Source organism: Rhinoraja longicauda, chromosome 29, assembly GCF_053455715.1.
Source record: "Rhinoraja longicauda isolate Sanriku21f chromosome 29, sRhiLon1.1, whole genome shotgun sequence".
Lineage (NCBI taxonomy): Eukaryota > Metazoa > Chordata > Chondrichthyes > Rajiformes > Arhynchobatidae > Rhinoraja > Rhinoraja longicauda.
Window position 1 is genome coordinate 24,121,829 of NC_135981.1, and position 288,358 is coordinate 24,410,186.

At 44.1% G+C, this 288,358-nt stretch overlaps 1 protein-coding gene and 1 non-coding gene across 3 annotated transcripts; both read left to right on the top strand.

Annotated features, from left to right (window-relative positions):
* The first annotated feature begins 51,131 nt into the window (after window positions 1–51,131).
* Window positions 51,132–51,203, top strand: trnad-guc (transfer RNA aspartic acid (anticodon GUC)). Its single transcript has one exon. It is a non-coding gene; the product is annotated as a tRNA-Asp (tRNA).
* A 43,365-nt stretch (window positions 51,204–94,568) lies between these two features.
* On the top strand, window positions 94,569–206,152 carry spop (speckle type BTB/POZ protein). Of its 2 annotated transcripts, none has more exons than XM_078424415.1 (10): window positions 94,569–94,721; window positions 138,944–139,090; window positions 149,018–149,139; window positions 156,110–156,261; window positions 167,861–167,988; window positions 178,616–178,793; window positions 180,851–180,906; window positions 181,740–181,862; window positions 188,320–188,462; window positions 205,730–206,152. In XM_078424415.1, exons 2-10 carry the CDS (start codon window positions 139,013–139,015, stop codon window positions 205,872–205,874), a joined length of 1,125 nt encoding a protein of 374 aa, XP_078280541.1. In that variant the 5' UTR covers window positions 94,569–94,721; window positions 138,944–139,012; the 3' UTR covers window positions 205,875–206,152. The 2 variants fall into 2 exon arrangements, with proteins under 2 accessions (XP_078280541.1, XP_078280543.1); XM_078424417.1 differs by having other exon boundaries at window positions 138,950–139,090.
* Window positions 206,153–288,358: the final 82,206 nt, after the last annotated feature.

Below are 288,358 nucleotides of genomic sequence, written 5' to 3' on the forward strand. Positions count from 1 at the left end.
AGCTGGCTGCAAATTGTTTTCATGCAACTGACTAATAATATAAATCACATCATTTACATCAATCATATGGTTCTGGCCAAGCGGTAGAACTTTTGCTGTAGAGCAGAACAGGGCTGTTTTAAATACCGCTTAACGGATTACCTTTCAAGAGGTAGTCAAAACTAGACCAATCCACGAGGGACTGAAAAGTGCATATTTTAGACAACGATTCTGAGCCAAGAACATTGCTGACAAGGCTGACATTTGTCACCGTCTTAACAGTTACTTTAAGAAGCTGATAGATAACTTTCTCAAACTGCTGTCATTCACGGAGTGAAGATGTTTCCCCCAGCGGTAGTGTTACTCGACGCCAGAGACCCAGGGTCGATAAAGCTGTCCAGACTATGGGCGCTGTCTGTGCAGAGTTTGTACCTTCTCCCTATGACTGCCTGGGATTCCTCTGGGTGCTCCGGTTTCCTCCCACACTCCAGGGACGTACAGGTTTATTGGTTCTCACTACATCATCGTCTATATCCCTCCTTTACCTTTCCCCGTGACTTTCAGTCTGAAGAAGGGTCTCGACCCGAAACATCACCCATTCCTTCTCTCCAGAGATGCTGCCTGTCCTGCTGAGTTTTGAGTCTATCTCAGGTTTATAGGTTAATTGGCTTCTGTGTAAAAAAAAATAATAATTGTCCCTGGTGTGTAGGATAGTGCTATTGTTCGGGGATGAACGTTGGTCAGTGCGGTCTTTGTGGGCCGAAGGGCCTGTTTTGATGCTGGATCTCAAGTCTAATAGGTGCAGGATAGCAAGATTTCTGGGCCAACAATGATGAAGTATATGTGTAGGAAAGAACTGCAGATGCTGGTTTAAATTGAAGATAGACACAAGATGCTGGAGTAACTCAACGGGACAGGCAGCATCTCTGGAGAGAAGAATGGGTGACATTTCGGGTGAGACCCTTCTCTGTCGTGGTGATGGGAGCTTGGAACAGATGCTGTATTGAGAATCAACAGTCTTGAATTGGACAACTTGATGGGGGAAATCACAGATTTGAGAGAAACTACTAAAACATTCCCAGGGCAAGCCCTGGTGTGTCTTACAAATAGTATCTACTAGACCAGGGGTGGCCAAACTTGCTTAATGTAAGAGCCACATACGATAAAGTTCAGATGTTTGAGAGCCGCAAGACATGAACTTAAATATTTTTACTAACCATGAACATTAAATGAACATTAAACTTACGTTTTATTCCAATGGGGTCTCAATTCATACCCAGTAAATAATTATAAAGCTTGAAATTTTTTCTTATTTACCTTTTATATTAACTGTGATGAAAAAAGGAGTTCAGCCAACATATTTCCACGAGCCGCATATTAAAGGTCAAAGAGCCGCATGTAGCTCGCGAGCCGTGGTTTGGCCACCCCTGTACTAGAACCCCTTGGGCCCAAACCTATCCTGCATTGGTGCAGCAACCCCTCCTCCCCCCCTCCCTCCCCCCTCCCTCCCCCCCTCCCCTCCCCTCCTCCCCCTTCCTCCCCCTCTCGCCTCCTCCCCCTCTCCCTCTCCCCTCCCCCCCTTCCCCACCCCCCAATCCAGCCCCCTCAACCCCTCTTATCATCCCTCCTTCCCCCTCACTCCTGCCCCCCCCCCTCCACCCCCTCCCTCCCTCCCTCCCTCCCTCCCTCCTCCCTCCCTGGGAGATAGATTTAAACTTTAAAATGTGAATAACTTAAAAAATATAACACCGATTTCAATGAAGCTTCTTCCATTAGCACCAAAGGGATGAAGGTGAGTAAGGTGGGCCTAAAATTGTCGCGCTGTCGTGTACCGTTTTGGCTGTAGTTCAGGAACAAACAAACAAACAGACGAGAGTTTTAGTATCTAGATAATACTCCATTCAGATATTTTCTTGACCTTTGCATTGCATGGGCATGTGAAGCTGACCTATCAAGTTTGTAACTCTCTTCAAGAGCCTTCACTCACTATTAAGCCCCGTCAAGAGTCTTAATATTGTTATCATCAGCAACATAGTACAGACTGCGGAGAAGAATTATGTGGATCTTGCCAGCACCTGGGAGTACAAACTACAGGGACAGGTTGTGCAGGCTCTGAATTTCAATGTTCGCAGCATGATGGACTGATAGCATGGCCTGTCCATGTTCTCTGGAGATGCTGCCTGACCCATTGTGCTACTCCAGCTTTCTGTGACATCTCTGGGATTTCATTCCTTGGAGGGCAGGAGGTTGTGAGGTAATCGTATGGAGATAATTTACAATCATATGTTATTTTATGTTTATAAAAATCATAAGGGGAGCAGAGAGGGTGAATGCACGTGACCTTTTACCCAGAGTAGGGGGAATCAAGAACCTGAGGATGAAGGTGAGAGGGCCAAGATTTAATCGGAACCTCAGGGGCATTGCTGAGGACGGAACGAGCTGCCAGAGGAGTTAGTAGAAACGACAATAGAAATATAGTGTAAGGGGTTTTCTGCGCCGAGCTTTTGCCCGACCTAAGGTCCCCGTGCCTTGCTCTGATCCCTTGACCAGGCCGCGCACACTGGTTCCCCGTGAGTGGTTCGACCCACTCACCCCCTACGGTTCTAGACACTGGACTTAGATGCAGGAGCGTTGAAAGTGCAGAAAAATTCAACCAGACCAGATTTGAAGACTAGGGTTTAAATGGAAAAGGCTTTTATTGAGCGCTTGGGACTATTGTACATGAATGCTCTTCACAGTTCTATAAGACATATCTATAAGACACATACCGAATTACATGAATACTTTTGACTATGAATCATAAACGTACAGTTCTACAAGACATATACATGAATACTTTTGACTATGAATCATAAAACGTACAGTTCTACAAGACATATACATGAATACTTTTGACTATGAATCATAAAACGTACAGTTCTACAAGACATATACATGAATACTTTTGACTCTGAATTCTAAAACGTACAGTTCTACAAGACATATACACAACTGTAAGATGGGGAACGTACGACACATCGCAAAATTGGCCAACACATATTTACTTATACACCCACGTTAATTAAACCACCCTCCCCTCTACACTAAACTATGTCCAGGATGTGCAGGATCGGGGTACATGCTCACCATGGGGCTATTACTGGGGTCACTGGCTGTTCGTGCTGCTTCTCTGCTGTTTCTCCGTGAGGGTCATGCTTGTTCCGTGAGTTTCTTCCTTCCGTTCTTCTCGGTGAGTCTCCGTTCTCCGTGCCCTCAGTTTTCTTGCTTCTGACTTGCGTGTTTTTCCAGTCTCTCAAACCCAAAAATCGTGGCCAGTTATACTAATTCTGACCCGTCCTATCTCCCGCCAGATCTCGGGATCTCTTTGTTTCAAAGATGGGTATTTGAGTTTTCTCTCTGTTCTGCATTATGTCCGGGGGATTGGAGGATAGCAAATGTTATCCCACTTTTTAAGAAAGGAGGGAGAGAGAAAACGGGTAATTATAGACCAGTTAGTCTGACATCAGTGGTGGGGAAGATGCTGGAGTCAATTATAAAAGACGAAATTGCTGAGCATTTGGATAGCAGTAACGGGATCATTCCGAGTCAGCATGGATTTACGAAGGGGAAATCATGCTTGACAAATCTACTGGAATTTTTTGAGGATGTAACTAGGAAAATTGACAAGGGAGAGTCAGTGGATGTGGTGTACCTCGACTTTCAGAAAGCCTTCGACAAGGTCCCACATAGGAGATTAGTGGGCAAAATTAGGGCACATGGTATTGGGGGTAGGGTACTGACATGGATAGAAAATTGGTTGACAGACAGAAAGCAAAGAGTGGGGATAAATGGGGCCCTTTCGGAATGGCAGGCAGTGACCAGTGGGGTACCGCAAGGTTCGGTGCTGGGAACCCAGCTATTTACGATATACATTAATGACTTAGACGAAGGGATTAAAAGTACCATTAGCAAATTTGCAGATGATACTAAATTGGGGGGTAGTGTGAATTGTGAGGAAGATGCAATAAGGCTGCAGGGTGACTTGGACAGGTTGTGTGATTGGGCGGATACATGGCAGATGCAGTTTAATGTAGATAAGTGTGAGGTTATTCACTTTGGAAGTAAGAATAGAAAGGCAGATTATTATCTGAATGGTGTCAAGTTAGGAGGAGGGGGAGTTCAACGAGATCTGGGTGTCCTAGTGCATCAGTCAATGAAAGGAAGCATGCAGGTACAGCAGGCAGTGAAGAAAGCCAATGGAATGTTGGCCTTCGTAACAAGAGGAGTTGAGTATAGGAGCAAAGAGGTCCTTCTACAGTTGTACCGGGCCCTGGTGAGACCGCACCTGGAGTACTGTGTGCAGTTTTGGTCTCCAAATTTGAGGAAGGATATTCTTGCTATGGAGGGCGTGCAGCGTAGGTTCACTAGGTTAATTTCCGGAATGGCGGGACTGTCGTATGTTGAAAGGCTGGAGCGATTGGGCTTGTATACACTGGAATTTAGAAGGATGAGGGGGGATCTTATTGAAACATATAAGATAATTAGGGGATTGGACACATTAGAGGCAGATAACATGTTCCCAATGTTGGGGGAGTCCAGAACAAGGGGCCACAGTTTAAGAATAAGGGGTAGGCCATTTAGAACGGAGATGAGGAAGAACTTTTTCAGTCAGAGGGTGGTGAAGGTGTGGAATTCTCTGCCTCAGAAGGCAGTGGAGGCCAGTTCGTTGGATGCTTTCAAGAGAGAGCTGGATAGAGCTCTTAAGGATAGCGGAGTGAGGGGGTATGGGGAGAAGGCAGGAACGGGGTACTGATTGAGAGTGATCAGCCATGATCGCATTGAATGGCGGTGCTGGCTCGAAGGGCTGAATGGCCTACTCCTGCACCTATTGTCTATTGTCTATTGTCTATTGGTACCGGTGATGGCTAGACGGTCTGTTAATCTATTTTCCGTTAAGAGGTGATGGGTGTAAATGGTTTCCCATCACCTGCCAGGTATGTTTCTATGGGCTATTGTGCCCCCTTAACGGGATTAACTGTGTAGGTCGGCTTGGGGCATTGTGAGTATGCTGATGTCAGTGCCCCAGTGTCTGGACTTCGACTTGGTTTCGCGGGTTTCTGCATGGCCAATATCCATCCATTGTTCTGGCTGTGGCTTTGCAGAAACCTAGAGACTGGGCTGTAAGGTTTTTGCTTTTGTGGCTGGTCACGAGGTCCCGCGGCCATCTTAGGACCCACGGATTGTGACATCCCTTGTTAAACTGACCGCAGCCTTTCTCCGCTATCAGCCCCAGTCTCCCGTGTAAAATGTCTAAAAATTGCAGGATGAGGGAAAACTTCTCAAATCTTACAATAGAAACATTGAACATAGAAAATAGGTGCAGGAATAGGCCATTCGGCCCTTCGAGCCAGCACCGCTATCCAATATGATCATGGCTGATCACTCCAAAGACGTACGGGTGTGTAGGTTAATTTGACTGGGTAAATGTAAAAAAATTGTCCCTAGTGTGTGTAGGATAGTGTTAATGTGCGGGGATTGCTGGGCGGCGCGGACTTGGTGGGCCGAAAAGGCCTGTTTCCGCGCTGTATATATATGATATGATATGATATGATAAAATCACTACCCCGTCCCTGCTTTTTCCCCAAATCCCTTGATTCCTTTAGCCCTAAGAGCTATATCTAACTCTCTCTTGAATCCACCCATTACCTGCTAATTACACCCCTCTCATGCCTCCAAAGCACCAGGGAGTGCCAGAAACCCAAATAAAACAAATAGAAAATGTAAACTGAATGCGAGTGGAATGAGCAACTGACCCATCCCCTGCTCCCACCGTCTCCCCGGCTGTTTAAGAGCCCTTGTTTCCGACCCCACTCCTGACTCACAAGATGCACCAGCGAGCCATTCTTCACCAGATCGCACGTCTGTTGTTGCGGCTCACGTTGTAGCCCCCGACAGGCCGTCCTTCTACTAGGCCGCTGCCAATGACCAGACGCACACGGTCACCGCGCGGTCCCCTCCCCTCTCACCTGCTGCCACTCCCAAGGCGGAGTATGCTGGCGACTCTGGAGGAGAAGAGGAGGCGGCGGTGGTGGTGTGGGGAGTAGAGGATGTGGGGGGGGGAAGAGACTGACTGGACAGAACGTAGGGAGAAGCAGCAAGAAACGACAGCAAGAAACAGCAGCGGGTGGGAGGGGAGAGTAACTCACGGTGACCGAGCGCGTTCTGTCGGTGGCGGTGACCTGAAGCAAGGGCCGTCCCTAAGGGCTACAACGTGAGCCGCAACAACAGCCGACCCACCGGGCCGTGCGGTGGGTGAAAGTGGGCTCGCTGGAGCATCTTGCGAGTCGGGAGTGAGATCGGAAACCGAGGCTCTAAACGACCGGGAAGATGGTGGGAGCCGGGGATGGGTCCACAGGTCATCCCATCCACATTCACTTTACATTTTATATTTGTTTTATTTAAGTTTAAATGTAAGTTTCTTGCACTCCATGATGCTTTAGAGACACGAGAGGGGTAATGGGTGGGAGCCGGGGATGGGTCGGCAGGACCGTCCACCATTTTGGAAATCTGTAATGGGGGCCGTTAAGAGGCTTTCTCTTATTAGAGGTATTCTCTTTGTGAAACAGTTAGGAGAGAAGGTTGGGGGAAACAGTGGATTTGGGGAAACAGCTTTTTAAAAGTGCCCAGTAAATTAGAGAGGGTGTGACAGGAAGTTCAGAGTTCCTGAGGGTGCGTGGAAAATTGACCAGAGTGGTGTTAGGAGGGGCTGGGGGGTGGGGGGGCGTAGGGGCCGGGCAGAGTTGAAACAGGAAAAAAGTAAACATTTAGCCAGCAGAGAGAGAATTAGACAAGGCAAAGGAGGTATGTCAATGTTCAGAGGCAGGTCTATAACAACATTAAAAAAACATTTTGGGCAAGCACATGGCTAGGAAAAGTTTAGAAGGATATGGGCCAAACGTAGGTAGGTGGGATTAGCGTAGATGGGGCATCTTGATAGGCATGGGCATGTTGGGCCAAACCTGTTTCCATAACGTATGTCTCTATGACTTTCTGACCTCATTTCTACAGTTTTTATGATTTGTGCCTTATAGAGGTATAGCCTAGGACCAGGCCTGGCGGCCCCCCACCAAGCCCACGCCGCCCAACAATCACCCGTACACTAATTCTATCCTACCCGCAAGGGGAAATTTACTGAAGCCAATTAACCCACAAGTCTGCACGTCTTTGGAGTGTGGGAGTAAACCGGAGCACCCGAAGAAAACCCACGCGGTCAGAGGGAGAACGTACAAACTCCGTACAGACAGCACCCGTAGTCAGGATCGAACCGGGGTCTCTGGCGCTGTGAGGGAGCAACTCTATCGCTGGCCTCTGTGCCACCCCTGCAGCATAAATATATTTGGATCTTACAGAACTGTTGATTTTGAAGATGTCCATGTGTTTTAATGCATTTTTGCTGCAGGTGATCATATATGAAAGGTATTTATTCACAAAATGCTGGAGTAACTCAGCAGGTCAGGCAGCATCTCGGGAGAGAAGGAATGGGTGATGTTTCGGGTCGAGACCCTTCTTCAGACTGATACCTTCGATTTGTACCATTTGTACCAGATATTTCGAATATCTGCAGTTATTTTCTTACACTATATGAAAGGTATATATTTTTTCTCTCAGTAGCCTGACTAACAAGTTACACTTCAGTCTGATGGTTGTATTTAAATGTCAGTGCTGTTTTGGCAGTCAAAGCATCAGACTGATAAACAGTGCACTGCAGCCCAACAGAGCTTGAAACAAATCCGTAGCTCCAAATGAGGTGCGATGTGGCATAAATCAGGTAGAAATATGTCATTTGACTTGCAAGAACACCATTAAATTTGTTAAAAAGCTTTGAGCTACAGTTGTAACTGTCAGACAGTAAGGAGCTTCTAGACAGAACAAATTGGACTGACATTTCCTGGTGGTTATTGGACCCAGCTAGTAAGGTGGTTCAGGGATAAGAGAGAATAGGAAAGCTTGATTTTGATGATTCACCCTGCAGAACATTGGGGAAGGATTATAAAGTACGCATCAACTACGTGAAGTCCCAAAAAGTCCATCTTTTTCAAAAGGAGCCCATCAGTAAGGCATGCTTTTGAACTCAAGATATTTTCAGATACCATCATGTCTGGTGTACTGTACATGTTGCATTATTTCAGAAACATCTCTCATTAAGTGGCGCAGCTGTAGAATTCTTTCCTTGCAGCACCAGAGACCCAGGCTCAATTCTGACTATGGGTTCTGTCCGCACGGACTTTGTACGTTCTCCCCGTGACCGCGTGGGTTTTCCCCGGGTGCTCCGGTTTCCTCCCACACTCTGAAGACCTACAGGTCTGTAGGTTAATTGGGTTTGGTAACGATTGCACATTGTCCCTCGTGTGCAGTGCTTGGGTTCTCCATCTTCGAGTTCGCCGAAGCCACCACCGTTGTTGGACGAATCGCAGATGGTGATGAGTCAGAGTATGAATACTCTGAGTATGAGTGAGATCGACCGATTGACCAAATGGTGCCAGCACAACAACCTGGCTCCCAATATCAGTAAAGCCAAGGAACTGATTGCGGACTTTGGAAGAGGAAGGATGAGGACCCACAATTCTGTTTGTGTCAGTGGTGGAGAGAGTCAAAAACATCAAATTCCTGGGCGTGTGTATTTTCGAAGATCTTTCCTGGACCCAGCACACTGAAGCAATTATAAATAAACCTTATCAACGCCTCTACTTCCTGAGAAGATTACGGAGATTTGATATGTCAGAGAGGATTCTCTTGAACTTCTGCAGGTGTACAGTAGAGAGCTTATTGACTGGTTGCATCATGGCCTGGTTCGGCAACTTGAACGTTCAGGAGTGGAAAAGACTGCAAAACGTTGGGAACACTGCCCAGTCCATCACCGGCTCTGACCTCCCCACCATCGAGACCCACACCACCCTGGCCACACACTCAGTTCACCCCTGCCATCGGGAGGAAGGTACAGGAGCCTGAAAACTGTAACGTCCAGGTTCAGGAACAGCTTCTTCCCTACAGCCATCAGGCTGTTAAACACTACAACCTCAAATAAGCTCTGAACTACAATAGACTATTATTATTATTATTATTATTATTATTATTATTATTATTATTATTATTATTATTATTATTATTATTATTATTATTATTATTATTATTATTATTATTATTATTATTATTATTATTATTATTATTATTATTATTATTATTATTCTACCATTGTTTGTTTTTTGAGTATGTGTGTATGTATATATGTATATATGTGTGTGTGTGTGTGTGTGTGTGTGTGTGTGTGTGTGTGTGTGCGCGCGTATGTGTGCGTGTGTGCGTGTGTGCGTATGTGTGTGTGTGTGTGTATGTATATATGTATATATGTGTGTGTGTGTGTGTGTGTGTGTATGTATATATGTATATATGTGTGTGTGTGTGTGTGTGTGTGTGTGTATGTGTGTATGTATATGTGTGTGTGTGTGTGTGTGTGTGTGTGTGTGTGTGTGTGTATGTGTGTATGTATATATGTGTGTGTGTGTGTGTGTGTGTGTGTGTGTGTGTGTGTGTGTGTGTGTATGTGTGTGTGTGTGTGTGTGTGTGTGTGTACTTGTGCGTATGTATATATACACACACTGAACTTTTCTCGCATTTATTATATTGTTTTCAGTGTATATGTTTGCATATTCTGTTGTGCTGCAGCAAGTAAGAAATTTCATTGTTCTATCTGCGACTTTCACTGTTCTATCTAAAACACTCATCACTCTTCACTCTTGACTTGTGTACGGGGATCGCTGGTCGGTGTGGACTCGGTGTGCCAAAGGGCCTGTTTTTGTGCTGTATCTCTAAACTAAACTAAAAAAAACTCAGATGAGTGAGTGTGCAAATCTAACGCTCTGGAAGTAACACAAAAATTAGGAACAAGGAACTGCAGATACTGGTTAACACACAAAAGGACACAGTGCTGGAGTAACTCAGCGGGTCAGGCTCCGGTGATGTTTCTGGTCGAGACCCTTCTTCAGGCTGAATGTAGGGGGGAAAGAAAGCTGGAAAGGGGGGATGCAGATAAGAAGTAGCAGTCCATAGATCGACAAGGGTAAGGGGGGGAGGGGTCTTTGATAGATAGATGAAGGTATTTATTCACAAAATGCTGGAGTAACTCAGCAGGTCAGGCAGCATCTCGGGAGAGAAGGAATGGGTGACGTTTCGGGTCGAGACCCTTCTTCAGACTGATGTCAGGGGGGCGGGACAAAGGAAGGATAGATAGATAGATAGACGGTTGGAACACTTTGATAGATAGACGGTTGGAACAAAGGCCAGAGACAAGAACAGCAGGTGTGATAGAGGTTTGAAGAGTTGTGGATTGTGAAGCCAGAGGGAAGGAATGAGCAGGAAGGGGGACGGGCGGATGGCCAGAGGGGTGAATGAGATGGGGAGTCCAGGTGTGGCACAGGGGAGATAAGGGCGGGGTGGGGGGGAGGGAGGTTAGTTAGAATAAAATGAAAATAATTAGTTCTCAAATATTCTAAAGGAGAAACTTAAATAATGGACCTTTAATGATATGTACTGTTAACAAAATGAAGATGGGGACACAAGGAACTGCAGATGCTGCAATCATGAACAAATCACCACGTACTGGAGTAATTCAACCGATCGGGCAGTATCGGTGTAGGGAATGGGCAGGCGGCATTTTGGGTTAGGACTCCTCTTCACACTTATTGTAGTTGGGGCGAGAAAGCTGGAAATGCCACACTCCAAGACCTAAGGGCTTGAGCTCCCAGGAGAGGTTGGGCAGGCGAGGACTTTATTCCTTGGAGTGCAGGAGGCTGAGTGGTGATCTTGTAGAGGTTTATAAAATCATGAGGGGGATAGAAAGGATGAATGCACAGAGTCTTGTACCCAGAGTAGGGGAATAAAAAAAACCCAAGGGACATAGGTTAAAGTTGATATGGAAAAGATTTAATAGGAACTCGAGGGTAACTTTTGCACACAGAGGGTGGTGGGTATAGTCAAGTCAAGTCAAGTCAATTTATTTGTATAGCACATTTAAAAACAACCCACGTTGACCAAAGTGCTGCACATCTGACTAGGAAAAAAAAGAAACATACAGTGGCAGGCAGCCAAACACAACGGCGCGGCCATCTTGAACAAAATGTTAATTCAATCACCCACAGTCCAACAATAAAAGCACTAAACAGGCACCCAAATTACCCAACCCCAAAAACCCCCCAAAACACAGTCCAACAATAGAAGCATTAAATAGGCATTCAAATCACACACCCCAAAACCCCCAAAAACACAGTCCAACAATAAAAGCATCAAACAGGCACTCAAACCACCCAACCCCAAAAAACACACAAAAAAGAAACATCCATCAAAGAAACATCCATCACAGTGAGTCTCCTCCAGTCCTCTCTCTCCTCACTGTGATGGAAGGCCACAATGTCTTTCCCTTCTCCTGCTGTCCTCGCCCGCAGTCAGGTTGTTGTGGTTGCAGGCCACACCGGACGGTCCACAGCGGGCCAAGCCCAAGGCGCGTCGCGTCGCTGCCGCTCCCGCAGCCTCCGAAGACGGCCGGCTCCGCTGATGATAAGTCCGATCCGGGGCGGGCGAACACGCTGTCGCTGCCGCTGTTGCTGCACGTCGGGGCGGTCGTGGCTCCCGACATTGAAACCCCCGCCCAGCAGAGAAATATCCCGCGGCCATCTTAGGCCGCGCCGGACGGTGAAATGTCCGCGCCCCAAGCCCCGCGATCCGGGGTGGGCGAACACGCTGCCGCTGCCGGAGCTCCCGATGTCGGAATCCACGCGGCCCGAACCTAAGGCAAGTCGCAGCCGCTCCCGCAGCCTCCGAAGACGGCCGGCTCCGGTGATGGTAAGTCCGATCCACGGACTTGGATGGTAAGTCCGATGGAGGCCGACAGCTCCAGGAGTTGGGCCGATGGTAGGCCGCAGCAGGAACGGAGACACGGCCCAGAAAACAAAGGTCGGGTCTCCGTTCGGAAGGGACACATATTTACAGTGTTAGTTTCCCCCTCCCCCCCACATACACACATAGTACACAAACACAAAAACACCACATCACAACTACAACTAAGACAAAAAAAAAACCCAACAAAAACACAAAGACAAATGGACCGCAGGTGAGCGGCAGCTGCTAGGGCAGTGCCGCCATTTTGTATAGGGAATGAGCTGCCAGAGGAGGTGGTTGAGGCCGGTATCTTAACAACATTTAAAAGGCATTTGGACAGGTATATGGATAGGAAGACTTTAGAGGGAAATGGGCCAAAGGCGGGCAGGTGGGACTGGTATAGATGAGGGATCTTGGTTGGCATGAGCAAGGTGGGCCATGGTGTTTGTTTCCATGCTTTATGACTCAATGAATTTAATCAATCTGAAGAAAGTTCCCGACCAGTCTGATGAAGCGTCTATTCCCTCCACGGATGCTGCCTAACCCGCGGAGTTACTCTAACACCTTGTGTTTTGCATTGTTGAAGCTGTTTGATGCCTGAAGTTGAAGGTGCTAACTGAAAAGATGGTGAGAGCCTGTGATGTTTGCCGCATCAGAATTTCTAAATGTCAAGTCAAGTCAAGTCAACTTTATTTGTATAGCAAATTTAAACACAACCCAGGTTGACCAAAGTGTTGTGCATCAGTGCAGGTACTAAAAAAGAACATACAATAGCACACAAACCTAACAACACATACATAAACAGTTTACAGCGCCCCCTCAGAGGGCCTCAAACGCTAGGGAATAGAAATAGGGTTTGTGCCTGGACTTAAAGGAGTCGATGGAGGGGGCAGTTCTGATGGGGAGAGGGATGCTGTTCCACAGTCGAGGAGCTGCAACCGCAAAAGCGCGGTCACCCCTGAGCTTAAGCCTAGACCGCGGGATAGTGAGTAGCCCCAAGTCGGCCGACCTGAGGGACCTGGAGTTTGAGTGGTGGGTTAGAAGATTTTTGATGTGGGGGGGGGCAAGCCCGTTTAGGGCTTTGTATGTGAATAGGAGGAGCTTGAAGTTGATTCTGTACCGTACTGGGAGCCAGTGGAGAGAGGCCAGAATCGGGGTGATGTGGTCCCTTTTACGGGCACCCGTCAGGAGTCTCGCTGCGGCGTTTTGGACCAATTGCAGGCGGGACAGGGATGATTGGCTGATCCCAGTGTATAGGGAGTTGCAGTAGTCTAGGCGGGAGGAAATGTATGCGTGGATGATTTTTTTTCTAGATCGTCAAATTGGAGGAATGGTTTGATTTTGGCTATGGTACGAAGCTGGAAGAAACTGGCTTTTACCACAGAGTTGACTTGCTTGTCAAACTTAAAAGCTGAGTCAAATATCACGCCAAGGTCCATTTAACTTTTCTGAGAACAAACCAAGTTTACTTCATTGTCAGGCACAAAACGCTGGAGTAACTCAGCGGGACAGGCAGCATCTCTGGAGAGAAGGAATGGGTAACGTTTTGGGTCGAGACACTTCTGAAGAAATGTCACCCATTCCTTCTCCCCAGAGATGCTGCCTGTCCTGCTGAGTTACTCCAGCATTTTGGGTCTATCTTTGGTTTAAACCAGCATCTGCAGTTCCTTTCTTCACCTTATTGTTCCTCCTTTGCGTATTCATGGTGTATGCCTGGCACATGTCATCCTTCCATGGGCTGGACGTTTCTTGTGCTCGATGGGCATGCTGGGAAAAGATGGCCCACATGTTCCAACAGCAACTGACTGGATCAAGATGACTTAGTTTGCATAACGACACATATCAGTGACATTTCAGGCAAGTGATTCTTTAGCATCCGATGCCCACCAGCTTTAAAAACTTGATTAACATTCAGAAATGATTCTTGAGATTTTCCTGAGTTCAGAAGCAATTAATAAAAGGACGATAAATGATCAGGGCTGTCGAGGTCTACAGAAATGCACACTGCCAGGTCACATCACAGCTTGATTTGCGAATGGCTTTGCCCAAGAGAGCAAGAAATTGTAGAGAGTTGTGGTTTGGGCCGATCCATCGCACAAACCAGACTCCCCACCATTGACTCCATCTACACTTCATGCTGTCTCGGCAAAAACAGCCAATATCATCAAAGACATTTCCCACCCCAGTCATTCATTCTTCTCCCTGCTCCTTTGGTTTTTTAGTTTTTAGTTTTAGAGATACAGTGCAGAAACAGGCTCTTCGGCCAACTAGATCCATGCCGACCAGCGATCCCCGCACACTAACGCTATCCTGCACACACTAAGCATAATTTACACAGGTCTTTTAATGTCTCGTGTACTAATTAAGGTACAGTGATATTCGAATTACCATTCAGCCATACCAAAAAAAAAGCAACAAGCCACACAACTACTTAAAAGTTAACATAAACACCCACCACAGTGTATTCCCCACATTCCTCACTGTGATGGAAGGCAATAAAGTCGAAACTCCTTCCCTCTTTATTCTACCGCGGCCAGGGCAGTCGAACCATCTGCAGTCGGGGCGATCGAAGCTCCCGCAGCTGGCGGCTGAAGTCCCTGCGTTGGGGCGGTCGAAGCTCCTGCGGCTTAGAGCTCCTGAAGTTGGTCTCTAACCAGGGACCGCCAGCTCCACGATGTTAAAATCCGCAGGCTCCCATGGTTGGAGCTCCGAGGTCGACCCCCGACAGGGACTGCCAGCTCCGCGATGGTAAGTTCGCAAGCTCCCACGGTTGCAGCTCCCAAATCGATCTCCAGCAAAGGACGCCAACTCCGCGATGTCAGGCCGCAGTGCGGCGGAGATACGATCCGGAAACAAATCGTATCTCCATCGAGGTAAGAGATTAAAAAACGTTTCCCCCAATCACCACCCCCACCCCCACCTCCCACATAAAACAAACTAAAGAACACTAAAACAAACATTTAACATACAACGAAGGAAGGGACAGGCAGCCATTGCAAATAACCTACAAACCTGTACATCCTTGGAGTGTGGGAGGAAACCGGAGATCCCGGAGAAAACCCACGCAGGTCACGGGGAGAACGTGCAAACTCCTTACAGACAGCACCCATAGTCAGGATTGAACCTGGGTCTCTGGCGCTGTAAGGCAGCAACTCTACCGCTGCGCCACCGTGCCGCCTTTTGCTCTTATTAGGCAAAAGATACAGAAGCTTGAAAGCACGCACCACCAGACTCAGAAACAGTTCCACCACTTTACTATCAGGCTTCTTTCTATAGCACCTACTGAGTACTATATTTATATACCTGCTGTGCTGTTGCAAGTAAGATTTTCGTTGACTTTGTGCATTTTTTTCTTTTAAATTTAAAATTGATTTCTGCTTGTAGTTTACATTTGAACAGGTTTTTTTTAAAAACTGGTTTTCATTTGCACTAATTCCTCATAACTCCTGAAGAATGGCCTTTGTCTAACAGCTGCAATCAAATGCAAATGTTTGCTGCTCGTCATAAGTGGACAATGTTTTCAAGGTCTTCACAATATGTCAAGCTAACTTCAGCTGGTAAATAATTTCAGAATAGTTTCAGTTAAAAAGTGCTCATGTCAAATGTTCTCCAAAGCACATTCTATCCCTGTGTACCAAAGTTCTTTCATGCTGTTTTTTAAAAAATCCAAATTTGGCCTTGAAAATTGACAGTGGTGCCAAGAGTCCATGATCCATGTTCGTGGGAGTGAGGAGAGGTTTGAGGGAGCAGTGGAAGGGGGGAGCAGGGGTACACAGAGAATAAGAGATGGTGATGATCAGGGGAAGAGATAAGCAGAGGGGGAAGAGACAGAGAGAGAGAGATAAGGTAGAAGGAGAAAGACGAAAGCGGAGAGAAAGGAAGGTCAAAGGACAGAACATAAAAGAAGGACAAATTCGTCAGATTCTCAGTGTGGTTTCTTTCCGCTCGACTTTTATAATCTCTGCCTCCTGGGGAAGAATCACATCAATTTATCTCTACCAAGATAAAAGCTTGTTTTTGAAGTGAGCTAAGTCCAATCTTCCAGAACAAAATGATTACATTACTGCACAGTTTAGGAATGCTAACTGCTGGTTGCCTGTAGGCAAGGAGGAATTCTGTGAGGCTCCTTTACTGACAGAATCCTGATGCCCCATTAGCCTGATGGCCACTTTATTGAAAGATGTACTCAACGCTTTGATAATATTTGTTACACATTTTGTACATGCAGTCTGTACCAATTCAATTTGTTGGGTTAAACATTTTTATCTTACTTAGTAGATATTTAGTAGATATTTACATGTTCAGTTTAGTTTATTGTCACGTGTACCGAGGTACAGTGAAAAGCTTTTATTTGCGTGTTGTCCAGTCAGAGGAAAGACAACACATGATTACAATCAATCCATTTGCAGTGTATAGATACGTGATCAGGGAATAACGTGTAGTGCAAGGTAAAGCCAGTGAAGTCCAACCAATTGTAGTCCGAGGGTCACCAAAGATGTACTGTAGATAGTATGTCAGCGCTGCTCTCTGGTTGTGGTAGGATGGTTCAGTTGCCTGATAACAGCTGGGAAGAAACTGTCCCTGAATCTGGAGGTGTGTGTTTTCACACTTCTACAGTTGCTTAGTAGTGCATACTGGTGGCATAGGTGGTGAGACTATTTATTGGGAGAGGTAGCTCTGGGATGGCAGAACTAACTGTTGAGCCTTCCCAGGTTGTCATGGGCCTAACTTAACGAAACACCAGTGAAGGGAGGTGCCCACGATAACCCCAATGATGTGCTGGCATCTACACGCCAAGGGTTTGTGGTCCCAGAGCTTAACTGTGTAAAGGCATTTTAGATTCTCATGTGGCATCAGGTTTGGGTTTCTTGGTTAAGCATTTAGCTTGTGTGTTTGCCAACATGTAGATAGCTTATTACTGAATATGAAAGTTATTGTCCCATAGCATAAGTGTGTATGGGCAGTTTAAATATTCCTGTGGCATTGGGCTTGGTTTCCTTGGTTGAGTGATTATCCTGGCGTGCAGCACAAGTATTTTGTGTTTTAACAGTAATTCCGATGAGGTGGAAAATTACATTCTTTTTAAAGGAAAGCAGCAATCAGCAGTAGCAGCAGCAGCAATCAGCAGTAGCAGCAGCAGCAAGCAGCAGCAGTAGCACCAAGCTGTGTTGCTTGGGAAGTAGTGTGTGGGGATTGTGTGGGGATAGTAAGGAGTAAGACCTGTGTGATCTCCCGGACTAGTTTCGATCGCCTAGCTTGGGGTCGGAGAGGAATTTCCCGGATTTTTTCCCAAATTGGCCTGGGTTTTTTATCCGGTTTTTCGCCTCTCCCAGGAGATCACTCAGTTCTTTTGGGTGGGCGGTTGGAGCGGTTGGAGTAGCGGCCGGGCGGTAGGTTTAGTAACTGAGCGCGGGGCTTTGTTTGGAGAGTATGACTGCCAGGGCAGTTTTTTGTTCTGGGTGTCAGATGTGGGGAATCTGGGAGTCTGATAGTCTTCCAGACATCCACATCTGCGCCAGGTGTGACGAGATGGGGCTCCTAAGGGACCGTATTAGGAACCTGGAGCGGCAGATTGATGACCTCCGTCTGATCAGGGAGAGTGAGGAGGTTATAGATAGGAGTTACAGGGAGGTGGTCACTCCTAGACCACGGGAGGTAGACAAGTGGGTCACTGTTAGGGGGGGCAAGGAACAGAGGCAGGGACTAGGGAGTACCCCGGTGGCTGTACCCCTTGGAAATAAATACTCCTGTCTAAGTACTGTTGGGGGGGACAGCCTACCTGGGGGCAGCGACGGTGCCCGGGCCTCTGGCAAGGAGTCCGGCCCTGTTGCTCAGAAGGGTAGGGAAAGGAAGAGGAGAGCAGTAGTAATAGGGGACTCTATAGTGAGGGGGTCAGATAGGCGTTTCTGTGGACGCAGTCGGGAGACCCGGATGGTGGTTTGCCTCCCTGGTGCCGGTGTCCGGGATGTGTCTGAGCGTGTCCAGGATATCCTGAAAGGGGAGGGAGAGGAGCCAGAGGTCGTGGTACATATAGGTACCAACAATATAGGTAGGATAAGGGAAGAGGTCCTGAAAGGAGAATTCAGGGGGCTAGGAAGAGAGTTAAAAAAAAGGACTTCCAAAGTAATAATCTCAGGCTTACTGCCTGTGCCACGCGATAGTGAGAATAGGAATGGAGTGAGGTGGAGGATAAATACGTGGCTGAGGAACTGGTGCAGGGAGCAGGGTTTCAAGTTTCTGGATCATTGGGACCTCTTCTGGGGGAAGTATGACCTGTACAAAAAGGACGGGTTGCATCTGAACCCGAGGGGGACCAATATCCTGGCGGGGAGATTTGCTAAAATAACTGCGGAGACTTTAAACTAGTACGGTTGGGGGGAGGGACTCAAACACAGATAGCTAATAGGCAGTGTGTGAGGCAGGAGGCAGAAAAGGGAAACACTCAGACCCAATATGTAGGAGAGAAAGAAGGGAAAAGAAATAAACTGAGAATAAGAAATGATGGGTCCCTTAAATGTGTATATTTTAATGCTAGGAGCATTGTAAGAAAGGTGGATGAGCTTAGAGCCTGGATTGACATCTGGAAGTATGATGTTGTGGCGATCAGTGAAACATGGTTGCAGGAGGGTTGCGATTGGCAATTAAATATTCCAGGATTTCATTGTTTCAGATGTGATAGAATCGGAGGGGCAAGAGGTGGGGGTGTTGCATTGCTTGTCAGGGAGGATATCACAGCAGTGCTTTGGCAGGACAGACTAGAAGGCTCGATTAAGGAGGCTGTTTGGGTGGAACTCAGAAATGAGAAAGGTTTAGCAACACTTATAGGGGTGTATTATAGACCGCCAAATAGGGAACGAGAATTGGAAGAGCAAATATGTAAGGAGATAGCAGATATTAGTAGTAAGCACAGAGTGGTGATTGTGGGTGATTTCAATTTTCCGTATATAGACTGGGAATCACATTCTGTTAAAGGGCTGGATGGTTTGGAGTTTGTAAAATGTGTGCAGGATAGTTTTTTGCAGCAATACGTAGAGGTGCCTACCAGAGAAGGGGCAGTGTTGGACCTCTTGTTAGGAAATGAGATGGGTCAGGTGACGGAGGTATGTGTTGAGGAGCACTTTGGGTCTAGTGATCATAATGCCATTAGTTTCAATATCATTATGGAGAAGGTCAAATCTGGACCAAGGGTTGAGATTTTGGATTGGAGAAAGGCTAATTTTGAGGAGATGAGAAAGGATTTAAAAGGAGTGAAATGGAAATTGTTGTTTTATGAAAAGGATATAATAGAGAAATGGAGGATATTTAAAGGTGAAATTTTGAGAGTACAGAGTCTTTATTTCCCTGTTCGGTGGAAAGGAAAGAATAATAATTTGAAAGAGCCGTGGTTTTCCAGGGAAATTGGACACTTGGTTCGGAAAAAGAGGGAGATATACAATAAATATAAGCGGCAGGGAGTAAATGAGGTTTTTGAGGAATATAAAGAATGTAAAAGGAATCTTAAAAAGGAAATTAGAAAAGCGAAAAAAAGATATGAGGCTGCTTTGGCAAGTAATGTAAAAGTAAACCCCAAGGGGTTCTACAGATATGTCAATAGCAAAAGGATAGTGAGGGATAAAATTGGTCCATTAGAGAGTCAGAGTGGACAGCTATGTGCTGAGCCGGAAGAAATGGGGGAGATATTAAACAATTTCTTTTCTTCGGTATTTACCGAGGAGAAGGATATTGAATTATGTGAGGTAAGCGAAACAAGTAGAGTAGTGATGGAAATTAGGAGGATTAAAGAAGAGGAGGTACGGACACTTTTGAAGAATATAAAAGTGGATAAGTCTCCAGGTCCTGATAGGATATTCCCTAGGACATTGAGGGAAGTTAGTGCAGAAATAGCAGGGGCTATGACGGAAATATTTCAAACGTCATTAGAAACAGGGATGGTGCCGGAAGATTGGCGCATTGCGCATGTTGTGCCTTTGTTTAAAAAAGGTTCTAAAAGTAAACCTAGCAATTATAGACCTATTAGTTTGACGTCTGTGGTGGGAAAATTAATGGAAAAGATACTTAGGGACAATATATATAATTATTTGGATAATCAAGGCCTGATTAGAAACAGTCAACATGGATTTGTGCCTGGAAGGTCATGTTTGACTAATCTTCTTGAATTTTTTGAAGAGGTTACCTGGGAAATTGATAAGGGCAAGGCTGTGGATGTTGTCTATATGGACTTCAGTAAGGCATTTGACAAGGTTCCACATGGAAGGTTGATTAAGAAGGTTAAATCGTTGGGTATTAATAGTGAGGTTGCAAGATGGATTCAACAATGGCTGAATGGGAGATACCAGAGGGTAATGGTTGACAATTGTATGTCAGGTTGGAGGCCAGTGTCTAGTGGAGTGCCCCAAGGATCTGTGTTGGGTCCACTGTTGTTTGTCATTTACATTAATGATCTGGATGATGGTGTGGCAAATTGGATTAGTAAATATGCAGATGATACTAAGATAGGTGGAGTAGTTGATAGTGAGGTAGATTTTCAAAGTCTACAGAGAGACTTGGGCCTTTTGGAAGGGTGGGCTGAAAGATGGCAGATGGAGTTTAATGCTGATAAGTGTGAGGTGCTGCATTTTGGTAGGACAAATCAAAATAGGACGTACAGGGTAAATGGTAGGGAATTGAGGAATGCAGTGGAACAGAGGGATCTGGGAATAACTGTGCATTGTTCCCTGAAGGTGGAATCTCATGTGGATAGGGTGGTGAAGAAGGCGTTTGGTATGCTTGCCTTTATAAATCAGAGCATCGAGTATAGAAGTTGGGATGTAATGTTGAAATTGTACAGGGCATTGGTGAGGCCGAATCTGGAGTATGGTGTGCAGTTCTGGTCGCCAAATTATAGGAAGGATGTCGACAAAATGGAGAGGGTACAGAGGAGATTTACTAGAATGTTGCCTGGGTTTCAGCACTTAGGCTACAGAGAGAGGTTGAATAGGTTGGGTCTTTATTCTTTGGAGCGTAGAAGGTTGAGGGGGGACTTGATAGAGGTTTTTAAAATTTTGAGAGGGACGGACAGAGTTGACGTGGGTAGGCTTTTCCCTTTGAGAGTGGGGAAGATTCCAACAAGGGGACATAGCTTCAGAATTGAGGGACAAAGGTTTAGGGGTAACATGAGGGGGAACTTCTTTACTCAGAGGGTTGTGGCTGTATGGAATGGGCTTCCGGTGGAAGTGGTGGAGGCTGGCTCGATTTTATTATTTAAGAGTAAATTGGATAGGTATATGGATAGGAGGGGATTGGAGGGTTATGGTCTGAGTGCAGGTAGATGAGACTAGGTCAGGGAGAATGGTCGGCGTGGACTGGTAGGGCCGGACAGGCCTGTTTCCATGCTGTAGTTGTTATATGTTATATGTTATATATGTTATATGTAAACGTTGATACCAATGTTGACGGATAGAGTAAAATATCAAAACAACTCACACAAAAATGGATTGCTTTAGTTTAGTTTAGTTTAGTTTAGTTTAGTTTAGTTTAGTTTAGTTTAGTTTAGTTTAGTTTAGTTTAGTTTAGTTTAGTTTAGTTTAGTTTAGTTTATTTTATTTAGTATGTGTAGCAAGGAACTGCAGATGCTGGTTTAAACCGAAGACAGACACAAAATGCTGGAGTAACTCAGTGGGACTGGCAGCATCTCTGGAGAGAAGGAACGGGTAATGTTTCGGATCGAGACCCTTCTTCAGAAATGGGACTGTGGCAAAATATTAATTGGTTGTGAGTTTTGCCTAACTCCCTTTTGGCTCATGGACATTAAGATGAGTAATATGACCCGAAACGTCACCCGTTCCTTCTCTCCAGAGATGCTGCCTGTCCTGCTGAGTTACTCCAGCTTTTTGTCTTGCTGCAACAGTATATTGTGTTAAGAACACAATGTTGTCCTCCACAGATAGTCTGCATGGATTACTGTTGTAGGAAATGTAATATTCATATCAGTGCCAACAAAAGACACCAGGAATGTTTACAGCTCCTCACTGGGAGGTTGTGCCAACAACTGAATGATTAAACGGAGAATTGTATAGACCTTAACAAAGCAAAGTACCCTGGGTTTTACCCATCATTGATTGATCATAGGTGAGGCAGCAGGAAGGCCGCTGCAGTAAGTATCTGGATGCTGCCTGTATCTCCTCCCATGGCTCATCATCAACGGGTGGCTGGGTGGCACAGCGGTAGAGTTGCTGCCTTATGCACCGGAGACCCGGGTTCGATCCTGACTATGGGTGCTGCCTGTATGGAGTTTGTACGGTCTCCCTGTGACCACGTGGGTTTTCTCCGAGATTTTCGGTTTTCTCCCACACTCCAAAGACGTACAGGATTGTAGGTTAATTGGCTTGGTATCAATGTAAATTGTCCCTTGTGTGTGTGGCGTAGTGTTAAAGTGCGGGAATCACTGGTCGGTGCGGACATGGTGGGCCAAAGGGCAAGCTTCTGTGATGTATCTCTAAACTAAACTAAACATTGTCATGGGGAATGGAGTCCTGATCATTTTTGGATGTCTCTGCAAAGAGATGGGACTGTGGCAAAACGTTTATTGGTTGTGAGTTTTGCCTGACTCCCTTTTGGCTCATGGACATTGAGATGAATAAGACAACCCTTCTGCAGAAGAGTCTTGAGTTGAAACATCACCTATACCTTTTCCCCAGAGACGCTGCCTGACCTGCTGAGTTACTCCAGCATTTTGTGTCTATCTTCAGTATAAACCGTGTTTTATTTGTTACATCTGCAACTGCACAGTGATATTCTCTTTGCATACATCACACAGGCGGGCGTTTGCCATTTTTGGCATCGTTATTCAATGTTTAAATGTCTAGTCGGCCCATCTGGCCATCTTTGTGTCCTGGTGGCGCCTCCTGCAGCCCACCTGAAGGTACTGGAGGCATTACCCTGGTTCACCCTCCTCCCGGCCTGTGCTCCTCGTGTCCAGCTCCCTCCCGGTTACATCGTCCAACGTGCCTTCAGTCGGCTCCCTGGTCCCGCCAATTGTGTCTTTCTTCAGTGTAAACCAGCATCTGCAATTCCTTCATATACAACATGAATTGCAGTTCTCTGAATTAGATTAACTAACAGTACGGTGGAAGTCAAAGTGATTCTTCCACTTGCATCATAAGTTCATAAGTTCATCAATGATCAGAACAGAATTAGGCCATTCGTCCCATCAAGTCTACTCCGCCATTCAATCATGGGTGATCTATCTTTCCCTCCTAACTCCTTTCTCCTGCATTCTCCCCATAACCCCTGACACTCGTACTGATCAAAGATCTATCTGTCTGTGCCTTCTCAGCAATGGCACTGCTTTATAATGCAGGAAGAACTGTCAGCAACTGTTGCACCATTGACTCTTTGCAACCCCCACCATGATCTTTAATAAGACATCTTCAATGCTTCAAGCTGTCTATTATGCTGTTACAAAAGGATAAGCGTTTGGTATGCTTGCCTTTATAAATCAGAGCATCGAGTATAGAAGTTGGGATGTAATGTTAAAATTATAAAGGGCATTGGTGAGGCCGAATCTGGAGTATGGTGTGCAGTTCTGGTCGCCAAATTATAGGAAGGATGTCGACAAAATGGAGAGGGTACAGAGGAGATTTACTAGAATGTTGCCTGGGTTTCAGCACTTAAGCTACAGAGAGAGGTTGAACAGGTTGGGTCTTTATTCTTTGGAGCGTAGAAGGTTGAGGGGGGACTTGATAGAGGTTTTTAAATTTTTGAGAGGGACGGACAGAGTTGACGTGGGTAGGCTTTTCTCTTTGAGAGTGGGGAAGATTCCAACAAGGGGACATAGCTTCAGAATTGAGGGACAAAAGTTTAGGGGTAACATGAGGGGTAACTTCTTTACTCAGAGGGTAGTGGCTATATGGAATGGGCTTCCGGTGGAAGTGGTGGAGGCTGGCTCGATTTTATTATTTAAGAGTAAATTGGATAGGTATATGGATAAGAGGGGATTAGAGGGTTATGGTCTGAGTGCAGGTAGATCAGACTAGGTCAGGGAGAGTGGTCGGCGTGGACTGGTAGGGCCGAATGGGCCTGTTTCCGTGCTGTAGTTGTTATATGGTTATATGGTTATATGGTTATATGGAAAGTTGAGTTGTTTGGAGACACAAGAGATTGCAGATGCTGGAAACTTGAGCAAAACATGAAGTGCAGGAGTTACTCATCGGGTCAGGCAGCATCTGAGGAGAGCATGGAAAGGTGACATTTCCGGTTGGAAAATAGGTGGGTGTGAGACAAAGTCCGGCAATTGATACAGGTGGATACAGGTGAGGGGGGTTTGATTGTCAGAGGGGTGGACAAAGGCTCGTGATGAATAGGGGACAAAAGGGTGTCAGATTAGGAGAGAAGCGGAGTGAACTGTAAAGCCAGAGGGAGGGATGTAGGTGGAAGAGCACTGGGGGAAGTAGAAAGGGGGAGCGGGATAGTGGGGGAAATGGATGCATTTCAGGGTAGGAATGGGTAAGGGACAAAGGAAAGAGAGGGGAAAGGGAGAGTGTTACTTAAAAATGGAGAATTCACTGTTCAGACCATTGGGTTGTAAACTACCCAAGTGCAATACATGAGTTGCTGATCCTTCAGCTTGCATGTGTCCTTACTCGGGCAATGAACGGGACTCAGGACAGAAAGATCGGCGTGGCAATGGGAAGAAGAGTTAAAATGGTTAGCAGCCAGGAGATCCAGCAGGCCCTGGCGGACCGAGCGCAAGCGATCACCGAACAAGTTAATATAAGAAGATAACTGCAGATGCTGGTACAAATCGAAGGTATTTATTCACAAAATGCTGGAGTAACTCAGCAGGTCAGGCAGCATCTCGGGAGAGAAGGAATGGGTGACGTTTCGGGTCGAGACCCTTCTTCAGACTGATGTCTGGGGGGCGGGACAAAGGAAGGATATAGGTGGAGACAGGAAAATAGAGGGAGATCTGGGAAGGAGGAGGGGACGGGAGGGACAGAGGAACTATCTAAAGTTGGAGAAGTCGATGTTCATACCACTGGGCTGCAAACTGCCCAGGCGAAATATGAACAAGTTAAGGTGTTTGAGTTCATTTTAGACAACTGTAAAGAAGTCTCTACATAGATTAGTGAAGGAATACTCATCAACAAATCAAACAAAATGGTATTTGGATCATTCATTTTAAAGGATGTTATTTTTATTCAATGAACATTTGAGTACAAATTGAGGAAATAAGACATCAACATGTACTGCAGAAAATAATTAGTGACACTTGATTTCAATCACATTCTCAAAGGGCAGAGGGTGAATTATTAGTGTTCACGATGAGACAGCTTTTTGAAATGTGGTGAGATTTTAATTAGGTTTTATTTCTTGCAAACTAACACTGTAAAGATTCTAAATGTCAGAAAGGAACTAACATTTATTAACAGGAGACAAAGAGTAACAACAATTGACCCTGAAACTGTGGAGAGCATGTTTAGAAGTAATTATTTTTTTGAATTAACTGTGTCAATGTCACAAATGGTGTGAATTCCCCGGTCCTGAAATTATTCGTTGAGGGATTGTGAATGGCAATGCAAAATAGGGCAGATACAGCAAATCTGAAATAAAAAAATAGATTGTGTGTGGGTCGGTAAGGGGGTGCTGCTGGTCTTAGGCTTGGCCTGGCCACTCAGTCTTGGCCTCAAAAGGGGAATTGGCTGTCTTTGGTTTGACCTGGTAGCTCAATCATGACCACAAAGAGTGTTAAAATTATACAGGGCATTGGTGAGGCCGAATCTGGAGTATGGTGTGCAGTTCTGGTCGCCAAATTATAGGAAGGATGTCGACAAAATGGAGAGGGTACAGAGGAGATTTACTAGAATGTTGCCTGGGTTTCAGCACTTAAGCTACAGAGAGAGGTTGAACAGGTTGGGTCTTTATTCTTTGGAGCGTAGAAGGTTGAGGGGGGACTTGATAGAGGTTTTTTAAATTTTGAGAGGGACGGACAGAGTTGACGTGGGTAGGCTTTTCCCTTTGAGAGTGGGGAAGATTCCAACAAGGGGACATAGCTTCAGAATTGAGGGACAAAAGTTTAGGGGTAACATGAGGGGTAACTTCTTTACTCAGAGGGTGGTGGCTGTATGGAATGGGCTTCCGGTGGAAGTGGTGGAGGCTGGCTCGATTTTATTATTTAAGAGTAAATTGGATAGGTATATGGATAAGAGGGGATTAGAGGGTTATGGTCTGAGTGCAGGTAGATGAGACTAGGTCAGGGAGAGTGGTCGGCGTGGACTGGTAGGGCCGAATGGGCCTGTTTCCGTGCTGTAGTTGTTATATGGTTATATGGTTATATGGAAAGTTGAGTTGTTTGGAGACACAAGAGATTGCAGATGCTGGAAACTTGAGCAAAACATGAAGTGCTGGAGTTACTCATCGGGTCAGGCAGCATCTGAGGAGAGCATGGAAAGGTGACATTTCCGGTTGGAAAATAGGTGGGTGTGAGACAAAGTCTGGCAATTGATACAGGTGGATACAGGTGAGGGGGGTTTGATTGTCAGAGGGGTGGACAAAGGCTCGTGATGAATAGGGGACAAAAGGGTGTCAGATTAGGAGAGAAGCGGAGTGAACTGTAAAGCCAGAGGGAGGGATGTAGGTGGAAGAGCACTGGGGGAAGTAGAAAGGGGGAGCGGGATAGTGGGGGAAATGGATGCATTTCAGGGTAGGAATGGGTAAGGGACAAAGGAAAGAGAGGGGAAAGGGAGAGTGTTACTTAAAAATGGAGAATTCACTGTTCAGACCATTGGGTTGTAAACTACCCAAGTGCAATACATGAGTTGCTGATCCTTCAGCTTGCATGTGTCCTTACTCGGGCAATGAACGGGACTCAGGACAGAAAGATCGGCGTGGCAATGGGAAGAAGAGTTAAAATGGTTAGCAGCCAGGAGATCCAGCAGGCCCTGGCGGACCGAGCGCAAGCGATCACCGAACAAGTTAATATAAGAAGATAACTGCAGATGCTGGTACAAATCGAAGGTATTTATTCACAAAATGCTGGAGTAACTCAGCAGGTCAGGCAGCATCTCGGGAGAGAAGGAATGGGTGACGTTTCGGGTCGAGACCCTTCTTCAGACTGATGTCTGGGGGGCGGGACAAAGGAAGGATATAGGTGGAGACAGGAAAATAGAGGGAGATCTGGGAAGGAGGAGGGGACGGGAGGGACAGAGGAACTATCTAAAGTTGGAGAAGTCGATGTTCATACCACTGGGCTGCAAACTGCCCAGGCGAAATATGAACAAGTTAAGGTGTTTGAGTTCATTTTAGATAACTGTAAAAAAGTCTCTACATAGATTAGTGAAGGAATACTCATCAACAAATCAAACAAAATGGTATTTGGATCATTCATTTTAAAGGATGTTATTTTTATTCAATGAACATTTGAGTACAAATTGAGGAAATAAGACATCAACATGTACTGCAGAAAATAATTAGTGACACTTGATTTCAATCACATTCTCAAAGGGCAGAGGGTGAATTATTAGTGTTCACGATGAGACAGCTTTTTGAAATGTGGTGAGATTTTAATTTCTTGCAAACTAACACTGTAAAGATTCTAAATGTCAGAAAGGAACTAACATTTATTAACAGGAGACAAAGAGTAACAACAATTGACCCTGAAACTGTGGAGAGCATGTTTAGAAGTAATTATTTTTTTGAATTAACTGTGTCAATGTCACAAATGGTGTGAATTCCCCGGTCCTGAAATTATTCGTTGAGGGATTGTGAATGGCAATGCAAAATAGGGCAGATACAGCAAATCTGAAATAAAAAAATAGATTGTGTGTGGGTCGGTAAGGGGGTGCTGCTGGTCTTAGGCTTGGCCTGGCCACTCAGTCTTGGCCTCAAAAGGGGAATTGGCTGTCTTTGGTTTAACCTGGTAGCTCAATCATGACCACAAAGAGTCTCAGGTGGTGGTCTCAGGTTTGTCCCAATGGCACAGTTCCTCCAAACTTTGAGCTGCGATCCTTTGCCAAGGATCGACTGTGGAGAGCTTCAACCACAGGGCCTGTGGACTTTAACATCGGGAAGCCCGCGGTCTCTGGTAAGAAGAGGCCGACTCGGGAGCTCCATGCCGCGGAGAGTTTTTCAATCCGTCCCAGCGCGGGGAGTTTCGATCGTCCCGACGCGAGGACTTCGCACAGTCGGCAGCGGCGACTGCGGACGGTTCAACAGCCCCAACCGCGAATGAACAAAGAGGAAGCTGATTGAACTTTATTACCTTCCATCACAGTGAGGAATGTGGAATCCGCTGTGGTGGATGTCTATGTTAAATTTTATTTTATGTGGCTGTGTGTTTTGTTGCTTTTTACTTAGTATGGCTGTACGGTAACTCAAACTTCACTGTACCTTAATTGGTGCATGTGACAATAAATTGAATCTTGAATTAGAGAACTCAATGTTCATAGGATTGGGTTGTGAACCACCCATGTGGAATAGGAGGTGCTGCTCCTCCAGTTTGCGCGTGGCCTCTCTCTGGCAATGGAGGAGAGAAATGTCAGTGTCGCAATGGGAAGGTGAGTGAAAATATTTAGCAACAGGCTTTGGCGGACCAAGCGCGAATGTCCGGCGAAACATTTAGTCTTCGCTTGGTCCTGCTGATGTACAGGAGGCCACACCGGGAACGCCAGATGCAGTAGGTGAGGCTGGAGGAGGTGGAGGTGAATCTCTGAGGCTGCAGTTCTACAGCTACATCGCTGTACTGCCTGGCATTAGTGCTACCTGCTATCATTTAAATCACTAATAATAATTAACAACTGATGCTGTGACCTCGCACACAAAAGTTAATTATCAGTGCCAGAGTCATTTGACAGTAATTAAGACTTATCACATTGTGTGTAAAGTGCAAAGGACAGATCTATTTTTTTGTAGTATATTATTCCTATCCACAAAGCAAGTGCAGTACCTGCATTCCTTTCAATATGTTGAATATGTTCGGGGCAGCACAGTGGCGCAGCGGTAGAGTTGCTGTTTTACAGCGACCGAGAACCGGGATCGATCTTGACCACGGGTGCTGTCTGTACGGAGTTTGTACGTTCTCTCTGCGACTGCGTGGGTTTTGTCCGGGCGCTCGGGTTTCCTCCCACATTCCAAAGACGTGCAGGTTTGTAGGTTAATTGACTTTGGTAAAATTGTGAATTGTCCCCAGTGTGCGTGTAGGATTGTGTTAGTGTGCGGGGGTCGCTGGTTGGTGCGGACTCGATGGACCAAAGGGCCTGTTTCCGCGCGGTATCCTTAAACTAAAGACTGAGCTAAACTAAACCTGGGAAGTAGGAGCTGGAGATTGTCATAAGCCTCTCATGTCTGCTCTGACATTCATCTTTTCTCAAATGAATTCCATGAAGGCACAAAGTCTACCTTCTTGGACACTATAAGCAGACAGCTGAGCAACCTAAATACAGGCTTGTAACATCTCCAAGAAATACACTCTCATCTAATTATAGCTTCCTACAGAACTGTTTGACTTGTTCAGAAATAACTTGTAGCCAGGTGTTGGAATCACAGGTCTCTGATTCACCAAATGCTTCAATACCAGCTTTAGTTTAGTTTAGTTTAGTTTAGTTTAGTTTAGTTTAGTTTAGTTTAGTTTAGTTTAGTTTAGTTTAGTTTAGTTTAGTTCAGTTCAGTTCAGTTCAGTTCAGTTCAGTTCAGTTCAGTTCAGTTCAGTTTAGTTTAGTTTAGTTTAGTTTAGTTTAGGTTAGTTTAGTTTAGTTTAGTTTAGTTTAGTTTAGTTTAGTTTAGTTTAGTTTAGTTTAGTTTATTTTAGTTTAGTTTAGGTTAGTTTAGTTTAGTTTAGTTTAGTTTAGTTTAGTGATACAGCATGGGAACAGTTGTTTCGGTCCACCGAATCCATGCCATCCATCGATCACCCGTTAACACTGGTTCCATGTTATCCCACTTTCACATCCACTCCCTCTACACATTAGGGGCATTATTTTCTTTACAGAGGCCAGTCAACCTACAAACAGCATTGCTTTGGAACGTGGAAGGAAACCGCAGTGCCCGGAGGATACCCACGCAGTCACGGGGAGCGTGCAAACCCCGCACAGTCAGCACCCGAGGTCAGGATTGAACCTGGGTCTCCGGCACTGTGAGGTAAACACTCTAGCAGCTGCACAACTATGCTGCCCAATCTGAGTGATAGTACAGCAGTTTTTAGCATGTCCGTGTGTCTCTATATGATTCAGTAGGCCATCGTTGTTTGGTAGGGTTGTAGCAGGAACGCGATGGAGTCCAGCCAAAAACTAATCAGACACGAGTTGCGTGCACTAGACGTGTTTATTCTCTCCAGTACAACTCCCTACTACCCCCCCAGTCACGGGCGTTGCCCGGCCTTAAATACCAACTCAGGTACCGCCCCCGTGCCTGACGTCTCCCACACCATGACACCGCCCTCTAGAGCCGATGGTCCGCTGTGCCCTGGGGTTGCCACCAGGTGTCACCACAGGGTATTCATATTAATTGTTAAACCCCCTACTTTCTGACAGAGGTTCCAGCATCTGCAGTCTCTTGTGTCTCCTGACTGTAAAATCTCTGCAGTTCGTACAAGGAATTCAACCTCTTGGCTTACCCAGTATGATGAACAACGTGGCAATACGATCTTTCACCAGTGCAACTTAATAGAGCCTTTGGGGGCAAAATGGAAGCAGTTAGAAGATTTCCTGAAAAGATCGCCCAAGGTAACTAAAGAATTGATTGAAAGTGCAAAGGATCAATGAAGAAAGGAGATTAAAATAGTTTATGATCAGCGAGAATTACAGCTACCGTGGAGACAAACTTTATCGTCCATCCCTGGTGAAACATTTCCAAGGGTTGGTTCCCTGAGTCAATACATTTTTTTAAATAGTTACTAGACCAAGTGGAACCATTGGGCCCAAACCTCTCCTGCATTGGTGCAGCACTCTCTCCTCCCCCACTCCCCCCTCCCCTCTCCACCCCCTCCCCCCTCCCCCTTCCTCCCTTCCCCTCCCTCCTCCCCTACCCCCTCCCCTCCCTCCACCCCCTCCCTCCACCCCCTGCCCCTCCCCTCCTCCCCACTCCATCCCCCTCAACCCCCATTATCCTCCCTCCTCCTCCCCTCCCTCCCTCCCCCTTCCCTCCCTGGGAGATAGATTTAAATGTTAAAATGTGAATAACGTTAAAAATATAACACCGATTTCAATGAAACTTCTTCCATTACAACCAAAGGGACGACGGTGAGTAAGGTGGGCCTAATATTGTTGCGCTATCGTGTACCGTTTTGGCTGTACTTCAGGAACAAACAAACAAACAAACCAGAGTTTTAGTATATAGATTCATTCTGCAATTGTTCTCTTTTTCTTGCAGATACGTGATAGTTGTGTGTTATACATATTGATGTCTGTTCATTATGCAGCAGGTAATTGAGATTCTGCATGCTGTTGGTTTGAACTCCACAATACTAAATATTTAGGGATCAAATATGTAATTCTGATAATATAGTTGTATTTAACATGTACATGATTTAGTGCAACAGTATTGTTTAATGTGGTATTCATATTAATTTTTATAACCCCAGTGACAGAGAGTAGTGCAGTATAATATTGCTGAATCTAGGAATGGTCATAGTCACAATTACAAAAGAGATGAATTGTGGAGAAAGTGAAGCTAAACTAAATAATCATACTGAGGAAAAGATGCAAAGTACTGGAGTAACTCTGCAGCAGAGTAACTCTGTGGGTCAGGCAGCATCTGTGGAGAACATGGATAGGTGACGTTTAGAACATGGCCTATCCATGTCCTCCAGAGATGCTGCCTGACCCATTGAGTTACTCCAGCACTTTGTGTCTTTTATTGTAAATGAGCATCTGCAATATGCCTGTCCTTGTGTCTGCAATGATACTGAAATAAGATAAAGGTGACATGTGGACTGACCAAATAGCCGGCAACATTGGGCTTGGGAGACCGTGGCCAGAGAGACCCCTATCATTGATTAGAAGAATAAACAAAAATGCTTTAAGGGCACTTGTGCAACTTGGGTTTGGTGGAGATATCGAAAGAAAGAAAGAAAGACAGAGAGAGAGAGAGAGAGAGAGGGAGAGAGGGAGAGAGGGAGAGAGGGAGGGAGAGAGGGAGAGAGCTAGAGAGAGAGAGAGAGAGAGGAGGGAGAGCAAGGGAGAGAGTGAGAGGGGAGGAAGAGCAAGGGAGAGAGAGAGTGAAAAACAGAGCGAGAGAGAGAGAGAGAGAGAGAGAGAGAGAGAGAGAGAGAGAGAGAGAGAGAGAGAGAGAGAGAGAGAGAGAGAGAGAGAGAGAGAGAGAGAGAGAACACACACACACGCGCGCACACACACACACACACACACACACACACACACACACACACACACACACACACACACACACACACACACACACACACACACACACACACACACACACACACACACACACACACACACACACACACACACACTCTCTCTCTCTCACTTGGACCTGCCTTCTTCTTTTAAGAAGAGGCCAGAAGCTCTCAAAGTCTCTTAGAGCAGTACAGTGGTGCAACGAGGACCTGCTGCCTCACAGCGCCAAAGACCTGGGTTCCATCCTGATCTCGGGTGCAGTCTGTGTGGAGCCTGCACGCTCTCCCTGTGACCACGTGGGTTTCCTCTGGGTGCACTGGTTTCCTCCCACATCCCAAAAGGTACAGGTTTAAAGGTGAATTGTCCCTATTGTGTGGTGGGTTAACTAGTCTAATTGGGTGAGCGATGGTCAGTATGGACTCGATGGCCTGATCCACCTGCATGCCGTATATCTAAATTAAATCTAAATTAAAAAAAATAAAGCCGAAGGATTGGAGCTACAATCAACATCGGCGCCTACATTGCATGGGAACGCTGTGTGGACTGGGCTTCTGAGATCGGTAATATCTGTAACTGGAAGTTGCAACAATAAAGTAAATTAGTTTGACATGACTCTGAGCTCTTGATTATTTAAAAGCCACATTCTTTAGGGAGTTTGTTACAATTGCCAAACTTCATTAAAATTGTCTTTTGGCAACCTCGTGTCTAGATAATGCATTTTGTTTGCATCCTTTATTTTAGTTATGCACTTTGTACATTTGTGATTAATACAATGAAAAATAAAGTTACACTGGTACAAGGTCATCACAACCACGGCACATCGGACAATGGGTGACACGGTGGCGCAGAGGTGGAATTGCTGCCTTACAGCGCCATAGTTCTGGGCTCGATCCTGACTATGGGTCCTATCTATACGGAGTTTGTGTGTTCTCCCTGTGACCTGTGTGGGTTATCTCTGAGATCTCTGGATCCTCCCACACTCCAAAGACGTACAGGTTTGTAGGTTAATTGGCTTGGTAACAATGAAAATTGTCCCTAGTGTGTGTAGGATAGTGTAAGAAAATAACTGCAGATGCTGGTACAAATCGAAGATATTTATTCACAAAATGCTGGAGTAACTCAGCAGGTCAGGCAGCATCTCGGGAGAGAAGGAATGGGTGACGTTTTGGGTCGAGACCTTTCTTCAGACTGAAGAAGGGTCTCGACCCGAAACGTGACCATTCCTTCTCTCCCGAGATGCTGCCTGACCTGTTGTGTGCAGGATAGTGTTAATGTGCAGAGATCGCTGGTTGGCACAGAACCGGAGGGCCGAAGGGCCTGTTTCCGCGCTATATCTCTAAAATTAAACTAGCAACTAAATCCTTTTCCTGAAGTTTCCTGGAGATCTGTCCTGGACCCATCACATTGACCCAATCATACAGAAAGCCCATCAATGCTTCTACTTACTTAAACGGTGGAGGAGATTTGGTTTATCAATGAATGTTCCCTTGAACCTCTACAAGTCTACAGTAGAGAGCACATTGACTGGTTGCATCGAGGCCTGGTTCAGCAACTCGAACGCCCAGGAATGTAGAAGACTAAAAAATGGTGAACACTGCCCAGTCCATCAAAGGTACTGACCTCCCCACCATTGAAGGTATCGACACGCGCTGCCTCAGAAAGGCAGCCAGCACCATCAGAGACCAACACTAACCTGGCCACACACTCATTTCACTCCTGCCATTGCGAAGAAGGTGTAGGAGTCTAAAAACTGTGATGTCCAGGTTCATGAGCATCTTCTTCCCTACAACCATCAGGCTATTTAAAAACTACAACCACCCAATAAGCTCTGAACTACATAGACTTGGGGGCATTGTTTTTGCCTTTGCACAATGAATATTTGTTTGTTTTCTATATACACACACACACACACACACACACACACACACACACACACACACACACACACACACACACACACACACACACACATACATACACTGAACTTTAAACTGAAGATAGAAACAAAAAGCTGGAGTAACTTAGCAGGACAGGAAGCATCTCTGGAGAGAAGGAATGCGTGACATTTCGTGTTGAGACCCTTCTTCAGACTAGAGTCAAGGGAAAGGGAAATGAAAGGTATAGATGGTGACATGGAGACATCTATATACTAAAACTCTCGTTTGTTTGTTTGTTTGTTCCTGAACTACAGCCAAAACAGTACACGATAGCGCGACAATTTTAGGCCCACCTTACTCACCGTCATCCCTTTGGTGTTAATGGAAGAAGTTTCATTGAAATCGGTGTTATATTTTAAAAGTTCTTCACATTTTAACGTTTAAATCTATCTCCGAGGGAGGGAGGGGGGGAGGGTAGGGGTGGAGGGAGGGGGAGGTGGTGGGAGGGAGGGGGAGGGGGTGGGAGGGAGGAAAAGGGGAGTTGAGGAAGATGGAGTGGGGGGAGGAGGAGGGAGGGGAGGAGGGTGGAGGGGGGGGAGAGGGGGATGAGAGGGAGGGCAGGGGGGAGGGGAGAAGGGGGAGGAGAGGGTGCTGCACCAACGGGTCCACTAGGTCGAGTATAGAATAAATAAGTGAAAGATGTGCAAAAAAGTAACGATGGTAAAGGAAACAGGCCATTGTTAGCTGTTTGCTAGGTGAGAACGAGAAGCTGGTGCAACTTGGGTGGGGGAGGGATGGAGAGAGAGGGAATGCAGGGGTGACATAAAGTTAGAGAAATTAATAATCATATCACTGGGTTTAAGCTGCCCAAGTGAAATATGAAATGGTATCTTTCCATATCTGTTGTGCTGCTGCATATAAGGATGTAATTGTTCCATTTTGGACATATGATAATAAAATACTTTTGGCTTTTGAAGAGTATTGGTGGCTGTTAAATGATGGAATATCCTCATTGGGAAAGGCGATATATAACTTTCAACAGTCGAGCCGTATTTGTTACGATTCCAAGGATGAATTATTGCAGCCAATGTTTGACTTCCCAGCAAGATGCAATGCGTTTGATTTAAAATGCAGTGAGGTTCACTTTGGCTCTGTTTGTGCATCTATCAGTTTATATACAGATTCTTCAAGCATCATAATTTCCTTCAGTGGCATTTTAAAGCAGCTCTCTGCTCTTATTGATATTGCCTACGATGTAGCCTCACCACAGCCACGGGCCCCTGGGCCTTTACAATCACTTCCTTTGTGGTAACGTGCAATATCCCCTGGTGTTTCTTAGCACGTCCAGTACTTTAATGCAATTTTTTGTTATTTATCCATCAGTAAGGATGAGGAAGGTCGAGGAGGTTGTTTACTCTCTGGTCACCAGAGCGACAGAAGCAATAATTCAAGGCAGATTGGGAGCTCAAATTTATTTTTTTGTATCGCATTATTTTGACGATGGAGGGTTCACCACATATAAATGTTTGTTCAAGGGCATCATGTGGAGATGAGCCTAGTGCCTCAGGCATTCTGACAAACCCCACCGACCACTTCATGCAGCACCCTCTGCACTGACCATTGACATGCACAGGCACAGTGCATTTTACGCATGTTTGACCTATGAGTTGTTGAAATAATGCACTAGTAGCCTTAATACCAAAGTGTGGCGGTGCCCGGGGATTAGGCCACTCCCTGGATCATCCCCCTCGGCACGGGTTGGACAGGGCTGGGGAAGGGACTAGTGCTATGGGGTTTGCCTGAAGGGGCTAGAGAGATAACTCGTGCTTGAGACTGAAGAGAGTGTGGATGTTCTGATGCTTCATTAAAGTTACTGTTAATACCTACCTGGCGTCTTGCCTGATTCCTACTGCGTCCAGACCCACTACACTGGTGACCCTCGACATTTCCTCGCAAGTCGCGATGGACCCGAACGCTCCTCAACACGCACTACCCGGCCCTGCCGGTCAGCTGCCTCTGGACCCTGCGGGACCCCACCCCGTGGACCCTGCCGGACCCCACCCCGTGGACCCTGCCGGACCCCACCCCGTGGACCCTGCCGGACCCCACCCCGTGGACCCTGCCGGACCCCACCCCATAGACCCTGCCAGACCCCACCCCGTGGACCCTGCCAGACCCCACCCCGTGGACCCCACCCCGTGGACCCTGCCGGACCCCACCCCGTGGACCCTGCCAGACCCCACCCCGTGGACCCCACCCCGTGGACTCTGCCGGACCCCACCCCGTGGACCCTGCCGGACCCCACCCCGTGGACCCTGCCGGACCCCACCCCATGGACCTGCCGACCGCGCCGCTCTACACGCCGTGGCGTTGAATCTGCCTCCCCTTTGGACCGACGATCCTGATTTCTGGTTTGACCAGGCCGAGGCGCAGTTCGCACTGCGGGGCGTGACAGCCGACGCCACCAAGTACTTTTACGTTATCGGCGCCCTCGACCAGGCCACTGCGCGACGGGTCCGACCTTTCCTCCGTGCCCCCCCGGCGGGTAATAAGTATGAGGGCTTCAAGGCCTTTCTCCCGCGGAAGTTCAGCTTCAGCGAGGCCGAGCGGGCGACCCAGATCCTCCGGATGACCGGCCTGGGTGACTGCCGCCTGTCGGTACTGCTGGGCGATATGCTGGCGCTGATGGGCGACCACGAGCCCTGCTTGTTATTTAAACATTCTTACCTGCTGCAGCTGCCGTCCGATCTCCACCAGCAGCTCAGCCACGACCCGTTCACCCACATGCAGGCGGTGGCGAGCGCACCGATGATCTTTGGATGGCCCGTCAGCTGGCCCTCGACGCGCTGGAAGTCCCTCCGATGTCCGACGACGATCCACAGGTAGGGGCCTTGATCGCCCGCATCTCCACCGCTCCTCGACGTTCTTCATGGTGGGACCCCGCTGCAACGACACACCCGGCCAGCAGCGCGTCTTTCCCGCGCAGCCTGTTGTCAGTTCCTCCGCACGCCACCAGAGGTCGCTGATGGTCGGATCGGCCCGCACAGCTGCCCGTTTCCACAGACGCCAGCAGAGGGGGCTGGTGCTACTTTCACCGCCGCTGGGGACCTTCAGCCCGTCAATGCCGGCAGCCCTGCTCGTTCCCACGAAACGCTGGGACCGGCCGCCAGTGATTGCTTCAGCGGCCGGCCAGATTCATCACTTTTTTGCGTGGGATCGCCGCACTGAGACTCGTTTCCTTGTGGACACAGGGGCTGAGGTGAGCGTTCCTCCCCCTTCGCATGATGACATCCGCTGTGGTAAACGCGGCCCCCTCCTCACCGCGGCAAACGGGACTCCTATCCGCTCATACAGGGTGCACAGGCTCTCCCACAACTTCGGAGCGGGCAGCTTCTTGTGGCCATTCGTCATTGCAGATGTGTCCCAGCCGTTGCTGGGTGTAGACTTCCTACGGGCACATTCCCTGCTCGTGGACGTCAAGCGGCAGCGTTTGGTGCACTCTGTCACCTTGCAGCCTGTTTCCCTCTGGGTGGGCGACCCGGTCGTGCTGCCTGATGGGCCCCTGTCGTCCGTGGACACTACGTTCTCACGTATTCTGGCCGAGTTCCCCGATATCCTCGACCCCCAGTTCCATTCCTCCGCCCCGCAGCACGGGGTGGAGCATCACATTCCCACCACTGGCCCGCCCCTGCACGCCCGGGTGCGGCGTCTTCCACCGGACAAGCTCCGTCTCGCTCGGGAGGAGTTCCGCCTTATGGAGTCGCTGGGTATTGTGCGCCGCTCAGACAGCCCGTGGACGTCCCCGCTCCATATGGTCCCCAAGGCAGACGGTGGTTGTCGTCCTTGCGGGGACTACCGTCGGCTTAACGATGCTACCATCGCTGACAGGTATCCGGTCCCCCACATTCAGGACTTTAACGCACACCTGGCTGGGGCCACGGTGTTTTCCAAGGTTGATCTGGTGCATGGCTACAATCAGATTCCCGTCCACCCAGACGACGTCCCTAAGACGGCCATCGTGACGCCATTTGGCCTTTTCGAATTCTTCCGTATGCTGTTTGGATTTAAAAACGCTGCGCAAGCTTTTCAGCAGCTTATGGACTGTGTGTGCCGTGGCCTGGACTTCTCACTGCCGGACAATTCTGCCTCTACTTGTGCCCGTGCCTTGGCGGCTCACTGGATTGCCAGGTTTGGGGTGCCGCTCGACATCACGTCTGACAGAGGGCCGCAATTCAACTCCGAACTGTGGTCGTCCATGGCTCAACTACTGGGGGTTAACCTGCACTGCACCACAGCGTACCATCCCCAGGCGAACGGCCTGGTGGAGCGTTTCCACCGCCAGCTCAAGGCTGCCCTGAAGACCCGGCTCGTTGGCCCGGACTGGGTCGAGCCTTTGCCGTGGGTTTTACTGGGCGTCCGCACCGCACCCAAAGAGGACTTGGCCACCTCCTCGGCTGAGTTGGTATACGGGGCCCCGCTGACAGTGCCCGGTGAGTTCATTCCATCAGCACAGGGTCAGGCGGAACAACCATCGGCCGCCCTGCAACGCCTTCAGGAGACGGTGGGCAAGCTGGCACCGGTGCCGACGTCTCGGCATGGTTTGGTTCGGTCGCATGTCCCTTCCGCTCTGCAGGACTGTCCGTTTGTTTTCCTGCGCCGGGGTGCACGCCGGACGCCCCTTCAGCGTCCATATGAAGGGCCGTTCAAGGTGCTCGAGCGTGGCTCTGCCACCTTCGTTTTGGACATGGGGGGTTGTCCCGAGACTGTCGCGGCTGAAGCCGGCGCACTTGGACATTAGCCAGCCGGTCCACCTGGCGCGGCCTCGCCCTTGGGGTCGTCCTGCGTCCCGGCCCTTACCCCCAGCGTCCCCGCGGTTGTCTTCCCCTGGCGGCGTGGTTCCGGTTCCTGTGACCGCCGTGGTGCGCACACGGGCTGGTCGTCTCGTACGTCCCCCTGTCCGTTTCTTGAGGGGGGGGGGGGGGCTGTGGCGGTGCCCGGGGATTAGGCCACTCCTGGATCATACCCCTTGGCATGGGTTGGACAGGGCTGGGGAAGGGACTAGTGCTACGAGGTTTGCCTGAAGGGGCTAGAGAGATAACTCGTGCTGGAGACTGAAGAGAGTGTGGATGTTCTGTTGCTGCATTAAAATTACTGTTAATACCTACCTGGCGTCCTGCCTGATTCCTACTGCGTCCAGACCCACTACAAAAGCATGATTTACGGGCTGGTATAGGTGGATTAATGTGCTCAGATTTACTGCTGACAGCGTGTTCATGTATATGTTTAACCCATGCGTTGTTGAATTACACACTGGTTTTCAAGCATGTAAACCCCCTTAAAATGCCAGGTGCCTGAACAGCACAGGGAGACACAAGAAACTGCAGATGATGGAGTGTTGAGCGAAACACCAAGTGACCGCTCCGATCAATCTGAAGCAGGGTCCTGACCCGAAACATCATCTGTACATTCCCTCCACAGTTGCTGCCTGACCCTCTGAGCTCTTCCAGAACTTTGTGTTTGGTGTATCACAGTTTCAGTTTAGTTCATTGTTCTGAGTCCCGAGGTAGTATGAAAAGCTTTTGTTGCGTGCTATCCAGCCAGTGGAAAGACAATACATAATTACAATCAAGCCATTCGCAGTGTGCAGATACATGATAAGGGAATCACTGTTAGTGCAAGGTAAAGCCAGCAACGTCCAATCAAAGATAGTCCGAGGGTCCCCGACGAGGTAAATAGTAGTTCAGGACTGCTCTCTGGTTGTGGTAGGACGGTTCAGTTGCCTGATAACAGCTGGGGAGAAACTATCCCTGAATCTGGAGGTGTGCGTTTCACACTTCTATACCTATTGCCTGATGGGAGAGTGGCCAGGGTGCGACTCGTCCTTGGTTACGCTGTGGGAGGAAACTGGAGCACCCAAAGAAAAACCATGCAGGTCATGGGGTGATTGTACAAACTCCATACAGACAGCACCCATAGACAGGATCGAACACGGATCTTTGGCGCCGTAAGGCAGCAACTCTACCTTAGGCTGCTGGCCTTACCGAGACAGCGTGAGGTGGAATGGAGTAAATGGAAGGGAGGTTGGTTTGTGCGATGGTCTGGGCTGCGTCCACAATTCGTTGCACAAGGAACTGCATTATCCCACAACACGTAGCTCCTCATAGGGTCAAGTAATGAAGGACGGTGACTCAAAATGAACCAGCTGAATTCCTTATTGGGGAAGTGTTGAGATGATCATGAAAGGGTAAATACAGGCAGATTTAATAACCTTTCTGATCTGTAATTATCTTGTGATTTCGAAATTACCGTATAATAAAGTCCTCATCTTAAATACTTACAGAGATCTCCATGGAGAGCTGGAAATACAATGAGATTTATTTGTGTAGGAAGGAACTGCAAATGCTGGTTATTCCAACGATACACAGAAAGTACTGGATTAACTCAGTGGGTCAGGCAGCATCTCTGGAATAAAGGAATAGGTGACGTTTCGGAAACCTCTAGTTTCCTTCTCGCATGACACTCAGTCTGAAGAAGGGTCCAACACGAAACATCACCCATTCCTTTTCTCCAAAGACGCTGCCTGACCTGCTGAGTACTCCAGCATTGTTTGTCTATCTGCGATTTTGTAATTTGTTTTAATTCTTACATTTCCCCAACCTTTTTTCTTATTCAGGCAATTTTTCAATACTTTGTAGGAAAGAACTGCAGATGTTGGCTTGCACCGAAGATAGACGGAAAATGCTGGAGTAACTCAGCGGGACAGGCAGCATCTCTGGAGAGAGGGAATGGGTGATGTTTCAGGTTGGAGTCTGAAGAAGGATCTCGACCCAAAATATCACCCATTCCTTCTTTCCAGAGATGCTGCTTGTCCCGCTGAGTTACACCAGTATTTTGTGTCGTGATTCCACAATACTGTTTTTTTTCCCAGTTCTGATAGCTCTTTCTCTGACTAATGATTAGGAACGGTGAAAGTGTTTTAGTGAAAGTGAGAGGGCTTGAGAAACATTTTTTATTTCCTCACGCCATCTCTCTTTGAAGTTCTAAAATAGAATTAGAGGCTGTAGACATTCCTTAAGTATAGCCTTTGCAAACACTTCTGTTCCCATAGCAACCTTTAATCCAGCACTTATAAAGTGAAACACAAGGAACCTTCTGACGATGCTAAATGATGATCAGACCCTTTCATCCTTAATAATAATTCAATTATATAACATAGTTTTACTTTCATGTTAAACAACTGAAGATTGACTTATTTTTCAGGGTGAAGCCAATAATGACTAATTCCAGGCGCTGTTGGGAAATGTACTGAATGTGAAGCAGCCTCCCCCCTCAATATGTACGAAGGAACTGCAGACGCTGGTTTAAACTGACGATACTCACAAAAAGCTGGAGTAACTCAGCAGGACAGGCAGCATCTCTGGAGAGAAGGAATGGGTGTCTTTTCGAGTCGAGACCCTTCTTTAGACTGAAGGTTCTCGACCCACACTGAAGAAGGGTCTCGACCCGAAACATCGCCCCTTCCTTCTCTCCAGAGATGCTGCCTGTCCCACTGCGTTACTCCAGCTTTTTGTGTCTATCTTTACTCCTCAATATGATTTCTATATAGGGGAAAATGTGATGAGACCATTCCTGATGCCACACTGCTCTCAGAGTATTGTGGGGCCAATAGACCATTTGGCATAGGAGCAGAATTTGGCCATTCGGCCCATCGAATCTACTCCGCCCTTCGATCTATCTTTGACTGATCTATTTTTTCCTCTCAAACTTAATCTCCTGCCTTCTCCATGGAACCTTTGGTGCCCTTACTGGTCAAGATCCTATCAATCTCCACTTTAAAAATACCCAATGACTTGGCTTCCACAGCTGCCTGTGGCAATAAATCCCACAAATTCACCACCCACTGGCTAAATGAATTCCTCATCTCCATTTTAAAGTCACATCCTTTTATTTTGAGGCTTTGCCCTCTGGTCCTAGACTCTCCCACATCTGGAACATCCCCCCCCCCCCCCCCCCCCACATCCACTCTATCTAGGCCTTTCATTATCTAGTAACTGCTTCCTCAGGTGCGGGCTCTGGAGAAGGTTTACAAGAATGACCCTGGGGATGATTGTTTTTAAGATATGAGGGGCGTTTCAAGGCTCTGGACCTGTAATCAGTGGAGTTTTGAAGGGTGAGGGGGGATCTCATTGAAACCTACTGAAACCTACTGGATAACCTAGTGGAATGCTGGAGCCACTCATTGACGTACCCCTATTTATTTCCTGACGTACGTCCCTCTGGTGCTTCCCAGCTGACTAGGGACTTTGCGTACTTGTGTAATTTAGTTCAGTTTAGTTCAGAGATACAGCATGGAAACAGGCCCTTAGGCCCACCGAGTCCACACCGACCAGCGATCTCCGCTCATTAACACTATCCTGCACACGCTAGGGACAATTCACATATTTTTTATACCAAGCCAATTAACCTACAAACCAGTGTGTCTTTGGAGTGTGGGAGGAAACTGGAGCACCCAAAGAAAAATCACGCAGGTCATGGGGTGATTGTACAAACTCCATACGGACAGCACCCATAGACAGGATCGAACCCGGGTCTTGGGCGCTGCAAGGCAGCAACTCTACCGCTGTGTCACCGTGCCGCCCTGAATATTGGTGCATGAAGGGAATGGGAGGAAATTAGATCAATACTCCAGGCAGAGGCAATGGGAACAAAACAAGACACTGAGGCCGGTTTTAATAAAAAACACTTAATTCTGTTGCATTGAAACACAAGATTTCAATGGAATTATAGTCATGGCAAGAATGTAATAAAGTTCCAGCTGTGAATATGTATGGAAAATGAAGGCAATTTTCTTCAATGAAGCATGCCCCTTGCTCTTTTTCTCATACAAATTGATGTACTGCGTGACATGGAGATTGTAGCAACGGAGTGTCAATATAGAGAGGAATGACTATGAGATGACAGAGGTGTGCAGTCTATGTTGCTGCTTGCACATGCAAATAACCAAAGTGGAGCGATCAACAGTCTGTCCATTACTGAAGGCAAGAACGCCCAACTACACCACAGTCTGGTTCAATGCCGTCTCAAATTCCTGCCACAAAGTACACTCAGTTCCTGTACGTTCTCTTACACTTGTAGCTTCATAGATTCAAGTAGTTATACAGCACGGAAACAAACCCTTTGGTCTGACTTGTCCATGCTGACCAAGATGCCTCTCATTGCTAATCTCACTAAGCCTTTGCTCTCTATGTACCTGTCCAAATGTTCTATAAACATTGTAATTGTACCTGCCACTACCACTCTTCTGGCAGCTCATTCCCTAAACCAATCACCTTCTGTGTGAAAAAATTGCCTTTCCCTTTCCCCTCTAGTTTTAAATTTCCCAACCTGGGAAAAAGACAGTGATTATCCATCCTATGCATGGTTCTCATGATTTTATAAATCTCTACAAGGTTACCCCTCAGCCTCCTTTGCTCCCAGCCTGTCCAGTCTTTCCTTATAGCCCAAGCCTTGTCATCCTGGCAACATTCACCATCAACAACACCATAGTCACATCTGTGGAGTCATTAGAACCAATGGTTCCTTGGAACCATCATCTCCAGGGACCTTAAATGGGGGGCCACCATCGACTCCACAGTCAAAAAGGCCCAACAGAGGATGTACTTCCTGCGGCAACTGAAGAAACACAATCTGCCACAGGCAATGATGGTCCAATTCTATACTGCTATCATTGAGTCCGTCCTCACCTTCTCCATCACGGTCTGGTTTGGCTCAGCCACCAAGCACGACATCCGGAGGCTGCAACGGATCGTTCGCACAGCTGAGAAGGTTGTTGGCTGCAACCTTCCCCCCATTGACGAACTGTACACTGCAAGGGCCAGGAAGCGAGCGGGCAAGATCATCTCCGACCCCTCTCACCCTGGCCACAAACTCTTCGAAGCACTTCCCTCTGGAAGGCGACTCCGGACTGTCAAAGCAGCCACAGCCAGACATAAACACAGCTTTTTTCCCACGAGTGATAGTTCTACCCAATAACCAAAGTCTGTAGTCTCTTTTTTGCTCTGGTTTATTTTCACCCACATGTTTAGACCATAATGTTGTATCCTTATTGTTTTGATGTGGTTATGCTTTATTCTTAATTGTTAACTGTATGTTTGTGTTGTCATTTGTGAGCGGAGCACCAAGGCACATTCCTTGTATGTGCACATACTTGGCCAATAAACGTATTCATTCATTCATTCATTCATTCATTCATTCATTCATTCATTCATTCCTGCAAATCTTTTCCACACCCTCGTTGACAATCATATCCTTCTGATAGCATGGTGACCAGATCTGCATACAATGCTCCAAGTGCATCCTAACCAATGAATAATACAACAGTCACATGACATCTTAACTCCTACATTCAATGGTCTGATAAAGGCAAATATACCACATGCTTTCTTCACCACTCTGCCTACCTGCATTGCCACTTTCAGGGAACTTTATACTTGTCCCCCATGGTCTTGCTGTTAACTAATACTCCCCAGGGTCCTGTCATGCAATGTGTGTATGTCCTGGTCCAGTTTAACCTTCTAAAATGCGTCACTTTGCACTTCTCTGAGTTAAATTCCTTCATCTATTTGCTTGTTCACTTTGTTAGTTAATCTAGATCCTGCTGTAACCTCCGACAGTCTTCTTCACTGTTCACTGTTCCACCAGCTTTATTGCCATCTGCAAAGTTACTAATCATGAACCTACGTTCCCTTCCAAATTATTAATTTTAAAAATACATAGAACAAAGGATACAGAAACGATCCCTGTGTTACAATCGTTCAATCTGAAAAGCAACCATCCACTCCGACCGTCTAGCTGGCTCCCACTAGCAAGCCAATTTTATGTCCAGTTTTCCATCTGATCCTTCAGTTATTCAATGATACTTTATTGCCACTCGTTCCTAGGTACAATTAAATTCTTTGTTTTTGCATACAAGCGCAAATGCAGGCAGCTGGGACTAGTGTAGCTGGGACAATTTGGCCGGTGTGGGCTAGTTGGGCCGAAGGTCCCGTTTCCGCGCTGTATGACTCTAGTCTGGCAAAGCCACACAGCAGACTTCACCGAGGCGGTACACAAAGCATTGCCATGTTTCTGGCACGGACAAAGTTTTAAAAGGTCTTAGGGTGGTCTAATCAGCTCGCAGTGGCGAACCAGGCCTATCACCGCATGTGGCCATAGGCAGCCTGCTGGGTCCCTCTCTGTTCTTGGTGGCTAGTCCAACAGGTTGCTCTGGATCCCTTTATTTCTATTATTTACACTACTAGAGAATCAGAATAAATGGACCATAATCAATATGACAAGCCATAACCAACAGGCTGTCTCCAAGATCATTGCCTAAACTATTTACAATCCACGTTAATGATTTAGATGAATGGGCCAAGTGTATTATTGGAAAATTCCTCATGATGGTAGTCTGGGTGGGAAGGATAGATGTGTAGAGGACATAAAGAGTGTTGCAAAGAGATATTGATTTGTGGCGAATGGGCAAACATTTGACCGAGGCAATGGAATGTGGGGAAATATGAGGCAATGCTCAGGAATAGTAGATGGAATATTGCTTAAATTGAAAACCTACTGAAAACTGCCATACAGAGCTGTCTTGTTGTATTTGTACATGAAATGCAGAAAATTGGCATGAAGTTACAGCAAGTAATGAGAAAAGCAAATGGAGTTTTTCATTTATTGCAAACAAAATAAACGTAGGCAAGTCTCACATAATGTTTCAGTGCCCGGTGCGGCTCGGCTGCGGGCCTTAACATTGCCGGCGCAGCTCGGCCGCGGGACGTTTCAGTGCCCGGTGCGGCTCGGCCGCTGGACTTAACATCGCCCGGTGCGGCCGCGGGACGTTTCAGTGCCCGGTGCGGCTTGGCCGCTGGACTTAACATCGCCCGGTGTGGCCGCGGGACGTTTCAGTGCCCGGTGTGGCCGCGGGACGTTTCAGTGCCCGGTGCGGCTCGGCCGCGGGACGTTTCAAGGCCCGGTGCGGCTTGGCCGCTGGACTTAACATCGCCCGGTGTGGCCGTGGGACGTTTCAGTGCCCGGTGCGGCTTGGCCGCTGGACTTAACATCGTCAGCGCTGTTCGGCCGCGGGACGTTTCAGTGCCCGGTGCGGCTCGGCCGTTGGACTTAACATCGCCCGGTGTGGCCGCGGGACGTTTCGGTGCCCGGGGCGGCTCGGCCGGGGGGCCTTCCATCCCCTTGCGGGGGCTGTGCGTGTCGTTTGCCTCGGTAGGGGTCGAGCTGCCTGTCCGTGGGTGCGGGGGGAAGAGAGGGGAAGTTTTGTTGCCTCCATCACAGTGAGGGGGTGTTTGGAGTCACTGTGATGGATGTTTGTGTTGGGGTCGGGTGTCCTGTGTTCTTTTCTTTTTTGCTGTATTTTGTGTGACTGCTGAAATTTCGCTCGGTGTTGTGCCGAGTGACAATAAAGTGTTGTTATGTTATGTTATGTTATGTTATGTTTAGAGTACTGTGTGGAGGTTTGGTCTATAGACAATAGACAATAGACAATAGGTGCAGGAGTAGGCCATTCGGCCCTTTGAGCCAGCACCGCCATTCAATGTGATCATGGCTGATCATTCTCAATCAGTACCCCGTTCCTGCCTTCTCCCCATACCCCCTGACTCCGCTATCCTTAAGAGCTCTATCTAGCTCTCTCTTGAATGTATTCAGAGAATTGGCCTCCACTGCCCTCTGAGGCAGAGAATTCCACAGAGTGATCAGCCATGATCGCATTGAATGGCGGTGCTGGCTCGAAGGGCTGAATGGCCTACTCCTGCACCTATAGTCTATTGTCTATTGTCTATTGATTCACAACTCTCTGCATACAATCTCTTCTTATACACCTCATAGAGGCTGTTCAGAGAAGCTTCATTAGATTAATTCCTGGGTCAAAAGGATAGCCTGAAAAGGAAAGGTTAAGTATACTAACTCTGTACATGTTAAAGTTTAGAGAAAAAGAGATTATCTTTTGAAGAATAAAAGACACAAAGTGTTGGAGCAAATCAGCGGGTCAGGCAGCATCTCTGGAGAACATGGATAGGTGACGTATTGGGTCGAGACCCTTCTTCAAACTCTGAAGTCTGAATCTGAAGAAGGGTCCTGACCATAAATGTTGTCGACCCATGTTATCCAGAAATGCTGCCTGACCTGTTGAGTTACTCCAGCACTTTGTGTGTCTTTTTTTAAATCTAAACCAGCATCTGCAGTTCCATGTGTCTCTTATCTTCTGAAGATTTGGGAGCTTGCAGCATCAATGTTGAGAGGGAGTTTCCTGTCAGGAGGTATCTGGAACAGGGGGCACAAATTCAGATTGCCCATTTCATTCCGAGATGAAGAGGAAACTAGAGATAAGAGGGGCAGCACGGTGGCGCAGCAGTAGAGTTGCTGCCTTACAGCGCCAGAGACCCGGGTTCAATCCTGACTACGGGTGCAGTCTGTAAGGAGTTTGTACGTTCTCCCTGTGGCCGTGTGGGTTTTCTCCAGGTTTCCTCCCACATTCCAAAGACGTAATGTTTGTAGGATAATTGGCTTTGGTGAAATTATAAATTGTCCCTCGTGTGTCGGATAGCGATAGTGCATGGGGTGATCTCTGGTCGGCGTGGACTTGGTGGGCCGAAGGGCCTGTTTCCGCGCTGTATCTCTAAAGTTTAAAGTCTAAAGTATAAAGAAGTATAAAAAAGTTTAAATCCTCCACCCCAAAAAGCCGCTGTGGAACGTGGGGGGAAACCGGAGCACCCGGAGAAAACCCACGCGGTCACAGGGAGAACGTACAAACTCCGTACAGGCAGCGCCTGTAGTCAGGATCGAACCCGGGTCTCCGGCACTGTACGCAGCAAATCTGGTTGCAGGTTGACTTGAACAGGCTGAGTGAGCGGGCAGATGCATGGCAGATGCAGTACGATGTAGATAAATGTGAGGTTATCCACTTTGGCAGCAAGAACAAGGAGGCAGATTATTACCTCAATGGTGTCAGATTGGGAAAAAGGGAAGTGCAATGAGACCTGGGTGTCCTTGTATACCAGTCACTGAAAGTAAACATGCAGGTACAGCAGGCAGTGAAGAAAGCTAATGGCATGTTAGACAATAGACAATAGACAATAGGTGCAGGAGGAGGCCATTCGGCCCTTCGAGCCAGCACCGCCATTCAATGTGATCATGGCTGATCATTCTCAATTACAAGGATATCAATGTTGGCCTTCATAATGAGAAAATTTGAGTATAAGAGTAAAGAGGTCCTTCTGCAGTTGTACAGGGCCCTGGTGAGACCATATCTGGAGTATTGTGTGCAGTTTTGGCCTCCTAATTTGAGGAAGGGCATCCTTGTAATTGAGGCAGTGCAGTGTAGGTTCACAAGGTTAATCCCCAGGATGGCGGGACTGTCATATGAGGAAAGATTGTAAAGACTGGTCTTGTATCACTGGAATTTAGGATGAGAGGGGATCCTATTTTCTATGTTTCTATGTTTCCATCTACAGCTGTGACACCATGCCAACTTAACATTGAACTGCCCTAACTTTGCATGATGTGTGAACAATGCGGACAAGTTTGTTGCCAAACATGGATAGCATTAAAACAACATTTAATTTTACCAGAAATTATGTGGCTGAGTCATGAAGAAGACTCGAGGTGGAGATAGATTCGTGAACCATGGGGTAACAGAAACTGTGGAGAAGAGGCAGGAAAGTTGAGAATGCGATCAGATTACCGTTGACCTTATTGAATGGCAGGGCAGGTTGTAAGGTCATAAGGTCATAAGTGATTGGAGCAGAATTAGGCTATTCAGCCCATCAAGTCTACTCTGCCATTCAATCATGGGTGATGTACCTCTCCCTCCTAACCCCTTTCACCTGCCTTCCCAATGCCCATGACACCCGTATTAATCAAGAATCTGGTTCAGTACTCTTATTTCTTGCATTCTTACGTTCTTTACAGGAAAACAAAATAATTTCTGGAGTGGCAGTGGTGCAGCGGTAGAGTTGCTGCCTTACAGCGCCAGAGACCCAGGTTCGATCCTGCCTATGGATGTTGTCTGTATGGAGTTTGTACGTTAGACAATAGGTGCAGGAGTAGGCCATTCGGCCCTTCGAGCCAGCACCGCCATTTAATGTGATCATGGCTGATCATTCTCAATCAGTACCCCGTTTCTGCCTTCTCCCCATACCCCCTGACTCTGCTATCCTTAAGAGCTCTATCTAGCTCTCTCTTGAATCCATTCAGAGAATTGGCCTCCACTGCCTTCTGAGGCAGAGAATTCCACAGATTCACAACTCTCTGACTGAAAAAGTTTTTCCTCATCTCCGTTCTAAATGGCTTACCCCTTATTCTTAAACTGTGGCCCCTGGTTCTGGACTCCCCCAACATTTGGAACATGTTTTCTGCCTCTAACGTGTCCAACCCCTTAATAATCTTGTACGTTTCGATAAGATCCCCTCTCATCCTTCTAAATTCCAGTGTATACAAGCCTAGTCGCTCCAGTCTTTCAACATATGACAGTCCCGCCATTCCGGGAATTAACCTAGTAAACCTACGCTGCACGCCCTCAATAGCAAGAATATCCTTCCTCAAATTTGGAGACGTTCTCCCGTGGATTTACTTGTGGACGGGATCGGTTAGAGTCAGCAAGGATCTATGAAGAGGAAATCATGCTTGACTAATCTTTTGAAATTTTTTGAGGATGTAACAAGTAGAATGGATAAGGGAGAGCCAGTGGATGTTATGTATCTGAACTTACAAAAAGCCTTTGACAGGGTCCCACACAAGAGATAAGTGTGCAAAATTAGAGCACATGGTATTGGGGGCAGGGTATTGACATGCATAGAGAACTGGTTGGCAGACAGGAAGCAAAGAGTAGGAATTAACGGGTCCTTGCAGTGACCAGTGGGGTGCCTTCCAAGGCTCGGTGCTGGGACCCCAGATGTTTACTATATATATTAACGATTTGGACGAGGGAATTAAATGTAACATCTCTAAGTTTGCGGACAACACAAAGCTGGAAGGTAGTGTGAGCTGCGAGGAGGATGCTTTGAGGCTGCAGGGTGACTTGGATAGGTTGGGTGAGCGGGCAGATTCATGGCGGATGCAGATGTGGATATATGTGAGGTTATCCACTTTTTTGCCAAGAACAAAAAGGCAGATTATTATCTGAATGGTGTCAGATTAGGAAAAGGGGAGGTGCAATGAGACCTGGGTGTCCTTGTTCATCAGTCACTGAAAGTAAGCATGCAGGTACAGCAGGCAGTGAAGAAAGCTAAGGTCAGCAAGGAGGTCCTACTGCAGTTGTACAGGGCCCTGGTGAGACCGCACCTAGAGTATTGTGTGCAATTTTGGTCTCCTAATTTGAGGAAGGATATTATTGCTATTGAGGGAGTGCAGCGTAGGTTCACCAGGTTAATTCCTGGGATGGCGGGACTGACATATGATGAAAGAATGGGTCGATGGGCTTGTATTTGCTGGAATTTAGAAGGATGAGAGGGGATCTTATAGAAACATGTAAAATTCTTAGAGGATTGGACAGGGTAGATGCAGGAAAAATGTTCCTGATGTTGGGGGAGTGCAGATCCAGGAGTCACAGTTTAAGAACAAGGGGTAGGCCATTTAAGACTGAGATGAGGAAAACATATTTCACCCAGAGAGTTGTGAATCTGTGGAATTCTCTGCCACAGAAGGCAGTGGAGGCCAATTCACAGGATGTTTTTAAGAGAGAGTTAGATTTAGTTCTTAGGGCTAAGGGAATCAATGGATTTGGGGAAAACGCAGGAATGGGGTACCGATTTTGGATGATCAGCCATGACCATATTGAATGGCGGTGCTGGCTCGAAGGGCCGAATGGCCTTCTCCTGCACCTATTTTCTATGTTTCTAAGTTTACTCCGGGTTCTCCGGTTTCCTCCCATATTCCACAGACGTGCATGTTTGTAAGTTAATTGGCTTCTGTAAATTGTCTCTAGTGTGTGCAGGATAGAACTAGTGTACGGGTTGACACAACATGCTGCAGTAATGGTTCCTCGTTAGTATAGTGGTTAGTATCCCCGCCTGTCACGCGGGAGACCGGGGTTCAATTCCCCGCCGGGGAGACGGTATTTCTCTTTCAGTTCCAGACCACCAGTGTACGGGTCTGAACTGAAGAAGGGTCTCGACCCGAAACGTCGCCCATTCCTTCTCTCCTGAGATGCTGCCTGACCTGCTGAGTTACTCCAGCATTTTGTGAATAAACACCTTCGATTTGTACCAGCATCTGCAGTTATCTTCTTGTTGATTGTTAGTCTTCACTGCCTGTTTCTGTGCTATGTCTCTAAACAAAACTAAGAAAGATTGATTGGAGCAATGTCACAGCCCTACCTGACCAATATTCACTGGGATTGGGTTGGTAGCAGAATCATGACTTGCATGCCATCACGTAACAAGTATGAAATCGGGGTGGATTTCTGAGGAAATTAAATTTGTGAAGGACTCCCCACAGTCAGTCTCAGTTGCTGGAGTTGAATGCTGGTGAAAGGTCACAAAAGGCCGTGTATAATGATTGATGCTGCCACCTACATTTCCCCCGTGGGCTTCATTGTCAGATATAGTCTACTTGGAAAAGGAACCAGGCCCAGAGCTGAGTGAGCAAAGTTATATTTTATAACAATTATACCAAAGTGCTGGAGTAACTCAGACATCTCAACCAAAAAAAAGGATTTGTGTTATGGGAACGAATCAGATCCCCATAAGATTTATCATATCATATCATATATATACAGCCGGAAACAGGCCTTTTCGGCCCTCCAAGTCCGTGCCGCCCAATGATCCCCGTACTTTTTAACACTATCCTACACACACTAGGGACAATTTTTACATTTACCCAGCCAATTAACCTACATACCTGTACGTCTTTGGAGTGTGGGAGGAAACCGAAGATCTCGGAGAAAACCCACGCAGGTCACGGGGAGAACGTACAAACTCCTTACAGTGCAGCACCCGTAGTCAGGATCGAACCTGAGTCTCCGGCGCTGCATTCGCTGTAAAGCAGCAACTCTACCGCTGCGCTACCGTGCCGCCTATGATTGTGACAGGTGTACATCAGGGCAATAGAACCCTCCAAAATATTTTGATGCAGGTTCTTGTTGAAGTGAATATCTCACTTGGTACTCTTGGCAACATGGGAATGAAATAGACAAAAAGTGCTGGAGTAACTCAACGGGTCAGGCAGCATCTCTGGAGAAAAAGGATGGGTGAACCATCTGAAGAAGGGTTCTCACCTATTCCATTTTCTCCGGAGATGCTGCCTGACCCACTGAGTTACTCCAGCACTTCTGTGTCTAACATCAGTATAAACCAGCATCTGCAGTTCCTTCCTACAGAGAGGAATGAAATATTATGGGCTGGAAAAATCCTGTGAAGGAATGAGTACTTTGTAGAGATAGAAATCAAAGCTGCTAAACACAACCAGATGCTACGTCCCAGCCGACTGGCCGAGCCAACCCTGCAGAACTGGCAAAAACACATTGATCTCACAGCACCAAAAAACAACATGTCATTCTGAGGATCGAGATCACCAGTTTCAGTGAAGCTGAAGTGGAAAAGGAACATTTTAAACAATAATACTTTTTCCCTCGATCTTTTCACAGATGTACGTCAGCATTAACCCCGGCCTGCTCAAACCATTACTCACGCAATCTGCTTGAATGACTGAAAAAAAGAGGGCTATTAGAGTTCTGTGAAAGAAGGAACTGGGGATGCTAGATTGTACCGAAGGTGGACACAAAGTGCTGGAGTAACTCAGCGGCTCAGACAGCATCTCTGGAGAAAAAGGATGGCTGACTTTACGGGTCGGTCTGAAGAAGGGTCCTGACCCGAAACGTCACTCGTTCTATTTTTCTCCAGAGATGCTGCCTGATCCCATGAGTTACTCCTGTATTTGGTGTCTATTCATATCATATCATATATATACAGCCGGAAACAGGCCTTTTCGGCCCACCAAGTCCGTGCCGCCCAGCGATCCCCGTAACATTAACACTATCCTACACCCACTAGGGACAATTTTTACATTTACCCAGCCAATTAACCTACATACCTGTACGTCTTTGGAGTGTGGGAGGAAACCGAAGATCTCGGAGAAAACCCACGCAGGTCACGGGGAGAACGTACAAACTCCTTACAGTGCAGCACCCGTAGTCAGGATCGAACCTGAGTCTCCGGCACTGCATTCGCTGTAAAGCAGCAACTCTACCGCTGCGCTACCGGGCCGCCCTATCTTGGTTATTAAAGTTATATCAGCTTGGTCATGCAATTGTTCAAAGCTTGACGACATGATAAGGCAGAATGTTAACATTAATTAACATGAACTATATTAAGTCTTTAACTAAGCCCTTGTTCGCAGGGAAGAGAGCCATGGTAAGGTCACAATGTACCCAGGGAAATCACACTGGAAAATTATTACATAGGAAAGGTTATTAAAATGTCAAAAACATTATCCCATTTGATTTTGTTTTTTTCCCCAACTTGTTTTACTCTAATCTGCTTTTGTTCACAAGAGTTATTTCCACTACCTCACTGTAAATTGTAGATGAGACCATGAAAACACCTACAATTAAATTGGAACTTACATTGGGAACAATTGCAAGGGACTGTTGATGTTTAATGGGAATACGAGTTCCCTGTAGTGTTAGCAGACAAAATGTGTAGGAAGATACTGCTGGTGCCGGTTTATACTAAAGATAGACACAAAATGCTGGAGTAACTCAGCGGGGTCAGGCAACATCTCTGGAGAAAAGGAATGGGTGACGTTTCGGGTTGGATACTGACCTGAAATGTCACCTATTCCTAATCTCCACAGATACTGCCTGACACGTTGAGTTACCTCAGCGTTTTGTGTCTACCTTCACCTATTCCTTTTCTCCACCGATACTGCCTGACCTGCTGAGTTACTCCAGCATTTTGTGCCCTATCTGCCCGTGGTGTTAGTCACACAGAACGATCTCTGCGACCGAACCCCGTGGCAAGGCTTCAGGGAAGATGTGACTGTCCCAGAGAGGATGTAGGATGGGGCACTGAGAGAATGTCTCCTCTGGTGGGAGTGTGTATACGCCCAAGGGGTAGAGCTTCACAAGTCGAGTGGAGATGCAGAAAGATGACGATCATTGGACTTTTCCACCTCAGAGACCTGTGGAATACATTCATTGTATGTTTTTGAGGTGACAAGTGATGAACTTTTACATGCCAAGGGTGCCAAGGAGTACAGTAAGAGGAGGTAAGTAATTTTTAGTTTAGTTTAGAGATACAGCGTGGGACCATCATGGGACTTAGGACTCCAAGGTAGACACAAAATGCTGGAGTAACTCAGCGGGTCAGCTCAGCTGGAGTTACTCCAGCATTTTGTGTCTACCTTCGATTTAAACCAGCATCTGCAGGTTTTTTTCCCTACACTTAGGACTCCAACACCCTTTCTTAATCACACACAGCTGAACACTTAACAGGCAGCAGGAAAGACCTCTGACAGTGCAATTGAAGGGATCAACAATTACTTGCAAGTTACTCGTGAGTTATTTTTCTTCTTTCTGCTCTTCCCATTTTACGCATCTTTGTTTCCTCTAATGATATTAGGAGCAAGGGGATAGCTACCAAAGTGCAGATAGGGTTTAATGTAGACAATGTTAGGTGACGCACTTTGGACATTAAGTACAAGAAGAAATGATATAGTAAATGGCAGGATCCATTGGAACAATGATGTACAGAGGGATCTTGGAGCGCAGGTCCACAGACTTGAAAGTGCCAGCATAAATGGATAAGGTGTAAAGAAAGCATATGAATGCTTGCCTTCATCAGACGAGGTATTGAGTATGAAAGGCTGGCAGGTCACGTTTCAGCTGTATAAAGCTTTGGTTGGGCTAGACTCGGAGTAGCATGTGCAATTCTGCTTGGCACACTATAGGAGAGATGTGGAGGATTTGGAGAGGGTGCCGAAGAAGTTCCCCAGGATGTTGCCTGGATTGGAGATCGTTTTCCCAGGGTGGTGCCGCACGATGGCTGCCTCGCTAACGGTCTGTCTTCGTCTTTTCCTTCTTTGTGTTTTTAGTTTGTTGTAAAATGTATGTTTTAGTTTATCTTTCGTTTTCTATTATGTGGGGGGTAATAGGGGGGGGGGGGGAGAAACTTTTCTTATTTCTTTCCTCGACGGAGATGCGACTTTTTCCGTGTCGTGTACAGGACAGGATACCGTGTCGTGTAGGTACAGGATACTGAGTTGGATGATCAGCCATGATCATATTGAATGGCGGTGCAGGCTCGAAGGGCCGAATGGCCTACTCCTGCACCTATTTTCTATGTTTCTATGTGTCTCCGTCCGCATTGCGGCCTAACATCGTGGAGTTGGCGGCCTCTTGTTTGGGACTTCTAGAGCTCCAAGACCGCGGAGCTTGTGGGCTTCAACATCTGGGAGCGGGCGATCCCTTTGCCAGGGGTTGGCCTTTGGTGCTCGAACCTGCGGGAGCTGCGGACCTTAACATCGTGGAGCTCACTGTCCCTGGCTAGGGACCGATTTCGGGGACTCCAAGCGGCAGGAGTTTTTGACCGCCCCGATCGACCTCCCGGCGATCGAGCTCCCGGCTGCAGATGGTTCGACTCCCCCGACCGCAGGAGGAAAGGAGGGAAGAAGATAAGACTTTATTGCCATCCTTCGCAGTGGGGAATGTGGAGGAGCTGCTGTGGCGGATGTTTATGTTAAATCTTTATGTCGTTGTGTGTCTTGTTGCTTTTTTGTTATGACTGTATGGCAAACCAAATTCCTCGCATGTTGCAAAACATACTTGGCTAATAAATTACGATTATGATTATGATTATGATGATTAATTAAAGGTAAAATATTATAGAGCATAGATTTAAGATGAGAGGGGCAAGGTTTAATAGAGATTAATGAGGCAAGTATTTTTACGTGGACAATGTCAGGTGCCCAGAACACGCTGCAAAAGGAGGTGGTAGGGGCAGAAAAGATAGCAACCTTTAAGAGGTATTTAGACAGGCACATGAGCAGACGGGCAAGGTCATGCAGAGGCAGATAGACACAAAATACTGGAGTATCTCAGCGGGTCAGGCAGCATCTCTGGGAAAAGGAATAGGTAACGTTTTGGGTCAAGACTCTTCTTCAGACTGAAGAATCATCTCAATCATCTCAACAGGTGGCACGGTAGCGCAGCGGTAGAGTTGCTGCTTTACAGCGAATGCAGCGCCGGAGACTCAGGTTCGATCCTGACTACGGGTGCTGCACTGTAAGGAGTTTGTACGTTCTCCCCGTGACCTGCGTGGGTTTTCTCCGAGATCTTCGGTTTCCTCCCACACTCCAAAGACGTACAGGTATGTAGGTTAATTGGCTGGGTAAATGTAAAAATTGTCCCTAGTGGGTGTAGGATAGTGTTAATGTACGGGGATCGCTGGGCGGCACGGACTTGGAGGGCCGAAAAGGCCTGTTTCCGGCTGTATATATATGATATGAACCCGAAACATCGCCTATTCCTTTTCTCCAGAGATGCTGCCTGACCCACTGAGTTACTCCAGTATTGTGCATCTATCTTTGGTGTAAACTAGCATCTGTAGTTCCTTCCTACACATTTTGTCATGATCAGGTGGATGGGATAAGTTAGATGGGCATCATTGTCGGCACAGACGCGATCATCTGAAGACCCTATTCCTGGGTTATATTGTTCTTCCTACTCAAATCCTCTTGCAATAAAGGCAAAGATGCTGCTGAGTTTTCCTAATCGCTGGTGTTGACATCATTCATCCATGGTCAGAATAAGCATTGGGATAAGGGAGGCACAGGAAGCTGCAGATGCTGGAATCTTGAGCACAGACCAAAAGTGCTGGAGGAACTCAATGGATCAGACAGCATCTGTGGAGGGAATAGATAGACAACTATTCCAGTCGGGACCCTTCCTTAGACTCTTCGGACTCAAAACCTTGTTTGTCCATCCCCTCCACAAATGCCGCCTGACCCAATGAGTTCCTCCAGCATTTTGTGTTTGGCCAAGCAAATGCCTACTGGTTTAAACACTCATTGGATTAACATTTGTTTTGTTTTTCTAGTTTAGTTTAGAGACACAGTGCAGAAACGGGACCTTCGACCCAGCGAGACCGTGCCGCCCAGCGATGCCCGCACACTAGCACTATTCTACACACTAGGGACAATTTACAATTTTACCAAAGTCAGCGAACCCACAAACCTGTACGTCTTTGGAGTGTGGGAGGAAACCGGAGCACCCGGAGAAAAACCACGCGGTCACAACGAGAAGGTACAAACTCCATACGGACAGCACTCATGGTCAGGATCGAACCTGGGTCTCTGGCGCTGTGAGGCAGCAACTCTACCACTGCGCCACAACTGATGGATCGTTTAAAATAACATGGCCTTACCTCCTGATTAGAGTGAATGATTAATAATAGAACTCAAGGTTTTTCACCTTCTGTAATGTTCTGTAATGCTCTGCAGCACCTCCGGTTTAATCAGCGGTGAGTACTAAAGTGGCAGTTTGCTCTCTCTTTCAGCCTCCATGAGAGCGGGGGAAACTTCCAAGTGATTGCCGGAACAGTCATCTTGCACTGTCCTCGTCAGCACTATCATTCAATCTCTAATTCTCCGCAGCAGCAGGGAATGACATCGCTGATTAGAATGCTGGTGGAGTGTAAAAGTGACTGGACAGGAAGACATGAAGTGTCTGTGACCATGCAGAGAGCTTTAGCAGTTACGCTGGGCACCCCTTTGCCCCATCAGGCACCCGCCAACCTCTGCCTGTGCTGGTGATGATCAAGACTTGTAGACTTGACCAGTGTACGTGTGGAAAAAGATCACAGTCTGGACTGAGGTAGGAATAACACCTGGTGCTTTCTCAGCCCTGTTTGCTGTGTCCAAACTGGATCAGAGGAATACAGAATTTATAGCTGTAAAATAAATATTGGGTATTAAAATTAAATACAGCTTTGTTATTGTATGTTGGAAGATTCTAATCAAAATAAAACATTGGAGCAAATGCAAGAAACATGAAGAGCGTGCTTACGATTATTTATATATGGCCCACATGATACCCAAACTAAATATTGAATAGATTCCTCTTGAGAGAATTCAAAAGGAAGAGTGGAATTGCTCCTGTCAGTGTCTCTGGAGACAGAGTGTGAGAGATGAGAGGAATTTGTCATTAACTCCAGCTCTAGAGTTGAGCCAAAAGTTGATTAACACTGGGCCTGAAGGGGAGCAAAGAACTCAGAGACCGCGTCCCTGGAACAGCCTGCTCCTCTTTATGCAGCACCTTCCAGGCACCAACTTACTCCCTGATCAAACTTTATGCTTCATCTGTCACAACTCACTCTGTGAACTATCATTCTTCGTGGGCACCAAGGGATGGCATCGTGGCACAGCGGTAGGGCTACGGCCTTACAGCGCCAGGGACCCAGGTTCGATCCTGACGTGTACGGAGTTTGAACCTTCTTCCCGTGACCGCGTGGGTTTTCTCTGGGTGCTCCGGTTTCCACCCACACTCCAAAGACGTGCGAACAGGTTTGTAGGTTAATTGGCTGCGGTAAAAATAGTAAGTTGTCCAATTATTCACAAAATGCTGGAGTAACTCAGCAGGTCAGGCAGTATCTCGGGAGAGAAGGAATGGGTGACGTTTCGGGTCGAGACCCTTCTTCATAGTGGGTAAGGAGAGTGGGTAAGGATAGTGCTAGTGTAAGGGGATGAACGCTGGTTGTCACGGACTCAGGGGCCCAAAGGCACTGTTTCCGCACTGTATCTCTAAACTAAACTAAACTAAACTAAACTAAGATTCTCCAGTTTTAATGACACCCTCATTCTCCCTTTTTCTTTTCTGTGGGAATCTTCCCCCCTCCCCCTCAGCCCCCCCCCCCCCACCCCCCCCACCCCCACCCCCACCACCCCACCAAATTCTGGTGCGCACTCATTTCCGCCATTGTCCGACCCCTCTTTCCCCACCAACCCGCATCCTCTACCAAATATATCCCTTCCCCTATCTTTACATTTCACTCCTCTTCTCTCCTTATCTGACACTCTTTTGTCTCCTTTTTATCTGTGATCATTTGTCACTTACTCCACCCATCTGACAAGCAATTCCCGCTCACAAGTATCCACCTATCACTTGCCAGGCTTTACTCCCCCCAGTCCCACCTCTTTTCCATCTTTCATCCCCCCACTGCAATCAGGCTGAAGAAGGGTCCTGACCCAAATTGTCACCTGTCCATTTCCTCCACAGATGCTGCCTGACTGGCTGAGTTACTCCAACAGTATATACACCGATCAGCCAAAACATTAAGACCACCTGCCTAATATGCTGTTGGTCCTCCGTGTGCAGCCCCTTATGCAGCAGGGTGCGATGCACTGTGTATTGTGACACATTCCTCCCGTGACCACCATTAAAATTTTCTGTGACTTGTGCCACAGTAGACCTTCTGTTGGTTCGGACCAGACGGGATAGCCCTCGCGCATCGATGAGCCTTGGGCACCCAACACCCTGTCGTCAGTTTGTGGTTTGTCCCTCCTCGGACCACTGTCGGTCGGTACTCACCACTGCTGACCGGGAGCACCCCGCAAGCCTTGCCGTTTCAGAGATGCTCTGACCCAATCGTCTGGCCATAACAATTTAACCCTTGTCAAAGTCGCTCAGGTCTTCACTCCTGCCCATTTCTTCTGCATCCAACACATCAAATTCAAGAACTGACTGTTCACTTGCTGCCTAATAAATCCCACCCCTTGACAGGTGCCATTGAAACAAGATAATCAACATTATTCACTTCATCTGTCGCTGGTCATAATGTTTTGGCTGATATATTCCTTTTGTTGGATCGTGTTTAACACCTGAAACTTTCTTGTTGAAACATATAAGATTATTAAGGGGTTGGACATTTTAGAGGCAGGAAACATGTTCCCAATGTTGGGGGAGTCCAGAATCAGGGGGCACAGTTTAAGAATAAGGGGTAGGCCATTTAGAACGGAGATGAGGAAAAACCTTTTCAGTCAGAGAGTTGTAAATCTGTGGAATTCTCTGCCTCAGAAGGCAGTGGAGGCCAATTTTCTGAATGCTTTCGAGAGAGAGCTAGATAGAGCTCTTAAGGATAGCGAAGTCAGGGGGGTATGGGGAGAAGGCAGGAACGGGGTACTGATTGTGAATGATCAGCCATGATCACATTGAATGGCGGTGCTGGCTCGACGGGCCGAATGGCCTACTCCTGCACCTATTGTCTATTGTCTATATTATTGGTCCGGTTCTATGTTTATTTTCAATTGATAAGGAATCAACGACTTTATGTGCAGGAAAATGGCGCTAAGGCCAAAAAAAGCCGTGATCTTGTTGAAAGAAAGGAGGCTTGAGGAGATGACTGGCCTGTCCCTGCTTCTAATTCCGGTGATCTGTTGTTTTGTATCAGGGGGGGCAGATTTCTGTTGAGCAATTTTTAACTTTTAATTCTGACCTATTCTCTAGCCCAGGGTGGCTAAAACCAATTATGGAAGCACTGATGGACCAGCGGAGACCAATGCAGGGAGCTCTCTGATCTGCATTGCATGGTTCTTGCAGTTTTCCAGTGCGTTCATGTACGGAACCTGTATCTTTTCATAAAAACTTAATCAAAGCCACAGGTGGTTTGCAAGAGAATTGACGGACACCGAGATAATTGCTGCCTGATAAATTGAGCTTGAATAGCACACCCAAGCCACTTTAAATGAAAGATGTCTTTTTCTCTTTGAGCCCAATGCTGAAAGCAGTTCACTGAAAATAGTTTTTTGTTGCATTTTGTTCATTTTCGTTTAGTTTAGAGACACAGCGCGGAAGCGGGCTCTTCGGCCCTCCGAGTTCTCGTCGACCACCAATCCCCGCACACTCACACTACCCTACACACTGGGGACAATTTTACAAATTTATCGAAGCCAATTAAACTCCAAGCCGAAGATAGACCCCCAAAAAACTGGAGTAACTCAGCGGGACAGGCAGCATCTCTGGAGAGAAGGAATGGGTGACACCCAAAGGTCTCAACCCGAAACGTCACCCATTCCTTCTCTCCAGAGATGCTGCCTGTCCCACTGAGTTACTCCAATTTTTTGGGGTCTATCTTTGGTTTAAACCAGCAATCTGCAGTTCCCTCCCACACAACCTACAAACTTGCATGTCTTTGGAACGTGGAGGAAACCGGAGCTCCAGGAGAAATCCCACGCAAGTCACGGGGAAGAAGGTGCCATCTCCGTGTAGACAACACCTGTAGTCAGGAATATGTTCTTAAATGTTAATCCTTGCTGCCACACCGGACCCATCAGCGTTTTTGATGAGAGTGTAACTTCTGTCTTATCTAACCAAGGTCTGAACTCAAGTGAAAAGAAAAGTTCTAACGATGAATAAAGTATGTTATGGTTTATGAATGAAGGGGTGAATTCTTACTGCTGATGGTCGAAACAAAGATTGGAGTTCTGAGGTCAATACTGGTGCAAGTTCTACACCTGGGTTCCCACATCACGATTACCAATTTAATTTTAAAATAATACAGTAATTAAATCTGTTTTATTGAAATTATATTTTGATAAATGCAGTTATGAGTTTTACAGAGAACAATGAAAAAGGCCATAAAATATGAATGCCTTTATAGTAGCCTCTGAGATAGTCATTTCATAATTCATTATAAAATGACTTTGCCAGTTGACAAAAGCTAAAATTACAGCTTTGAACGTAAAACTCAACCGAACCTTTGATTATCCTGCTTCATTTGTGCCAGTGCAGCTGACAAATTTCTGAGGATGACTTCAGTTATTCCACTGGCAGATGCTGATCTGTAAGTCGTGGCCAAGATTTGGACTAAGAGATAAATTTAGATTTGAGAAAATTATTTTCTCTTTTGAAAGCGAGTTGACTTGCAACCAAATTAAGTGCGCTACAGTTTTTATAAATCAAGAAGTTTCCATTAGCGACAGCGTTGAAAAAAATGAACAGAACAAATAATTTTTTAGGTAGACACAAATTGCTGGAGTAACTCAGCGGGTCAGGCAGCATCTCGCGAGAGATGGAGTGGGTGACGTTTCGGGTCGAGACCCTTCTTCAGACTGATGTCAGGGGAGGGGGCGGGACAAAGATAGAATGTAGTCGGAGACAGGAAGACTGGTGGGAGAACTGGGACTTTCTGCTTTCCACAGAGGCCGTTCCCTCCGAAACTCCCTGGTCCACTTGTCCCTTCCCACCCAAACCACCACCTCCCCAGGTACTTTCCCCTGCAACTGCAGGAGATGCAACACCTGTCCCTTTCCCTCCCACTCGACTCGATCCAAGGACCCAAACAGTCTTTCCAGATGTGGCAGAGGTTCACCTGCACCTCCTCCTACCTCATCGACTGTATCTGCTGTTCCAGGTGTCAACTCCTGTTATCGACGAAACCAAGCGCAGGCTCGGTGATCGTTTCGCTGCACACCTCTGCTCAGTCCGTCTTAATCTACCTGATCTCCTGGTGGCTTCAACTCCTCCTCCCATTCCCAATCTGACCTTTCTGTCCTGGGCCTCCTCCATCGTCAGAGTGAGGCCCAGAGCAAATTGGAGGAACAGCACGTCATATTTCGCTTGGGTAGTTTACACCCCAGCGGTATGAACATTGACTTCTCTAACTTCAGAAAGTCCCTGCTTTCCCTCTCTCTCCCTTCCCCCTTCCCAGTTCTCCCACTAGTCTTCCTGTCTCCGACTACATTCTATCTTTGTCCCACCCCCTCCCCTGACATCAGTCTGAAGAAGGGTCTCGACCCGAAACGTCACCCACTCCTTCTCTCCCGAGATGCTGCCTGACCCGCTGAGTTGCTCCAGCATTTTGTGTCTAACTTTGATTTAAACCAGCATCTGCAGTTTTTTCCCTACAAATAGTTTTTTAGTCTTGCTTCCTTTGGTCCTCATGAAGGCATGTTACATCACTTCATGGGGCATATCATCTCACAATATTGATAATATCTTTCCATTCCAAATTGGGTGCTCTCATACCTCATTTGACTGGAATGAAGTTATAATAAACTCCTTGGAAGAGCACAATATATTAACGTTCACACACTTTCCAAGGATCTTCAAAACCAATATGGTTATTGATGCGATGAGGCCATGAGTCCTGTGAGGAGGGTCTAACCAGGAATATTCATGAAATGAAAGCCAAAGGGGCGGCAAGTGCTCACCTTCCATGTGTGAAGAGCTGCAAGAAGCTGAAGGATTGAATTGAAGCTGAAGGATTGGCCCCAGAAGGGGCCACAGTTTAAAAATAAGGGGTAGGCCATTTAGAACGGTATGAGGAAAAACCTTTTCAGTCAGAGAATTGCGAATCTGTGGAATTCTCTGCCTCAGAAGGCAGTGGAGGCCAATTCTCTGAATGCATTCAAGAGAGAGCTAGATAGAGCTCTTAAGGATAGCGGAGTCAGGGGGGTATGGGGAGAAGGCAGGAACGGGGTACTGATTGAGAATGATCAGCCATGATCACATTGAATGGCGGTGCAGGCTTGAAGGGCCGAATGGCTTCCTCCTGCACCTATTGTCTATTGTCTATTGGATGAGTTCTTGGCAGGGAGATTGAAATGGCTTCGGGCTGCACGAGAGAATATAGGGTGGACGCTGCATAGTCAATGCACTTGATGTCACTCCATGAATAGAAGTGGAGAGTCCATCTTCCAAAATCCCGAGGAAATCCAACTTGCACATAAATGGTGTGAATGTGAAATGCCTTCCCTGTCACGTTTGGATGGATTCCATTGATTTCAAACTGGGGGAAAGAAAACAGAGCTGGTGTACGCTGAACGGTGGATGTTCCAGGGGTGTATCAGCAGCCAAGCACGCAACTCTCTTGACATTCAGGTAAGTGGGCACTGGTGCGTGTGGGCATCACACCTTCCCTGCTCTAGCAACTGTCACCCGACGTAAACCTAATAACTGGAGAGCAGTACATGGGAAGCGTTGAGCTTACTTGGGATGTTCCGCCCACACCTTCATTAACAAATTTCGCTGTGGAAAGAGCACTACTTGTAAAACTTGTAAAATGTAGCTCTCAAGTTAGTCAGACAATGTGTGTGGGCTGGGATATGGAGAGTGCATGCATTGTCAGACCAGTGCAGCAGAGAAAGCTTATCTGAGACTGAAGCTAACACACATCATCAAAGTTTAGTTGAAAACAACCTCATTTCTACTCTAGTCCCCCCCACTCCAACCGGTCTGTAGAAGGACCCTGACTGGAAATGTCACCTGTCCATTCCCTCCACAGATACCATGTTGAGTTCCTCCAGCACATTGAGTTTGGCTCTTATTTCAACTTTATTTGGGAGCACTAATATTCCTTAGTATTTTGAGAACAAAACTCTCTTCAAAAAGAATATAAAAACTGGGATCCCTCATTGATTCTCAACATTCATTCTCCTTCCAGTCTTAGAAGTATACTCTGAAGAAAAGAAATATACAGGCACTCCCCGACTTACACAATAGGTGACTTACGTAAACTCGCACTTACATAAACAATTCTGTACTCAGCCCCTCATGCAGTCAAGGCCGTTTGTAATTTCTACATCTACTATCACTCAAGTTTACATTGCAAATTAGCCGGTAATGGTGGCAGTGCTTACCCAGAAGGCCGCCTGCCACAGAAAGTGCCCCAACTGCGAGACGGAACGCAAGCTGGCAATGGCGGCAGTGTTTACCCAGAAGGCTGTGCACAGCAGAAAGTGCCCTGGATGCAGCCAGACGGCGCTGAGATAGTTAACACTCAAAGATAGACACAAAATGCTGGAGTAACAGCGGGGCAGGCAGCATCTCTGGAGAGCAGGAATGGGTGATGTTTTTGGTCGAGACCCTTCTTCAGACTGATGTCAGGGGAGATGTCAAACAATTCCTGTTCCAGGCGTACACTGGCCCCATCCCCGAACTCTACCTCCGCTACATTGACGACTGCATTGGTGCTACCTCTTGTACCCATGCAGAACTCATTGACTTCATAAATTTCACCACTAATTTCCATCCTGCTCTTAAATATACTTGGACCATCCACCGTTTCTGGATCTCACCATCTCTATCACAGGAGTCAGATTAGTGACTGACATCTACTACAAACCTACTGACTCCCACAGCTATCTTGACTACACGTCTTCCCACCCTGTTTCCAGTAAAAACTCTATCCCCTACTCCCAATTCCTCCGTCTATGCCGCATCTGCGTCCAGGATGAGGTGTTTCATACTAGGGCATCAGAGATGTCCTCATTCTTTAGGAAACGGGGGTTCCCCTCTTCCATTATAGATGAGGCTGTCACTAGGGTCTCCTCTATATCCCGCAGCTCTGCTCTTACTCCTCCTCTCCCCTTTCGTAACAAGGATAGAGTCCCTCTTGTCCTCACCTTCCACCCCATCAGCCGTCGCAAACCACAAATTATCCAACATTTCCGTCACCTCCAAATGAATCCCACTACTGGCCACATCTTCCCTTCTCCACCACTTTCTGCATTCCGCAGAGACCGTTCCCTCCGTAACTCCCTGGTCCACTCGTCCCTTCCTACCCAAACCACCCCCTCCCCAGGTACTTTTCCCTGCAACCGCAGGAGATGCAACACCTGTCCCTTTATCTCCCCCCTCAACTCCATCCAAGGACCCAAACAGTCTTTCCAGGTGAGGCAGAGGTTCACCTGCACCTCCTCCAACCTCATCTATTGTATCCGCTGTTCCAGATGTCAACTTCTCTACATCAGCGACACCAAACGCAGGCTCGGCGATCGTTTCGCTCAACACCTTCGCTCAGTCCGCCTTAACCAACCTGATCTCCCGGTGGCTCAGCACTTTAACTCCCCCTCCCACTCCCAGTCTGACCTTTCTGTCATGGGCCTCCTCCATTGTCATAGTGAGGCCCAACGCAAATTGGAGGAATAGCACCTCATATTTTGCTTGGGCAGCTTGCACCCCAGCGGTATGAACATTGACTTCTCTAACTTCAGATAGTTCCTCTGTCCCTCTCTTTCCCCTCCCCTTCCCAGTTCTCCCATGGTCTTCCTGTCTCCAACTACATCCTATCTTTGTCCCGCCCCCTCCCCTGACATCAGTCTGAACATGGGTCTCGACCTGAAACGTCACCCATTCCTTCTCTCCTGAGATGCTGCCTGACTCGCTGAGTTACCCCAACATTTTGTGTCTACCTTCAGGGGAGAGGGAAGTACGTAGATAAAGAAATGTAAGGTGTGAAAACAGGGACAAAGGGAATGGAGATCAAGGAAAATGGAGAATAGATCATTGATAATTATCAATGAAGGTAACAACAAAGCAAACAGATAAAACTAGTCAGAGACAGTAAGATGTATAGTCAGAAAACTGGGAAAGGGGAGGGATGGCGAGAGAGGGAAAGCAAGGATTACTTGAAGTTAGAGAAGTCAATGTTCATAACGCTGGGGTGTAAGCTGCCCAAGCGAAATATGAGGTGCTGTTCCTCCAATTTGCACTGGGCCTCACTCTGACAGTGGGGGAGGCCCAGGACAGAAAGGTCAGTGTGGGAATAGGAGGGGGAGTTAAGGTGTTTAGCAACCGATCACAGTTAATACTCTCAGCAAGTTATTTCAGGCAGGGGATGGGGATGGTGATTCTGACTTACGTAGCATCTGACTTACATAAGCGTTCACGGAACGAACCCTTATGGAAGTTGGGAAGTGCCTGCACAGCATAGCAAGCGTTTGGAACCTGTTGCAACTTGGCTGCGAGCATAATCCTGGAGGTGACTGGTATCTTGGTTGCTGACTGATTAGAGCTCATGCCAGCGACCTTTGATTAAACTTAAACTTATGTTGCCTTTCAACCCATTACCACTCAGTTACAGAGAACAACTTAACTCTTTCTCTCCAAATCAACAAGAACCAATCATGCAGACTAAGATTGATTCTTTATTAAATATTAGGTACATGAATGCTGAATAATTATTAATAGATGTTGGCAGTTATTTAGTGTTCTGAATAATATCTTCCTACTTTTAAATAATGACTAAACTTCAAAAGGACGTCACTGGCTGCAGAGTGTTTGGGATGATCTGGGGTTGTGGCAGCTGCTGTCTTTTGAGCAGTGTGGTAGAGACCCTGTCTGAAGAAGGGTCTCGACCCGAAACGCCACCCATTCCTTCTCTCCAGAGATGCTGCCTGTCCCGCTGAGTTACTCCAGCTTTTTGTATCTGTCTTCGGTTTAAACCAGCATCTGCAGTTCCTTCTTACACGGAGACATCTATTCCCTGATCTGGGATGCAGGCATTTGCTTCCAGAGCTTCAAAATGATGAGTGGGGGGTTTCCTACTCAGAAAGTTCTGATCTAACTAAATCCCACTTCTGTGCGAGCGAGAATGATTTCACTTCACCGACATCTTTAGAGCCATAGAGTGACACAGTGTGGAAACAGGCCCTTCGGCCCAACTTGCCCACATCAAACAACATGTCCCATCTATACTACCCGAAACGTCACCCATTCCTTCTCTCCCGAGATGCTGCCTGACCTGCTGAGTTACTCCAGCATTTTGTGAATAAATCCATCTATACTAGTCCCACCTGCCAGCATTTGGCCCTCTAAACCTGCCCTATCCATGTACCTGTCTAAATGTTTCTTAAATGTTGCGATCGTATCTGCCTCAACTACCTCCTTTGGCAGCTCGTTCCATATATCCACCACCCTTTGGTGAAAAGGTTACCCCTCAGATTCCTATTAAATCTTTCCCCCCTCACCTTAAACCTAGGTCCTCTGGTTCTCGATTCCCCTACTCTGGGCAAGAGACTCTGTGCATCTACCTGATCTATTCCTCTCATGATATTGATATCTTTCTCTGATATTTTTCATTATCATCATCTGGATGTCTTGCAATTTCTTTCTACGTTGTTCTGGGGTAATAAGATAATTTAACGACATTATTCACAGCTAACTAGCTCAGACTAACAGCCTGGGTCATTAGTTACCAGCTTCTTTGTTCACTGCATCAGTAACTTAACACCTTTATGTGCCAAAGGAACTAACAGAGCCAACTACTACAAAGACAAAGAGAGGTCCTATTGGTGACTGTTTCTTGGCAAAGATTACTACTGACCCTTTATTCCCAATTAATTGATTGAGAACGACAAACACTTTATATTTCACACTTCTGTTTCAGAAGGTGATTATGCTCCGTTCATTTAACTGTTAATTACTTGAAATTTGGGTTAAACCTTCCTCCCCTTTCCCCTTCTGTTCATGAAACCTGATTCATTTGAAGTCCTGTGACTAATACTGAGTCACCAGAAAATGGCTTTGCCCCAAACTTCGATTCTAATAATCCTTTCTTTTATATCCTTCTTTTCTAAAGAACTTTATTTTGTACGTAAACCGGAAGAGTGTGAGGGACATTGTTATGTTTTATTAGGCATTGATTACATTGTTAAGAGGCCAGACCTGGAATAATGAGTTCTTTATCCATTGCATATAGCCAATCCTATCTAAAGCAATTAACCAAAACTATTCATGGGTTGACTTGGCTTTTTACTCAATGCTGACTTTTTATATTGATTTTATCAGAGGAGAACATGTGTTAGCTAAAAGTTATTCCCATGGTAGTACAGCTGGTAGAGCCGCCGCCTCACAGTACCAGAGGCCTGAGTTCGATCTTGACCTGGGGTTCCGTCTGTGTGGTATTTGTATGTTCTCCCTGTGACCGCGTGGGTTTCCTCCTGGTGCTCTGATTTCCTCCCACATCCCTAAGACATGCAGGTTTGAAGGTCAATTGGCCATTGTAAAATTGCCCCTAATGTGTAGTGAGTGAATGCGAAAGTGAGATAATGTAGATCTCATGTGAACAGAGTGATTGATGGTTTGTGTGGACTCATTGGCCTGAAGGGACTGTTCTATGCTGTATCTCTAAACTAAATTTGATTCACACCTGGTTTATTTTATTTATTCCGTTTTACAGCTAAGTTTTTATGTACGCATTTTACAAAACTACAAGATACCTATTTTGTTTGTTGGAACAACGAACAAAAAATAATTTTCTTCAATGTTTCATTTGAAATGATTGAATTACAGGTTTGACAAATAATAATTGGATGGATTTCACTTTACCCAAGGTATGAGTTGATTCACTTGTCCCACAAAATTGTATGTTCTTTGAGTACCTGCTTGGTTCCGGCATTGCATGGTTTTCTATTAAAATGGTTCAACATGTTTCAGCATATTGAGAGAGGCACAATGATAATTGGAATGAAAGCAAACTATTTTAGAGCAGGCCATCTTATTTATTTATTTACATTGCATTTCAATGGACCTGAACTAATGGAATCTCATATGTTTTAGAAGGTAAAATCCATCCAGGGTTAAGAGAAAAGTCAATGACTTGAAGGGAGTCCTAAAATGAAAGTTTCTGTATAAGCTAGTTCAATTTCAATCACACTATCTCCATTTAGATGTGGATCCATTGTTGTTCCACAACTCACTTCTATAATAGATTATTATTAATACATTAATAGATTGAACACCGAATTGTTTTTTTGTATGATCATACCATCATCATACACATACAGCCGGAAACAGGCCTTTTTCGGCCCACCAAGTCCGTGCCGCCCAACGATCCCCGTACATTAACACTATCCTACACCCACTAGGGACAATTTTTACATTTACCCAGCCAATTAACCTACATACCTGTACGTCTTTGGAGTGTGGGAGGAAACCGAAGATCTCGGAGAAAACCCACGCAGGTCACGGGGAGAACGTACAAACTCCTTACAGTGCAGCACCCGTAGTCAGGATCGAACCTGAGTCTCCGGCGCTGCATTCGCTGTAAAGCAGCAACTCTACCGCTGCGCAGACTAAGCAACAGTCTGGCACTTAAATCATTTGAAAGTTGTTTTGGAAAGGACATGGGCAGCAAGTCCAAACCTAAAGCTAAGAAAGGTTGATAACATTCATATCTGGCCTAGTATGAAGTATTTCAGGTTTGATGTTGTTAATCACTTAACAAAAGACTTGCTTAATGCAATGTGTCACATTTTCTTGCTGATGCTGATGAGGTTAGGAGTAAGAGATAGATCAGCCATGATTGATTGGCGGAGTAGTCAGTTAGTTAGATAGAGCTCTAGGGACTAGTGGAATCAAGGGATATGGGGAGAAGGCAGGTATGGGTTATTGATTGTGGATGATCAGCCATGATCACAATGAATGGCAGTGCTGGGTCTAAGGGCCAAATGGCCTCCTCCTGCTCCTATTTTCTATGTTTCTATGAGTAAACTTGATGGGCCGAATGGCCTAATTCTGCTCCAATTCCTTATGACTTTATGACCTTATGCTGCTAGAGGTGGTGTTTGATTCTGTCTGGAAGTGAGCTGGTGAGTATCCAGCTTGAATTTTGTGTTTTGTTCTGGTCAGCGAGCAACAAGATATTTATCCTCTGGCAGATAAAGGTTTACTCGGCTGATTGTTAATGGCACTGATTGGAATTATGCGGGCTAGTAATACCTGCTGTTTATCCAGGAAATTGAATCTCACAGAGGCTATACAAGGGAATTAAAGAGATGAAAGCATTCCCATATTATGTACTCCTATTAAATTTATACCAGGACACAAAGTCAGGTTAATACATTTCAGCAGTTTCAAACATGTGGTACAGATTATCATGGCAATTAATGGAAGCTTTTATGAGCTGGTTGGATAGGCACAGGGGTGCATTTCAAATTGATAAGTAATGTACATAGGAAGGATCGACAGATGTACTTCATGTGTTTAATGATTATTAAGGGGCAGGTGGGCATGTTATCACTGGATCTCCACCATCCACCTGCCCCACATTAACGCTTCAGGGCAGTATTAAGAACAAAGTGGGTAGATGAAATAAGAAGACATTCCTCGACCATAATTATCTAATGAACTTGTGTGCAGACCAACATAGGAAAAATGTTCCCAATGTTGGGGGAGTCCAGAACCAGGGGCCACAGTCTAAGAATAAAGGGGAGGCCATTTAAAATTGAGGTGAGAAAAAAACGTTTTCACCCAGAGAGTTGTGAATTTGTGGAATTCTCTGCCACAGAAGGCAGTGGAGGCCAACTCACTGGATGAATTTTAAAAAGAGTTAGATAGAGCTCTAGGGGCTAGCGGAATCAAGGGATATGGGGAGAAGGCAGGCACAGGTTACTGATTGTTGGTGATCGGCCATGATGACTATGAATGGCGGTGCTGGCTTGAAGGGCCAAATGGCCTCCTCCTGCATCTATTTTCTATGTTTCTATGTTTCTATAGGGGCCTCTTTTAACACATGTAGATGAAAGTGGGATTTTATTTCAGTTTTTCTGGAAAGCAACCAATGCTTTTGCACTAAGCTTGCTTATTTAATTTTGGAACTTGAGAACACATTTTTTTGGCCTTCTGGAACAGAACAATTCTTCCCACAAAAACATTTCTCCCTTCACTGCATCGACCAAAGCGAAGCAATATTTTTATGTTTCAGTCCAAGTCTCATTCTCTGTCTCCTCCAGTTCTCCAGATCCTGTTTATCCCATTTCCAGGAACGGTTTCCTTTCATTTCTAATTTCACGGGTCAAATTGTAGGTGTGACCTCAGCATGAATTAGGATCAACGGAACACACAATAGGAAAAAAAGCCCCAATATGCCAATGACATCAAACATAAATCAATTGCACTAAACTTGATCTCAGAGCTTGAAAAAAACACCTCAACACTAAAAGATTTTTCAATTTCCCACACCAATTATCAAGTGTTTTTTTTTTTAGTAGGATTGCTAATTTCAGTGGAGATAAATTCAATAGAGCTTGTAAACAGCTTCTTGATATTGGACCACATAGGAAGTCAAGATTAAAGGAATATGAGGAACGAGAAGGAAAATTAAGTGATAGTCAGCGGTAGAGTTGCTGCCTCCCAGCACCAGAGACCCGGGTTTGATCCTGACTACAGGTGCTGTCTGTACGGAGTTTGTACGTTCTCCCTGTGACTGCATGGGTTTTCTCCAGGTAAACCAGTTTCCTCTCACACTCCAAAGACGTACAGATTTGTAGGTTAATTAGCTTCTGTAAATTGTCCCTAGTGTATAGGATAGAACTATAGGATCAACAACGATGGTTGATCGTTGGTCAGTGTGGACTCGATGGGCCATAGGGCATGTTTCCACGCTGTATCTCTAAACTAAACTAAATAAAGTCCGATTAAAAATAGTTCAAAGATCTCCAATGAAATAGATGGGAGGTCAGGACCACACTCTAGCTGATCAAAGGACGGTTCAGTTGCCTGATAACAGCTGGGAAGAAACTGACCCTGAATCTGGAGGTACTTTGGTATCTCTTGCCTGATGGGAGAGGGGAAAGAAGGTGTGACCGGGGTGAGACCGGTCCTTAATTAAGTTGGTGGCCTTGCCAAGGCAGCGTGAAGTATAGGTGAGTCAATGCAAGGGAGGTTCATTTGGATGATGGCCTGTTACAGTCACTGTTACACTCTTCCCTGTTACAGTCAGTTCCAGCACACTGTACTGCCTCACCAGAGAGCCATGTATATTCAATTGCCTTGCGGCAGTAAATCAATTAACACGGCAACACCATAACACCAAGTTGTATTTGTTTTCTTGATGCTGAACTCAACGAAAAAAAAACTCCTTGCCATTATCTTCCAATTGGATGTTTGAAAATAACATGACACTCTTTGAAACAGAACAGACTGTAGGTGCCATTACAAAGTGACGCGGAATTTCCTTATTTTTTATCACAGTTTGTGTGAAAGTAGTAAAGAAACAAACTGCTGGAGGATCTCACTGGGTCAGGCAGCATCTGTGGAAGGAAACGGACATTTGATGTTTTGGGTCGGGACCCTTCTTCAGACTGTCCAATGTCTGAAGTTAGACACAAAATGCCGGAGTAACTCAGCGGGACAGGCAGCATCGCTGGATAAAAGGAACGGGTGATGCTTCGGGTCGAGACCCTTCTTCAGACTGAGAGTCAGGGGAGAGGACGACACAGAGATAAGGAAGTGTAAGGTGTGAAAATGAGACATCAAAGGGGAGGCAGAATGTGGAATAGATCATTGTTAGCTAGGAGAAGGTCTCCACCAAACGTTGCTGCCTGACCTGCTAAGTTCCTCCAGCAGTTTGTTTTTGCTGAGGATTTCAGCATCGGCCGGCTTGTGTATCTCCTTGTGTGAATGTAGGCTGATGGTTGTCGTATTATATTTTTAATTCTTGCCAAAGTAAATATTCCCTTTGAAAGTCTATAATCAAATCATTAAGTCCTGCATGATTTTATGTTATCAGATATAATTTACTGAATTCCTGACTGTTAAACTGAAAATCACTTTGGAAAGCGAATAGACAGACAGACTCCCAACATCTGGGGCACAGATATTACAAGCTGAAATGCAACTAGCATATGCACGTTTATAAATATTGCAGCATTAATAGTACTATCATTTTACACATCATTAATCGTATACTTTATACTTCTGTGGGGTTTTTTCGCCTCTTCAAAGGAACTGTCATCTATTTCCACTGAAATATAGTTTTTCTGACTTTGGAGGGTGGATATTATAACAAAGGCATAAATGATTAAAATCATGGAACAATAATCTTAGCTAATCACACCACTCCTTCCAGGCTTATTACTTTCACATGAAATATTTTGTGGGCATATTCAAAATGTTAGATCTTTCAAATCACTAAGATGTGAATTTTGAGCTTAATTGTCTCTATATCAGTGACACTGAATCATAATTCTTAATTTAGTTTAGTTTAGTTTAGTTTAGAGATACAGCATGGAAACAGGCCCTTCGGCCCACCAAATCTATGCCGACCGTCGTTCACCTGTTTGCACTAGCTCTATCTTATCCCACTTTCTCATCCACTCCCTGTACATTAGGGAAAAATGTGCACAGGCAATTATCCTGCAAATCCTGCACGTCTTTGGGATGTGGAAGGAAATCCACGCGGTCACAGGGAGAATGTGCAAACTCCACACAGACAGCACCTGAGGTTAGGATCGAACTCGGGATTCTGACACAGTAAGGCAGCAGCTCTACAAGCTACACAGTAGACACTTCCTAGTGATTAACTATAATTTCATTTATTGGAGAATATTTAAATTCCTATGTTCTTGGTGAATTATTCCATGATTCAAGATTCAAGATTCAAGATTCAATTTATTGTCACATGTACCAATTAAGGTACAGTGAAATTTGAGTTACCATACAGCCTTACTAAGTAAAAAGCAACAAGACACACAGCCACATAAAATAAAATTTAACATAGACATCCAGCACAGCGGATTCCACATTCCTCACTGTGATGGAAGGCAAAAGAAAAATCCAATCTCTTCCCTTCTTTGTTTTCCCACGGTCGGGGGCCTCGAGCCTTCCGTTGACGTGACGATCTTGACTCACGTAGTTGCCGGTCGGGCCCTCGCGTCGGGGCGATCAAGCTCCTGCACAGATCATCCGGTGAATCTCTCCTGAATCCTTTCCAACTTAAAGACATCCTTCCTATAGAGGGTGAGCTGAACTGTACACATTATTCCAAGTGTGATCTCACCAACGACATGTGCAACTGTATCATGAGATCCCATCTTTTATACTCCATACCCATCCCAACAAAGGCAAGCATGCCAAACGCCTTCTTTACCGCACTGTCCACTTGGCTTGCCACTTTCAGTGAACCATGCACCTGTACTCCCAGATCTCTCTGTTCTGCCACACTCTCCAGGACGCTACCATTTACCTGGTAAGTCCTGCCCTAGTTGGACATTTCAAAGTCCAACATCTTAAGCTTGTCAGAGTTAAATTCTATTTACCATTCTTTGTCTGCCTTCCCAACCAATCTAGATCCTGCTACAACTTAGACATTCCTCTCTGTCCATTATTGTGGTGTCACCTGCAAATTTACTAACAACATTAAATGCATTGTCATCAAATCCTTAATGCAGATAACAAACAATAAGGGACCCAGCACCAATCCTTGCAACAGTCTGCTGGTCACAGCGTCCAATTAGAAGAGCAACCCTCCACAAATATCCTTTGGCTCCCATCTTCAAGCCACTTTGAATCCAATTGGTAAGCTCACCTTGGATCCCATGCAATCTAACCTACCAGACTACCCTACCATGCAGGACATGATCAAAGGCCCTGCCAATATCCATTTCGACTTGATCCACTGCCTTGCTTCACTTGGTGACCTCTTCAAAAATCTCAATCAGATTTGTGACACACAATTTCTCACACACAAAGCCATGCTGACTATCTCTATGCTGGTAGATACTGTCTCGAGGAATCCCCTCCAATAACTTCCCCATCACTGACCCTCTGGCTTCACTGGCCTGCAGTTCTCTGGCTTGTCCTAGCTGCCCTTCTAAAATAACGGTAAAACATTACTTTGTAACTTTGTCAGCACCCTTTATGTGGCTAGTCTTTATGCGGCTACCTTGGGTACGCAAGCAAAGAATTTCACTGTGACCTGTCACATGCGACAATAAAGTATTCATTCATTCATTCATTCATTCGAACCCTCCACTCCTCAGGAAGCTCACCTGTGGCTAAAGATGATGCAAATACCTCTGCAAAAGCATCCGTAATTTGCTCCCTAGCTTTCCACAAGGTCCGAAGATGGACTTGGTCGGGCCCTGGAGATTTATCCACCTTTGTGCACCTTAAAACCACCATTACCTCTTTGTTCACAAAATGCTGGAGTAACTCAGCAGGTCAGGCAGCATCTCAGGAGAGAAGGAATGGGTGACGTTTCGGGTCGAGACCCTTCTTCAGTCTGATGTCAGGGGGGCGGGACTAAGGAAGGATATAGGTGGAGACAGGAAGATAGAGGGAGAACTGGGAAGGGGGAGGGGAAGAGAGGGACAGAGGAACTATCTAAAGTTGGAGAAGTCGATGTTCATACCACTGGGCTGCAAGCTGCCCAGGCGAAATATGAGGTGCTGTTCCTCCAATTTGCGGTGGGCCTCACTATGGCACTGGAGGAGGCCCATGACAGAAAGGTCAGACTGGGAATGGAAGGAGGAGTTGAAGTGCTCGGCCACCGGGAGATCAGATTGGACAACGCGAACCGAGCGCAGGTGTTGAGCGAAGCGATCGCCGAGCCTGCGTTTGGTTTCGCCGATGTAAATAAGTTGACATCTGGAGCAGCGGATGCAATAGATGAGGTTGGAGGAGGTGCAGGTGAACCTCTGTCTCACCTGGAAAGACTGTTTGGGTCCTTGGATGGAGTTGATGGGGGAGGTAAAGGGACAGGTGTTGCATCTCGCTCGTGCGGTTGCAGGGGAAAGCGCAACCTCTTTGTTGGTAATTCGGATCTGATCTGATACTTCATAATTCCAATGTCTCAGTAAAAACAGATGAGAAATGTTCACCATCTTTTGTAGGTCTACAGCAAGACAGGCATGCTGATCATTAACGGGGCCTATCCTTTCCCTCGCCACCCTTTTAATATGCCTGTAGAATCTCTAGGGATTTTCCTTCACCTTGCCAGCCAGCTCTATTTTCTGTGGCCTTTATGTTGTCCTGCTTGATCTCCACCGCCTAAATGCTTCCTTTTTCCTGACCAGAGACCAAACATATCTCATCAGCCAGCATTCTCCAGTCTTGCCAGCATCACCCTCCACCCTAACAGGAACGTACTGCCCCTGTACTCTTGCTATCTCACTTGTGAAAGCCTCCCACTTGCCAGCTGTCCCTTTACCTGCAAACAAACTCGCACAATCGGCCTCTGCAAGTTCCTGCTTAATGCTTCCAAAATCACCTTGCTACCTTCTCCATAACTACTTTAAAACAAATAGAACTAACTTGAATTTTCTCAGGGTCTTAGTTTTTCCCAGGATCTCAGCTGTTGTTCTCTCCAACTTGCTGAATTACTTCTGTGTTATGTCAATCCATACGTTTTTAAAATGTAAAGAGTCACCTAACTGCTGTATCTTGACTTAACTTGTATTCAATTTCCTTTTGGTTGTGTCCTAAATTACCCTGTCCCAGCATTCTAGTGTTTCTCAGTTAACTTTTGCTAATTGCATTATTTATCAGTAATCACTCTAGACTTTAGAGATACAGCGAGGAAACAGGTCCTTTAGCCCACCGAGTCCTCACCAACCAGCGACCACCCATACACTACCACTATCCAACACTAGGAACAATTTACAATTTACAGAAGCCAATTAGTCTACAAACCTGCATGCCTTTGGAAAGTGGGAAGAAACGGCAACACCCGAAGGAAACCCACGCAGTCACAAAGACAACATACAAACTCTGTAAAACAGCACCCATAGCCAGGATCGAACCCGGGTCTCCGGTGCTATAAGGCAGCAACTCTACCGCTGCACCACTGTGCTGCCCTATGCCTCCCCTATGCCAGTACTCAGTTCTCCAACTGACCACCGGGTGGCACCGCAATGGCTGCCTCGCCAACAGTCTGTCTCGTCCTTTACTTCTTTGTTGTTTTTTAGTATGTGTTAAAGTAGTGTTCTTTAGCTTTGTTTCATGTGGGGGGTGGGGGCAGGGAGGGTTGGGGCAAACTTTTTTTTAATCTCTTACCTCGACGGAGATGCAATTTTTTTCCGTATGGTATCTCCGTCTGCACTGTGGCCTAACATTGAGGAGCTGGCGGCCTCTTGCTGGGGATTGACTTTGGGTGCTCCAACCGCAAGAGCTTTGACCGCCCTGATCGCGGGAGCTTCGACCGCCCCAATCACGGGAGCTTCGACCGCCCCGAACGCGGGAGCTTCGATCGCCAACTGTGGGAGCTTCGATCGCCCTGACTGCAGATGGTTCGACTGCCCCGACCGCAGGAGAATAAAGAGTGAAGAAGATGAGACTTTATTGCCTTCCATCACAGTGAGGAATGTGGGGAATCCGCTGTGGTGGATGTTTATGTTAACTTTGATGTAGTTGTGTGTCTTGTTGCTTTTTCTAGTATGGCTGTGGTAAATCGAGTTTCACTCTAGCTTAACTGGTACACGTGACAATAAAATACCCTTTGAACCCTTGAACGGTAGTGAACTCTTGCATCTGGAGTCCCCCCTCTAACAACTGCATAAAACCACTTATACACTGACTGTTATTGAAACAAATAGGACCAACCATAAATGATAATCTCTTCCACAACAACCCAGCTTACTCTTAAAACAGACTCACAGAGGCAGAAAACTGGATTTTTTTTCTTAATTTGTAATTATAAACTGTTCAACATTATCTCCAAGTTTAAGTCTTAATTTGAAGCCTGCCACCATTAATCATTTTTGAATAACTATGTTCCTGGTGAATTTGCCTTACTTGCCATAAATTGTTCTGTTCATAGGTGATAGGAGAAGAATTAGGCCATTTGGCCCATCGAGTCTACTCTGCCATTCAATCATGACTGGTCGATTTTTTCCTTGTAACCCCATTCTCCTGTCTTCTGCTTGTAATATTTGACACCCTTACTAATCAAGAACCTGTCAATCTCTGGTTTAAAAATACCCAATGACTTGGGCTCCACAGGTGTCTGTGGCAATTAATTTCACAGATATATCACTCTCTGACTAAAGAAATTCCTCCTAGAGTCATAGAGACTCATAGGGTAGTATGGTGTGGAAACAGGCCCTTCGGCCCAACTTGCCCACACCAGCCAACATGTCCCATCTACACTAGCCCCACCTGCCTGCGCTTGGTCCATATCCCTCCAAACCTGTTCTGTCCATGTACCTGTCTAACTGTTTCTTAAACGTTGGGATAGTCCCAGTCACAACTTCCTCTTCTCCTTTCTAATGGTACATCCTTTTATTCTGAGGGTGTGCCCTCTGGTCCTAGACACTCCCACTAGTGGAAACATCCTCTCCGTATCCACTCTATCCGGGCCTTTCATCATTCAGTAAGTTTCAATGAGATCCGCCCCTCATCCTTCTAAACTCCGTCAAAAAGTATATTTACAATTTTGCTATAATGTGATAACAATTAAATGTGATAACAACTAGGAAGGTAGTAGATTGATGTAATTATGAATATTTTTTCAGCAAAGCGTGTCAGATTCATCTTATTATTGCCAAACCTTTTTGTGACATTCATATTTGATTGACTGATAATGGATCGACTCGGCTTATATTAATTGGAATTTAGAAGGATGAGAGGGGATCTTATAGAAACATATAAAATTATTAAGGGATTGGACAGGCTAGATGCAGGAAAAATGTTCCCGATGTTGGGGGAGTCCAGAACCGGGGGTCACAGATTTAAAAAAAAGGGGTAGGCCATTTACGACTGAGATGGGGAAAAACCTTTTCACCCAGAGAGTTGTGAATCTGTGGAATTCACTGCCACAGAAGGCAGTGGAGGCCAATTCACTGAATGTGTTCAAGAGAGAGTTGAATATAGCTCTTAGGGCTAACGGAATCAATGGATATGGGGAGAAAGCAGGAACGAGATACTGATTGTGGATGATCTACCATGATCATATTGAATGGCGGTGCTGGCTCGAAAAGTCGAATCGCCTACTCCTGCTTTTTCCTATGTTTCCATGTTTCTATGATCCGACTAAAATTTTCTCTGAGCATTCAAGATCTTAAAATAATGACAGTGCTCCTTTAAATATTTCCTTTGCCATATTTTTGCTGTGTCTGTACCAGGAATTCTGTTCCCTCAGCACCTCCGCCACTTCAAGATTCCTGTTTTTGTTTGTATGGTGGCCTTTTTCTGTGTTTGCTGATGCTATTAATTATTTTTTATGGCTCAACGAGTTTGTTGAATTTTGATTTTATTTGTCCATGCGGTTTTCATCTTGAACTATCATCTGTCCCTGACTGCACTGTTTACCCAGTTCCTCTTGATGTTCTCCATGTGTGTGCATTACTTTCTGTTCAGTTTCCCCTCAAGCTGTGCACATATTTCTCTTTTTTTTCTGGTTCAGGAATGACATGTACTTGACCTGACAACATGGTTGTCTAGGAAATATAATAAACTTCCAGTGGCGATGGGCGATTCCCAACAATGGCCAGTAGTAGGTTACTGTGTAAACCTCCAAACTGTTAATACAGGTCAAGTTTACCTTCAGTCAAAGTGTGATTCCTGCTGTTCTCATCTTGCTTGCCAGCAGTTTTTGCTAAGTGCCCTCAATACTGTACAAGTTTTATAATCGGTCACATATACAGTATATTTAGTTTATTTAGAGATACAGTGCAGAAACAGGCCCTTCGGCCCACCGAGTCCGTGTCGACCAGCGATCTCCGTACACTAACACTATACTACACAGACTAGGGAGAATTTACAATTTTACCGATGCTAAACAAGCTACAAAGCTGTACGTCTTTGGAGTGTGGGAGGAAACCGGATTGCCTGGAGAAAACCCATGCGGTTACCGGGAGAATGTACAAACACCATACGGATAGCACCTGTAGTCAGGATCGAACTCTGGTCTCTGGCTCAGTCCCTTGCACCACCGTGCCACCCCTATCTTTGCACTAAATGTTGTAGCCTTTATCCTTGAGCTGTGCCTTGTGGAAGGCTTGATTTTACACATGGATGATCTTTGATTGGATGGCACGCAAACAAAATCTTTTTACTGTACGCGTGACCATAATAAACTAAGCTAAATTAAACGGAACTACATTCCCATGGGGGTCAGGCAAAGTGCAAGGCACAGTGACAGCAATTCTTTCTGGTATCCTAACCAACATTTATCCCTTAACCAGGTGTTTACATAGCAAGGGAACAGGCTTCCCAATCATATTGAGCGGGTTAAGGACAGGTACAGTATGTTTCCATATCTATAATATAAATGTGGATTTTCACATGATATACATGTATGCAAATAGGTACAAAAGGTAGGTACAAAATTACATGCTTAAAGCACTCAAAGGGCTGTAATTCCATTGAAACAAAGTAAAAGTTTTACCTATTTAAAAAAAAAGTTGAACAGGTTCATGGTTTGCTCTGAGCAAAATCAAATTGTCTTTCCGTCCCTTACATGGTTTAAATGCTCAACCCAAATATCCTGAGGCATAACTACAGGCGTGATGCTCATCAAGTCTCCTGCTCTAGAACACAAAGCTACAAGGATCTGCAGATCCTGGTTTAACAAAACAGACAAAGACGTGGACAGGTGGCGTTTCCGGTTGGGATCAGTCTGAAGAAGGATCCCGACCCTAAACATCACCTGTCCACGTTCTCCAGAGATGCTGCTTGACTCTCTGAGTTATTCTAGCACTTTGTGACCTTTTTATTTTAGAACTCAGTGTTTGAACATTTTTGTAAAGATTAGCACAGTGATTTATAATGTGCCCAGAGGGGTGAGTTATATTGTTGGTTAAACGGCTTTTTACTTTCTGTTTCCTGACAACATTATCATTGCCCAGATAGGGTGTGCCTTCATTGCACACATTGCAACCAGTCTCTGATGGAGATCCTGACATTATACTTCACTTTGAAGTGTGCGTTGCATCCTTTTCCCCGAGTAGTCCACTGTGGCACATTATCGACTATTCTATCTGTTCATAAAGCTGAGTGATACAGTCTAAATGAGTGAAACATAAAGGACAAGCATCTGTATTTGAGTGTTGTGTGCATCAACATGCCTTATTCTCCAGCTTGTTAATCATGTTGCTGTTCCATGGCTAGCGTGTAGAGTCACACTTGGCCAGGTTTATTGGCACCACATATACAAATTCGTACAAGTGCCGGCCAAAATGCATATGTTAAATTCCTAATCTGTGCCAAATTTATGGTTGTTTTTCTTCCACTGCATAATCTTGTCTTTTGGGAACTGGATAGAAACTATCAGTATTGAACTCAATAAGGACAGACCAGCTGCTGAAGAGTGAATAGCTTCATCCCATCTGTCTGAGCAGCAACGCCTCTTAGAGTTACAAAGGACAATATTTAAATATATTCCACAAACAACTTTGAAAAGTAATTCTATTCTTTATTTATTGACAAGGTATTAAAGCAAAAAAGCAATAAAAATGTCTGCAAAGTTCAGCAAAAGTGTTCCTGGTGAGGCTTAGCCATTTGAGTTTCAGAGTATAGACACAAAAAGCTGGGTCGAGACCCCTCTTCAGACGACCCGAAACGTCATCCATTCTTTCTCTCCAGAGATGCTGCCTGTGCCGCTGAGTTACTCCAGCTTTATAATAATAATAATAATAATGCATTTTATTTATATAGCGCTTTTCATATACTCAAAGACGCTTTACAGAGATTTTGAGAACATAGGGAAATGAATAAATAGATAAATAAGTAAATAAATAAATGAACAGAGAAAGGAGACAGAAGGTGAGGTGACCTTCAGTGGTTGAAGGCAGTACTGAACAGGTGAGACTTCAGCGATGTTTTGAATGTGGTGAGTGTGGAGGAGTCTCTAACGGTTTGGGGTAGTGAGTTCCATAGGGTGGGAGCAGCGATGGAGACAGCCCTGTCCCCCCAGGATCTGAGTTTGGTCCGGATGTGGGGGGATAGGAGATTGGCAGCGGCAGAGCGGAGGGTGCAGGTGGGAGTGTGCCTGTGGAGGAGGTCGGTCAGGTAGGATGGGGCCAGGTTATGGAGGGCTTTGTAGGTTATGAGGAGGATTTTGTACTTTTATGTGTCTATCTTCGGTTTATCTTCCTTCCTACACATTGCATGAAATGGGGCACGTACTGAGTTTCAGAGTAAGTGACTCCATTTTATTTTCATTTGAGAGTTGTTTGACTCCCAATTGCTAACTGCGTCTGTTGTTTTAAAATTGTCCTGTCCACCTGTCAGCATAACATTAAAATCGATGTGTCCTCCTGACATTTCAAGCCTCCTACAGCAGTAATTGCCACATTCCATGCAATGTCACCGAACTGATCGAAAGCAAATATTCCTCCACCTCATGTTATGGAACAGCTCCATTGAACTCGAATTCTCTGGTACAAACAAAATCATACCCATTGTATCATTTCTGGAATCATCAGATGGACCAAAGAAGAGTGCAACAAATCTTTCCATTACAAATAAGAAGTCAATTTATTTAAATTAAATCTCACTGTTCCCATAGTAAAAGTGTTTTTGTTTGTGCTAATTATCTGCCACACTATTTGGAAGGAATAAACGGACACAGCATCAGTAAAGCTGAATGTGGCGCTTGGGTAATGTAAGCAAGAGTTAACCTGCTGTTATAATAGACTTTATTCTTTAAACTTTAGAGATACAATGTGGAAACGGGCCGTATGGCCCAATGAGTCCGCACCGACTTGCAATCACCCCATATACTAACACTATCCTACGCACTAGGGACACTTTACAATTTTACCGAAGAAATGAACCTACAAACCTGTACGTCTTTGGAGTGTGGGAGGAAACCAGAGCACCCGGGGAAAACCCACGTGGTCACAGGCAGAACGTACAAACTCCGTACAGACAGCAACCAAAGTCAGGACCGAACCCGGGACTCTGGCGCTGTAAGGCGTTCCACTGCTGCACCACCATGCCTGGGAAGAGCGTTGATACCTTTAGCATTCTACATTTGATGGAAAGAGGAGTGCATCACATGACTACTTAAGAATTCCAAATGTGACTCCTTTCTTCAAATTAATAGACAACAATATTAACATATAAGACACAAAGTACTGGAGTAATTCAGTGGGCCATCTCTGGAGAGCATGGATAGGTTATGTTTCAGGTCAGGACCCTTCTTCAGACCCGACCCAATACTTCACCTATCCATGTTCCCCAGAAATGCTCCCTGTCCCACTGAGTCACCCCAGCACTTTATGTCCTTTTTTGTAAATCAGCATCTGTAGTTTCTTGTTTCTGTAATATGCCATATAAACTGTTTAACTTTATTTAAGTTGCTGGATTACCATTCAGATTTTTTTGCAGTGTTTTGCCTTTGCATCCCTGAATTCTCCTTAGTTAAAGATATCAATGAACATGGATTGAAGGTAGAGAAATGGAGCTCACACTCAGCAATGATTGAATGACAGGACAGGGCTTGGACAAAAACATTGTACAATGACATCACAGGATGTCCTATCTACTTCATGCATTGAACAAACTTACCTAGTTGAATACTGGTTTATTTTGTACAGAAAGTGCAAGGTCTACATTGGGAATTCAGATTTATTTCACACTAGACCAAGTGGACCTGTCGGGCCCAAACCTCTCCTGCATTGGTGCAGCATCCTCTCCTACCCCCCTCCCCCTCCCCTCCCCCTCCCCCTCTCCCTCCCCCTCCCCCTCCTCTCCCCCTCCCCCACTTCCCCTCCCCCTTCCCCTCCCCCTTCCCCTCCCCCCACTCCATCCCCCTCAACCCCCCTTTTCCTCACTTCCTCCCCCCCCTCCCTACACCCCCCTCCCTCCCTAGGAGATAGATTTAAACTTTAAAATGTGAATAACTTTTAAAATATAACACCGATTTCAATGAAACTTCTTCCATTAGCACCAAAGGGATGGCAGTCAGTAAGATGGGCCTAAAATTGTCGTGCTGTCGTGTACCGTTTTGGCTGTAGTTCAGGAACAAACAAACAAACAAACGAGAGTTTTAGTATATAGATGAAGGTTTAAAGAGGCTGCCTTTAAATCTGTGACACCGCTGCCTCCAAACATTCAAATAGTGCCCGCACTACCGTAAATGCGTGTAATGGTATTTTACCTCTGCATTAGTTGGCAAGCAGGGTGCAATGTATGAGCAGGGGTAAAAACAGGACTGGAATAGATTGGCAACAACCTCCAGGCTTTATCTCTTCACTATACTATCAATACAAGTTTCAGTACGATATTCAGAGTAGCTTCCCCAAAGGTAATCAAGGGTATGTCTATCTAGGGTACTCATTTTGTTGTCTTTTCACTTCTAAACATATCATTACATTCTGGAAACAATGCAATAGTCTCCAGCCCAATGCATGTTGAAGCAATGCCAAATATTTTCCTACATTGCATCCGCCTTGTGTATCAGTAGCATCAGTTCTCTTTTCGACTTTGTGCAGTTAGAATTTGTTGGAAGGATTTGCTATCTGAAGCCCTTTGTTACAAGTGTCAGGTCTGTACAAGATATTCTCTTGGGTTCAGTGTCACTGGCTTCATTCACTGCACAGTAACTGCTCATAAAACAGCGTGACCCGTAACAATGAAACACTGTGTGTTCTGGGTTGTGTAATTCCAAACAATTTTTAGGATTGATGATCATTACCCTTTGACCATTCCCTGAGCTCTCTCTGTTTAAGAATGACCATCTGAGGTACTAATTAAACCTGTTAACATCATCCTTTGTATTAATTCCTGGCAGCCATTCCTGAGCTCTGCTGAATAAAGCAATTACAATATAACTAGACGCACCTTATCAAACACACACACTCCCTTAAACACATACAGCATAGGTTTACTGAAAACTTTTCTGACAGGTAATGGCTCAGATATTATTCTTTGGAGGACAGTGTTTTTGTGTTCGACATAAATGAAGTTCATCTAAAAATGCAATTGCTGAAAGTTGTGTTGCGTGTGAATGCATAGTGTACGTGACAAGTTTAGTTTAGTTTCGAGCTACACCATGGAAACAGGCACTTTGGCCCACTGAGTCCATGCTGACCATGCTGGTTCTATATTATCCCACTTTCGCATCCACTCCCTTCACATGAGGGGCAATTTTACAGAGGACCAATTAACCCACAAACCCGCATGCCTTTGTGATGTGTGAGGAAACCGGAGCACCCAGGGTAAACCCACGCAGTCACGGGAAGAAAGTGCAAACTCCTCACGGACAGCACAGCAACCGAGATCAGGATCGAAATCGGATCTCTGGTGCTGAGAGGCAGTGGCTCTACCAGCTGTGCCATCATGCTGCCCGAGACTCCACTGTATTTGCTGTGGGTTCTCTAGCTGTTCACAGTAAAGTCCAATGACTTGGGACTGATGTCTTGACATTAATTACACAAATTCACTTGAGGGTCTGGAGTGGCAATGTTAGTTGAAAAGCACCAAGCCTATCAGATCTGTTTGCAGGGTATCTGGGAAACCGATCGAAATGCAAAGAGGGCAGCTTTTAATTATCTTTCTCAGTGTCTGCATCCTTGACGCCTTTCTCATGTTTCTCAATTGCCCCTGATTCCCTGGTCCCTGAGCCGATCTCATCTTCAAACTGCCCACATAGGACCCCATCCCAGCTTTGTGACTGGCCACCCCAGTCTCCTTCCAACATGCACACTCGCATCACCACACAATTACATGACTGCTCATCCTCACACCAGATGCCTGATGCCACATCTGTGGAGATGCTCTGTTTTTGATGCCTTATCCTGTGATGTTGCTCCATTTACTGAGGCTGTGGAAACCCCCTTCTGACTTCAGACCCAACCCACTCAAGTGCTCTCTCAACCCATCCTGTTGCTCCTCTTGCCCACACAAACAAAGACTGCAACACAAAACAGGTCATGTCATAAGTGATAGGGGCAAAATTAGACCATTCGGCCCATTTGGTCTACTCTGCCATTCAATCATGGCTGATCTATTTCCCCCTCCTAACCCCATTCTCTTGCCTTCTCCCCATAACCCCTGGCACCTGTACTAATCAAGAATCTATCTATCTTTGCCTTAAAAATATCCATTGACTTGCCCTCCACAGCCTAGACTGTGGCGAGGAATTCCACAGATTCACCACCCTCTGATGTTTTTATGTTTCTAGTTGCTATATTAAAAGTGTATTGGCAGGTGGATGTGTTTGGAAGGATTCAACCCGTTTTGCACAGAATTAATAGCAACATCTTAATACACATTTACCTGAAATTTTCATCCAAATTTTCAAAGTGATTAGAGATTACCAGAGTGATTACCAAGATACAGTAGAGAACGCCTTAGGAGATCCTTCTTCCTGGTGGCTATCAAACTGAACAACTCCTCCCCCTTCTGTCATGTGGTAGACTGACTCCCTCCCCCCAATCTTTGCATATCCCCAATCTTTTCCACTCGTCACTTTAATTGCATATTTCATATATCTTGTGTTTTCATGACTGTTGGCAGATCAATTTCCCTCCTGGGATAAATAAAGTTCTATTGTATCATATCATAGATTTAACTGCTATATAATTTCAAAGGCATGTACCACCTAGTGTGCCATTTGACTGTGGCTTTGTATGGACTTTAAGCTTGAGAACATGTTTTCTGACAAGTATTTTCTATAGGAGACCAGTTACTTCCCTGATATATTTCAATATATTTGAATATATATTTGGCATGTATTTGTAATTTTACTGTATATTTGCTTTCAGATTAATTGTTTTTTGTAGGAACCAAACTCTTTGTTATCTATTTTAGCTCTACATTTTGGATGGACATTTTCTGCCTAGAGAAGCCATCGACATTAGGCAGGACCATTGTCCTTTCCATCAGTAACTTGTGGATTCCATGCATAGATGTACAATGTCAATAGCAGGCACATTCTGCTGGACAAATATAACGTGAAGGCCTGTTCACTTTATTTACTTGACACTGGGTTACTTTAAGTAGTTCTTTGCACCAATTTAGAGAGCAGAGGTTTAAATTCAATTGTCAGGTTGGCCATGTGGTCCAATGGGTGGCACAGTGGAGCTGCTGCCTTACGACGCCAGAGACCTGGGTTCCATCGTGACCTCGAGTGCTGTCTGTGTGGAGTTTGTGCATTCTCCCTGTGACCATGTGGGTTTCCACCGGGTGCTTCGGTTTCTGTCTACATCCCAACGATGAGTGGGTTTGTCGGATAATTGGCCTCTGTAAATTGCTCCTTGTGTGCAAGGAGTGGATGCGAAAGTGGGATAATGGTGTGAACGGGTGATCGCTGGTCAACATGGACTCGTTAGGTGAAGGGCCTGTATTCATGCTGTATCTTTCAATCAATTAATCAAATATCTGAGCCAACAAAGGATAATTTATGCAACAAGAGAATCTTAGAGTGGAATTTCCTGAACTATCTTGTTTCTGTCATAATGGATTTTGACTTGGATTTTCTACCATGGTGGCACAGCGGTAGAATTGCTGCCTTACAGCACTTACAGCGCCAGAGACCTGGGTTCGATCCCGACTATGGGTGTTGTTTGTACAGAGTTTGCACGTTCTCCCCGGACCGCATAGATTTGCTCTGAGATCTTTGGTTTCCTACAAAGACGTACAGGTTTGTAGGTTAATTGGCTTGGTATAAATGTAAAATTGTCCCGAGTGTGTGTAGGATAGTGTCAATGCGTGGGGATCGCTAGTCGGTGCGGACTCGGTGGGCGAAAGGGCCTGTTTCCATGCTAAACTAAACTAAACTAAACATGCAAAATACCATGACATTTGAATATTTAGCATTTCTTATCATGTCTCCTTCAAAATGGTCATCAGTTTCAAAAAGTAAGTTTCAGTGTTATTATTGTGCAAAGTGAACGCTTTATTGTTCAATGAATATGTACAATTATCCTTGGAAACTGGCAAAAATAGACAAAAAAAGTGTTGGAGTAACTCAGCGGGTCAAGCAACATCTCTGGAGGAAACAGATAGGTGACATTTCAGGTCGGGACCCTTCTTCAGACAGTTAATGGAAATTTGTAATGTTGACTACCAGCTCGACACTAATTATTAAGAAAAATCAGTCTTCTTGATGGCCATTACAGCCCACCAATATAAGGTCTTTTGCATCTGTCACCTGCCATCCAAATTGGTTCTTGATCTCTCCTTAAGTCTATCAGAGCCGACTTTCTCCAATTTATTTGTTGGACTGAGCTTGAGCCCATATAAAAGTGAAATGAGCTACTTTTATTCAGATGCCTGTTTACAAATGCATTAATTTTGTGCTTCTTCCAAAAGAATGGTTATAATTGTATTTGTTTTAATTGTTTGTCAATGTAACTTTACTGTGAGGGATTAAGTAATCCAGCTGGAGCTTTCAAATTCGAACATACAATGAACTACCATTAAAACAGAAAATCATGGTCAGGTCGGGCTGCGTCTATGGGAAAAATGTTAACATTGTAGGTCAGTGACATTGCATGGGAACTGGAATAGTGAGAAAACAAGTGTGTATTAAATTGCAGAGAGTGGGAGGGGTGGAGTGAACAAAGCATTCTCTGTGCAAAAACACAATTTGCTGGAGTAACAGTGGATCGGGCAGCATCACAGAAGAAGACGGATAGGCCATGTTTCGATTCAGAACCCTTCTTCAGACTGATGTCTGAACCCTTTCTCAAGTCTGAAGAAGAGTTTCAACCTGAAACATCCACTATTCACGTTCCCCAGAAATGCTGCTTGACCCGCTGAGTTACTCCAGCACACTTTGTAAATCTGAAAGCTGCGTTATCTGAAATTGTTCCATTTATTATTTATAGGGCCAATAGGTATCAGTGTCAGAGGTTATGGGGTGAAGGCAGGAGAATGGGTTTGAGAGGGTAAGATAGGTCAGCCATGATTGAATGGCAGAGTAGACTCAATGGGCCAAATGGACTAATTCTACTCCTATAACTTATGAACTTATTCAGTTTACATACAATACAAAAAAATATATTTTATTCACTCTCTGGAACTGAATAGACATCTTTCTAGCCCTAATAAAAGTCTTGATTCTGAATTGTTAACTCTGTTTCTTTGTACAGATGTTTCCCTGAATTGCCATGTGATTGCAGTGATTTATATTTTATTTCATGTTTCAAGGACCCAGTATTCGTTTGTTTTTAGCTTTTTGACTACAGCAATGCAGCCTGATTTACAATAAGCCCCAAAATGTCGAATAAAACCACCAAAAACAGGCTTGAAAAAGGAGGGGAAGAGGGCATGTATCAATGTACCATGAGTAAGAGTAAAGTACAGAACTTGGAGGGAATAATGAGTAGGTCAGACAGTTTCTGCAGGGAGAGAAACAGAATTAACACTTCAGGTTGATCACATTTCATTTGTATTTTATTCGGCGACTGCCTGAAATGTCTCTCCTTCAAAATTGCTGGCTGACCTTGTGTGTATTTTTTTTTTAGCAACTTCTGTTTTTGTTTCGGCCTTCCAGGATCTGAGATATTTTGCCTTCCGAATAATTAACAGGTTTTTAATCTATTCTTAAATCTGTTCTAAATTACCTCCGTTGTTAACCATGCCTCTATATAAATATATTTATGAGGTATATCACACTTCTAGAAGGCAGCCAGCATCGTCAAAGACCCAGGCCACCTTGGCCATGCTCTCATTTCACTCTTACCATGGGATAAACTGGGATAACCGGGTTCAAGAATAGGTTCTTCCAATCAGTCTATTAAACACTACACAACACTAACCTCAATAAAGAACTATGGACTGTTTATAGATGTGCTAAGGACGTCAGTTTTTTTGCACCAGTTATTCATTTGTTGAATTTTTGTTCATTATATATTATCAATGAGCATTGTGTTTGCAATGTATGACCTGTAATGCTGCAGGTAGAGTCACACAGCACGGAAACAGGCCCTTTGGCCAAAATTTCCCGTGCCAATTAGAATGCTCCATCTATCTTCCGTCTATCTTCAGTGTAAACTGGCATCTGCAGTTCCTTCCTGCACATTTTGACCCGTTGAGTTACTCAAGCATTTTCTGTGTGCTCCACCTACACTAGTCCTATCTGCCTGCATTCAACCATGTCCCTCTACCCTTTGATACATATGACAATTAAACATTCTTGACTCCACATTGAGTTGCATCTTTTCAGGTTGCCCTTATCCATAAAGGACACAAAGAGCTGGATTAACTCAGTGGGTCATATGTTCATAAGTGATAGGAGCAGAATTAGGCCATTCGGCCCATCAAGTCTACGCCATTCAATCATGGCTGATCAATCTCTCCCTCCTAACCCCATTCTTCTGTCTTCTCCCCATAATCCCTGCCAACCGTACTAATCAAGAATCAAAGTTCAGTTGGCATCTCTGGAGGATAAGGATAGGTGAGGTTCTGGTGGACCCTTTTTCAGGTGGGGGGGGGGGGGGCATTTGATAGGCAGATGGGGGAACAAAGGGCTCTTACCTGTGGCCCATGTGGATGCAAACTCATTTCTCCCATTATCCCACCCCTATTCCCGCTGCCCCCTTCCACCTATATCTCTCCCCCAGGTTTCATGTTTTACTCCTTTCCTCTATTGAAGCCTTTTTTCCTCATCTCTGACTTTTGTCCAACACTACCAATCAACTATGAGGAGAGACTGAGCAGACTGGGGTTGTTTTCCCTGGAGCAGAGAAGGCTGAGAGGGGACATGATCGAGGTGTACAAGATCATGAGGGGCATAGATAAGGTAGATGGCGGGGAACTTCTTCCACTGGTGGAAGGTTCAACAACGAGGGGACATAGATACAGGGTAAGGGGAGGGAGGTTTCGGGGGGATGTGAGAAAGAACTTTTTCACCCAGAGGGTGGTTGGAGTCTGGAACTCACTGCCTGGGGTGGTGGTGGAGGCGGGAACACTCACAACGTTTAAGAGGCATTTGGATGGGCACTTGAAATGCTACAACATTCAGGGCTACGGTCCAAATGCGGGAAAATGGGATTAAAATTAGACTGTGTTTGGTAACGGGCGGCGCGGACACGATGGGCCGAAGGGCCTCTTTCTGTGCTGTAGGACTCTATGACTCTATGACTCTATAACTCCTCTCACCCATATGCACCTATCATTTGCCAATGTAACCAATGTAACTCCACTTTTTAAGGGCTAGCCAATGTAAATCCATTTTTTAAGAAAGGGGGGAGAGAGAAAACAGGGAATTAGAGACCAGTTAGCCTTAAATCGGTAGTGGGGAAGATGCTGGAGTCGATTATTAACGATGTTATAGCAGCGCATTTGGACAGCAGTGACAGGTTCGGTCAAAGTCAGCATGGATTTATGAAGGGGAAATCGTGCTTGACTAATCTTTTGGACATTTTTAAGGATGTAACAAGTAGAATGGATAAGGGAGAGCCAGTGGATGTTATGTATCTGAACTTACAAAAAGCCTTTGACAGGGTCCCACACAAGAGATTAGTGTGCAAAATTAGAGCACATGGTATTGAGGTAGGGTATTGACATGGATAGAGAACTGGTTGGCAGGCAGGAAGCAAAGAGTAGGAATTAATGGGTCCTTTTTAGAATGGCAGGCAGTGACTAGTGGGGTGCCGCAAGGCTCGGTGCTGGGACCCCAGTTATTTACAATATATATTAACGATTCAGATGAGGAAATTAAATGTAACATCTCCAAGTTTGCAGATGACACAAAGGTGGGTGGCAGTGTGAGCTGCGAGGAGGATGCTATGAGGCTGCAGGGTGACTTGGATATGTTGGGTGAGTGGGCAGATGCAGTATAATGTGGATAAATGTGAGGTTATCCACTTTGGTGGCAAGAATAGGAATGCAGATTATTATCTGAATGGTGTCAAATTAAGAAAAGTGGAGGTGCAACGAGACCTGGGTGTGCTTGTACATCAGTCGCTGAAAGTAAGCATGCAGGTACAGCAGGCAGTGAAGAAAGCAAATGGCATGTAGGCCTTCATTGCGAGAGGATTTGAGTTTAGGAGCAAGGAGGTCCTACTGCAGTAGTACAGGGTCCTGGTGAGACCGCACCTGGAGTATTGTGTTGAATTTTGGTCTCCTAATTTGAGGAAGGACATTATTCCTATTGACCGAGTGCAGCATAGGTTCACCAGGTGAATTCCTGGGATAGCAGGACTGACATATGATGAAAGAATGGGTCGACTGGGCTTGTACTCACTGGAATTTAGATGGATGAGAGAGGATCTTATAGAAACATAGAACATTCTTAAAGGATTAGACAGGCTAGATGCAGGAAAAATGTTCCTGATGTTGGGGGAGTCCAGAACCAGGGGTAACATTTTAAGAGTAAGGGGTCGACAATTTAGGACTGAGATGAGAACATTTTTTTTCACCCAGAGTTGTGAATCTGCAGAATTCTCTGCCACAGAAGGCAGTGGAGACCAATTCACTGGATGTTTTCAAGAGAGAGTTGGAGAATTTTAGCTCTTAGGGCTAAAGGAATCAAGGAATATGGGGAAAAAGTAGTCAAGGGGTACTGATTTTAGATGATCAGCCATGATCATATTGAATGGCGGTGCTGGCTTAAAGGGCCGAATGGCCTACTCCTGCACCTATTTTTCTGTTTCTAAGCTTTGTCCTGGCCCCATCTCTCTCCCCTGCACTGTAATCAGTCAGAAGAAGGGTCCTGTCCATGTTCTTCAGAGGTACTGCCTGACCCTTTGAGTTTCCCCAGCACTTGCGTGTTTTTTTTGTAAACTGGCACCTGCAGTTCTTGTGTCTACCCCACCATCAAAGGGATCTACAGGAGTCACTACCTCAAAACGAGAGCTAACATCGAGGACCCTCCGCCAGCCCTGGCCAAGCTCTCGCGTCATTCCTGCTATGGGGAAGTAACTCTCCAGATGCAGAAAATGCTTCTTCCCAACAACCATCAAGCTCTTGAACACGACAAACACCACCTAAACTATGAACGGTATTGGTTGCAGTCGGGACTTAGTGCTTTGTTTGTTTTGCACTACATTGTGTCTTTTTATTGAACTTTTTTGTTTGTTATGTTAGCTATGAATATTGTTTGCTGCCCTGCGTTAGTGCTGCAAAAAAAATTTGCAATGCTTCCCTCCGGTACAATGTGACAATTAAACACTCTTGAGTGAAGGAATGGGTGATGGTTTCTTCGGTTTAAACAACATCTGCAGTTCCTTCCTACACAAACACCCTTGATCCCCTGCATTCCCTCTTTCTCTATCCCTCCCCCACCCAAGTCGCACCAGCTTCTCGTTTTCACCCAACAAACAGCGAACAATGGCCTGTTTCCTTTATCATCGTTACTTTTTATGCATATCTTTCATTCATTCACAAAATGCTGGAGTAACTCAGCAGGTCAGCAGGAGAGAAGGAATGGACGACATTCATTGTTCTTTATCTCTCCACATCATCGTCCATATCTCTCGTTTCCCTTGGCTTATCCCTAACCAGTCTGAAGAAGGGTCTCGACCAGAAACATCACCTATTCTGTATCTGTATCTTGACGTATAATCACCATCACTGGTTGCACACGTTAGGAGAGTCATGTGCCAAGTCACAATTAAAGTGGGTCTTAAAGGTCAACTTCTTCATATGTAGGTTAATTGGCTGGGTAAATGTTAAAAAAAATAAAAAAATTGTCCCTAGTGGGTGTAGGATAGTGTTAATGTGCGGGGATCGCTGGGCGGCACGGACTTGGATGGCCGAAAAGGCCTGTTTCCGGCTGTATATATATGATATGATATGATATGATATCGATTGTTTCCAACTTGGTCTTGAAGGTCTTAACGTTGGGTGCAGTGCGAATGACATGGTGGAGATGGATTCCATTGGAGAATCCTTCTCTCCAGAGATGCTGCCTGTCCCGTTGAGTTGCTTCAACACTTTGTGTCACTAATGATCTCTCCCCCCACCCCCCACCCCCGTCTCAACGTGTAATTGCCCTTATCAAAGATGGCGACGCCCGCCTTCAATGTGACACAATGGCGGCGCCACGCATGCGCGCGTGAGAGGGCCGTCACTTCCGGCCGTGCAGCGCGGGGCCCCGGATGGGACGGGACGGGACGGGACGGGAGCCTGTGTTTGTTGTTAACCCGTCAGGTACCGGCAGCGGCAGCCCGGGCAGGGGAAAGGAAAGGAAGGGCGGCTAGTGCCGGCCTAGCAGCGCGCCCGGCCCGGCCCTCATGAGTGAGTATGTGGGGGTAAGGGGATGAACTGGGCCCGAGGCTGAGGCCGTGAGCTGGAGCCCGCTCCCCGCCTCAGGCCGCTGCAGGCCCCTCACACAGCCTGCTTCACCGCCGCGCTGACTAAACTTTCCCTGCTTTGCCGCCACACCTCCCCATCCTCGCCCCCTCCCCGTGCCGTGCCGTGCCCCGGGAGGCCGAGGCCGGCCCGGCCCTGCCCGTGTGCAGTCCCTACCGCGCTGGAATCCTCCAGCCACCCACTCTTCAGAGAGGTGACGGTCTTCTTGGGGCTTCTTTATTTACCTCCTCAACATAAAATGGAAGTCAGCGTTTAGAGCTGCGTTCGTTATATGTCCGTTGCATGTTTGGAGGGGGAGGGAGGGAGGGTGCTGCTGCAAAGTTTTGTGCGGTAAATGAAAAGTTACCATATTTTTCTCGCCCTTGCTGGTTCTGGGTGTTTTTTGTGCCACCGAATTGACCAGAACTGGGGAGGTGGTGAGTGAATTCTGCCCTGTGACTCCGAGGTCAGTAACTCTGTGATGTCACAACAGTTCTCCGTGGATCAGGCCAAAGTAGTGCAACTGCCACCAGGCAGGGCATCACAATTCTAGTTCCTTTCAACTGTTGGAATACAGTGTTGACTCTTTACCTTTCATTAGGAAATGCTGGTGAGTGGCTTTTTTTGTTGTTGTTGTCCCTCCTTAATCAGTGATGATCCTGAATGCAGTGCATGCTTTCTTGTATCTCCCCTTAGCTCACGTTCACTTTTATACATCACTCCCAGGCAATCTTGTTGGTCAGCAACAACCATCATAATTATATTTTGTTCCTTCTTTGATTACAAGACACTAGACCAATGGTAGTGGACCAAGTAAGAATGAGGATTTTGATGGAATTATGTTTCTGGTAATAAAGTTATTTTCCCTTCCAGTTTGTGCCATTCAATAAGGATGTGTATGGTGTTTGACCCCCAGATTCATCTTGCTTGCTGTTTTTTGAAAACTATTCAATCTTTTGATGTATCTTGAATATTGAAAATTCCAGTGTTGGTGTGATTTACATTAGAACGTAAGCAGTAGGATTAGACCAATTGGCCCTTTGAGCCTTTTCTGCCATTAAATAAGATATTGGCTGATCTAACCTTGGCCTCAACACTATCGACACTACATAGGTGCAAGAGTAGGCCATTTGGCCCTTTGAGCCAGCACTGCCATTCACTGTAATCATGACTGATCATCCACTACTTTCCCACACTCTCTGAATATCCCTGTATAAGCAGCAGCACTCATTACTAATCCTAATCCTACTTGGGACTCTTTATGGAAGTGATTATTCAAACATTTTTGCTAAGGAGAGAAGGCAAAAGAAATTAAAGCAGCAACAGAAAGCACACATAAGGATAGATTAACAATAGCTTTGAAAAAAAGATGGAGCAAGCTGCAGGATATGGTACAAACCAGGTTCTGGCCTGTCGTTTTAAAACACATACACTGGTGATTTTTGTTGTATAGATTTATTTTGCAGAAGACAAAAAATATATTTGGGTTTGATTTTGTAACTCCAAGCATTGATTCAAGAAAATTCCGTTGCCCTTAAGGTTGAGAATTTCAGGCCTTTGCAACTTGTAGGCATCATCTGTTAAGAAGACTTGAGACAAGAATTCATGCTAATATATCCCTCTAATTGTTATAAATAAACGTAGCATAATTCTTGGTATTTAGTTTCTGTAAAATTAATTTTATTTTTAGAATCTACGTAGAGATTTCTTTCCTGCTTCCCACTTTGTAAGAAACACTATTTCTTGAAGAAGTCTCAATGCTGAAGTATAGTTTGTATTATCCTTGGCTAAAATTCTGAATGCAAATTGTGTACAATAGGACGTTCATCGTTAATGCTTTGAGATTGTGAGTTGGGTATTGTGATGATCGGTGGATTTTTTCAAGATCAAATGTGCTATCCATTTTTGGGAAATTTACTATTCGAAACATAAGGAGCAACTGAGCCAGTCAGAGGCATATGTGGCAGGAAAGGAATTGTCGACATTCCAGATTGAATCCCTGCAGGTGGACTGAGAATGGAACGGGGAGATGGCCAGTGTCGAGGAGAGGTGGTGAGACGAGAGCTGGAATTGATCAATGGACTGAGGGGGGTGGTGCGGGATGACAGGTAGATGGAAGGAATGGAGTTTAAGATAGAAGCAGGTAAATACAGGATGGAGACAAAGGAAAAAAGCATGTGAGTTTTGAAAAAAGAAACTAATATATTGTGAAGTGGCAACAAATTTGAGAAATGTTAAGAAAGATCTCACTAATAATCTGACATTTTCAAAGCATGCACCTTTATCCATTTTACCCTCAAAATGGATTTTGTGTATTAATTTCTCAGTCAATGAATTATTTATTGCATTAAAGCTTATTCCTTGTAATTTGTTACTCAATATCCAGGTGCCCTGAATATTTTGAATATGTATCCACAAGCCTACACTCATTTAAAATTAATGTTTTTAGGCAGATATTGAGCATTGCCAATGCCAGCATTGTTAATAAAATTTACTCAAAATAACGGTATGAAGCCAAACTATTTTCCATTTCAGAGAACCATAATTTAATCACATCCATTAAATAAGCACTGAAGTTCTGATACCAAAATAAAAGCATGAGCAAACTTGATCTCTGCATGCAACCATTATCTAAGAGAGGTGATTTTCTCCTTCATGGCCTTACCCAGATTTTAACATCACTCCTATGAATAATATTTTTATATAACTCAAGGTAACCAATGCAAAGCATATCTCTCAGAAATCCTGATTATTCTTAATCTGGTGTAAGTTTTCATTAGCATGTTTCTGATTTTATGAATGGTAAATGCAATTATTGAATCTGGCAGGCTGCAATCGGCCCAGATGACTAATGTATAGGAGATGAGGTGTTGTTCCTCCAGTTTGCATGGGTCTCATTGCAGCATTGTAGGAGCCTATGGTCGGTATGGGTTAGGAGTGGTAAACAAAATTATAGGCAACTGGACTCTCAGCAATTAGAAGTTATTGAATATGTTGATTTCAGATATCTGAAACTGTAACTGAGCACTATGTAATCTTTAGTGAAGTTGATGCTTCTGTGCTAATCTGATTTGATCTTTTAGTGGTACAAAGTATACTATAATTCCATATGGCTATAAATATTCCATTGTTATGGTGTCAAATGGAAATGTGCTTGAACGATCTTTGAATGGAAATATGTTTTCCTTGTCTGTGTTGCATATGAGCACTTCTTGCTTTTAACTAGTAAAACTCCAAAGACAAGAAGTGAAATAAGACATGCACAAGAGATGCTGGAATGTTGAGTAAAAAACAAAGCATGGAAGGAACTCGGGGGGGTAAGGTAGTAGTTTTAGAGAAGAATGGACAGGAGATATTTCAGGTCGGGACCCATTGACTAATGAAGGGTCCCGACCCGAAAGATCGTCTGTTTATTTCCCTCCACTTAAGTAAAATAGACAAAGTCTAAAATAAAAGCTGTAGGTACAGGAAAATTAAAATGAAACAGAAAATGCTGGAAACACCCAGTAGGTCAGACAGGATCTGTGGAAAGAGGAGCAGACTTAACTATTCAGTCAAAGACCTTTCATGAGGTCATAAGTGATAGGAGAAGAATTGGGCCATTTGGTCCATCGTCTACTCCATCATTCAATCATGGCGGATTTATCTTTTCCTCTTAATCCCATTCTCCTGCTTTCTCCCCAAAAACCCTTGACACCTGTACTATTCAAGAATCTATCTATAAAAATATCCATTGAAGGCCTCCACAGCCATCTATGGCAACAAATTCCACCGATTCACCACCCTCTGACTAAAGAAATGTCTCTTCATCTGCTTTCTGAAGGACCATCTTTTAATTTTGAGGCTATGACCTCTGGTCCTAGACTCTCCCACTCGTGGAAACATCCTTGCCACCCACTCTATACAAGCCTTTCACTATTCCGTAAGTTTCAATTTGGTCCCCCCCCCCTCATCCTTCTAATCTCCAGCAAGTACAGGTCCAGTGCCATCAAATGCTCCTCATATGTTAACCCACTCATTCCTGGGATAATTCTTGTAAACCTTCCCAGGACCCTCTCCAGAGCCAGCACATCCTTTCTCAGTTATGGTGCCCAAAATTGCTCACAATACTCCAAATGTAGCCTGACCAATGCCTTATAGAGCCTCAGCATAACATCCTTGTTTTTGTATTCTTTCTCTTTTTTGTATTCTAGCATCGCATTTGCCTTCCTTAACACCGATTCAACTTGCAAAAAAACTTTTTGAGAATCCTGCACCAGCTCTCCCAAGTGCCTTTGTACTTCCGATTTCTGGATTCTCTCCCCATTTAGAAAATAGTCTATGCCTTTAGTTCTACTATCAAAATTCATGACTCCACACTTTGTTACACTATATTCCATCTGTGATTAGGTTGATTGTTAATATTAAATAGAGGTTTTTGGCTGACCAGTTGGGTAGTCTGCCATTTGGGGAAGATGGAAGCGTTCCTAAACTCCAATTCTCTATTGCTGGTTGCTTTTGGAAAACAATCAGCCATCTTTTACAATTTAAAAAATAATGTGTACATTTATATATGAAAGATACGTGACATTAATGGTGCTCTTGTACATTTATATATGAAAGACACGTGACATTAATGGTGCTCTTGTCTTAGTGCTTAATAAACTGAGGTGCAAAGGGAACTTAACCAGACAATTTGTAAGGGCTTTGAGTTCTCTGAAGAGGATGTAGAATTTTGGTTTCAAAACTGAATGCAGAAATTTAATTGCTCTCATGGACATGGTGATGGAAAGTGTTTTTAATGTGCCAATGTTGTGGTTTGTCTGTAGTGATGTTTGGCTGTTGCATGCTGCAAAATAATGTTTTTTTATTGCAGTTGTCATGTGAGCTTCTGCCTGTTACTGTATTCTGCATGGATCCTAGTACCTGCAGTAATCTGTACTTGTAGTTAGTTCCCTAATGATAGTTTCTGAGTAAATTGTATATTATCAAATTGGAATTATAACATTTCATCCAACATTTTTGATTTGTTTGTTGGTATAATAAGTTTTTGATACAACATTTTTATCTACAGTGAGTGAAAGAGAATTAACATTGTTCTCTTTCGTATGAAATATCTAATTGAATTTTTAGGACCTCCAGAACCACAGGATTATAGTTTGAATCTTCAGAATTTGATCAGTGCCCTCAGTTTACTTAATGTTCCTGTACTATTTCTAAATTTTGTTTTCTGACCATCATAATGCAGTCTAATAGTGCCTATGCAGTGATGTGGTTGAAAGTATGTTATATTGTGCACAGAAGGTTAAATGTGGTTAGTCAATTTACTGATATAGAAACCTGAAGCATCCGATGCTTAGAATCTCTCGTATAATTATCAGATTAATGTTAACAGTGGATTACAGGAAAGTTTATCCAGCGCATGATGAAAATTCTCTGCTGCACCAAAACTGAAAGTGAAACTGATTCAAAAGTGAAATAAATGTTGGATTGATATTAAAGTATTATGGGTTAAAAGACTGATAAACCTGTGATTCCTGTTACTTAAAGTCCAATTTGTACTTTACTAAAGCGTGATTTTTCTGTGCATGTTTTCATGTCAAATGTGATAGATGTGAAAATTCTGAAATAAAGGATATGTGAAATTTGTGACTGGCAGAATTCCAACATGCCAATTATTAAATTTCAGACTTGCAAATGTATTTCTGACACCCTGGTCAGGTATTGTGGCAACTGCATAGAACATGGTCTGCAAGATCTGCTTCTCTGCTAAGTGGACACAGGTAGCCTGTTAACACTTACTAGGAATTCCCAATTAAACCCTGACTTAACATCTTCAAGCAGAAGTATACCAGCACTGAGAGGGATTGTGTGGAGACTGGCTGCAGAACTGAGGTAGAAGTGGACAGTATACTGATGTAAACTAAATGGGCTTGGGACCAGGGGTCTCTTTGAGCCTTTATGTTTCCAGTTCAAAAATCGGGACTGTCATTATTCAGCAACTACATCAAGTGTTCTGAACTGTGGGGTGAAAATTTGTCTCAACATAAAGGGTATAATATCGATGGAGACACGTCTGTCACTATGTAATATAAGTGTGCTGTCCTAAGGGCACTGTGCAACTGGTCTAACAAGTTCACATTTGCCCAAGGCAGCTGGGTAATTGAAATTCAAGTTTTAAAATAAATTTGCAATTTAAAAATTTGCAATTTTGAAAGAAACTCATTAATGATTGTGAACCAACTGCTTCACTGATGTCATTCTGGGAAGGAAATTTGGGATCCTTTGCTAGGCTGACCTACATAAGACTCCAGACCTAAAATATGGTTGACTCTTATCAGTCGTCTTTGTTCAATGGCAATATGGGGTGGATAGCTTTTCCAGAGCCCACCCCCACAACTCATTTAAAACTAAGAGAGAATAGAGTTGGGTCTTTTTACTGGCACTAACTACAATATCAAAAAACGACTTTAATGAGTTGTTGTTGCCATGGTGGTTTATAAGATTCTTCAGTTACCATCTCCGCCATGGCTTTTCATCGATGTTTTAGTCCATAACACGTTTTTGTTCCTGGCAACAAAAATGTTTTCATTAAATGTAGAAAGGAACTGCAGAGCTGGATTATACTGAAGATAGACGCAAAGCGCTGGAGTAACTCAGCGGGTCAGGCAGAATCTCTGGAGAAAAAGTATGGATATGTTTTTTTTGGGGTCGGCACCTGAAACGTCACCCATCCTTTTTCTCCAGAGATGTTTTCTGACCCGCTGAGTTACTCCAGTACTTTGCATCTATCTTTTGTTTTCATTGTGCTCCTTTTGTAACCCGTTACTGAACCTTTGTCTATAAAGCCTTAAAAAAACAGCAACTTGATCCTTACTTTAAATATTTTCTCTTTGTTACCTTGTTCAGATCTGAGGTTCATTTTGCACATGGGGTTTATTACTATTTAACAACCAAATACTTTATATTGGGATAGGAACATCTCTAAGTGCCATGTGGTATACTTTCAACAATAGTGCTTATTTATTTTGGATAACTGAAAAGATACAAAGTGCTAGAATAACCCAGTGAGTCAGGCAGCATCTCTGGAAAACATGGGTATGTGATGTTTTGGATTGGTACCCTTCTTTAGACTGAATAAATCAGTCTGAAGAAGGGTCCTGACCTGAAACATCACCTATCCATGTTCTCTAGAGATGCTGCCTAACTTGCTGAGATACTCCCAACACATTTTTTGTAAACCAGCATCTACAGTTGTTTTTCCTTGGATACTCGAGTTATGTTGAGGAAGGTTTATAGGGTGAGGAGCCTTCAGTTGTAATTTTGGAGAAACTTGAGTCCTTTAGTGCATTATACATTCATGGAATATTTAAATGTAAAGATTTCTGTTGATGTTATTTTCAATTCTGTGCTTAAACTGTGGGAAAAGACTGATGTTCTCAGCAGTTTAAAAAAAAATTTGCCCCAGAAAATATCATATCGGCTTCTTGTACGAAGTCAGCATTGTTGTCGGCGATAGATGGTGCTCGTATGTGATCGATGCTAACTGAAAAAAGTTTTATTGAAGCTCTGCATACAAATTCTGTAGCTTCTGGATGAGGTACTGGGTTCAATGATTTTTAATTTTGCAATGTTATTTGTGCAAACCATTGCATGTACTGGGGAAACTACAGTATAAATGGAGCCACTTCTTCATGAATGAGAGTTTCAACAAATTCTCCAATAATGCACCATCAGTGAAGCATTTTCTGAGCTTTCTACCTGGGGGAGTTGTCTTGGGTGTATTGAGCTGGCAATTCACGGACTTAACTTAAAATGAATGTTGTTGCTTGCACATTTTTCTCCAATTGGCAGGTATGGCAGCATGTTGCAGGGCCAGGAGAGACTACTGGCTGGTTCCTGAAGAATGCTTCAGAATGTCGGGTTAATTTGTTTGTAGACTGCTGCTTCAGAATCGGGAGGCTGTGGCTTTAAGTCTAATTTCAAAAACGTACAACTAAAACATTTATTGTAGTACTGAAGGAATGGTTGATGATCAGAGGTGCTGTTTTGCAGAGATGTTAGGTATTGTTTGTTCATTCTGATTAGTGCAAGTGGAAGAAGGGTCTCGACCCAAAATGTCACCCATTGCTTCTTTCCAGAGATGCTGAGTTACCCCAGCATTTTGTGTCTACCTAAGTGCAAGTCACGTCGGGGCACTATTAGAACTGGAACATTAAACTTCTCATCTTGGCAAATGTTTTTTTCTCACTCAATATTGCCAATGTCAGTTGTCCTGGAACTCTTTGAATTACCTTTCCTGGGGAAAATATCACTCCTGGCTTTGCCTACAAAGGAAGGGATTCTATCTCAAAATTAATTTGATGGTTCTAAATTCTGAAGTTCGCCTTGTTTACATAAACACAAGTTTTCTAGTCCCTAGCAGGGTGACAGAAGAATGGAAGAAGGTTTGGAAAGTGGATGTAATGTCATAGAAAAATATAGATTGTTTTTGGACTTGACAGTAAAAGGTTGAGGGAGGTGGGGGGGGGGGGGGGGGCTCATTGAAACTTACTGAATAATGAAAGGCATAGAGTGGATGAGGAAAGGATGTTTCCACTGATGGGAGAGTCTAGGACCAGAGGTCATAGCCTCAGTATTAATGGGTGCTCTTTTAGAAAGGAGGTGAGGAGGAACTTCTTTCGTCAGAGGGTAGTTAATCTGTGGTGCTCATTGCCACAGGGGCGCTCTGGAGGCTAAGTCTGGATTATTCATTAGAACGGGTGTCAAGGGTTATGGGGAGAATGCAGGGAAATGGGATTAAGAGGCAGAGATCAGCCATTATTGAATGGCGGAGTAGACTCGATGGGCTAAATGGCCTAATTCTACTCCTATAACATGTGATCTTATGTGGAGGAACTGGCACTTGCTAACAGGGAAAGTAATGAGTTTGGGGTTTGGTGTCAATGTGGTTGAAGGTTTCACATTCTGAATGCACTTCAACTTGGTGTTTGGTTAGGAAACATAAGAAAACTTGGGGTTTCTTGGTAATAAATGTGTAGATTAAGGTTGCTAGTAATGGGAACTGAAGAGAGTTAGGGTGATTACCATGAAAACAGTGAATTACTTAAATAACAGCATGTATGTATATGGATGCAAACTGGTTTTTGGATTGAAGTGCCATTGCATGTAACAGTTGAGACTAAGATAGAGTAATGGGAGGTATGGACATTGGTTTTGGTGACGTTAAGTGGTGACATTTTAGTTCATCCAGATCCTAATATTAGTTAGAAAGTCTTGGGAGTCTACGGCCATGATATTGTATTGTTGATGTACAAATGGAATAAAACTTGATATATTTGGATATTTCTGACGCAAAGTCAGAATTAAGAATATGACTTAGTGTTCACTGGAGTTCGGCATCAGAAATTGGAAAGGTGAGTTAGTTGAAGGGTGTCTCCATCGAAAGTCATTTGAATTGAACCAAGAGACGGCACTGGAACGGGAGTGCAGAAGAAAAAGTCTGGGAGGGTGTAGTGCATGGGAATAAATGAACTTTTGCTGTAGTTATGGTGTTACTGTGAAAACTTCCCTGTTATGATCATGTACAGGTCCACAACTGATTTTCCAGCATCCTTGGATTTTTCTAGCATTTCTGGATTATCCATTTTGCCAGCATCCTTGGATTTTTCCAGCATTTCTGGATTATCCATTTTGCCGGACGAACAAGTGGCCACGGCCTCCAAAAGAAGTTCAATGGTATCAGAACGGTTCACCTAGGCTGCCCATGGGCTAAGATTCCGCCCCTGCAAAGTCGGCTATAGGAACAGTTCTGCTGGCTCCAACTGGGCTGGAGTTCCAGAGCCCCAGCCGCAGGGGACAATTTTTTCCTGCCGATCGGCCGCAGAAGTCGGCTATGGGAACAGATTTGCCGGCTCCGGTCAGGCCGCAGTTCCAGAGCTCTGGCCGCGGGGGGCAAATTCAATCCGGGGATTGGGAGGAGTATAATCAAAAGCTAACATTGTATCTACTGATGGTCAAGTCCCAGACCTTTAAGATTTGGGATGTATGAAAAAAATATCCACTTTTGTTACTTGAACCACCAGTTTTCAAGGGGAAGAAAGAAAATCTTGAATGGAGAAAATTATGTTCAAATAATGAAATGAAACCTATTGTTCAATTGCACTTATCAGATATTACATTTTAAATATTTATTCTTGCCATGTTATTTGCTGAGACCAACAATAATTTCTGGACTTGCTCTTGAAGGTACATTTTTTAAATAGCTGCAGTATTCGTCGTGAAGGTATTGTACTAATTTTGTGGAAGTTCCAGGACTTTAATACCAATAATGAAAGAATAGTGATAGATGTCCTTTACGAGTTGATGCTTGACTTGAAAAGAGAATAGTTCCAGCGTTCCTTAGACTGTCTTCCAGTAATCATGTTAAGTTGAATATTTGCATTATTTGCGATTAGCCTTATTAACTGCAACTGTGTACACGATGAAAGAAAATCATTAACTTTAAAAAAAATGTATATGCTTAATCAATGGTGTGGAGTACAATGGAATTATTGATGCCATTATTTTGGATAAAATATTAAACCAGTTTCTGGTTAACAATACCACTCCATCGTAAAAAAAACCCCATCTATTCTAATCACCTGTTTCAAGTTCATTTCTGGTGCTTTGACACAGCGGTTGCAGCTGCTGTTGCAATTTAAATTAACCAGATATGCAGAAAGCCACGATGTGCTAGAATGTTTCTCAATGCTGTATCAATATTACTGTAAAATGCAAGACTTTTGAGGTAAATTTGGTCATTGTGCTGTGGCAATTGGACTAAATTCGAAAATATATTGGTGTTCTCTTGTGTGTGTTCTGAAAATGACTTGTCATTTAGTATTACTGAATAAATATTTACTTGTACAGTTATCTGGTTTAAAAAAAAAGCCAACTTGACTTTAGCGAACGAACAAGGTACTGAGGAGAAATTTAAATTAGAAAAAGTATCTATTGCGCAGTTTCATTAAAAAAATCTAGCTAATTTGTAGTAATATTGAGCTTTCAAGTAAAATTATTTTGAGATTTTCCTATGGTACGATGTCTTTTTTGAAGTTAACTAATTTCAAAATGTGATTTTTGAATAATTTATAATAAAGGTCTTTCCTAGGGAATTCCAAATGAAAAATGTCTATCCCCCTTGAGCCTAATTCTGATTAGAAAACAGTCTACTGGGCAGGGAAACTAATCTCTGAACTCGAATATACTGATGTTGTCACATCTCCATCTTTCAGGCTAATTTTTAGGATTAGAAAATTAAAAGTATTGCTGCTCAGAAATGCAGGGCATGTATATTCTGTGATTTGTAGGGAGATACTAATATCTACAAATAGGTTTCAATTCCTAGATAATATGGCAAATTACTTAATTAAGCACATTGTATCACGTGTTATGGAACACCTGAATATATAATCACGTATAATATACTACTTTTATTTTTGGTTACCATTGGGTATAGCAAATCTAGCTTTTCAAATTATGCAAATAAATTGACATTGGATAGTCAAAATGGAAATTTAATGTGGGTATACTGATATCAAATGGAATAATCCTTTAACTGAATTTCTATAAAGTGTCCTGTGCACTGTACATGTAGGTTACATTCTGATTTCCTATATTGCAAACGTGACAGCATTTTAAAAGTGCATTATTGTCCAGAAGCAATTTTGGGAAAGCTCGATGTTGTGAAATTGTAAATAAAATAATCTTTTGTTTACATTGCTCACCTAGTTACTGTATCTCCCTCAATAGTCACTTGGACTAAGTCATAAATTGTAGACTATCCTTCATCTGAGCCTTTGATTTATTGTTTCTATATATATACACCAAACAATCAATAATAGCATAAGACAAAAACAGTGCCCCCAAGTCTGTGGTTTGCAATTTAAGCAAAGATATAGTAATTTCAAAATTATTGGATTCCCTGGAGTGTGTTATCTCCCATTATTTCATTTGACATAGCTTTAAAGTTATTTAATATCAAAACTAGTTTAGCAAGTGACATTGAACCATCTGGGCATTCTATCTCTACTTGTTTGTTTAGAGAGTGTGTGTTCTCTCATCTCTGTCCCTTAAATATTTGAATTTCTTACTGTTCGAAGAAAGCTCTGCATATGATGTTTGGGCATACACAAGCTACTTTGCGAAGAGTATATTTGAATTCCTGTCAGGCAGGAACCAACCAATGTAACTGGGGAATATCCACTGGTAGTTGTGTACAAATGTTCTTTTAAAATAAGAATGTTTTTCACACAAGTAATTTGTAACCAAGGCAAAGATTGACCATGGTGGTGCGTCAAGAGTTTAATTGTCACATGTATCCACAACAGAACAATGAAATGCTTGCTTACTGCAGATTAACTGGCTAAAACTGAAGTCCATGTGTAACCAAAGAGTCTAAGATCACAGTTTCTAAGGTTAGTGTTGTGTAGTGTTCACAAACCTGATGGTTGCTGGGACAAAGCTGTTCTTGAATGGTTTTCAGGTTGGTATGAATTTCTAAAACTTTTGTAACTTTAAATACCCATAACAATAAGAAAGAAAACCCCCATCCCTAATGTCCCTTTTTTTTTTTGCTGTGATCTTGAGTCTTGGTGGGTGATTCAAAACTTTTCTGCTGTTATGGAAGTTTGGATATATTTAAATTCCTGGAATTATTAATTCATGCTAGATTAGACTGCTATATTTTACCCACAGCATATATTTTACCTACAATAAATTTTTTGTCCAGCTGGTTTCCTTTTTTGTTCCTCTCCCCCAAATGTTCCCAAGATTCAAATAAGTACTTTATTATCCTTGGAACATGCACGAGACAATGCAAATTAAATAGAAATGTCAAGAGCTTTCTTGCAATTGTAACCTTTGTCTGAATGCCCTTCATCTATTTATGTGATTTATGTTTTGGCATATGGTGCATGGTGCTCATTTCAATTCAAATGATTGACTGTCAGAATCTTTGTCGTTATTTTATTCCTTTCAAACTAACCATAATTATTTGCTAATCTACACTTGAATTTGAATATTGAAAGTCAGCTCAGATTTGGCTACTTTACAAAGGCATCTATGCTTCTGATAAAGTTTAGTTTGTGGAACATTCATACTATTTATTTCCGACTCTCCTAGACCATTGCACAAACCAACCTCCTTTCAATTTACTGAATCTATACCTTGCATTGCCTTGGCAAAACCTGCAGCATAATCAAGGATAAGTCGCATCCGAGCCACTCCCTCTTCTCCCCTCTCCCATCAGGCAAAAGGTATAGAAGTGTGAATACGCACATCTTTAGATTCAGGGACAGTTTCTTCCCAGCTGTTATCAGGCGACTGAATCATCCTACCACAACCAAAGAGCAATCTTGAACTACTATGAACTGAACTACTTTGCTGGCTCTGCCTTGCACTGAACTTTATTCCCTATGTATCTATCCACTAAATGGCTTGATTGTAATCATGTATTGTCTTTCCACTGGATGGATAGCACACAACAAACGTTTTTCATTGCACCTCGGTACACGTGACAATAAACTGCAAACTGACTTTCTACTTTCCAGTAACTGAATGCTTTGAATGATTTTATACTTCAAAATTAAGATATGGTTATTGAGTTAGTTATTTATTGGCTAAATGGTTTGATATAAACTTACCACAAAGTTACAAGATTTGATCTGACAGCTGAGAGTTGCCTCAACTCAACTGTGGAGGTTATAGAGTTCTTCGGGCGAAGAGGGTAAAGATGATCTTATTTTTAATTTTAGCTTCGCTTAGCGATGCAGCATGGAAGTGGGCCCTTTGGCCCACCGAGTCTACGCCGACCTTTGATAACCCTTTTACACTAGTTTTATGTTATCCCACTTTCTCATCCACTTTTAGACTCCAATTAATTAGGCCAATTAATAGGAATCTGTGGGGTAACCTTTTCATAAAAAGGGTGGTGGGTGTAAGGAACGAGCTGCCTGAAGAGGTAGTTGAGGCAGGGACTATCCCAACGTTTAAAAAACAGTCAGACATGTCCATCCATAGGACAAGTTTAAAGGGATATAGGCTAAACGCAGGCAGGTGGGACTAGTGTAGCTGGGACATGTTGGCTGTTGTGGGCTAGTTGGGCAGAAGGGCCTGTTTCAATGCGGTATGACTCTTTATGACTCAAGTTAACCTACAAACCTGTATGTCCTTGGGATGTGGGAGGAAACAAGTGTACATGGAGGAAACCCATGCAGTCACAGGGAGAAAGTGCAAGCTCCACACAGTCCTGATGTGTAGGAAAATAACTGCAGGTGCTGGTACAAATCAAAGTTATCACAAAATGCTGGAGTAACTCAGCTCAACTTGCTTTCTAAAAAGATTTATGTGCATAGACTCTCAGGTCTGTGTTCCGACATCCTTTTTTATAAACTCCATTTTTAATACATTTTCATGTCAAGTCTCTTATCGAAGATTTACCTATTTCCTACATTGAACATTTACTCGATTCACAAGTCTGCATGTATTGCTGAAGCCTGAAATCATTCCCTCTATTTATTGTATATTTTGGTTTCATGATGTGTGTTGACTTTGAAATCACGTCTTTATGCTGCAGTTCAGAACAGGAGTGGGAACTAAGAAACAATGGTAGCAATGAAGGCATTAATTATTTCTATGGTTATCTGCCAAAGAGGGAAAAAGTTCTGAATTCCTTCCATCTCACTCCTACAAACTATTTTGATGTGAGGGCATACTTAGCATTTTATGAGAAAAAATGCAAATCGCTTTACTCGCAACGCTGAACTTGTTTGCAATTTTTATTCTGATAGTTATCTGGCATTTGTTGCTGAATAGCTTACATTATTTGTACCTTAGTTCAAAGAATATTCATAGCAACGTTCTAATGATTGGAACAAGCAGTAATTAAAGCTGGTGGTAATTGGATGTACATGTTTGCTTGTGAATGGATTACTTTGGATTTGTATTCATAGCCCAATTGCAAAATCTGCCAAAGTATGCATTGTGGAGTATCTATTAATTCATACATTATTTGCGCCTCAGGATTTATTGTAATAAACAGTACCTCAATGCATATTCCAAAGTATATTTTTTATAGTATGCTTTGCGAAGCTAAAAAGATTTGATCTGCATTTATTATGCATGTTTCTATTTAATTACTTTTTTTTTTCTCCAGTGAAATAAGACATACTATGGGTTTTTTGTTAATATTATTATGTGCTGAATGAACCCCAATTAGCAGTAAGAGCATCAATGAAATGACCAATGTGAACTGTAAATCAATAAACTGCACATCTGAAACAAAATTCAGAATCAGACTGAAGAATTCGGAATCTGTCTGAAGAAGGGTAGTTGTGAACACTCGGCGGGTCATGCTGCATCTTTGGAAAGAGAAACGGCTAACATTTCAGATTCATGACCCTTCACCAGAACTGGGAAGGTGAGAAGATAGGTTCATTTTAAGTTGCAGAGAGGGTGAGAGGTGTGATGAGTATAACAAGGGTGAGGCCAAGTTTACCGATGTGATTCCACTGTTTATGGAGTTATCTGGTTGATAGTTTGAGGGCAGTTAAAGGGAGAGAACCAAACAAAGACACAGGCTAAAATTATGAAATGCAGCTGAGAGCTGTTCCTGAAACACAAATGAATGTTCAAAGTGCTCAGCAGCTTGGGCAGTGTCTGTGGAGAGTGACAAACTGAACTACCTTTACAGATGGATAACCTCAGACTCTCCAAGTATAAGTGGCCAGATGTGCAGATTGGCTTTGAGATCCAGTAAAGCTCAATCCCCATGCTCAACAGCAATCAGAAACTTTTACTTTTTCTGTGTGAATGTCTGTCACATGTTCAAAATCACTTGAACTACTTAAAGAACAAAGTTAAAAGGTAAAATTATTATTTAAAAAAAAAAGAATTAAACTTGCTGTTAAGGTAATATAAATATTTATTTGATTTTATTTGAAAGATGATGTTTGCACTAGATCATTGTTAAGGTAATTGTTGGTACATTTCTGTTTCTGAGATAGTAAAATTTAAAGTCAAAGCTCTATGGATAGTTAAAGAGAGCGAAATAGAACAGATGAAAGATAGTGCATGCCAGCTGGATTAGTGTTTAGAGGGACCTAAAAGAAATGACAGGGAAATAACATTTTAAACATCTGGCAGGAAACAAAAGAACTGAGGCTGCTGTGAGTCAAGAAGGGAAATTACTTGTGGAAGCTGGAATGTATGGCTAAAGTGAATCCTTTGTGAACACTTCAGTTTTTATCAATGAAGATGATGCTGTAGGAATCTCGGCAAAGAAAGACATTGTTTGACATTTCTGTCTGAGTTAAAAGTAAGTAATGGGTAGTACGAGAGAGGTTAGTTGCTCATTAAAGTGTGTCAATTACATAGTCCAGCCAGGTTGCATTCTAGTTTGCTGAGGGAAGTAAGAGAGGAAATGGCAGAGATCATAATCATAATCTTGCAAACATTTATTGATTCAAAGTTAGTTTCCCGGGGCTGTAAAATTTCAAACTTTACGAGCTCATTTAGAAAAGTAGTAGGATAAACCCAGTGACGACAGGCCAGTCAGTTTCAATTCTCTGGAGGGAGAAGTTCCAGAAACAATCAGGAGCAGAATTAGCATTCGTATAAATCAAGTATGGACTGATCAGAGAAAGTGAACATGAACTCGTTGACGTGTAAGAATGAACTGCAGATGCTGGTTTAAACCGAAGATAGACACAAAAAGCTGGAGTAACTCAGCAGGACAGGCAGCATCTCTGGAGAGAAGGAATGGGTGACATTTCGTGTCGAGACCCTTCTTCAGACGTGTTTATGTTCAATTAGATGGAATTTGGCTTTTTGGGTGGTAACAGAATCAGTGATAGAAATGAGCATGATGAAAGGTGCTTGGTAAAGAGTGACATTTTGCGTTTGTTATTAAGTGTATTGAGAACACTGGCTAACTACTGGGTAATAAAGTTGTGAACTTTTGTAACTTTGGCGCCAAAACGTGGGGACATTTGTGTACTGCCTAATTGAGGTCTGTTATATGATTTTACTGGGTTGTGTGCAAAACAAAGCATTTCACTGCACTTAGGTACATGTGACAGTAAAGTATCATTGAAAGAGATGATGGAATAGAACATTCAACAGCACAGTACAGAATCTGTAAGGCCAATGATTCTGTGCCAAACATGATGTCAAAGTAAACTAATGCTTCTGTCTGCACACAGTCCTTACTGCTCCATACCCTGCAAATTAATATGTCATTCTAAAAGCCTAAAGAATACTGTCATATGTTGACACCACCAACCATGGTGATGAGTTTTGGGCAGTTCCCATTCAAAGATGCACACTTCAGTTGTGCATGAACGATCTGAGAGGGAGGACCCTCTCACGATCAGTCAAACAAAGTCTCGGTGTTCCTTTGAAGGTTCAGGTTATTCTTATTGATCTTATTGTTGAACTGCGGGTAATTTTTCATTTCACTACACATTTATGTGTATGTGACAAATAAACGACTATTGAGGTCATGGGGATTCTGCCCAATTACTTTGACTATCAGGTTGGGAATACTCCATCTACTTTTCCCCGCATTAACTCAAAGCTATTCTTTGTAACCCTCTGCCTGATTGACTTATGGCCAAAGAAGATCTTTGGCTGGTTTTATTCTGAGTGACAGCTGGAATGGCATGGTCGAACTGGGTATAGTTATGATATAGTCAGAGTCCATGCTTTGCCATAATGGGAACAACCTGATCACATAGCAGTGATTAGTATTTGTATGCCCAGGCTCTATGTACTGTTTGAGTCCACTACTCTCTGCAGCACTCTCTGCAGAAAGGGTTTACCCGTTCCTTATTGTTGGAATTGCCATATCCAGCTAGAATGCAACGAGTGATGCACTTTATTTGAAAGTGTTCATTTTGATAATCTTGTTGCTGATTAATCTGTTTTATTACTCAGAATGGCAGGCGACGTTGTTAGTGCAACTCGAAGGTATTTATTCACAAAATGCTGGAGTAACTCAGCAGGTCAGGCAGCATCTCAGGAGAGAAGAAATGGGTGACGTTTCAGGTCGCGACCCTTCACGTCACCCATTCCTTCTCTCCTGAGATGCTGCCTGACCTGCTGAGTTACTCCAGCATTTTGTGAATAAATACCTTCGATTTGTACCAGCATCTGCAGTTATTTTCTTATACTACTTGTTAGTGCAACTTGTCAATGTTTTTGCATTTAGGGACAATGGCTTTTAAAAACAATTAGTGATTGAAGTAAAGAACTGTAGTAGACAATTTAGTTTATAAGAAAATAACTGCAGATGCTGGTACAAATCGATTTATTCACAAAATGCTGGAGTAACTCAGCAGGTCAGGCAGCATCTCGGGAGAGAAGGAATGGGTGACGTTTCGGGTCGAGACCCTTCTTCAGACTGTTGACCTCGCGATTGTTTTGTGTGATATGAAACGGACTTTTAAAATTGTGTTTTATTGTCCTTTTCTTTGTAGTAATTATTGTGTATTTAATTAAATATATTAATATTCTTTGTAACCAGCTGAACAAACATAACATTCATGGTGTTTTGAGACAATATCTTCCACTTATGCCCCATCACTTTATTTCACTGGTTTACCCTTTTACCTCATACCTCCAACCTAACTGTTTAGTGAAATCCCACTGTACGGTATTACTGTTGCTTGGTTTACTTTCAAGATCGTGTGGTTGTGTGAGAAACCCATTCATGAGCTCTGATTCCAATTTATCAGTTAAACAAGGGTTTTATTGTTTAATTGTTAATTGATGCCAGAAAGGTTAAATGGCATAAAATTTGCTTAAAACTTCAAACAAGTTCTACCTCTTGCTCTAAGTATCCAGTTCTGATTTTAGCCGATAGGCTGCTGAGGGTTAGTGATAGAAAACACGTTTACAATCTGACCGTAAAGTGTGATGTGCAAGGTACATGTGAACTAAAGAAATTCCACATGTCAGGGAATTTTTTTTGCAGAAGTTCCTGTATGAATTGTGGAGCGATTTTGTTTTAATTTCTATAAAAATCCTTTGAGGTTGCCAAAGGATTTCTAGAATAGATTTTTTATGATAAAAGGTAGATATGGTCATTTCGGTTATAGATATATATTTTATTGGGTTTTATAAAACCGCCGGAATTAATGTTGTGAATTACAAAGGCCAATGACTGATTTAAAAGTGTGAAAGTAATTTAAAGAGCATTGGTATGCAAAGTTACAACATAAAAGATAAACTACCTTCATTTTTAGTGCTATCCTTGTTTCATCAGAACTTTGGGTGTTTTAAGGTGGTTGCAATGAGGAAGATTTTGGTATACACAAAATGCTGGAGTAATTTAGAGGGACAGGCAGCATCTCTGGAGAGAGGAATGTGTGACGTTTTGGGTTGAGACCCTTCAGATTGATGTCAGAAGTGGGCGGGACAGAGATAGAATGTAGTCAGAGACAGTAAGATTAATGGGAGAACTGGGAAGGGGAAGGGGAGGGGATGGAAAGAGAGGGAAAGCAAGGGCTGTTTGAAGTTAGAGAAGTCAATGTTCATACTGCTGGGGTGTAAACTACCCAAGCAAAATATGAGATGCTGTTCCTCCAATTTGTGCTGGGCCTCACTCTGACAGTGGAGGAGGCCCAGGACAGAAAGGTCAGATTTGGAATGGGAGGGGGAGTTAAAGCGCTGAGCAACCGGGAGCTCAGGTAGGTTAAGTCGGTCTGAGCGAAACAATCGCCGAGCCTGTGCTTGGTCTCACCGATGTACAGAAATTTGAAAATCCCTTAACGTCATGGGTTCAGAAGTCTGGTCATCTGTTAATCTAGCAAGGTGGGCAGAGAATTAGCAAAATTCGGATGGATAAGTCATTTAAGAATAAAAGTTGTGGGCTTTTGGGTTGGATTTGCAATGGGAATGTCTTGTTTTACTAATAAAGTATTTTGAGAATGATAAGGAAAATTGTTGAGGATTGCACATTCAATGTTGTTCACAAGGATTTTAGGATTAACCTTAACAAAATTCTATTAAAAAATTGATCAGGAAATTTAAAACCCATAGGGTTCAAAGGAAAGGGGCTGTCGGAGTCATTTTGTGTTTATTAGCTATCTTAGCATATTATTATATTATTTTGTATCCTGCTGTATTATTTTTGGACACCAGGGGGTTGTGAGATAATACTAGGCGTGCGTATATGGACTGGGAGGAGCCATGGGAGGGGCCAGAATTATGAGTATAACTCAGCCAGCACTTACATAATGCGGCTGTTATGTTAGGAGCCTGCTAAGTTAATAACAGGATACGAAGGAGTGACGGTGAGATATTAAGTTCTTACCAGAAGTTAACGGGAGATATACTAATCTGTTTTGTATTGCTACTTCAATAAACGACTAACTACACTGCAACGTGGTGAAGATCTCTCTGTTGTTTTTGTGTCAAGAAATATCGTTCTCCATCTTCAACAGTGAGCTTTGGGACTTTATTGGGAAGACTAAAGTTGCCGCTACATTGCAAGAACATCTTCATGAGTGCTACAAGTGTATGAACTTATTTTAGCCGGAGTGCTATTGTAAAAACTTCCTCAGCCGGAGTGAATAGATCAAGAGCTATCCTCGGTGAGAGATGATAAGGCAACCCATTTCTAAGAGTTATTTAAAGTTTTAATTGGTTCCAGGAACGAGACTGGAGTTTGTGTAGCGACTATGGAACAAGAATTGTTTTATTGCAAAAGCTGTGCTGAAACAGACTGATAAGAGTCATTCTCTGAATTATAACAGGTATAACAGGTATAACGGAGCTTTATTTGTCGTTCGGCACCGAAGTACCGAACGAAACTACATAGCAGTCATAGAAAAAAAGAACACAAGACACATAACCCCAACACAAACGTCCATCACAGTGACTCCAAACACCCCCTCACTGTGATGGAGGCAACAAAACTTCCACTCTCTTCCCCACGCCCACGGACAGACAGCTCGTCCCCGACCGACCCGCACAGTCCCCGCACCGGGCGCTGAAACGTCCCGCGGCCGAACCGGGCGATGAAAGGCCCGCGACCAAGCCTTGCGCAGCTAAGTCCAGTGGCCGAGCCGCACCGGGCGATGTAAAGTCCCGTGGTCGAGCCGCACCAGCGATGTTAAGTCCCGTGGCCGAGCCGCACCGGGCGATGTTAAGTCCTGTGGTCGAGCCGCACCGGGCGATGTTAAGTCCCGTGGTCGAGCCGCACCGGGCGATGTTAAGTCCCGCAGTCGAGCCGCACCAGCGATGAAAAGACCCGCAGCCGAGCCGCACCAGGCGATGTTAAGTCCCGCAGTCGAGCCGCACCAGCGATGTAAAGTCCCGCGGCCGAGCCGCACCGGGCACTGTTAAGTCCAGCGGCCAAGCCGCACCGGGCGATGTTAGGCCCCGCAGCCGAGCCGCACCCCGCGCCGTGAGGAAGAGAAAAGTTCCCCACACCACCACCCCCTCCCACACATACACAACCAAAAAAAATATATAAAAACCATCCCAACACCGACACACAACAAAAAAAAAAAAAGGAAAAAAGACGAACAGACTGCTAGTGAGCCGCTGCCGTTAGGCGCCGCCACTTCCGGAAAATCTGACTAATGGAGAAAGGAAAACCTCGAAAGCCGATACAGCATTAAGCTTTATTGGAAAGCTGTTTTTCAGAAGTTGTATAAGAAAACTACGACTGAAAAATGTTGAAAATGCTGAGAACAAAGAAATGACTGAGCGTTGCTAGTTATCAGTTTTGTTTTGAATTCCTTTGAAGATACGACTTTGGGTCAACACGTCTTAAAGGGATATTGACGTACAAGTACGCTTGTACGTAAATCTGGTGTTCGGCCAGCAGGTGGCGACATCAGAATGGATTCCCAAAGGGAAAATGTTTTTTCTTCATTTTGGGAATTTTCAAAGTTCTCTTACATCTTGGAATGGGTTGCCTCCCTGAACAACCAAGTGAGATTGAAGAAAAGTAAGAAAAACAGAAAAACTCAAGATTAAGCCAATCGAAATGATGAGAACGTGGAATCAGGTGAAAATGTAAATGGAGTACAATCCAACCTGATTCAATTAATCAAGGCAAAGTTACCACTGCCTGAAGATGAGCTCGAAAAGCAAAATTAGTGGATTCACCAAACAGTGGAAACTTTTATTGGGTTTACACAAGGTACGAAAGATGGACATCAAACTACACATTCCATTTCTGAGAGTGCTACATAACAGAGTCGTGTAAACGTAGATATCATTGGATCTACTGACAGTGCTTCAAATATCTCAAACTCTAAATTAGCTTCAAATCTCATTCTTCATCTCGTGCATCTTGGACACACTCTGCTCGTATGAAGGCTAAGGCAGACCTGGCCGTTCTCGCAGAACAGGCTGCCTTCATGGAAGACAGGCATAAGATTGAGGTATAGCAACAGGAATTGGAAAAAGAATAACTGAGAAGAAAGGAGGAAGAACAGAGTGAGATGAGCAATTGAAAAACAAAGAATTGTCAATTGAACAGAAGAGACAATTGGAAATGGAGCTCGACAGGAAGAGAAGACAATTGGAAATGGAGCTTGAATGGGGGAGCCAGAAGGAATAGCTGAGAAGACGGAAGGAACGATTGGAACTAGATGCTGCAATAGCAGCAGTCAAGACAAGACTCCATGTACTTGAGGCTTGGAAATCAAGATACAGTTCGACAGTAACTGATGGGATGAACTCTTATTTGAAAGGAGGAACTGTCAAAGGCCCTACCTTTGCTAAGGCAAGAGAAAAGCTGTAAACAGCCAAACGCAGTTTGGCAACGACTACAGAACCTGTAGAATCACAGGTGCAAGTAGATCATTCTGAAATACTTCATATTGGACAAAAGGACAAGGAAAAGAAACTAGAACAGGATAAAAGCCAATTGCGGGTGTTGCTGCTCTTCCATTTCGGACGTGTGACCATATCAGGGCTGGTGATGAAACCTGCATCTCCTCCAAAGCAGTACAAGCTGATCCATTGGCTGGAGATTCTGGTCCTGAAAATACTTGTCTGAGCACAGCGATGACTGAGGCCAACTCTGAACTAGCACCAGAAGATTGTGAATCTTCGGATCAAGAAATGATAGAACTGGAAACTTCAGGGATCCTGCACTAGAAAATCCAGCAGACCTTGAAGACCTTTCAACCAAAGTAATTGCTGAAAAAACTAGTTCTGCAGAGAACTCTACAATTTTTGTCAATGGTGGAAAGCTAAATGAATCCATCACCAGCGAAACTGAAGATGGCCATCCAGAAATCTCTGTTACAAATGGAACTACCCTGGATGGTGAGAAGAGAACACGACAGCAGGGATAGGAATGGCTGCCCTGCCACTGCTGTCAATCGAATATCCATTACAAATCAAGAGAAGCTTCTGGTCAAGCAATCCAATCAGGATTTCATAATGGGAAAATCCAGAGTTGACGCAATGCTGCGAAAAGAATTACAGCTTCAACTGGACAAATCCATCTTCTGGACCGATACCACATCGGTGCTTCACTCTGAAGAAGGGTCTCGACCCGAAACGTCACCCATTCCTTCTCTCCCGAGATGCTGCCTGACCTGCTGAGTTACTCCAGCATTTTGTGAATAAATCGGTGCTTAAGTACATCAACAACGAAAACAAACGCTTTCAAACATTTGTAACAAATAGAATCTCTTTCGTAAGGGATGTTACTGACGTATCACAATGGAGATATGTTAGCACAAAGGAAAATCCTGCAGGTGAAGCATCAAGAGGGCTGACAGCAGACTGCTTCTTAAGCTGGAAGAGAAGAAGACTGAAGAAGATTCTGTCCAATGGGCAGAATATTGGAGGCTATACCAGATGCACAAGGTTTTGTGTGTACTGTTTGACTTCAGACTAAGAGCAACATCTTGGAAAGACCAATTACAACCATTCCTTCTCTCCCGAGATGATGCCTGAGTTACTCCAGCATTTTGTGTTTACCCATGTATAGGAGTCCTTATCCAGGGATGAGTGTAGGCCCAGGGACATGGTATCAGCGTGGACGTCTTGTGGTGGTAGACGAATTGCAGATGATCCAGGCTGCGTGGTAATGTGTTCCATAACCAGTCTCTTGAACCACTTCATGATGGTGGATGTCAAGGCCATTGGACGGTCGTCATTAAGGCATGAAATCTTGTTTTTCTTTGGCTATTCTTGGGTTCAATTCCAGATATCTTGCGGCATATCAGAAATTGGGTAATTGCAGAAACCATGACTAAGATGTTTACTGATGACAGTGTGATTGGTTGAGAGGAAAGTTATAGAAAGACAGGAAAAAATCCACGCAGTTGTCTACTAATTTTATTTTTGAAGGATTTATATTCTACCCCCCTGAAGTTATTTCCTTTGGAATTATTTGAGCATCATGCAATCTGCAAAAGTAGTAGAGGCAAATTCCTTAGTGGACTTTGTTACAGTAGCAAATGGGAAATAAAAGTCTGAAACATAATAAACCAATCCAAGCTATGTCTAGCAATTGGATTGCAATATGCAACTGTGTTTTTTTCATTGGCCGCCTTATTAGAAACATAGAAAAAATAGGCGCAGGAGTAGCATTCGGCCCTTCGAGCCAGCACCATCGTGGCTGATCATCTAAAATCAAAAACCCGTTCCGGCTTTCCCTCATTTCCCTTGATTTCTTTAGCCCTAAGAGATAAATCTAACATTATTATTATTTTATTCAAGTGTAATGAAGGCCTTCATTCCCCCCCCCCTCCCCCCTAGAATATTTCATCAACTGGAAGTGAGTTATTGTTTGAAGAGAGGACCGATATAACAAGTAGAGTTATTTAATGATTTGGAGTCAAGTGCAGCACAAGGCTGCTAACCATCTGCTCTTTAGAATCATAAAAAATTTAAGAGCAGGTTGGGGCATTCATCCTGATGTATGCGTAATGGAATTCAAGTGTTCATCTTGTTACTTTATAATTATGATACGGATTTCTGCTTTCACCATTATTTTAACCTCATCTACTCTGTGCTTCTTTGTTCAGTGTGAGGGCCAGTGTTTAATAAAACTTTAGAAGAACATTTCCATGATTAACGTGGTAAATTATCCCCAAAGAGGGCAATAACAGATATTCATAATTTTCAACTATCAGGATGATAATTACTCGTGAAAAGTAATGTAAACATGCTTGAAACTATAAATCTTTATCTTATCCTCATTCCTAATCACAGCTTGAAACCCCTCGTGTATATTAGAAGATTTTCCTTAGCCTTTGGGAAGAAACTTGTGGGTTGGCTCTATTATTGCAACTATTTCACTTTGGTTATAAAGACAAAACCAATATGTATTTCCTAACCAAGTAAAATTCTTATTCTTCCCCGATTAAAATTTTAATTTTTAAAGTGTGCTGACAGTCATGGTGACAATTTCATACTCCAATTGATAATGTTTTTTAAAATTTAAGATGTCTTAAAATAGTACCTGTATTGTCTATTGTCTATTGTTAATTGCTGGAAAATCTTTCTTCGGTTGGCAATTACAGTTTGTATTTATACAATGCTTTTAATGTGCAAAACACTCCAAGATATGTTACCGATACATTATATAGTAAAATTTGAGCCCCACATCGAGGAGTTATGACAGATGACAAAGTTTGATCAAGCAAAGGTTATATGGACAGTCTTAAAGGAGGAAACCTCCGATATTAAAAAGGTTTTTGGAGAGAATCCAGAGCCTTGGGCACTGGCACCTGATGGCATATCTGTCAGTGGTCTCAGACTCCATAATCTGAACGGCATCCTGCTTTAGTTTTGTTTTTATGACTGCTACAAATCTTAGGTTAGTGATCGATGCTACTTGGCCAATCTATTGATGAAAAGAAAATAATTTAAAAAACTTGAGAACAAAGGGTGATGAATGCAAAGAAACACTCTGTGGCAGCAAGTTTATAGTGGCACTTATCAACTTAATATGGCATATTTACCATGCTGTCAAGTTGATTCTGCTGTTATTCTCGAGTGAATAATGAACTATGATCTTAAGTGTAAATTTGATGTATTGGTGACAATGCAAAAAACATACTCCCAATTGGTATAGTTGGTGCGAGATTGCTTACATTAGTGTAAATTCAGAGTAATGAATTGTTCAGCTCATGAAAGGCGTATAATAATTTTCATGACTTTGTTGCTGAAGGTGAAAATAGGTGATTAACTGCCTTTGTGTCATTGTTGGTTTATTATTGAGTTCAGCGCTGGCAGTTGTGCAATCTTTGAGCATGAGTGTGGCTAACATGTCAATCTTTGGAGGTGGGGACAGTGAGGGCACAGGAAAGATGCTGTGGTAAATGCAGATGTTGTGTTCTCTGCCTGTGGTGTCTTGGTCAAGTACCCCCGGTGCCTTCAAAGTTGATTTGGGCCTGTTGTCAACGCACACCAGCTTGTTCTGTCCTGGGCATGAGTCTCCAGCTCTTGCAGGAATGCCATTGTTTGAGGCTGAGCTTGCTACAATCCTTGTATCGTTTCTTTGGACGTCGCTGGCTCTGGTTGCCCTGTGCAACTCACTCGGAAACGAAGCTTGCTTGGCAAACGTGAGCTGTTCATACAGATTATGTGGCCAGTCTAGTGCAACTGTACCCTCAGGATCATGGAGTCGATGCTGACCAGGCCGTCTCTGTGCCGAACTTCCAAGTTTGTCACCTTGTCCTGAAATTTGATGCCCATGAATGACCTCGCATTGCACAAGGAAACATTCAAACTGCATGTAAAAACCAGGAACTGCAGATGCTGGACTGTCAAAAAAGAGACCACGTTCTGGAGTAACTCTGGCAGAACAGTAATGCAGGTCAGCCAGCATCCCCAGAGAACATGGATAGGCAATGTTTTGTGTCAGAACCATTCTTTAAACTGATTGTAGGTGAGGGAGGGGGGAAGAGGGGAGGCGGTATCTTGTTTTGGAGCAGTAGATTTGTTTTCTTGCTTTTTTGTCTTCTTGGTTTGCAATTTGTGACAATACCCATTAGTGCACTCAATTACTTAACCAATTATTTTATTTCTATTTAAGTGACTGGAAACATCATTGTGCGTGGTTTTTGTTTATCCAGAATTTTCCATACCTCTTCTACCGTACACAAAAAAAACAAATCCTCACCATTTGGAAAGCTAACTTGACATCGCCACTGTCTGTTATATGAATCAGTTATTATACTGTGGATCGTATTAAAGTCCATTGAAATTTATGTTTTCCTTTTTTTTTACTTAATCACATAGCTCAAAAGGTAGTGGCTAAACAAAATTATCTACCAATTTGCACAATTTTGATAATAGACAGTAAATAATGTTCGAATACTTGTGAGATTAATATTTAGCAGTGGCCTTAGATTTGTCCTTTTACATTCACCTCAATTAATTTCAGACTCAATATGATGTTGAGTTTTTATGTTGTAATTTCTGTCACCTCCTGCACAACGGGCTGTTTTCTTTGATCCTCTTTCTTGATCCTTGTAGGGTCTTTCTGGCCTCTTGGCCTTTCTCGATTTTTCCATCACAAATTATTGGAGTGATATCGAGCAATTAATTTGTCTTTTTGAACTTTCAACACTCATTGAGAACGAACCGCATTATTTTCATTCAACTTGCTGTCAAGATTTGTGTAGGAACTGCAGGTGCTGGTTTCAAACCCAAGATGAACACAAAAAGCTGGAATAACAACGGATCTACAGTATCTCTGTAGATGCTTCTCCAGACTAAGTCAAGGGAGGGAAGTTTTGTGTTCTTTTTGGCAATTTAACCTCTAACTTGTGCTGCCTTTCTGACGTCGCATCTCTTTGTGCTTTGGCAGTTATAACAGTGGATAATTATTTTCCAAATGGCTACTGAACTCCTTTTCTGTGGAGATCATCCACCTCTACTGCCGTACTCCCCCCCTCCCCTCACCCCCAACACAAATACCATCATAATCTTAAAGTATACTTCCAATTCTTATTCTTTCTCTAATTCACAATTAGGATCATCAGCGCAGGCCAATGGTTACAACCTGTTCTTGAGCAGTTGAGTTATTTTTCTTAGTTTTTTTCCACCCTTTGTCCTTTAGTAGGATTTAAGAAACATTGTATTTTGTTTCAGACTTGCTTGGATCCCCACACTGACTTCATTTTCTGGTACAGTGCTGACTATAATTGTGCAACTTTCTGCTTCTGTCCTGAAGCTGGGGGAAAAAAAAGTTCAGAGGGCATTAACTTGAAATATTAACTTTTCAGTTCATGGAAGTTGAGAATTTCTATTACTTTTCAATTTTTTCCAGATATTTAGCTGCTTTGAAATATTAAATTATGAACTGAATATAACTTAAATTTATAGTTTTACCATTTAAAGTGAAATTGGGAAGAATTACTTTTCCATTGAAAAGTAGTAAAAGTCAAGAATCTCTTCTGAAGGCTGTGATTTTAAAAAAAAGACAATGGGTGCTTAAGTCAGAGATTGATGGATAAGGGATTCAAAAGTTTTGGTACTTGATAATCTTGAATGGATCAACCTTGGTCAAATTGAATGATGGAATAAAGTTTGAACACTTAGTCACTAATGTTATTGCTAATCTTTGATCAAAATAGATTTCATGTTTTTCCCCTAGTCCATTTTTAGCTAGGGGTTGTCTGAATCTTTGGATAGGAAGTGGTCTATTGGTCTGGTAGGAGCAGAAGACTGACTAAAATTTACGCAGGCACTTTGGTCACCCTGATATGCTTCTGGACTCGGCCAGTGATATCAGTTGGCGTACAACACTTGTTTCATTTCACTTGTACAAAACTCTACCCATATACATAGAAACATAGAAAATAGGTGCAGGTGGAGGCCATTTGGCCCTTCGAGGCAGCACCGCCATTCATTATGATCATGGCTGATCATCCACCATCAGTAGCCTACCTTCTCCCCATATCCCTTGTTTCCACTAGCCCCTAGAGCTCTATCTAACTCTTTTAAATGCATCCAGTGAATTGGCCTCCACTGCCTTCTGAGGCAGAGAATTTCACAAATTCACAACTCTCTGGGTGAAAAAGTTTCTTCTCACCCCAGTTTTAAATGGCCTCCCCTTTATTCCTAGACTGTGGCCCCTGGTTCTGGACTCCCCCAACATTGGGAACATTTTTCCTGCATCTAGCTTGTCCAGTCCTTTTATAATTTTATACATCTCTATAAGATCCCCTCTCATCCTTCTAAACTCCAGTGAATACAAGCCTAGTCTTTCCAATCTTTCCTCATATGACAGTCCATCCCAGGGATTAACTTTGTGAACCTATGCTGCACTGTCTCAATAGCAAGGACGTCCTTCCTCAAATTAGGAGACTAAAACTGCACACAATACTGTGGTGGTCTCACCAGGGCCCTGTACAATTGCAGAAGGACCTCTTTGCTCCCATACTCAAATCCTCTCATTATGAGGGCCAACATGCCTTTAGCTTTCTTCTGCCTGCTGTAGTTGCACGCTTACTTTCAGTGACTGGTGTACAAGGACATGCAGGTCTCGTTGAACTTTACCTAATCTGACACCATTGAGATAATCTGCCTCCTTGTTTTTGCCACCAAAGTGGATAACCTCACATCTATCTACATTATACTGCATCTGCCCACTCCCTCAACCTGTCCAAGTCACCCTGCAACCTCCTAACATCCTCTTCGCAGTTCACACTGCCACCCAACTTTGTGTTATCTGCAAACTTACTAATGTTACTTCTAATTCCATCATCTAAATCATTAATATATATTGTAAATAGTTGTGGCCCCAGCACCAAGCCTTGTGGCACTCCATTCGCCACTGCCTGCCATTCTGAAAAGGGCTATTTATTCCTGCTCTTTGCTTCCTGTCTGCCAACCAATTCTCTACCCATGTTAATTACCCTACACCCAATACCATGTGCACTAAATTTGCTCACCAATCTTCCATGTGGGCTTTCTGAAAGTCTAGATACACTACATCCACTGGGTCTCCTTCATTCATTTTACTTGTCACATCCTCAAAAAAAATTCCAGAAGATTAGTCAAGCAGGATTAACCCTTCATAAATCCATGCTGACTTGGATTAATCCTTTTACTGCTATCCAAATGTGCCATTATTACCTCTTTAATAATTGACTCCACCACCGATGTCAGGCTAAATGGTCTTTAATTCCCCGTTTTCTCTCTCGCTCCTTTCTTGAAAAGTGGGATACCATTAGCTACCCACCAATCCACAGGAACTGATCCTGAATCTATTGATCATTAGAAAATGATCACCAATGTGTCCACTATTTCTAGAGTCACCTCCTTGAGTGCCCTGGGATGCAGACCATCAGGCCCCGGGGATTTATCAGCCTTCAGTCCCATCCGTCTACCCAATACTATTTCTCACCTAATGCAAATTTCTTTCAGTTCCACTGTCTCCCAAATCCTCTGTCCTCTAATACATCTGGGTGATTGTTTGTGTCTTCCTTAGTGAAGACAGATCTGAAGTACCTGTTCAACACTTCTGCCATTTCCTTGTTACCCATAATAATTTCACCCGTTGCTGCCTTCAAGGCACCCGCATTTGTCTTTACTAATCTTTTTCTCTTAACACGCGTAAAAAATCTTTTACTGTCCTTTATATTCTTGGCCAGCTTCCCCTCGTACTTCATCTTTTCAGCTAGTATTGCCCTTCTTGTCCTTTGAAAGTTTCCCAATCCTCTGGCTTCCTGCTATTCTTTACTATGTTATTCCTCTTTTAGTTTTATTCCATCCCTAATTGCCCATGTCAGCCATTGTTGCCTCTTACTCCCCTTAGAATCTTTCTTCCTCTTTGGAATGAAATGACCCTGCATCTTTTTGATTATGCCAGAAATACCTGCCATTGCTGTTCCACTGTCATTCCTGCTAGGATCCTTTTCCAGTCGACCTTGGCCAGCTCCTCTCTCATGCCTTAATAGTCCCCTTTGATGAACTGCAATACTGAAGGTATTTATTCAAAAATGCTGGAGTAACTCAGCAGGTCAGGCAGCATCTCGGGAGAGAAGGAATGAGTGACGTTTCGGGTCGAGACCCTTCTTCAGACTAATGTCAGGGGGGCAGGACAAAGGAAGGATATATAAACTGCAATACTGACAATTCTGATTTAACCTTCTCCCTCTCAAATTGCAGATTAAAACTAATCATATTATGGTCACTACCTCCAAGCGGTTCCTTTACCTTGAGTTCCCTTATTAAATCTGGTTCATTGGACAACACTAAATCCAGAATTGCCTTCTCTCTGGTAGGCTCCAGTACAAGCTGCTCTAAGAATCCATCTCAGAGGCACTCTATAAACTCCCTTTCTTGGGGTCCAGAACCAACCTGATTTTTTCCATTCTTCCTGCATATTGAAATCCCCCTTAACCACAGTGGCATTACCTTTGTTACATGCCAGTTTTAACTCCTGCTGCAACTTACACCCTATATCCTGGCTATTGTTTGGGGGCCTGTAGATAATTCCCATTAGTGTCTTCTTACCTTTACAATTCCTCAACTCTATCCACAGTGACTCTACATCGTCAGTCCCCATGTCACCCATCGCAAGGGACTGAATTTCATCCCTCACCAACAGAGCTATCCCACCTCCTCTGCCCACCTGCCTGTCCATCGTGGAAAACATTTGAACACTTGAAGCCAGTCTTAATCAGAGGCATAAGTCTACTTTGGTGTTTATTAATTTTGTTTGGGGCCAAGGCAGCTATCTTCTGCCTGGTTAGGATCTTAATTAACCTTTCATTGTTACTGCTGATTCCTTCTGTCATTTGCTTGCAGCTTGTGATCTGTAATTCTCCCTCCAGTCAAATCCTTCAAATTACACCCCACATAATCTTTTCCTGGGCTTTTGTGTTGAAGTTGGGCCATATCATAGACAAAGAGAGCCACAAAATGCTGGAGTAACTCAGCGGTTCAGACAGCATCTCTGGGGAAAATTAATAGTTGACGTTTTGGGTCGGGACACTTCTATTGGCACAGATCGTCGGGATCTAGCCATTTAAAAATACTGTTCTTCAATTTCTTTTACTTAGCTATTTTTGTAATATAACAATATCTAACTCCTTTTTAGATTTGCTGACACTAGATGCCATAAATTTGGGGTTCCTTGTTGAATTATTAATTCAGCTTTTATTTTTTGGGTGTGAATCCATAAAACGGCTGAATGTGGTAATATCAGACGGGTGTTTTAGGACTTTGTTAATTGCATATCTCTGCCGTTAGTGAGGGTTGTACAAACCAATTGTTACTGCAATGAAAATATCCAGTGATCCTTGGTCATTGAGATCAACAATTGTATTGTCCTCTTTGTTGCCAATGTCCACAACATCATCAATTAATACATGGCATTGCTTTAGGTAGCATGATTCTCTGGACAAACATGTACTTATTAGCCACATGTACTTATTAGCTTACGTTCTGTGTTAACATTGTTTTATGTTGCATTTGTGAATAATCCTGAAGCAGTCCATGAAGTATTATACTGATATTAAATCTTCCCACAGCCATTCAATGATTAGAATGGATTTAAAGAAATATCTAATGTTTTCTGTCGTAAAATTATCACAGGAACATTTTTTCCCTTGCTTTCTCTTATTAATATTTGTAATGTGATATTTCAATGTTTGTGGGTGAGAGTGTGTATTGAGTGTGTGAGGGTCTGAAGAAGGGTCTCAACTCGATTTGTCACCCATTCCTTCTCTCCAGAGATGCTGCCTGACCTGCTGAGTTACTCCAGCATCTTGTGTCTACCTTGTATATTTTGGAATTGGGTGGTACAAGGCCCTGCTGACCCTTGGGGTCTTGCTAAAACTGAAGAGCCTGTTAAAACCAAAGGAGCCTGTTCAGAGCTGCAAATTTGAATCGATGTACCACACAAGGTCACTTGAGCCACTTTTGTTTGGAAGTGCAGCAGCTTGCCAGTGGTAATAAATCATGGGACATATGTTAGCCTAGGGTCATTTGGTACAGGACGTGTATATGTGTTTACTCAAGATGAGCTGAGAGTTGAACTTTGAGATTAGTCTACCCTTATCATTTGTATGTGTAGTATGCAAATTTCATCAAATTGTTGAATTAACCTTGCTTGGACACAAAGATAATAGAGGAACAAGATAGACCACTCGACTTTAAAAACCGTAGTCGGTCATGGGCAAATTTTAGCGCCATTTTAGTAAGTAGATTCTGTGTGTTAGTCTGGGCAGTGTTCACAACTTTCTGCGATTTCTTTGTATATAAAATGTTTGCAAACAATTATTTTTGTTCCACTTCTTGGATAAGTTGACAGTTGACATTTATAACTATTACTTGATGAGTTGCTGTTTCATGATCTTTAAACTTTGGATGTTACTGATTGAATATTTGCACTAGAGATCCACTCTGTCTGTATCAGGCCAATTGATCATATTTAATGAACTGTTCTTCTTTGCTTTCTCTGTTAATTTTATTTTCACCCCCACAAGCTGTATCTCTTTTTGTTTTATTTTAAAAAGTAATGGAAGCTGAGATCAGGCATTTGCAAACAATAGAATACCGTATCCACAATATAATCGAAAAGACATTTAACTTTATACTTAGAGCCAAGAAAATTTGAATTGGTGAATTGATTAGTTACAAACACTTGACAGCCACTAAAATGACCAATGCTGCCTGATGCGGTACAGAAGCATGAATCCAATTCAAATAGACACAGTGGTGGAGTAAATCACCAGGTCAGGCAGCATCTCTGGAGAAAAAGGATGGGTGATGTTTCAGGTTGGGACCCTTCAGACAAGAGGGGGGGGGGGGGGGGAGGTGAAGAGCTGGTATTAATCAGGACCTGATCTTTTCATTGGTTAGCTGATATGCAAAACAGTGCAACCCTGTATATCTCGCACACAAAATGATGTAAATCTTACCATGAATGACAGAAATAAAAAGTGTCGTCCTTGTTTATGAAGTTCATTTTTGAATGATTTAAAATTGAGGAGGTTGGTGCAATATACTGCTAACCCACAAATATGTCATGTGAGATATTCACATATGAAAAATCCATAAATCCCAAAAGAACCAGGTTTTGACCAAGTTATCGGTTGAATTTAAATATGACATTTTTACAGGTTGTAGGGTAGTGGGTAAGGATCGTGTTAATGTATGTAACTCATTTTTCACAAAAGTGAGGGTTAGCACTATATTGCACCAACCCCCTCAATTATATGTTAAATTCAAAACGAAACTATGGTAGCAATGTATGTACATTATTCATGTCTAAGGCTAGCATGACTTCTGTATCAGTGTAGGTTTGTATGCATTACATTTTATTACACTAATATAGAATGAAAAACATCTTGGCATGTGTTTATAGTTATTTTATTCACAATATTAGGATTTCTGGAAATAAGTTTGATGTCACTGATTGTGAATGTGTATGGGTAGGCCCTAATGCGATGTGCATGTGAGGGAACAGTCATCATGATGGGGAGAACCAAATAATTAGAGCAGATCACAAGAAAGAAACTAGAGGTGTGTGTGTGCACGTGTGCGCGCCCTCATCCATGTGTAGGAATTTGGCGTCAGTTTATATTTAAATATCAATACTCATTCTTATTTATATATATTAAGTTAAATTTGTGCAGAGTCTGTCTTAGAGCAATACAAGGGAAACTGCACAAAAGAGGGGGCTGGGAAGGGTGAGAGGGAAATGGGCAGCAATAGTAAGAAAGAATAAAATCAAAGAAATTAAGCAGGGGGAAACATTTAAAAAGAAAAATAACAAAAAAAATGTCAATTGATAGATGAGATATATTCTGCATTTTAATGGTATCATCACACATACTGTTCCCCCACAACACCAGTTACACTGAGAAGCATACCAAACGGCGGGGTTAGCTTACTAAAATGGCGGACGTTCCGCTCCATTGCGTACTACACTTCAGTCTACGTGATTTTGACGCAGTGGTCCATCTTGCTCTGCTCTATTATCTTTGCTTGTACTTAACCTAATGAAAACTTTTTCTTGCCCTTGACTTTATTTAAATGTAATCTGAGGACAGGCCTGTGGATGAAGAGGAGATGTGGCTGAGCAGTCGAATAGAACAAAAGTAAAATGCATTTTCTACAAATCTGAAATAGTGGTGGAAAAATCTCATGTGCTTCAAGTGCACATTGTCAGATTTTAATAAAGGCCATTTTTATACATTTTGGTTTCACCATGTAGAAATTACAGCAGTGTTTATACATAGTCCCCCCATTTCAGGGCACAGTAATGTTTGGGACACAGCAATGTCATGTAAATGAAAGTAGTCATGTTTAGTATTTTGTTGCATTTCCTTTGCATGCAATGACTGCTTGAAGTCTGCGATTCATGGACATCACTAGTTGCTGGGTGTCTTCTCTGGTGAAGCTCTGCCAGGCCTGTATTGTAGCCATCTTTAGCTTATGCTTGTTTTGGGGGCTTGTCCCCAAAACAAGTTTTCTCTTCAACATATAAAAAGCATGCTCAATTTGATTCCGATTGGGTGACTGACTTGACCACTCAAGAATTGACCATTTTTTAGCTTTGAAAAACTCCTTTTTTGCTTTAGCGGTATGTTTGGGATCATTGTCTTGCTGTAAAATGAACTGCCGGCCAATGAATTTTGAGGCATTTGTTTGAACTTGAGCAGATAGGATGTACACTTCAGAATGCTTCTACCACAGCATTTGTATCATCAATGAAGATAAGTGAGCCAGTACCTTCAGCAGCCATACATGCCCAGGCCATAACACCCCCACCACCGTGTTTCACAGATGAGGTGGTATGCATTGGATCTTGGGCAGTTCCTTCTCTCCACCATACTTTGTTCTTACCATCACTCTGATATAAGTTAATCTTTGTCTCATCTGGAGCTTTTTCCAGAACTGTGGTTGCTCTTTTAAGTACTTCGTGGCAAACTGTAACCAGGCCATCCTATTTTTGCGGCTAACCAGTGGTTTGCATCTTGCAGTGTAGCCTCTGTATTTCTGTTCATGAAGTCTTCTGCAGACAATGGTCATTGACAAATCCACACCTGACTCCTGAAGAGTGTTTCTGATCTGTCGGACAGGTGTTTGGGGATTTAAAAAAAAAATTATAGAGAGAATTCTTCTGTCATCAGCTGTGGAGGTCTTCCTTGGCTTGCCAGTCCCTTTGCTATTAGTAAGCTCACCAGTGCTCTATTTCTTCTTAATGATGTTCCAAACAGTTGATTTTGTTAAGCCCAAGATTTGGCAGATGTCTCTAACAGTTTTATTCTTGTTTCTCAGTCTCATTATGGCTTCTTTAACTTTCATTGGCACAACTTTGGTCCTCATGTTGATAAACAGCAATAAAAGTTTCCAAAAGTGATGGAAAGACTGGAGGAAAGACTGGGTGCTGATAGCTCTCTTATACCTGCATTAAGGAGGCAATTAAACCTGAACAATTACAAACACCTATGAAGCCATGTGTCCTAAACATTATGGTACCCTGATATGGGGGGGACTATGTATAAACACAGCTGTAATTTTTACATGGTGAAACCAAAATGTATTAAAAAAAAACCTTTAATAAAATCTGACAATGTGCACTTTAACCACATGTGATTTTTTTTTCTATTACAAATCTCAAATTGTGGAGTAGAGACGCAAATAAATAAATGATGGGTCTTTATCCCAAACATTATGGAGGGCACTGTATGTTCCGATTAAGCAGCATTCATTGACTTGAAACATTAACTCTGTTTCCCTGTCAATAGTCATTCATCAAAACTGCTGAAAAGTTCGTCAGGCGGGTTTTAAATGAATGGAATAGGGGAGAGATTAAATGGCAAGAATCGTGAAGAAGCTGAAAGAATGAGGGTGATGTAGAATAGTGAATAATACCATATATGTCTAGCAGAATTGTAAATGCAAAGAGATAAACAAAATTTGAAACATGAAATCACTGGAAGAGGGGAAAAATCTGATGACAAGAAATATTCGATACAAAGTTGAAAAGTCTGATTTTCTAGAATTGAATTCAATGTCATTCTGGAAAGCTGCCATGTGCTGAGCCAGGGGATAAGATGCAGCTCCTTAAGCTTTTGCCAACTTGAATGGAGCAGCATCTACTGCAAATAGAATTCAGTATGGGGAACTGGCATAGAAAAGTTAAGGCCACTATGGACCAGCAATGATATTGACAGTATTGAGGGACTTGGTGGTATAGTCCTATTTTTTTGTGTTCTTGCATATCTAGCATAAACCCTGTCAGCGGACACGGTCTCTACCAGGTACTAGAGAATATTGCGTGTCCGCCACGTCTTCTAAACCTCAAGCAGTCTTTCCATGCAAATCTGTATTTTATAGTATAATTTGATGGTGAAACATCAGACATTTTCCCCATGAGAGGTGGAGTGAAGCAAGAGTATGACCACACTGTTCGACATCTTCCTATCTGCCTTTCTGTCCTTTGCCCTCCCGACAGACACAGATGAAGTCTATCTTCACACCAGAATCTACAGGAAACTCTTCATTCTTGCAAGGTTAAAAGCCAAGATGAAGGTGAGAACTGCTTAAAAGAAAACTCCTGTACGCTGGTGATGCTGCACTAATCGCCCCAACGGTAAAAGAGCCTCGGGGACCGATGGACAGACCGTCCCATGCTTGCAACAAATACCGTCTGACAATCAACTTTAACATGGCTGTTGTCATCGGCTAAGGCACTCCACTTGCCCCATGAAATTATCCGAAACTCAACTCTGCTGGAAACAGTCAACAAATTCACCTACTTAGGATCTGCGGTGACTGATAGCCTCTCACTGAATGAGGATATCAGTTCGTGTATTTGAAATGCAGCAACTACCTTCGGGAGGCTAACCAAGCGGGCATGGAAGAACAGGAAACACATCATGACTATGGTAACTGGCTACAAAGTGTGCACCTTAAGTATGTTACTGTACAGCAGTGAAGCTTGGTTGACTTGCCTACATTGAGAACGGAAATTCAATAATTTTAATTTTCGCTGTCTTCGTCATATCCTGGGAGTTTCTTGGCAGGACGTAATCACCAATTAATATGTCCTCCCCTTGACCAACATGCATAGTATCCCAGTGATCCTCAAGCACAAGTGTCTTCACTGGCTTGGACATGTGCGCTGGATGCAAAATGAATGCATCCCCAAAGATGTGTAGCCAGGAAGGTTGCCAATTTATGGAGCCAAGAGGAAGACCAAAGTTTCGCTAAAAGGATACGATTAAAAGAGATATGATGAATTTTAACATTGGCACTGACAACTGGGAGGTGGCTACTGAGGACCTGGAGAGGTGGAGAGAGCACCTGGGGAGGTGGAGAAAAGACCCCCAGGTGGGTGTGAAGCACCACAATAACATGTGGTTCAAAACCCTGGAGGCCAGGTGCCAATGTCACAAAATGGTCAACGGTAACAATAAATTCACCAACCGAACAGCCAGAGACAACTTCACCTGTGGGAGGGTCTGCCTGTCAAGGATAGGCTGAGTCAGCCACTGCAGGGAATGCAGCCACTACAGGGAATGCAACCACTGACAAAACATTCTCCTCAGGACAACCTCAAAGCTGCACCTTCACCTCTCACAGATGGATGGGTGCTAACGTATATTATAAACCCAGAGGATCAACAATTTTTAAAAACAGCCATTCCAGCATTATTTTTATCTTCTGATTTAATTTGCCTCCTGTTTCCAACTCCCAGAAGTTTTTTTTAATTCATTGTTTTTACTTCTCCTTTGAAAAGCTTCCTCCAGCATTTTTGTCTTCAATCTCATGTGCCCTCTGCAGCCCTTCCCTATGCTACTTTCTACCCTCTCTCAACAATTATAAAATTTTAATTTTGAAATTTCATTAGTCCTCATCAAAGACTAACTTAGTTTTAACGATCCAGATGTTGCCTCACCTGAGCATTGCTCATGTTTTCTGTTTCAGTGCAGAATGAGAGAACTACATTCAATTAGATTAATTTACTAAATTCCTGGACATGACAATTGGGTGTTAAATAATTAAAGTGAACTTGTTTTTTTAATTAACTTTGTTTCGGAGGCACCATTGGTCTGTATTAACCACCTTGGTTCTGTAGTCCCTTTAAAGTATTTATTTTATATAATCATGTTTTCCCTAAGTTTCCAAATGCAGTAAGGTGACTGAAGTTTTTGTTTTGCATTTGTTCACTTCATTTGAATGGCTGGTATTTCAAGGTTCAAAGATAAATTTCATGACCTGCGTCCAGACTTCTTCAGGATTAGGTGCTCTATTGGAAAACCATGCAGCAAAATTTCTAAAGAGCAAAATGAAATTTCTAATTTTAGTGTAATTTGTCACTTTCTGGTTTGAGCTACGTTTGAAATAATTACTCCTTATTTGGAATAATACCCCATATTTTGGGAGATTCGTAGTGTTGATTTAGATCTTGTACAGTTTCAGCTGATTCTAACTTTAAGGAATGTCCCAATCAAGCTTTGCTTGATGTTTAGGTTTTACTGACTGGTGATTTTATTTCTTATTGGAATAATTAAATAATTGTAGTATGGTAACATGTTAATTAATGACCATAATTTTGCACAGCACCCATTTGTGATTTTTGGTGGGGAAGTGTTTTTCACAGAGCGGGCACAATTTGTTAAGTTTGCAATATGTACTGCTGTTAATTCCCCTAAAGTTGACTTCACTGAGACATTATTGAGGTCAGTCTTAGATGTAATACTAAAGTGATTGTAAGAGGCTAAAAATTCTTTTTGAGTAATAATTGGATGTAGAATATGAGGTACTGCCATTTGTAAACTTGCAGTGGTTTAGTACTGTCCCCAGCAACAGCAGGAGATGTAACACTTGACCTTATGCCTCCTATCTCACCACTATCCAGGAGCCCAGCAGTCCTTCCAGGTGAGGCAGAGATTCACATGCACCTCTAGCCTCATCTAATATGTCCGATGTTCTCTGTGTGGCCCGCTGTACTTCGACAAGACCAAGCGTAGCCTCAGCGATCTCCTTGCAGAACTCTTGCGTTTGGTCTGCTAGACCTACTGAATCACCCGGTTGCTAACCATTTTAACTCCAATTTTGTGTAACTATAAACCCCTCCTCCCTCCACCACACTCTACGCAGACGGCACCACCCTAGTGGGCTAGATGGAAAATAATGACGAGAAGGAGTTGAGAGTCTCGTAACCTGGTGTCAAGATGACATCCTTTCTCTCAATGTCAGCAAGACAAAGGAGATAGTGAATGTCATCAGGAAGGGAAGTGGCACAGATACCATGGTACACATTGGCGATGCTGAAATAGAGATGGTTGAAAGCTTCAAGTTCCTAGGAGTAAATATCACCAGCAACTTGTCCTGGACTAGTTATATTGAAGCAAAGACCAAGAAAGCTCAGCAACCTTAGAAGGCTTGGGATATTCAGCATGTCCCCAATAGTTCTCACCAACTTTTACAGATGTACCGTCGAAAGCATTTTATTAGGATGCACACAGCATGGTTTGGAATAGCTTCATGCAAGTCCATAAGAAATTACAGAAAATTGTGGACGCAGCCCAGACCATCGCACAAACCAACCTCCCTCCCTGACTCCATCTACACCACGCTGCCTCGGCAAGGCCACCAGTATAATCAAAGACAAGTCTCACCCCGATCACTCCCACTTCTCCCCTCTCCAATTGGGCAAGAGGTACAGAAGTGTGAAAACATGTATCTCCAGTTTCTTCCCAGCTGTTATCAGGCAACTGAACCATCCTATCACCAACTAGAGAGCGATCCTGAACTAACATCTACCACATTGCAGACTCTCGGGCTGTCTTTAATCGGTCTTTACTGGTCTTTATCGTGCTCTGAACGTTATTGCCTTTATCCTGTATCTGTACACTGTGGACGGCCCGATTGTAAGCATGTACAATGTTTCCGCGACTGGCATGGAACAAAAAGCTCTTCACTGTACCTAAGTGCATGTGACAATAAACTAAACTAAACTTTTCCTTTCCTGTACCCCCCTGGACTCTCATCTATTTTTCACCTCCTTCCACCCTTCACCCTATATTCCTTTTTCTGGCTTCACAATTTGCAACCCATCAATTCTTTGGTCACACCTCCATATCTTTTAATCTCTGGCCTTTTTCCAACCATCTGTCTATCCAAAAAAAAACCTCCCCTATATCCACCCATTACTTGCCAGGCCTTGTTCTGTCCCCCCTCTCTTAGTTTTCTTCTCCCCCATCAGGCTGAAGAGGGATCTTGACCCAAAACAGCACCTGTCCATATTCTCCAGAGATGTTGCCTGACCCATTGAGTTACTGCAGTACTTTGTCTTGTTTTTGTAATCTAGTATCTGCAGTTCCTGAATTCTACAAGCTATTTACCCGTGGCAGTGCTAAAAATGTATCAGGGTGCACTTTTGTGCTTTAATGTCCATTTATTTTCATGTTTGCTCCTTTAGCATTTTGCATTTGAAATGGGTGTTTTGTGATTGCCTTATGCTAGCCACTATGATAATTATGAGACAGCTTTTAATGTATGCTGGAACGAGGAAGACAATGCAGCCATGATCTCATTCGGTTTGGGAGTCTTTTCAAATGTTATAGGTTAGTTTAATGCAAGGTTCTAGAAATTGAATTCTATAGCTGGATGTAATTACTTTATTTTTAGATTATCATTTGTTTTGGTCCCTCACTCCACTAACGCGAGAGAGCGATTTCTTCAATCAGCTTTGGATTAATTGTTTTTGGTCTTGCTGCATAACATGTCATAGCATTTTGGTTTCTTGCCACTTTGCACAGTTTACAAGAAATCTATAACAAGCAGGATGTACAATTGTTCTAAATATCGACCTATAGTTCTACAGAATTTGATGTAATGAATCATTGTTGATTTTAGTGCACCTTTCCAATATTTACTAGCATTTTATGTAGTCACATGGAAAATATGTTTTAAAAGGTATTGGTGTTTAAGTTTTCTTGCAAAACAACCATCTGTATTTACACTTGAGCCAAATAAAGAACGGTGCTATATTTGAGGCTTTGATGTAAAACCACAGAGCAAATTTCCATGCTGCACAATATTGCAGCTATCATAGTTCCAACTTGATTTGTTTGTAGAGCCTTCGAACAGGTTTTTTTTTTGCGTGATCTTGCTTCGGAGTGTCTCTCTGCAGTACCTGAATATTTAATTTTGAGCACCCGAACCCTGCAAGCCAGAATGTTAAAGTGTCAAATGTGATTTGTATTGATCATGATGGATCAAAGATTTTCTGATGATTTCAACCAAGGTTACCGAAGTGGGGTTGCTTGTGTTCTTTAGTCTGCAAATACTGATGAGGGACATGTGTGACTAATGAGGTTAGTGCAGAAAGGTGAGCGAAATTCTTGGATTCGGTGATATCATTGCCACAAGCGATGGAGGAAAAGAAAAAGCAATGGGTGCAATTTTAATGTTATATATTCTTCCTAGAGTACTAATCCTGATTTCACACACCAATTATGTAATTATTTGTTATTAAATATTATACTCCAGCGCATTAAATAAAATTGTTGTACTTGTACTAGCTGGGATTGTCCCCATTACACACTGTTCTGGTTCAGTGTACCTCTCCAAGCATTTAATGAGAGGTCTCTGGGTGCATGATAGCACATCGGGCAGCTTTTATACTTGCTGAATAGGTTATAGGTCTGATGTGTTTGATATGCTCTTCACAGCACAATATAACGTGTTCATACTAGGCACTTAGAACTCTGTAAGAGTTACTTAAAATAAATGAGGCCATTAAGTCTGTCCAGCTTAGGCTGATGTTTTGCAAGAACTAACCAGTTGGTTGAATTCCTTGGTTCCTTTTGCCTGTGTTCTTGTGAAGTTTTGCAAGATATTTATCCAGTTGTTTTTGTTTGAAATTTGCTGCTTCCAAATATGGCCATTTCATTCCCAATCAGAACGACTTGCAGCGTGTAAAAATATGTGCCCATATCTCCTCGGCATCTTTTGGCAAAATTGTGAAATCTATTTATGGTTTTCAACTTTTATTGCATATACAATTTCCAGGCATTCATTTACTTTGGCTAAATCCTATATGCATTTGAACACTTCTTCTCTGAAGAAAACATCCCTCAGTCCTTCCTTTTGTAATTCCTCATTCTTGGCCCCATTCAACCTTTCTCTTCCTATATCGAAGCTGCCATTCTTCAAATATGTGCTCAGTTGATAATCGTCTACTGTACTCTAACAGTTTTGTCACTATGTTCATAAAGCTATTGAAAGTTGTAGTCTTTTACACAATATAGGTGGGATTTGCTCAGCAGGATTCCAGCTTTAAAACACCAGGTGACGGAATCCAGCGATAAGGGAGAAATACTTCACTCATTTTTTTCCTATCTTTCCCCAGACCACCCAACCCCAATGGCGCTATCTTCTCTCTCCTAATCCTCTTCACTTCTCAATGGACTTTTCTTTCTCCAACTTCTCTGCTCCGTGATGTTTCAAGAGTGTAGTTTCTAGCCAAAGCCTTTCAACAAAGTACCTGATTGTGAAATGGCTCGGTTACCTGACAGGGGCAAAAGCTCCTGAGCCCTAACATTCAAATAAGATGAAAAAATTTGGAGCTATTCACTTTTTCTTTTGTGTAAAATAGTTTTGCTGAATTTAATAGCAAACACTGCTGATTTAAAAAGATCATTAATAGTCTATATGTTCTAATCACATAGTTTACTTACCAGTACAATATGCATTTGTAATTGTACCCTGTTTTACCATCATATTTCTCCTGTTTTCCTTTCCATTTCAATTTTGAACGTATGCCAGCAGATTCTGTGTAGATCTGTTCTCTTAGCTCAGACTGTCTGTGGCTACTAGCATCCGGTAGACAAACTTCTGGTTTATATCCAGTTCTGGAACGTAAGCAAACTAGTTTGGTCTGAAAAGTCATGTAGATTTAGTCAATTTAGTGGCTTGACCTAATTCTTATTGCCTGTTAATCTGTATTGGATTATAGAATATTACGTGATCTCTAAAGTGGTTCAAGGGACCAGATATACTTATCCTTTTCCTTCAAAATGTAGTTACTGGATTTATGTGATTAAACAGATAATATTGCAGCATGTAGTTAAGCAATACAATGTTTTCATTATCCTCTAAATTGAATTTAAAACTATTTCTTTTATAATTTGAAAACTAGCCAAAAGTCTTTCAACTAATTTGCATTAACTTTTTCACAGTAACAGAAAAAATCTACTGAGATTCATTTCATCTGCGTTGTGAATACCTGCAAAATTGTCAAGCTGGCGATGTCAAGGGTACCGAGTCCTCCACCTCCGGCTGAAATGTCAAGTGGGCCCGTGGCAGAGAGCTGGTGCTATACCCAGGTACGCAAGTACTTCTGAACTGTCCATTCCCATGTTTCTTGAATGTGAAAGTGGTGCCAGCATATATTTTGTCACCTGATTTCTTAAGGCCATTTTTGGACACGCTTGTTTAGTCTGTAAATTGAATGTGATTATGCTGTTTGGTGGATTACTTTTTAAGGTTGAGCAGTATCTTTTTGTTTGGTATTTCTTACTTAGTTCTTAGGCTGGTGATTTGTATAAGGAGGATGGTTTCATGGGCACCCGCCTCATGCGGGAGATTGTTATTCTTCATGGGTAGATCAAATGAATGCATCGTTTGTAAGCTTTGAGAATGAATACCGTATTACTGTTTGATCCTGGCTGTTTTAAGTAATCAATAGACAGTTATGGTTTAACTAACATAACCAATTAGGGACCTTCTGCTCCATGTGATAGTTCCTATCATATAATATGGCACATTTGCAATTGAGATCGTTGAGTCTTTAAATTGTAATGTAGCATCCTGGATATAAAGCTTTTCATTTTCTGTTTGTGCTGTACCCAGACAAGTCAGGCCGAAGTCAGCATGGCTTTGTGAAGAAGAGGTCTTGCCTGATAAATTTGCTGGAATTCTTTGAAGAAGTAAATAGCAGGACAGACAAAGGGGAGGCAGTAGATGTTGTTTACTTAGATTTTCAGAAAGCCTTTGATAAGGTGCCACACGTGAGAGTGCTAAGGAAGATGAGAGCCCATGGTATCAAAGGGCAGATGCTCGCATGGATAGCAGGTTGGCTGGATGGCAGAAGGCAAAGAGGGGCAATAAAGGGGGCATTTTCTGGTTGGCTGCCAGTGACTAGCGGAGTTCCGCAGGGGTCGGTGCTGGGGCCGCTGCTCTTCACATTGTATATTAATGATTTGGATGAGGGGATTGAAGGCTTCGTGGCCAAGTTTGCAGTTGTTACAAAAATAGGTGGAGGGACAGGTAGTGCAGAGAAAGCAGAGACTCTGCAGAAGGATGTGGATCGGTTGGGAGAGTGGGCAAAGAAGTGGCAGTTAGAATGTAGTGCATTAAAGTGTGGAGTCATGCATTTTGGTAGTAGGAATAAAGGCACAGATTATTATTTTCTAAATGGGGAGAGAATCCAGAAATTGGAGGTGGAAAGGGACTTGGGAGTGCTGGTGCAGGATTCCCAAAATGTTAATCTGCAAGTCAAATCAGTAGTAAAGAAAGCAAACGCTAGCATTTATTTCGAGAGGGCTTGTATACCAAAAGAGGGATGTAATGCTGAGGCTCTATAAGGCGCTGGTCAGGCCGCATTTGGAATATTGTGAGCTGTTTTGGGCACCACATCTGAGGAAGAATGTGCTGTCTCTGGAGAGGGTCCAGAGAAGGTTTACAAGAATGATCCCAAGAATGAGTAGGTTAACATATGATGGCACTTGGTCTGTACTCACTGGAGTTTAGAAGAATGCGAGGGAACCTCATTGAAATGTACAGAATAGTGAAAGGCTTGGATAAAGTGGGTGTGGAGAGGATGTTTCCACTCGTGGGAGAGTCTAGGACTAGAGGACATAGCCTCAGAATTAAAGGACATTCTTTTAGGAAGATGAGGAATTTCTTTAGTCAGGGTGGTGAATCTGTGGAATTCTTTGCCACAGAAGGCTGTGGAGGCCAAGTCAGTAGATATATTTAAGGCAGAGATAGATAGATTCTTGATTAGTACAGGTGTCGGAGGTTATGGGGAGGAGAATGGGGTTAGGAGGGAGATCGATTAGCCATGATTGAATGGCGGAGTAGACTTGATGGGCCGAATGGCCTAATTCTGCTCCTATCACTTATGACCGTGAACTTATGACCAAAGACTCTGAAGTTGGTAGGTTGGGAATTTTTGATAATAGCAATGACAGTTGGTAAAAGGATCCACATTCTAGCCCCTACATCAGATTTTCAAACATGAATACATTATCACAGACATTAAGGATGGATACAGATGCTCCCAGCCTTACGATGCTTCGACTTATGATATTTCGACTTTGTGATGGTGCAAACGGCAGCGACCCATAGCGAGCCACAGCTCGCTTCCGGCCATGTGATCAGGTGTATTAAATGCGTTTCGACTTACGATATTTTCGGTTTACAATGGTTTCTCGGAACGTAGCCCCATCGTAAGTTGAGGAGCACCTGTATTGACAGATTTTTTATTAGTAAGGGTATCAGATTATGGGGAGAAGGCAGGAGAATGGGGTTGAGAGGGAAAGACAGCCATGTTTGAATGGCAAAGTAGACTTGATGGACCAAAGTAGATTTGATGGTCTAATTCTGCTCCTAGAATTTATGAACTTGTGTACAACTGGTTTTCAACATCTCTAGTTGCCAATTCACAATTACCACTTAGCCCAGCAGGTCCCAATTGTAAACAAATATTACGCATTGTCACATTCGCAGCACAGAAAATTTGGAAAGAAGAACTAATATCTCCAAATTGTTGCAGCTGATTTGAATGTCCGTTTGGGGCTCGGAAGCTAATTGCCCATGTTCAGGTAGCCATGTCATTTCTGAGTCAGATGATTTGTTGAAGAGGTTTACTTTTATCTGATAATTGTTTCAAAGGAAAGCTGTCAATTGAAATTGAAAAACATTCTAACACAGAGTGCACTTTGAGAAGCTAATATCTAAAGATCACTTTGATTTGATCAAAATTTCCCCCCAGAAGATGGTTGAATATTGCCATTACATTTTTTAGTTTGGTTCAATGCGATTTGCTGAATGGTATAACATTTAGATATTGTAGAATGTGAATATCAATACTGGTATAAATTAAAATTCCCTGTGGATGAATCCTGGTCTCGAGCTCAGTTTCTCTGTTAATGGCACAAATATTTAATCATTAAATATTTAACCATTAAAGCTTCATACTAAAATGCAATTTCAAACCTGTATATCTGACCGAGTAGTTAGCTGTCAAACAACTGTTCTTATTTCTGTAACAATGCCATGTAACTTTCAAGGAATGAACAGGCATACAGGGAATAATATTGCCAAAGCAAATCCAAATATGCTTTTCCATTTTTTTCCCAGCAGCTTTGCTTGTATATAAAATTAAGATACAAAACTTTTGGCTTTTGCTCGGGTGCAGAACTTGCACACAATGTGCAGGCTGCATCTGTGGGAAGAGGTGATATCAAAAACCTTTGAGAAGTGGGAAGGAGAGAAAAGCCTGTCAAGCTGCAGGGAGGGTGGTGGATCGGGAAATGTCTCTGGCCATGGGGATAAGCTGCAAACACAGTAGGCAGCTTGAGTTATTAAGCATTTGGAGAGTGCGGACGTAGACTAAAGAATGTAAGAGTTGTGAAATGCAGAGTAGGAAGACATGTCCAACAGGTCAGACTGAGCATCTCCTCCCTTTCTGGAGAGGAAAAAAACCCTCTGCTGATATCCTAAACTGACATAGCAGAGAAATTAAGTTACCTGAAGTTGTAGTATTCAAAATTGATTCCAGAAAGCGGCACTATGCCAGTTGGGAGATGATATGCTTTTGCTGAAGCTAGTATTTGGATAGACTGTGACAGTACAGAAAACACAACCTAATAAGTTGGAGTGGAATGGAGAATTGAAGTGACAGGCAACAGCAAGAGAAGGGTAGCCTCTGCGGATGGAACGTAAGCGCTTGGTAAAGAGGTCACCTAATTGGAGTTTGGTGTCTCCAATCATGAGGGGACCTCATTATGATGCTGATAGTGGTGCACCAAATTGGAGGAACTGATGAATTGATGCTTCATCTGGAATGACTGTTTTCATCACTGGATGGTGGAAGGGAGGAGATGAAAGGATAAGTGTTGCATTGCCGACCAATCCAAGAAAAAATGGTATGTGAAGGGGGTGGTTCATGGAAATGAAAGAGTGGACCATGAAGTCCCTGCGTAATGCTGAGAGGGGAAGGTGCGTCTGGAATTTCTTTGAAAGTGGCTGAAATTGTGGAGAATAGATTGTTGAATGCAGAGGCTGGTAGGGTGGAACATGAGGACCAGGGGAACTTGATCCTTCTGTCCTGGAGAAAAGGGGATGAGCACCAAGGCTTGGGAAATGGTAACTAAATTTTGTTGAATATCAGCTGTCCATCTGTGACATTTGCTCTCCTTTTTGCCCCTTTTTATCCCTCTCTCAAAGTGAAGGATATGCCCAGCCTAACCTAGCTGGGCATGACTTCCTGCTCTGCATTTTGCAACTTCTCTCTTCTCTTCTCAATATTCCTGCCCTCTATTTGCTCCCTTTGACCAGATAACCTAATTTTACAGTATCTGCAGTCTTTTAAAATTGTCAATGCTAAAATTCAGTCCTGTTCATTTTTGAAATTTCACTTTGTATGAATTGAATTTCCTCCAGGCTTTTTCAGCTATCAGAATTTGAAGAGCTTAAGTCGTGGCACAGGAATGAGTGCAGTATTGTTGAATTGCCAAGTGTAGCATGTTCTTCATGAGGTACCCAATGACAACAATGTGCCCACTGAGAAAATTCCAAGAACTTGCATATAAATTTAAATACCTTTCAATGAATAACTGATTTGGAGAAGAGCTAAATTCTTGAGGCACATGAAACAAACACCTCTTGCTGTTATATGATGTGACATATTTCAAGATGTTTCATGTATTGAATAGTTTTAAGTGCAATAACATGTGGAAACAGAAGTATTATTGTTTTTTGTATCAGCAGTAATATCCAAAACAGGTAGATATTAAATGACCTCTTTTTTTGCTTTGGGTGGAGTTGGTTAAGTGTTACAGTGCCCTCCATAATGCTTGGGACAAAGACCCATCATTTATTTATTTGCCTCTGTACTCCACAATTTGAGATTTGTAATAAAAAAAATATCACATGTGGTTAAAGTGCCCATTGTCAGATTTTATTAAAGGGCATTTTTATACATTTTGCAGACCTCCCAACCCTCCCAAATTTGGCGTAAAGTTTCCGCTTATTTCATTTCCACCATTCCGATTTCGCCTCGCATCTGCAAAACACATGCCTCGCCGCTCGCCCTGCCCCTCGACCAGCCCCACCGCTCACCCTGCCCCTCGCCTCACCCCACCGCTCACCCTGCCCCTCGCCTCACCCCGCCGCTCACCCTGCCCCTCGCCTCACCCCGCCGCTCACCCTGCCCCTCGCCTCACCCTGCCCCTCGCCTCACCCCGCCGCTCACCCTGCCCCTCGCCTCACCCTGCCCCTCGCCTCACCCCGCCGCTCACCCTGCCCCTCGACCAGCCCCGCCGCTCACCCTGCCCCTCGACCAGCCCCGACGCTCGCCCTGCCCCTCGCCTCACCCCGCCGCTCGCCCTGCCCCTCGCCTCACCCCGCCGCTCACCCTGCCCCTCGCCTCACCCCGCCGCTCACCCTGCCCTTCGCCTCACCCCGCCGCTCGCCCTGCCCCTCGCCTTACCCCGCCCTCGCCCTGCCCCTCGCCTCATCCCGCCGCTCACCCTGCCCCTCGCCTCACCCCGCCGCTCGCCCTGCCCCTCGCCTCACCCCGCCGCTCACCCTGCCCCTCGACCAGCCCCGCCGCTCACCCTGCCCCTCGACCAGCCCCGCCGCTCGCCCTGCCCCTCGACCAGCCCCGCCGCTCACCCTGCCCCTCGCCTCACCCCGCCGCTCACCCTGCCCCTCGCCTCACCCCGCCGCTCACTCTGCCCCTCGACCAGCCCCGCCGCTCACCCTGCCCCTCGCCTCACCCTGCCGCTCACCCTGCCCCTCGCCTCACCCTGCCCCTCGCCTCACCCCGCCGCTCACCCTGCCCCTCGCCTCACCCCGCCGCTCGCCCTGCCCCCTGCCACTGTCCTGGCCTGGCCCTGCCGCTGGCGTCACCCTGCCCCGCTGCTGGCCTGGCCGTGTGGCGTGAGGCCTGTTGTTGAGAGGGGATGGGGGGGGGGGGGGGGGGTGGTCGTTGGGGAGGGGGTGGGGGGGGGGTGGTCGTTGGGGAGGGGGTGGGAGGGTGGAGAGAGAGGGGTGGGGAGGGGAGTGGGGGTAAAGGAGGGGAGTTGGGGGTAAGGGAGTGGAGTTGGGGGTAAGTGAGGGAAGTTGGGGGTAAGGGAGGGGAGTGGAGGTAAGGGAGGGGAGTGGGGGTAAGGGAGGGGAGTGGGGGTAAGGGAGGGGAGTTGGGGGTAAGGGAGGGGAGTGGGTGTAAGGGAGGGGAGTGGGGGTAAGGGAGGGGAGTGGGGGGTTAGGGAGGGGAGTGTGGGGGTAGGGAGGGGAGTGGGGGTAGGGAGGGGAGTGGGGGTAGGGAGGGGAGTGGGGGTAAGGGAGGGGAATGGGGGTAAGGGAGGGGAATGGGGGTAAGGGAGGGGAGTTGGGGGTAAGGGAGGGGAGTGGGGGAAAGGAGGGGAATGGGGGAAATGAGGGGAGTGGGGGGAAAGGAGAGGACGGGGAGGGGAGTAGTGGGGGAGGGGTGGGGGTAGAGTGTGGGAGTAGAGTGGGGGAGTAGAGTGGGGGGTGGGGGGGACATGGACCGTTTTGATTTGCTGTTAAAGACCACTGGAGCAAGTATGTCTTCAATGAAATTAGGTATGTGAATTTTTAAATGAAACCTTTTCTTCATAACTTAGTCATACATTTTATGACCATTGTTCTTTTGTTCAATACCAAGAGAATTGGGATGTGTACGGAAAAAGCAAAATAGAAAAAACAAAACGAAACTCTCTTTTCTTTGTGTTGGAAAAAGTATTTCTGTTCAATAACCTTTCTATAAATAGCAGAATATACTCATGATGGGACTGACATTGTACATGTAGTCTAGTAATTACAGACTGATGGAAATAATAGTGGTTTTTCACAGGAATGTAGCACAACGCGAATGCGTATTTGGCCTGCATACTTTTTTTTTGATGAAAAGTTGTATTGCGCCATATTATGGATTTTGGTGTAAAATTCTGAATTTTGGACATCAAAATTATGAATTTGTAAAATCAAATGTTGGGAGGTCTGCATTTTGGTTTCACCATGTAGAAATTGCAGTTGTGTTTACACATAGTCCCCCTCCCCATTTCAGGGCATCATAATGTTTGGGACACATGGCTTCACAGGCTCAACTACAGTTTAAACTAGCATGTTATATAAAACTGATTGTTGAATGCATCAATGTTTGCAAGCACACAAATCATGATACTTTATGGAGATGCAAAATCAAAGGATGAGTAAATGGTTTAAGACTTCCATACAGGAACAGCCCTGCTTCGTTCAACATTAAACTTCACTTAAAAGACCAGTTTGATTGTGCAACTGCCCAATAGTTATAATGCAATCGTTCCCTTCCAGATACAAAAATAATTGAAGTCAAGTAAAACATGTTGAAAATTTATGATAGGCCCTTCAGCATCCAAGGAAAAATATATCTCATGAACCATTTTTGTTACTTCTCAACCTAAAATGCCAATTCACTTAAAATGCCACAGAAAGCTGTGGAGGCCAAGTCAATGGATATTTTTAAGGCAGAGATAGATAGATTCTTGATTTGTACGGGTGTCAGGGGTTATAGGGAGAAGACAGGAGAATGGGGTTAGGAGAGAGCAATAGATCAGCCATGGCGGAGTAGACTTGATGGGCCGAATGGCCCAATTCTGCTCCTATCACTTATATACAGTGCCCTCCATTATGTTTGGGACAAAGACCCATCATTAATTTATTTGCCTCTGTACTCCACAAATTGAGATTTGTAATAGAAAAAAAATCCCATGTGGTTAAAGTGCCCATTGTCAGAATTTATTAAAGGGTATTTTTATACATTTTGGTTTCACCATGCAGAGATTACAGCTGTGTTTATACATAGTCCTGCCAATTCAGGGCACCATAATGTTTGGGACACATGGATTCACAGGTGTTTGTAATAGCTCAGATGCGTTTAATTGCCTCCTTAAAGCAGGTATAAGAGAGCTATCAGCACCTGGTCTTTCCTCCAGTCTTTCCATCACCTTTGGAAACTTTTATTGCTGTTTCTCAGCATGAGGACCAAAGTTGTGCCAATGAAAGTCAAGGAAGCCATTATGAGACTGAGAAACAAGAATACAACTGTTAGAGACATCAGCCAAACCTTAGGCTTACTAAAATCAACTGTTTGGAACATCATTAAGAAGAAAGAGAGCACTGATGTGCTTACTAATCGCAAAGGAACTGGCAGGCCAAGGAAGACTTCCACAGCTGATGACAGAAGAATTGTCTCTATAATAAAGAAAAACCCCCAAACACCTGTCTAAAAGATTAGAAACACTCTTCAGGAGTCAGGTGTGGATTTGTCAATGACCATTGTCCGCAGAAGAGGCTGGTTAGCTGCATAAATAGGATGGCCAGGTTACAGTTTGCCAAGAAATACTTAAAAGAGCAACCACAGTTCTGAAAAAAGGTCTTATGGACAGATGAGACGAAGATTAACTTATATCAGAGTGATGGCAATAGCGAAGTATGGAGGAGAGAAGGAACTGCCCAAGATCCAAAGCTTATCACCTCATCTGTGAAACACGGTGATGGGGGTGTTATGGCCTGGGCATGTATGGCTGGTGAAGGTACTGGCTCACTTATCTTCATTGATGATACAATGCTGATGCTGGAAGCATAATGAATTCTGAAGTGTATAGACACATCCTATCTGCTCAAGTTCAAACAAATGCCTCAAAACTCATTGGCGGGCGGTTCATTCTGCAGCAAGACAATAATCCCAAGCATACTGCTAAAACAGCAAAGGAGTTTTTCAAATCTAAAAGTGGTCAATTCTTGAATGGCCAAGTCAATCACCCAATCTGAACCCAATTGAGCATGCTCAAACTGAAGGGGACTAGCCCCCAAAACAAGCTTAAGCTAAAGTTGACTGCAATACAGGCCTGGCAGTGCATCACCAGAGAAGACACCCAGCAACTGGTGATGTCTATGAATCGCAGACTTCAAGCAGTCATTGCATGCAAAGGATATGCAACAAAATACTAAACATGACTACAAGTGCTCCTCAACTTACAATTGGGTTATGTTCCGATAAACGCATTGCAAACCGAAAATATCGTACGTGGAAATGCATTTAATACACCTGATCACGTGGCCGGAAGCTAGCAGCGGCTCGCTGCCATTGCCCAGCGTTTGCACCATTGTAAAGTCGAAATATCGTAAGTCGAAGCATCGTTAGTCGGGGAGCACCTGTACTTTGATGTACATGACGTTGCTGTGTCCCGAACATTATGGTGCCCTGAAATGGGGGATGGGGACTATGTATAAACTGCTTTAATTTCCTCACGGTAAAACCAAAATGTACAATAATGGCCTTTATTAAAATCTGACAATGTGCACTTTAACCACATGTTTTTTTTCTATTACATATCTGAAATTGTGGATTACAGAGGCAAATAAATAAATGATGGGTCTTTGTCCCAAACATTATGGAGGGCACTGTTGCTCAGATTACAAAATAAGTCAATAACCTTCAATGGGTCATTGGAACTAAAAGTCTGTAGCTCAGCATCTTTGATAATGCAAACATCTCAAATCATTGCAATGGTATTGCAGCCTAAATTATGAGCTCAGACATTTTATCTCTGACCCAGTGGTTGGTGCAGCCAACTGATGCGAACAGTTGCCTCTGGATTTATTTGAAATTACTTGCTTTGGAGTTTAGCTCATACAGGGTACAAAGTCATGAAATTGTGGTCAACAGAGAGCTTTTTGGCTTCAGTCATAAATATTTGAGCTGGATTTGTTGAATGGTTTGATTTGTTTAGGAGTTGATTGTGTTAATTCTATTATGTTAGAATCTATGGATTGTATGCTAATCTGTTAACTTTTTCAGAGGTGCACTGTTATTGGGAAATATAGCCAGAAGAACAAGGTAGTCTTCACGTGTTAGGTACACGTTTCTAATTAAGCAAGGATCAACTATTTTTAGACGTGTAATTGAAGTATTTCCTTCAATATTTGTCTTTCCAATCTATTTTTCTTTTTGTTAGATAAAAGTCGTGAAGTTCTCCTACATGTGGACGATCAATAATTTCAGTTTTTGTCGGGAAGAAATGGGAGAAGTTATCAAGAGTTCGACTTTCTCGTCTGGAGCAAATGATAAATTGAAATGGTAAGCCTGGAACTCGGTGATTTTTGTTTTATATATACATATATATTTAACCAGGGGTTCAAATAAGTAATTACATTTGCAAAAGACAAAATTATTGGAAATGCTTGAAGCAAATAGACACTTAGATACTCCAGCATATTGTGTCTATATTGATTTGTATTACCATTTGATGGATTTTTGGACTATATAGCTCAAAAAGCAGAATTAATTTTTCACAGATCTGAAAGCCTTGGTCCTTAATTTAAAACTTCCCTACAAACTGTTTAGGTGTGCTGCTTGACCATATTTCATGATCTTCTTTGAACCCTTGTGCATAATCTTTTAACCACCCTGTAATATCTTGCAATTCTTTAAAGCAAATTACTATTTTTGTGTTGGAATGAGAATTTAGATAAGATACTCGGATATTTCAGATTTTAAAATTAGCAAATCCACCCAGCATTAGCCCGTATTGTTGCATATCTGCAAGCACGTTTCCGCTATCTTTTGACTTCAAGTTGGCTACTCAATTCTGCTGAAGAATTGCAAGAAGAATAGCATATTTGCTGCACTTAGAAGATTTGTGTTCAATGACTGTGCAGTTAATTGTCTAGGATGTATCATCAAAAATGTGTGTTTAAACATTAGTCTTTTTCCCCTTGTAAAATTTGTGCTAAAATGTAGCCCAGATGGACTGGAAACATGTTTTTAAAGGCCTCTAATGAGAACCTTTTGAAACAAAAATTAATTGATATTCAGTGTGTAAGAAGGAACTGCAGATACTGGTTTAAACAGAAGATAGACACACAAAGCTTGAGTAACTCAGCGGGACAGGCAACATCTCTGGAGAGAAGGACGTTTCCGATCGAGACCCTTCAGATCAATATCATAATTGACATTCAACTGCCTGACAGTTAAAGCTCATGAAATGGATAACAAATTCATATCAAATATTTAAAATGTCTCGGTGATAGCATATGTCTATACATTTTGTAAATATTCTGTTTACCTTTCTTTCCAATATTGGTCTGTCTACAATGTAGGTTAATTGGCTGGGTAAAAATGTTTTTTTTAAAATTGTCCCTAGTGGGTGTAGGATAGTGTTAATGTACGGGGATCGCTGGGCGGCACGGACTTGGTGGGCCGAAAAGGCCTGTTTCCGGCTGTATATATATGATATGATATGATATGATGATATGATCCTGTTGGTATTGGACCAGTTTTCAGATGAGAAGAAGCAGTTATTCATTGCTTCCTTTCATTCTGCTGCTCTGGAATAAGAAGGGAAAGGAGGTGGTTTCAAGAAAGACTATTTTCTCTCGGGCTCTAGTATAATTGTGAAGGCTAGCACTTAATGCCCATGTTAGTTGCTCTTCAAAAAATATTGATAGGTTCAACCAGAACTGTTGAAGTCCTTGTGAAAGATTCCTATGATATTGAACATTACACAAAAGTGCTGGAGGAACTCGGCGGGTCAGGCAGCATCCGGGCAGGGAATAGACAGGTGATATTTCAGGTTGCGACCCTTCAGTCCTGATAGGTCACCTGTCCATTACCTCCACAGATACTGCCTGATGCTCTGATTCCCCTTGCACTTCATGTTTTGCTCAAGGTTCCAGCATCTGCATTTGCTTGTTATTCGTGTGGTATTGTCCAGTAAGTTTCAAACTTTGACTCAACAAAAATGAAGAGATAGTAATATATTTTTCAGAGTAGGATTGTGTGAAACTTGGAGGAAAAATGTACGGCCACTGCTGCCCTTGTGGTATGAAGGTAATGGTGATAGTTGTGAAGATTGGCAGTTTGATTCAATACATATTGACAATAGATAGTGCAATGCTGATGGTGGGAAGAATAGGATGGTGAACTCAGTGCTGAGCTGTTTGAGAATTGCAATGATCCAGACAAGCAAGGATTAGTTATGGTCATGGTTTGTATCTTGTAAATGGAAGAAAGTCTGGTAGCAAGATATTCACTGCAGAATAGACAGGCATTGAAGTACTGACATAGCTACGGTATTTGTAACTGTTGAGGCACGGTGGCGCAGCGGTCGAGTTACTGCCTTACAGTGCCTGAGGCGCCGGAGACCCAGGTTCGATCCCGACTACAGATGCTGTCTGTACGGAGTTTGTAAATTCTCCCCGTAACTGCGTGGGCTTTCTCAGAGATCTTCGGTTTCCTCCCACAGTTCAAAGACATACACGTATATAGGTTAATTGGCTTGGTATAAGTGTAAGTTGTTCCTATTGTGTGTAGGGTAGTGTTAGTGTGCGGGGATCGCTGGTCGGCGTGGACTCTGTGGGCCGAAGGGCCTGTTTCTGCGCTGTATCCCTAAACTAAACAAAACTGTTGCAGTTGGCTTTTGTTCAATGGTTATCCTGGGTGATGATGATGGGGAATTTGATAGTGATAATATCAGTGAATATCAATGATAGGTGGTTGGACTGTTGTGGGAAATGTTTATTGGAAGTATTTTACTTGATGTCAAGTTAACTAAATAGAGAATTACTTGGACACTTCAGAAGCACTAAATATTTTTGATTTTTGATTCTTCAAAATTCTGTTTGTTCAGCATATTGGATCCAGTTTCAATGTCAGGTAATTGGGGTTGTTGTGGTGGAAGGTGGTTGACGGGGTTCAAGGGGCAAATTGTTTTTTTGTCACTTTCCATTGCTAGAAATCTTTATTACAGCTTTAGTTATTGTTGTTTGTCCAGTAATTACAAATTTTAGAATCTCTAAAGTCACAGTCTTAGAATATAAAACAAGAGCATAAAACAGCACTGTCCATCACACATGGCAACAGCACGGGTCCATCAGCCCCCACAATGATGCCACAAATGGCGTGTAGAAGCTTCTTAAATACCACTATCATATCTGCTCCCACCAACACCTCTGGCAGCGCATTCCATGCATTCACCACTTTGTTTAATCCTTTAAACCTTTCCCCTCCCACCTTAAAATTATGCACACCAGTCTTTGACATTTTCACCTTGGGCAAAAATGGTTCTGACTGTCTACCCAGTCTCTCTCAACTTCTGATGGGATTCCCCTCAATTTCCAATGCTCCAGAGAAGACAATCCAAGTTTGTCCAACCTCACCTTATAACTAATACCTTCTAATCCAGGCAGCATTCTGATACTTCTGCAACCTCTCCATAGCCTCCACACCCTTCCTGTAATGGGATGACCAGAACTGCACACAGTATTCCAAATGTGGTCTAACCAAAGTTTTTTTAAATTCCTGACAATAATGGCAAGCGTTTCATATACCCTCTTTGCCACACTATCTACTTTGTATTGCCACTTTCAGGGAGATCTCTCTCTGCATGAATGCTAGTAAGAGCCTTGCTGTTAGCTGTATCTGTTCTTGTATTCAGCCTCCAAAAGTGCAACACCTCGCACTTGCTTGAGTTAAGCTCCATCTGCCATTTTTGCACCCATATTTGTAACTGATCTTAATCCTGCTGTATTCCTTGACAGTCTTTCTTTCATTCTTTATCCATCACCCTTTCGTTGTCTGCAACTCCACCAATTTTAGCATTATCTTCAAATGCAATAGCCAGCCCATCTGCATTTACATTCAAGTCGTTTATATATATCACAAACAGATCCCAGCACAGTCTTGAAGTACATTTTCAGAAAACTGAATATGTTATAGAAACAATGTCAGTATGTGTTGTAATGCTTCATATTGTTAATGTACATTTTGCTTTAGATCCAGCTAATACTGCATGCATTCAGTTGAAAAGTTATAGCATATCTTTGCTATATACATAATATATATTCCAAGTTACTGAACTTTCCAAGTATGATCAAAGGGTGAATTGTAAGTGTAATAATATGGAATCTACTTAATTTGTGGGATGTTGCAATTTTTACTTTCTCTGAAGATGGATTTTGGTATAAATCAGTCTTTTTAAAGGATAATTTAAAAAAACAAAGTTGAGCATGTATATTGATAAAAATGTTCATTATTGTTCTGCCAGTGTTGGAATCTAACACGGCTGGGGTAGGTGATAACACTATTATATGTGTAGTATAGAATGCTGTTTCTGCCTCACCAATGTAACTCAGACGGTGCACAGTGATTGACACTGGGGTTCAGTGTTAACTTCATGTGTTTGCCAATATTTGCACTTGTTTTTAGTTGAACCTAAAAATAATTTACAGAACAAAACACTTCTGCTTATTTATTATACATTCCTGAAAGATGACTTTTTGTACTTGGATAATCGAATAATGATGAGAAAGCTGGTCGTTCTAACCTTGTTCTCATGGAAGGGGAGCCAATCTAATGAGAAACAAACGACCCAAAGTGCTGGAGTAACTCAGCGGGCTAGTCAGCACCCCTATAGAACATAGATAGGTGACGTTTCAGGTCTTGTTCAGATGGGGTGGGGGGGAGGAGGAAGAAAGCTAGGAGGGGCAGGACAAAGCATGGCAGATAATGGGTGAATACAGGCAAGGGTGATGTCCAGATGGTTGGACAAAGCCCAGCGATGGAAAAAGATACAAGACAAAATAATTGAGTTGCAAATTGCAACGCCAAAGGAATGAGTGGAGGGGGAGGGGGAGGGGGAGGGAAATATGAGGTGCTGTTCCTCCAGTTTGTGTGGTCTCACTCTGGGAATGGAGGAGGCCCAGGAAAAAAGCTCAGTTGGGGAATAGGAAGGGGAGTTAAAATAGTTAGCAACCAGGAGATCTGTGAGGCGAAACATTCATCAAGTCTTCGGTTGGTCAGGAGGCCACAATGGAACACCAAATGCAGTAGATGCAATAAAGGAGGTGCACATGAACCTGGAAGGACTGCTGAGGTCCATGGATGGAAGCGAGGGAGGAGGTACAGGGACAGATTTACATCTGTCATTGCAGGGGAAAGTACCCGGCGAGAGGGTCGTTTGGGTGGGAAGGAATTACGGAGGAAGCGGTCTCTGCACAGGGAAGACAGAGATGTAGATGGGAAGATGTGACTTGTGGTTGGAGGTGAAGGGAAAGTCAGAGGATGATGTGATGGAAGCAGAGACTGGCAGGGTGAAAGGTTGGGACCAAAGCAACTCTGTCCTTGTTTTGTCTGTGGTGAGGAGGAGCGAGAACAGAACTTCGGGACACTGTGGAGATGCGGGTGAGGGATGTCCTGGAATGGAAAGCTGTATCTTGGGAGCAGATTCGGCTGAGACTGATGCTTTGAGAGTAGGGGATTGCGTCTTGCAAGAGGCAGGGTGAGAGGAAGTGTAGTCCGAATAACTGGGAATCATAATGTCATACAGCACAGAAATAGACCCTTCACTCCAACTTGCCCATGCTAACCAAGCTGCCCAAATCTACACTAGTCCCACCTGCCAATGTTTGGCCCATATCTCTCTAAATCTTTCCTGTGCATTTACCTGTCCAAATATCTTAAATTTGGTTATAGTATCTGGCTCAACTGCCTCCTCTGGCAACTCGTGCCATACCCACCTCTGGGAAAAGCTGCCCCCTGGGTTCCTATTAAATCTTGCCCCTCTTGCCTTAAATCTCTCTCCTTGGTTCGTGATTCTCCTCCTTTGTGTGAAAGTGCTTCTAATCTAGTTCCCCTCATAATCTTATATGCCTCTACAAGACTATAGAGTCGATAGGTTTCCAGTAGATGTCAGTCTATATAGTCTGTCCCCTCTGATGGAGAGAGAGATCAAGAAAAGGGAGAGAGGTGTCAGGGAATTCTCCAATTTTATTCCCCATCCCCTTTCTTTTGCACAATCCCCATCCCCTTTCTTTTGCACAACCTCCTTTCTTCCCCACCCCCCTTCCCTTGTGCAAATAGAAATCAATACTCCATCTTGACCATCACTTTTATAAGAATTAACAATAGTTTAGAATGGCTGCATTGAAACAAGCTCCTTGGTCCACGCTGGCCACCATCACCCATTCTATTCAACATTCTAACTGTTAAATGAAACAGTGAGAACTCGCCTCGAAGTCTAAAAGCTTTACAAATTCCACAACTGCCCTGCAGCAGGGTATATTTTTGAGAATTTGAGCTGATTTCCATAATTGTTTTGAAATATTTCACTTTGGAATATTTGCAAGATTAACAGTCTTTCTTAATTTTGCTTGGTCTATATCTTTAAGTATTCATACTTACTGCTAATCCAAGTGACTAATTAAGGCTAGTAGAGGAAGGTCAGTATTGTGAGTAGTTCTGTTTTCATGGCATTAAACGCGTACCAATTTTTTTCATTTAATCTTTGCACCTTGCAAACATTTTTTATTTGAATTCACTCATTAAGCTTTTCACATGCAACTGAATAATATCAACATTTAAACTGGATATAATCTGCTAAGCAGCAGTGAACTTGAACAGTGTCAGAAAAAAAATGAAGTGATTGGCATTAGGAGGAAAACAATAATTGGAGTTTAGGTCCAGAGCTTTGGGGTCAATTTGGATAAAAATGCTCTGAGGAAGAGTTGGCATGCTTCTCAGTTCATCAGGGCTGAGAAGCAACTTGTTTCATCCAAATTGTTGCAGTATTCCACATCTCCCAAGTGCTGCACAATAATTACAGGGGGAAAATGGTAAGTACGATAAGTCCATTGCAAAATATTATATAATTTGAGGAGAGAAGCAAACTGGAGATACTTAATATATTGTTGAGTTTAGACATTTGTTTACCTGTCTTATTTTAGTAACTGTTTGGGGATAGTTGCTGCACTACAAATGATTTCAAAGTTAACTACAAATAGTTAAAAAACGGCATCCACTCCATGGCCTGAAGTGCAAGACAGAATTGTTGAATAATAGAATTACTTAGAATGAGAGAGAGATAATTTTTCAAAACGAGTTGTACTTTCTTTTACACTACAGATATAGATTATAGTTAAGATGAAGTCAAGCTGAAGAGGAAAATTGAGGCAGGCCAAACCTGCATCTAAATGCTTTTTAAATTTTTTTTAGCCTGTATGTGATCATTCATTTTCTTTTTAACATATTTCATTTTTTATGTATATTTAAGGTGCCTCCGAGTGAACCCTAAGGGTTTAGATGAGGAAAGTAAAGATTACCTATCACTCTACCTGCTGCTAGTCAGCTGTCCAAAAAGTGAAGTCAGAGCAAAATTTAAATTCTCCATTCTGAACGCAAAAGGTGAAGAAACTAAGGCAATGGGTAAGTGAAGTGACAGTATACTTCAGATACAGGAGAAGCATTTAAATGCGGTTCTATTTATTTGTGCAAACTGGTCTAAGGTAACAACTATTAATGACCAATGTGTCCCCAGCTCTGTGCTTTCAGGCCTGACTGGCCAGTCCTTTATTCTTTGTTTAAAGAAATATTTTCCAGAGTTTTTGGATTGTCTACTTATCTTCTGCTTGAGACCTGAGTACTTGGAGAGGGGGAGGGAAAGAAAACAGGTTTACCAAGTCATTGCCTGGTGTACAGTTCATTTAGGATTTCCAACATTAATTGATATTTCTATTTGCTCACTCTGATCATTAATTAATTTTATTAAGTTCTTTATGCTTCTCTTTCTGCACTTGCTGCCAATGGGAAACTTATGCACTCCAGCAGTAACAGCCTCCCCTTCTCCCATCTACCATCAAAAAATAAGAAATGTCTTGCTGTCATTTGGTTTGCTTCCTATTTCTAATTAGATTTATTGAAATCATTTCTGTCCAAGTATAAATGCTCACGAGAGGCCTGGAAGTTATAGCAAATATAACAAAGACACGGTGCTCAAAACTGCAATAAAACAGACAAGCGGCAACACTCCATTAACCTTCGCTTCTGTCACAGCAGAAAAATTGCTGAGCCAGGTAATGTGGCTTGAGCTGAAGGACATATTAATTAGGATTCCTACATAGATTTGGCCATGAGCAGCAGAAATCACCAACTGAATAATGAATTGCTATTGGCACCATTTGCTACAGCTGCTTGTAACAAAAAAAAATAAGAGCTATAACTGGGCAGCAAGGCTTCCAACTTAAGTTATGATCTTGCAGATATAGTTGCAAGTTTGGTGGAACTTGGAGTCACATCTGAATTTTGTATTTGTGTATGTAATAGTAAAACAAGTCAAGTCAAGTTTATTTGTCACATGCACATACACGATGTGCAGTGAAATGAAAGTGGCAATGCCTGCGGATTGTGCACAAAAAAGAATTACAGTTACAGCATATAAATAAAGTTAATACAGAGAAGACAAAATGTAGCCCCTGGAGTTATAAAAGTTAACAGTCCTGATGGCCTGTGGGAAGAAACTCCGTCTCATCCTCTGTTTTCACAGCGTGACAGCGGAGGCGCTTGACTGACCATAGCATCTGGAACAGTCCGTTGCTGGGGTGGTAGGGGTCCCTCATAATCTTGCTTGCTCTCGATCTGCACCTCCTGATGTATAGGTCCTGCAGGGGGGCGAGTGTAGTTCCCATGGTGCGTTCTGCCGAACGCACTACTCTCTGCAGGGCCATCCTGTCCTGGGCAGAGCTGTTCCCAAACCAGACTGTAATGTTGCCGGACAGGATGCTCTCTACAGCCCCAGAGTAGAAGCAATGAAGGATCCTCAGAGACACTCTGAATTTCCTCAGCTGTATAAGGTGGTAAAGGCGCTGCCTTGCCTTACCCACCAGTGCGGCAATGTGCGTTGTCCATGTCAGATCCTCTTTGATGTGGACACCCAAGTATTTATTCTGCTCATTTACAAGTCTGCATTTGCTACATGGCCAGTCAAACAGAAGGCAGCTTGCTTTAAGCTTTTTAATTTTACATGGAGAGATTATGAGAAGGAAGGAACATTAGATTGAAGATTTGTTTATTTTTATGGAAAGCGAAAAAACGAAGGTAAAATAAATGTAAAGGTTTGTTCTTCCCAGCGTGTATATATGTATTGTACTTCCCATTTTGAATAAAACTTAAGTAGTATATATTTTTAGAGCTAGTGATTGATTTTGAGGAGCTGAAAAAATTGTTAGAAGTTAAAAAGATAGTTAACCCATTCTGAGAGCAGGTGAAATCTCAATTTGATTCACGTACTGGATTTATATTGGTTTGCAGGATCAAAGTGAACAGTTTCAATCTGGGGACACTTCTTTTTTACAGGATTATTTGATTTGCATGCCTCTGTGATTTTTTTAAAACTACAATGCCCTCCATAGTGTTTGGGGTAAAGACCCATCATTTATTTATTTGCCTCTGTACTCCACAATTTGAGATTTGTAATAGAAAAAATCAGATGTGGTTAAAGTGCTCATTGCCAGATTTTAATAAAGGCTGTTTTTATACATTTTGGTTTCACCACGTAGAAATTACAGCAGTGTTTATACATAGTCCCCCCATTTCAGGGCACAGTAATGTTTGGGACACAGCAACGTCATGTAAATGAAAGTAGTCATGTTTAGTATTTTGTTGCATATCCTTTGCATGCAATGACTGTGATTCATGGACATCACAAGTTGCTGGGTGTCTTCTCTGGTGATGCTCTGGTATTGCAGCCATCTTTAGCTTATGCTTGTTTTGGGGGCTAGTTTTCGCTTCAGCATATAAAAGGCATGCTTAATTGGGTTCAGATCGGGTGATTGACTTGGCCACTCAAGAATTGACCATTTTTTAACTTTGAAAAACTCCTTTGTTGCTTTAGCAGTCTGTTTGGGACCATTGTCTTGCTGTAGAATGAGCCGCTGGCCAATGAGTTTTGAGGTATTTGTTTGAATTGAGCAGATAGGGTGTGTTTTATACACTTCAGAATTCATTATGCTACTACCATCAGCGGTTGTATCATTAATGAAGATAAGTGAGCCAGTACTTTCAGCAGCCATACATGCCCAGGCCATAACGTATAGGTATGTAGGTTAATTGGCTGGGCAAATGTAAAAATTGTCCCTAGTGTGTGTAGGATAGTGTTAATGTGCGGGGATCGCTGGGCGGCGCGGACCCGGTGGGCCGAAGGGCCTGTTTCCGCTCTGTATCTCTAAATCTAAAATGAATAACACCCCCACCACCGTGTTTCACAGATGAGGTGGTATGCTTTGGATCTTGGGCAGTTCCTTCTCTCCATACTTTGCTCTTGGCATCACTCTGATATAAGTTAATCTTCATCTCATCTGTCCACAAGACCTTTTTCCAGAACTTTGGTTGCTCTTTTAAGTACTTCGTGGCAAACTGTAACCAGGCCATCCTATTTTTGTGGCTAACCAGTGGTTTGCATCTTGCAGTGTAGCCTCTGTATTTCTGTTCATGACGTATTCTGCGGACAGTGATCATTGACAAATCCACACCTGACTCCTGAAGAATGTTTCTAATCTGTCGGACAGGTGTTTGGGGATTTTTCTTTATTATGGAGAGAATTCTTCTGTCGTCAGCTGTGGAGGTCTTCCTTGTCCTGCCAGTCCCTTTGTGATTAGTAATGCTCTCTTTCTTCTTAATGATGTTCCAAACATTTGATTTTGGTAAGCCTAAGTTTTGGCTGATGTCTAATAGTTTTATTCTTGTTTCTCAGTCTCATAATGGCTTCTTTGACTTTCATTGGCCCAACTTTGGTCCTCATGTTGAGAAACAGCAATAAAAGTTTCCAAAGGTGATGGAAAGACTGGAGGAATGACTAGGTGCTGCGAGCTCTCGTATACCTGCATTAAAGAGGCAATTAAACACGCCTGAGCAATTACAAACACCTGTGAATCCATGTGTCCCAAACATTATGTTGCCCTGAATTGGGGGGACTATGTATAAACACAGCTGTAATCTCTGCATATTGAAACTAAAATGTATAAAAATACCCTTTAATAAATTATTTAACCACATGGGATTTTTTTCTATTACAAATCTCAATTTGTGGAGTACAGAGGCAAATAAATTAATGATGGGTATTTGTCCCAAACATTATGGAAGGCACTGTATATAAGTGATAGGAGCAGAATTGGCCATTCGGCCCATCAAGTCTACTCCGCTATAGAAACATAGAAACATAGAAAATAGGTGCAGGAGTAGGCCATTTGGCCCTTCGAGCCTGCACCGCCATTCAATATGATCATGGCTGATTATCCAGCTCAGTAACCTGTACCTGCCTTCTCTCCATACCCCCTGATCCCTTTAGCCACAAGGGCCACATCTAACTCCCTCTTAAATATAGCCAATGAACTGGCCTCAACTACCTTCTGTGGCAGAGAATTCCACAGACTCACCACTCTGTGTGAAGAAATGTTTTCTCATCTCGGTCCTAAAAGACTTCCCCCTTACCCTTAAGCTGTGACCCCTGGTTCTGGACTTCCCCAACATCGGGAACAATCTTCCCGCATCTAGCCTCTCCAACCCCTTAAGAATTTTATATGTTTCAATAAGATCCCCCCTCAGTCTTCTAAATTCCAGCGAGTATAAGCCTAGTCTATCCAGTCTTTCTTCATATGAAAGTCCTGCCATCCCAGGGATCAATCTTGTGAACCTTCTCTGTACTCCCTCTAAGGCTAGAATGTCTTTCCTCAGATTAGGAGACCAAAACTGTACACAATACTCCAGGTGCGGTCTCACCAAGGCCCTGTGCAACTGCAGCAGAACCTCCCTGCTCCTATACTCAAATCCTCTTGCTATGAATGCTAACATACCATTCGCTTTCTTCACTGCCTGCTGCACCTGCATGCCTACTTTCAATGACTGGTGCACCATGACACCCAGGTCACGTTGCATCTCCCCTTTTCCTAATTGGCCACCATTCAGGTTGATCTATTGCTCTTTTCTAACCCCATTCTCTTGTCTTCTCCCCATAGCCCCTGACACCCGTATAAATCAAGAATCTATCTATCTCTGCCTTAAAAATATCCATTGACTTGGCCTCCACAGCCTTCTGTGGCATTTTAAGTGAATTGGCATTTTAGGTTGAAAAGTAACAAAAATGGTTCATGAGATATATTTTTCCTTGGATGCTGAAGGGCCTATCATAAATTTTTAACATGTTTTACTTGACTTCAATTATTTTTGTATCTGGAAGGGAACGATTGCATTTTAGCTATTGGGCAGTTGCACAATCAAACTGGCCTTTTAAGTGAAGTTTAATGTTGAACGAAGCAGGGCTGTTCCTGTATGGAAGTCTGAAACCATTTACTCATCCTTTGATTTTGCATCTCTATAAAGTATCATGATTTGTGCGCATGCGAACATTGATGCATTCAACAATCAGTTTTATGTAACATGCTAGTTTAAACTGTAGTTTAAATACTCTACAGACTTTCACCGTTAAAGTTATTTTGGCTTTTTGTACTCTGCATGAACTTAATTTCTATAATATTACAATACAGCTCTAAATGTTTCTTTGAGGGCTTGTCGATTGGAATTGTTTTTTTTTTTTTGCATGATGCTTTATACAACGCATGTTGATCAACATTTCTTTAAGAAAACTGAAGGGATTTCATTTCTCCTCTTCCTTAGATATCAGCTTTTGAAGAAAATGTGATTTTTATTTTTTCACATTAATGAGCAACACATTCTGATGGAAGTGGAATATTTAATGATTTCAGAGATTTAATAGTGCTGTCAAGTTCTGCAAGCTCTGACTTTGCAGAAAAAAGATACTACTATACAGTATTACAGTATAGCAAAGAATTACAGAGGCATGAGGCAGGAGCTGTCCAGAATTGACTGGAAGGAGGCCCTCGCAGGGAAGATGGTGGAACAGCAATGGCAGGTATTCCTGGGAATAATGCAGAAGTTGCAGGATCAATTTATCTCAAAGAGGAGGAAAGATTCTAAGGGGAGTAAGAGGCACCCGTGGCTGACAGGGGAAGTCAAGGACAGCATAAAAATAAAAGAGAAGTACAACATAGCAAAGAAGAGTGGGAAGCCAGAGGATTGGGACTCTTTTAAAGAGCAACAGAAAATTACTAAAAAGGCAATACTGGGAGAAAAGATGAGGTACGAGGGTAAACTAGCCAATAATATAAAGGAGGATAGTAAAAGCTTTTTTAGGTATGTGAAGAGGAAAAAAATAGTCAAGGCAAATGTGGGTCACTTGAAGACAGAAGCAGGGGAATTTATTATGGGGAACAAGGAAACGGCAGATGAGTTGAACCGGTACTTTGGATCTGTCTTCACTACGGAAGATAATAATAATAATAATAATGCATTACATTTATATAGCACTTTTCAAACACTCAAAGACGCTTTACAGGGATTTCTAGAACATAGAGAAGTGAATAAATAGATAAATAAGTAAACGAGCAGAAAAAGGAGACAGTAGGTGAGGTGACCTTCAGTGGTTGAAGGCAGTGCTGAACAGGTGAGACTTCAGTGATGTTTTGAATGTGGTGAGTGAGGAGGAGTCTCTGACGGTTTGGGTTCCATAGGGTGGGAGCAGCGATGGAGAAAGCCCTGTCCCCCCAGGATCTGAGTTTGGTCTGGATGGGGGGGGACAGGAGATTGGCAGCAGCAGAGCGGAGGGTGCAGGTGGGAGTGTGCCTGTGGAGGAGGTCAGTCAGGTAGGATGGGGCCAGGTTATGGAGGGCTTTGTAGGTCATGAGGAGGATTTTGTACTGGATTCTCTGGGGGATGGGGAGCCAGTGGAGTTTGTAAAGGACGGGGGTGATATGGTCACGGATCGGGGAGTGGGTGACTAGACGGGCAGCGGAGTTTTGAATGTATTGAAGTTTACTGATGATTTTTGAGGGTGAGCCATAGAGGAAGCTGTTGCAGTAGTCCAGACGGGAGGTGATGAAGGCGTGGATGAGGGTTTCTGCAGCTGTGGAGGAGAGGGATGGACGGAGACGGGCAATGTTTTTGAGGTGGAAGAAGGCTGTCTTTGTGATGTGTTTGTCGAAGGAGAGGGTTTGATCAAAGATGATTCCAAGATTCCGGATGTGAGGGGAGGTGGATACTGGGAGACCATCAATATTGAGGATGAAGTTTTGGGTGGATTTGGTGAGCGTTTTTGGACCAATGATGATCATTTCAGATTTGTTGCAGTTGAGTTTGAGGAAATTTGATTGAAGCCAAGATTTTATTTCAGTGATGCAGTTTGTCAGTGTAGAGTGTGTGGTGGTGGAGATTGACTTGGTGGAGATGAGGAGCTGGATATCATCGGCGAAGCAGTGGAAGTTGAGACCATGACGGCGGATTAATTGACCAAGGGGGAACAGGTATAGGATGAAGAGGAGGGGGGCCAAGGACTGAGCCTTGGGGGACACCTTGGGAGAGGGGAGCGGTGGGGGATTTACAGTTGTTAATGGAGATGAACTGGTGCCTGTCAGAGAGGTAAGATTTGAACCAGGGTAGGGCTGTGCCGGTGATGTTAAAGGAGGTTTCAAGTCGGGTGAGGAGAATGGAGTGATTTATGGTGTCAAAGGCGGAGATACAAGCAATCTCCCAGATGTTCTAGTGGCCAGAGGTCCTAGTGTGACGGAGGAACGGAAGGAAATCCACATTAGGCAGGAAATGGTGTTGGGTAGACTGATGGGACTGAAGGCTGATAAATCTCCAGGGCCTGATGGTCTGCATCCCAGGGTACTTAAGGAGGTGGCTCTAGAAATTGTGAACGCATTGGTGATCATGTTCCAATGTTCTACAGATTCGGGATCAGTTCCTGTGGATTGGAGGGTAGCTAATGTTATCCCACTTTTTAAGAAAGGAGGGAGAGAGAAAACGGGAAATTATAGACCAGTTAGTCTGACATCAGTGGTGGGGAAGATGCTGGAGTCAATTATAAAAGACAAAATTGCGGAGCATTTGGATAGCAGTAACAGGATCGTTCCGAATCAGCATGGATTTACGAAGGGGAAATCATGATTGACTAATCTTCTGGAATTTATTGAGGATGTAACTAGGAAAATTGACAGGGGAGAGCCGGTGGATGTGGTGTGCCTTGACTTTCAGAAAGCCTTCAACAAGGTCCCACATCGGAGATTAGTGGGCAAAATTAGAGCACATGGTATTGGGGGTAGGGTACTGACATGGATAGAAAATTGGTTGACAGACAGAAAGCAAAGAGTGGGGATAAATGGGTCCCTTTCAGAATGGCAGGCAGTGACTAGTGGGGTACCGCAAGGCTCGGTGCTGGGACCGCAGCTATTTACAATATACATTAATGACTTGGATGAAGGGATTAAAAGTACCATTACCAAATTTGCAGATGATACAAAGCTGGGTGGTAGTATGAACTGTGAGGAAGATGCTATGAGGTTGTAGGGTGACTTGGACAGGTTGTGTGAGTGGGCAGATGCATGGCAGATGCAGTTTAATGTGGGGTTATCCACTTTGGTGGTAAGAATAGGAAGGCAGATTATTATCTGAATGGTGTCAAGTTAAGAAAAGGGGACATACAACGAGATGTGGGTGTCCAAGTGCATCAGTCACTGAAAGGAAGCGTGCAGGTACAGCAGGCAGTGAAGAAAGCCAATGGAATGTTGGCCTTCATAACAAGAGCAATTGAGTATAGGAGCAAAGAGGTCCTTCTGCAGTTGTACAGGGCCCTAGTGAGACCGCACCTGGAGTACTGTGTGCAGTTTTGGCCTCCAAATTTGAGGAAGGATATTCTTGCTATTGAGGGCGTGCAGCGTAGGTTTACTAGGTTAATTCCCAGAATGGCGGGACTGTCGTATGTTGAAAGACTGGAGTGACTAGGCTTGTATACACTGGAATTTAGAAGGATGAGAGGGGATCTTATCGAAACATAAGATTATTAAGGGGTTGGACACGTTAGAGGCAGGAAACATGTTCCCAATGTTGGGGGAGTCCAGAACCAGGGGCCACAGTTTAAGAATAAGCGGTAGGCCATTTAGAATGGAGATGAGGAAAAACCTTTTCAGTCAGAGTTGTGAATCTGTGGAATTCTCTGCCTCAGAAGGCAGTGGAGGCCAATTCTCTGAATGCATTCAAGAGAGAGCAGGATAGAGCTCTTAAGGATAGCGGAGTCAGGGGGTCTGGGGAGAAGGCAGGAATGGGGTACTGATTGAGAATGTTCAGCCATGATCACATTGAATGGTGGTGCTGGCTCGAAGGGCCGAATGGCCTACTCCTGCACCTATTGTCTATTACCTATAAAATTTGCTTTTAAATGCACACTTCAGTTTTGCTTTATAAGATGTCAATCTCCTTTGAATCTTCGTGTAGCCAGTTTTTATTACCACAGAGGTTTGCAGTGAGGCTGCTTTGCTTCATTCCACCTTGAATTTTATGACCAAAAGTAAAAGTTACTTGAATCCAACAATAGAAATTGAGGAGGTGGAGAGGCTATTCAGGAGACAGAAAAGCCGGAAATCTTCAGCACATCTCCAGTGTTTTCCCCTCTACCCTCAAGCTCTGTGCCGAACTGGCACCGGTCTACACAGACATTTTCAACCAGACTCTACAAACCTGCACTGTCCCTGCCTGCTTCAAAGTCTCCACTATTGTCCCTGTACCGAAAAAGACAAGGATCACTGGTCTTAATGACTACAGGCCTGTCGCGATGACCTCTGTAGTCATGAAGACCTTTGAAAGACGTGTTGGCCCAGCTGAAAAACATCACAAATCCCCTGCTGGACCCCCTGCAGTTTGCATACTGGGCCAATAGATCGGTGGATGACGCAGTCAATCTAGGCCTGCACTTCATCCTCCAGCACAAAGCGGACTTATGCCAGGATTTTGTTTGTGGACTTTAGCTCTGCATTTAATACCATTGTGCCAGAGCTACTACACTCCAAACTCTCCCAGTTGACTGTGCCTGAACCCCTCTGTCAGTGGATCATCAACTTCCTGACGGACAGGAAGCAGCATGTGAGGCTGGGAAAACACATCTCGGACCCGCAGACCCTCAGCATAGGAGTACCGCAAGGCTGCGTACTCTCCCCTCTCCTTTACTCTCTCTACACCAACGAATGCACCTCCACAGACTCCTCTGTCAAACTTCTCAAGTTTGCGGATGACTCGACCCTGATTGACTGATCCAGGATGGGAAGGAATCTGCCTACAGACAGGAAGTGACACAGCTGGCATCCTGGTGTCAGTGCAACAACCTGCAGCTCAATGCTCTTAAGACAGTGGAACTGATTATAGACTTTAGGAGAGCTCCCCCTCCCCTCCCCCCACTCACCATCAACACACCACAGTCACATCTGTGGAGTGATTTAAGTTTCTTGGAATCATCATCTCAAAGGACCTTAAATGGGGGGCCACCATCGACTCCCACAGTCAAAAAGGCCCAACAGAGGGTGTACTTCCTGAAGCAGCTGAGGAAACACAATATGCCACAGGGGCAATGATGGTCCAATTCTATACTGCAATTGTAGTCCATCCTCGCCTTCTCCATCATGGTCTGGTTTGGCTCAGCCACCAAGCACGACATCAGGAGGCTGTAACGAATCGTTTGATCTGCTGAGAAGGTTGTTGGCTGCAACCTTCCCCCCCATTAATGAACTGTACACTGCAAGGGCCAGGAAGCGAGTGGGCAAGATCATCTCTGACCCCTCTCACCCTGGCCACAAACTATTTAAAGCACTTCCCACTGGAAGGCGACTCAGGACTGTCAAAGCAGCCACAGCCAGACATAAAAACTGTTTTTTTTCCACGAGTTGTAGCTCTACTCAATAACCAAAGTCTGTAGTCTCTTTTTGCTCTGGTTTATTTCACTCGCATGTTTAAACCATAATATTGTATTCTTAATGTTTAATGCTTAATTGTTATGCTTATGTTGATTGTTTACTGTATGTTCGTGTTGTTACTTGCGAGTGGAGCACCAAGGCACATTCCTTGTATGTGTACATACTTGGCCATTAAACTTATTCATTCATTCATTCAATGTGGGCTCCAAACAAGATTCCAAAAGTGGAAGGATTTAACTTTTTATTTCTCCATGTGCGATTCTTTCACAAAGCGATATTCATTATTTAGCTTAATTTAATAAAATCAGTAGATTATTAACTGAGACATGTTCAGAAACTTATTTCGTTTAATTATACGCTTAAACCCTGACCCTTTGGCCCAGCAAATATATGCTGGCCGTTGATCATCCGTTCACACTAGTTGTATGTTATCCTACTTTCGCATCCACTCCCTACACACGAGGGGTGATTTAGAGGCCATTTAATCTGCATACCTGCAGGCCTTTGGGATGTGGGGAGGAAAGAGGAGCACCCGGAGGAAACCCACACGGTCACGGGGAGAATGTGCAAACTCCACACAGAGTTGAACCCTGGTCTCTGGCGATGTGAGGCAGCATGCTACAAACTACGCCACTATGCCACCCTTGAATAGTAAAACACTTGCTCTTATTATCCCACAGATTTAATTATTCAACTTTTAGGATTGGTTTCATATTTAATTTGAATATTTTGAATAGGTCAGTTCATATGAGAAACACTGGATGATGAAGCGATAACATTTAAGAAGTTGGTAAACATAGAATTTTAAAACCTGTGATTAAAAAATTTAAACTTAGTATTGATAGAATTGCATTGCATTGGCTCGTTAACAAATTACAGTGCGTTCATTTTTGGCTGAATTTTTTCTTAAGGAATCAGGAACAGCAATCGACTGAGGTTTTGAACTGTTCAGTTTACTGATGCACCAGAATTCATAACTAAATTGTTCAGGTTAAAGATCACATTTCAATTTTGTCAGCCTAATGTAATTTGTCTATCTTCAGTATGTACCCGTTTTCATCAGCATGAGTCCATGTACAGGATATTATTATGGTGACTAAAACTGTTCTGCTGAAATGCAAGTTGAAATGTACAGTAGGCGACCTGTATCTAGAGTAGATCTACTCTGCAGTGTTACACTTTCAGCTAAGTAGAATGAATCCAATTTTGTTTTGCAGAAAGCCAACGGGCATATCGATTTGTGCAAGGTAAAGACTGGGGTTTTAAGAAATTTATTCGAAGAGATTTTCTATTGGATGAGGCCAATGGACTCCTTCCTGATGACAAGCTCACATTGTTCTGTGAAGTAAGTTCGTCAGATGCAGAAATGCTTGTTCATGCTCGCTTTTCCAGCCAAATCAGTCTCACAAAGTAATGGACTGATAACTGTGAATGAATGTGGTACATTGTGATAATGTGGTTTGAGAATGATAATATATTCTGTAAATTATTCTGCATAATGTAAATATCATAAACATTTTCAAATACTATTTGATTACTCTTTGTACATTTAAACACTTGAGCAGTTCTCATACCTGGCTGTAATTAATCTGATTGTTATAAATCTGCTGTATCGGAGTCGCATGTCTTTTTTGGTATGAATGTAAAATTGTCCCTAGTGGGTGTAGGAGAGTGTTATTGTGCGGGGATTGCTGGTCGGTGTGGACTCGGTGGGGGCCGAAGGGCCTGTTTCCACGCTGTATCTCTAAAACCAACTGAATAGCAAGCTGGATAAATTTGAATAAAGCCCTGGATGAACTTAACTAATGAACTTGGATGAACTTAACTAATATACCCTGCAGAACATTGAATAATTATGAGCTGAATTATCATGAATTAACAAAGTTTTGCTGTTGTAAATTTTATATACCGCAGCTTGAGAAAATTAAATGACAATTCCTGTAATTGTTATCAGAATTGTAACCCTGAGCATAGGCTCTATGGATTCAGTATGTCAGAAACTCTTGTGACTTTATTGCAGAAGAATATTAATCTAATGATTTCCACAGAATACTATGTTGGGTAATCTAATTTGCAATTGTAGCTCAAATTTTAAAGGATATCAAATGTTGATCTATACAATTCTAAACTGCGAAGCCCGATTACTGGCCAAATGTGCTGACTGCTCTTTTATTGCACAATTAAATTGAGATGATTTTAATTCCTTCTGGACAAATTGCTTTTTGGTTAGCCAATAGGTGTAACTGTAGCTGTTACAATAAACCCCCAACTTTCAACCAGCATTACATTTTACAGCTGTGGAGTACAAAGATATCACAGAAACTACTTTGAATTTGATCTTTGATCTTGAATTTTTAGCTGCCTGTGACATTCTGAAGTTTAGGTCCCTTTAATCTTCTGGATGTGCCTGATCCTGTTGTGGCCTTGTCAAACAAACACTGTATTGTGTAGGAAAGAGTCTGAAGAAGGGTCTCGACCCAAAACGTCACCCATTCCTTCTCTCCAGAGATGCTGCCTGTCCTGCTGAGTTACTCCAGCATTTTGTGTCTACCAAAGACTGTATTGTTATCAATAAACATTAATATCATTTATGCACTGCTAAACCTTTCCTATGCTTAGTGATTAATTAAACTAAGTGGCTTGAGAATCCTCATTCAAGTGTTAAATATCAATCATTCTTAACCAATAATGTTTTGAAAAATTGAGTTATTGAGTCTGATTCTGACGTGCCCTTGTGACCAAACAGTGATTGAGCAGTGTAATGGATTGAAACCCAGTTTTATTTACAATCATTGACACTGTCATGTTTTGTTTTCATCTGATGCTCCTGACTCAACAATTTTTTCCTTCTGATTTATGAATGCCAAAGCCTCCCTATTTGGCTTTTATTGCAAATTATTATAAAAGTGAGCAATTCTGAAAATGAGTTTTAAATAATGAAATGATCAGTTTAAGTAATTGGTGAAAGTGTTTACAGTTTATCAGATAAAAAATAGAGGCAGTCCAATGATTTTATTTCAAACCAAATGTCACGCTGATTAATCAGCCCGATCATAATGATGACCGTAATGATAAAGCCCAACTTACCCACGTTGACCAATGTGTCCACATCTACACTATCCCACCTGCCTGCGCTTAGCCCATAACCCTCTAACCCTATCCTATTCATGTACCTGTCCATATTATGAACATGATCTTGACTTTGGTAGTTCTTACGGCACTTTTCCCTTTGATCATTTCACAATTTGCCTGAATGTAATCCCAGGACCCCATCCCCACACTATCTTTGAATCCACCTGATTCACTGGAATATTTATTATTCCACTCTATTAGATCTTAAAAATGGAATTAAGAGTTTAATCTGTATAGTAATAGGAGTAACATCCATTTGTCTGGACAATCTGCCATTCCGGCACCATTAATTTGATTTAAACACCTGAGTAAAAGGCAGACAAAAGCTTTATTTGTTTAGTGATGTGGCAACAAGGGGACATGGTGTGTTTTTGATAACATAACAGATTTTTGAAGTTATCAAAGGTTTTGTTCCAACCTGAATTGCTTCATCAACTATTATTTTATTATGTATGTCATGCTCCTTGCAGGTGGTTTGTTGTTGAAAATGCTCATCTTTTATACTTTTGTAGCTAATCAGATGACCTGAAGGAGCCATGAAATGTCCTTAGCAAGTGGGACTAAAGAAAATCCCAATGCATTTTATACATGCATTTAAAAAAAGCTACTCGGGAGAGGGTAGGACCACTTGAGAATAATGAAGAAAATTAATGCCAGGAGTCAGAGGATGAAGGAGAGGTAGTAATTCGGTATTCAGCCAGGAGAAGGGCATGGAGCATCAGTGTGGGGTATACAAAAACGTTAAAGCATTTTGAGATCAAGAAGTTGGTGGCTTTGCATTTCTTAAAGAGAATTAAGGTGGATAAATCTCCAGAGACTGACAGATCTATCCTGGGGTATTGAGGCTGGCAAGAGGAGATTAATGGGACCTTGAAGATCTTTGCATCCTCTCTAGCCATGGGCAATGTCCTGGAGAATTGCCAATGTTGTTACTTTGTTTAAGAAGAGAAATGGGGAGAATTTTAATTCATTCACCCATGATCTGCTGGTAAGTTAAATGGCCATTGTACAATTGTAGATACGTGGCCAGAGAACCAAAGGAGAGTAGAAAGAAAGAACTGCAGATGGTAGAAAGGGACATTCATGGGCATGAGAGAGAGTTGAGAGGTACAGGAAAATGATTCAGTCTGATGGAATAACTGATAATTGATTAAATGGCCTGTGTTGCAATAATTAATTGTATCAAGCTACATGTTTAAAAACAATAACTTTGATGGTCCTTGTGATTAAGTAGCCTTTTGGCATTTAATCAATGGTTTAATGATACTGCAATGTCACATATACCGAGGTATAGTGCAGCTCATTTTTGTATTTAATTCAGTGCAAGTGTCACTACACATAAGCACATGGATGTCCTCAAATACTGCCAGTTCAGGCCCTGGGAGCTCGGGTTCCACATAGGACCTGTTGCCTGTAGAAATCTACCACAGCAAGGAATCAATGCCTTCATGAGAATGGGTAAAGACATTGTATTCCTGTGAGCAAATATACTATTTCACTCTAATGCCATCTGCACAACAACTCATTGGCATGAGTCGGGAGCTAATCTTCCCATAATTATTATGTAATCAATGATCACATAAACTAATATGAGCATTCAACGTTTATCTCAGATGTGTGCATACAATTGATTTCAGGCGGGGAAAGAAAGGAGCTGATCTGATGATCCACATCGGTGTGAACAATAATACCACACCACACCTTATTGAATCAACAATCTAGTGCCTATATACAATGCAGGCTAGTGCTGAGGACGATGCTGGGGTAATATGTTTTGTCTATATTCATGAAATAATTTCCTTCAAAACCCTTTACACTTGCTAAGTGCATTGGTTTGTTTTGTAAATGAGATCTTTGCCCATGTACTGACAGTCCTTCCGTTTCCTAAGCTAGGTGTAAGTGGGGCATTTGTCAAAACCGGTAAATTTGGGTTCTGTAAATCCCAGAAGGATATCAAAAGGGATGTTTCCATTCTGTATGACTGAAATGCCATGATGCATTTGTGACCTTGCTTTGCTTTTTTCCACCCCACATCAACATTTTTAAATCTTGAGTAGGATCTTGCACAGAAGAATTAGAAGCAGTTACTTGGAGTTGTTGGATTCGGCAGAATAGTTTTAAAAAGATAGGTGTAGTAAAAGAATGGCAACATTTTTCCTTCTGTATTTTCTGGAAATACTTTGTAACAAGTTTATTTTAGAAGGTTGTAGACCATGTATGGATGTCTTTAATATATAGAATCACTGAAGTGCATGTGACCTGGTGGCTTTGTGGTGGCTTCTACTGTAAATTGTCTGAAAAATGATTTGCTGAAACTGGTTGTGCAGCCTTTTTTTCTATATTTACATCCAAATGTATTGGATGGTAAAATCATTAATACCATTGGGATTGAAATGGCTGTACAAATTATATCCATCTAATTATACAGAGATGAGTTGGAATAAAGATATTTTTTGATATTGAGAGTGCAAAGCCCATCTGGGTCAGAAAAAGAGAGATCTTTCTGATGACGGCATTACTGAAGTCTTAAACAGAGGCTGTCGTTGTGGTCCATTGTTAGGGCAATGGTTTGGATGATAGTTATAGAGTCATACAAGCGTGGAAACAGGCCCTTGGGCCCAACCAGCCCTCACCGACCAACATGTCCCATTTGCATTAGTTCCACCTGCCTACGTTTGGCCCATATCCCTCCAAACCTGTCCTATCCATGTACCCGCCTAAATGTTTCTCAAATGTTGTGATAGTACCTGTGATCTATTAAGCCTACTGCTTTTGAGGGTTTTTTTAATACATTGTTTTAAACCAACTTAGTCCAGCAACTGGCAATCATGTGAATATTTGTGTAGGAAGGAGCTGCAGAAGCTGGTTTAAGCCGAAGATAGACACAAAAAGCTGGAATAACTCAGCAGGTCAGACAGCATCACTGGAGAAAAGGAATAGGTGACGTTTCGGGTCGAGACCCTTCTTCAGACTGAGAGTCAGGGGAAAGGGAAATGAGAGATACAGATGGTGATCATATCATATCATATATATACAGCCGGAAACAGGCCTTTTCGGCCCACCAAGTCCGTGCCGCCCAGCGATACCCGTACATTAACACTATCCTACACCCACTAGGGACAATTTTTACATTTACCCAGCCAATTAACCTACATACCTGTACGTCCGTGGAGTAGAGAGATATAGAACAAATGAATGAAAAAGATGCAAAAAAGTAACGATGATAAAGGAAACAGGCCCTTGATAGCTGTGTGTTAGGTGAGAATGAGTACAGAAAATGAGACTCAATCAGCTGACTTTGAAGCTGGTACGACTTGGGTGGGGGAGGGATGGAGAGAGAGAGGGGATACAAGGGTTACTTGAAGTTAGAGAAATCAATATTCATACCACTGGTTGTGCGAATGAGATGCTGTTCCTCCACTTTGCGTTTGGCCTCTGACAATGGATGAAGCCCAGGACAGAAAGGTCAGTGTTGTATCTCCTGCAGTTGCAGGGGAAGGTACCCTAGGAGGGGGTGGTTTGGGTGGGAAGAGATGAGTTAACCAGGGAGTTTGGGAGGGAACGGTCTCTGCAGAAGGTGGAAAGTGGTGCAGATGAGAAGATGTAACTAGGGGGACTCTGCCCCTGTTGCGACTAGGGGTAGAGGAGGAAAGAGCGGACCTGCGGGGTACTGGGGAAACACCTGTGTGGGCCTCGTCTATGATGGAAGAGGGGAACCCCCATTCCCTAAAGAATGGGGACATCATCGATGTTCTCCGATGTCCTGGTACGGAACACCTCATCTTAGGCACAGATGCAGCGTAGATGGAGGAATTGGGAGTAGAGGATAGAGTCTTTTCAGGAGGTAGGGTGAGAAGTAGAAACATAGAAACATAGAAAATAGGTGCAGAAGGAGGACATTCGGCCCTTCAAGCCAGCACTGCCATTCATTGTGATCATGGCTGATCATCCACAATCAGTAACCTGTGCCTGCCTTCTCCCCATATCCCTTGATTCCACTAGCCCCTAGAGCTCTATCTAACTCTCTTTTAAATTCATCCAGCGAATTGGCCTCCACTGCCTTCTGTGGCATAGAATTCCACAAATTCGCAACTCTCTGGGTGAAAAAGTTTCTTCTCACCTCAGTTTTTGTCTAGATAGTTGTGGGAGTCAGTAGGTTTATAATAGATATCAGTCGGTAGTCTTATCTCCTGTGATGGAGACGGTGAGATAAAGAAAGGGGAGGGAGGTGTCGGAGATGGTCAAAGTGAATTTGAGTACAGGATGGAAATTGGTGGTGAAGCTAATGAAGTTGATATCTTTGTGCAGAAAGGCCAGTAATCTGATGACTTAATAAAAAGGTGTCATAATTATCATTATGACCTACGGGGACATGGTGTCTCAAAGGTTCCATTTTAATAGCTCATGCTGAACAAGGTCCAGTTTCTCTCTCCACAAATCTTGAGTTGGCACCTGGAGGAGTGGGGATAGGCAAGCTTGGACTCCTTGACAATTCTTTTCAAAAATGTTGCCTTGCTATTCACCGAATTGTCAAAAACTCCGTTTAATAGTTTGGCCAGTTAATCATTTTAAGTCTGCCTAATTAAAATACCTTTATTATGCAAACTGGAGAATTATGTCAATGGCATGAACATTTTCAATAGGGCAATGACCCTAGTGTTATCTTCAAAAGGATTATCATCTGATTGTAAGTCAGAGAAAACTGGATTTCTTCTTCATCCTTTCTCCTTACTGTGTTATATTACAAGATGATGTAAGTGAGGTTTTTGGACGTTTGTGTGGAATATCAGATCTTGAATAGGTTTTGACACTTCATAAAATAGTTTAATTGAAATGATAGTCATGAAGTGTGTTAGCAACTACTTTTCAAAATGTCACTGTTCCTAGAGGCTCGACATAGGGTGATGGAGGAACTGAAGGAAATCCACATAGACATAGAGATCCTAGGGTGATGGAGGAACTGAAGGAAATCTACATTAGGCAGGAAATGGTGTTGGCTAGACTGATGGGACTGAAGGCTGATAAATCCCCAGGGCCTGATGGTCTGCATCCCAGGGTACTTAAGGAGGTGGCTCTAGAAATTGTGGACGCATTGGTGATCATTTTCCAATGTTCTATAGATTCAGGATCAGTTCTTGTGGATTGGAGGGTAGCTAATGTTATCCCACTTTTTAAGAAAGGAGGGAGAGAGAAAACAGGAAATTATAGACCAGTTAGTCTGACATCAGTGGTGGGGAAGATGCTGGAGTCAATTATAAAAGACGAAATTGCGGAGCAATTGGATAGCAGTAACAGGATCGTTCCGAGTCAGCATGGATTTATGAAGGGGAAATCATGCTTGACTAATCTTCTGGAATTTTTTGAGGATGTAACTAGGAAAATTGACGGGAGAGCCGGTGGATGTGGTGTACCTCGACTTTCAGAAAGCCTTCGACAAGGTCCCACATAGGAGATTAGTGGGCAAAATTAGAGCACATGGTATTGGAGGTAGGGTACTGACATGGATAGAAAATTGGTTGACAGACAGAAAGCAAAGAGTGGGGATAAATGGGTCCCTTTCAGAATGGCAGGTAGTGACTAGTGGGGTACCGCAAGGCTCGGTGCTGGGACTGCAGCTATTTACAATATACATTAATGACTTGGATGAAGGGATTAAAAGTACCATTAGCAAATTTGCAGATGATACAAAGCTGGGTGGTAGTGTGAACTGTGAGGAAGATGCTATGAGGTTGCAGGGTGACTTGGACAGGTTGTGTGAGTGGGCGGATGCATGGTAGATGCAGTTTAATGTGGATAAGTGTATGGTTATCCACTTTGGTGGTAAGAATAGGAAGGCAGATTATTATCTGAATGGTGTCAAGTTAGGAAAAGGGGACGTACAACGAGATCTGGGTGTCCTCGTGCATCAGTCACTGAAAGGAAGCATGCAGGTACAGCAGGCAGTGAAGAAAGCCAATGGAATGTTGGCCTTCATAACAAGAGCAGCTGAGTATAGGAGCAAAGAGGTCCTTCTGCAGTTGTACAGGGTCCTAGTGAGACCGCATATGGAGTACTGTGTGCAGTTTTGGTCTCCAAATTTGTCCTATGTTGAAAGACTGGAGCGGCTAGGCTTGTCTACACTGGAATTTAGAAGGATGAGAGGGGATCTTATCGAAACATATAAGATTATTAAGGGGTTGAACACGTTAGAGGCAGGAAACATGTTCCCAATGTTGGGGGAGTCCAGAACCAGGGGCCACAGTTTAAGAATAAGGGGTAGGCCATTTAGAACGGAGATGAGGAAAAACGTTTTCAGTCAGAGAGTTGTAAATCTGTGGAATTCTCTGCCTCAGAAGGCAGTGGAGGCCAATTCTCTGAATGCATTCAAGAGAGAGCTAGATAGAGCTCTTAAGGATACGGAGTCAGGGGGTCTGGGGAGAAGGCAGGAACGGGGTACTAATTGAGAATGATCAGCCATGATCACGTTGAATGGTGGTGCCGGCTCGAAGGGCCGAATGGCCTCCTCCTGCACCTATTGTCTATATCAATGATGTCGGTTATTAAAATCAAATTATTTAAAAACCGTCCTTTCAAAAAGTATTAAAGGTTCTTGTCGCATCTATCGAGGTACACTGAAATTCATGTTTGTATGCAGTTCAGTACAAAATATCACTGTACATAAGTAAGATACATTTTAGATAAACATCTCGGATATAGCACGTGTGGAGTGGTAGTCCACTAGGACAGTTTACAGAGTCGCCAGATTGGCGCAATTTTCAGGTCCCATTTTGCATGTGCCGGGTTCGTGACCTGACCATGATCAGTTCAGTTCGGTTTAGTTTATTGTCATGTGTACTGAGCTACAGTGAAAAGCTTTTGTTGTGTGCTAACCAGTCAGCGGAAAGATAATACATGATTACAAGCGAGCCATTCACAGCGAGAGGGGAATAACGTTTAGTGCAAGGTAAAGTCCGATCAAAGATAATCCAAGGGTCACCAATGAGGTCGATAGTTAGTTCAGGACTGTCCCCTAGTTAAAGGGAAGTGGGATCAGCAGATCATTGTTAGGCTGACGACACTTTGTAAAAGGACGTAAAAAACAGAGATGCAATTCTTTAAATTTAATAGTTCAAAGAAACAAGTGTGGCAAATAAAAATGTAATGTAGATATGATGTCCACTATTCCTAATAAGGATTTTGGTTTGAATAGTGGGTAGTGTTTCAAAATTGTTTGAAAAATGATAAAGAATTACTCTTTATAAAACTTTACTTTGTAATACATTGCTTCAACAATTCCGTGTGATCGATATTTTTGATTCAGTCAGAATAATTACATTTTTGAATTTGAGGTTTTAAATACACTGAATTGGACTTTGGGCTCTGGAGTGTTTAGCTGGGCGCATGCGGGTCAGGAATCTTGGCAGACTACATGATAATGTGATGGGGGCAGAGGTGTAGCTGCAAAGCCAAAATCTGACTTGGATGATGAACATTTTACAGGAGATGTCACTCAATGGCAATCTTTACTGATTACTGCCATCTATGTGTCTGCATGTATGCACACTTGAATATATCACAATTAACTACTTTAGAGATGGTGATAAGCAAGATAAGTAATAAATGTATAAATGGTCACTGAAGTTCTTGTACACAAATTAACATTCATCAAATATAGGCTCCTGCACGACCTCATGACCTGTCACATCAATCAAATTTAGTCCTGCATTTATATTTGTTTCTGAAAGCAAAATTAATCTTCATTCAGTTTTAAGAGGGGCTTATAACATTCGCCATTATTTCACATTTGAACTAGCTTTGGTTCTTTGAATCAGGAAGAATATGGTCTTGGTTACATCCCCAAAGTCCAACACTGGTTTTATTGAAGTGAAGTGAGCCTCACTATATTATTGTGGCCATACATTTTATGAATTCCACATTTTAGCTTGGCTTATGTTTTATCTATTCTGTTAATTCATGTGACTTCGGGTTCATTCTTGGCTATTTGCCGACACTGTTTTCAATGATATTTAATAGTTAATGTAAAATTAGTGTCTCTTCAAGGGCTCTGGACCACGCTGTATATAATCCTTGCACATAATGTGATTAACTTTATATAATGTGTGTGTCTAATTGATCATGGGTGCAGATCGAAGGCAATAATTTATTTTTATACACTTGGATTGCTTAACACATTTGGAAGTCATTAATTCAACTTTTACATGGATTGGCAAATGATGGTGCACATTTGTTGGTGAGGAAGGCCAGAATAAAATTCATTGCTCAATATTTTCAAGTTATATTTTTGTTTGTTCTTCCATTAATGTTGCCATTATTTATTCACCAGATGTTAAACTTATATTGTGCATTAGGAAACTTACCAGAAACCGCAGTTGACAATTGTGTAAGATAAAAGTGTTTTAGTAAAGGCAATAAAAGCTATTTCAATTAGAACTGGCTTTGAAAAATAATACTGTACTTTTAATTTGCAAATTGCTGTTTCAGATGCTTTCAGAGTTGAATAAATTTTGTGGATGAGGTTTGTTGAGCTTTGAGGCATATTCATTTATTGACATTTCATTTTATAAGGAAAGTGGCATTTCAACAAATCAATAGAATATCAAAGTAGAAAATGCAGTGTAATGATTTTCCCTGTGAACTTTTAACCTGTATTATGCTTATACAGCCAGACTATAATAGTTTTGTACAAAGTTATGCACAAAAAGACTTTAAGCCTGGATTTCCAACTGGCATTATTTTAATATCCGTGATGTTGCATTTATTTGAATTAAAGCTGATTTGAAACAGGAGGAATTAAGCACAATGGCGGTGTAACATATTTATGTGTTTCTGTTGCACTCTAGGTTAGTGTGGTCCAAGATTCGGTGAATATCTCGGGCCAGAACACCATGAACATGGTGAAAGTTCCTGAATGTCGGTTAGCAGATGAGCTTGGAGGATTATGGGAAAACTCTAGGTTTACAGACTGTTGCCTTTGTGTAGCGGGCCAAGAATTTCAAGCACATAAAGCAATTCTGGCAGGTTTGGAACATTCTTAAACCCACATCAATTTCTTCCTCTGTGTATATCTCAGCATTGTGAGGGCCCATATTGGCACTGGTATTATCTTAAGACAGAATCTACCTCTATAGATCATGTTTCCATCCACCACTGTGCTCGCAGTGTTCCTCCAGGTAAAGTGAAATAAAAGTCAAAGAAATAAAGGGAGCTCCGTGTCAGAATTTCCAGAGAGAGTACTGATCAAAACCTGAAAAGATATTTCAGGTGTGGGAGTTTGTCACATCTCTCTTCAGGAATAAAGTAACCATTTATTAAAACTCCATACAATATAGAAGAGTAGAGCACAGGAACTGGCCCTCCAACATGCCAAACATAATGCCAAGATAACCTAATCTCATCTGCCTGCAAATGATCCATATCCCTCCATTGCCTGCATATCCATGTGCCTATCTAAAGGTAAGTAAAAGCCTCTTAAATGCCACTGTTGTGTCTGCCTCCACCAACACCCCCACAGTGCATTGAAGACATCCTTCACCCTCTGTTTCTTTTTAAAAAAATCTTGCCCCACATATCTCCTTTAAACGTTGCCATTTTCACCTTAAAGCTATGCCTTCTAGCCTTTGACATTTCTACCCAAGGGGAAAAGATTCTAACTGTCTACCCTATCACTACCTCTCATAATTTTGTATACTTCTATCAGGTCTCCCCCTCAACCTCCAGCGATCCAGAGAAAATAGTCCAAGTCTGTTTCAACCTTTCCTTGCAGCTAGTACCTTCTAATCCAGGCATCATTCTGATAACCCTCCTGCACCCTCTCTAAAGCTTCCACATTCTTCGTTTAATGGGGTGACCATAACTATACCTAGTACTCCAAGTGCACTCGAACCAAAGTCCTATAAAGCTGCATCATGACTTCCTGACTCTTGTACTCAATGCTCCAACCACTGAAAGGAAGCACACCACATGCATTCTTAGCCACTCAATCTGCTTGTGTTGCCACTTTCCGGGAGCTATGGACTTGGAACCCACTAGCATAAAAGGAAAGTTGCAGTGCACAGTCTCAGAGGTAGTGGTGTAAATAATCTCTGTTCCACATCTCCCATTTTAGATCTAGGAGGTTTACTTTTGTATATTTAGTTCATGTGGATTTTTTCTCAGACATGCGCATTCAATGATCTCTTCAGGTTGTTTCCTTTATTTCCTGCTTTGGAGAAAAAAGTCACATTTTGTCGATTAGGTTTCTCGTTGATTTTTATAACTGGGTTGTCAGCTGGGTAAATGAAAACTTTTGTAATAGTTTGCTTATTTAGTCATTTAAACATTAATTGTCCTATGCTGCAGAAGTAACAGTAATTTTAAAGCTGTTTGTTCTACCTTTCAATGCATTGCAGCCAGTAGGAAGCACTATTATATCCAATAACATATCCACCAGCTTGTCAGTAATGATCAGGGACTTTATTAACCAAAAACATTAACTTCCACACTTTTTTTGAGAATAAAAAACTGAAAATAAATGAACTAGCAGCAACTGACACTGATAATGAGAATCACTTGAACCTTCTCCTTTACGCTAAGGTTGACCATTTGAATGAATACAATATTTTGTGTATGTGATAAAATATAGGTGTGTATCAGTACAGCTCATTTGATCTTCTTAACTCCCAGAGTGGCCAAGTTTGAAGTATTTCATCTGTTGTGATCTCTGAAAACTTGTATCTCCAAAGATTCTGCTGATGTTTTTTACCTGTTGTTCTTTCAGTTTGAATTGATGCTTAAAAATCAAATTTAATCCAGAGCTGCACTGTGTATGTGGATTGAACATTTGATTGTATGATATAGTTTTAAAATGGTTTATTGAAATTTGTATGATCCTAAATTAATACCAGCTAGCAATTTGAATCTTAATGCAGGTTTCTGAATTTAGCATTGCACAGAATAGACTTTGTTTATATTGTGTTATATTTTGTCATCTACCTTCATTCGGTGTTTCTTTTTAATATTGAATGAACTAAATCATGGATAGTTAATTGGGAGCTTGAATAACGGATTTTTTTTCCAAAATTATTTCCATGTTTTAGCTCGTTCGCCAGTCTTCAGTGCCATGTTTGAACATGAAATGGAAGAAAGCAAAAAGGTGATGTATATCGTGATTCATAATCGGAGATAATATGGACCTTTCCTCCAACATACTCTATCTTTTAATTATGCCCCACTCATTAGAAAGATAATTAAGATGGAAAGCTCAGGTTTCCCTTTGTTCATAAATATGATGAGTGAAACCATCAGATTAGCCACTCGAAGATATGATTAATGTCAGAGGTCTTCTCTCTGAGCTGCTTTGGTAGCAACAGTAATAGAGTCAAGTTTATTTTGGAGCATGTGTAGGAAGGAACTGCAGATGCTGAAGAAGGGCCTGGACCCGAAACATCACCCATTCCCTCTATCCAGAGATGCAGCCTATCCCGCTGAGTTACTCCAGCATTTTGTGTCTATCTTTATTTTGGAGTAATTACTTTAGATTTATCTGGACACTTCAGATCAGCCAGTACATGATTAAGACTTTAAAGCCCCAGGATATACACAATGAGACTGGTTTGCTGAATGTCAATGTGTATACCTACGATTACACAAAAAACAAAGTATCTCGCCTTTCCATCTCTTTAATAACTTGGAATACATAGTTAGGATGAGAGGAATTTACAACATTTGATGGCCTCATCAGTTTTTAAAATGTGAAAAAATATATTTTATTGACCTAAATTTTGTTTTGCTTATGTTGGTGTAATAAAGTGCAATTAGGAAAAAATGTGGAATAACATGATATGTGCAATATTTGTCATTTGAAAGTTGTATATTGCGTAATTATAAAGTGAGTTGATGCATTTAATTTTAATTTTTTTAATTTTCACTGAGCAGCTGAAGATGGATATATTTCATAATTCTTTTTCTTTCCTAATTTTGTTATAGAATCGAGTGGAAATTAATGATGTGGAGCCTGAAGTATTTAAAGAGATGATGTGCTTTATTTATACGGGGAAAGCACCAAATCTTGACAAAATGGCAGATGACTTGCTTGCAGCTGCTGATAAGGTGAGAGAATGGGATTGTTGGCTAATATTTAACAAATGTACTGAATACCATTAAAATAAGGCTAATTGTGGTTATGCGATACTCTTGTTTCGTTTAGAGATATAGTGTGGAAACAGGCCCTTCAGCCCACCAGGTCCGCGCCGACCAGCAATCCCCGCATATTGAAACTATCCTACACATACTAGGGATAATTTTTACATTTGCCAAGCCAATTTTACCTACAAACCTGTACATCTTTGGAGTGTGGGAGGAAACCAAAGATCATGGAGAAAGCCAATGCGGTCACGGGGAGAACGTACAAACTCCATACAGACAGCACCCGTAGTTGGGATCGAACCTGGGTTTCTGGTGCTGTAAGGCGCCACTGTGCCGCCCCTGTTCACAGGGTGTTCCCTTTGAGACTTCATAGTCCACTCTTTAATTTCCATGAACCACCCCTTTCACATACCATTTTCCCTTGGATTGTTAAGCAATGCAATGCTCTCCAAACAAATGCAGAGTTGCAGTTCTAATTTTATTTACCAAAGAAAATGAATTTGGTGTTGCTAATGAAGTTATCATCACCACTAAATAGGTGGTAATCCCTTTTTCCATGGAATTGTAGGTCCAGAGTTTTCAAATCTACTGAAAACATACTTGCTTGGTGTGTGTCCAGTATCTGCTGAAGCAGTGACAGTTCATCATTCTCCGTACAAATACTGAGAGAATTTGTCCACGATCGTCTATCTTACCCAATATTACATTAATAATTTTAGCGCTCAATCGTTTCAACTAAATCACCATGTAAAACATGATCCGGCTACATTCAGAAGGCATGATATCTGACCTTCACTTTATCTCATTTCCGACTGCTTGAACATTAAGGCTTCACTGGTTTGCCTAGTTCCACATCCATTGCAAGACCACAGGCAGGTTTTCTGGACTGTCATAGTTGCTTTGATCTTCAACGATTTCTTCTGGCTTTCTTTGTCCCAGAGAGTAAACTGTATTTTTTGCTCACCTACAAGTCCTTTCTTCTTCATCTGACACACTTGCTACTTTAATCTCCTCAATGACATGACCACACACACGTTCACCGTTTTGGTGAACAAATTTCTTTCATCTGCTGTTTCATCTGCTTTTTTGATCATTATATTCCTTTGCTGTAGAACTGAGTACTTTCTATGACATTGTCCTTGTTTCCTTCAAAAATACCTTTCAAAGCTTTTGGTAATTGCTACAGTTACCGTTTCTGTAAACACTGTATCCCCATAGCTAATAATTTGCCTGGTATCGTGACATTTCTTCTAGACATTTTTTTCATCAACATTGTGGTAGGTTTATATTTCATCTGGATTAAAGTCTATACTATCAAACCTTTTTTCTGATGCCATGTTAGTCAGGTAGATTTTTCTTCTTCTTTGGTATTATAAAGGTAGATAATTTTCTGTTAACCATAATTTTTATCAGTTAAAGACTTAGTCAGAGAAAAGGATTTCTTCTTGTCTCAACATGGTCTATTTGGACATTATTAAAGCTCATCTGCATAAGCCTACATTTTAAGTATTCAATAACTTGTGTAATTCAGTACTGCTGCTATTCCTTTGCCAGTGTACCATTAGAGGCAGGAAACATGTTCCCAATGTTGGGGGAGTCCAGAACAAGGGGCCACAGTTTAAGAATAAGGGGTAGGCCATTTAGAACGGAGATGAGGAAGAACTTTTTCAGTCAGAGAGTGGTGAAGGTGTGGAATTCTCTGCCTCAGAAGGCAGTGGAGGCCAGTTCGTTGGATGCCTTCAAGAGAGAGCTAGATAGAGCTCTTAAGGATAGCGGAGTGAGGGGGTATGGAGAGAAGGCAGGAACGGGGTACTGATTGAGAGTGATCAGCCATGATCGCATTGAATGGCGGTGCTGGCTCGAAGGGCTGAATGGCCTACTCCTGCACCTATTGTCTATTGTCTATTGCCTATAAGACAAAACTGCAGTTCATAAAAAGATTCGCTCACCCATGGTTCATGGACTATCTCAGACATCTCCCTCCCGTTTCTGGACCTCACCATCTCCATCACAGGAGACAGACTAGTGACTGACATCTACTATAAACCCACTGACTCACACAGCTATCTGGACTACACTTCTTCCCACCCTGTCTCCTGCAAAAAGTCTATCCCCTACTCCCAATTCCTCCGTCTACGCCGCATCTGCACCCGGGATGAGGTGTTTCACACTAGGGCATCAGAGATGTCCTCATTCTTCAGGAAACGGGGCTTCCCCTCTTCCATTATAGATGAGGCTCTCACTAGGGTCTCTTCTACATCCCGCAGCTCCACTCTTGCTCCCCCTCCCCCCACTCGTAACAAGGACAGAATCCCCCTCGTTCTCACCTTTCACCCCACCAGCCAGCGTATCCAACAAATCATCCGCCAACATTTCCGTCACCTACAACGGGACCCCACCACTGGCCATATCTTCCCATCCCCTCCCCTTTCTGCGTTCCGCAGAGACCGTTCCCTCCATAACTCCCTGGTCCACTCGTCCCTTCCTACCCAAACCACCCCATCCCCGGGCACTTTCCCCTGCAACCGCACGAGATGCAACACCTGTCCCTTTACCTACCCCCTCAACTCCATCCAAGGACCCAAACAGTCTTGCCAGGTGAGACAGAGGTTCACCTGCACCTCCTCCAACCTCATTTATTGCATCGGCTGCTCCAGATGTCAACTTATTTACATCGCCGAAACCAAACGCAGTCTCGGCGATCGCTTCGCTCAACACCTGCGCTCGGTCCGCGTTAACCAATCTGATCTCCCGTTGGCTGAGCACTTCAACTCCCCCTCCCATTCCCAGTCTGACCTTTCTGTCATGGGCCTCCTCCAGTGCCATAGTGAGTCCCACCGGAAATTGGAGGAACAGCACCTCATATTTCGCCTGGTCAGCTTGCAGCCCAGTGGTATGAACATTGACTTCTCCAACTTTAGATAGTTCCTCTGTCCCTCTCTTCCCCTCCCCCTTCCCAGATCTGACACTGTCTTCCTGTCTCCATCTATATCCTTCCTTTGTCCCGCCCCCCTGACATCAGTCTGAAGAAGGGTCTCGACCCAAAACGTCGCCCATTCCTTCTCTCCTGAGATGCTGCCTGACCTGTTGAGTTACTCCAGCATTTTGTGAATAAATACCTACTTCATGGTGCTCGATTGAGTTAGTAAAAAAAACTTTATAGCGATTTAAAATGTTACTAATTGAAAATAAGTGAATAGTACTTCAAAGTTTAACTACTTGCATCCATCTTCAGTAAAAGGGACATTATAAAAACTGAATACCAATGGATGGAAAAGGAGATGAGTGGTTAGCATTTTTTAAATGATGTTAATATATTTAAGGAATAAAGTGCATCAAGGCCTGACAGAATACATTAAGGACATAGAAAGTGAACATTCCTGGGGCCCTGAAAATAAGAATCCGCAGCTGCCTTGTGCGTGGATGCATGCTGGAGAAGAGTATCCATATTTAAAGTGGAAGACAGAATTGATCTAACCAGTTAACTTAATACCTTGAATAGATTTAAGTTTAGAGATACAGCGCGGAAACAGGCCCTTCGGCCCCCGAAGTCCACTCCGACCAGTGGTCCCTGCACACTAACACTATCGTACACACACTAGGGACAATTTTACATTTATATCAAGCCAATTAACCAACAAGCCTGTTCGTCTTTGAAGTGTGGGAGGAAACCAAGAATCCCGGAGAAAACTCAGGCAGGTCACGGGGAGAACATACAAACTCCCGACAGATAAACACCCGTAGCAAGAGGAGTTGAGTATAGGAGCAAAGAGGTCCTTCTACAGTTGTACCGGGCCCTGGTGAGACCGCACCTGGAGTACTGTGTGCAGTTTTGGTCTCCAAATTTGAGGAAGGATATTCTTGCTATGGAGGGCGTGCAGCGTAGGTTCACTAGGTTAATTCCCGGAATGGCGGGACTGTCGTATGTTGAAAGGCTGGAGCGATTGGGCTTGTGTACACTGGAATTTAGAAGGATGAGGGGGGATCTTATTGAAACATATAAGATAATTAGGGGATTGGACACATTAGAGGCAGATAACATGTTCCCAATGTTGGGGGAGTCCAGAACAAGGGGCCACAGTTTAAGAATAAGGGGTAGGCCATTTAGAACGGAGATGAGGAAGAACTTTTTCAGTCAGAGAGTGGTGAAGGTGTGGAATTCTCTGCCTCAGAAGGCAGTGGAGGCCAGTTCGTTGGATGCTTTCAAGAGAGAGCTGGATAGAGCTCTTAAGGATAGCGGAGTGAGGGGGTATGGGGAGAAGGCAGGAACGGGGTACTGATTGAGAGTGATCAGCCATGATCGCATTGAATGGCGGTGCTGGCTCGAAGGGCTGAATGGCCTACTCCTGCACCTATTGTCTATTGTCTATTGTCTATTGTAGTCAAAATCGAACCCGGGTCTCTGGCGCTGTATATTTAAAAAAAAAATTAAATGAATGATTTTTAAGGGTGAAATTATCACATATGTAAAGAGAAAATAACCATAATCGATTTCAACACTGTGAAAAGCAATGAGGAGATGAGCTGCCTCATTAACGAAATGCACTGGATATTGTGCCATGGCTTATTTGAGGTGCTGCATGGAAGATCTTTCACCAATGATTAATTGGTATGAATTTAGTGAAATTATAACAGAGTGAATTAAAGTGAAGAGTAAAGCTGAAAGGATTGAAGGCATTTATCACCATGGGTGATATTTTAATGTCATCCATGGCCCATTTCTGGAAATCTTTGTTTGTTCTGTCAGTATTTTAAGACATTAGTTCGTTAAGAAAGGGGCTTTAGAATATTGTTCATAGGCTTGTTTCCACATTAAAGATTAAAGGCTCATACCACTCCCTCCAGCCCCGGTCTCTTTTCCTGGAGCCCCCACCCGCATCCCCTATCAGCCCAGTCACCTGCTCATTTCCCCTCCTCTATGCACACACATCTCCCATCACCAAGTCCAATATTTCCCTTTTATCTCCCCTCTCTCCTCACCCCGTCCCCTTCCATCCATATCCCTCTCCCAGGCTTTACATTTCACTCCTTTCTTTATCTGACGGCCTTTGTCACATACTTCACCCATCTGCCATTCAACCCTTCTCTCCCCCCCCCCCCCCCTCACTGTATGCACCTATTACTATCCAGGCTTTGCTCCATCCCACCTCTTTGGAAACTTAATATAGAATAGACTCATTACAAGGGTGCTAACAGGTCTGAGTTAGTAATCAGGAGGAATGACTTGGAAAATGGGATTCTTTCTCACAGGGATAAATCATAAGAAAATGTGTCAGAATATTAAAAAAGTGGGTTCAAGTTAATAGAAATAGATGGACCATCGATAACTAAATTTAAGGGACTTAGCTTGCTTTTTTGGTGGTCGTTTGGCTGAGGGGGAGTCTATTAAGGATTGTGTTGGATAGGTGACTAAGAAAAAATAAATATGATAAATGCATTGCTTACAAAGAGAATAAAGCGTATATGGACTGGTAGAGACATTGTTCTGTTTCTGTAATCAATTTTATTCTATTTTATTTAGAAATGCAACAGTACTTTATGCAATATATAGCTTATCATGCTATTTAACTGAAGTTTGGAGGTGGGTAGATTTGAGAACTCCTATTAGAAACCAAATATATTACATTATTTCAATAATTGCCTCGGATCCCAGCACAGATGAACTGTAGCTGCGGGATAAATCAGGATATTGTGGGGTTATACTGTGGAAGATTAATTAAACTGCACATTGCCCTCTTCTGGTTTTGACACTCGAGTGTTTATTATATAAAATGTTCATGTTACTTTGTGGGGGAAATGTGTTCATTATTAAAAACAACGATAAAAAATTGGAATGAATAGGAAAGAGAAAATAGGAATAAGAAGCTAAGTACAGATTAAAACATTTTTGTATGTATTCAGGAATGTTTGAATAGTGTTACAGCAATAAAATTAATGCAGTTACTTGCATAACAGTGCAATGATCAGCTTGTGCAGTGATTCATTTCATGATGCAGCCCAAATCTGATTTTAAAATACATAATAACACGCAGAGATGGATTTGATTTTCCAGTAGATGTGGCATCAGTCTGAAGACGGGTCTCGACCCGAAACATCACCCATTCCTTCTCTCCTAGATGCTGCCTGACCTGCTGAGTTACTCCAGCATTTTGTGATGGCATCAGTTGATACTACAATATATATATTTTAAAACATTCCTAGACTACTGGCACAATGAATGTCTCAGTATTCCACAACATCAAACCAACAAAATGTTCAAGGGTGGCTTCTACAAATAATAGAACCATATTTGTGTGTTAAGGTAGAAGCCGAATTAAGGCAGAATAATTTTTAATTAATTTCAGTGAAGGTAATCGGTCCTTTGGTATGTAATACTTGCCCATCATACGTTTCTAAATTATCCAAACTTTTATTGTTTCAGTATGCTCTGGAGCGCTTGAAGGTAATGTGTGAGGATGCTCTTTGCAGCAATTTGTCTGTGGAAAATGCAGCGGAAATTTTAATCCTGGCAGATCTACACAGTGCAGATCAACTCAAAACTCAAGCAGTAGATTTCATAAACTAGTGAGTACTGAAGTTCTAGTGGCTATTTTTTAATTTCGTTGTACTCGTTGCAATGACAATAAATGAATATTATTATTATTATTATGACAGAGCTTTAACCAGATTGTGCATGTCGGTTGCCAATGAATCAGTATGTTGTCCTTGCTTCTCTGCATATTGGCACACTGTTCCTGAAATTAAATGGAATTAATCTAAGAATCAACTGGTACCAAACTGCCCCGTATTTGCAAGTCTTCTTTTCACTGTCTTGAAACCTGGCATTTCAGCTAGGAGAATTATTCTCAAATCAGGTTTCGTTATGCAGAGAGCTTTATCATGGACAAAAACGTTTGTGTATGATAAAGATAGCTGCATAACCACCTGCCACTTGCCAGCCCGTCTATATTTTCCAGCTTTCTGCCCCCTACCCCATCAGTCTGAAGAAAGGTCCTGACCCGAAACATCGTCTGTCCATTTCATCCACAGATGCTGTCCTAACCCACTGAGTTCCTCTGGTACTCTCTTTTTTGCTCAAGAATACTTTAATGCTGACATTGAATCCTTAAATGTGTCATTGTAGGCTGGAAAGCTGCAGTAACTAAAAAATATTAACATATTTACAAAATTGGTTTTACAAAATGGGTTTACAAAATGTGTAAAAAATTGTAGTGGTTATATTAGTGTTTATATTCCTTTTTGATCTTAGTACCTCGCTTTGCATCTCTGAATGTAGAACCTACTTTGATCACATAGACTGAATTTGAAATAATCCAATTTACATATTAGTGAATACTAACTATACAACCTTTACATGCATCAGCTTATTTGCTCCTCTGAAAAGCATGCAAGTTAAATGGATGCTCAAAAAGCAGATAATGGACAATGTGTCTACTGTTAGCTTTGATCAATCAAATATGATGCAATTTTTACGTCACCTTTATTAACTGGTCACAGTTGTAATTCAGTATTGGTAATTCCACTAAAGTTTCCGTTCCAGAGCACCACATCCTAGCAATGTTTTTTATTAAATGGATGGTCTATGAATGAAGCTGGTAAAGTCTGGAGAGGTTTTTTTTAAATATACCACTATTATTTAACTGGTTGAGAGTTACATGAGATGAAAAAGTTTTAATTATAGAAAGGCATTCCACATACATGCTCGTTTAATTCAGTGGTCTTAATGAGAATAACTGGAGTTTCTATCGATAGCCACTCAAAACAGGTAATTATTAGTGTGTTTTTTTGTTCGTGTGATGAATTCTATTAAAATTCATATTTACATTATTCTTGCCAACAAAAATATTAATATTGTTCTGTGTGGGAAAGTGATAAAGTTACTTTTGTATGGATTCACAACGTTTATTCATATTATAAATCTGCCTTGGACATAGTGAAACTTTGGTAGGTATTTGACAGGAGCATTTTCAGACAACACTTGACACCAGGTCATGTAACGAGATATTAGGGCAGGTGTCCAGAAGCTTTGTCAAAATCGGTTTCAAACAACTTTTTAATGGAGAAGGTTTTGGAGGTCTAGGACATCTAAAGGCAAAATGTGTGCAGCTAAAGAGGTTAGAATAGGAGGAGTGTAGAAGGTTTTAGGGTCTGTATAAATTGAAGAGGTCAAAGCACTAGAGCATTAATGGCTAACAATTTTTAAATTAAGCGATCACTTACACCATGAAGGTGATTGATGTGAATTAAGATGCAAGTTAAATTTTGTACGTGCACTTTGAAGCCTTTTTGTGAGTGGAATTGAATTCAAAATAAAAAGAGGGACATTTAAATAATTCAGAAAAAAGCTGAGGCAGAGGCAGTGTGGGACAGTTGACATGATCTTAAGAATACCATTGACATGTAGATAAAGGCTCATATGGAGCCAGTATAACCTCTGGTTGCTGGAGATGGAATGGAAGAAGTGTCTCGTTAAGCAGTATTTGTGGTAGGGACAGTGGCTCTAGCCTTTACAATATTTATTTCCAAACTACTTTTGGCTTGACTATTGTTGGATGTTAAACAAGTGTTGTGACAATTTAGAGATTGTGGAGTTGTCCAGAGGCAATGGTGAATTGGAGGCGCCCATGGCCATTATTGGGGTGGAAACTGATGCTGCCTTTGTAATTTTGCCATGTAGCAACATTGTTGATAACAAATGGAAAAATAGTTTCTTGGGTTAATTTTGGGAACAGCCTTGCACGTAGTACAAGAGATTCGCTAGGCAATTTACCACTTGGATGAAGAATTTCTAATTGCAGTAACTTTTTATTTTGGCTTGGCTGGAGAGTGTGATTGGATAAAACTGAGTCATAGAGTCCTACAGCACAGAAAGAGGCCCTTCGGCCCATCATGTCCGTGCCGCCCGTTACCAAACACAGTCTAATTTTAATCCCATTTTCCCGCATTTGGACCGTAACCCTGAATGTAGCATTTCAAGTGCCCATCCAAATGCCTCTTAAACGTTGTGAGTGTTCCCGCCTCCACCACCACCCCAAGCAGTGAGTTCCAGACTCCAACCACCCTCTGGGTGAAAAAGTTCTTTCTCACATCCCCCCGAAACCTCCCTCCCCTTACCCTGCATCTATGTCCCCTCGTTGTTGAACCTTCCACCAGTGGAAGAAGTTCCCCGCCATCTACCTTATCTATGCCCCTCATGATCTTGTACACCTCGATCATGTCCCCTCTCAGCCTTCTCTGCTCCAGGGAAAACAACCCCAGTCTGCTCAGTCTCTCCTCATAGCCGAGGCCCTTCATCCCTGGCAGCATCCTGGTGAATCTCCTCTGCACCCTCTCCAAAGCTATCACATCCTTTCTATAATGTGGTGACCAGAACTGTACACAATACTCCAGCTGTGGCCTCACCAGTGTTCTGTACAATTCCATCATTACCCCCCTACTTTTATATTCGATGCCCCGGCTAATGAAGGCCGGTAACCCATATGCCTTTTTGACCACCCTGTCCACCTGTCCTGCTGCCTTCAAGGACTTGTGTACCTGTACTCCAAGGTCCCTCTGTACCCCTGTCTTCCCTAGGGTCCTTCCATTCATGGTATACTCCCTCTCCAAGTTATTCCTGCCAAAGTGCATCACCTCGCACTTTTCAGGATTAAATTCCATCTGCCACTGCTCCGCCCATCTGACCATCTCATCTATATCTTCCTGCAGCTTGCAGATCCCTTCCTCGCTATTTACCACCCCCCCTAACTTTGTGTCATCTGCAAACTTGCTGATCATGCCCTGTACGTTGACATCCAGATCATTAATGTAGATTACAAACAGTAAGGGACCCAACACCGATCCCTGCAGCACCCCACTGGACACCGGCCTCCAGTCACAGAAGCAACCTTCTACCATCACCCTCTGCCTTCTGTCACTAAGCCAGTTTTTTATCCATTTTGCCAAGGTGCCCTGGATCCCATGGGCTCTTACCTTCTTGACTAGTCTCCTGTGTGGGACCTTGTCAAAAGCCTTACTGAAATCCATGTATACCACATCCACTGCATTACCCCCATCTACCTCCTTGGTCACCCCTTCAAAAAATTCAATCAAGTCAGTCAGACACGACCTTCCATTAACAAAGCCATGTTGACTATCCTTAATTAACCCTCGATCCTCCAAGTGAAGACTGTTTCTGTCCCTCAGAATCTTTTCTAGCAGCTTCCCCACCACCGATGTCAGACTCACCGGCCTGTAGTTCCCAGGTTTATCCCTACTGCCCTTTTTAAATAATGGCACCACATTAGCTATCCTCCAGTCCTCCGGTACATCCCCTGTTGCAAGAGAAGCTCTGAAAATTTGAGTATATCCAAATGTTTTTTGCTGTACTTCCAAATAGTTATAACTATTTTATAATCCAGTAAGTTGCTAGGTAGGATCAATCTTTTGAAAAATATGCACTGATTTTTGCTTTCAAACAATATTTTTGACACTTATTAGTTTATTTTGCATTTGCTTGTGTTGTGCATTGGCCCTTTATTGCTGAATGTCAAAATTATTCCCAATACTGCAACCACATCTTAATCTGCAGTATGCCCTTTGGATTCAGTTTAAAAAAAAATCAAGGGCCTTTTTTAAAAAGGCAGTGTTTTCTATATTAAATGGTCATTTGCAATTATTTTTAAGGATGATTTTGAGCAACAACATGGTTTTCATATTGATAGATATTTGTGTGCGCGTGCACACGCACACACGCACGCACACACACACACTCTTGCCTCTACTCCACAATTTGAGATTTGTAACAAAATAAATCACATGTGGTTCAAGTGCACATTGTCAGATTTTATTAAAGGGTATTTTTATACATTTTGGTTTCACCATGTAGAAATTACAGCTGTGTTTATACATAGTCCCCCCATTTCAGGGCACCATAATGTTTGGGACACATGGCTTCAGTGATGCTTGTAATTGCTCAGGTGTCTTCAAATGCCTCCTTAATGCAGGTATAAGAGAGCTCTCAGCACCTGGTCTTTCCTCCAGTCTTTCCATCACATTCGGAACCTTTTATTGGTGTTTATCAACATGAGGACCAAAGTTGTGCCAATGAAAGTCATAGAAGCCAATATGAGACTGAGAAACAAGAAAAAAACTGTTAGAGACATCAGCCAAATCATAGGCTTACCATAATCAACTGTTTGGAACACCATGAAGTAGAAAGAGAGCACTGGTGAGCTTATTAATTGCAAAGGGACTGGCAGGCCAAGGATAACCTCCACAGCTGATGACAGAAGAATTCTCTCCAAAATAAAGAAAAATCCCCAAACACCTGTCCAACAGATCAGAAACACTCTTCAAGAGTCGGGTGTGGATTTGTCAATGACCATTGTCCGCAGAAGACTTCATGAACAGAAATACAGAGGCTACACTGCAAGATGCAAACCACTGGTTAGCTGCAAAAATAGGATGGCCAGGTTACAGTTTGCCAAGAAGTACTTAAAAGAGCAACCACAGTTCTGGAAAAAAGGTCTTGTGGACAGATGAGACGAAGATTAACATATATCAGAGTGATGGCAAGAGCAAAGTATGGAGGAGAGAAGGAACTGCCCAAGATCCAAAGCATACCACCTCATCAGTGAAACACGGTGGTGGGGGTGTTATGGCCTGGGCATGTATGGCTGCTGAAGTTACTGGCTCACTTCATTGATGATACAACTGCTGATGGTGGTAGCATAATGAATTCTGAAGTGTATAGACACATCCTATCTGCTCAAGGTCAAACAAATGCCTCAAAACTCATTGGCCGGCGGTTCATTCTACAGCAAGACAATGAACCCAAACAGACTGCTAAAGCAACAAAGGAGTTTTTCAAAGTTAAAAAATGGTCAACTCTTGATTGGCCAAGTCAATCACCCGATCTGAACCCAATTGAGCATGCCTGTTATATGCTGAAGAGAAAACTGAAGGGAACTAGCCCCCAAAACAAGCATATGCTAAAGATGGCTGCAATACAGGCCTGGCCTGTACATCACCAGAGAAGACACCCAGCAAATGGTGATATCCATGAATCGCAGACTTCAAGCAGTCATTGCATGCAAAGGATATGCAACAAAATACTAAACATGACTACTTTCATTTACATGACATTGCTGTGTCCCAAACATGATGGTGCCCTGAACTGGGGGGACTCTGTATAAACACTGCTGTAATTTCTACATGGTGAAACCAAAATGTATAAAAATGGCCTTTATTAAAATCTGACAATGTGCACTTTAACCACATGGGATTTTTTTCTATTACAAATCTGAAATTGTGGAGTACAGAGGCAATTAAATAAATGATGGGTCTTTGTCCCAAACATTATGGAGGGCATTGTATGTATGTGGACTGTCCATGAGCCGATTTCTACATTAGTAGGAAACATCTATTTCTGTCGTACCCCAATATCTTATCACTTTACATGCATTTGCTATAATTCTTCCAATTCCTTGAATAATCACCCCAACACTGCCTGTAATTAAGCTAATGAAATGTATACACAGTATCCAGTCATTAATTAATACCATGAAAAATTATTATTGCTAGCTTGGAAAATCCTTTAAAATTGTTCTGGAGAAATAGTATGAAGTTGATAGCTCAAGTCATTTGTCACTTGCATATATTTGTTGATATAGCATATTGGGAATGGAAAACGGTACTGCCCCAGTTTAATGTGATCAGGTTTTGATGATTATTTGGGGGGGGAAACACCTTTTTGGATAAGAATATGAATAAAATTATTATTCCTCTCAATAGACAATAGACAATAGACAATAGGTGCAGGAGTAGGCCATTCAGCCCTTCGAGCCAGCACCGCCATTCAATGCGATCATGGCTGATCACTCTCAATCAGTACCCCGTTCCTGCCTTCTCCCCATACCCCCTCACTCCGCTATCCTTAAGAGCTCTATCCAGCTCTCTCTTGAAAGCATCCAACGAACTGGCCTCCACTGCCTTCTGAGGCAGAGAATTCCACACCTTCACCACCCTCTGACTGAAAAAGTTCTTCCTCATCTCCGTTCTAAATGGCCTACCCCTTATTCTCAAACTGTGGCCCCTTGTTCTGGACTCCCCCAACATTGGGAACATGTTATCTGCCTCTAATGTGTCAAATCCCCTAATTATCTTATATGTTTCAATAAGATCCCCCCTCATCCTTCTAAATTCCAGTGTATACAAGCCCAATCGCTCCAGCCTTTCAACATACGACAGTCCCGCCATTCCGGGAATTAACCTAGTGAACCTACGCTGCACGCCCTCTCATGGTGCTAGACAGAGTAAGAGGAGCCAATGCTTCCCAATGTGGTACTCAAAACAGATTAAATGGAATTTGGAGCATTACTCTCTGGCTCATTTCTGGTTCTCTCTGGTTCAGAGAGACTGCAGCAGCTTTGACTTGGCACCTTCATATTGGTTACAGGCAGTGTTGCCCCAATTGTCCATAGGCATACTGCAAGTTATTAGGTGAATTAGAGAAACTTGCAGCATCTCTAACTAAAAAAAGCCCCAACGTTTATCCACAATTAAATGTGGATAAACATATTTAAAATGCAGAGCACATTTCCCTTTCATATCGTGTTTTTGTCACACTGAAATGTTTGGGCAAAATAATTACATGGTTTGAATGAAAGAATTGACCTGCAATCTTTCTTTCAAGCTGATTTTCTAGCTAAAGAATACTAACATCAACCTGTTCTAGTTGTGCTCTTCCCGTTGTTGAAATGGTATATACAGTCTAAAATGTTATTTTATTGTCCTCTGCTTGTTTGTAGAAATTGTTCTCCATTTCAGTTGCAAACTTTTCTCCTTTCAGATTGTTTGTTCTCAAAGTATTGCATTGGTCACTCTGACTTATTTGCCAGTTTATCATTTAGTCGTCGTATAATTAAGGTTCTTTATACATTCAAGAATTTATTGCCATGTGTTGGTGCGTGTTTCAACAAAGAATTCAAGAAATAATTTCAAATTAGATGGTTGGTATATTTTTTTAAAGTAAAATAACATTATTTGCAATGCACAACTGGAAAATGTAAAGGTTCTGCATGGAAATAATACACATCCATTTTTAATGCTAGAAACATAACTGCAGAATGGACATTTATATTAATGCAATACAGCATCAATCTACTTATAGAATACAAGTGGCGGCTCCCAAGGGTCGGGCCATACTACTGCCGACCCCTCGGCACGGGAATGGACCAGTCCAGGGGGGCGGTCCGGTACCATGTATATAAGGACAAGGTTTTGGGCGCGAGACCCGTCTGATAACCGAGGAATAATAAAACAGAACGTCGCCTTTATTTCGGGCCTCTTCCGACGCGCCACATTGGTGACCTCGACGGTCCATTCATACTAGGATAGACATTTCATGGATAGCCGACCGTCCGTCCGGCTCGCAGGCCGACCAGGCCGCAGCTGTCGACGCGGTAGGCATCAAGCTCCCGACCTTCTGGACCACCCGGGCTCGCGTTTGGTTTTACCAAGCGGAGGCCCAGTTCCAGCTGCGGGGCATCACTTCGGATGACACCCGTTTTTTCCACCTGGTGGGAGCCCTTGACCAGGACACGGCCGAAGAGGTAACGGAGTTCCTCCAGGACCCCCCGGCCCACGATAAATATACAGCCCTTAAGGAGCTGCTGCTCCAAACCTACGGGCTAACCCGAATGGAGCGGGCCGAAAGGCTCCTCCACATGCCAGGCCTCGGTGACCGGCGCCCACCTAGTCTCCTGATGGAGATGGTCGCGTTGCTCGACGGGCACAGACCGTGCCTGATGTTTGAATACACGTACCTGCACCTGCTGCCGGCCGACATTCGCCTGCAGCTCACCGACGCCTCCTTCGATGACACCCGGGCCCTCGGCAGGCGCGCGGACGCGCTGTGGGTGGCGCGCCGTGATGACGTCAGCGCACTAAACGTCACTCGAGAAGCGCCCGATTTTCTCCGGTCGGGCGGGGGAGCTGTGGAAGGAGTGACAGCTATGCCCCGGAGGCTTGCGAGATCGCCCCCGGTGGCCATTGCAGGTCCTGCACCCGCACATGCACCTGCAGTCCCACACCAGCAGGCTCCAGCCAGCACCAGCAGGAGGCACTGGTGTTATTATCACCAGCGCTGGGGTGCTGCAGCCCGACAATGCCGCCAGCCGTGCACGTTCCCGGGAAACGCCGGGGCCGGCTGCCAATAGTCCCCGCGGCGGCTGGCCAGATTCACCGCCTCTTCGCCTGGGATCGGCGCTCCGGGGGCCGCTTCCTCGTGGATACCGGGGCGGAGCTGAGCGTCCTGCCCCCTTCGCTGCTGGACATTCGTTCTGGGAAGCAGGGGCCCATCCTCACCGCTGCAAACGGGAGCCACATTCGGACTTATGGCGTCCGCACGGTCCACATCGTTTTCGGTGCCAGTCATTTCACGTGGCAGTTTACAATCGCCGACGTCTCCCAGCCGTTGCTCGGGGCTGACTTTCTGCGGGCTCATTCTCTCCTGGTGGACGTCAGGCAGCAGCGCTTGGTCCACTCCGCCACGATGGAGCCCATTGCGCTGCGGCTAAATGAGCCCGTTGTACGCCCGCTGTCGTCCGTGGACTCCCATTTCGCTCGGGCTCTGGCGGAGTTTCCAGATATTATGGCCCCGCAATTCCGGTCGTCGACCCCCAAGCACGGGGTGTTCCATTACATAACAACTACAGGCCCACCCCTCCACGCACGAGCACGCCGACTGCCGCCTGAGAAGCTACGCCTGGCACGACAGGAGTTCCGCACGATGGAGTCCTTGGGGATCGTCCGCCCTTCCAACAACCCATGGGCATCCTCACTCCACATGGTCCCCAAGGCAAACGGGGGCTGGAGACCTTGCGGGGATTATCGCCGGCTGAACGTCGCTACCGCCGAGGACCGATACCCCGTGCCCCACATCCAGGACTTCAACGCCCATTTGGCCGGGGCCACGATATTCTCGAAGGTGGATCTGGTGCGAGGCTACAACCAGATCCCGGTCCACCCGGAAGATGTGCCCAAGACGGCAATCATCACGCTGTTCGGACTCTATGAGTTCGTACGGATGCCGTTCGGCCTCAAGAACGCCACACAGTCATTCCAGCGATTAATGAACGGCGTGTGTCGTGGGCTGGATTTCCTGTTCGTCTACCTCGACGACATGTTGGTAGCCAGCCGCTCGCGGCAGGAGCACTGTGCCCACCTCCGGCAGCTCTTTCAGCGGCTCAGCGAGCACGGGTTGGCTATAAACCTCGCCAAGTGCCGCTTTGGCGTGGCCACAATTGACTTTCTCGGCGGTTCCCCTGCCGGACAAAGTAGACGCCATCCGCCGGTTTCCCCGTCCGTCCTCGGTGCGTGGCCTGCAGGAGTTCGTCGGCATGGTGGCCTTTTATCACCGGTTCCTGCCATCCGCGGCCCACATCATGCGGCCGCTATACGAGCTGCTGGCGGGCAAGCGTAAGAAGGTCGTGTGGACCGACGAGGCGGTAACCGCTTTTGACGACGTAAACGAGGTCCTGGCTCGGGCTGTGCTGCTGGATCACCCACGGGAGGATGCCCCGACAGCCCTTACGGTGGACGCCTCAGAGTTGGCGGTTGGTGCCGTACTGGAGCAACTGACGGACGGGGGTTGGCGCCCCCTGGCCTTCTTCAGCCGGCACCTCAACAACGCCCAGAGGAAGTACAGCGCCTTCGACCGCGAGCTCCTCGCCCTGTACCTTGCCGTTCGTCACTTCCGCTATTTTCTGGAGGGCCGCCCGTTCACCGCTTACACGGACCACAAGCCGCTCACGTTCGCCCTGGCAAAGGTCTCCGACCCATGGTCTGCCCGACAGCAGCGCCAGTTGGCGCACATCTCGGAGTTCACTACCTCCATCCACTTCATCGAGGGGAAGGAAAACCGGGTGGCCGACGCGTTGTCTCGCTCCGCCATCAATGCCGTTTTAGAAGTGGCGCCCGGCATTGATTATTCTGCCCTGGCGGAGGCCCAGCTAACGGACGGGGAGATGCCCGCCTACCGGACTGCCATCTCTGGCCTCCGCCTTGAGTATGTTCCCCTCGGCCCCGGAGGAGCGACGATACTGTGCGATGTGTCGGCAGGTCAGCCGTGCCCCATCGTCCCGGCCGCGTGGCGCCGGAGAGTGTTCGACGTGGTCCACGGGCTGTCTCACCCACCCATCCGGGCGACGACCGCACTGGTAGCTGCGCGGTTCATGTGGCATGGTCTGCGCAAGCAGGTTGGCCACTGGGCCCGGACCTGCATTCCGTGCCAGACGGCAAAGATTCAACGCCACGTCCGGGCGCCACTCCAAGAGATCGGTCTACCCTGCCGACGTTTCGACCACCTGCACGTGGACATTGTGGGCCCGCTCCCGCCGTCCCGGGGCATCACCCACCCCCGCACGGTGGTGGACCGCTTCACACGGTGGCTGGAGGCCATACCGCTGGACGATACATCAACAGCCACATGCGCTCGTGCGTTGGCCGTGCACTGGATTGCTCGCTTTGGGGTGCCGGTGGTCATCTCATCGGACCGGGTGCCACAGTTCACCTCCGAGCTGTGGTCGGCCATGGCCCACCTGTTGGGTGTGCGGCTGCACCACACCACGGCCTATCACCCGCAGGCAAACGGCCTGGTGGAGAGGTTCCACCGGCAGCTGAAGACAGCGCTGAAGGCGCGACTCTCCGGCCCCGACTGGATGGACGAGCTACCATGGGTCTTGCTGGGCATCCGGACTGCGCCCAAGGAGGACCTGGCTTCATCATCAGCGGAGCTCGTATACGGGTCCCCGCTCACGGTGCCCGGGGAGTTCGTGCCCTCGTTGCCGGGGCGAGAGGAACCGCCCTCATCCACCCTACAGCGCCTCCGAGAGCGAGTTGGCAAGCTCTCACCTGTGCCGATGTTCCGCCATGGGACATTACGCTCTTACGTGCCATTGGCCCTCCGGGACTGCGCCTTTGTGTTCCTGCGCCGTGACGCCCTTTGGACGCCACTCCAGAGGCCGTGTGAGGGCCCGTACCGGGTGCTGGAGCACGGACAGACAACCTTTGTCTTGGACATGGGGGGCCGGCCGGAGGCCGTGTCAATTGACCGCCTGAAGCCGGCCCACTTAGACATTGACCAACCAGTGCGGGTTACCCAGCCTCGGCCACGAGGTCGCCCACCCTTCCGGGACCCACCACCTGTCCCTCCAACTGTGCCTCCGCCGGCCCCTCTGTCGACCGATTACCGTACGCGGTCCGGTCGGGTTGTGCGACCACCTGTGCGCTTCGTGCCTCTGGTTCTGTGGCGGCTCCCAAGGGTCGGGCCATACTACTACCGACCCCTCGGCACGGGAATGGACCAGTCCAGGGGGGCGGTCCGGTACTATGTATATAAGGACAAGGTTTTGGGCGCGAAGCCATTCCGGCAGACTCGACCCGTCTGATAACCGAGGAATAATAAAACAGAACGTCTCGAAATACCCGGCTTCTCGCCTTTATTTCGGGCCTCTTCCGACGCGCCACAATAACTTAGTTGGACCTTCTAGTAAAAAAATTCTAAGGGAAACTTGACATTTGAGTGATGGAGAAAAATAAAACCTTTTTTAATAATGTCCATCAAAAATTATGGGTCAGATGTGCAAAATCACATTGCTTTCATTTTTGGAAATGTTTTTTTATTGGGAAAAAAACTCTTAAACAAGTTTGGAAAGGAACTTATTGTATGTAAGTGTTGCCTTCTGCAGATTAATTATCATACTCCTGTTTCCTTGAAGGGTGGTGATGATAATTTTGATCTAAAGTTCTTAGTCATGTCATTTAAATTTCCCTCTTTTCCCCAATTCCTCAAAAACAAAAATGCGCTTGTTTCAATGAAATAGGCAACCGCATCTACCTTTATTGACCACTGCTCAGTCACGGTCATTTCTAAAGAAGCTTTTCCAAGTATAGGAAAAGACTATGCGGGCATTCAATACCTGACTTCACTTACAAAACCTCCTAATCAAGGCTGTCAAGATTACAAATGAACAATGCTTGCAGGTATTTTAACCAAAAGGTGTGAGAAACTGACTTCTTAAACTGTTTGTAGTGTGCTGCATTAATCCAGATCTAGAATATCAATAATGTTGTTCCAGATCAAGTCTTTAATCCATGATCTGCCTACACTCCAGGGCAACAATGTTTTAGGTTTTCAAGTGAACTTCCACTTAAAAAAAGCTACTAAATGTATAATAAGCAGGTTCGGCATTTCGACTGAGCATGGGCTAAGCATTCTCGCCGGCTGATCTGCTGCGTGTATACAGATCTGCGTTTCATCCGTATTTTCCAGTTTTGCCTTGTAGAGGTAAGAAAATACTGCTTTAAAAATATTAATTAGGTGATTTATGTTTAATTTGTACTCCGGTAGCCAGCATCTCTGGAGAGAAGGAATGGCGTACGTTTCAGGCCGAGACCCTACAGGAAGGCTCTCGACCTGAAACCTCAGCCATTCCTTCTCGGTGTACAGCTCCTTACACGTTAAAAAAAATCCCCACGCTTGGTGCTTCATTGTGGGTTGCAGAGCTCCCTCCCACCCCAGGCAATGTCATTTGTGCCACTGTCCAGAGGAGACACTGGCGCTGCACAAACTCACCCTCATTCCACACAAACCTCGCTCCTCTTCACCCCAACGCCGCTCCCGGGGATGGCGGTGCCAGCAGAGGCTGTGGTCGCCAGCGCTGGCTCCCTGTAGCCTGTTTCTGGGTCTTGCTCCCTCGATCACACCCCTGCTGCGTGTTTCCGATTACACACCTGATGGAGCGGCACCCAACAGATTCAATCCCCACAGCCAGCACTGCCATGAGAGTGGTCCCAGGGCATAGGAGAGGAGAGGAGCGGCACCCGACAGGTCTGGGAGGTATATGCCCGTCTGTCATGGCAGCGCTGGCTGTGGGGATTGAGCCTGTCGGGTGCTGCTCCGTCAGGTTACAGGTGTGTAATCTGAAACGCGCAGTGGGGGTGTGATCGAGGGAGGAAGACCCAGACAACCAGCTCCAGGGAGCCAGCGCTGGCGACCACAGCCTCTGCTGGCACCGCCATCCCCGGGAGTGGCGTAGGGGTCAAGAGGAGCGAGCTTTGTGAGGAATTAGAGTGAGTTTGTGCAGCGCCAGTGTCTCCTCTGGACGGCGGCACAAAGGACCTGGGGTGGGAGGGAGCTCTGCAACCCGCAATGAAGCACCAAGCGTGGGGATTTTTTAGAGTGTAAGAAGGAGGCGTTGGTTTACACTGAGAAGGAATGGCTGACGTATCAGGTCGAGACCCTGCAGGAAGGGTCTTGACCTGAAACGTCAGCCATTCCTTCTCTCCAGAGATGCTGCCTGTCCCGGTAAGTTACTCCAGCAATTTGTGTCTACCGGTATACAAATTAACCATAAATACACCTAATTAATATTTTTAAAGCAGTATTTACTTACCTCTACAAAGCAGAACTGGAAAATACAGATGAAACTCAGATCTGTATACACGCAGCAGATCAGCCGGCGAGAATGCTTCGCCCTTGCGACCTATGACAGGCGCATGCTCAGTCGAAATACTGAACTGGCTTATTGTGGTAGAAGATTTAATACAACTACTTTTGCTTTATCAGATTGGTATTCTGAGAGGTCTCCCCAATGGAAATCCAAAACTAAGTTGTAAATCCAAAACTCCTTCATCTTTAAATCCCTTGCCACCAGCCTGCCCAGCGTAGAGGGTTTACATATGATAAGTTCTTAACCTTTTTGCTGTCTCCATCCTTCTATTTCTGGTACTCTTCCTGATCATATCCTGTGATTCCTTATGCAATTGTGTGGGTGATTAAAACAATTGGCTTTAGTTTAATACTTTTATGGATGAATCTAACTATGCTCGTTGCAAAGGCACTCATGAAAAAAATTGTGATCCAGGAAGGATGTTTAAGGTTCCCAGTACTTTCGTACCTGTGGAAGGGTGGTGGGAGGATATTGTTTAGCTTTTTGTTATATCCTCCCTCCCCAAACAGCCAGTTTATATATATACTTAAAAATTACAAAAACATCAAAAGATAAAGTAGTCTGCCCATCAATATTCTATCCCATGCAGTTTTTTTCCCAAAGCTGAGCCGACTGTATGTGGAGCTTCCTTTGAATTTAGCACAGAATGGCAGTCAGGAGCTCACCAGGTGGGTTGCAAGGAAGTACATAGCACATTTGTGAAGTATTGATAAAGGTGCCTGCAGTGGGTGTAATTATGATGTTTTTGAGTATGCCATGCAAATGAAAAAAAAATGCATTCATATCTTTAGATCTTATTGCAGCTTAATTGCATGTGCAAGTCAGAAGTGCATCAACATATCTAATTGCTGCATAGGTTTTGTGTCTGAGGCAGCTCCTGCGGCCTTGGTTTCTGCGATTGATTACTTTGGGCAGTTGAGAAGGGCCATGCTGATTGAAGTCAGTGGCTCTCATGATGATTAAGTAGGCGAGTTACTCTGCTTTGGGGATGACATTTATTTTAAGTTAATTCTTCAAATACCCTTGAAATCCCTTGGTATTTCTCTAGATTGAGGTTGAAGTACTTTGTAAGAAGACACTTTTTTTCCCCCAATAGGCAGGGTGGGGGGGGGCTAACATCCAGGATTGTGGAACTGGTTATGCTTCTGGTGGTTTTTTGGGTTGTTATGCTGGTGAGCTGAGCAGAATTTATGCAGATGGTATCCTTCCTACCTGAATCTCTTCCACACACCATCAGTCCGTGTATTTTTAAATGAAATTTGATATTTTTCTAGCTATATATGATGCCTTAAGTTGTCCTCTTTTCAAATACTTAGTGGTAATGATGGATAATTAACAAGCGACTGGTTTAAATATGCATGCTCACCTGTATCCACCTATCACTTGCCAATTTTTGTCCTGTCCCCACCTCTCTTCCAGTTTTCTCCCCCCCCCCCAACCCGCAGCACACTGCCTGAAGAAGGGCCCCAACCCGTAACCTCACATATCCATGTTCTCCAGCAGAGATGCAGCCTGAACCACTCAGTTACTCCAGTACTTTGTGTTTTTTCTTGACTTTTCGCATCTTTTCGTGTCTTTTCTTGTCTTTTTGAAAGCATTCTCATCAAAAACCAATAGTTTGGTCATAAAGCTCATTTCTTCTGCGGGGCAGAGGAAATTAGATAAATACCTAGTTAAGTTATTGGTTTTGGTTTTGAAAATGCTTTCTGGAAGTGTTCAACCAACAGTGCAGCAAAACATTAAAAACTACCACAATGAAAAGCTTAAATGGTTTGAGGATTAGTTTAGTTACACATGGAAGCAACTGAGTCAAGTTAACACCTTTAAAGGAATTTGAATCAAGATGAATGTCAATCACCTTGTTATAGTTCTCTGAATTTCCAGTTTAGCATTATTAGATATTCATGTCAACAGCTGTTTCAGGATAATGTGATATTTCGTATGTCGGTCTTGTGGTATTTACGTTAAATTCCAAAATCGTTTGTGGCTTTCAAAAGGAAATTGAGTAATTATTTGCAGGCAATGTATTTGTACAAATGTGGGTTGGTGAGAGCAGGGTGATTTCTCGTCAGAGCAAAGACAGGCTCGATAGAACAAATAACCTGTTTATTAGTTGCCATTTGTGTTCTTTTTACAAAAGGTGACAAAAGACCAGAGCACAGCACAGCACAGGCCCTTTGGCCCACCATGTCCCTGCCAAACATGATGCCAGGTTAAACTAATCTCCGCCTGCACGTGATCCACATCCCTCTTACTTCCTACATCATGTGCCTATCCAAAAGCTTTTTAAATGCCACTATCATATCTGCCTCCACTATCTACCTTTGGCAGCTTGTTCCAGGTACCCACCACTCTGTGTTTAAAAAAAAATGCACCCAGCACACCACGTCAACTTTGCCCCTCTCACCTTATAGCTATGTGTTTTAGTCTTTGACTTCTCCACCCTGGGAAAATAGATTCTGACTGTCCACCCTATTTATGCCTCTCATAATCTTATATACTTACTGGATCATCAGAATTTTGTATACTTTTATCAAATCCCCTTTCAATCTTTCTAGTTTCAAGGAGTATACCAACCAGCATCTCCAGTTTAAAGTTGTAACTGAAAGCAGTCACTCTTGGAATCATAGTAGATTTTTCATGCAATGTTTATTGACCTTTGCATCCTTTCTAAAGTAGGATGCCTGAAATTGACCCAAGACCCTTGATGTAGCTTAACTGGTGTTTTGCATAGGTTTAATATAACTTCACTGCTTCTTTTCTGTTTGCTTCATTTGTAAACCTGGAAATTCTTACGTGTCATTAATTGTCCTCTATGCCCACACCTACACCCACCCCTGGTTCCAGCTTTAACAAATCAGAAATAAATTTGCAATTTACAAAGTAAAGAATGTACTAAGTTGAAGAATGTATTTTGAAGTGTTTGCCATAATTGCTTAAGCTTTTACTCGTATTCCTATTTCTTTCCCACCTAATTACATGTAAATTGCAAGGTTATGAGAGATGTTCTGGGACTCTTGTTTATTCGCCAGTAACCTATTATGTAATCCTTTAAGCGGGTTGATATGAAATGGAATAGGGGCCACCCACTTTGAGAGGATATAGCTGTTTGACCTCATGATTTCGGAGATAATTGCATTTAACCAAATGAGTGAAAGTGATATTGCCTATTTCTGTAATCCAGAAGTACTACTTGATTATAATGTTTGTTTGGTAAGCTTTACCAAATTGTGGGTTTAACAAAGATGTGCTAAGCTGCAATAAAATGGTGGATAGTAGAAATGAATGTGATGACCTATAATGAATGTGTAACAATTTATTTCTGTTTCCCTTTTCTAGCCATGCATCTGACGTAATGGAAACGTCCGGTTGGAAATCGATGGTCCTGTCCCATCCTCATCTGGTGGCTGAAGCCTACCGATCACTAGCATCCGCACAATGCCCTTTCCTTGGTCCTCCCCGCAAGAGGCTCAAGCAGTCCTAAAGTGACATTTGAAAATGGAGCAAATCATTTTAACAGCACTGACCTGATCACAATGTTGCACAATGCAATGTATGAAGCTTTCTGACGTGCTTCCCGCCGTGCGAAAGACCGTGCTTGGTGTGCTAATGACCTTTCTGCACTAAGCACTTTGGGGAGAAAAACAAAACACAAAACTTTTTGCTGCATTGTCTTGTGTCCCCTAGACTTGGCTGAACGGATTCCTGCTGTTTTTTTTTACACAGATACAGATTTTTAGATGTTGGCCCAGAAGCTTTCAGTATGGGGAGGGGATGGATTGGGAGGGGAGAGGAAAGGGTAGCCGTTTAACTTGCACTACTTTATCTACTTCATTTCTTGAACTTGAAGCCAGCTTCTGTCAGCACAAGAGAATGGATGGGCCTTCTAGACTCAAGGACAGCCTCAACGTGGAGGGGGTGAAGAGCACCCAGGCGATGGATGCCATTGATGCCACTGGGCTTCTTGTGTCCTTTCAGTGAAAATGTAACTATCTTGGTATCCTTAGCCACTTCTGACCCAAAGTGTGTACATTTGCAACAAGTCAAAAGAGAACTGTCTAATTAGCACTTGCATTATCATTATAATAATTAAAAAAAAACATTTTTATGAGGAAAATAAAGCCACATAGATTTGGATCAAGTTTTTTAAAAAGTGGAAAGAAACCATTCAGTTTAGATTTTACCCTTGTGCTCGTAGCATTCGAAGCAAAACAATGTTTAGATTTTTAAAAAAGAGCTCTGGCTAAGTAAATGCGTTTTCTCAAGAATACCAAGGTTACATGTGTAGAACGTGTGGAAAAATGTATTGGCATTTTTCTCAGATGGCTAAGCAAATGAAAAGAGTTAATGAACATGTTTTCTTGTTCAGTGGAAACGAAACAGTTCTACTTCAGTCCTAGAAGTTAATCGTCTCTCTCGACTGTTTCTATCCGAGAAGGAAATGGTTAATTTTCAACAACCTGACCCAAGGTTACTTTGTCTCCTTTGATTCACTGCTCTTCAGAAGTGGGGGAACAAAAACTAAATTTAATCTCCAGTCTTTCTTTAGAAGATATAAATAAAATACTATTTTGTATTGAAATGCCTTCTGTGTATTTCCTCTACAGAGGAAATCCTTTCCCCAGAAATAATATTGTGTAATATTGTATGGATTTGACAGTAAGTTCAACTTTTAGTGAATAAATTTTGTGCAGGTATCATTTCTAAAGAGTTATTTGCTTAAAATTTGTTTTGAATCTGTTTTCCAATCTTATTTATTAGAGCAAAGTGTGCTATTTTGATTTGGTTTGATAGAGCTTGTATTGTTATGCTTTGAGGACTCCTCAAACTTATTTGAAAAGACTGATCTTTTAAGGTAGTATTAAAATGTTTCTTGTTTTGTTCTGTTATCAAGTTGATTTCCTAATTTTACAAATGTTTTTGAATATTGATACAACAAACAATCATTACATTCATTGGTTATGGAATTCAGGCATAGTTTCAGTGAAATCTGGCTAAGCTATCAATAATCAAGGTATTATTTTTACCTGTTTCCCCTTTCTCTCAGTTATATCTGAGAATACTGCTCAGTTTATTTTGTCCCTTTCCAAAAAGAGCTTGAACTGTTCTCTATTGCTCATGCTCTTTTTTCCCCCTCCAAAGTAAGCAAATGGTTTATGCCTGAGTGGTGCAAAGTCTTTTTTTAAAGTACAGACCAGACTGCAAACGTACAGTTGACTGCATTGTGGTACTTCATTATTTTGTTTTAAAGTTTAGCTGTACTCTGTATACCACAGCTGATGGCAGCATAGCTTTACATTCCTGAAACTATAAACTGTGTGGTCTGCTTTCATTGCTCATGTGAACATAAAACAAAAAAAATGAAATGATAGGCTGATGTATTAAAGAATACCACCTGTGTATTTTGTCCTTCTATCTACCGCCTTATTCTCCATTCCATCATACCACACTGGTGCATTTCCATTATTGCTTATTTTAAATCCTCCGTTTATCTCTAACACTCGACAGCTTTTGTGTGCAGCACCATATGAGCCAGCTTGTGGAGTGTCCCATACAATATTCCTGTAAAACAACGCTTAATCCAGGAAAATACTGGATTGAATTTGCCTTTTGCTATGAATTTTCTGGATACTTTAAAGTTCTAACCTGAACATCCTTCCTGTGCCCACTTAAAGCTTAAAAAGCAAGCCTAGACAGGAAGTCCTTACTTCCAAAATAATAAAGTTAAATATGACCATGAAAATTGTGGGAGATTACTCTCCTACATATTAGGACAATTAACATAAGCCAATTAACCTATAAACATGTACGTGTTTGGAGCGTGGGAGGAAACCAGAGCACCCAGAGAAAACCCATATGGTCACAGAGAGAACTTACAAAGTCTGTACAGACAGCACCTGTAGTCAGCATCGAACCCAGGTCACTGGTGCTGTAAGGCATCAAGTCTACCACTGTGCTACCCATGGGTAGCTGAATATTTAAAACGCCCAAGCTGCCATCTTACAGTTAGTTCTCAGCCATATGTGGATTTTAAAGAACTACTTTTCTGCAGAGAGTAGCAAAGTGTTTAAAATGAAGAGAATAGGCTGTCACATATTTTGGGCTGCAAAGGTTTGTGGTTTTTATTTTTGCTTCATCCACTCTTGGTGATTTTTGTTGTGGCTCTCCCATATTTTATTGATATTCTTGCATCAGTCATAATTCTGCAGCTTTTGTTTTTGACACTTTTCATCCTTTTAAAATTAAATTCTGCGGAGAGCAACTGAATTATTAAAAGATGCATGACATTTTAATGTGTTAACAAATATGTGTAATGCTGTGAAAAAAAATGTTACAATTATAATTTACTGCACTGGTGTTATGGGTATCAAAAGGCACAGGATGGACGTTGATGTGGGCATTTGCATATCCAGTAGGCCTAAGAAGGCAATGTCATTTTGCAATTATAAAAGCCAGCACTTCTAAATTTATTCGCAACATTTTTGGCATGAGCAATTCCTTGTTATAACTTTGGAATGCTATTGAGCCCTGAGCCCATTTTATCAAAGTATTTTCAAAGGAATGAAATCACAAATCCATTTATTGCACATGGCTTGCCTAAAGAAATTGATTTGAATTTCAATCCACAGCTAAATGTCAAGCTGAATTCCATGCTGCAATAAAAGGCTGTTGGGTTATTTCTTGATACACGGTAATGTTAAGATCATTCACAATTAACACGATTGTATTTACTGCCGCTAAAATTCACGTTCAGTTTTGTATACTAAATTTCACAATTCTGGAAGCTTTTCAAAGTTGAAAAGGCGACATTCTTATTTTATAGTAATTTATCTTTGAGGAATTTCAGCACACTGATGACTAAACTTGTTAAAGAAACGTGCTGCCATTATTAAGCCGTGATGTTATAGGAAATGAAGGGATGCGCACACAAAGGTTGTGACGTTGGTTGACAACTGGAGCAGTTGATTTTAATTATCTGATTCCTCTGCAAATTTTTTTTGTGTATTGATCATGTAATTGTATGTATAATTAAGTGTTTGTAGCTTGCTTCCAGCAAATTGCACCTTTCAAAACATAACCTTATTGGGCAGGTAATGGAAGTCAACTGCCATTTTGCAGCACTACATTACGGCAAGATTTGCATGAGGGTGGGATCACCAGTGGAACGTTGCTCAGCTAGCAGAGTATTGAAGTTAGTTCTTAACACAGAGAATTAGTCTGTGTTGCTTTTTGCCTCTGGGATAAGAAGTAGAAATAAGTAAATCACCCATTGTTTCGTATCCATTTACCCCAGTAAAGATATCAAATGGCTGGATTAATACACATCCCCATATTTTCCAAGGTTTTTTGGCCCCAGGCTTGAAGTCAAACCACTAGGAGCAGGTACTGAAAGATGTAACGTCCGTCAACTATAACCACCCCGAGGGCCAGTCCAAATGTCCACGGGCGAAGAAGAGAATAGCCAGTGCCTTGCTCTGTCTGTGCTGAGTTATGATCTGCAGTTTGCATTGTTGAGTTGCATTCCTGAAGAGTCAGCTGGAATTGAAAATTTCAGGACACTGTTGGTGGGGGCAACATGTTTTAATATCTCTTGAGCAATGACACAGCGGTAGAGTTGCTGTCTCACAGCACCAGAGACCCAGCTTTCATCCTGACCTGGGGTATGTCTGTACGGAGTTTGTACGTTCTCTGTGTCCGTATGGATTTTATCCGTGTGGCCCAGTTTCCACCTACACAGGTTTTTGTAAGTTAAATGGTTTCTGTAAAATTGTTGATCCTAGTGTGTGTACGATAGTGCTAGTGTATGGGGTGATCGTGGTCGGCGCAGACCCGGTTGGCCAATGCCAACCGGTTGGTCTATTCTGTATCTCAAGTCTAAAGTAAAGTACAGTCTCTCAAGATTGTGGATGATTTGCATCTAATGCAACTCGGTAGTGAAATTTATCATTCATGTCTCTTGAGATGAATGTACTCGTCCTACCTTAAAAAGAGCAAATGATTCCAGATTAGTTGCCTCCTGTGAAGGTGGGGCAATGGGATATTTATTGTAAAGGGCCAACATGGATCCGACAGGTCTGCATACAGGTTGCTGAAGGGGTTACTATTAGCAGTGTCAATACCAGGACCCAGGCTTTTGAAAATATTCAATAATATTACTTTGGGAAGGTTGAGTGCCGCCCTTCCTATTTAATCATGCACCATCTGTCATTTCACTGTCTCTTTGCTAGTCCATAATTCTCCCCATCATGTTCTTGATTCAGTTGTAAACACACATGCACCATTTCTCTAAGACATTCCAATTGACTCTTGCCATCAGAAGTATATTGTGGTACGAGTGCCTTTTTGGGACTTGTTCAGTTTCTGTCTGTGTCCTTGCGTTCATCGCCTTGCGATCATGTTAGTGTTCTGTGATGGGGTCACAGTCCAGACGAAGGTAAGGCAGACCATTCAGCCTCAGTCAGGCAGAGGTCAGTTTGTTAAAAGGCAACACTGCCTTGTCAGTAGGTGGCATGCAGCAAATTCAGCACGGTGGCCGGGTTAGAATCAATAAGTGGAGGAAAATATCAAGCAATGCCACGACGGCGGTGTGCAATGAACAACTGGACAGCATCAGATGCCACAGGTAGGTGGATGGGGTAATTCTGGAGCTGAGCAAAAGTGTCCACATTGGGGAAAATGCTAGACCAAATTAATGAACCTGAGGAAAGTTGGCTGTCTTCCTTGCCCATCTGCCTCTCAGTGGATCATGATGCCACCAGAGAACATCAAATCATTGTTTCTCAGGAAGTTTCTGATCTGTTCTTCTGTAGATCTACCAGCTCCATTAGTTGCCTTTGCTCACACCCAGCTCCTCAGAAGAGCTCCTGTCCATTTCCCTACATCTTCCTCTGCTGTATCCGTCGTGACTGCCAATTTCCACATCAGTCTTCTTCCTCAGTCATGGTCTCCCCTCTTCGAGGCTGATATAAAAGGAAACGGGTAAGGTTAAAAACTAACCCACCCCCGACCCAGAGCTTTGAATAGATCACCCTTGTCCATGCTCTACCAGCTTTTATTCCTTCCAGCTGAAGCAGTGACTTATTTAGTGTACTGCATTTGTGTTCCTGTTTAGTGTACTGAATGTGGTGCTCACCACGTGACCTCCTTTACGTTGGCAAAACTAAAGATGGACTGTGTGACCTTAATTACGTTTGCAGGGATGAAGCTAAGTTTCAGGCTTCCAGTCACTTTCATTTCTCAACTCTCATCCAACCTGTGTTTGGCTGTTCTAGCAAGGTTCAATGCAAGCTTGAGGAACGGTACATCAATTCTTGACTTGACGCATTAACAACTTCAGAACATGATATTGAATTCAACAATTTTAGTTAATCTGCCATTCCACATCTCCAGCAGTCATGGTTTTTTTCTCTTTATGTTTTAGATTTCATACCTCATTGTCTATGTGCTCCCATCAGCCCTGTCCCACCCTTTTTACCAGATAAACCTCTGCCCTTTCCCATGAAGTGCCTTCACCACCACTTGTCATTCTGTATCTCCTGGTGGTATCCCATCCTAAACTTATTTTCTTTCTCCCCCCCCACCCCGCGATCTAAATTGTTTATTCTGTTTAGTCAGCATTTCTAGAAAGGAATAAACAATTTTTATCTTTTCCTGTCTTCATAAGAATTTCAGCATCTAGTATTGAACCTTTGTCTCATCTCAATATGGAGCATTGACCAGGAAAGGAAGAGAAGATGCCTGTGAATCTTTATGGGCCAGGAAAAGCACTTAAAGTTGGAAAAGCATGGCTGCCAGATTGGTTGAGAAGAGTGCCATTAGTAATATTTAGTCTTAACACCGAAGCAAATATAAAGCAAATTTCACAAATTTGAACAGTGTTATGAAGGCTTTACTTTGCCAAGTGCAAACCTTTCAATTCAACTTGTCTCTTAGCCAATTTCATATGTTCTCAATAGCAAAACTTTCACCATACACTCTCGTTGCAGTAAGTCTTGCCAAACCTGCAGAAAAATTAACATTTATATTCCCTTAAAGCCTCCAAGTGAGTGGAAAAAGATGGAACATAAGGTGAAGTAAATGTGCAATCATCCTCGGTGGTGGTGGGGGAGAAGAAGTAAGGGGGACTTAAAAGTTGGTGCTTAGATTCCTGTGTCCTTGCAAGTTGATGTAGAACTAAGGAATTTCAGATGTTGGTTTACAAAACAAGGCACAAAGTGCTGGAGTAATTCAACAGGTCGGGCAGTATCCTTGGAGAACATGAATAGGTGACCTTTCCTAGACGAGACCCTTCTTGAGACAACTGAAAGTTGATGCGTGCGTACAGTAAACAATCAGGTGGGTAAACAGCATGCGATCCCTCATTGAAAGATTATTTGAGTGCAAGAGTAAAGATGTCTTACTACAGATATATTGAGTAGAAAGGAACTGCAGATGTTGGTATATATTGAAGATAGACACAGCGCTGAATTAATTCAGCAGGTCAAGCAGCATCTCTAGAGAAAAGGATGGGTGACATTTCAAAGCATCACCCACTCTTTTTCTCCAGAGATGCTGCCTGCCTGATTTACTCCGGCATTTTTTCTCTGGTGAAAAGAACCCGGTGAAGCTGCACCTGGAAAATTATGTGCAAATCTGGTCTCCCTACCAAAGAAAGGACATGCTTACAATTGAGGCTGTGCAACGGACATTGGTCTGATTGATTCCTAGCAGTGAATGTGGTACTTCCAGCAGCAATTAAACAGATTATCCATTTCCTTTTATGCATTTAGAAGAATGGAATGTGATCATTTGAAGCATACAGGAAAATCCTACCAGGCTTGGGTGCAGCGTCAAGGATGATAATAACCATGAGTAACCATACATGGTTTTGGCTATTCATAACTAAGATAAAAGGAAAATATTTGAGCCAGCGTGGGGTTTTTATGCACCTCTACCTCAGAACTGCGGGAGGCTCAGTTGCAGAATGTATATACAGTGTCCTCCGTAATGTTTGGGACAAAGACCCATCATTTATTTATTTGCCTCTGTACTCCACAATTTGAGATTTATAATAGAAATAAATCACGTGGTTAAAGTGCATATTGTCAGATTTAATGGTCAATTCTTGAGTGGCCAAGTCAATCACCTGATCTGAACCCAATTGAGCATGCCTTTTATATGCTGAAGAGAAAACTGAAGGGGACTAGCCCCCAAAACAAGCATAAGCTTAAGAGGGCTGCAATACAGGCCTGGCAGGGCATCACCAGAGAAGACACTCAGCAACTGGTGATGTCCATGAATCACAGACTTCAAGCAGTCACTGCATGCAAAGGATATGCAACAAAATACTAAACATGATTACTTTCATTAAAATGACATTGTGTGCCAAACATTATGGTGCCCTGAAATGGGGGAGGGGGAGAGACTATGTATAAACACTGCTGTAAGTTCGACATGGTGAAACCAAAATGTTTAAAAATGACCTTTATTAAAATCTGACAATGTGCACTTTAACCACATGTGATTTATTTCTATTACAAATCTGAACTTGTGGAGCACAGAGGCAAATAAATAAATGATGGGTCTTTGTCCCAAACATTATGGAGGGCACTGTAAATGGTGCATTTTAAAGGATATTACACAAAGTGCTGGTGTAACTCAATTCAGTAGCACTTCAGGAGAACATGGATAGGTGACATTTTGGCTTAGGAGCCTTCTTTTGAGATAGAAACAGTACGGAAACGGGTTATTTGGCCCAAACCTACACGCACTAGGGACAATTTAACAACTTACCAAAGCAAATTAATCTATAAACCTGTACGTCTTCGGAATGCGGGAGGAATCCAGAGCACCCAGAGAAAACTCATGCAGTCGCAGGGAGAACGTACAAACTCCGTATAGATAACACCTGTAGTCGGGGTCATACCCGAGGGGGGAGGGGGGGGGGGTGAGAAAACTAGAATGGGGGTGGGGGGGTTGTAGTTATCTAAAATTGAAAGTTCCATGTTCATACTGTTTGGTTGCAAGCAGATTAATTCAGGAAAGCCATGCTCAGGTTAATGATCAGCTATGATCTCAGTAAATGATGAAGCAGATGCAGCTATTCTTGCTTCCACTTTGGCCGCTGTTTTCTCATTCTAGACTTGGGCAACAAGCTAAATAGTGACAAGGACAGAATTTTAGAGTTGACATCTTAATCCCAGGCTGGGTTTTGCATCATTAGAGCTGAACTTTATTCTGTATCTAGTTGTTTTCTTCAAGTTTGGCATTGAATTATCACCAGTGGCTTAGTGGCTTAATTCTGCATTTTCATCCATTTCTTCAATTTGTACAAGACTCTTAGTGGCCAACAATCTATCAGAGTCTTGTTGTTAAGGATAATAATGATATGTGATCAGCAATTGAGGGTTACCATCGGATCTTTTGCAAGCTCTGAGAGGGGTTCTAATTCCAAATAGATTAATGATTCTCAGCCTTTGAGTTACTCCAAACCCAGACAGGATCCAGCAGCTGTAAGTGCACTGCCATCTGGGGTGCATGTGGAAAGCAAGGGTCATAACTGGAACTCATGAAATGTCCAGTAATAATTAAATTCTGAAGTAATGAAGCTCTATGCTTGGTCATCTTTTTGATGCCAGCAGTGTTGTTTAGCAGTAATTACGATTTAAGACATTCTTCAAAAATTTATTTTCAAGATAGTGATCCACCTCCAACATTTTCGGGTGAGTTTAGTAGGATTTTAAATATGAGGGTAGAACTTTAATCTGTAAGTTCTGGGCGACATGGTGGCACAGCGGTAGAGTTGCCACCTTACAGTGCAAGAGATTGATCCTGACTTGCGGGAGCCATCTGTACAAGGTTTGCACGTTCTCTCCGTGACCTGCGTGGGTTTTCTCCGGTTGCTCCGATTCTCCCCCACCCCACATCCCAAAGAAGGTTAATTGGCTTTGGTGAACATTGTGAATTGTCCCCAGTGTGTAGGATAGTGCCAGTGTGTGGGAATCGCTGGACGGCACAGTTTGATGGGCCTAAGTGCCTGTTTGCGAGCTGTTTCTAAACCCACAAAAACTAATATTCAAGCAGTGAGTTTCTTGGATACCGTTCTGCCACAGCACAGGTTCTGGAGGAGGAGAACTACTCTGACAGCAACCCCCATGTTTAATTGCACATCTGCAATCACCAGAGGTTGCTGCCTGAATTACGCCTATTTCAACATCAAATTACAGCCCATTATCAGTAAAAGAGCCCTAATATCATTTAGTTTGCACGCTTAGTTCCCTGGGAGTATTTAAAGCAGTAAGCAAACCAAAGTGCTGAGAAGCAAACTGTGTAATCAGTACACTTTACAACTCCTCTCATTTAGGGACACGTTTTGAAAAGAATATATATTTTTTTTAAAAGACTGGCAAATGAAAACATTATCAGTGGTGCTGAAGTCCTTGGTGATCTTATTGAAATTCCAGTCCGTTTTTTTGACAAAATTCAGTAGAATTGTAGAATTAATTTGAATATAATTAGCACTATTTAAATTTAAGTTCAAGGGATTAGTCTGTGCTGGAAAATAGATAAGACTTGTATGAATAGTTTAGAATATATTAATCAACTCAAATTAATTAAACCTCCAGTGCCTATAAGCCCATATGGTTGTAATGCCAATACATAATTCTGTTCCCTATGTTTGTCCCATTCATTTCATGTCATTCCCTCCATTTCACACTGTTTTCATTTCATTACTATAGAACAATTTAAGAGGACCGAAATAAATCAAAGTTGTGAGTCTGAAGAAGGGTCTCGACCCGAAACGTCACCCATTCCTTTTCTCCAGAGATGCTGCCTGTCCCGCTGAGTTATTCCAGCTTTTTGTGTCTATCATTGATTTAAACCAGCATCTCCAGTTCCTTCCTACACAAAGTTCCGTGTTAGTCGGGTCTGGATTCATACGGAAATATATGACGATACGATAATACTTTATTGTCCGATCAAGTCTAAAATTTTTCTTGCATCTCAGCAGCTCCACTTGCAAAATCAACAAAGACAAAGAATGTAAGACAAGAAACGAGGATACATATATTCACCATAACATTACAATCACAAATGACGACACATTCAAGACCCTTCAACGTACATTTGATCTGGGATTAAGTTCTATGTTTAGTTTCAGGATTGACTGGTGCACAAAAGAGTGCTTCAGTCTAACCTTATTAAACCTTGGTACTCTGTACCTCCGATTTGATGGTAACAATTCATATTCACTGTTCAGGACATGGTCGGGGTCAGAGACAAAGTTGTTGGCCAACCTTAGCATGTTATTGTGGTCGGCTGATTCATAGAGTTTCCCAAGGGGTTGACCGATCTTTGAGCAGATTTTCATTTGGTGGAGCAGTTTTGACTTTTAAAGTGGTGGACAAACACTTGTACCATGTAGTATTACAATACTGAAGAACACTCATAATCACAGAAGTATGGAACAAAAGAAGAATTTGTCTACTAGCCCCAAAAGACCTAAGGCGGCAGAGAAAATAAATTCTTTATTTTGTCCTTTTGCAGGCAGATTCAATGTGGTCTTTTCAGAATAGCAGATGGTCTACCATCACACCCAAGTATTTAAATGAACACACCTGCTTGATTTTTTTCATTATGGATAACAATATGGCAGAGCAGTATCAATACAATATGGACACAAGGAACTGCAGATGCTTGTTTATATTTTCAAAAAACAGTACTGGAGTAACTCAGCGGGCCAGGCAGCATCTCTGGAGAACGTGGATCGGTGGCATTTCGGGTGGGACCCTTCTTCAGACTGGCGACGTTTTGGATCGGGGCCATTTCAATCTGAAGAGTCCCAACCTCCAAATTGTCGCTTGTCTGCAGACTCCAGAGGTGCTGCTTGAGTTACTCCAGCACTTGTTTTTTCCTTAGTATTACAAGTTCTCATGAACAAGGGAACATTATATTAAATCTTATTTTGGTAGGATCCATAGAATAACAGATACAGTGTCCCCCATGGTTTGCCCCTCCTTCATGGATCCAAAGTTTTGCTAAAAGAAAATGCCAGCATTTCTCCGATAGGGTATGAGATACCTCAGATAGGGAGCATTTGGATCAGCATACCTTCTGACTATCAAAGAAAGACACAAAATGCTGGAGTAACTCGGTGGGACAGGCAGCATCTCAGGTGACGTTTCGGGTCGAGACCCTTCTTCGGACCTCCTGCACACCTGACTATCAAGACTGAACCTTCCTTTGCATTGGCTTCAGCTTGTGCTTTCCATCAGAAACTGAATCGCAAGCAACAAATTAGTTCATTATTTCAACTCCCTGTTCATTTGCAACAGAGATCGACACGGCTGCTTTAGGCCGAATGTGAAACCGGTATGCCTTCCTCTTAAAATTTTATAACCGTATTTATCACGACTGGCACATTGGCAATGCAGAAGTCAGAACGACATTGGTAAGCTCATCTGACTCTGCCCTCTGCCACCGCTCTTAGAATCGACCAGGGATGGAGCAAAAATGATCAGGTTTACTCAAGTTGGAGCGTGTGATGTGATGCCAATTATTTGACTATGTGTTCAGTTCAGTTGGTTAGAGATACAGCATGGGAATATGTGGAGACACAAGTGACTATGGATTCTGGAATGTGGTGCAAAAGAGGAACACCACTGAAGGTACACAATGGGCCGAGCAGCATCTGTGGGGGTGGGGGCCGATGCAGGGTCTTGACCTGAACCGTCAACATATCCTTCCCCCAGTAGATGCTGCTTAACCTGCAGTATTCGACAATTCGTATTTATTTTTGCTTTATTAAAATATTTGGCTCCATGTTATTGCAGTAAGATGATACTGAAAGATATTTCATTTCCTTGACAGACTACCCAGATTCCCTCGGCTGCTTTGATTGCCCGCGGCTTGCCAATAATTACCTGTATCCAACTTTCCATATTTAACTCAGGGTTTTAAAGATGTCTGTATATGCTGCTATCTCATAATGGTGCAAAGCCCCTGAGTACTTTTGTAAACTTAATCTAGTCGGTGCTTGTCAATAAAAGTTTATGTATAATAGTTGAAGCCTGTTACAGTGAAGATTAGACGACTCGACCTTCAATAACCCAAGAATTCAGCAAGTGAAGCACTTGGTGTGGAAATGCATTCAAATTAGTTGTAAAAACTAGATGTGGCCAGTACTCAAGGTGTTTTATCGGCAATCCTTTACTAAAGATAGCAGTCTGGATTGTGTGATTCTTCAGCCAGCAGTTCCATGGAGAAGTGCCAGTGAGCTAGAGTAGACTGGGCTGCTTGTTTCTGACTTCCACACCCACACATTGCATGGCCAACATCAGAACAGGCTGGACAACAGTGTCCAAATGATGAATCGATGATATTTTATAGACGCATGTACCTAGGTACAGTGAAATGCTTTGCTTTGCATACAACCAGGTAAAATCATGTAGCAGACTTCCCCTGTGCAATACACAAGTGTTTCGTCACCGACAAAGTTACAAAAGTTCACCGAACAGTCCGATCTACTGACTGCCGCCACACATGCCAGCAGACGGCACGCTGCTGGGTCCCCCATTTGTTCTCGGTGCTCCCCACTCGCTCTCTGGTCCACTTTGCTTTCTAGTGTCTCTCCCCCTCCCTCGTTCTCTGGACCCCCTTGTTCTCTAGTCCCCCCCCCCCCCACTTTGCTCTCCCTCCCCCCCCCATCGCTCCAACCCCCTCCCCTCGCCCTCCAGCATCCTCTCGCTCTCGGCGGTTGCTCATCGGCCCCTCCATGCTTTGGCAGCGTGGGTCGTGTCGATGTCTATGGTGGTGAGCTGGGCCTACCAACTCTACTGGAGGCCTGGCCCCACCTCCCGGGAACCCACTGATCGCTGCCACCTCATCTGACTTTGTCGTCTGCCACCGCTCTCAGTAGCGAGCCGGGAGGGAGCGTGAATGATGCATCCAGCACTAACGTTTTACGCCAAAGTTGGAGCATGTGATGCGACATGATATATTTGACAAGGTGTTCAGTTTAGTAGTTTAGAAATACAGTGTGGTAATATGCCCTTCTACCCACTGAGTCCACACCGACCTTCGATCACCCATTCACACTAGTTCTATGTTATCCCACTTTCGCATCCATTCTCTACACACATTGGGGCAATTTGCAAAGGGCAATTAACCTACAAACACGCAGGTAGTTTGGGATGTGGAATGGAAACCGGGGTCCCTGGAGGAAAGCCACGGGGTTACATGGAGAGCGTGCAGACCCCACGCAGACAGCTCCCAACATCAGAATCCAATCCCGGTCTCTGGCACTGTGAGGCAGAGGCTCCACCAGCAACCCCACTCTACCACCCAGTGCTGCTCCAACTTCAGTGTGTTTTTAACATTTGGCACCTGAAAGTGTTTTAGGAGTAAGTTATTTTAAATTTCTGTATACTCTTAGTGTGATCGTAGACAGTGACCAGCAATTTCAAAGATATGGTCAGGAAATAGTTGCCCAAATGCCATGAGGGTGTGGCGATGAGAACCTGAGATCCTGCTGTCTGAGGCTCAGTTGCTCCTCACAAGTAGAACCTTGCAGAATAACTGCTCCAACACACAGTACCTGCAGTCAGATATGGGTCACATGAACAGCCATGGAAACAACATGCGGATTCGATGCAGACAGCAAAACTTAATGCAGAAAATTGTAATTGAGTTTAGTTTTAGTTTAGTTTAGATAGACAACGCGGAAACAGGCCCTTCGGCCCACTGAGTCCCTTCCGACCAGCAATCCTTGCACATTAACGCAATCCTACACACACACCAGGGACAATTTACACTCATACCAAGCCAATTAACCTACATACCTGTACGTCTTTAGAGGGTGGGAGGAAACTGAAGATCTCGGAGAAAACCCACGCAGGTCACAGAGACCCGGGTCTCCAGCGCTGTAAGGCAGCAACTCTACGGCTGTGCCAGGGTGCTTTAGTTCATGAATTATAGTTTGAGTCTGGTTTTCTGTATGGCTTTAGATACATCTGATTAACCTACAAAGTCACATGTCATGGGGACGTGGGAGGAAACCGGAGCGCCCGGAGGAAACCCACGCGGTCACATAGAGAACGAAAAGATGTTCTTTGGTTTACACAGCAATGATTTGAAAACAGAATTAGGCAGAGGGAATTGAAAGAAAGTTTAGTTTAGTTTAGTTTAGTTTAGAGATACAGCGCGGAAACAGGCCCTTCGGCCCACTGGGTTCGCGCCGACCAGCGATCCCCACACATTAACACTATCCTACACCCACTGGGGACAATTTTTACATTTATCAAGCCAATTAACCTACAAACCGGGACGTCTTTGGAATGTGGGAGGAAACCAGAGATCTCGGAGAAAACTCACTGGGAGAACGTGCAAACTCAGTACATGACAGCACCCGTAGTCAGGATGGAACGCGGGTCTCCGGCGGTGCATTCGCTGTAAGGCGGCAGCTCTACCGCTGCGCCACCGTGACCGCCCTAAGTAAGACACAGTGGATAGAGACATTTATGAGAATCATCATGAGATTTATAGTGACTGGAGATTTCATTTAAGTTGATTAGTGTATTGAAATGTATTAATTATAATATATATTAAAACCAAGATTTTTTTTTTCATTTTGCTCTTGAAATTTGGGGCAAGATGGGCCTGAATTCATCATTCATCCCTATTAACCTGTTCACTGCCAAGATGTTTTTTTCATGTATACTCTGACCAGGTTAACTGTATAAACTGAACAGGTTAACGATACGATAAAACGTTATTTATTCCAGGAGGGAAATTGGTCTGCCAACAGTCGTAAAACACAAGATACGTGAAGCATGATATTAAAGTGACGAATGGAAAGTCCAGGGTTGGGGATGTGCGAAGGTTGGGGGTGAAGGGGGAAGGGGGAGTCAGTCTACCCCACGACAGAAGATCGCAAAGGCAAAAGAGTCTCTTGTGGCGTTCTGTGCTGCATCTTGGTGGAACCAGTCTGTTGCTGAAGGTTATTCCTCAGGTTGACCAGTGTGTCATGGAGGGGGTGAGCTGTATTGTCCAAGATGCTCCGCAGTTTAACGAGCATCCTCCCCTCCAAGACCACCTCCAGTGAATCCAGTTACACCCCCAGGGCGCAGCCAGCTTTCCTGATGAGCTTGTTAATTCTGTTAACCCTGGAGGAACAAGTGGAAGCCTGTCTTGAATTGCTGCAGTCCTTGGTTCTACAATGAGACTGGATCGGTAAATCCATGATGTCAATAAGAGATGTTATGTCACTGTTTGTTGTGGAAATCTCTGATCGGATTTTGCTGCTTTTATACGTGTCAAAGGCTGAACGTGTTTCAGGATGCTGCTGCCTGATCCCACAAACAGCTCCTGAACCGAGCCAGATGAGGAGAATTTGTTTTTTTAAGATTGACTGGCCTAAAATTATTTTAGTCATTTCCTACACTTCCAGTTAATCTTGTTTGTCCCCTAAAACCCTCATCTACAGATGCACCATTGAAAGCATTTTATCAGGATCCATCACAGCTTGGTTTGGTAACAGTTCCATCCAAGACCGCAAGAAATTGCAGTGAAATCTGGATGCAGCCCAGACCATCACATAAACCAACCTCTCTTCTATTGACTCCATTTATACCTCACGCTGCCTCAGCAAGGCCAGCAACTTAATCAAGGACGAGTCGCACCCTGATCACTCCCTCTTCTCCCCTCTCCCATCAGGCAAAAGGTAGACAAGTGTGAAAATGCGCACCACCAGATTCAGGGACAGTTTCTTTCCAACTGTTATCAGGCAACTGAATCATCCTACCACAACCGGAGAGCAGTGCTGAACTACTATCTAGGTCTTTGGTGACTCTTGGACTATCCTTGATCGGACTATGCCGGCTTTACCTTGCACTGAACGTTATTTCCTTATCATGCATCTATACACTGTAAATCGATTGATTGTAATCATGTATTGTCTTGCAGCTGGCTGGTTAGCATGCGACAAAAGCTTTTCACTGTACCTCGGTACACGTGACAATAAACTAAACTGATAGTTCCTTGAAGATGGTGTCACAGGTAGATAGGATGGTCAAAGGGTGGTGGGTGTATGGAACGAGCTGCCGGATGAGGTAGGGACTATTGCGATGTTTTTCAGAAGCAATTAGGTAGAGTACATCGATAGGACAGGTTTAGAGGGATATGGGCCAACCCTAGGCAGGTGGGATTAGTGTAGATGGGACATGTTGGTCGGTGTAGGCAAGTTGAGCCGAAGGGCCTGTTTCCACGTTGAATGACTCTGACTCTATAACTAATTCCCCGAAGTAAGGGGCAAACCCATTGTTGTCAGTGCTCACAAAGGTTGAAGCTGAACTGATTTATGCATCCAGAGAGAATGTGTATCCCAATACCAAGAAAACAATTTGTGTGTTGAGTTTGGTACAAATTGGCATTTGTATGTTATCAAAATTCCAAGGCAGAGGCGTAAAATGCTGATTTTTGAGGCCTATCAGCGGTATCTGTTGGTGTGAAATGCATGGTTAGCAGCTCCATGTGGGAACAGTAACCTGTAACAGGTTTTAATTTGCCGAGCATTGAAACAATAGAATTCTTATCATGGTTTTACACACTTTTAGATACGCTAGCAGTTAGCAACTGCAGTTGCAACAGTGATCATACCATCAGGTTTGTTCGCAAAATGTCTTTTGCTCCACATTCAAATCAGGTCACTTCACTTTAGTGATGGCAGCAAAAATCGGCATTTACCTGGCTGGGAGTCCTTTCGCCATTTTGTGCCACGTATAAGCTGATTGCTAACTACCACCAGAGGCACAGAATCATCTGCAAGGCCACTTCATTTACTGTCACTATCATTGTGCCTGATCTATAAACAGTGCACAGACACAAAGTGCTGCAGTAACTCAGTGGGTCAGGCAGAATCTCAGGAGAAAAAGGATGGGAGGCTTTACTGGTTGGAACCCTTCTTCAGACAGAATAGAGGGGGGTTGGGGGAGAGTCTTCGGTATAGACCTGCATCTACTGTTCCTTCCCACACTATAAACAGTGCAGGTCAGTTGTATGTGAGCAGGTCTTTAACTGGAGGTTTGAGCGATTCCATCACATTATAAAGGACCATACTTGCCTGTGCTTGCTCGTCCAGTCTTGAAGGTTGATCTTCTGAGAGGTACTAAGTGGGTGAATTCCTTGTTTTCATGGACCCGATTCCCATGGTCAATGACGTGCAGGTTTGCAGGTTTATTTGGCCTCTGTAAAACTGAGGTGAGAAGGAACATTTTCACCCAGAGAGTTGTGAATTTGTGGAATTCTCTGCCACAGGGGGCAGTGGAGGCCAAATTACTGGATGGATTTAAGAGAGAGTTAAATAGAGCTCTAGGGGCTAGCAGAATCAAGGGATATGGGGAGAAGGCAGGCACGGGTTACTGATTGTGGATGATCAGCCATGATCACAATGAATGGTGGTGCTGGCTCCTCCTGCACCTATTTTCTATGTTTCTATGTTTCTGTACATTACCCCTCACGCACAGGGAGTGGATACAGAGTGCAATAACATAGAACTACAATGAACAAGTGATTGTTGGTCGGTGTGGACACGGTGGGCCGATACGTCTGTTTTCATGCTGCATCTTTCAATCAATTAGATCAATTCAAAGCAGGGAATGAAAGATATCTGGGCATTTTCAAAACTCAAGGGATATGATGTTAGTGCTGGAATATGGTGTTGAGGTACAACATCAGTAATGATCTTGAGCATAGTGAAGCAGCCTGATGGACTGGATACAGACACAAAATGCTGGAGTACCTCAGCGGGAGGTATGTAGGTTAATTGGCTGGGTAAATGTAAAAAAAAATTGTCCTTAGTGGGTGTAGGATAGTGTTAATGTACGGGGATCGCTGGGCGGCACGGACTTGGTGGGCCGAAAAGGCCTGTTTCCGGCTGTATATATATGATATGATATGATATGATGACAGGCAGCATCTCTGGAGAGAAGGAACGGGTGACATTTCGGGTCGAGACCCTTCGTCAGACTGAGAGTCGGGGGAGAGGGAAACAGAGATAAGGAAGTGTTTGGTGTGAAAATGAGACCCTGAAGTGGATGAAGTTCAAGGAAAATGTCAAATAGATCATTGTTAACTCGGAGAAGGTGACAACGAAGCATACAGAGATAAAATATAATCAGGGAGACAGTCACTGGTCGGAGAACCGAGGGGGAGGGATGGAGAGAGAGGGAAAACAAGGGTTACTTAAAGCACTGGGGATCCCGACTGTCTTTTCAGGAGAGGCAGAGTTTCACTTGCATCTCCTCCAACCCCATCTACTGTATCCACTGTTCCAGGTGTGACCTTTCTGTCCTGGGCCTCCTCCACTGTTAGAGTGAGGCCCAACGCAAATTGAAGGAACAGCACCTCATATTTTTCTTGGGCAGCTTCCACCCCAGTGGTATGAATATTGACCTCTAACTTCAAGTAACCCTTGCTTTCCCTCTCTCTCCATCCCTCCCCCTTCCCAGTTCTCCAACCAGTCTGACGGTCTTCCTGATTATATTTTATCTGTCTGCTTTCTCGTCTGTCACCTTCTCCGAGCTAACAATGATCTCTTCCTTGATCTGCATCCCCTTTGATGTCTTGTTTTCACATATCTCCGTGCCTCCCTCTCCCCTGACTCTCAGTCTGAAGAAGGGTCTCGACCCGTAGCGTCACCCATTCCTTCTCTCCAGAGATGCTGCCTGTCGCGCTGAGTTACTCCAGCATTTTGTGTCTATCTTTGGTGCAAACCAGCATCTGCAGTTCCTTCCTACACTGATGGACTGGATGGTCCACTTTTCATGCTCTCCCTGACTTCCCTCATTAGCTCCGCAGTAACACTGTGAGTGTTTAAGCCTTTAATGTCGCCAGTCCTTTGTTTTGTGTACAATAGAATATCGTTCCAGTCAAAGTTTGTATACAAGTTTGAAGTAGGCCCCTCTTAAAGCCCCTCTCCAGTTTAAATAGCTTTCACAGTCAATACCACCTTTCTTGGCAGAGTTGCAATCCAAGACGTGTGAAGAAGCCTGAAGGATGGCTCACTGCCAGCATCTTCCCTGCAATCAGTTGTTTCCATATTAATGCAGAGGAATTTGGCTCAGGATCCAAACTTGTGGATGACATTTGAAGTCCAATCATGTTATATATTTTATAACATCTTCCACTATTTTCTCCCACAAACCACCACGTGGATCGCCACTATTTATTCACAAAATGCTGGAGTAACTCAGCAGGTCAGGCAGCATCTCAGGAGAGAAGGAATGGGTGACGTTTCGGGTCGAGACCTGATCTTGGATCGCCACGGTTGCTTTGTCCGATCAAGAGACTTCGGAAAGATTTCGAGAAACAGCGTGGAAACAGGCCCTTCGTCCCACGGAGTCCACGCCAACCAGTGATTACCCCATACACTAACCTTTACACACGAGGGATAGTTTTACAACTTTGCAGCATCTTGCAGTCTAGGCTGTGTGGGCAAGCACACTGCATTGTGGCAATTTGTTGGCTGCTGATTCACTGCCATTGAAACAACGTTGAAAGGTAATGTGTGATCGTTACAGAGGTGTATAAAATTGCCAGAGTGATGGAATCAAGAACCATCAGTTTAAGGTGAAAGGGGAAAGATGTAGCAGGAACCTGAGGGGCAACTTTTTCACACAGGGGAGGATAGGTGTATGAAGCGAGCTGTCAGAGGAGGTTGTAGAGACGGGTATTATAACATTTAAAAAACATTTGAACAGGTAGATTGGAAAGATTTAGGAAATGGGTCAAACATGGGCAGGTGCAGCTTCTTGGTCAGTGTGGTCCTGTTTCTGTGCTGTATGTCTGACCAAGACGTTACAACTCTATAAGGGTCTCCCTGTTCAACCTGTTCACACTAGTTCTATGTCATCCCACTTTCTCTTGCACTCCATACTCGAAGGACAATTGACAGCGGCCAATTAATCTGCAAACCTGCACGTCTTTGGGATGTGGGAGGAAACCGGAGCACCCGGAGGAAGCCCACGCGGTCACAGGGAGAACGTGCAAACTCTGCACAAGATTTCCTGACGTCAGGATTGAACGAGGGTCCACGGCGCTGTGAGGCAGCAGCTCTACCTGCTGCGCCACTGTGCCGTCCTGTGTGTGAGAGAATATCCAAGCACGGTGGCGCAACGGTAGAGTTGCTGCCTTACAGCGAATGTAGCGCTGGAGGCTCAGGTTCGATCCTGACTACGGGCGCCGTCTGTACGGAGTTTGTACGTTCTCCCCGTGACCTGCGTGGGTTTTCTCCGAGATCTTCGGTTTCCTCCCACACTCCAAAGACGTACAAGTATGCAGGTAAATTGACTGGGTAAATGTAAAAATTGTCCCTAGTGTTTGTAGGATAGTGTTAGTGTGCGGGGATCGCTGGGCGACGCGGACTCGGTGGGCCGAAGGGCCTGTTTCCGCGCTGTATCTCTAAAAAAAAAGAGTTGCCCCTACCTTAAAATGGATCCAGAAAATACAAGCTCAGTTGATTATAGGCATGAGATCAGAAAGAACAAACATACCATTCATCAGCCATGGGTTTGTAGCTTCATTCAATGGGTTAGGGAAACAGAAATGTCACGTAATTAGCTGCAGGAGATACTGCACCTTATGGTGAAATCACTGGCCAGTTTATACCTGGTCTGTGAGCATCTGCCATTGACAGGGAATCAAAAAAAAACTTAATCCCACTCTGCAGATAAATTTCAACTTTGAGGAATAGCTCAAAACATTTTTGTTTGAAACTGCACCATAAATTAGGTTTATTTTCCACTAAATGAGGGTCGACCAACTTTAAATATGCAGCCCTTGAAAGTGGCAAAAAATCTAAAAATGGATATATATATATATATATTTTTAATCGGTTCCATACATTTCCACTTGGGTAAATAACTTTACAAACCATCCCACATTAAGCGAGAGAGCACATCTTGAGTAAATGCACAGACTCACGGGCAAATAAATAATGGCATGAAACAGCTCTTCCCACCTCAGGGAGCTGTTGACATTTTCATTCATCATCCATCTTGCTTCACAGCAAAGATGTTGTCAGAGGAACAAAGACAGCAGCATTATCCCTTTATATATTTTTCCGCTACGCAAGAACTGTTGAAGCTCTGCGCATTTAGATCTAGCTACTGATAATGCATTTAGATTAGGTGCCGTGGAAGTACATTATAAAAAATCGTAAGGACACAGTTTTCACTAAACACCACACGCCTCCCATCCTGATCAAGTGAGCTTGTTTTTACTGCAGTGAATTCCATCGTTTCACAGTCTGAAGAAGGGTCTCGACCCGAAACGTCACCCATTCCTTCTCTCCCGAGATGCTGCCTGACCTGCTGAGTTACTCCAGCATTCTGTGAATAAACACCATCGTTTCACATGATTCTTTGGTACCTAGCTCTGGCCAGTCTTCATATCAGCTGCATTAGTTGAAGGACAGCGATGTTGCCAGGACTCGAAGGGCCTGAGCTGCAGGGAGAGGTTGAGCACGATAGGACTGTATTCCTTGGAGTGCAGGAGGATGAGGGGTGATCTCATAGGTGTATAGAATCATGATGGGGTGAATGCATAGTCTTTGACCCAGCGTGGCGGAAAAAAAGTACCAGACGACACACCTTTAAGGTGAGGGGAAAAACATCTAATAGGAATCTGAGGAGCAACCTTTTGCACACAGAGGGTGTGATATGGAATGAGCTATCGGAGGAGGAAGCTGAGGCAGGTACTGCAACAGATAGTCATAAAAAGCTGGAGTAACTCAGCGGGACAGGCAGCATCTCTGGAGAGAAGGAATAGACAATAGACAATAGACAATAGGTGCAGGAGGAGGCCATTCGGCCCTTCGAGCCAGCACCGCCATTCAATGTGATCATAGCTGATCATTCTCAATCTGTACCCCATTCCTGCCTTCTCCCCATGCCCCCTGACTCCGCTATCCTTAAGAGCTCTATCTAGCTCTCTCTTGAATGCATTCAGAGAATTGGCCTCCACTGCCTTCTGAGGCAGAGAATTCCACAGATCACAACTCTCTGACTGAAAAAGTTTTACCTCATCTCAGTTCTAAGTGGCCTACCCCTTATTCTTAAACTGTGGCCCCTTGTTCTGGACTCCCCCAACATTGGGAACATGTTTCCTGAATGCGTGACGTTTCGGGTCAAGACCCTTCTTCAGACTGGTTAGGGATAAGGGAAATGAGAGATATAGACGGTGATGTGGAGAGATAAAGAACAATGAATGAAAATAGATAGGGAAGATTTAGAGGGATATGTGCCAAGCCCTGGCATGGATAGGGCATCTTGGTTGGCAGGGGCAAGTTGGACCAAAGGATCTGCTTCCACACAGTATGGCTCAATGACTATGATCATCACACATCCTTACATGCTCTGTAACTGCAAACCGTGCACATATAAGGACCAGAAATATTCACATTTGACGTATTGATAATGGACACATCAGTCGGATATTCAAACCATAAGACTCTGGGTGTCTATGTTGCTCCATGTCATTCCCCCATTGCATGCGGAATAACAAAGAACAAGTGTGAACAAAGGTCGGCATGGACTGGGTGGGCCAAGGGGCCTGTTTCCATACTGTATCTTTCAACTCCTCTCAATGATCATTCACTGGATGGCAGCACCTCGAGGACCCAGTCAGCAAGACTTCAGCAATGGCCGTCATTGCTGTGCAGTGTGGAAGCCCCTCTGAGCTGGTGCTTTGCTGTTATCAACCCTGAAGCAGCTTGCACCTACAAACAGTTTAATAAAACACCACAAAGAAACACATGGCGGTAGATCTTGCGCCACAGGCTCCGGGCTTTGGTCTTCAGTGGCTCATGGCAACTCTCAACCATATCCACTCACACACAATGAGCGAAGCAAATGCTTACGATGCGATACAATAGAACTTTATTTATCCCAGGAGGGAAATTGATCTGCCACGTCATAAATACACAAAATACATGAAACACGAGATTAAAGTGGCGAGTTTAAACTACTGCAGACGTTGAAGGAGTGGAGCCTTCTCAAAGAGTACAGCCAGCTCTGTCCCTTCTTGTACAGGGCCTCAGCGTTCCTGGACCAGTCCAGTTTACTGTCCATGTACACTCCGAGGTATTTATACTCCCTGGTAAACTGCACATCCACACCATTGATGGAGACAGGGGACAGGGGTGTTCCTCTCCTCCTAAAGTCCACCACCAACTCTTTGGTCTTGTCGGTGTTGAGCTGCAGGTGATTCACCCCACACCAATCAACAAAGTCGTTGACTACACCTCTGTATTCAGCTTCCCGCCCCTCACTGATGCAGCCCACAATTGCAGAGTCATCTGAGAACTTCTGCAGGTGGCAGGAGACGGAGATATATCTGAAGTCCGAGGTGTAGATGGGGAGCAGGAAGGGAGAGAGGGCCGTCCCCTGTGGGGCCCCTATGTCTGAGACACAGTTGTGTGGCTGACACACTGTCATTATCCACCCTGATGTGGTCCAATATTCCCCGAGCTTCTTCCTTTTCTCCCTTCTTCAAACAGAATTGCCCCACAATATCAGTCTACTCTCCAGTTGCCACTTCTTTCTCTCCGATGAATACTAACTTCAAGTAACCCTTGCTTTTTCTCCCTCTCTGTCCCCCCTCCCACCCTAGTTCTCCGACTAGTTTCACTGTCCTCCTGATTAATCTTTCTGATTGTGTAGCCTGTTGTCACCTCCCCTCCAGCTAACAATGAACTATTCTATATTTCCTTGGCCATCATCTGCTTTGATCTGTCGTTTTCACGCCTTACCATTCCATATCTCAAGTGTTCCTCACACTCTGACTCTCAGTCTGAAGAAGGGTCTCGAGCCAAAATGTCACCTATTCCTTCTCTCCAGAGATGCTGCCTGTCCCACTGAGTTACTCCAGCACTTTGTGTCTATCTTCGGTGTAAACCAGCATCTGCAGTTCCTTCCTACACATTAATGAGAAGTGCTCATTTAGGACCTTGCTTAGTCCCTTGGCTCCATGCATGGATCAATCATTGGTGCACGAGTCGATCTATTTCTTCTTAGCTATATTCTTCTAATGTGCTCAAAGGTTATAGAATTCTCCTTAATCCAATCTGCCAAGATAATTTCAAGGTCCATTCTTGTCCGAGTTTATTTAGGTTTTATTCTACATCCCCTGTAAACCTCGGATAATTCATTTGATAACAAATTCCAATACTTGACAATCACTTCTTTCCCTGATCAAACCTTCAATAGCATCAGTCTGAAGAAGGGTCTCGACCCGAAACGCCGCCCATTCCTTCTCTCCGGAGATGTAGCCTGTCCCGCTGAGTTACTCCAGCATTTGTGTCTATCTTCAATATCCTTCGACATCTTTGGTTCTGATTATGATGGATATTCATTCCCAAAATACTTATTGCTAACCTCAGCTTTCGAGCACAGCAGAGGAAATTGGTCAAGGATCAAGATGACCATTGTACAATTGTTTACATTTCTAACTAGAGTGCCACCCTTTGCCCATCACATTAAAAAAAAAACAATACCTGTCGACTTAACTCTGACCTAGATCTGATTGAGAGAAACAGTGATGTCCACACAGACCTACTCAAGACATCCAATCCATCTGACCATTGGTAGCTAGTTTAAGTTTCTAACTAACATCCCTGCCCATCCTATTGACCTGTTCAAGAGGAATAAGAATACAGTTACAAAGAATAAAAAGCAGGTATCACAAAATGCTGGAGTAACTTGGCAGGTCGGGCAGCATCTAGGTGAGAAGGAATGGGTGACATTTTGGGTCGAGACCCTTCTTCAGTCTGAAGAAGGGTCTCGACCCGAAACGTCACCCATTCCTTCTCTCCTGAGATGCTGCCTGACCTGCTGAGTTACTCCAGCATTTTGTGACACCTTCGATTTGTACCAGCATCTGCAGTTATTTTCCTACACAAGGATAAAAAGCAGATCATCTGGAAAAACTGTATAAATATTACAGTACAGTAATACAGTACAATACGGCAATACAATACAGTAATACAGTACAGCAGTACAGTTGGGTGGCACGGTGGTGCTGCGGTAGAGTTTCTGCCTTACAGCGCTTGGAGCTCCAGAGACCCGGGTTCGATCCTGACTACGGGTGCTGTCTGTACGGAGTTTGCACGTTATCCACGTGTCCTCCGTGGGTTTTCTCCGTGATCTTCGGTTTCCACCCACACTCCAAAGACGTACAGGTTTGTAGGTTAATCGGCTTGGGTTTGTACACTTGATATAAGTGTAAATAGTCCCTAGTGTGTGCAGGCTTGTGTTAATGTGCGGGGATCGCTGGTCAGCGCGGACTCGGTGGGCCGAAGGGCCTGTCTCCACTCTGCATCTCTAAACTAAACTAAAACTAATCTACAGTGATAAGAATTAGAGAAGAATTGACAGAAGCCTTCCGCTGCCTCAATTTGAGGAGGATCTCTTCCCAGGGCTTCCATTCTGCTACGGACAACTCGTTTACCAGCAACTCAATGATATCTTTCTCTAGTTTGTAAGAATTCAACCTTTTTTTTTGGAAATCCTTTATAAAGTTCTAATCTCTGTTACAACCCCTCAGCATTAAGTGTGCTTCACATAGTGAACGCTGGGCGGCATGCACTCAGTGGGCTGGAAGTCCTGTTTCTCTTCTGTATCTCTTAAAAAAAGAACTAAACACAGGTGGTTTATGGAGTCTTCCTGACTCTCAAAGCATTCTCTTCCCTCTCATTTATCTGTCTTTTCTCACCTGCCCATCAGCTCCATCCTGATTCTTCTAACTGCCAGGGCCGTTTTTACAGCATTATGGGCCCCCGGGCAAAGCAGTGTACTGGGGCCCCTACCGTTACTCTCCCCCACCCCCCTTTCCCTACCAGCCCCTCCCTGTCGTGCCGGCGAAAAGCACTTACCGAAAATCACTTAGCGATGGACTTAGGGTGCTACATTGTTGTGAAAAGCGCTTACAGATCGCTGTGAGAAGCACTTAGTGACTGAAAATGTTGCGAAAAAAGCACTTATTGAACCTACATTTTTAAAGTAGTATTTATTTATTGCAAGTCACTTAACATACACAGATCAGCATGGGGCCCCTATGCTCGTGCGGCCCCCGGGCAAGTGCCCATCAGGCCCATGCATTAAGACGGCCCTGCTAACAGCGATCTATATTGAGGACAATTTGCAACAGCCAGTCAATCTGCAAACTAGCAAATGTTTGGAAGGTGGGAGGAAACTGGTGCACCCGGGATAAACCCAGCTCAGGAAGATGTCCAAGATAGGGCAGCAGTGTGGCACAGTGGTAGACTTGCTGCCTTACAGCTCCAGAGACACAGGTTTGTTCGTGACCATGGGTGTTATCTGTACAGAGTTTGTACGTTCTCCCTGTGACTGCATGGGCTTTCTCCAGGTGCTCCGGTTTCCTCCCACATTCCAAAGATGTACAGGTTTGCAGCTTAATTGGCTTTGTAAATTGTCCCTGGTGTGTAGGATAGAGCTAGTGCATGGGAAATCGCTGGTCAGTGCAGACTCGGTGGGCCGAAGAGCCTGTTTCTGCCCTGTATCTCTAAAGTCTAAAGGTCCCTGGAGCTTTGTGGGTGCAGCACTAACTGCTGCACCACTGCGTCGAGGCCCATCTTTAACCCATCCTTCGGTGATGGATTATGTTCCAAGCCCTTGAGGTGAGCTGACAGTACAATCCAACACTGAACTATACATTCTCCATCGGCTGCTCTATTTTCAGCAGCTGGAGCATAGAGGAATAATCAAGTGTACAACGCCTGCCAAGCACTGCAATCAATCAGATGTTTAATCCCTGGAGTTGATAATTTGCCAGTTCTTCCATGGATGCAGCTGTAATTAAAAACTGCTTCTGTGTAATGTAGTTTAGTTTAGTTGTACAGCGCAGAAACAGGCCCTTCGGCCCACTGAGTCCGCGTCGACCAGCGATCCCCGTACACTAGCACTATCCTACACACTAGGGACAATTTACTCTTTTACCAAAGCCAATTAACCTAGAAACCTGTACGTCTTTGGAGTGTGGAAGGAAACCGGAGCACCCAGAGAAAGCTCCTGTCACAGGGAGAACGTACGGGCAGCACCCTTAGTCAGGATCGAACCTGGGTCTCTGGCGCTGCAAGGCAGCATCTCTACCATTGCGCTACCATGCTGCCCTAGTTGGTTCATGGACTGCAGTTGCTTCCAGTGTGTGCAGATGGTAGCAGAATTTGGGGATGCCTGACCCGCTGAGTTCCTTACGCATTTTGATATTTACTACACATTCCAACATCTGCAGTTTCTTGCAACAGCAAAAAAACCCCCACTAGATGCTTATTCCCAGATTCCACCACTCGCCTTCACTGGGGGTGATGTGCAGAGGCCGATTAACCTACCGACCCAACTGTCTTTAGGACCTTGGAGGAAACGAGAGCACCCGAAGGAAATCCATGTCACAGGAACTCAAAGCAGCAGAGGTGAGGATTGAACTTGGATCAATGTAGTTGTGACGTAGTGGCTCTACAAGCCATGTGTCTGTATGTAGAAACATAGAAACATTGAAAATAGGTGCAGGAGTGGGCCATTTGGCCCTTTGAACCAGCACCACCATTCAATATGATCATGGGCGATCATCCAAAATCAGTACCCCCTTCCTGCTTTCTACCCATATCCCTTGATTCCATTAGACCTAAGAGCTAATACATCCCTTATTGAGTCCTTGATGATTTTCTGAATGTCCTCCATTTAACTGTCCTGCATTTCCCCTCTGACAGCTGTTAGGTAGACTGAACTCTGATTTTTTATTTCCTCCTTTCTTGAATAAAGGAGTTAAATTTGTGGGTTTTCAATCCTCTTGCATCCCTCCAGAACCTTGGGATTTGGATAGATTACATCCCAAACATCGCCGTGATTTCTCCAGCACCTCAGGCATCAGGTCATGGAGACCTGTCAACCTTTAACCTCTTAGTGCGCAAAGTAATTTTTCATAGAAATTGGTTGTGTTTCTCCCTTCCTGTAGCCTTTTGATGATCTCTCACGATTGAGATGATTTAATGTCTTCTAGCATGAAGACTGATCCAAGATAATTATTTGGAATCTACTGCTGTTACTCTATTTCCCATTATTAATTCCGCAGTCTTAGAGCCTAAGGGACCAAAATTTCGTTTTTCTCTCCTCATATACCTGTCAAAGCACATTGTCTATTTTTACATCGTTTGTTTATTTGTACTCACATTTCAGCATATCTGTCATACTTAAGGGGAGGCCATTTAAAACCGAGGTGAGAAGAAACCTTTTCACCCAGAGAGCTGTGAATTTATGGAATTCTATGCCACGGAAGGCAGTGGAGGCCAATTCACTGGATGAATTTAAAAGAGAGTTAGATAGAGCTCCAGGGGCTGGCGGAATCAAGGGATATGGGGAGAAGGCAGGCACAGGTTACCGATTGTAGATGATCAGCCATGATCACAATGAATGGCGGTGCAGGCTCGAAGGGCCAAATGGCCTCCTCCTGCACCTATTTTCTATGTTTCTAATGTTTCTATGTTAAGTGCTCAATCCATTAAACAATCCCAATGATAATGCAGGAGATGGATAATGAAATGGGGGAAGAACTGAATTGGTTGCTTTATGTTGAAAATCCATCCATCCACATGAAACACCAAAAATGATCTTTCCTCTTGCAATTTGAAATGTTATTTGTATATTTATGATCCAAACTCTCTTACTGGATAGCAATATAGCTACCTTATTGTATAATTTCGATTTCAGAATATCGTGATTAATAAATAACCCTGAAGGATGCCCAATAATGGACATTCCTGCCTCCTTTTTGCATCACCCCAGAGATTTGTGGGAGCACTTCCCAACATTAGTCTGATTCCCACTTTTGGGCAAAGATTGGGATTCCATCTCCTGTGTATTTTGTGGCACTTGTGAAGTAGTTAGACCACATCATTCTATGGGGAGTCACTCCCAGGGCCATTGATTAGACTTTAGAGATACAATGCTGAAACAGGCCCTTCAGCCACCGAGTCCATGCCGACCAGTGATCCCCACACACTAGCACTATCCTGCACACACTCGGAACGATTTGCAATATTATCAAAGGCATTTAAACTACAAACCTGTATGCCGTTGGAGTGTGGGAGGAAACCGGAGCACCTAGAGAAAACGCACGCAGTCAAAGGGAGAACGGGTGCAAACTCTGTACAGACAGCACCCGTGGTCAGGATCAAACCTGGGTCTCTGCCGCTGTAAGGCAGCAACTGTACCACTGCTTCACTGTGCTGCCTCACCATGTTGACTGGTACTGTGCCAGGCTGGGGCCTCACACGTGAGTCCCATTACTTGCCTCCTGATATCTGGACCCCACGCTCCCCCTCTGTGGAGCTGATGGGCCATCCCGCCCCTTGAGCTGCACGCACGTTCATCCCTCCCCTCACTTCCTTCCCTCAAGATCCCAATTCTCCTGTCAACCTGAACCTTCCCCGTGCACCCACTCCCACTAAAGAAGAATGAGTGAAAGATATGCATAAAGGTAACGATGACAAAGGAAACAGGCCATTGTAAGGTGTTTGTGGGGTGAAAAGGAGAAACTAGTACGACTTGGGTGGGGGAGGGATGGAGAGAGAGGGAATGCCGGGGCTACCTGAAGTGAGAGATATCGATATTCATACCACTGGGCTGCAAGCTGCCCAAGCGAAATATGAGATGCTGTTCCTCCAATTTGCGTTTAGCCTCACTCTGACAATGGAGGAGACCGAGGACAGAAAGGTCAGTGTAGGAATGGGAAGAAGTGTCCAGCAACCGGGAGATCAGTTTGGTTCACGCGGGCTGAGCGAAGGTGTTCTGCAAAACGATCGCCCAGTCTGCGTTTGGTCTCACGTGGGACAAGTCTTTGATTACGTTTGCCTGCTGTTCCAATGCAGTGTGAAGTGTAGACGGAGTCAATGGTGGGAAGGCTTCATTTAGTTTTAGTTTAGAGATGCAGCGCGGAAACAGGCCCTTTGGCACACGCCAACCAACGATGCCCGCACGCTAACACTATCCTACACACACTATGGACAATTTTTCACAATTTTACCATGCCAAGGGTAAGTTCAGGTCTGTGTGACGGACTGGGCTATATCTGCAACTCCCGGAAATGTATCGTGGTCTCCTCAAAACAAGCTGTGATGCAACCCAACAATATGACACAAGGGATGCCTGGATACAGTGGATGTGGACAGGATGTTTCACCTAGTGGGAGAGTCTAGGACCAGAGGTCATAGCCTCAGAATTAAAGGATGTTCCTTTAAGAGGAAGATGGGGAGAAATGTCTTTATCGATAGAAACAAAGAAACATAGAAAATAGGTGCAGGAGGAGGCCATTCAGCCCTTCGAGCCAGCACCGCCATTCATTATGATCATGGCTGATCGTCCCCAATCAATACCCCGTCCCTGCCTTCTCCCCATATCCCTTGATTCCACTAGCCTCTAGAACTCTATTCAACTCTCTCTTAAATCCATCCTGTGATTTGGCTTCCACTGCCCTCTGTGGCAGAGAATTCCACAAATTCACAACTCTCTGGGTGAAAAACTTTTTCTCACCTCTGTTTTAAATGGCCTCCCCTTTATTCTAAGACTGTGGCCCCTGGTTCTGGACTCGCCCAACATTGGGAACATTTTTCCTGCATCGAGCTTGTCCAGTCCTTTTATAATTTTATATGTTTCTATAAGATCCCCTCTCATCCTTCTAAACTCCAGTGAATACAAGCCTAGTCTTTTCAATCTTCCCTCATATGACAGTCCCGCCATCCCAGGGATCAATCTTGTGAACCTATGCTGTACTGCCTCAATTACAAGGATGTCCTTCCTCAAATTAGGAGACCAAAACTGTACACAATACTCCAGATGTGGTCTTAGACCACCAGGGCCCTGTACAACTGCAGAAGAACCTCTTTACTCCTTTACTGAAATCCTCTTGTTATGAAGGCCAACATTCCATTAGCTTTCTTCACTGCCTGCTGTACCTGCACGCCAACTTTCAGTGACTGGTGTACAAGGACACACAAGTCTTGCTGGACCTCCCTCTTACCTAACCTAACACCATTGAAATAATAATCTGCCTCCTTGTTTCTGCCACCAAAGTGGATAGCCTCACATTTATCTATATTATACTGCATCTGTCACGCATCTGCCCACTCACTCAACCTGTCCAGGTCACCCTGCAACCTCCTAACATCCTCTTCACAGTTTACACTGCCACCCAGCTTTGTGTCATCCGCAAACTTGCTAGTGTTGCTTCTAATTCCCTCTTCCAAATCATTAATATATATGGTAAACAGTTGCAGCCCCAACACCGAGCCTTGCGGCACTCCACTCACCACTGCCTGCCATTCTGAAAAGGACCCGTTTACTCCTACTCTTTGCTTCCTGTCTGCCAACCAATTTTCTATCCATGTCAACACCCTACCCCCAATACCATGTGCCCTAATTTTAGTCACCAATCTCCCATGCGGGACCTTATCAAATGCTTTCTGAAAGTCTAGATGCACTACATCCACCTGCTCCCTTTCATCCATTTTACTTGTCACGTCCTCAAAAAATTCCAGAACATTAGTTAAGCATGATTTCCCTTTCATAAATCCATGCTGACTTGGACTTATCCTTTTACTGCTATCCAAATGCACCGTTATTACCTCTTTAATAATTGACTCCAGCATCTTTCCAACCACCGGTCAGGCGAACTGGTCTGTAATTCCCCGTTTTCTCTCTCGCTCCTTTCTTGAAAAGTGGGATAACATTAGCCAGCCTCCAATCCGCAGGAACTGATCCCGAATCTATTGAACATTGGAAAATGATCACCAATGCATCCACTATTTCTAGAGCCACCTCCCTGAGTACCCTGGGATGCAGACCATCAGGCCCAGGGGATTTATCATCCTTCAGTTCCATCAGTCTACCCCATACTATTTCTTGCCTAATGAAAATTTCTTTCAGTTGCTCTACCCCACTAGATCCTCTGTCCTCCAGTACATCTGGGAGATTGTTTGTGTCTTCCTTAGTGAAGACAGATCTGAAGTACCTGTTCAACTCTTCTGCCATTTCCTTGTTACCCATAATAATTTCACCCGTGTCTGCCTTCAAGAGACCCACATTTGACTTTGCTACTCTTTTTCTCTTAACATATCTAAAGAGGCTTTTACTGTCCTTTATATTCTTGGCCAGCTTCTCCTCGTACTTCATCTTTTCAGCCCGTATTGCCCGTTTTGTTACCTTCTGTTGTCCTATGAAAGTTTCCCAATCCTCTGGCTTCCGGCTACTCTTTGCTGTGTTATACATCTTTTCTTTTTGTTTTATTCCATCCCTAACTTCCCTTGTCAGCCATGGTTGCCTCATACTCCCCTTAGAATCTTTCTTCCTTTTTGGAATTAAATGATCCTGCGTCTTCCGGATTATGCCCAGAAATTCCTGCCATTGCTGTTCCACCGTCAATCCAGCTAGGATCCCTTTCCAGTCTACCTTGGCCAGCTCCTCTCTCATGCCTTCATAGTCCCCTTTGTTCAATTGCAACACTGACACTTCCGATTTAACCTTCTCCTTCTCAAATTGCAGATTAAAACTAATTATATTATGATCACTACCTCCAAGCGGTTCCTTTACCTCGAGTTCTCTTTATCAAATCTGGTTCATTGGACAACACTAAATCCAGAATTGCCTTTTCTCTGGTAGGCTCCATTACAAGCTGCCCTAAGAATCCATCTCGGAGGCACTCTACAAACTCTCTTTCTAGGGGTCCAGAACCAACCTGATTTTCCCAGTCTAGCTGCATATTGATATCCCCCATCACCACAGTGGCATTACCTTTGCTACATGCCAGCTTTAACTCCTGCTGCAACTTACACCCTACATCCGGGCTACTATTTGGTGGTCTGTAGATAACACCAATTAGTGTCTACTTGCCTTTACAATTCCTCAACTCAATCCACAGTGACTCTACCTCGTCAGTCCCTATGTCTTCCCTCGCAAGGGACTGAATTTCATCCCTCACCAGCAGAGCTACCCCACCGCCTCTGCCCACCTGCCTGTCCTTTCTATAGGATGTATAACCCTGAATATTAAGTTCCCAGGCCCGATCCTCCTGCAGCCACGTCTCTGTAATCCCCACAATATCATATCTACCAATCTCTAACTGAGCCTCAAGCTCATCTACTTTACTTCTTATACTTCGTGCATTGATATACAATACTTTTAATTCCTTACTCATCTCACCTTTCACATCGATCCCTATTACACTTGGCCATACTCTCCTATCGCTTTGTGAGCTTTCTTTCCCGTTAATTCTGGGGTCATTAACTATCCCTTTACTATCTTTCCCTTTAACTCCATCCTTGACTATCCCATTTGACCCCCCCCCCCCATTTAGTTTAAAACCACCCGTGGAGCAGTGGCAAACCTGCCTGCCAGAATGCTGGTCCCCCACCTGTTAAGATGCAACCCGTCCCTTTTGTACAATTCCCCCTTACCCCAAAACAGATCCCAGTGGTCTAAGAATCTAAATCCCTGCCCCCTGCACCAGCTCCTCAGCCACACATTCAGGTCCTGTATCTCCCTGTTCCTGCTCTCACCAGCATGAGGAACTGGAAGCAAACCAGAGATAACCACCCAGGAGGTCCTGCTTTTCAGCATTTTTCCGAGCTCTCTAAAGTCACGCTGCAGAATATCCATCCCCTTCTTTCCGATGTCGTTTGTGCCGACATGCACGACCACCTCCGGCTGTTCACCTTCACCCTTGAGGATTTCCTGCACTCTGTCCGTGACATCCTGGATCCTGGCACCAGGGAGGCTGCACACCACCTCTAATCCCGCCTGTTGCCGCAGAAACCCCTGTCCGTACCTCTCGAAATGGAGTCTCCTACTACCACGGCGTTGCCTGATGTCGGCCTCTTTGGTTTTGTCTCAACAGCACGTTTTGCTTGGCAGGCCAGTCTGCTGCTCAGTGTGGTAACGTCTTCTTCCCCAACAGCTTCCAAGTGGGTGAACCTGTTCTCCAGAGGCACAACACCCGGGGACCTTTGCACTCCAAGTTTCCTTCCCTTTCTCACCGTCACCCACCTTCTCTCTTCCAGTACCTTTGGTGTAACAATCTCACTCTAGGACTTGTCGAGGAACGACTCAGTTTCTCGGACGAACCTGAGGTCATCCACTTGCCTCACCAGTTCCCCAACACGGTCCTTCAGGAGCTGTACCTGGATACACTTGTCACACTTGTAGCAGCCAGAGGCACCAGCAGTGTCCCTCACCTCCCACATCCTGCAAGCATCACACTGAATCAGCTTGCTTGGTATTTCCTTCTTACGTCTCGCCCTCTCCAGCGTTTGGTGTGGAGTCCTCCCTCAGCCTCCTCGCCAAAGACTCACAGCCAAAGACTCGCACTTCACTTACAGGGCACTCCCCTCGACAGGGCCACACCCCTTGAGCAAGCCTTGCTTATACCAAATGTCTTTAGTCAGAGGGTGGTGAGTCTATGGAATTCATTGCCACAGAAGGATGTGGAGGCCAAGTCAATGAATACTTTTAAGGCATAGGTACATAGATTCTTGATTAGTACAGGTGTCAGAGATTATGGGGAGAAGGCAGGAGAATGGGGTAGGAGGGAGAGATAGATCAGCCATGATTGAATGGCGGAGTAGGCTTGATGGGCCGAATGGCCTAATTCTGCTCCTATCACTTATGAACTTATGAACCTCTGCCCTGCAGTGGCCATATAGTGTGCCTGCTTGATGCACCACCTCTTTTAAGTCAGTGCTTTTCAGCACATCATTTTCTTCCCATCAGATGCCCGTCCAAATGCCCTCGTAATCTTTGCATTCTCACTGTTGGAATACATGGACTTTGAATGGAACTATGGTAGTTAGTTGTAACAGCCGCTGTTCATGTGAACTTGAATGAAATAAAGGGGAAGGAGTATGTGCAAAGTGGATGTATAGAAACATTAATATCTTCCCAGGGGCTCGAGTGATGGTCATAAAATATTGAAGCTCCATTCCAGTAGTTTTATGCCGTCATCTAAATCCCGTGAGTCATTTACAACCTTCTCATTCATCAGCCATCTGTTATACTCTGGTTAGTGTTTAACTGAAAGAGGAGTGAGGTATTTCAAAATGAACTGAGTCAAGCGAGAACAAATGCATAACAGATTTAAACCTCACGTTACAAAAAGTGCATTTTCTATTCCTGAAAATCGTAATATATTTCTAACCATGCTTTCAACCCCTATCCTAATATTGAATGGCTTCAGGTGCAATGGGAAACTGAAGACAGTCCCCTCTTTCATACGAAGATAGACACAAAAAGCTGGAGTAACTCAGCGGGACAGGCAGCATCTCTGGAGAAAAGGCTTTCCTTCTCCCCTGAGATGCTGCCTGTCCCGCTGAGTTACTCCAGCTTTTTGTGCCTATCTTCGATTTAAACCAGCACCTGTTTCACACGGTTGTGCATTGATGTCTGAAGCTTTTGTTGTTGTCTTATGTCAATATTAACAAAATATAGCAGCTTATCTTTGGCAGTGAGCTTGGAACACCATTACCCAGTAAATGTAAGATGCTTTCCAAGAAGTTAATTTTAAAATGATGCATATTATTTTGTGGAAAGACCCTGCTGTCATGGTGGAATGCCAACGACATCAATAAATGATTCTGGCAAATTAACTGTACTACCTGGTTGCCTGGGTTTCAGCACTTAAGCTACAGAGAGAGGTTGAGCAGGTTGGGTCTTTATTCTTTGGAGCGTAGAAGGTTGAGGGGGGACTTGATAGAGGTTTTTAAAAATTTGAGAGGGACGGACAGAGTTGACGTGGGTAGGCTTTTCCCTTTGAGAGTGGGGAAGATTCCAACAAGGGGACATAACTTCAGAATTGAGGGACAAAAGTTTAGGGGTAACATGAGGGGTAACTTCTTTACTCAGAGGGTGGTGGCTGTATGGAATGGGCTTCCGGTGGAAGTGGTGGAGGCTGGCTCGATTTTATTATTTAAGAGTAAATTGGATAGGTATATGGATAAGAGGGGATTAGAGGGTTATGGTGTGAGTGCAGGTAGATGAGACTAGGTCAGGGAGAGTGGTCGGCGTGGACTGGAAGGGCCGAACGGGCCTGTTTCCGTGCTGTAGTTGTTATATGGCTATATGGTTATACCTGGAGTGTTAAATAATGGTGTAGATCTACCTAGTATATGCAAAATGCTGGAGACACTTACAGGACAGGCAGCATTCTCTGGAAAGATGGAATGGGTGACATTTCGGGTCAAGACCCTTCTTCAGTCTTCAGAAGGGTCTCGACCTGAAACAGCACGTATTCCTTCCATCTAGAGATACCACCTGTCTCGCTGAGTTTTTCTAGCATTTTGTGTCTATCATTGGTGTAAAGAATCTGCAGTTCCCTCCGATACAGATCTACCTAGTCTACGTGTAGGAAGGAACAGCCGATGCTGGTTTAAACCGAAGATAGACACAAAATGCTGGAGTAACTCAGCGGGACAGGCAGCATCTCTGGAGAGAAGGAATAGGTGATGTTTCGGGTCGAGATCAGTCTGAAGAAGGATCTCGACCCAAAATGCCAGCTATTCCTTCTCTCCATAGATGCTCCCAGACCTGCTGAGTTACCCCAGCATTTTGTGTCTATCTACCTAGTCTATGATGAAAATGGCCCTGATTTTGCATTGTAAAGGTAACCTTTTCTAAACTGCAATAGTTTGAAATGAGATGCAATTTTAGATGTCAATATTATTTGAAAAGTCTGTATCCCTATTGTGTTCATCTGTTTCATGCGCCCATCAGCTCACCACTGGATATTATGCATGTTCACTCCATTCAGTTTAGATGCAGATTATTATGTGAGTCGACGAGCTTTAATGATCGTTTCTATATGCAACCATTAATGAGTGGTGGGACACTCTGGGGATTTAATTGTTTAACAACAAATCCGTTTTGGATGTTAGTTTGTTGTTATTACCCCTCTCCGCTCCTCACACGACAGGAGCAAAGATACATTTGTGCTTCCTGTTGAGTTTAAATAACTTCTGAATAGTCAGTGGCAATGGAACGAGTCAGTGGCACTTCACGCTCGACAAGATCAAGTATTGATTAGATTAGAGATACTGCAGGAACCAGGCCCTTATGCCCATCGGGCTTGCACCCACCATCGATCTCCCATTCACACTAGTTCTACGTGATCCCATTTTCACATCCACTCCTATACTCTCGGGGCAATTTACAAAGGCCAATTCACAAAGGCCAATTCACCTACAAACCTCCACGTTTTTGGGTTGTGGGAGGAAACCGGAGCACCCGGAGGAAATTTAGATTTATTTTAGATTTAGAGATACAGCGCAGAAACAGGTCCTTCGGCCCACCGGGTCCGCACCGCCCAGCGATCCCCGCACACTAACGCTATCCTACACCCTCTAGGGACAATTTTTACATTTGCCCAGCCAATTAACCTACATACCTGTACGTCTTTAGAGTGTGGGAGGAAACCGAAGATCTCGGAGAAAACCCACGCAGGTCACGGGGAGAACATACAAACTCCGTACAGACGGCGCCCGCAATCAGGATTGAACCTGAGTCTCCGGAGCTGCATTCGCTGTAAGGCAGCAACTCTACCGCTGCGCCACCGTGCCGCACTGCGGTGAAAACCCACGTGGTGACAAGGAGAACGAAGCCAGGTCTCTGGGGCTGTTTATTGACCAGCTGCTCCACTGTGCTGCCTCAATGTGCTGCTGTAATACTGTTGTTTATATGCAAAAATATAGTGTGTAAAGTATCTAAAAAAATCACTTTTGTTTCATCTGTGAGACTGGTGACATTTGGAAACAAATGAACTACAAACTCAGGCACAAATATAACTGCTTGGGGAAATTAATGGGTCAGGCAGCATCTGCGGAGAGAAATGGGCAAGACGATTTTGGGTCAAGACCCTTCTTCAGATTGAATGGAAGGCTCCACAATGTCATCTGTCTATTCCCTCCACAGACGCTGCATGACCTGTTGAGCTCTTTCCGCAGTCTTTTTCTTTTGCTCAAGATTCCAGGGTCTGCAGCCTCTTGAGTAGGAAGGAACTGCCGACTCTGGTTTATACCGAAGGTAGAGACAAAACGCTGGAGGAACTCAGCAGGCCAGTCAGCATCTCTAGAGAACAGGAATGGGTGATGCTTCGGGTTGGAATCCTTCTTCAAACTGGGTCTGAAATGAAATGAAAAGCCTCCATTTTAATGCTCCACTGTGAAATCTTCTCAAAGTGGGCAGGCATACTTTGAAGAAGTTCTCCTCTCTGTGGTAGTTCTGCGAGACACTCTCACTGTTCCCGTTTTGTGCTTGCTCTGGCCCTTCTGTGCCTCATAGAATCTTTTAGAAACATATAAAATTCTTAAGGGGTTGGAGAGGCTAGATGCGGGAAGATTGTTCCCGATGTTGGGGAAGTCCAGAACCAGGGGCCACAGTTTAAGGATAAGGGGGAAGTCTTTTAGGACCGAGATGAGAAAACATTTCTTCACACAGAGAGTGGTGAATCTGTGGAATTCTCTGCCACAGAAGATAGTTGAGGCCAGTTCATTGGCTATATTTAAGAGGGAGTTAGATTTGGCCCTTGTGGCTAAAGGGATCAGGGGGTATGGAGAGAAGGCAGGTACAGGTTACTGAGCTGGATGATTAGCCATGATCATATTGAATGGCGGTGCAGGCTCGAAGGGCCGAATGGCCTACTCCTGCACCTATTTTCTATGTTTCTATGTTTCTATGTTTCATCCATGTAAGTGTGAATTTTGCGCTTCACCCTTATCCTGTATCTGCCTTTACTCAGATAAGCACAGACACAAAATAAAACAGCTGGTCGATCAGTGGTGAGTCTACCGAACGAGTCGGTTTATTGAAGGCCTGCACAGTGTGCACTGTAAAACACTCAAAATTCTTTCCTACGGTCCACATTCTCGCTCTGACACACAACCACAGCACATGCCCCTCGGAGTCTGAAGCGAGGTCCCGATCCTAAATGCCGTCAGTCTATTTCCCGCCACAGATGCTGCCTGGCCCACTGAGTTCCTCCAGCATTCTGCATTCTGCTCGGGACTCCAGCATCTCTGGTCTCCACCTATAAAATTTGGGTGAACTTCAGCGAGAATTCTAAACGCGCGTGCACACACGGAGTTTGTGCTTTCAGTCCGTGGATATGTGACCTGGACACCTTTGATTTATGGTTGATTAACTCTGTGCAGGAAACCTTCGAATGAAAGAATCTGCGATATACAGAGCTTGCAGCGGAGGCAGAACAGCGGGGCTGGAGAGCAAAGATCTGCCCAGTAGAAGTTGGATGTCGAGGATTTGTGGCAACATCTACCGTAAGACTGATGAAGGACCTGGGGATTAGCGGACAAGCCCTACGCCAGGCCATCAAGGAAACATCACAGGTGGCAGAGCGGAGTAGCCAGTGGCTCTGGCTGAAGAGGAAAGACCCCATCTGGTCTCCCAAATAAGCCGGCTAGGCAGATGCAGAGGGGGTTGGTTCTGGGACGCCAGAATGCACTGCTGAGCCTACTGGAGACGTCGTGGGTCCAATCAGCGAAACGTCGATGAAAGTAGGTGCCCATTTGATAACCCCAATGACGTGTCTGCCTAGCCTTTCTCAACATCGGAGGAGCATAGGTGAGTGCATAAGCCTCCCATTACCACCGGGAGCAAGTTCACATTTGGCACTTTGGATTTTTAACGTCTTGTCCTGTGTATTTGGAAACATTTGCATCACTGAGCAACTGAAGCTGCACAAAGGCATCCCGGAGCTGTTCAGTGGGGATTGCACAGTGCCCATAAGGAGTGGTTCTTTGAAATGTGTAAGACACTATAAACAAGTAAGAATTTCATTGTTCTGTTTTGGGACACATGACAAAAAACACTCTGGACTCTTCACTAAATGCGTTCATGCTAATGTTTCTGACAAACCTATGATGGGCCTGGTGCACGAGGCAGAGGGTCGGAGAAGTATTTAATATCCTATGAGAGGGAGTAAGCTCCCCAGCCATTTTCAAAGGAATCAATGAGGAAAAGATTTTTTTAGATTTTTTTTAGATTTAAATTTAGAGATACAGCGCGGAAACAGGCCCTTCGGCCCACCGAGTCCGCGCCGCCCAGCGATCCCCACACATTAACACTACCCTACACACACTAGGGACAATTTTTACATATTACCCAGTCAATTAACCTACAAACCTGTACGTCTTTGGAGTGTGGGAGGAAACCGAAGATCTCGGCGAAAACCCACGCAGGTCATGAGGAGAACGTACAAACTCCGTACAGACAGCACCCGTAGTCAGGATCAAACCTGAGTCTCCGGCGCTGCATTCGCTGTAAGGCGGCAACTCTACCGCTGCGCCACCGTGCCGAGGTTAAGGATGGTGTGAACGCCAATGTTTTCTGGTTGGTGGTGGGATGATGTAATGAGGCACTCACAACAGCTCAGTGAATCCAGAGACCGTATACCTATGTAGTCCCGTGCCAGTGTCTTTAGTCATCTTACTCTCATTATTGCATTGTGTGCACTTGTTACAATGGAAACAATGTTTAGTTTAGAAACAGCCCCTTTGGCCCACCGAGTTCACACCGACCAGCGGACATTAACACTATCCACATACACATTTCTTTACAACTATACCAAGCCAATTAACCTACAAACCTGTACGTCATTGGAGTGTGGGAGGAAGCCAAAATTCTCGGAGAATTTGTTCTATATTCCTTTTCATATCTCTCGGTTCCCTCTCCCTTTCACCCTTTCTTTTTCACCAGAGAGGCTGCCTGACCCGCTGAATTACTCCAGCTTTTTTGTGTCTACCTTAAATGACTGCTGGAGTTCAATTACATTTCGATGTGTTAGTTTCCATTTTGCAAGCCACGTTTATTTTAAAGCCAATTTAACTACAACCCTGTACGCCATTGGTGTGTGGGAAGAAACCAAAGGTCACAGGGGGAAAGTACAAACTCCGGACAGACAAGCCCCCCTAGTCGGGATCGAACCCAGGTCCCGGGTCCCTGGTGCTATAAGGCAGCAACTCTACCGCTGCACCACCATGTCGTTGTTACTCAAGCTGCTTGCCAATGCATCAAATTAAAGTTATTAAAGATTAGATTGAAAATAAATGCGGCTTGCATAATTGAAAATAACACATCAAAGTGAAATTGAACTCCAGTAGTCATTTAAGGTAGGCACAAAAAAGTTGGAGTAACTCAGTGGATCAGGCAGCATCTCTGGAGAATAGGAATAGGTGACGTTTCAGTTTGAGACCCATCTTCAGATTGAGAGTCAGGGGAGAGGGAACTGAGAGATATGAAAAGGTACATGGAACAAATCAATGAAAGATATGCTAAAAGACAGATCAAACAGAGATGAGGAAGAACTTTTTTAGTCAGAGAGTTGTGAATCTGTGGAATTCTCTGCCTCAGAGGGCAGTGGAGGCCAATTCTCTGAATACATTCAAGAGAGAGCTAGATAGAGCTCTTAGGGATAGCGGAGTCAGGGGGTATGGGGAGAAGGCAGGAACGGGGTACTGATTGAGAATGATCAGCCATGATCACATTGAATGGCGGTGCTGGCTCGAAGGGCCGAATGGCCTTCTCCTGCACCTATTTTCTATTGTCTATTGTCTATTGTCTAAAGCCAGCAACAATGATCAAGGAAAGGTGGAGTGCACAATGGTCCATTGTTGGCTGTGGCAAAGGTGATAATGAGTAATACAGACAGTGAAACTCAGCAGGACGACAATGAAACTAGTATGGTGACTAGGGTGGGGGAGGGGTGGAGAGAGAGGGGATGCAAGGGTTACTTGAAGTTAGAGAAACCAATATTCATACCACTAGGTTGTAAGTATAAGAAAATAACTGCAGATGCTGGTACAAATCAAAGGTATTTATTCACAAAATGCTGGAGTAACTCAGCAGGTCAGGCAGCATCTCAGGAGAGAAGGAATGGGTGACGTTTCGGGTCGAGACCCTTCTTCTGAAGAAGAAGGGCTCGACACGAAACGTCACCCATTCCTTCTCTCCTGAGATGCTGTCTGACCTGCTGAGTTACTCCAGCATTTTGTGAATAAATACTGGGTTGTAAGTGGTCATTTATTTGCTTCTGATTCATCTTTGAAATATTTCACTGTCTTTTCAGTCAAATGCCTCATAGTTACATAGAGGATAGCAGAAGGCCAGAGAATCAAAGTTGCAAGAATCTCTTGGGTTTAGATGACAGCATTGTGTCATGGGTTTTCGGAGCCATTCCCGTTTAACAATGTTTGAAGATCATTGAGATCTCTGGTCTATTGAGTGAATGACTGAAACCTGCTCATTACTGCAGACACACGAGCAACCTTTCCCAAGGCATTCGACATTAAATGCTCATGTGTTGTGGTTTAAAAAACACAATTGAATGGATTCTCAAAGCAGAGCAAGAGAACAATTCCCTTAGACTGAAGAAGGTTGTCGACCTGAAACGTCACCCATTCCCTCTCTCCGAGATGCTGCCTGACCCGCTGAGTTACTCCAGTATTTTGTGATACCTTCGATTTGTACCGGCATCTGCAGTTATTTTCCTACACAATTTCCTTAGATGTTCCCTATTGGAACTTTTAATAGATATTTGCCATAAACTTTGGTCAGGCTGATGAGGTTGCAACGGGTTAAATGCCTGCTTTAGAAAACTCTTCGAAACAATTAAAATTAATTATCTAATCAAAATGAAGAAGTTAATCAGATTCAACCTTGGGCAGTAGCACTCAGTGTTCTACCTGTATTAGTGTCTTGTGCTCTGTCTCATTGGGATGCATTTCAGATTACAACATGACATGGAAATGCTTAGTAGCACTGATCATGGATGAATTCCTGAACAGTTGTGACTTCGTCAATTCAGCATTGAAAGAAAATATTCTTTCATTTCAAGGTAAAGAGAGGTATTTTTTAAAACCGATCATAAGAGGGCAATTACAATCATTGATGATGTTCTCAGCTGACACACCTGGGACTAGTAATATCCATACATTGTATCTGACACCAAATGTTTGGACATCAAATCCATTCAGATTGAAGTTGAAGGTTCTCTTTGCATACTTATAGCAGCACGGTGGCACAGTGGTCGAGTTGCTGCCTTATAACGCCAGAGACCCGGATTCGACCCTGACTACAGGTGCTTGTTTGAACGTTCTCCCCGTGAACCGTGTGGGTTTTGACCGGGATCTCTGGTTTCCTCCCACACTCCAAAGACATATACCTTTGTAGGTTATTAGGCTTGGTATGATTGTAAATCATCCCTAGTATGCGTAGAATAGCGTTTGTGTATGGGGATCGCTGGTCAGCACGGACTTGGTGGGCCAAAGGGCCTGTTTCCGTGCTTTATCACTAAACTAATCTAAACTAAACTTAAACCAAACTAACCTAAACTAAACTACTTGATACGTAGAACGATCTCCCTTTGCCCAACACTAAAACATTATTTGGCTCAGTTTTGGGTTATTCCGAGCACTTCATAATGAGGCCAATGTCCAATTAGTTGATGTTAACAGCATGACATGAGGAATAATACTACGTAACAATGAGTTCATTATCAATCATCTTCCTTTATCTGTTTCCTAAAGTAAGCATGTGTCTTCTGAGGGAGATACAAAATGCTGGAGTAACTCAGCAGGACAGGCAGCATCTCTGGAGAGAAGGAATGGGTGACGTTTCGTGTCGAGACCCTTCTTCAGACTGAGTTCCTTCTGAGTCTTCTGAGTTTAGTTTTCAAAGCAACTGATATTTGGAGGTACAGCGTGGAAACAGGCCCTTCGTCCCACCGAGACCGCGTCGACCATCAATCACCCGTACACTGGTTCTATGTTATCCCATCCTACACACTAGGGGCAATTTACAGAAGAACCTGGAGTAAACCCATGCAGTCACAGGGAGAATGTGCATTTCCCACACAGACTGCTCCTGTAATTGAGATCAATCCCAATGTCTCTGGCGCTGTGAGTCAGCAGCTCTACCACTGTGCCACTGTGCCATCCAAATCCAATGTGCCTCAACAAAACTAAAATGGTGGTAGTTATTTCCGTTCTGATTCACTACATATGTCAGATGAGTTTAGTTGCTTAACCCAAAGTTTGTCTCTCTTACTCCTCTTGACACTTTGCAAATTATTCAATTTTAATGTGAATTGCAATACATCTAAAATCAAATGAGTGAATGGTGAATTTGTGGGGATGCTAGTGAGTAAATCCTGCTCTCCCATATGGGTATAGTCTGTGCATGAGAGGATTGAACTCACGACTGGGAGCCGAGACGAAACAGTTGTAGCTTCACGATCACCAGTGCAATGTGTCTTTGCTCTCCTATTTCTGCTTCTCGACTCTGGTGCCCATGAGTTTAGTGTCCAGCGTACTGCTGTGCAATTCACATGCATGTCAAACACTCACCTAATGTGCCCTGTCAATGGAATGGCGTCATTTGCTGCCATTGCCTCGACATTGAGTTTGGCTAGATTCCAGAGGGAGAACGTCTGTCCATGTGGCTCAAACCTTTGACGTTAAATCTTCTGCCGCATTGTACAAAGAGAGTAGGTGTTCATGTCAGAATGATCATTCAGTTTCAGTTGAATTGGATAGAGCAGGAAAGAGCCCCAACAGGGATTGAAACAGAGGGAGATGGAATAAATTCCAATTTGATTTTTGCACCATAATTTAGAAAGAGAGACTTGCATTGTGGGGCAGCTTTGTTTAGTTTATTTTGGTCACATGTACAGTGAAAAGCTTTTGGCAACCAGCTGTGGAGTTGTAGTTTAGAGATACAGCGTGGAAACAGTCCCTTCGGCCCACTGAGTCCGCGCTGACCAGCGATCCCCACACATTAGCACCATCCGACACACACTAGGGATAATTTTACATTTATAACCAAGCAGATTAACCTACAAACCTGTACGGCTTTGGAGTGTGGGAGGAAACCGAAGATCTCGGAGAAAACCCGCGCGGTCACGGGGAGAACGTACAAACTCCACACAGACAGCCCCCGTAGTCAGGATCGAACCTCCTTCTTTGGCGCTGCAAGTGCTGTAAGGCAGTAACTCTACCGCTGTGCCACTGGCCCGCCCTAGTGGTGTTCTGTGCTAAACATTATTCATCAATGTCGTATTGTGAAACTTCACTTCCTTGATAACACTTACGTAGAACACAGAAGAGGAAAGCACAGGAACAGCCCCTTTTGACCTTGCCTTGGCTCCACAACCTTGATCGTTAAGAAGTTGCCGACAAGCTCTTCAAGATGTTGGGTTAAACCTGGCCAAACATAAGCTCTGCTTTGTGCACACAATCTGATTGAAGTCAACCCCTTACTTTATTCCTCGTAGCTTGCAAGAACTTTGATTTCACAACACAAGAAGATGCCTAGGAGATGCCTTTGGGCAATGATTTTCAAATATTGCTGAATTTCCATATCTGCAGCAGATGAGCACATAGATTCTGTGCTCCATTTAATTTTGGTTTTCTCAGCATCTTGTATCATCAGGATAATCTGGTTTCGTTTGGACTTTTTATTTGATTCCGTCCATTCTTTGAAAGTTTTTTGTACACTTAGAACTTTTCTTGTGTTTTCGTGGCTACCTCGATTGAGGTAATTGAAAAATAATCTAGTTTCAATGTGCAAACATGCTTTCACATCATCTCTGTATTCTCTAATGGTAACATGGACAACACCTTTTGCAATTACATTTTGCTTTGAAGTTCTATATTTGATCATGTGTCCATATAGAAATAAAAGGCTGTGTTATCAGTGCAGTCGTTCTCAGGTGCTGACCAAGAATTGCTAAGAGGGTTTGTACTCTGATCAAAATAAATTGTCTGCCCAGGAAGAATTGATGGAAATGTTTCACTTCAAAGAAACTTCCCCACCGTCCATTTCACAACTTCAGCGTTATTTCTTTTGCTCCTTGTCAACGTTTGTGTTGTGAAAGTCGTTGGCTTTTCCATGCCATCATCCAATGGGCATCGAACTAAAATGCCTCCACCATACTACAAACGTCATGAGCAATACACACGTTTACTAGACTCTTGCCTCTGGCACTGTAATACAATACAATACAATATATCTTTATTGTCATTGTACAGGGGTACAACGAGATTGGGAATGCGCCTCCCATACGATGCAATAAATTAATTAGCTAGTCAGTATTAATTTAAACAACCAAATAAAACAAATTGGAACAGTTTTAAAACAGAATAAAGTGCAAGTAGGGCTGTGCCGGTTCACTGTGCGATGTGACCATCCGGCTCAGCAGGGCCAGTTCATAGCAGCTATGGCCCTGGGGATGAAGCTGTTCCTGAGTCTGGAGGTGCAGGCGTAGAAGGCCTTGTATCGTCTGCCCGATGGTAGAAGTTCGAACAGACTGTTGCAGGGGTGTGAAGAGTCTTTGTGGATGCTGGTGGCTTTTCTGAGGCATCGTGTGTTGTAGATGCCCTCCAAGGCTGGTCGCTGTGTTCCGATGGTCCTCTGAGCTCTATGGACTACCCGCTGAAGAGCTTTCCTCTCTGCCTCCGTGCAGCTGAGGTACCACACAGGGATGCCATGTGTTTGGATGCTCTCTATGGTGCAGCGGTAGAATGTCGTCAGCAGCTGTTGGGGTAGACCAGACTTTTTCAGTGTTCTTGGGTAGAACAGTTGTTGCTGCAGCAACTCTGGCGCTGGGCCACTGTGCCGCCCAAAAGGTAGGTCGATGAAGAGTTTGGCTTCTGCCAGTTCTTCAGATGAACCTTGCGGAGTATAAACATAACAATATAGGAGAAGGTATAAGCCCGTCATCCCTTGAGCTTGCTTCAACATCCTATAAGATAATGGCAGAAGATACACAAAAAGCTGGAGTAACTCAGCGGGATGGGCAGCATCTCTGGAGAGAAGGAATGGGTGACGTTTCGGGTCGAGACCCTTCTTCAGACTGGTTAGGGATAAGGGAAATGAGAGATATAGACGGTGATGTGGAGATAGCTTTACTAATTATTTGCTGCACCAAAGTATTAGTATGGCTATATGGTAATTCAAATGTCACTGTACCTTAATTGGTGCATGTGGCAATAAACTGACCTTGAAACCTCGAATATTGAATCTTCCGTGAGTTATCCCCACGGCCTTACGGTGGCACAGCGGCAGAGTCGCTACCTTACACATGGGTTTGATCCTGACCACGGGTGCTGTCTGTACGGAGTTTGTACGTTCTCTCTGTGCCCAAGTGGGTTTTCTCCGGGTGCTCCAGTTTCCTCCCACACACTGGAAAGACGTACAATTTTGCGGGTTAATTGGCTTCGATAAGATTGTAAATTGTCCCTGGTGTGTAGGATAGTATTAGTGTGTGGGGATTGCTGGTTGGTACAGACTCGGTGCACCGAAGGAACTGTTTCTGTGATGTATCTCCAAACTAAACAAAACTAAACTAAACTAAATCTAAACTAAAGTGTATCTCTAAACCAAACTAAACTCTGAGTTCCTCACCCTGTCATCTTTTAGTTAATACGAGACCAAGTGGAGTTGTTGGGCCAAACCACTCCTGCATTGGTGCAGCATGCTCTCCTCCCCCCTCCCCCTCACTCCCCCCTCCCTCCTCTCCTCCCCCTCCCCCTCACTCCCCCCTCCTCCCCCTCCCCCCCTCCCCCCTAGGGTTGCCTCTTCTGCATTGGTGCAGCACCTGCTCCTCCCCACTCCCTCCTCCCCCACTCCCCCTCCTGCCCACTCCCCTCTCCCCCCACCTCCCCCCCTCTCCTCCCCCTCCCTCCACTCCTCCCCCTCCCCTCCTCCACCCCCTCCCCCACACCCCCCTCCGCCTCTCCCTGCCACACCCCCTACCTCCCCATCCCCCAACCTCCCCCCACATCCCCTCCCCTCCCCCTCCCTACCCCTCACTCCCCATCCCCCACCTCCCCCCCACATCCCCTCCCCTCCCTCCCTCCCCATCCCCCCACCTCCCCCCTACATCCCCTCCCCCCTCCCTCCCCCCTCTCTCCCTCCCCATCCCCCCACCACATGTAGGACCCAGCGGAGTCAGACCCTGTAGTTAATTAATTTAATATTACTTAATTTAATATTACGTGCTTCTAAATGCACCTACGACAACCTAGCAAACCTGGGGACAACGTGCGACAGCGCCCAGCAATAAGCAACGATACCTGGCGACAAGCCAGCTGTCGCTGAGAAATTTCATGCCGGTGGATTTCTCAGCGACGCGCCGATATCCACTACGATTCTTTGAAGACTCCTCATGATCAATCCCGCGACACCCCGGAGAACTATCGGCGACACCCCGGAGAGCCTAGTCGCCGGCAGTCGCCTTAAAATCGCCTAAAGTGGGACAGGCCCTTCAGTGTCTTCATCCAAGTCATGGATAAGAAGCATCATCAACATCATCGGCAGTCACTCGAAGCGAGTATGACTGCCCTCTCCATAGGGTGAGGGCGCCTGTGCGTGACTTTGTTTAACGTGAGGAGACTGGTGCACAGACAGCCACCACACGGCCCTTGACAGATCTGGGTCAGGATCCAGTGGCGTGGAGTCCAAGACGACCGGGGACACTTTTCTGCTGCAGCCTTCATCCATCCGCCTTCCCAGCCGTTGTGACGCTCCACTAAAGTCAGCCATCATCCTCCTCCGCCTGTTCCACCGTTGAGGTCTCGGTTGGATTGCTCGTTGTCAGGGACCTCCCCCTCGACCTCACCGCCATGGGTGACCCTACCAGGAGCGTAGCTCCAGACGGCATCGCTCTCAGGATCTCAGGACCGCACGAGCTTCTCCACCGCGACAAGGTGACAATCCACGGAGAAGATATAAAGTGTAAAAAGCAGAGATTCCTGCAGCACTCTGTTCATTACACTTGGTCAGCCAGATAGAGACCTTTCTCTGTCAACTCTGCTGTTACCCAGTCAATCCAATGTCCACATCAGTATTACCTCCTGTACCACAAGCCTATACTTGTTCCATGACAATTGATGCAAGACTTTATTAAACACCTTTAAGAAGGCTAAGTAAAGGGATTTAATGTGTAGGAAGGAACTGCAATTGTTGGTTTACACTGAAGATAAATACAAAATGCTGGAGTTACTCAGCGGGTCAGGCAGTATCTCTGGAGAACAGGAATAGATGACTTTTCGGGTCAAGACCCTTCTTCGGACTGAGAGTCAGGGGAGAGGGGAAGGAGAGGTAATGAAAGGTTGAGAACAAATCAAATCCTGCACCGATGACTGATGAAGGGTGGAGCCCACAATGGTCCATTGTTGGCTGCAGAAGAGATGATAACGAGAGGATATAAACAGTGAAATTAGCAGCACAAATTAGAGAAATCAATGGTTCCCAAGCAAAATATGAGGTGCTGTTCCTCCAATTTGCGCGTGACCTCACTCTGACAGTGGAGGAGGCCCAGGACAAAAAGGTCAGTGTGGGAAGGAGGGTTGAAATGTTTGGCAACTGGGAGATCGCACATCCAATTTGCCTGCGGCAGTTCACTTTTCTCCCCTCTCTTCAAAGAATTACGATAACTTGGCAAGTCGGTTCAGTGTCCCAGTGGTCACTGGTCTTCTCCACTTCAGGCATGACTACAATTGGTCTTGTTCAGACAGTCGGTCTTTGCTGAAAGTCTGTTTCATTCTAATTCAACAAACTCTTCCTCCACCTGTTACCTCATTGTATTCAGGACAACTTAAGGCTTGCAGTGTAACTTTGGTTTCACACTTGGCTTGAGAGGCATTCTTGAATACCTTTCCCAATCGTCTGTCATTGCGATTTTGAGGTTGTTGTGTTAAACACTCCTTTGCAGACCAGGTTGCATTCTTTAAGCCAGTCTTTCTCCATCAATATTGGCCCATAAGTGCCATCAATTCCCATCACCGGTACTTGCTGTCCTTTGCAGCTCATTAAACACCTCATCTCCCATAAAGTCTTCATTAGCTCTCCTAAATAGTTTTTTTTCCAGACTTTTTTCAAGTTCACTGTATCCTTTGTGAGCAGAACTTAGTCATAGAGTCACACAGCATGGAAACATATGGCCCAACTTGCCCGCGCTGACCAATATGCCCCATCTACACGAGGCCCACCTGCCTGCATTTGGCCCATATCCCTCGAGACCTGTCCTATCCATGTACCTGTCTAAATATTTCTTAAACGTTGCAATAGTACCTGCCTCAACTACCTCCTCTGGCAGCTCATTCCATACATCTACCACCCTTTGTGTGAAAAAAGTTACCCCTCGGGTTCCTGTTAAATCTTTCCCCACCTCAACTTAAACCAATGTCCCCTGGTTCTCAATGAGCCTATCTGAGCAAAAGACTGCATTTACTCAATCTATTCCTCTCATGAGGTCATTTCCGTTGAATTTGGTCCTTATGTCAAGATATCTTACCACTTGAGTTGTGTTGGTTAATTGCTTAGGCCTTAGACTTGCATACCAAATGTGTCTGACCTTTATTCTGACAGTTAAAACATTATTTTGCATTAGAATTTGCACACATAGAGTGGTTAGCTGGTTACATCCATGACAGCTATTTATGCCGGTCACATGCATGTGGTCAAGACCTTGTATTGTAGTTGAAGCCTTTGCTGCAAACTGCTGTTATGTTTATACCTTGGTTTAGTTTAGTTTAGTTTAGTTTAGAGATACAGCATGGAAACAGGCCCTTCAGCCCATCGAGTCCACGCCGACCATCACCCATACACTAGTTCTATTCTACACACCAGCTGCATTTTCCAAAAGCAAAAAAAAGTTCAGTATAAAGATATATATGTTTGTCTGTGTGTGTGTGTGTTTGTGTGCGTGCGTGTGTGCGTGTGTGTGTGTTTGTATATATGTGTGTATATATGTGTGTGTGCGTACTGTGTGTGTGTATGTATATGTATATATATATGTGTATATATATATATATATATACGTGTATATATATATATGTGTGTGTATATGTACATATATATGTATATATATGTATGTATGTACGTGTATATGTGTATATGTATATATGTATACTCACATACATAAAAACAAACCAACAATAATAGTTTAGCAATATTGAGGGCGTGCACCGTAGGTTTACTAGGTTAATTCCCGGAATGGCGGGACTGTTTTATGTTGAAAGACTGGAGCGACTAGGCTTGTATATACTGGAATTTAGAAGGATGAGAGGAGATCTTATCGAAACGTATAAGATTATTAAGGGGTTGGACACGTTAGAGGCAGGAAACATGTTCCCAATGTTGGGGGAGTCCAGAACAAGGGGCCACAGTTTAAGAATAAGGGGTAGGCCATTTAGAACTGAGATGAGGAAAAACGTTTTCAGTCAGAGAGTTGTGAATCTGTGGAATTCTCTGCCTCAGAAGACAGTGGAGGCCAATTCTCTGAATGCATTCAAAAGAGAGCTAGATAGAGCTCTTAAGGATAGCGGAGTCAGGGGGCATGGGGAGAAGGCAGGAATGGGGTACTGATTGAGGATGATCAGCCATGATCACATTGAATGGCGGTGCTGGCTCGAAGGGCCAAATGGCCTCCTCCTGCACCTATTGTCTATTGTCTATTGTCTATAACAATAATAGATAGATGTGCCCTGTGACCTCTCTTATGGGGTGGGGAGGGTTGGGGAGGATAGGGGAGGGCAGGGGAGGGCGGGGGAGGGTGGGGAGGGTAGGGAGGGTGGGGAGGGTGGGGAGGGTGGGGAGGGTGGGGGAGGGTGGGGGAGGGTGGGGAGGGTGGGGAGGGTGGGGAGGGTGGGGGAGGGTAGGGGAGGGTAGGGGAGAGTAGGGGAGGGTGGGGAGAGTGAAGGTGGAGTCAGTCGGTGATGAGTAGGAACACAAAGGTACAAGTGCTGCAGTACAAGTAAGGATGGTGATAATGGGAGCCATCAAGGGAGAGATGAAGGAATCGGATGGGGAAGGGGAATGCGGTGGATGAAGTGTATTAGTGCATGGTTGGAGCTAGGAGGAAGAGTGGTAAGATTAGGCGATGGGGCTGCAAGTGGAGGGGTCGGGTGTAGGAGGAAGGGAACATAAAAACCTAGAGGATTGGAGGTGGGTTTGTTGAGGACAGGGTTGGCTACGCCAGTTCAGCATTAGCTGAATTTGGGAAAGTCCATGTTCATTGCATTGGGTTGTAGACGACCCAGGTGGAATATCTAGTTGGAGTTGGGTTCCACTTAGCAATGGAGAAGGCCAAGCACAGATAGGGTGTGGTGTGGGAAGCAGAGTTGAATGGGAAGCAGAGTTGAAGTGGCGTCTAGCTGGGAGCTCGGGATGTCTACTGTGGACAGAGTGCAGGTTCTCTAGTTACTCCAGCACTTACATTGTGACATGTGGTGGCTTACATTGACCAGGATGGGAGGGTTTGGATCTGTGTCCACTTAGTTAGCAGGAGGCAGGAACCATAAGAACTCTGATAGGAAAAGATATCCTACTGGTCTTTTGACTTTAGACTTTACTTTAGAGATACATGCCCTTTGGTCCACCAGGCCCAAGCTGACCAGCGATCACCCCGTGCACTAGCACTGTTCTACATACTAGGGACAAATTTACAGTTTCACCAAAGCCAATTAACCTACAAACCTGCACGTCTTTGGAGTGTGGGAGGAAGCAGAGCTCCCGGAGAAAGCCCACGCGGTCCGCAGGAAGGACGTACAAACTCCGTACCGACACCACACATAGTCAGGATCGAGCCTGGGTCTCAGGTGCTGTCAGGCAGCAACTCAACGCTGGTCCTTGTTAAATTGGCAGCATAGTATGAGTCAGTCACAAAAGTGTCCCAGAGTTCCACTGCTTCCACATCCTCCGGGGTCTTTTGCCACCGCTTGGATTTCTGGTGGTGCCTCGATATCTTCAACACCACAGCAATCCCCATCAAAACTTTGGATCAATGTCCCTCCAACAAGTACCATTGGCTGCATATCCTTGTCCAGGAACTCTTCTCTCCAATATGTAAGAAATAAAACAGAATAATCATCGCCAAAAGTTGTCACCGTAGATTCCTCAAATGAAGTTACTGTAAATCATCTGGACGTTTTCAATCTCCACGGTTCATCATTGTTACTCATGCCTTTTTCAAAAATGGAATTAGAAAGTGATGCTCAAGGAAGTTTGGAGAACCTAACATCGTGATCTTTTCTGTCTCATTAATTTCCTCCACTTTAGACTTCAGGGATACAGTACAGAAACAGGCCCTTCGGCCCACCGAGTCCACGCTGACTGGCGATCACCCTGTACTGTAACACTATCCTACATACCAGGGACAATTTTACAATTTCACCGAAGCCAATTAACCTACAAACCTGCACGTCTTTGGAGTGCGGGAGGAAACCGGAGCTCCTGGAGAAAACCCACGCGGTCACAGGGAGAATGTACAAACTCCGTACAGACACCACACGTAGTCAGGATTGAACCCAGTCTCTAGCGCTGTGAGGCAGCATCTCTATCGCTGTGCCACCATGTCTAGTTTTGGAACTAGAACTATAGCAACCAGGAGATATTTGTAGCCGTGTGGACCAGTGGTGGCCTGGACTATCGCTGTGGCTATTTCCAGGGAGGTAACGATCAGGTTGATGTACCCAGAGGGTTCCCGAGCATCCTCACGGTGTATGCATGACAGAGTGCTTGAGCTGAGTTTAATTTTAAAAAGCCAGTTGCTTGGAAATTAAAAGCTGTGGCTGGAATTCTTATGAGTAAATATGTTGATTTTTTTTCTCTCTCATTATAACGGCCAATGTTAAGGGCGCAGCAGTAGAATTTCTGCCTCAGAGCGCAAGAGAGCCAGGTTCGATCCTGACTCCGGGTGCTGTCTGTACGGAGTTTGAACGCTCTCCCAGTGACCCTTTGGCTAACCTCCAGGTGCTCCGGTTTCCTCCCACATTCCAAACATATGTGGGTATGTAGGTTAATTGTCCAGTGTGTAGGAAGGAACTGCAGATGCTGGTTTAAACCGAAGATAGACACAAAAGGCTAGAGTAACCCAGTGAGACAGGCAGCACCTCTGGAGAGAAGGAATGGGTGACGTTTCGGAGATATAGAGATTCTGCCTGTCCCGCTGAGTTAGTCCAGCTTTTTTGTGGCTATCTTTGGTTAATTACCCTCTGTAAATTGTCCCTAGTGTGTAGGATAGAACTAGTGTACGGGGATTACTGTACTAGTGTATTAGTCGGAACGGACTAGGTGGGCCGAAAGGCCTACTTTCATGCTGTTTCTCTAAATCTATCTCTAACCAATTTTTAATCAACAATAAAGCCAACTGTCTTAAGATTGAGAATAGTGCTTTTAAAGTCATAACTTTCAGAAGGTCCCCAATTATTTGTTGATAAGAAACAATAGACAATAGACAATAGGTGCAGGAGGAGGCCATTCGGCCCTTCGAGCCAGCACCGCCATTCAATGTGATCATGGCTGATCATTCTCAATCAGTACCCCGTTCCTGACAGTCCCGCCATTCCGGGAATTTACCTAGTAAACCTACGCTGCACGCCCTCAATAGCAAGAATATCATTCCTCAAATTTGGAGAACAAAACTGCACACAGTACTCCAGGTGCGGTCTCACTAGGGCCCTGTACAACTGCAGAAGGACCTCTTTGCTCCTATACTCAACTCCTCTTGTTATGAAGGCCAACATTCCATTGGCTTTCTTCACTGCCTGCTGTACCTGCATGCTTCCTTTCAGTGACTGATGCACGAGGACACCCAGATCTCGTTGTACGTCCCCTTTTCCTAACTTGACACCATTCAGATAATACGCTGCCTTCCTATTCTTACCACCAAAGTGGATAACCTCACACTTATCCACATTAAACTGCATCTGCCATGCATCCGCCCACTCACACAACCTGCCCAAGTCACCCTGCAACCTCATAGCATCTTCCTCACAGTTCACACTACCACCCAGCTTTGTACAAAGGCAATTATTTTCTTTGCATGGAAAGTTGCAAAGAAAGACACAAACTGATAAAGCCTCTGTCAGTGGACACGAGGAACTTCAGATGCTGGATAACAAAATAAAAACGGCAAAGTGCGGTAGTAACTCAGCAGGTTAGGCAGCACTCTGGAGAACATGGATAAGTGACATTTCGGGTCGGGACTCTTTTTCAATCTGGAGCGGGTGAAAGCTGGGAGAGGGTTGGGGCAGGACTAAGCCTGGCACCTGATAACTGGATACAGACGAGGGAGGTTTTGGAGGCAGATGGTCGGACAAAGGCTAGACATGAAAAGACACAAGGTTTGTGAGATAAGGTGTGAAATGTGAGGTGCTGTTCCTCCAGTTTGCATGTGGCCTCATTGTGGCAATGGAGGAGTCCCAGGACAGACAGGTCATTATGACGATGTGAAGGGGAATTAGAATAGATAGCAACTGGGAGATGCAGTAGGTCCTGGTGGACCAAGCAGAGACCCTCAGACTATCTTAAATCGGACTTTATCTTGCATGGAACGTTATTGTCGTCATCCTGTATCTGTACACTGTGGACAGCTCAATTGTAATCATGTATTGTCTTTCAGCTGACTGGATAGCTTGCAACAAAAAGCTTTTCACTGTACAGTTAACAAACAAAACTAAACCCAACATGACACCCGTTTATTCCCTTGACTGCTACCCGACCTGACGAGTTCCTCTAGCATTTTGCTCCGGTTTCCACCATCTACAGTTCTGTGTGTCAATGTTATAATTTTTTTCTTTTCTTGAATTGATGGGATTTTAAATTGTTCTACTTCCTTAGAAGGCTTGAGAAGTTCGGCATGTCCCCTACAACTCTCACCAACTTCTACAGCTGTGCCATAGAAAGCATTTTATCAGGATGCATCACAGCTTGGTTTGGGAACAAGACCGTGAGATATTGCAGCGAATTGTGGACGCAGCCCAGACCATCACACGAACCAACCTCCCTCCCATTGACTCCATTTATACCTCGCGCTGCCTCGGCAAGGCCAGCAGCAGAATCAAGATGAGTCGCATCCTGGCCACTCCCTCTTCTTCCCACTCCCATTGGGCAAAAGGTATAGAAGTGTGAAAACACACACCTCCAGATTCAGGGACAGTTTCTTCCCAGCTGTTATCAGGCAACTAAATCAGTCCTGAACTACTATCGACCTCTTTGGTGACCCTCAGACTATCCTTGACTGGACTTTGCTGGCTTTACCTTGCACTAAACGTTATTCCCTTATCATGTATCTATACACTGTAAAATGGATCGATTGGCGGCACGGTGGCGCAGCGGTAGAGTTGCTGCCTTACAGCGAATGCAGCGCCGGAGACTCAGGTTCAATCCTGACTACGGGCACCGTCTGTACGGAGTTTGTACGTTCTCCCCGTGACCTGCGTGGGTTTTCTCCGAGATCTTCGGTTTCCTCCCACACTCTAAAGACGTACAGGTATGTAGGTTAATTGGCTGGGCAAATGTGAAAATATTGTCCCTCGTGGGTGTAGGATAGTGTTAGTGTGCGGGGATCGCTGGGCGGCGCGGACCCGGTGGGCCGAAGGGCATGTTTCTGCGCTGTATCTCTAAATCTAAATCTAAATCTAAAACTACCCTGCAGTTATCTGAATGATTGTAATCATGTCTTGTCTTTCCGCTGACTGGTTCGCACGCAACAAAAGCTTCCCACTGTACCTCACTACACGTGACAATAAACTAAAACTAAACTGAACATTTGAGAAAATATCTTTGAAAAGAAGATATTCCATTTGACACGAGCAAATGTCATTGGCTTAGTTTTTTAACTTGCTGAATGGAAGAGGAATAGTTCGGTTCAAGTACATAAGAAATCCACGCACTTTGAGATGCGCATTTATCTGGAGGAACATCTATTTGTTTCTATAAAGGCTTGGTGTCTTTTGGGAGTTGGGGCATGGTGGTGAAAAGAGAAAATAGGTGTCAAAATGTTACAACGTGGGTGGAATGAAATTTCTTAAAAGTCTTAATTTCAAATGGGAAGAGCTAGTTTAAAATCCACGCACTTCATTACAACTGAATGAAATCCACTGGCACAAAGCTGTGCACACTGATTACTGTCAGGCTGCAGGCTAGAATAAATGAGGTTTAATAGGAAGGACAAAGGATATCTCGCAGCCTGCGACGGCTCGCACTAATGTATTCATCGTACGCCTGCATGCTTGGCTGCCTTCCGTCAGACCCGTCTCGCTGCCCTCGAGCTGGGACTGCAGCTGACTGCCTCTGTTCATCTGCTGGCTGAGAGGGTCGTGTGTAGCTGTGAGCCCAGCGCTCACACTCTGCCAGTTCTGCCTAACGTATCTGTGACACATCTCACTCCACTGAGCTGATGTTGATTCTGAGCGTTTTTTAAGCAAGTCATGATTCTTGGCCTCTGCCCTCTTTCCCCCCCTTCGCCCTCCCCCTTCCAGCCCACACTGGGTTCCTCATTGAAACGTGGACATTCTGGAAGGGGTTTGGCACCATTGCTGTTCTTACCCTGAGAAGCAGATGCCTCCTGGGTGGCGCAGCGGTAGAGTTGCCGCCTCACCGCGCTGGAGGCCCGGGTTTGATCCTGATTACTGGCACTGTCTGAGCGGAGTTTCCCTGTCACCGCGCGGGATTTCTCCGGGTGCACCCAGTTTCCTCTCGCACTCCAAAGACGTGCAGGTTTCGATAAAACTGTAAACTCTCCCTAGTGCGTGGGAACGTGCCAGTGTGCAGGGTGATCGCTGCTCGGTGGGGGGTGAAGGGCCTTTCCCCGTGATGTGTCTCTTAAGCCTGACGTCTATGGGTGCGCGCAGCAAGACCAGGCAATGAACAGAGATCAGAGACCAGTGCCACACAAGAACAGGATCGTCAGCCCACAATGCCTGAAGGGGGAGGGGTTGTACAGTTAGAGAGTCACGGGGAAGAAGGGTCCCCTGTGTCGTTCTGTCCTGCATCTTGGTGGAACCCGTCTGTTGCTGAAGGTACTCGTCAGGTACATCCACTGCCCTACCTTCATCTAGCACCTTCATCACCTCCTCAAAAATCTCCACCTGCTTATATTGATTAAGGGGTAAATATTGGTGGGGATAGTGGCAATAACATCCCTGTCTTCAACATATTGTCTTGGTCGCTTTCACACCCACTGGACATGGCATCGGCACTCTGATATAGGGTAGCTGTTGAAAGTAGGAGGCAAACAAGTAGAAGAAAGGTGTGTTGGTTTGTTGGTTAATTGCCCTCGGTAAATTGACCTTGGTGTGTTGGGAGTGGATGTGAAAGTGGGATAACATAGAACGGGTGATTGACGGTCGGTGTGGACTCGATGGGCTGAAGGGCCTGTTTCCACGCTGCATCTCTTAAACTAAATTAACCCAAGAGACGAGAAACTGTTAATTATTTTCTCACCATTCATTCACCTTTCAACACACAAAATCCTGTTTGGAAATAAATCACCCCCCACCTGCAAAGCTCGGATTTCTGAAAGTGCATCTGTAATTCAGTATCGTGGTATCCGGAGCTCACATGGTAACGGGGGGATGATATTGGAGTGCAGTCAGAGAAAATGCCTTACTGGGAATGGTAAAATGATATTTATCAGGCAAGGCTTAAATCAATGAGCTGTGAAAAAGGCTGAGGAAGCTAAACCTTTTTTTTTAACGTGGAAATAATGAAGACTAAAGGCAAGATGTGGTTCAAATTATATAATCAGGAAAGGAATCAATGGACCAGAATGTCTTTGTGTTAAGTCAAGAAAATTGAATTAGGTGTTTTGATTGAACAACTGAAGACACAGCTAAAGGTATTAGAATAAAAACTGTTCACCTCTTCACTGCTGGAATGAGGGGAGACTGGATTAGAGTATTCGGGAAACAGATTTCTGATTCAATAGGTGGTGAAAGGTCTCCACCCTTCGTGTGCTGAACTCAGTTATAGATCCTGGTTTGATCCCCTTTCCCCCGATCACCTCCAGTTTAGTTTATTAGTGTACCGAGGCACAGTGAATATAAGAAAATAACTGCAGACGCTGGTACAAATCGAAGGTATTTATTCACAAAATGCTGGAGTAACTCAGTGCTGGAGGCACAGTGAAAATCTTTTGTTTCACGCTAACCAGCCAGCGGAATCGTTTTTCCCGTGACCCATGTGGGTTTTCTCCGGGTGCTCCGGTTTCCTCCCACACTCCAAAGACATACGGGTTTGTAGGTTAAGTGGCTTTGGTAAAGATTGTAAGGTGTCCCTAGTGTGTGTATGATAGGGTTAGTGTACGGGGATTGTGGGTCAGCATGGACTCGGTGGGCCGAAGGGCCTGTATTCGCGGTGTATCTCTAAACTAAACTAAACTAAACTAAACTAAACAAGACCAAGATGCCACAAATATTATATAAACTGTGGTAATACCTCATTGAACTGATAGGATGCAGATCTCTCTGTGAGGCTAAAGCAAGGCCATATCTACTTGTTCAGTTGCTTATTAAAGATTCCATGGCACACTCAACCCGAATAATTTTAGTTAACCTCACTGTCAACATGTTTATGTTAATGGTTCGTTAAATTTATTGCTCAGTTTACTTTTGTTTGCATCACTTGGCTGTACATCTATTTATAAGTGAGGAATTATTTGAGGAATTACGAGAAAAAAAAAATCTTGATACAGAGCAGAATCCTTTATAAAATAAATAGCCCGCGGCAGTCTGCAAGAGTTTAATTTGACAAAAAGGGACATTGATCTGAAGAAAAAAAAGCATTAGAGCAAATGACACGACGTTTGATTAAAGAGGCGAATGCTGTGGAGAGTCTGAGAGGAAGAAGAATTGGGGAAGGTTGTTTTAAAATGGGAGGTTGTGTGAAGGGTTACAGCAGAGCTCAGAACACTGAGGTCCCAGTGGGTTGTAGGGCAGGTGGAATCAATGCAGGGCAGTGGGTGCGGTGTGCTGGAGAACTGGCATCAAGGACTCATTTTGCTTCAACCCCTGCTGACACAAAGTAGATTGTTCCAAGTCTGCTATTCCCTTTACGACTAAAACACAGTGCAACTAACCTTGGCTGCCTCAGGACAGCTATGGGGTGAGAAAGAATGGAGTCAGTGGACTACAATTGATCTATAAGGTTTTAAGAAGAATGTATGCATTAAACAACGTAAACTAGTCATCCCATAACTACAAATAAAACAACCCAGTACAAGTTTCATGCAGCAAGGGGCTGCAGATGCTGGTTCAAACTAAAGATAGACACAAAAAGCTGGGGTAACTCAGCAGGGCAGGCAGCATCTCTGGAGAGAAAGAACGGGTTAAGATCTGAAACGTCACCCGTTCCTTCTCTCCAGAGATGCTGCCTGTCCCGCTGAGTTACTCCGGCTTTTCATGTCTATCTTCAGTATGAGTTTTATACTAATTTCTAAAACGCTGCCTGACACCATTAAAAGGCCAATGAGGCAATTACTTCCTAATGATTGTGTCCTGATTGTACATATCAAAAAGGTAATTTAAAATAACGATTACCATACATGCTGAATTGAGGGGCCGTGATCAATGGTTCCAATCGCGGCATTTAGACCCTTGCAGGTAGACGGGTTTCAGGCCTAGCGAGCCCTGAGTTTGAGTTTAGTATATTGTCACTTGTACCAAGGTAGAGTGAAAAGCTTTTGTTGTGTGCTAACAAGACAGCGGAAAGACAATACATGATTACGATCGAGCTGTCCACAGTGTACAGATACATGATAAAGGGAATAACATGAATAAATCTAGTGCACAATAAAGTACAATAACGTTTGATCAAAGATCGTCTGAGGGTCTCCAATGAGGTAGATGGTAGCTCGGGACTGCTCTCGAATTATTGGTCGGATGATTCAGTTGCCTGGTAACAGCTGGGAAGAAACTGTCCTGAATCTGGAGGTGTGCTGTTTCACACTTCTGTACCTTTTGCCTGATGGGAGAGGGGAGAAGAGGGAATGACCAGGGTGTGACTGGTCCTTGATTATGCTGCTGGCCTTGCCGAGGCAGCGTGAGGTGTAAATGGAGTCAATAGGTTGGTTTGTGTGATGGTCCGGATGATGGTCCACCATTCTCTGCAATTTCTTGCGGTCTTGGATGGAGCTGTTCCCAAACCAAGCTGTGATGCATCCTGATAAAATGCTTTCTATGGCGCATCTGTGGAAGTTGATTTAGAGTTGTAGGGGACATGCCGAACTTCCCAAGCCTTCTAAGGAAGTAGAGTCATTTTAAATGCGATTCATTCAAGAAAACTCATCCTTGATAAAACTGCTGGCCTTGCTGTGGCAGTGTGGGCTCTGGGCAAACTGAGTGAGTGATGGCTCTGGTGGCTTTTTCTTGTCGATATTTTCCTGCCTTACGCTGCAGTTTTACACTGGCAATACCTGGTACAGATTTGGAATCTTCATTCATTGGGTTGTGGATTCCGAGGCAGGACCTCATTGAAACATACAGAATAGTGAAAGGCTTGGATAGAGTGGATGTCTAGAGGATGTTTCCACTCGTGGGAGAGTCTAAGACTAGAGGTCATAGGCTCAGAATTAAAGGACGTTCTTTTAGGAAGGAGACGGGGAAAAATTTCTTTAGTCAGAGGGTGGTGAATCTGTGGAATTCTTTGCCACAGAAAGCTGTGGAGGTCAAGTCATTGGATATTTTTAAGGCAGAGAAAGATAGATTCTTGATTATTACTGGTGTCAGAGGTTATGGGGAGAAGGCAGGAGAATGGGGTTAGGAGGGAGAGATGGATCAGCCATGATTGAATGGCGGAGTAGACTTGATGGGCCGAACGGCCTAATTCTACTATTCCTTATGAACTTATGACCTTATCTGGTTGGTTACATCCATTCATGCTACTGTACTAGATACAGGATTGCTCTCGATTCCACCCCTGACACTTGTGTAGGGATTGTTGGAGAACACTAACCACATTGTAGTCTTGGGTGTAGTTTGAGTGCCAGGCACTTAGCTGAAAGTTCAAGCAATCTGTCAAATTGGTATCATCTGTGCTTGCAATGTCTGACTTGATCAAAGCCAGAATATCATTTGGCTGCTAATTTTAATCACTGGTCCATGTAGACCTCAGCAGGAGCAACAGCAGGAGAAGATACCATTGCCTACTAAACTCTGTATCATATATTGGAGAGTCATAGAGTCACACAGCATGCAAACTGGCCCCTCGGCCCAACTTGTCTATGCTGACCCAAGATGCCTCATCCAGTTTAGTTTAGAGATGAAGCATGGAGACAAGCCCACAAGTCCTTCAGCCCACTGAGTCCGCGCCAAGCAGCGATCCCCATACACTTACAGTATCCGACACACACTAGGGACAATTTACAATTTCACCAAGCCAATTAACCTACAAACCCGCACGTCTTTGGCGTGTGAGAGGAAACCGGAGATCCCGGGGAAAACCCACGCAGGTAACGGGGAGAACGCACAAACTCCGTACAGACAAGCACCCGTAGTCAGGATCGAACCCGGGTCTCTGGCGCTGTAAGGCAGCAACTTTACCTCTGAGCCACCGTGCCGCCCTTATGCTCATCCCACCTGCCCACGTTTGGCCCATTTCCCTCTAAACTTTTCCTCTCCATATACCTGTTCAAATGTCCTTTAAATACTGTTATAGTACCTGCCTCAACTACCTCCCCTGGCCACTCGTTCCATACACCCTGAGTAAAAAAAGTTGCCCCTCAGGCTCATATTAAGTCTTCCCATCTTTCCCTCTCATGCTAACTGTTGCCTGTGCGGTGTTTTCTAACAGCCTGCCTCTTCCTTGCTGAGATTCTGATTAATTTTAGTCATATTTGTGGGAATTGTATATGCAAGATTTAAGCCGCAAGTGACTCTTTCCAGTACAAAGCATCTGCCAAAATCATCGCTATGAGCAGAGGCTCGGTCTTGAAGGTCATTATTCAGGAAACGTTGCTGGTGCTCTGTAAGGACACTGCATTAATTGAATTACCTACCCATCTGTCACCAACACGGAGCAAGCAATAAATGTCTAATTGTTGTCACATTTCTGTTCTTAATGAGGACGGTGAGCTTCGAGCAAGGGAGGGAGGGCTTTAAGTGCCAACAGGACGAGCAGCAGTCTTCAGTGACACTCTAACCAGGGTCCATTCTTCACATCCAGGAGGCTCAAGGTGTTAATTCCCCAAAGAAAAAGAGGCACGGTGGCGCAGCGGTAGAGTTGCTGCCTCTCAGCGCTTGCAGCGCCAGAGACCCAGGTTCGATCCCAACTAAGGGGGCTTGTCTGTGCGGAGTTTGTACTTTCTCTCTGTGACCTGCGTGGGTTTTCTCTGAGATCTTCGATTTCCTCCCACGCTCCAATGACATGCAGGTTTGCAGGTTAATTGGCTTGGTATAAATGTAAATTGTCCCTCGTGTGTGTAGAATAGTGTTAATGTGCGGGGATCGCTGGTTGGTGCGGACTCAGTGGGCTGAAGGGCCTGTTTCCGCGCTGTATCTCTAAACGAAATTAAACTAAACTAAACCAAAAAAGGTGAACGTTATTCAGAACATTAAGTTTCTTTTATCACTCGTGGAAAATAAATAGAAATGCATTCATACATGAACAAGGCCGTAATACTGGGAAACAAAAGGTGTCAGGGGTTATGGGGAGAAGGCAGGAGAATGGGGTTGAGTGGGAAAGATAGATCAGCCATGATTGAATGGCGGCGTAGACTTGATGGGCCGAATGGCCTAAAGTCTGCTCCTGTCACTTATGAACTCACAAACTTATGAACAATTGTGATATTTATACACGGTTCCTATAGGGTTACAAATGATAAAGCATCCCATGAAAACATACAAATGTAGAAATCGTACTGATTTGAGGAATGGGGTGTGTTAGTGTTGTAGACATTTATTTGACTAACCTGAGGTTTTCTGCTCCATGTGTATTATTTTATTTTTATTTAAACCCTTGTTTGCTATGTGGATAACAAATGGTGCAGCGGTAGAGTTGCTACCTCACAGCACCGGAGATCTAGGTTCAATCCTGACTTCAGATGCTGTCTGTGTGGAGTTTGTACGTTCTCCTTGTGACCGCGTGGGTTTTTTCCTGGTGCACCCACATTCCAAAGACTAATTGGCTTCTGTAAATCGCCCCTATTGTGCAGGATGCAAAACTGGGATAACATAGAACTAGTCAACGGGTGATTGCTAGTTGGCACAGACTCGGTGGGCCAAGAGGCCTGTTTCATGCGGTTTCTCTGAACTGAATTAAACTAAACTAAACTAAACTAAACTAAACTAAACTAAACTAAACTAAACTAAACTAAACTAAACTGAGCTAAACAACACGTCCTACTGCGTCCTCCTTGCCACAGGGGACCTCAATACTGATACCGCTGGGACCTGCTGCCCCTCCCCCTATGCCACATGCTACCTCTCATAAGTCCATAAGTGCATGAGTGGCAGGAGCAGAATTTGGGCCATCAAATTCACTCTGCCATTCAATCATGACAGATCTATCTTTACCTCTTAACCCCGTCCTCCTGCCTTCTCCCCATAACCCCAGACATGCGTACTAATTAAGAATCTACCTCTGCCTTAAAAATATCCATTGACATGGCCTCTCCAGCCTTCTGTGGCAGTGAATTCCACAGATTCACCACCCTCTGATTAAACACATTGCTCCCCATCTTCTTCCTAAAGGAACATCCTTTTATTGTGAAGCTATAACCTCTGGCCCTACACTCTCCCATTAGTGGAAACATCCACTCTATCTGAGCCTTTCACTATTCGAACTCTTTCACTATTCTCCTTCCCTCCCCCCATCGATCAAAGAAGGGTCCTGACCCTAAACGTCACTTATCTGATGCCTAGATAGAGTGGATGTGACGACAATGTTTCCAGTAATGGGAGAGTCTAGGACCAGAGAGCACAGCCTCAGAATAAAATAATGTACCTTTAGAATGGAGATGAGGAGGAGTTTATTTCGGCAGAAGGTAGTGAATCTGTGGAATTCATTGCCATGGTGGTGGAGGCCAAGTCAATGGGTATTTCTAACGTAGGAATTGAGGGACTTGACCTTCACTGGTGTTCAGTTTTGCCAGCGATGTCATTCACAAGATGATGTAAGAAAATAACTGCAGATGCTGGTACAAATTGAAAGTATTTATTCACAAAATGCTGGAGTAACTCAGCAGGTCAGGCAGCATCTCAGGAGAGAAGGAATGGGTGAGGTTTCGGGTCGAGACCCTTCTTCAGACTGATGTCAGGGGGGCGGGACAAAGGAAGGATATAGGTGGAGACAGGAAGATAGAGGGAGAACTGGGAAGGGGAGGGGAAGAGAGGGACAGAGGAACTATCTAAAGTTGGAGAAGTCAATGTTCATACCGTTGGGCTGTAAGCTGCCCAAGCAAAATATGAGGTGCTGTTCTTCCAATTTCAGGTGGGCCTCACTATGGCACTGGAAGAGGCCCATGACAGCAAGGTCAGACTGGGAGTGGGAGGGGGAGTTGAAGTGCTCAGCCACCGGGAGATTAGGTTGGTTAAGGCGGACTGAGTGAAGGTGTTGAGCGAAATGATCGTCGAACCTGCGTTTGGTTTCGCTGATGTAAAGAAGTTGACATCTAGAGCAGCGGATGCAATAGATGAGGTTGGAGGAGGTGCAGGTGAACCTCTGTCTCACCTGGAAAGACTGTTTGGGTCCTTGGATGGAGTTGAGGGGGGAGGTAAAGTGTTGCATCTCCTGCGGTTACAGTGGAAAGTGCCCGGGGATGGGGTGGTTTGGGTAGGAAGGGACGAGTGGACCAGGGAGTTATGGAGGGAACGGTCTCTGCGGAACGCAGAAAGGGGTGGGATGGGAAGATGTGGCCAGTAGTGGGGTCCCATTGTAGGTGACGGAAATGTTGGAGGATGATTCGTTGTTATGCTGTTGATGATGATGATGATTACAAGATGATGTTATGCATTTAGGGTTTAGACAATTTATAATTTTACCAAAGCCAATTAACCTACAAACCCACACGTCTTTTAGAATGTGGGAGGAAACCGGAGCACCTGGAGAAAACCCACATGGTTATGGGAAGGAAGTTCAAAATCCATACACGCAGCACCCAGACTCAGGATCGAACGCGGGTCTTTGGTGCTGTGAGGACAGCTACTCTACCGCTGCACCACTGAGCCGCCCTGTAGACAGAGGTTACCAATATCGGCAGGTGGAGTTTGTGCATGTTCAGGGTAGTAAATGGTCAGGAGGGACCACTTTGTCCTGGGTGTTTCCGAGCAGTTTTACCAGTGTCAGGGCTGCAGCCTTCTGGAGAAATGAAACAGGTCCCAATGCAGTGGAGGCGTGTGCCTTGCAAATGGCAACTGAGCATTAAGGAGTCAGGAGGTGAGAGATTCACTGCAGGCTCTGACCTTTACAGGTCCCGATATGGATTAGAGTTCTTCAAGGGACTGCAGCAGGTAATTAAACTTTGGTTGAGTGCGTGATCAGAAAGTCGTCAGGCTCCTGACTTTTTTCCCCCGGGTGCCTGGCCCCAGCGGCATGTTGCACCGCCGAGCTGCAGCTGGAAGCCTGGCTTTGAATGCCGAGGTGAGAAACAGCCCACTGTGACCAGGGTGAGTGACGGTACGTTCAGTGCTGGTGACTGGGGTTGCCAACTTCCTCACTCCCAAATACGGGAAGAGGTGACGTCACCGCCCCGCGCCCCACGTGACCTCACCCAGCCAGCGGCCACGTGCTCCCGCTCCACCAATGGCGGCCGCCATTGGTGGAGCGGGAGCACGTGGCCGCTGGCTGGGTGAGGTCACGTGGGGTGCGGGGCGGTGACGTCACCCTTTGTCCCTTATTTGGGAGTGGGGAAGTTGGCAACCCTACTAACACGGGACAAGGGCGGTCCCGTACGGGACAAAGTAATTTAGCCCAAAAGACGGGATGTGCCGGCTAATACGGGACAGTTGGCAACCGGCGGTCACGGTGCCTTACAGCGAATGCAGCGCCGGTGACCCGGGTTCGATCCCAACTACGGGTGCTGTCTGTACGGAGTTTGCACGTTCTCCCCGTGACCCGTGTGGGTTTTCTCCGAGATCTTCGGTTTCCTCCCACACTCTGAAGACGTGCAGGTTTGTAGGTTAATTGGGTTGGTAAATGTAAAAATTGTCCCTAGTGGGTGTAGGATAGTGTTAATGTGCGGGGATCACTGGTCGGCGCGGACCCGGTGGGCCGAAGGGCCTGTTTCCGCGCTGTATCTCTAAACTAAACCCTACTGGTGACCCACGGCGTGTTTCTCTCCCCACCTGAATGATGATGAAGGGGACCAAGCTCAGTAGTGAGAATCTGCCATCGTGTCTAACTCTTTGCTCCCTTCTCCCCTGCTCTGCCAGACACACGTGGGAGACTTAAAGTTACTTCGAACGTGGACGCAAAAAGCTGGAGTAATTCAGCGGGTCAGGCAGCATCTCTGGAGAGAAGGAATAGGTTGTGGCGCGTCGAAAGAGGCCCGAAATAAAGGCGAGGAGCCGGGTATTTCGGGAGGTTCGGTTTTATTACAGTTATCAGACCGGTCAAGTCTGCTGGAATGACTTCGCGCCCAAAACCTCGTCCTTATATCCGTAGCAAAGGACCGCCCCCCTGGACCGGTCCATTCCCATGCCGAGGGGTTGGTAGTGGTATGGCCCGACCCTTGGGAGCGGCCACAGGAACCCCCCCCCAGAACCGGAGGCACGAAACGCACTGGTGGTCGCACAACCCGACCGGACCGCGTACTGTAATCGGTCGACAGAGGGGCCGGCCCGACCCTTGGGATATAAGGACGATGTTTTGGGCGCGAAGTCATTCCAACAGACTTGACCGGTCTGATAACTGTAATAAAACTAAACCTCCCGAAATACCCGGCTCCTCGCCTTTATTTCGGGCCTCTTTCGACGCGCCACAAGGTGACGTTTCATAGAAACAGAAACATAGAAAATAGGTGCAGGAGTGGGCCATTCGGCCGTTCGAGCCAGCCAACCATTCAATGTGATCATGGCTGACCATCCAAAATCAGTACCCCGTTCCTGCTTTCACACCATATCCCTTGATTCAGTTAGCCCTAAGAGCTCTATCTAACTCTCTTTTGAATACATCCAGTGAATTGGCCTCCACTGCCTTCTGTGACAGAGAATTCCACAGATTCACAACTCTTTCGGGTCGAGATCCTTCTCAATACTGAGAGTCAGGGGAAAGGGAAAGCAGAGGTGATGTATAGAGATAAAGAAGGAATGAATGAAAGATCTGCAAAAGGGAAACAGGGAAAAGAAATTGTTATTGGAAAAATAAATTACTTCTGCGGTTTTACTTTAGACAATGCAATCTGAAACAATGGAACCTGACTTCTTGTTTTCTAATTGTTACAAACTAACACACTGGTTGCATGCCTTGTTGTCACCATCCCCTTCAGCCAACAATGAACCATTGTACATTTCCCAGACCATCGTCTGCTTTGATCTGTCCTTTTCACACCTTACATGCTCTTTGTACCCTTCACGAGTTTCCCTCTCCCTGACTCTCTGTCTGAGGAAGGGTCTCGACCCAAAAAGTCACCCATTCCTACTCTCCAGAGATGCTGCCTGTCCCGCTGAGTTACTCCAGCATTTTGTGCCTATCTACCGTGTAAACCAGCACCTGCAGTTCCTTCCTACACAATTCATTTATATGGCTCTCCTTGTCGCTCTTCCTGGGCGGCACATTGGCGCCATGGTTGTTGCCTTACAGCACCAGCTCCAGGGTTTGATCCTGACTACGGGTGCTGTCTGTATGGAGTTTGTACGTTCTCCCTGTGACCGTGTAGGTTTTCTCAGGGTGCTCCGGTTTCCTCCCGCACTCCAAAGACATGCAAGTTTGAAAGTTAATTGGCTTCAGTATATTGTCCCGAGAGTCTCGGGGAGTGCTGGTGCATTGGGTAATTGTTGGTCGGTGCGGACTCGGTTGGCCCAAGTGTCTGTTTCCACACTGTATTTCTAAACTATAATCCTATCCACTTTCACACATTGGTCTCATCCACATTTTTTTACCACAGTCCTTTTTAATTTTTAATTGGGTCTAATTGTTTCCTGCGCCCATTGATCTTTTAGCTTCGATGGTGCTTGCTGCTAACATACCCTGGAGAGTCAGAAAACGTCGACATGAAGAATTTCCACCCGGGTTAGCTGCACCACTTACTCCAAAATCTTGGTAATGTTAATATAAAGTACAGTTCCTTAGCCCAGACCTTACTATTTTCAAATTTAAATCATGTACCATGATCCAAACAATTTGAACCTCCCAGGCAAGATGCAACGACAATAACCATTTTGTGTTTGTGTATTATGGCCGCAGGTTATTAGGGTTAGTTATTGTGTCTGTGACTGTTTAAAGGATATGGGAACTATATATTTTTAGTTTAGTTTAGTTTAGAGATATTGCACGGAAACAGGCCCTTCGGCCCACCGAGTCCTTGCCGACCAGCGATCCCCGCACAATAATACAATACAATACAATACAAGACAATACAATACAATATATCTTTATTGTCATTGTACAGGGGTACAACGAGATTGGGAATGCACCTCCCATACGCTGCAATATATTAATTAGCTACTTAATATTAATTTAAACAACCCAATGAAACAAATTGGATCAGTTTCAAAACAGAATAAAGTGCAAGTAGGTCTGTGCCGGTTCACTGTGCGATGTGACCATCCGGCTCAGCAGGACTGGTTCATAGCAGCTATGGCCCTGGGGATGAAGCTGTTCCTGAGTCTGGAGGTGCGGGCGTAGAAGGCCTTGTATCGTCTGCCCGATGGTAGAAGTTCGAACAGACTGTTGCAGGGGTGTGAAGAGTCTTTGTGGATGCTGGTGGCTTTTCTGAGGCATCGTGTGTTGTAGATGCCCTCCAAGGCTGGTAGCTGTGTTCCGATGGTCCTCTGAGCTCTATGGACTATCTTACACACTATCTCACATACACTAGAGGGACAATTTCCAATTATACCAAGTCAATTAGCCTACAAACCTGTACATCTTTGGAATGTGGGAGGAAACTGGAGGTGCCGGAGAAAGCCCATGCAGGTTACGGGGAGAACGTACAAACTCTGTACAGACAGTTCCCGTAGTCAGGATCAAACCCGGTTGTCTGGTGCTGTAAGGCAGCAACTCTACCGCTGCACAATTGTGCTGCCACTTGCTCCAGCTGTTTAGGACTTCTGATCGCCAGGCAATTAAAATAATTTAATAATCAGTTTATATTGTTTAAAGTTACCAACCTTTGGCTCATCAGAATCTGATTATCATTCACGTTGAGAACAAGAGTCTCTGTGGGGTGAGTACACAAACCCCCCAAAAATATTAAAAGATACAAAGTGCTGGAGTAACTCAACGGGTCAGGCAGCATTAGCCAAGCATGCTGCCTGAGCTGCTGAGTTACTCCAGCACTTTGTGTCTTCTTTTGTAAACCAGCATCTGCAGTTCCTTGCTTCTATGTTTCAATGGAAAATGGTTAATTGTGGTCACGGTGGCATTTTATCTCATTTTCGACCATGTGCTCTAACTTACAGGAAGAAGGCAGGAGAATGGGGTCAAGAGGGAAACATAGATCAAATGGCAGAGAAGACTCAGTGGGCCGAATGGCCTAATTCTGCTCCTGCATCTTATGGGTTTATTTAACAAGTTATATCTGTTGACAGCACCTGGGAGAATGGTGAAGCATTAAAATTTATCTTTCTATTTGAAATTTCTCTGGCATTACAGTGGGTTTCACCCTGACTATAGGTGCCACAGAATGCTGGAGTAACTCAGCGGGTCAGGCAGCATCTCTGGGGAGAAGGAATGGGTGACGTTTCGGGTCAAGACCTTTCTACAGACTGACTACGGGTGTTATCTGTACGGAGTTTGTACGTTCTCCTCGTGATCTCGTGGGTTTTCTCTGGGTGATCCGGTTTCCTCCCACACTCCAACGACATACAGGTTTGTACGTTAATTGGCTTCTGTAAATTGTCACTAGCGTGTAGGATAGTACCAGAGTACGGGTGATCGCTGGTCATCGAGGACTCGGTGGGCCGAAGGGCCTGTGTCCATGATGTCTGCATCTCTAAATCAAACTATCCTTTCTCATTCTTTGCCTCTTCGTGGTCTTTTAAAACCTGCAATGCTTTTTTTTTTGATGCCCGCTGTTAATTGCAGTGAAATCTTTTTTTTTAGACGTTTTCAATTTAAAAACAAAGGATGTGGAATTACTTATGTCTGCCTGGTGCCAGAATCTGACAGCCACTTTTATGATGGGTTTGTACTGGTCATGCCAGGTACCTCGAACAAGTGAAGTGTCTCAGCTCGGTGACAGGAGATGCTGCCATCAGGTCACTTCAAATTGCACAGTGATTTTGTCAATGCCATTGTCAGGCTGGCAGGTGAAGGCCAAAGCTATCGTGATACGGCACTGATCATTCTCAGTGGAATGTGATTCAGTTGCTTCTATGTTTCAATGAGAGACATTCGAGATGAAGCATTTTGCAGTAAAAGTAAGCCAGACAGACCCAGGGAGTTTTCAGCCACCGCAGAAACTAGGATTGTGATTACATTGCTCACGCTGAGGGCGATTTGAGCCTGTTTGTTGGTTGAGTGGGACGTGTTGAGATGATAAGGTGAAAACAAGTCTGGCTTTTAAATATACAGGTTCGCTTTGAGTAGGAGGAAGGAACAGCAGATGCTGGTTTACACCGAAGATAGACACAAAAGGCTGGAGTAACTCAACGGGACTGGCAGCATCTCTGGAGAGAAGGAACAGGTGACGTTTTGGGTCGAGACCCTTCTTCTGACTGAGAGTCAGGGGAAAGGGAAACGAGAAATATAGACAGTGATATTGAGAGGTATAGAACAAATGAATGAAAGATAAATATGCAAAAATGTAACAATGATACTCGTGCTTTATCGCAGTTTGGTAAAGGCACAGAGTGTCATTCAGTCTGAAGAAGGGTCGCGATCCAAAATGGCACCTTTTCCTTTTCTCCAGAGATGCTGCCTGACCCGCTGAGTTACTCCAGCTTTTTGTGTCTGTCTTCACTTAAAGTAGTGCAGCTGGTAGAGCTGGCTGCCTCACAGCACCGGAGACCCGGGTTCAATCCTGACCTCTGGTGCTATTCTGTGTGGACGTTTGCAAGTTCTCCCTGTGACTGTGGGAGTTTCCTCCGGGTGTTCTGGATTCCTCGCACATCCCAAAGACGTGTGCACTTGTCGGCTGAATAGTTCGGGTGTCACAGGTAACGGGGAGAAGGCAGGAGAATGGGGTTGCGAAGGAGAGATGGATCATCCATGATTGAATGGCGGAGTAGACTTGATGGGCCGAATGGCCTAATTCTGTTGGTTGGTGTGGACTAAGTGGGCCGAAGGGCCTGTTTCTGCGATGTATCTCTAAACGGAATTAAAATAAATTAAACTAAACTAAACTAAAAGGGTGAACGTTATTCAGAACATTAGGTTTCTTTTATCACTCGTGGAAAATAAATAGAAATGCATTCATACATGAACATGGCTGTAATACCGGGAAACGAAAGGTGTCAGGGGGTTATGGGGAGAAGGCAGGAGAATGGGGTTGAGTGGGGAAAGATAGATCAGCCATGATTGAATGGCGGAGTAGACTTGATGGGCCGAATGGCCTAATTCTGTTCATATAACTTATGAACTTATAACTTTTGTTGGCCTGTGTTTTTAAAAAAACCCCTTGATGTGTCGGGAGCGGATGGGAAAGTGGGATAACATAGAGCAAGTGTGAATGGATGATGGATGGTCGGCGTGGACCTGGTGGGCTGAGGCGCATGTCCCCATGCTCCATCTCTGAACTAAACCGAACTAAACTCAACTAATTAGTTTGAGTGCAGAAGACATGGTGCCGTGCAAGGACTGACAATCACAGGTGGGGGTGAGTAGGGCTGCTACACACACTGGCAGCTGCAACTTAACCTGACAGTTGGACAATTAAGCTGATGCCCTGCAACTACTTGGGAAAACGTTCAATTCTAGCAACTGTCTCCTTTGCTTTCTTTCCACTTGGTCAATTGATCACGCTGTCAGAGTGCTCAACTGAGATTAGGAATACCGGCCAACGCTTTCAATAGCATGTGCTCCACTGTGCTGCCTGTGAGATCTGGCACGTTTAACACCAGTAGCTGGCCAGAGTACAGGGCAGGGATCTTACTTCAGCTTACATCGATCCCCCATTCATCTACTCTACCAGATGCATCATTAATGAAATCCAGCAGACAAATCTGCCTTACAGCGCCAGAGACCCGGGTTCAATCCTGACTACGGGTGCTGTCTGTACGGAGTTTGTATGTTCTCCCTGCATGGGTTTTCTCAGAGATCTTCAGGTATCCTCCCACACTCCAAAGATGTACAGGTTTATAGGTTAATTGGCTTGGTATAAATGTACGTTGTCCCTAGTGTATGTAGGATAGTGCTAGTGTACGGGGATCGCCGGTCAGTACGGACTCGGTGGGCCGAAGGGCCTGTTTCCATGTTGTATCTTTAAAATAAACTAAACTAAAACTAAATCAAATACAAGTTCTTTTTTTTACAAATCCATTGGATTACGGTTGCAGTGTCATCACAAGAAGACTGAGACATGCCATATAAAGGTGGTAATGGTTCATTGATAGTGCAGAACATAATCTAATAGTGTGTTTATTGAGTATTAGAGTCAGGAGGACATGTTGCAGCTTTAGTTCAGCCGTATTTGGAGTATTGTGTGTAGTTCTGGTCATCCCTTTACAGGGGAGAGCGTGCACATCTATTGAGAGTGTGCACAGGAGATTTAGCAGAATGCTGCCTGGGTTAGAGGTTCTCAGCTATAAGGAGAGGTTGGGATAATCTTGGATTGGTTTCTCTGGAACGTCAGAGACCGAGGTGAAACCTCATAGAAGCTTAAAAAATGATGAGGAGAATGGATAGAGTAGATAGTCTGAGCCTTTCTCCCAGGGTGGAAATGTCCAAAACCAGAGGGCATACTGTAGCTTTAAAGTAAAGTTATGTTGTCAAGCTGGAAAGTGTGCAGAGAAGATTTACGAGGATGTTGCCAGGACCAGAGTGTCTGAGCTATAGGAAGAGGTTGAGTAGGCTGGGACTCTATTTCTTGGAGCACAGGAGGATGAGGGGTGATCTTATAGTGGTGTATAAAGTCATGAGAGGAATAGATCGGGTAGATGCACAGAGTCTCTTGCCCAGAGTAGGTGAATCGAGGACCAGAGGACATAGGTGTAAGGTGAAGGGGACAAGATTTAATAGGAATCTGAGGGGTGCCTTTTTCACACAAAGGGTGGTGGGTGTATGGAACGAGCTGCCAGAGGAGGTAGTTGAGGCAGGAACTATCCCAGCGTTTAAGAAGCAGTTGGACAGGTACATGGATAGGACAGGTTTGGAGGGATATGGGCCAAATGTGGGCAGGTGGGATTAGCACAGCTGGGACATGTTGGCCAATATGGGCAAGTTCGGCCGAAGGGCCTATTTCCATGCTGTATGACTCTGTGACTCTATGACTCTAAGTGGGGCAAAATTTAAAGCAGATTTATGGGGCAAGTTTTTTTGTCACAGAGAGTAGGGGGTGCTTGGAACGCGCTGCCAGGGGCGGTGGTGCGTGCAGATTCTACAGTGCCAATTAAGAAGTTTCATGGATCTTTGTCCAGCTCTTCGAGAACACTGTCACTAACATACCATGAAGAGCACCAAAACACTTCATTAACAACCTTCTCCAGCAGTGTTGCAAACAGAGACAACTGATTCTCAATGTCACAGTGCAACTCCGAATCATTGTAAACCCTAAACAATTGACTCTCAACATATCTGCATGTAAAAAAAGACACAAAGTGCTGGAGTAACTCAGCAGGTCAGGCAGCATCTCTGGAAAACATTGATGGGTGACGTTTCAGGTCGGGACCCTTCTTCAGACTTCAGACTGGAGTTACTTCAGCACTTTGAGTCATTTTTTGCAAACCAGCATCTGCAGTTCCTTGTGTCTGCATGTCTGCATTTAACACGGTGAAATGCCTGGATAGAGTGAATGGGGAGAGGATGTTTCCACTAGTCGGAGAGACTAAGATCAGAGGCCGCAGCCTCAGAATTAAAGGACGTACCTTTAGAAAGGAGATGAGGAATTTCTTAAGTGCTGGAGTAACTCAGCAGGTCAGGCAGCATCTCGGGAGAGAAGGAATGGGTGACGTTTCGGGTCGAGACCCTTCTTCAGACCGACCCGAAACATCACCCATTCCTTCTCTCCCGAGATGCTGCCTGACCTGCTGAGTTACTCCAGCACTTTGTGAATAAATCGATTTGTACCAGCATCTGCAGTTATTTTCTTATGAGGAATTTCTTAAGTCAGAGAGTGGTAAATCTGTGGAATTCATTGCCACAGACGGCTGTGGAGGTCAAGTCAATGAATATTTTTAAGGCAGAGATTGGCAGATTCTTGATTAGTAAAGGTGTCAGGGGTAATGAGAAGGCGGAATATTGGGGTTGAGAGGGAAAGATAGATCAGCCATGATTGAATGGCGTAGTAGCCTTGAGGGGCAGAATGGCCTAATTCTGCTTCTCTAACTCATGAACTAATGAACAGGTGTTAGAGCTTTGGTAACAAACAACAGAACCAAAATAGTCGAACGTTTTAGTTTAGAGATACAGGCCGATTGACCCACCGAGTCCGCACCAACCAGCGATCCCCATACAAGAGCGCTATCCTACACACACAAGGGACAATTTACATTTTTATACCAAGCCAATTAACCTACAAATCTGTATGTCTTTGGAGTGTGTGAGGAAACCGAAGACCTTGGAGAAACCCCATGCAGATCACGGGGAGAACGTACAAACTCTGGCTCTGTAAGGCAGTAGGTCTACCACTGTGCCAAGCTACTCCAGCACATTGTGGCTTCTCGTCATTTTGTTTTGTGTGTTCACTCCACATATATACTTATTCCCACCCTAACTTGTTTTGTTCTGGCCTTCTCTATCTTTCAGCCTGAAGAAGGGTTCCGAACGGAAACATTCCTTCTCTCTAGAGATGCCGCCTGAGCTGCCGAGTTACTCCAGCATTTTACTCCAGAATCAAAAAAATACTCTAGCTGTTGAAACCGTGTTAGTGCTAAATTAAGAAAAGATGATTTGAAAATGACTGGGGCTTAATTCTGCGATACTAATGGGCTGTGTGAGGCTTTATTTGTGAGCAGCTGGATGCCACAATCCAGGTGGGATAAACTAATAAAGAGATATGTGCATAGCCCAGAGGTTCACAATACCAAGACACATCTTCCACAAATACAACTGATTTCACCGGAGCAGAGTGTACATGAAGTCCTGGATTTAAATAGAGTTTCAGAAATGGCAATAAAAATATTATAGTGCCTTGAAGTGGTTCCAACTGGGCAAAGTGTAGCAGTCTTACATTACCAGGGCACCCACAGCTACAGATACATGTACACACTTTATATTAAAAGGAAGAACAGCATGTTTTTATGCTGAATGACAGCACAAGGAACAGGCGGTTTTGCCTTGAAGATTGACACGAAATGCTAGAGTAACTCAGCGGGTCAGGCAGCATCTCTGGAGAGACAGAATGGGTGACGTTTGGGGTCAAGATCCTTTTTCAGACCCTTTATATTTCTCTTGCCTGGCAGGACACCAGGACTGGATGCAATGCCTGGGCAGTGCTGTACGTACAGCCTACATTGTCCATGTTCAGCCTGTTCCCATGCAGCAGGGCAAACCCAATCCAGCTGATTATTGTCCCATCGGCTCATCAAAGGGATGGAAGGCGTATGGGGAGAAAGCAGGACTGTGGGTACTGATCTTGGATGATCAGCCATGATCATATTGAATGACAGTGCTGGCTCGATGGGAGAATGGCCTACTCCTGCACCTATTTTCTATGTTTCTATGTTTCTAAGGTATTGTTAAACAGTGCAATCAAGTGGCACGTACTCACCAATAACCTGAAGGTGGACACAAAATGCTGGAGTAACTCAGCGGGTCAGGCAGCATCTCTGGGGAGCAGGAATGGGTGACGTTTTGGGTTGAGACCCTCCTTCCTCTCAAATAACCTGCTGACTTATGCACAATTTGGATTTCCCCAGCACCATCGCTTCAGCTCCATCATATCCTTGGTCTAATGATGAACAAAATGACTAAATTTCAGCAAACAGGTGGCACAGTGACCTGGTAGTAGAGTTGCTGACTCACAGCGCCAGAGACCCGGGTTTGATCCTGACTACGGGTGCTGTCCGTACAGAGCTTGAGCGTTCTCCCTGGGACCATGTGGGCTTTCTCCGGGTGCCCTGGTTTCCTCCCACAATCCAAAGATGTACAGGTATGTAGGTATATTGGCTTCTGTAAATTGTCCTTAGTGTGTATGACAGAACTAGTTTTCGGGTGTACTCCTCTCCAAGTCTCCCTCCGTATCTGTCCATGGGTGTAACAGACCCAACCTACTAATCAGGTTATAACATTCATTTCAGCTGGGAACATAATTCTTCCAGGTAACCTGGCCTGGAACATAGAAGATAGAACAGTACAGCACAGAAACAGGCCCTTCGGCCCACAATGTCTGTGCCAAACATGATGCCAAGCCAAACACTTATCTAATCCAACCATTAACTCTATCAACTATTACACACATAATCCATAACTCTCCATTCTGTGCATATCCGTGTCCCTATCCAAAAGTCTCTTAAATGTCACTATCTTTAGATTTTAGACTTTAGAGATACAGCGCGGAAACAGGGCCTTCAGCCCGCTGTGTCTGAGCCGACCAGCGATACCCTCGTACACTAGCACTATCCTACACACTAGGGACAATTTTCAATTTACAGAAGCCAATTAACCTACAAACCTGTACTGTATGTCTTTGGAGTGTGGGAGAAACCGGAGCACACAGAGAAAACCCACGTGGTAACAGGGAGAAGGTACAAATTCCGCATTGGTAGTAAGGATCAAACCCTGGTCTCTGGCGCTGCAAGGCAGCCACTCTACAGTGGCACCACTGTGCCACGCTGTATCATTTTGACCTCTCAGCATCTCTCCTGTTCCCTCCCCATAACTGAGTTAATTTCCAATCTTACACCTTCATGTCTTTCGTGAACGTTTGAGAAGCAACGTTTAAGAAGCAATCAACGTTTAAGAAGCAATTAGTCAGGTACATGGATAGGACAGGTTTAGAGTGATAAGGGCCAAACGCAGGCAAGTGGGACTAGTGTAGATGGGACGTGTTGGTCGGTGTGGGGAAGTTGTATCACTCTGTGACTCAAACATTGTTTCTCGTTTAGCTTTTGAGGAGTCGTTCCTTCTTCAACATTTAAAATAAAAGTCTTCTCTTGTCACCATCTCTCCATAACACATCAGCGACAAGCCAAATGCCCCAGAGATTTTATATTCAAAACTAAGTCTAAAGCCTATAGGTCAAATCAACCCTAGGAAGAGTTTGAAATAAATCACATTGTGATTCGGTGACCCCAATGAATAGTAAATTAGCTGCTGATCCTGGACCCGAGGGCTAATGCCAGCTTCTTACACTTGGGGTATTAACATGCCGTGATTTTGTTTTGGCGAGGATGTTACTAGGAAGCAAACTGCACTGTTGACTATATCAAGAGTAATGGACTCTCAAAAATAATTATAAGGCAGTGATCTTATCAGTGGGTTTAGATTATGTTGGAAACTCTGTTTGCAGTTATAATTTGTACCCTAAGGTAAAATCGAAATGCGGTCTGAATTCTCAGTATAATATATGGCTCTCATAAAGATAGCTTCACTGTTACCGCAATAGAGGTTAATGGTTTTGGAACAGTTTTATCAACAGCTGATTGATACTAAAGTAAAACATGGGAGATTAAAACCAGTAGCATTATCAAAGTTGATCTAAAATAGAATTGATCTAAAATACAAGTGTTTAGAAACATATTTGGAATTCCATTTGAGATTGGGGGAAGATCTATTTCTATAATGCCTGTCCACTCTGCTCTAGCGTTTGGTCTAGTTCAGTTTAGAAACAGTGTGGAAACAGGCCCTTTGGCCCAACGACTGTCGATCAACCGTTTACACTAGTTCTATATTATCTCAGTCTTGCATCCAATCCCGGCACACTGGGAACAATTTTGAGAGGCCAATTAACCTACAAACCCGCACGCCCTTGAAACTGGAGCACCCAGAGGAAACCCATATGGCCACAAGGAGAACGTGCAAACTCCACACAGATTGCACCAGAGGTCAGGAGCAAACTGGGATCTCTGGCGCTGTGAGATAGCAGCTCAACCCGCTGCATCGCTGTGCTTATCCAGTCAACAGAGCCAGATGTTGGTACGTGCCAGCATTACACAAACAACAAATACACCTCTCATTTGTGCTCTGATACCACTACATTTCCAAAGATTCAATGCTGCGCATGGTTAGCTCAGAGGCAATAGCAAGGAACATAAAGACATCTCTCTATCATCATCCCCATGCACACGTATTTTCTGGTCAGTATATCTCTTTATTGGCTGCTCTTCCTCCATGTCGGTGGAGTGGGCCGCTGGAGGCCTGGGGCTTGATTAGATCGGGCACCACTCCAGATGGCCGTGTGGGCGGATCAGACGCAGCCTGCAGCCACACAGAAGAGTGGAGGAGGGCATTGACAACATCACTTGTCCAGGCCGACCCCAGCAACTCCAGCCCAGGGCAGCTGCCAGGACAACGGGCCTTTAAAACCCTAACATGTGTAACAACTATGAACTTGAAGAGTAGATGATGGTGCTGGAAACATGGCGACGCTCGTGTACTGTCTCAGTGTGGTCTGCTGTTCTTAAACTCGTCTACTTAGGTATCATGTATAGTAAGATTGTTACTGAACTATATACAAAAAATGAATTTCACTGTATGTGAAATAAGATTCAAGATTCAAGATTCAAGATAGCTTCATTGTCATCCAAACTGGACGAAATTCAGTCACCCACAGTCCAACAACAAAAGCACCAAAATAGGCATTAAAATCACACAACCCCCAAAACAAACATCCATCAAGAAAACATCCATCACAGTGAGTCTCCTCCAGTCCTCTCCTCACTGTGATGGAAGGCCACAATGTCTTTTCCCTTCTCCTGCTGTCCTCTCCCGCGGTCAGGTTGTTGTGGTTGCAGGCCGCGCCGTACGGTCCGCAGCGGGCCGAGCCTAAGGCGAGTCGCAGCCGCTCCCGCAGCCTCCGAAGACGGCCGGCTCCGCTGATGATAAGTCCGATCCGGGGCGGGCGAACACGCTGCTGCTGCCGCTGTTGCTGCACGTCGGGGCGGTCGTGGCTCCCGACATTGAAGCCCCCGCCCAGCAGAGAAATATCCCGTGGCCTATTTTATGCCGCGCCGGACGGTGAAATGTCCGCGACCCAAGCCCCGCCACCCGGGGCGGGCGAACACGCTGCCGCTGCCGGAGCTCCTGATGTCGGCATCCACGCGGCCCGAGCCTAAGGCGAGTCGCAGCTGCTCCCGCAGCCTCCGAAGACGGCCGGCTCCGCTGATGGTAAGTCCGGTCCGCGGGCTCTGCGAACCGGAGCCCTGGAGGCCGCCAGCTCCAGGAGTTGGGCCGATGGTAGGCCGCAGCAGGAACGGAGACAACACCCAGAAAACAAAGGTCGGGTCTCCGTTCGGAAGGGACACATATTTACAATTTTACAGTTCCCCCCTTCCCCCCCACATACACACATAGTACACAAACACAAAAACACCACATCACAACTACAATTAAGACAAAAAAACAACAAAAACACCAAGACAAATGGACCGCAGGTAAGCCGCAGCTGCTATGGCAGCGCCACCAATTGGGAAGTACATGCATAAGTACATGCGACAAAGAAGTCCCATTGAGTTATTAAGTATTTTTTTCTAAATTTTGAGCAGAACCAGACCCGGGTTCGATCCTGACTATGGGTGTTGTCTGTACGGAGCTTAAACGTTCTCCCTGAGACCGTGTGGGTTTTCTCTGGGTGCTCTGCTTCCCCTGCCACATTCCAAAGACGTGCAGGTTTGTAGGTTAATTGGTTTCTGTAAATTGTCTCCAGTATGTAGGAAAGAACTAGTGTACGGGAAGATTGCTGGTTGGCGTGGACTCGGTGGGCTGAAGGGCCCGTTTCCACGCTGTATCTCTAAACTAAACCAACGTTAAATCTTTATGCTTTCAGTGGCAACACAAACTGAAGGCTGGTAGGCAAATGTAATTGGATACAGATGCCACGCTGCTAAAGGCACTCTGTGTTGAATATCAGCTCCCCCTGATTAAGGTTCACAGGAAGAAATTAGTGTGAGTAAGCCTGCGTAAAACGGCCTGAGAGAGGGAACTGTTCAAGGTCGAGGTTTATGATGAAGTTTTATAAACCAAGAATGCCACTCTGAGCAAAGCCAATTTAAAAAACCAAAATCATGCCCATCGCGTTCAGTGATTCTTTTCCCACGTATCTACATAAGTACATAACAAATAAGAGCAAGACTTAGGCCATTTGGCCCTTCAGGGCTGTTCCATCATTCAACTGATCCTGGCAAATTCCAGCTCACATAATATTTCCCAGCCCTTATCCCTGATGTCTTTAACATCCAGAAATTCGTATATCACTGATTCATAGAGTTACACAGCAAAGAAGCAGGCCCTTCGGCCCAACTTTCCCATGCTGATCAAGATGCTCTGTCTGTATTAGTTGCACCTGCCCATCTTTGGTCCATATCCCTCTTAACTGTTCCGATCCATGTCCCTATCCAAATGCCTTTCAAATGTTGTTACAGTACCTGCCTCAGCAACCTCCTCTGGCAGCTCGTTCCATATACCCACCAGCCTCTGTGTAAAAGAGTTGTCCCTCGGGTTCCTATTAAATCTTGCCTCCCTCACAAACCTATGCTCGTGGTTCTTGATCACCTTAACCCGAAGAAAAAGACTGTGCATTCACCCTATTTATTGCCCTCATACCTTTTATACTCCTCTACAAAATGAGGTCACCCCTCACCCTCCTGCGCTGCAAGTAATGAAGTCCTAGCCTGGCCAAGCTCTCCTTATAGCTCAGGCCCTCAGGTCCTGGCAACATCCTCGTAAATTCAATTGCAAT

Coding starts and splice junctions, on each gene's coding strand:
- spop (XM_078424415.1), top strand. CDS start 139,013: ATGTCAAGGGTACCGAGTCCTCCACCTCCGGCTGAAATGTCAAGTGGG. Junction 167,989..178,615: donor AGCTCACATTGTTCTGTGAA/GTAAGTTCGTCA, acceptor GTTGCACTCTAG/GTTAGTGTGGTCCAAGATTC. Junction 180,907..181,739: donor AAATGGAAGAAAGCAAAAAG/GTGATGTATATC, acceptor ATTTTGTTATAG/AATCGAGTGGAAATTAATGA.